The 288358-nt window shown below is 38.5% G+C and overlaps 2 protein-coding genes and 1 non-coding gene across 11 annotated transcripts; 1 reads left to right on the forward strand and 2 right to left on the reverse strand.

Annotated features, from left to right (window-relative positions):
* Positions 1–29616: 29616 nt before the first annotated feature.
* On the reverse strand, positions 29617–163787 carry USP9X (ubiquitin specific peptidase 9 X-linked). Of its 9 annotated transcripts, XM_049873354.1 has the most exons (47): positions 163699–163787; positions 158955–159033; positions 141678–141729; positions 124893–125146; positions 114611–114756; positions 112199–112278; positions 110112–110224; positions 108592–108810; positions 103557–103672; positions 103102–103353; positions 102886–103024; positions 100489–100641; positions 99440–99544; positions 94268–94474; positions 92126–92262; positions 90020–90168; positions 84787–84874; positions 81863–82205; positions 80526–80621; positions 79850–80061; positions 78708–78948; positions 78262–78411; positions 77372–77492; positions 70430–70560; positions 69959–70237; positions 67709–67834; positions 66595–66720; positions 65468–65634; positions 59962–60070; positions 59575–59721; positions 58839–58985; positions 57872–58094; positions 55495–55715; positions 53750–53940; positions 49738–49911; positions 47302–47443; positions 44916–45669; positions 44432–44555; positions 43014–43239; positions 42398–42527; positions 36313–36498; positions 35628–35848; positions 35452–35540; positions 32558–32714; positions 32129–32389; positions 31711–31806; positions 29617–30209 (listed from the first exon to the last, which is right to left on the reverse strand). In XM_049873354.1, exons 4-47 carry the CDS (start codon positions 124986–124988, stop codon positions 30072–30074), a joined length of 7728 nt encoding a protein of 2575 aa, XP_049729311.1. In that variant the 5' UTR covers positions 124989–125146; positions 141678–141729; positions 158955–159033; positions 163699–163787; the 3' UTR covers positions 29617–30071. The 9 variants fall into 9 exon arrangements, with proteins under 9 accessions (XP_049729311.1, XP_049729313.1, XP_049729312.1 ...); XM_049873356.1 differs by lacking the exon at positions 141678–141729; XM_049873355.1 differs by lacking the exon at positions 158955–159033 and having other exon boundaries at positions 163699–163783.
* Positions 163788–189807: 26020 nt separating this feature from the next.
* On the forward strand, positions 189808–262594 carry LOC126068795 (small ubiquitin-related modifier 2-A-like). The gene is made up of 3 exons (XM_049871493.1): positions 189808–189885; positions 262256–262460; positions 262518–262594. The coding sequence occupies exons 1-3, from the start codon at positions 189808–189810 to the stop codon at positions 262592–262594; spliced, it is 360 nt and encodes a 119-aa protein (XP_049727450.1).
* Positions 229181–229287, reverse strand: LOC126069801 (U6 spliceosomal RNA). The gene has a single exon (XR_007516069.1). It is a non-coding gene; the product is annotated as a U6 spliceosomal RNA (small nuclear RNA).
* Positions 262595–288358: the final 25764 nt, after the last annotated feature.

Consider the following 288358-nt stretch of genomic DNA (forward strand, 5'->3'; position numbering starts at 1 on the left):
GAAACCTCAGGTACCAAAAGAAAGCAAATAATAAAAATTAGAGCACAATTAAATGAAATAGAGAACAGAAAAACAATTGAAAGAGCAAGCAAGATCAAAAATTGGTTCTTTAAAAAAATTAATAAAATCGATAAACCATTGGCCAAACTGACCAAAGAAAAACAGGAGAGGAAGCCAAATAACCCGAATAAGAAATGAGATGGGCAATATCACAACAGACCGAACTGAAATTAAAAGAAAGATAACAGAATACTATGAAAAATTGTACTCTAACAAATTTGAAAACCTAGAGGAAATGGACAAATTTCTAGAAACACACTACCTACCTGAACTAACACAGAGGTAGAACAACTAAATAAACCTATAACAAAAGAAGAGGTTGAAAAAGTAATTAAAAAACTCCCAACAAAGAAAAGCCCTGGCCCTGATGGCTTCACTGGAGAATTCTACCAAACTTTTTTTTTTTTTCAGAGAAGAGTTAACACCACTACTACTGAAAATATTTCAGAGCATAGAAAAGGATGGAACACTCCCAAACTCATTCTATGAAGCCAGCATAACCTTGATACCAAAACTAGGTAAAGACACCACAAAAAAAGAAAATTACAGACCAATATCCCTCAAGAACTTAGATGCAAAAATCCTCGACAAAATTCTGGCCAATAGAATTCAACAACATATCAAAAAAAAAATAATTCACCATGACCAAGTGGGATTCATACCAGGTATGCAGGGATGGTTCAACATTAGAAAAACAATCAGTGTAATCCTTCATATAAATAAAACAAAAGACAAGAACCAGATGATCTTACCAACTGATGCAGAAAAGGCATTTGATAAAGTCCAAAACCCATTCATGATAAAAACTCTAAGCAAAATAGGAATAGAAAGAAAATTCCTAAATATTATAAAGGGCATTTATACAAAGCCAACAGCCAACATCATCCTAAATGGAGAGAGACTGAAAGCATTCCCCTTGAGATCAGGAACCAGACAAGATGCCCTTTATCATCACTTTTATTCAACATTGTGCTGGAGTTCCTAGCCAGAGCTATTAGGCTAGATACAGAAATAAAGGGCATCCAAATTGGCAAAGAAGAAGTAAAGTATCTCTGTTTGCAGATGACATGATTTTATACACAGAAAAAACCTAAAGAATCCTCAAGAAAACTACTGAAACTAATAAAAGAGTTCAGCAGAGTATCAGGATACAAATAAACATACATAAATCAGTTGAATTCCTCTACACCAACAAGGAGAACTCAAAGAGGAAACCACCAAATCAATTCCATTTACAATAACCCCTAAGAAAATAAAATACTTAGGAATAAATCTAACCAGAGATGTAAAAGACCTATACAAAGAAAACTAGAAGATACTACTGCAAGAAACCAGAAGAGAGCTACAGAAGTGGAAAAACATACCTTGCTCGTGGATAGGAAGACTCAACACTGTAAAAATGTCTATTCTGCCCAAAGTGATCTATAGATAGAATGCAATCCCGATCCAAAAAGCAGTGACATTTTTTAATGAGATGGAGAAACAAATCACCAACTACATATGGAAGGAAAAGAGGCCCTCGATAAGTAAAGCATTACTGAAAAAGAAGAACAAAGTGGAAGGCCTCACACTACCTGATTTTAGAACCTATTTTTTTTTTTTTTTTATACCGCCACAGTAGTCAAAACAGCCTGGTACTGGTATAACAACAAATACGTAGACCAGTGGAACAGAGTTGAGAATCCAGACATAAATCCATCCACATATGAGCAGCTGATATTTGACAAAGGCTCAAAGTCCATTAATTGGGGGAAAAGACAGTCTGTTTAACAAATGGTGCTGGCATAACTGGATATCCATCTGCAAAAAAATGAAACAAGACCCATACCTCACACCATGCACAAAAACCAACTCAAAATGGATCAAACACCTAAATAAAAAAACTAAAATGATAAAGATCATGGAATTAAAAATAGGGACAACACTAGGAGCCCTAATACAAGGCATAAACAGTATATTGTTGTTAGGTGCTGTCGACCGACTCATAGCGACCCTAGGCACGACAGAACGAAACACTGCCTGGTCCTGAGCCATCCTTACAATTGTTATGCTTGAGCTCATGGTTGCAGCCACTGTGTCAATCCACCTTGTTGAGGGTCTTCCTCTTTTCCGCTGACCCTGTACTCTGCCAAGCATGTTGTCCTTCTCCAGGGATTGATCCCTCCTGAAGACATATCCAAAGTATGTAAGACTCAGTCTCACCATCCTTGCCTTTAAGGAGCATTCTGGCCGCACTTCCTCCAAGACAGATTTGTTCGTTCTTTTGGCAGTCCATGGTATATTCAATATTCTTCACCAACACCACAATACAAAGGTGTCAACTCTTCTTCGGTCTTCCTTATTCACTGTCCAGCTTGCACACGCATACGATGCGATTGAAAAGACCATGGCTTGGGTCAGGCGCTCCTTAGTCTTCAGGGTGACATCTTTGCTCTTCAACACTTTGAAGAGGTCCTTTGCAGCAGATTTACCCAATGCAATGCGTCTTTTGATTTCTTGACTGCTGATTCTATGGGTGTTGATTGTGGATCCAAGTAAAATGAAATCCTTGAAAACTTCAATCTTTTCTCCATTTATCATGATGTTGCTCATTGGTCCAGTTGTGAGGATTTTTGTTTTCTTTATGTTGAGGTGTAACCCATCCTGAAGGCTGTGGTCTTTGATCTTCATTAGTAAGTGCTTCAAGTCCTCTTCACTTTCAGCAAGCAAGGTTGTGTCATCTGCATAACGCAGGTTGTTAATGAGTCTTCCTCCAATCCCGATACCCCATTCTTCTTCATATAGTCCACCTTCTCGGATTATTTGTTCAGGATACAGATTAAATAGGTATGGTGAAAGAATACAACCTTGACGCACACCTTTCCTGACTTTAAACCAATCAGTATCCCCTTGTTTTGTCCGAACACCTGCCTCTTGATCTATGTAAAGGTTCCTCATGAGCACAATTAAGTGTTCTGGAATTCCCATTCTTCCCAGTGTTATCCATAGTTTGTTATGATCCACACAGTCGAATGCCTTTGCATAGTCAAGAAAACACAGGTAAACATCCTTCTGGTATTCTCTGCTTTCAGCCAGGATCCATCTGACATCAGCAATAATATCCCTGGTTCCACGTCCTCTTCTGAAACCAGCCTGAATTTCTGGCAGTTCCCTTTTGATATACTGCTGCAGCCGCTTTTGAATGATCTTCAGCAAAATTTTGCTTCTGTGATATTAATGATATTGTTCTATAATTTCCACATTCGGTTGGATCACCTTTCTTGGGAATAGGCATAAATATGGATTTCTTCCAGTCAGTTGGCCAGGAAGCTGTCTTCCATATTTCTTGGCATAGACGAGTGAGTACCTCCAGTGCTGCATCTGTTTGTGGAAACGTCTCAATTGATATTCCATCAATCCTGGGGCCTTGTTTTTCGCCAATGCCTTCAGAGCAGCTTGTACTTCTTCCTTCAGTACCATCGGTTCCTGATCATATACCACCTCTTGAAATGGTTGAATATCCACTAATTCTTTTTGGTATAATGACTCTGTGTATTCCTTCCATCTTCTTTTGATGCTTCCTGCATCGTTTAATATTTTCCCCATGGAATCCTTCACTATTGCAACTCAAGGCTTGAATTTTTTCTTCAATTCTTTCAGCTTGAGAAACGCCGAGCGTGTTCTTCCCTTTTGGTTTTCCATCTCCAGCTCTTTGCACATGTCATTATAATACTTTACTTTGTCTTCTCGAGAGGCCCTTTGAAATCTTCTGTTCAGTTCTTTTACTTCATCAATTCTTCCTTTTGCTTTAGCTGCTGGACGCTCAAGAGCAAGTTTCAGAGTCTCCTCTGACATCCATCTTGGTCTTTTCTTTCTTTCCTGTCTTTTCAGTGTCCTCTTGCTTTCTTCATGGATGATGTCCTTGATGTCATTCCACAACTCGTCTGGTCTGCAGTCACTAGTGTACAATGCATCAAATCTATTCTTGAGATGGTCTCTAAACTCAGGTGGGATATATTGAAGGTCATGTTTTGGCTCTCGTGGACTTGCTCTGATTTTCTTCAGTTTCGGCTTGAACTTGCATATGAGCAATTGATGGTCTGTTCCACAGTCGGCCCCTGACCTTGTTCTGACTGATGATATTGAGCTTTTCCATGGTCTCTTTCCACAGATGTAGTCAATTCGATTTCTGTGTATTCCATCTGGCGAGGTCCATGTAAAAAATGTGTATAGTCGCTGTTTATTTTGGTGAAAGAAGGTATTTGCAATGAAGAAGTCGTTGGTCTTGCAAAATTCTATCATTCGATGTCCGGCATTGTTTCTATCACCAAGGCCATATTTTCCAACTACTGATCCTTCTTCTTTGTTTCCAACTTTTGCATTCCAATTGCCAGTAATTATCAGTGCATCTTGATTGCATGTTCAATCAATTTCAGACTGTAGCAGCTGATAAAAATCTTCTATTTCTTCGTCTTTGGCCCTAGTGGTTGGTGGGTAAATTTGAATAATAGTCGTATTAACAGGTCTTCCTTGTAGGCATATGGATATTATCCTATCACTGACAGCGCTGTACTTCAGGGCAGATCTTGAAATGTTCCTTTTGACGATGAACGCAACACCATTCCTCTTTGAGTCGTCATTCCCAGCATAGTAGACTATATGAGTGTCCGATTCAAAATGGCCAATACCAGTCCCTTTCAGCTCACTAATGCCTAGGATATCGATGTTTATGCATTCCATTTCATTTTTGATGATTTCCAATTTTCCTAGATTCATACTTCGTACATTCCAGGTTCCGATTATTAATGGATGTTTGCAGCTGTTTCTTCTCATTTTGAGTCGTGCCACATCAGCAAATGAAGGTCCCGAAAGCTTTACTCCATCCACGTCATTAAGGTCAACTCTACTTTGAGGAGGCATCTCTTGAGTGCCTTCCAACCTGGGGGGGCTCATCTTCCAGCACTATGTCAGACAATGTTCCACTGCTATTCATAAGGTTTTCACTGGCTAATGCTCTTCAGAGGTAGACTGCCAGGTCCTTCTTCCTAGTCTGTCTTAGTCTGAAGCTCAGCTGAAACCTGTCCTCCATGGATGACCCTACTGGTATCTGAATACTGGTGGCATAGCTTCCAGCATCACAGCAACACAAAAGCCCCCACAATACAACAAACTGACAGACACATGGGGGGTAAACAGTATACAAAACATTATTAACAATGTACAAACACCAGAAGAGAAATCAGATAACTGGGAACTCCTAAAAGTTAAACACCTATGCTCATCCAAAGACTTCACCAAAAGAGTAATAAGATTACCTACAGACTGGGAAAGTTTTTAGCCATGATGTTTCTGATCAGTGTCTAATCTCTAAAATCTACATGATACTGCAAAAACTTAACAACAAAAAGGCAAATAACCAAATTAAAAAATGGGCAAAGGATATGAACAGGCACTTCACTAATGAAGAGATTCAGGTAGCTAACAGATACATGAGAAAATGCTCATGATCATTAGGCATTAGAGAAATGCAAATCAAAACTACAATAAGATTCCATCTTACCCCAACAAGGCTGGCATTAATCCAAAAAACACAAAATAATAGATGTTGGAGAGGTCGTGGAGAGGCTGGAACGCTTATACGCTGCTGGTGGGTATGTCAAATGGTTCAACCACTTTGGAAATCGGTTTGGCACATCCTTAAAAAGCTATACATGGAACTACTGCAATCCCACAGTCCCACTCCTTGGACTATATCCTAGAGAAATAAGAGCCTTCACACAAACAGATATATGCACACTCATATTCATTGCAGCAGTGTTTACAGTAGCAAAAAAGATGGAAACAACCAAGGTGCCCATCAACAGATGAATGGGTAAATAAATTATGGTATATTCACACAATGGAATGCTACCCATTGATAAAGAACAATGATGAATCTGTGAAACATGTCATAACATGGAGGAATCTGGAAGGAAGGCATTATGCTGAGTGGAATTAGTCAGTTGCAAAAGGACAAATATTGTATGAGACCACTATGATAAGATCTCAAAAAATAGTTTAAACAGAGAAGAAATATTCTTTGATGGTTACGAGAGCAGGGAGGGAGGGAGAGGGGTATTCACTAAGTAGAACATAGATAAGAACTATATTAGGTGAAGGGAAAGGCAACACACAATACAGGAGATGCCAGCACAACTGGACTAAACCAAAAGCAAAGAAGTTTCCTGAATAAAGTGAACACTGTGAAGGGCAGCATAGCAGGGGTTTGGGGACCATGGTTTCAGGGAACATCTAGGTCAACTGGCGTAATAAAATCTATTAAGAAAACATTCTTCATCCCACTTTGGAAAGCGGAGTCTGGGGCCTTAAACGCTAGCAAGCGGCCATCTAAGGTGCAACAATTGGTCTCAACCCACCTGGAGCAAAGGAGAATGAAGAACACGAAAACACAAGGCATATATGAGCCCAAGAACTAGATGGTGCCCGGATACCACCGATCGCTGCTCTGACAGGGAACACAACAGAGAATCCCTGATAGAGCAGAAGACCAGTGGGATGCAGATCTCAAATTCTCGTAAAAAGACCAAGCTTAGTGGTCTGACTAAGACCGGAGGGACCCTCATGGTCGTGGTCCCCAGACGCTTTGAAAGCACAACATTGGTACCATTCCCGAAACCAACTCTATAGACAGGGATTGGCCAGGAGTATCAGATAGACAGGACTGCCAAAAGAACGAATAAATCTGTCTTGGAAGAAGCACAACCAGAATGCTGCTTAGAAGCAAGGATGGTGAGACTGCATCTTACGTACTATGGACATGTTGTCAGGAGGGATCAGTCCCTGGAGACATCATGCTTGGCAGAGTACAGGGTCAAAAGAGGAAGACCCTCAACAGGGTGGATTGACACAGTGGCTGCGAAAATGAGCTTAAGCATAACAACTATTGTAAGGATGGCTCAGGACAGGGCAGTGTTTTGTTCTGTTGTGCATAGGGTCGCTATAAGTCGGAACTGACTTGAACAAGATAAGATAGACAATGATGATGGTGACTATAAGATAGACAATGATGCTGGTGAGGAGTGACCTTTCTTCTACTATCTCTTCTGCTAGCTTGAGTTTCATTTTTTTATATCTCAAAAAGCTTAACTCAAGATACACTCTACACTAATCCTGCCTCATTAACATAACAAAGACAACCCATTCCTAAATGGAATTGTAACTACAGGTATAGGAGTTAGGATTTACAACACATATTTTGGCGGGGCACAATTCAATCCATAATATTCCACCCTTTGGCCCCCCAAAATTCATGTTCTTGCCACATGAAAAACATATTCACGCCACCACATCATCCCGAAAGCCTTATATCACCTTCAAGTCCAAAATCCCATCTTCTGAATCATCTAAATATGGGTGAGACTGTAGGTTTACTCCACCCTAGAGCAAAATTCCTCTTCATTTGTGACCCTGTAAAATTTACATTACAAGCTATCTGTTTCTGAAGTACAGCGGTGGAACAGGCACAAGCTAGACATTTCTATAACAAATGGGAGGATTTGGAGGGAAAGAAGGGATAACAGGCACCAAGCAAGTCCAAAACTCAACAGAACAATTTACATTAGCTCTCAAGATTTGAAAATAATCCTCTGTTCTCTGAGATCATCTGGGCAATGGCTCCGCCCTCCAGACTCTGGATGTTGCCAAGCCCTCTGGATTCTGGGTGGAGGCCCCTCTGCCCTGGGCTTCAGCTTTGCCTTCCAGGCCCTCTGGGATGGCAATTCTGCTTCTTCAGCTTTAGGTGGCCCCATTCTCCTAGTCCATCTGAGTGGTGACCCCACTCCCTCGGCCCTTGCAGGTGCTTTTCTTCTGCCCCTTGGGTATGGCAGCCTCTTTCCCACAGCTTTGGGTGGTGGCCCCATCCCCCTGGCACACCTTAATGGTAGCCCCATACTCCAGAACGGAGTTGGTGAAGATCCGACCCTTTGAAAGCTAGGAGGCTGTGGCCTCGCCCCTTGAGATCCAGAAGGCTGTGGCCTCACCCTTTGAAATCAAGAAGGCCCTGCTTCCCGTGCTCCTTCCCACAGTTTTGCTGATCTCCGTGCTGCTCCAGGAATGGTCCTTTTCTTATTTGGAGGACAACAGATGTAGTTCCTTTGGCCTGTTACCTGCCTGCTGAATTCCAAGAGGCAGACAGCCTCCTTTCCTTTCATTCTTTCTCTGTCCCCTTAGCTAAGGCTGCTAATCAAAAGGTCAGCAGTTCGAATCCACCAGGTGCTCCTTGGAAACCCTATGGGGCAGTTGTACTCTGTCTTATAGGGCCTCTATGAGTCGGAATCAACTCGAAGGCAAAGAGTTGACAAGTCTGTCCCCTTCAGTCTAAGCTAATGGGTTTTCTGCTGTGGTAATTGGTTAGGTCCATCAGTCACAGGCTTAATCTCTTTAACAAAAGATTGTGTAGCCACGTACTTGGTGAACATTCTAGGACACGCATCCTTAGTTTGTCCAACAGAATTTTCTGAATCTTCAAGTGCTGTTTTCATTTTGCACAGTTCATTTTTAAGTCCATCTCTTTCCTCTTGCATTTTACTATAAACAGCAAGGAGCAACCATGCAACTCTTTAAGATCTTGCTTAAAAATCTCATCAGCCAGGTATCTAAGTTCACCACTTACAAGTTCTACCTTCCACCAAACATTTGAACATAATTCAGACAAGTTCTTTGCCGCTGCATAAAAAGCATCGCCCTTCCTCTGTTGTCCAATCACATGTAGATCGTTTCCTTTTAAAGCCTCACCAGAGGCACATTTAACGTCCACATTTCTTGCAACATTCTGTTGCTGGTGTCATATGTATTCTCTAAGATGATAGAGAATTTCTCTATAGCTCTCCTCACTTCCTTCTGAGCCCTCACCAGAATTGTCTTTGACATCCATAATTCTACCAACGATCTCTTAAAGGCAATCTAGGCTTTTATTATCAGGCACCTTAAAACTCTTCCAGCCTCTACTCTTTACCCAATTCCAAATCTGCTTCCGTGTTTTAGGTATCTGTAAAAAAAAAAAAAAAAAAGGGTTTTTTTTTTTTAAGAGCAGCATCCCACTCGTTTGTTATCTAGAGCTGCTATAATAGAAATACCACATGTGGATGGCAACATTGTAAATATTAACAGTTCAGATGATAACAAAATCTAAATGGCATTTCAATATAAATTGGATTTCCTTCTCTGACCTTCTGAATCTTTAATTCTACTAGCCTTAAAACAGCTGTCACTGTGTTGACTCTGACTCAAGTAGACCACGTGCGTCAGAGTAGAACTGTGCTCCACAGGGTTTTCAATGGCTGATTTTCTGGAAGTGGATCATCTACCTTTCTTCTGAGGTGCCTCTGGGTGGACTCCAACCTCCAACCTTTCGGTTAGCAGCCGAGGGCATTAGCCATTTGCACCAGCCAGCCTTAGGGCAGCTCAATTTGGCAGTAGTATCTTTTTCAAGGTAGGATTGGCTATTACAGAATTGTACCAAACCAAAAACCCAAACCAGTGCCGTCGAGTCGATTCCGACTCATAGCAACCCTGTAGGACAGAGTAGACCTGCCCCATAGAGTATCCAAGGATTCGAACTGCTGACCCTTTGGTTAGCAGCCGTAGCACCTAACCACTACGCCACCAGGGTTTCCCAGAATTGTACAGATTTTTTTCTGATTGTCCTATCTTTTGGCTTTAACTTTAAATATTTAGGAAACCCTGGTGGCGTAGTGGTTAAGTGCTATGGCTGCTAACCAAAGGGTCGGCAGTTCAAATCCAGCAGGCGCTCCTTGGAAACTCTATGGGGGCAGTTCTACTCTGTCCTTTTGGGTCGCTATGAGTCAGAATCAACTTGACAGCAATGGGTTTGGTTTGGTTTTAAATATTTAAGTTTCTTCTGTCATATCCAGTAAAGATTATTTTTAAGTCTGGAAGGTAGTGCGTTTTTTGGTGGAGCTGATGGGAATAGCTTTAAAAGTCTACCATATGCACCCTTATATTTACGGCACAACACTGCACACAAACGCTCACTCCTGGGACTGATAACCCAGTCACACTTTTGAAGTTCCTCCCCAAGCTCTTGTGTCTTAATCTTTTTTTTTTTTTTTTTTTGCCATTACCCCATCCTCCTTTAGATGATGATGAGGGCAACAGGAAGTGAAATTAAATAGTTCTCTTTGCTACTTGATAGCAACTTGGTACCTGTTATAGATTGAATTGTGTCCTTCTAAAATGTATATCAATTTAGCTAGGCCATGATTCCCAGTATTGTGTGATTGTCCACCATTTTGCCATCTGATATGATTTTTCTATGTGTTGTAAATCCTACCTCTATGATATTAATGAAGTGGGATCAGCAGCAGTTATGTTGATGAGGCAGGACTCAATCTACAAGATTAGATTGTGTCTTAAGTCAATCTCTTTTGAGATATAAAAGAGAGAAGTGAACAGAGAGACATGGGGACCTCATACCACCAAGAAACAAGAGCCAGGAGAGCAGCGCATCCTCTGGACCCGGGGTCCCTGCACTGAGAAGCTACTTGACTGGGAAAGACTGATGACAAGGACCTCCTTTCAGAGCTGACACAGAGAGAGAAATTCTTCCCCTGGAGCTGGCACCCTGAATTTGGACTTCTAGCCTCCTAGACTGTGAAAGAATACATTTCTCTTTGTTAAAGCCATGCACTTGTGGTATTACTGTTGTAGCAGCACTAGTTATCTAAGACAGTACCAAACCCCAAAAACCCATGGTTGTTGAGTTGATTCTGACTCACAGTGACTCTATAAGACAGAACTGCCCCATAGGGTTTCCAAGGCTGTAAATCTTTATGGAAGCAGACTGCCACATCTTTCTCCTGGTGGGTTCCATCCATTGACCTTTTGGTTAGCAGCCAAGTGCTTTAACCATTGCACCACCAGGGTTCCTAAACCCATTGCCGTCAAGTCAGTTCTGACTCACAGCGACCACATAGGGTTTCCAAAGCTGTAAATCTCTATGGAAACAGTCTGCCACATCTTTCTCCCACAGAGCTGCTGGTGGTTTTGAACCAATGACCTTTCAGTTAGCAGCTGAGCACTTAACCACTGCACTACCAGGGCTCCTTAGTTTGGTGCCAGGTAGCTAAAATTAATAAATAAAAAACAGGAAAATTTTATGTCCACCTACGGCTTTCTATCAAGCATATTTTACTGCTGGCTTCCATTGTGGCAGCTAAGAGCGAGCTTTCTTCTTATTTTGCTTCCTTTTACAATTTAAGATAAATCCTATGTAGAGGTCAGAAGTACTTCCAATGTTGGAAGGGGTCATCTTATAATGTGCCCATCAGCTCAAGCTTAGAGGACTATATTGTGAATGAGTGTGCCCATGAGGTTCGCCCCCTTGGGCAGGTCCTTCACCTAAGTCAACAGTAATCATCAGGTATTCCTGCAATACCTGTCATGTCCCAGTGTCATACATACATTTCAGTGAACAAACAGCCAAAATTGATACCATTCCCTTCTAGATTTTAAAATCTCTTGTCTATGGCTTGTTCAGAACGTCTTTGGTATTGAAAGGCTTACTGAGCAAAGCCTGAACCTAGTGACCCCCTGACACTCCTGTAAAGTGTCTCTGCTCTTCATCTGGCTCCAGTCCTTTCTTAAGGTTTGATAAAACTTCCTACCACTGCCTTGCTTGCTGGTTCCTTGACTTTGTGACATTGGAAAAAGGAAAGCGAGTTGAAGTCTACAGGAGCATTGCATTGTTAGCAACAGCAAATGGTTCAATTATTTTCAATAAAAATTAATTCAAACAAATACAAAGGAAAGTGACCAAAGCTGGACAAGTACATATTTCTGAAATATGTATGTATGTTCTACATCTGAATGAATAAAATATTGACAAAAAAAGTAAATCCGATCAAGTAACCGAAAAGCCAATAATACAAACAAATCGTTCTGGGTTGTGTCGACCTAGCCAGGGAATCATGTTCAATGAAGATTTTATTTTCAGGCATTCCTAAACTTCCCATTTTTTCCATTTCAATTCCAGGCTAAGAGATGTTTTTGTTGACTTTCTTTAAGCACGAACATTGCATCAACTGTCTGTTCAGAAAGCTGCACTTGTTTACAGAAGGACACCGAGGACATCTGAAGAATCCCAGCAAGTACACACCTGATGCTAGTAGTTCTCTGGACCAAATACAAATTACTTTATACACAATTAATTGTAGTGCACCTGGTGATGAGCTTTCCAGAAGACTAAGTTGAGAGTAAATCTTCGTTTCAAATCAAGAGAGCAAGTAAGTGGGACAGACATGATTTAAGGCATCATTTTTTTAAGAAGAATCCAAGTTTGAGGAATGTGTTGTTGTTGCTAGGTGTCGTCAAGTCACTTCCGATTCATAGCGGCCCTATGTACAACAGAACAAAACACTGCCCAGTCCTGTGCCATCCTTGCAATCATTGCTATGTTTGAGCCCATCGTTGCAGCTACTGTATCAATCCATCTCGTCAAGAGTCTTCGGCTTTTTCCCTGACCCTTTACTTTACAAAGCATGATGCCCTTCTTCAGGGACTGTTCCCTCCTGATAACATGTCCAAAGTATGTGAGACAAAGTCTCACCATCCTCACTTCCAAGGAGCACTCTGGCTGTATTTCTTCCAAGATAGACTTGTGGCAGTCCGTGGGACATTCAATATTATTCACGAACACCATAATCCAAAGACATCAATTCCTCTTCAGTCTTCCTTATTTATTATCCAGCTTTTGCATGCATATGAGGTGATTGAAAATATTGTGGCTTGTGTCAGGCACATCTTAGTCTTCAAAAGGACATCTTGGCTGTTTAACAATTTAAAGAGGTCTTTTTTTTTTTTTTTTTTGCAGCAGATGTGCCCAATGCATAGGTCATTTGATTTCCTGACTGCATTTCCTGATTTCCATGGGCATTGACTATGGACCCAAGTAAGATGAAATCCTTGACGTCAATCTTTTCTCCGTTTATCATGATGTTGCTTATTGGTCCAGTTGTAAGGATTTTTGTTTTCTTATGTTGAGGTGTAATCCATACCCAAGGCTGTGGTCTTTGATCTTCATCAGTAAGTGCTTCAAGTCCTCTTCACTTTCAGCAAGTAAGGTTATGTCATCTGCATAACGCAGGTTGTTAATGAGTCTTCCACCAGTCCTGATGCCACATTTTTCTTCATATAGTCCAGCTTCTTGGATTATTCGCTCAGCATACAGATTAAATAAGTATGGTGAAAGAATACACTGTAGACCCACAACTTTCCTGATTTTAAACCATGCAGCATCCCCTGCCTCTGTTCAAATGACTGCCTCTTGGTCTATTAACAGGTTCCACATGAGCACAATTAAGTGTGGAATTCCCATTCTTCACAATGTTGTCCATAATTTGTTATGATCCACACAGTCGAATGCCTTTGCATAGTCAATAAAACACAGGTAAACATCCTTCTGGTATTCTCTGCTTTCAGCCAGGATCCATCTGACATCAGCAATGATATCCCTGGTTCCACGTCCTCTTCTGAATCTGGCTTGAATTTCTGGCAACCACTTTCGAATGATCTTCAGCAAAATTTTACTTGCATGTGATATTAGTGATATTGTTAGATAATTTCCACATTTTGTTGCATCACCTGTCTTTGGAATGGGTACAAATATGGATGTCTACCAGTCGGTTGGCCAGGTAGCTGTCTCCCAAATTTCTTGGCATAGACCAGTGAGTGCTTCCAATGCTGCCTGTGTTTTTTAAAACATCTCAGTTGGTGTTCTGCCAATTCCTGGAGCCTTCAGGGCAGCTTGGACCTCTTCCTTCAGTACCATTGGTTCCTGATCATATGCTACCTCCTGAAATGGATGAATGTCAACCAATTCTTTTTAGTCCAGTGGTTGTGTGTATTCCTTCCATCTGCTTTTGACCATAGAGTCCTTCCGTATTGCAACTCGAGGCTTGAATTTTTATTTCAGTTCTTTCAGCTTGAGAAATGCCAAGGGTGTTCTTCCCTTTTGGTTTTCTAACTCCAGGTTTTTGTACATTTTGTTATAATATTTTACTTTGTCTTCTCAAGCTGCCCTTTGAAATCTTCTGTCCAGCTGTTTAAATTCATCTTTTCTTCCATTAGCTTTAGCTACTCTGTGTTCAAGAGCAAGTTTCAGAGTCTCTTCTGACATCCATTTTGGTCTTGTCTTTTCTTTCTTTCCTGCCTTTTTAATGATCTTTTGCTTTCTTCATGTATGATATCTTTGATGTCATCCCACAACTCGTCTGGTCTTCAGTCATTAGTGTTCAGTGCGTCAAATCTATCCTTGAGGTGGTCTCCAGATTCAAGTGTGATATATTCAAGGTCTTATTTTGGCTCTCTTGGACTTGTTTTAATTTTCTTCAGCTTCAACTTGAGTTTGCATAACAGCAATTGATGGTCTGTTCCACAGTCAGTCCCTGGCCTTATCCTGACTGATGATATTGAGCTCCTCCAAGGTCTCTTTCCACAGCTGTAGTCGATTTGATTCCTGTGTTTTCCATCCGGTGATGTCCATGTGTATAGTCGCTGTTTATGTTGATGAAAAAAGGTGTCTGGAATGAAGAAGTCATTGGTCTTGCAAAATTCTATCATGTGATCTCCTGCATCGTTTCTATCATCAATGCCATATTTTTCAACTACCTTTGTTTGCAATGTTTGCATTCCAATCACCAGTAATTATCAATGCATCTTGATTGCATGTTTGATCAATTTTAGACTGCAGAAGTTGGTAAAAATTTTCAATTTCCTCATTTGACTTTAGTGGTTGGTGCATAAATTTGAATAATAGTCATATTAACTGGTCTTCCTTGTAGGCATATGGATGTTATCCTATCACTGACAGCGTTGTACTTCAGCATAGATCTTGAAATGTTCTTTTTGATGATGAGTGTGATGACGTTCGTCTTCGGTTTGTCATTCCTGGCATGGTAAACCATGTGATTGTCTGATTCAAAATGGCCAATACCAATCCATTTCAGCTCACTAATGCCTAGGATGGAGGCCTGGTGGCAGAAAAGGTCAGCAGTTCTAATCCACCAGCTGCTTCTTGGAAACCCTATGGTGCAGTTCTACTCTGTCCTGTAGGATCCCTATGACTTGGAATCGACTCAACCGCAAGGGTGGGCTGGGTAATGCCTAGGATATCAATCTTTATGTGTTCCATTTCATTTTTTTTAATAATTTTTATTGTGCTTTAAGTGAAAGTTTACAAATCGAGTCAGTCTCTCTCACAAAAACCCATATACACCTTGCTACACACTCCCAATTACTCTCCCCCTGTTGCGACAGCCTGCTCTCTTCCTCCACTCTCTCTTTTCATGTCCATTTCGTCAGCTTCTAACCCCCTCCACCCTCTCATCTCCCCTCCAGGCAGGAGATGCCATTTCATTTTTAATGACTTCCAATTTTCGTAGATTCATACTTTTTCATTCCATGTTCCAATTATTAATGGATGTTTGCAACTCTTTCTTCTCATTTGGAGTTGTGCCACATCAGCAAGTGAAGGTCCAGAAAGTTTTACTCCACCCACATCATTAAGGTGGACTCTGCTTTGAGGAGACAGCTCTTCCCTAGTCATATCTGGAGTGCCTTCCAACCTGAGGGGCTCATCTTCTGGCACTATATCAGACAATGTCCTGCTGCTATTCATGAGGTTTTCACTGTTCAGTTTTTTCAGAAGTAGATTCCTAGGTCCTTCTTCCTAGTCTGTCTTAGTCTGGAAGCTCTGCTGAAACCTGTCCACCAAGGGTGTCTTTGCTGGTATTTGAAATACTGGTGGCAAAGCTTCCGATATCACAGCAACATGAAAGCTACCACAGTAAGATAAAATGACAGACATGTGGTGGTTGAGGGATGTGCCGGCTACATATGTAGAACCTGTTAACAACTCTCACCCTTCTTTCTTTCTTTTTCATTTACTTATTTTGTAAATATTGTGTTTTTGGAGAAATTTTAGATAGCAAATTAAGTTCTCCTTTAACAATTTCTATACATATTATTCATAAGGAGCCCTGGTGGTGCAGTGGTTAAAGCCCTGGGCTGCTAATTGGAAGGTTGGCGGTTCGAACCCACCAGCTGCTCTGTGGGAGAAAGATGTGGCACTCTGCTTCTGTAAAGATTTATAGCCTTGGAAACCCCATGGGGCAGTTCTACTCTGTCCTATAGGGTCACTGAGTTGGGACCCACTCAACGGCAGTGGGTTTGATTTGTGTTTATACATATTCTTCAGGAAACCCTGGTGGCGTAGTGATTAAGAGCTACGTCTGCTAACCAAAAGGTCAGCTGTTCAAATCCACCAGGTGCTCCTTGGAAACCCTATGCGGCAGTTCTACTCTGTCCTATAGGGTCTCTATGAGTCAGAATCGATTCAACGGCAACAGGGTTTTTGGTTTTATTCGGTGACATTGGTTACATTTTTCACAATGTGTCATCATTCTCATGATTTCCATTCTGGTTCTTTGGTTTCCATTAATCTAGCTTCCTTGCCCCCCCCCCCCCCGCCCCTTACCTTCTAATCTTTGGTCTAGAGTAAATGTTGACCATTAGGTCTCATTTAGATGATTGCTAAAAGGAGCACAGCACTCACGAGTGATTTTATCCTATGAACCATTCTGTCTTTTTGGTGATAGGTGACTGCAGGGAGTGGTTTGAGTTCCAATTTAAAGGGTATCCCTGGGTTATAGTTTCCAGGGTTCCTCTAGTCTCTACTGGTCCAATAAGTCTGGGCTTTTTTAGGAATTTGAGTTTTGTTTTACATTTTTCTTCTATTTTTTTCAGAACCATCAATTTGTCCCTGGTTGGAATAGTCAGTAGGGGTAGCTGGGCACCATCTAGTTCTTCTTGTCTCAAGGTAGGTGAGGCCGTGGTTCTTGTAGACTATTAGTCCTATAGACTAGTCTCTTCGAGTCTTTGGTTTCCTTCCTTCTCTTTTGCTCCAGACACGTAGAGATCAACAGTTGTATCTTAGATGTCTGATAGCAAACTTTTTTTTAAATTTTGCTTTAGGTGAAAAGTTTACAGCTCAAGTTAATTTCTCATACAAAAATTTATACATATATTATTATATGACCCTAGTTGTAATCTCTATAATGTGACAGCACAATCCCCCTTTCTACCCCAGGTTTCCTGTGTCCATTCAGCAGCTCCTATCTCTTTCTGCCTTCTCATTCGACCTCCGGACAGGAGCTGCCCATTTAGTCTTGTGTATCTACTTGAACTAAGAAGCACACTCTTCAAGAGTATTATTTTATGTTTTATAGTCCAGTCTAATCTTTGTCTGAAGAGTTGGCTTCGGGAATGTTTTTAGTCCTGGGTTAATACAGAGTCCGGGGGCCATGTCTTCTGGGGTTCCTCTAGTCTTGGTCAGACCATTAAGTCTGGTCTTTTTATGTGAATTTGAGTTCTGCACCACACTTTTCTCCTGCTCTGTCAGGGACTGTCTGTTGTGTTCCCTGTCAGGGTGGTCATTGGTGGTAGCCAGGCACCATCTAGTTCTTCTGGCCTCAGGCTGATGGAATCTCTGGTTTATGTGGCTCTTTCATCTTTGGGGCTAATATTTTCCTAGTGTCTTTGGTGTTCTTCAATCTCCTTTGCTCCAGGTGGGTTGGTACCAATTGATGCATCTTAGATGGCTGCTCACAAGCTTTTTTTTTTTTAATAATTTTTATTGAGCTTTAAGTGAACGTTTACAAATCAAGTCAGTCTGTCACATATAAGCTTGTATACACCTTACTCCATACTCCCACTTACTCTGCCCCTAATGAGTCAGCCCTTCCAGTCTCTCCTTTCGTGACAATTTTGCCAGTTTCTAACCCTCTCTACCCTCCTATCTCCCCTCCAGACAGGAGATGCCAACACAGTCTCAAGTGTCCACCTGATACAAGTAGCTCACTCTTCATCAGCATCTCTCTCTAACCCATTGTCCAGTCCCTTCCATGCCTGATGAGTTGTCTTCGGGAATAGTTCCTGTCCTGGGCCAACAGAAGGTTTGGGGACCATGACCACTGGGATTCCTCTAGTCTCAGTCAGACCATTAAGTTTGGTCTTTTTATGAGAATTTGGGGTCTGCATCCCACTGATCTCCTGCTCCCTCAGGGGTTCTCTGTTGTGCTCCCTGTCAGGGTAGTCATCGGTTGTGGCCGGGCACCATCTAGTTCTCCTGGTCTCAGGATGATGTAAGACTCTGGTTCATGTGGCCCTTTCTGTCTCTTGGGCTCATAGTTGTCGTGTGACCTTGGTGTTCTTGTTCTTCATTCTCCTTTGATCCAGGTGGGTTGAGACCAATTGATGCATCTTAGATGGCCACTTGTTAGCCTTTAAGACCCCAGACGCCACACTTCAAAGTGGGATGCAGAATGTTTTCATAATAGAATTATTTTGCCAATTGACTTAGAAGTTCCCTTAAGCCATAGTCCCCAACCCCCCACCCTTGCTCTGCTGACCTTTGAAGCATTCAGTTTATCCAAGAAACTTCTTTGCTTTTGGTCCAGTCCATTTGAGCTGACCTTCCGTGTATTGAGTATTGTCCTTCCCTTCACCTAAAATAGTTCTTATCTACTAACTAATCAGTAAATAACCCTCTCCTGCCCTCCCTCCCTCCCCCCCCATAACCACAAAAGTATGTGTTCTTCTCAGTTTATACTATTTCTCAAGATCTTATAATAGTGGTCTTATACAATATTTGTCCTTTTGCCTCTAATTTCACTCAGCATAATGCCTTCCAGGTTCCTCCATGTTATGAAATGTTTCACAGATTCCTCACTGTTCTTTATCGATGCGTAGTATTCCATTGTGTGAATATACCACAATTTACTTAACCATTCATCTGTTGATGGACACCTTGGTTGCTTCCAGCTTTTTGCTATTTTAAACAGGGCTGCAATAAACATGGGTGTGCTCACAAGCTTTTAAGACCCCAGATGTCACTCACCAAAGTGGGATGCAAAACATTTTCTTAATTAACTATGCTATGCTAATTGAGCTAGATGTTCTCTGAGACCATGGTTCCCAGCCCTCAACCTAGTAACTTCATCCCTCAGGGAATTCGAGTGTCTCTATGAAGCTTCCATGACCTTGCCTTGGTCAAGTTGTACTGGATTCCCCAGGATTTTGTACTGTCTTACCCTTCACCAATTTTTATATTTTTTTACCCTTCACCAAAGTTACCACCTACCTGTTGTCTATTAAGTGTTTTCCATCCCCCAGCTCGTAACCGTCAAAGATTGTTGCTTTTTGTATGTAAACCTTTTCGTGAATTTTTATAATAGTGGTACCAGACAATATTTGCCCTTTCGTGATTGACTTATTTCATTCAGCATAATGCTTTACAGGTTAATCCATGCTGTGAGATGTTTCTCGGATTCATCATTGTTCTTTATCATTGTGTTGTGTTCCTCCATTGTGTGTAAAAAACTCCATTTTTTCCTCCATTTCCTCCATTGTGTGTATATACCATAATTTATCCATTCATCTGTTGATGGGACCTAGGTTGTTTCCATCTTTTTGCTATTGTGAACAGTGCTGCAATGAACATGGGTGACAGATCTTATTTCTGTAGGATATATTCCAAATGATTGCAAACTTTTAAAATCTCAGATGCTACTCCCAAACTAGGATGTAGAACACTATCTTTATGAGCTGTGTTATGCCAATTGACCAGTTGCCCCCTGAGACTATGGTCCTAAGCCCTCAAACCCAGTAAGTAACCCAATTCCTCAAGGTATTTAGTCTCGGAAGTATCCATAACTGTGCCCCCTATGTGCCTTACTTATATAATAATATATATGCAGCAAGCACGAACATGTACATACATTTGCCTATAGAAACACCTATACACATGCACCTATATATGCATTTGTGTTTATGTAAGCATATATATCTACTGTTATGGATTGAATTGTGTCCCCCAAAAATTCATGTGTCAACTTGGCTAGGCCATGATTCCCAGTATTGTGTGATTGCCCACCATTTTGTCATCTGATGTAATTTTCTTATATGTTGTAAATCCTATCTCCATGATGTTAATGAAGTGGGATTAGTGGCAGTTATGTTAATGAGGCATGACTCAATCTACAAGATTAGGTTGCTGTCAGAACAGAACAGCGTTTTCCCTGTAGACCCCAGGACCTGGCCCCGGGGTGTGGAACCATCTATTGGCACCTGTCGTGGGTCACCCCAACTGGGTGGATTGGTTACTTCATCCCTTTGGAGGCAGAGAAATTGATCGGTGTAATGCAGGAGCCCACCATCCTACTGCACGGAGGGGCTCACGCTTCACATGGAAAGGAACAACGGCTAGACCATGAGGGGACCTCATAACACTAAGAAAGCAGCATCAGGAGCACAGCACATCCTTCAGACCCGGGATTCCCGCACCTGAGAAGCGCCTAGACTGGGGAAGATTGATGACAAGGACCTTTCCCCAGAGCTGACAGGGAGAGAAAGCCTTCTCCAGGAGCTGGCACCCTGAATTCGGACTTCTAGCCTCCTAGACCGTGACTTCTTTTTGTTAAAGCCATCCACTTGTGGTATTTCTGTTATAGCAGCACTAGATGACGGAGACATCTACCTATGGAACGTATTTTTTGGTTGTTATTACTGTTGTTGCAAAATTGTATATGTTGTGGCTTTTACCAAAATTATGCCTTATGTATTTTTGTGTCATCTTTTACCTTGGTCAAGTTGTGCTGACTTCACCCTTATTTGGTGTTGCTTTACCCATTGCCAAAACTAACAAGTGTCTACTATCTAGAAAACGATTCCCCTTCCCTCTCCCTCCCATCCCTGGTAACCACCAAAGTATGTTGCTGTCTTTTTGTAATAGTGAAATCATACAGTATTTGTCCTTTCTGATTGACTTATTTCACTCAGTATAATGTCCTCCAGATTCATCCACTTTACATTTTGAGAACTCATCATTTTTCTTTATGGCGCTTAGTATTCCATTATGTGTACGTACCACAGTTTATCCATTCATCTATTGATGGATCACCCTCCTTTCTTTAGATTATTTCTTCAGTCCTGTAATGTTTGCAGTATTATTATTCCCAAGTGATTGTTACATCGAAATTGACTTGTGATGAAGAGAAAATTCATTGTCACAAAGTCCAGTGTTAAATTTGTGTGAAACATTCCTGCCCTGAAGATCTGACAAATGGCTACCAATATGCAAATGGTCTACATTCAGCCCATCTCAGAAAGCTGTAGAGGTGCACCTTTAACCAAAATGACCATGGTAGGGTGTAAACAAACCTTTTATTTTTTAACGGGGAGAACATTCATAGTTGAGATCAGACTTGAGAATAATCACACACAAAGATTGCTTCATTAGTTATATGCATTCCTAGTGTGGCTGGACAAAAACACAGATTCCATAGGCCTGCCTCTTCTATTTGGTGTTGTAATGAAATCATCACTTGGGTCCTGTGACAGCCACACTTTAAAGCTGCTGAGGAAATTGGATGGATTGATGGTGGGTCAGGGTACATCATGCCATCACTTTAAAAAATGAGCTGCCATTTTCTTTTTCTCATGGACCTGTGTGTGTTTCAAAAAGCACATCTGTACTTTTTCTCCTCATTCCAATTAGAGGCTACAAAGAATCTGTCATATGAACTACCGGAAATGTGTCAATGTCACTTTTCAACACACTGATTTTCAAATAAGGTTCGAAACCAGAGCTAAGAAAAAGTAAAAGGCACATTTCAGTTTTCAAAGTGTTTGTAACAGAAGTTGCTCTTCTTGGGGAGCTCACACTAAATGCATTGGAAAGAATGACGAAATTGATGTAGAGCATAACTGAAAATATTGGGTAATATTTTAGGCAGCTGTAATTCCTCTTTTCATCTCAACACGAGTGTAATACTACATTTCAGATTTCATGTATCATCCGTAAACAACGTCAGAACATAAAAACAAACCTTACTTCATTTTTCTTATTCACTAGCCAAATTTAGACGAACCAAGTTTTAACAATTGCTTTTAAACCAACCTAATGACAAACTTCATGATATAAGAGATTCAGGTATGAAATAATACAGAAGTTTTCCTTTGGCTCTAGCCTTACATTTTCAATTTATTCTTGTATTAAGGGGGAGAAAAGGGCATTTAAATGTTAAAGATTCCACAGATAAACCAGTTTTCTTATGCCAGAAACTGTTATTCATTTTTTTTCAGCCTCAAACTGATTTGTAATACATGACTATTGGCCATCACACTTTGGTGTAGCAGAAGCCACACCAAACCAAACCAGTTGTCACATGTATTACAGAGTAGAACTGCTCCATAGAGTTTTCTTGGCTGTAATCTTTACAGGAACAGTTCACCAGGCCTTCCTCCATGGTGCCATCAAGTGGGTTCAAATCATCAACCTTTAGGTTAGCAGTCACATACAAATAGTTTGAGCCACCCAGGGTGTAGCAGAACAGCAATTAAAAGCTTAACTGTGAATTGTATGTTGATAAATTATTAACTGGTCAACAGCACCTGAAAATATTAGTGTTGCTCTTGGTTCACTGGCACTGTGATTTTCTAAGGACAAAAAAAAAAAAAAAAAAAAAAAGAGGGGCATCCTGTTGCCCTTTCTATTTTGTCACATGTACACCTAACTGAATGACCATGACCACCTTCTCCGGCCCACACTTCTTCCCGAAATGTTGAACTATTGTCCCTAGAAGAATGGAGTATCTCCTAATCTCAGTGTGAGAAACATATTTCAAGTGTCTTAACGCTGTTAAGGAGTTCTGGTGGCACAATGGTTGTAAACGCTGGCTGCTAACCAAAAGGTTCAAACCCACCAGCGGCTCTGAGAGAGAAAAGACCTGGTGATCTGCTCTGGTAAAAACTACAGCCTAGGAAACCCTATGGGGCAGTTCGACTCTGTCACGTGGGGTCACTATGAATTGGAATGGGATTGATGGCACCTAACAACAACTACAATGCTATGTTGGTAAGTGCTAAACAATAACCCAAGTTTACAGCAGTTACGTTACTAGCGATAGTTACTAAACCAAACTTCGGTGTCTATTTGAAAAGCAAACCTGCTATGTTACTGCAAGTCTGAATTTTTGGTTTTTGCTATTTTATTAAAAATCCCAACCTTCAACTATCTATATGGGATCAAATGGACAACAGCAACTTGAAAGATTGGATAGGAAGCTCATGGGGCAGTGAGTTTGTGTTACTGAAGGAGGAACAAGTCAGAAAAGGAGGGTGAGGATGGTTGCACAACTTGAAGAATGAAATCAATGTCGCTAAAGTGTACATGTAGAAACTGTTGGGTCGGTGTATGTTTGGCTGTGTATATTCTCAACACCAAAAAAATTAGTAAAATTTAGGGGAAAAAAATCCCAACCTTGGAGCAATAGAGAAGTTAACTAAAGCCTAAGAGCTTGGTATTTAAACTGATGTCAAAACTTTACTTTTTAAAAAAGACTAATGGACCATGTCTACCACGGCCTTCACCAGGCTTAGTCAAGTAAAACTAGATGGTGCTCGGCTACCAACACTGTCTGCTCTGACAGGGATCACAATAGAGGGCCCTGGACAGACCTGGAGAAAAGTGTAGAACAAAATTCTAACTCACAAAAAAAGACCAGGGTTACTGGCCTGACAGAGACTGGAGAAGCCCCAAGAGTCTGGGCCCTGGACACCCTTTTATCTAAGTAATGAAGTCACCTCCGACGTTCACCCTTCAAAGGTTAGACAGGCCTGTAAAACAAAATGAGGCTAAAGGGGCACATCAGCCCACAGGCAAGGACTAGAAGGCAGGAGGGGACAGGGAAGCTGGTAATAGGGGAACCCAAGGTCGAGAAGGAAGTGTTGACATGTCATGGGGTTGTTAACCAATGTCATAAAACAGTATGTGTACTTTTTAATGAGAAACTAGTTTGTTCTGTAAACCTTCGTCTAAAGTACAAAAAAAAAAAAAAAGTCAGGGACACATCTTAAGCATAAAGAAATGTTAGGGGAAGGGATTATGAAAGACTCCCTCAACACTTAAGTGGTCTAATGTTGACCTAGCTCCTTAGCACACTGCTGATGGGTCCTGTTTGTTCACAGCTGTGATGCAGGCAGCAAGGAGGTGGATCAGAAGGAAAGGCAGATTTGGAACCTTCATGAAGAAAATGCTCCCTTCTCTCTGGTCCCACCTCAGCACCGAACTTAAGAACCAGAAAAAATCATATTTACTTCTGAATTTCCAAAGGTGTACCCAATGTTCTGACGGATGGGGAAGAATCCAAGAACCCAACCCAAGTAATGGCAGGCGATTGAAGATTTAGGAGACACAGGAACACCCCAAGAATACGTTTATATTCCTGCTGCAAGAGAACTGCTCCAAAGGACTCCATGGAAAACCACTTTCCATGACAAAAACACCCATTTTGAATTGTCTTCACACCTATACAGTTGAAAATATAAAATGAGTATCGTTATGTTGTAGGGCGGCCCCCACCAGGCTGCCTTTGGAAGGGGGTGGATAGTGGTGGAAAAGGCAAGGAAGCCAGTTGCTATGCTTTTATTGTCTTAACAGAGAGTGCTTTGACTGGTGAAGATGAATCCCAGGGCAGCTGAACCAGACTGGTAGAGCCAGAAAGGCAGCTTGGTGTCTTAACTATCATGTATGTGAAAAGGAAACGAGGCCATTACACAGAATTTTCTCACGAGCATTGCTTATATAGGGCACTTCATTAATAGTTTGATGATTTCTCAAAGGTTCAGTTCCCCCAAGCTTTTTCTTGAACTTGTAAATTGGCCAGCTTTGCCAACAATCACACCTAAAAACAAAGCGGTTTCTGCTAAGCTAATGGAAAAACAAGCAACGTGAGAAATGCAAAAAAAAAAAAGAAAACCTAGTATTTCCATATGCAAAATGGCACCGTTTGCTGTGACATGGATTTCCACCCAACGGGTAATGTAATTGTGAAGTCGCCTGGTTTTGAAAGCCCTGGCTTTTGACCCAACAGTAAGCCCTAGTTCTACACTGATCCTACAACTCCCATTTCCCACATTTGAATATCCCTGAAAGTCGGGACACGTACCCTCAAGGTCAGTTCTGCTGGCAGTGGTTTCGCTTGGTGCTGCACCTTTTAATCATGGCATCTTTGGTATGATGAAACGCGGATAGTCTAGTTAAAGGAGCACAATCAGACGGCCACTGTTGGTCTATTTCAGAAGACAACTGAAACTTCTACTCTCCTCGAATTTTGTACATTTAAACAGAATGCCTTTAAAAAACTGATTTTTATATGGATCTGAGATGTTTCATAGAAGTTTCTGAAGTGTGGTTTATGAACACATCTCCCTTGATATTTTACATTCCTAAAGAAAATGAGGTGTTAAAACCCTTTGTAACCCTCAACTTTCCTTAATTCGTCAGATTGCAACAAAGCAGTCCAAAACACCGATACGTGGATTTTCATTGTCAGGTGTACTCATGTAATGAATATACTTTAAAATTCAAGTTCAAATGGAAGAGCCAATTGGGAGGAGTTATTAAAAAAACTTTTTTCTGATTTTGAAAAAATCCACCCATGAGCTAAAACCTCATGAAGATTTGGAATGCATCTCTTTACCAGTAGTCCTGGGAGTAACTTTAGGGAAGCACCAATAGGTTTCCACGGAAGTTATACCCTTCTGGAACCTAGTTAATACTTTTCAAATACTCCAACACAAAGCAAACTGGATCTGCTAGAGAATTAAGTGAATCTTCACTTCTCTAACTCCCCTCAAAACATGTGACCAGCTTTGTTTCTGATGATTCGAACAAACTTTTAAACACCAAATTGCCAGATCTTGGTTTTAGGAAAAACTGTTAATCAGCAGTTAGACCATAACTCACATTTTTTTTTTTTTAACTCTTTAGATGTGAGCACTATGGATATGCAAAATGAGACTTGACTTCCTCTACTCGTTAACACTTCCCTTCAAATCCATCACACTTCCACTCATTTACCTTTTGTTTAGAAATCTTAATAAATAAAAGGGGAAACCAAAATTTAATTTATAAAGTTTTATTTTTGGATATATGCTAAATCTTAGCAACTGTGGACAATCTGCACGTCAGTCCGTTGGCTTGTAAAAGGCTGAAAAGTGTGTAATGATTCGGGTGGTGAAGTTTCCTTTTGGGAATATAGATTAAAAAAAAAACTTTCATTTGTGAGTTTAAAATATGTTCCCCCCTTTTTTTCTTACACCTACAAATTTGGAGGAGGAGCGCTACACTTAGACAAATGTAAAGTAATTGTCAATAAATACAACCGGCAGCAAGTTTTTAATACATTTAGCACTTTCTGTAGTGATTTATCACACCCAAATACCAAACACTCATACAGGTGCAGACCAATTTTGGCCAAGCCCTACTATGAAACCAGTATGAATGCTTTTTTTTCTTGTTAACACAAAAACTGTGGGCAGAGGGATGCTGTCTGAGGCTCTGTGCAATATGTGGTTATCACCAAACTAGAGACCAAAATTGGGCACTTAAAACAAAAAGACAATTTTCTCAACCAGTTACAATTCTGAATAAGGCAGGATATATCCACCAAATTAACCATAAAACTCGGCAAAGTAAGAGAGTCTATGGGAGAATGTAAACTGAAAAAAGATTACAAAAAAAAAAACCGGAAACTTTTCTGTAGTAATCTTAATATTCACTGACTGTTCCTTTCATTTACAAATGTTTTTAAATAAAAAATGCTCTAGATCTCTTTAAGCATTAAGTAGTTGCCCTTGAGTCTGACTCCACTTTGACTTGTGGCAAGCTCATGTGCTTCAGAGTAGAACTGTGCTCCACAGGGCTTTCATTGGCTGATTTGTCCGAAGTAGCTCGCCAGGCCTTTCTTCCAAGGTGCCTCTGGGTAGACTAGACTGTCAACCTTTCAGTTGGCACCACCCAGGGACTCCCTTTATCCATTACTAAACTAAAACACTTAAGTTGTCAGCACTTATTAATAAAAGTTAATCATAAAAAAATTTTTTAGTAATTCTAAATGTGTATACCTGACTGCTAAATGACCTGGTTGGGAAATCATTGAAAAATCAACAAAAGAGAAAAACTCCAAGTATGACTAAACTCTTATTTCTGCCTCTACAATGCTGAACATGAAAATTTGGTTGGCGGACGGCTTAGAAACAGCAGCAATGTGGTTTTTACCAAGTTGTGCACCGAAATACTTAGATCCAACAGGGCAAAACCCTTGTTTCACATAGTTCTACAACTCAAATACCTTCAGTCTTTACATTAACAGATTCTACTGTCTTCTATAAAGTAATCATGCCATGTAGAATTCTGGGGATATTTCTTTCAAAGCACTAGCAATTCCTCAACCAACATTTAAAGTAGGAAATATATGGCTCAAGAAATCAATCGAGGGAGTATTAACCGATCTTTAGGCACTCTGAAGACGTGAAATTTAAATGTGCCATTTACCTTCAGAAAAAGACCTCAAAATCACCACTGTGTTGCTCTTAACAATAACACGCATCTTAAAAATTTCCGCTTATACATTCATGCTTGCTTAGGAGTTAAATATAGAAAATAATTGGTACGAACAAAAAAATAACCACCTCGCCATCCACCTTCCCTTGCTCCTGGTCACAACACCAACAATCCTTCCTCAAACAAGAGGAACGAGGGATTCACAAGCCCTCACCTGGCACAAGCAGGCTTGTAAATTCAAAGCAAGGTTGGGGTCCCCTCCAAGGAGAAAAATTCACAGTGTTTTCAAACATCAAGTGTTCTCATGTCTGGAAATCATTAAACTTTTAAAATTAAGTACATACTTTACTTAAGGAGCAAGAAATACAAAATCACCTCTCAGATGGTGACAGGGTGTATTTAACAACAGTAACTTATCCAAAGAAAGTTCATTTTGTTCATTGTTGAGGAAGCCTGTAATTGAGGAAGTTTTAAATTAAGACGACCAATTGGAATTGCAAACACTATACAACTTTCGCTCCAACTTAAAATTAAAAATTCAGATGTGATATGCTTAAAGTAAAAACCGAAATCTGGTGTCAAAATTTCCTAGTATTACAAAAAGCCCAGAAGCATAGATGGATTTTATATAGAACACTGCAAATAAGATAGCCAAACCTTTTTCTTAAATACCTGCCCCTTTTAATCACAAAATAATGCAATTCTCAATTTTGTTTCTGCTTTGTTCACTTCCAACTGTAGCCTTTGACAAAACATTTCCCTGTTAACTGAATTGTAAAAAATACAACCAAGCTTGTGCTCATTAAATATACATGTATATAAAAAACATACAAAAAGTACAAGATTGATTATGTCAGGAAACTTTTACAGTGTCAACATCCTAAGTTTTTCTGAATCTTTAGTAAAGGGCTGAAGGTCAAATCTTTCTGTGCACAAAAACTCAAGGTGACTGAAATTGTGAATCTACCATCACGCCTTGACATGCTATGCACAGAATGGATTTTAATATGCAGTCCCTTAAAAAAAAGGGGGGGGGAGACAAAAAAAAGAAGAGGAAAAAAAAACCCGAAACACACCACAGGACAAAAAGTTCTTCTTAAATCAACTTCTATTTGTGAATTCAGCAAAATAATTTCTATAAAACAAAACAGCGAAATATTTAAATAGAATAGGGTGGGCTGTATCTGTTTGCAGGAGTATTTGGTTTTTAAGACAGGTTTCAAAAAATTACACACATTCAAGTTACCAATTCTCTTTGAAATACAGTATTAACTGAGTCCCTTAGATCTTTAATCAAATGTTTATTCTGAAATTGGGATACCTCAATTATATTGACTAACCAGTAGTTTCTTTAATTAAACCCTGCTTCGAATGTTAAAACTTTTGGAATAATGGGAAAGGAGCTAGGACAATTCTTGCTTTCAAGTAAAACTGTGACTGAGCAGAACATCAGCCGGACATCTTGGTGTAGTGGTACTCCAAGTACTGTGGGATTCTGAGGACTTCCGCTTCACTGGGATCCAGCAGAAGGAAAGTTTTAGAAGATTCACCTAATAAGTTCTACCAAAGAAACAAAACAAGCACACCAAATACAGTCTTCTATTATGCTCCAAGCATCTGGCATAGCAAATTTTTGCATATTTGTTTTAAATCTTTTAAAATCCCCCTTATTGAAACCTAAGTGTTCTTTACCCACCCAGAGACCAAACTGTCAAATATTAGAGATAAGGAACATATGTGCAACTGAAAACCGCCCATTTGTCAGTTTCTTCCCTTGTTTTATATTTTATAGTCTAGGTGTAAGAAGGAAAAGCTCTGAGCAATACAGCTGCCACTCTGGGGCAACTGCTGTCATTATAGTAATTTTTTCCTCATTGGCTACACTAACATGGTGTGAAGCCATGCTAAATGTTACAGCATAACTATAGCTTCAAAGTGATTAACCTAACATCAGAATAAAAAGGCAATGAAAAAGATCTAGAAACAATGTTACGTCACCAATTTTCCACATCAACCAAATAATTCAAAGATTACCAGTCTCACATTGCTCATAGCAACATTGACTCCAGTGGCAAGAATTAACAGGAAACTATTGGTGTGGTTGACATGGATGGGCTCTGTTTTGTTGCTGTTGGTTTATTTTTGTTTCTGTAAAGGAGCTGATCCAACTGCCATGAGGCACGCAACACTGGTTGCAGAACGCAGTGGGAATAACAAGAAAATCAACTTCGGTAGTTTCTGTAGATCTGTGAGTCTCATCAAGAAAAGTTTCTTGTGTAAGAATTCACAGTCAAACATTAATATACTATATACACCTTTGCCATTTACACATTAGCATTAGGCCATTTATTACAAAACACTATACACTTTCCACTGCAGGCGGGTTATATATTGACAGCAAATTTCTGCAGATACGACAGTGAATAAACTCTCCACTCCATGTTGATTAGGAATAGTTTTTCTAGTTTTAAATATTAGCCAGACACAGAAAAAGGTTGGACTGTAAGGCCTGGGTGCACAGTCTTGATGGAACCAGTTAATTATGTGCATTTCACTGATCCTTCGTCTGAGGTGGGGATACTTCTTCACTGCCTTCATAATTTTCTTGTGCTCGTTGGCCGGTTCTCTGAGGGTTGTTCATGTGATGTGCTGCTGGGCCTGTATATGGCTGTCCATGCACATGGTTATTCTGAGAGGGGAGAAGAAGACACCTGGATGTTAAAACTTTTCATATATTTAACTTCAACTTTAAAATCATGGGCTGAAGTTGCTGTAAACGTTTCTTTTATTCCTGGGACTTATGCTTTCAATACGCTTGTGAAGGTTAAAAAATCAGTAATTTGAACAGTTAGTGTAAACACAAACCCCAAAGTCCAAAGTAAGAGCAGCAATTTTGTAGGTGTGGATGCATACTTGGTGCCCAAAATTATGTAGACTCAAGTCTGATAAATGAGAGCAATCTGTTACTGGTCAAAAATCTTCACAAAAAATGATTCGTGTGCTAGAACACATTTTTCCGACTTTCCAAGCACTCTGAAACTTATATATGACAAACCTGATGGATCATGATATGAGACCTGCATAAGCAATAAACCTAAACACAAAGTAATGTTAACGAAAACAAAACAATGTTGAAAAAGATAATGGATTCATCAGGCAAGGCATAGTTAACATACGAGCTTTCTCAGGGTTGGGGCATTAACTTTTCTCCTTGTGGATTTGGTCTTTTAAGCCCCTGAGCCCTACACAGTACTCTTATTTTTCTGTACATCCCCCCATCAGCCAAGAAGATTTCAGGCTTTACTTTCTGTCATTTGTCTGATGGAAAAAAAAAAAAAGTTGAATATGTGTAACTATTCAGCATGTTTCTATTCCTGCCCTGAAATAAAAGAATGTCTTAATAAGATGGTTCCTAAAATGTAGTCCTCAGTCTAGCATCATCGTCGTCACCACCATCGTCACCAAGGGACCTTGTCAGAAATACAGATCATCGGGGACCACTCAAACCTACCTAGTCAGGTACACGGGGGATGGGGCCCAGGGGTCTATTTTAACAAGCCCTCCAGGGGATTTTGATGCCTATTCAAGGTTGAGTATAACCGTCTTAAAAGATGTGTATGAACTAGCCACATCTGTGTTTCAGAACGACAAGTTCTCATTTAGAATGTTTCCTCATCTAAGTATTGCCTCAGTTCTTTAGTTTTTACAGTTAAAAGCACCTACTGAAATCTCCCAAATCCCTGATTTCTTTTCATCAATTTTTAAGATCACTGAAACTCCAGGGAAAGTTACTGGGAACTTCTTACTCCTTTCCCGTATCTTAATGTCTTCAGAATCCACTTACAGACATATCCAACAGGAAACGCCATCTTGGTCCTTGGCATTAAATAATGATCGTCATTTTACTTTGATAGAACTTATCACAAATTCACCAACTCTAACTACTAGCACAAGAAGGGACCCTATGTGACAAGGAACACACTGCAGGGCCAGTTCCGACATGTCGCAACGTGACCCCAAGCCAACAATTCCTCTTTTGATCACCCCCCTCAAAGCTAGTTGGGATCATCCCTCCATTTCTTTATACTCGCACATACAAAAAAAAAAAAACAACAAACTGCCCATCCTTTAAATAAAGCATAAAAGGGTGGCTCTGGGGATAAAAAAACAGAAAGCAGATTCCTATTTACCTGTTGGTACTGAGACCCCGGTGAGTGGGGGTACAACGGGGCGTCTTCTGGTGGGGGTGACTCATGCTCATCTGGGGCATCTTGGTCATCTGGCTCCTAGTGTTAATTATTTAAAGAGATATAAAGAATTCTGTAAGGCAAATTCAAGGTTATTTTTTCTTTCTATTTGAAATAAATTTTTAGAACTCCACAAAACTAACCCATTACCCAACTTTTCTATTAGTGCAAATAAACAAAGTAATAGGAAAAAACCCTGATTTGGAGTCTCTCAGAAGTACTACATTTCAGACAATTTCACAGAATTTCTCCCTAATTTAAGACCAAATACAGCAAACACTAAAGCAAACAAAACTGGAACATAACTATTTTTCACACAATCATTACTACATAAACACTGGCCTATAAAGTGAAGAATTACTTTGCTTTCTTCCATTTCTATCTGCTGCACACTGGTGGCTTTTTTTACCTCCTCTGGACAGAGTTCACAAGCTTTTGCAAGTGTCATCCTAGCACTATGTGATCTCTCCAAGAAATAACCATTTGATGTCTCATTGCTTTGTACTGGAGGAGACCAGTTATTATAGGTATACTGAGGATTGCCAGTGTACGGTCGCCTTTCAAGTTCATCTCCAAGCCATTCCACTGCCCAGGTCCACTTTCTTTTAAGATCTCCATTGCCCTTCAAAAGAAAATGAAACTAAATATGTAAGAGGATTCAGAACGTTTTTCAAAGTTAAAATGACAACCTTCAATTCTCATGACACTCTTAAAACAGAATTCTTAATTCTGATTTCTACAAAATTATAAGGAAAAAATAACCAACCAAACAAAAAAAAAAACCTCTCACCTGTAGGATCTGGTAAGCAACAGGACAATTGCTAAAGAGAGCTACCATACATTTTATACATTGGTATGCTCTTTTTTGATAGTGATTCTTAGAGCGCTGGATTGTGTCAAACAGTCCATCTCGGTCATCTGGGATCCCTTTAAGTGCATTATGAATTCTGAAAAAGAGCCAGATATAAAACAAAAACTTCTAAAATTGAATGGTAACTAACATTCACTGAATGCCCACTACTATGTGCCATTCAAGAAATGTTTTGATGTAGTCACTGAATCTAACCCTAAACAGTAGGTACTATTATTAAACCCTTTAACAGATAAGAAAACAGGTAGAGAGAGGTTTCATCACTTGCCCAAGGTCACATACCTAGCAAGTGGGGGGCTGCCTAGCAGTCTGACTCCAGAGTCTTACCAACTTATTACCAACCCCAAATGATTTTGCTATGTATGTAATTTGAATATATTACTAGAAGCAAACTCAGGACACTAAAAGTAACGTGAACTTCCAAAATTAAAGTTAACTAAGTCTATGACTGTTGTAAGTCACTTCCTTTTATCACTGTATTTCAGAAGGTAGGTGCCAATGACTATGGAACAGTGATTTGCCAATACAGAACTAAGGTGACTTCTAATAAGAGTAACACAGGACAGGTAAAGCAATTGTTATCGGCAATAGTACAATTTGGTTGATTTGTCAATGATTTCATTTCAGCTCCGGTTGAACTGCAATGGAACAACACATACAGTCACTATTTCCTGTTCTTCCCCTCAATAACCAATATTAAAAATGATTTTAGAACAAAAATACGCCTTGTTTCTTTTGTGGTAAAAACATTACCTGCCAGCAATTTCGCTCTTAAGTATGTACGCGAGAGAAGTAAAAACATGTTCAAACACTTGCACATGCATTATTCACAGGAGCCAAAGGTGGAAACAATGCAAATGTTAAATGACACATGGATAAACAAAACGTGGCATTTCCATACAATGGGGTATTATTCAGCCTAAAAAGGAATGAAGTACTGATACATGCCATAACATAGATGAACCTTGAAAATATTATGCTAAGTGAAAGAATCCAGTCACAAAAGACCACATATTATACAATTCCATAGATAGAGAAAGCAGATTAGTGATTGCAGAAAGGGGAGATGGGACAGGGAGTGACTGCTTAATGGGTACAGGGTTTTCTTTTATGGTGAGGAAAAATTCTGGAAACTAGATGGTGGTGATGATCGCACAACACTGTGAATGTACTAAATGCCACTGAAGTGTATACTTTAAAATGGTGAATTTCATGTTACGTGAATTCTACTTTTATTTAAAAAAAAAAAAAAACCTGGATCGTCAACATTCTTATATACACCATATATTTTACTTAACAGAATATTTCAATTTAAAAAGCAAGGATTTAATGCATTACATGCACTTATACAATGTTTTGTTTGAGAGTCACTGCTACAGCAACTTTGCAACGTTTAGTCATTTCAGACAAAAGAACAAAACCATGTACAGGCTTTCTGCTGTTTAACTGAAACACTGAAGTACATATTCTGTTTTTTACCTTCATTTTTGTCAAGTGACAATGAAACGCCAGTCGATAGTTCTGCCACATCGTATTTTCTTCCTACTAGTATAAGCTGCTTTCAAATGCCATTTCTACCAATATTATCTTTGCCTGCGTTGTTCCCAGGTGCCTAGCAGTGTTGGGCACATAGAGATGCTCTACAAATACTTGAACACTGTTTATCGAGTGAACTAAAGAAAAATACTTTCAATCTTGGGCCACTGATTGATAGTAACAATACCATAGTAATCTCTTTAGACAAAAGCTGATTTCTCACAGTATACATGTTGTTAACATCATCACTTACTCTAATGAAACAAGATAGCTAAGACGTGACGGACTTAAAGCTGTAAACGCTCAAAATTTTCTTCAAAATACTGATGTTAGGGTACCATGAAAACCAACTCTTAAGAAAAATCTCAAATTCTTTGATCATATTAAAAAGGGCACTGAATACTTCCTGAAGTAAAGGGGTATAAGCTGAAACAACTAAATTTTGTCTCATGAAAACTGATTGTTTGTATAAAATTCTGGCATTTGCAAGCTCGACTAAGATTCAAGATTGTAATTTCTCTGAGTACTTTGCTGTTACAGAATTTCTAAGTTTCTGTTTTGATTATTGACAGATGAGAGATAATCTATTCCGCAGATTTTAATTAAGTTGTTTACCAAAATAAACTATTATACTATCATCCATGTAGGAAGGGAATTTACAAAACCTGGCAGAGGTGGCAACTCATTCTATAATTCATCATCAACTGTGTAACTCTTGGGATTAAAGGTAATTTATTAATCCTTTGTTGCGAAAAACCAATCAGGAATTCTTGCAGAAGTTTAAGGGCCAGTTTAGCTGGTTAACATCTTAGTTCTAAAAAAAAAAAAAAAAAAAAAGCACTCTAACTTCTCATATACTAAAAAACTAACTACTTACCTAGGACCTATTTTTAGGTATCTAAAGGTTTTTTTTAAATGTTACCTCAAGTGACTAATTCTACAACTAATATAATCTAATCCTAAAATAATTCTAGGACATCATGAATGAAACTCAAATATTTATCAAAAGCCTAGGCTAATTTTCCTTAAGCGGGGGGGCGGGAAGGGGATCAACCAAAAGAAAAAAGTACAGTAAGTATGAAATTTGGGTACTGAGAGAAAACAAAAGTAAATTTGTGAGGGAAAGGGGAATTTTTATTAATGTTTATCCTTCTTTTAATTGTTTTTGTTTAAGATAAAACATTTAATAGAACTCCTAAAGTAAAATGTATTATGCACTGACTGGTAATTTCAGTTATGTCTAGAACCAGGGTGAATTTAAGTAAAAGGGTATTTACCTGTGAGTCTGCCAGGAATCTTCAATCAGTAAGATTTGCAAAAGCAGATCCAAATAGGGCCGGAGTTCATAGGTGTATGAATATGCAACCTAAAAACAGGCAACATGGTGAAGGACTTACTTAAAGGAACAATAAACTAAATTAGAGAGATATATGAATGATTATTTTCCTTTAACCTGCCAGAGAAGTTCACTGAGGACAGTAGATGAGAACTGAGGATTCTCCCAGCAGCAAAAACGAAGTAACTTGACAGTTTCCTCCGAGTTACTGCAGTCTTCAATGATTTTCTTCACATAACTTGTTCTCACAAATAAAATGTCTGCCACATTCTGCTGAATTGGCATTATAGGTTGTGATAAATTCGGATCACCAAAAGGATTGGGAAGAGGGGGATTACCTAGAATATATATCAGTCACCAATGAAAAACTGAGAGGCTTCTGCACAGTAACGATACATACTTTCATCACAGAAAATTGCTTAAAAATTTTTTATTTTAGAAAAGTAACTTTCGTTTTGTAAGTACAATGCAGAAAGTAGTATTATGCATTACAATGACCGGATATGCCAAGATGATAAAATATGGAAGTTAAACGCTGACATTGACATTAAACTAAACAAAGGTTAAATATTCTTAAACTACTTCGTGAACAAGGTGTGAACCTCAATATCAAATAGATAAAGATCCCTTTAAACAGGTGAAAAAGCTAAAGGACCCAAAATATTATAAAATATTCCAAAGCATGGACCTTTAGACTCTTATTTTGTATTTAAACATCTTCAGAATAACTTTTAATCAAGTACTACATATGCCTTAGCAGTATCTTAAAACTACTGTAAAGAAATGAAACATTTTATTTTACCATTGATTGAGGACTGCATTCTTGATGAAACGTTGCAACAGCGGATCAGCTGTGACACTACTGAGTATAACTTGCCTAATTCAGCATACTGATATTTGATTGGAGGACCTGGTCCTTCATCTAAAGACACTAGCATAAAGGTAGCAGGTACACTCAATTTCAGAAGCTGTGTCTTTTCTGCCACACCTACAGTAAAGAGTGGGAAACAGAGGGAAAAAAAGAAAAGAATGTGTGAGAAGAAAAAATTAGGTTGGCAAGAGGCTTCATTACTAAAATAAAATATTTGTCTATTGTTTTTATAATCAAAAGCATAATACTTCTGCTTAGCATTCACAGAATTACTTAACCAGAAGAGAAAATTTACTGATTTAGTGTAATTAGATTTAAGTACTATATAATTGTGAAATAATGATCATGACTATGACGCTCCAATGTTGGGCCATGAGGAAGATGCTGCAGTGCTCATCGTAAGGTAGGAGGATAAAAACAACTAAATCAAGTGAGAAATAAGAATTCTTTTATAAATTGCCTGTCTTTCTTCTTTGTTCTACAGCCAAAAAAAAAAAAAACAGCCAAACTTCTTGAAAAAGACATCTAAAGTTTGCGTGTCCGCGTTTTCATTTTCCTACTACTCAACCCATGCCAATGTTTTCTGCCCTAACTTTCTTGGTGTAAAGCTAAGGAATCTCAAACCCTGACCACTCCCTCCTCCTTATTTTTATTTTCTTTCTACCTCTTCTCCTTGGTCTTATTTGTAAGTTTGTCTCCTCTTCTTCAAACTGATGCTCCTCAAAGTTCCCATGCCAGGCTATCTTCCCACACTCTATGCTTTCCCTGGATGATGAAACCTGCTCGAATGGTTTCTAAGTCTGGCTATTTTCATTCAGATGATCCCAAAATATTTTTAGGCATGTATCTTACTGTTCTACTGGACATCTCTACTTGGGTGTCAGGCAAGCTCAAACTCAAAGTGACCCAGAGTAAATGCATCATCTTTCTCCACATATGTGTTTTATATCTTACGCCCCTTTTCTCAGTAAAAGGCACTACTCAATTGGTCAAGTCAGAACCCTGGGCATCATTTTTTTTTTTTATTGTGCTTTAGGTGAAAGTTTACAGTTCAAGTTAGTTTCTCATACAAAAACTTATACACACATTGTTATGTGACCCTAGTTGTTATCCCTCTAATGTGACCACACACTCCTTTCCACCCTGGATTTCTTGTGTCTATTCAACCAGCTCCTATCCCTTTCTGCCTTCTCATCTCACCTCCGGACAGGAGCTGCCCATTTGGTCTCGCGTATCTACTTGAACTAAGAAAAGCACACTCTTCATGAGTATCATTTTACTGGGTATCATTCTTAACATCTCTTCCCTGTCCTGGTCCCCTGAATATCCAGTCACCAAACCCTGCTGATTCTACCTCTTAGAAAAATCACTACCATCACTACTCGTATCCCCCCGTCAACTTCCTAATAAGGCCACAATGATGCTCTATCTACAGGTCATCTGAACAACCTCTATCCTTGCTCCAATGTGATCCATTCTACAGTGAAGTCACAGTGATCTGTTTAGAAGGTAAATGTGTTTCCAACCATACAATGGCTCATCAATACCCTAGGGCTTAATTAAGTCTAGACTCCCTTGCCAGAACAGCATGATCAGGGAATCCTAATCACCATTCCCACATCAATTCTAGTCAGGCTGAGTAACTTTCGTTTCCTCCAATGAGCAAAGCGGAGGTAATTTCAAGTCTTTATATTTGTCTACTCATCCCCCATCAACTTCTGCAATAAGCCCTTTCTTACTACATAAATCTAGTCAGGTATCCCTACCAATGTGTTTCCACAACATACTGTATTTTCCTCTGTTACAGCTATTAACATACTTTATGGCAACTACCTCTTTATTTGCATCTACATCTCACTATACAGTAGTCTGCCTTAATTTAACTGCTAGATTCACAATGTCTTACCTGAAATCCTAGAGCTATCATAAACAAAGTTTTCTCATAAAATTGGCATCAAAACTTGTGTTTGATGGGAAAATCTGACCTGAACTGACAATAGGCTATTTACAGCATTCATTTATTCCACCCCCGCCCCTTGTGTGGCTATTCATGCTTTATTACGGAAATACTAACGTGTTTGATTATAACACGCTGTCTCTGACTTTGCTGAGGATGATACATAATGTGTAGTCAGAACCGACTCGACGGCACTGGGTTTGGGTTTTTTTTGGTTATGCACTGCCTTATCTTCCTAAAGCCAAAGAATTCTGAATCCCAAAATATATCTGGCCTTAAGGATTTCATACTGAGGTTTATAAACCTGTACTTGATTTTTGCAGGGAAACCTTACAACTAAAACTACATTACTGAGCAATGAGGTGTGTTTTATGAACCATTAAAAACAAAAAACCCGCTGCCCTCGAGTCAATTCCGACTCATAGCGACCCTACAGGATGGAGGCAGAACTGCCCCACGGGGATTCCAAGGAGCGCCTGGTGGATTCAAACTGCTGACCTTTTGGTTAGCAGTTGAGCTCTTAACCGCTGCACCACCAGGGCTCCAAAATGAAGGTGCTGGGGATCAAACACAGGGCCTTGTGCATGCTAAGCACACGCAGGAGTTGAACAGAATGTTTTTGAATGCTTAAATATGGTATTTCTTAAGTTTGACATACAGATGCCACTTATGCTCGTTTATATAATATTCCTTTCTCAACTACAAATACCCAAACATCTCAGGTCTGGACAGGTAAGTGGAGAGAAAAACAAGCTGCAGAGTATCAGAAAAAGGAAAATGTCAAGCAGAATGTTCCTTATGCTATAAGGTTTGGCTCAATTGGTAATTAATCAGAAAAAAACCTGAAATGTCAGGGATGCTTAGGTACAGAACTTAACTCCATTTTGGATATATTTTCTACTTTTGGAGAAGTTATTACAAACTATCTGCTATGTCTCCAAGTAAGTTCCAAAATCTGGCTAAATACGCATTATCACCACCAAGATTTTAACTGGAGTATGTCTCGATAAATTAGTTTTTTGGGGCCCCAGTGCACAAACACTTGATTCACTGATTTCTCATTTTTATAATTTCAATCATGGGAAACTTACCATCTCAAGATAATAAACACCAAATGATGATGAAAACGAGGGATTTCTGATGATATTCCTAACTATCAATCTATTCATTCAACAAACATTTACTAAGTTTAAGTGCTATAATGCAATGCTCCGATCTTTGAAATCTAGTTGGGGAGCAACGTAAAAATCTGAAAGTTATCGAAACACGACAAAAATAAGTATAGGACAGTATAGCATAATTTTTATGGAAACATTATGGAATCACTGAAAAGAAATAATCAGGCGATGTTAGAGAAGGCCACTCAGAGGACAGTATTATTGTAATACAGAAGTAATACATGTCAATAAAGGCAAGTAAATTCCTTAAGTGAACATATTTATATATCACTAGTCTTAATTTATTTTACTTTAACAAAATGTTATATACAGTCCTTTACTCAAACTTGACTATCACAAACCATCTGGCACAAAAACCAACTCAAAATGAATCAAAGACCTAAATGTAAATCCTAAAACTATAAAGATCATGAAAGAAAACAGAGAGACAATGCTAGGAGCCCTAATCTATGGCATAAATAGAATATCAGGCATAACTAAAAATGCACAAACTCCAGAAGATAAACTAGATATAATTGGGACCTCCTAAAAATTAAATACTTATGCTCATCAAAAGACTTTACCAAGAGGGTAAAAAGAGAATTTCAAGACTGGGAAAAAAATCTCTGGCAATGACATATCTGATAAAGGTTTGATCTCTAAAATACACAGAAAACTTCAACAACTCAACAAAAAGACAAATAACCCAATTAAAAAATGGAGAAAGGACATGAACAAACACTTCACTAAAGAAGGCATTCAGGTGGCCAACAAATACATGAAAAGATGCTCTTGATCATTAGCCATTAGAGAAATGCAAATCGAAACCACGGTGAGATACCATCTCATCCCTAGCTAGAATGGCAATGATCAAAAAACAATAAATGCCAGCAAGACTGTGGTGAGACTGGAACTCTAACACACTGCTGGTGGGAATGTACAATGGTACAACCACTGTGGAAAATGATATGGCACTTCCTTAAAAAGCTAGAAATAGAAACACCATATTATCCAGCAATCTCACTCCTAGGTATATATCCTAGAGAAGTAAGAGCCATCACACAAACTGACATATGCACACCCACGTTCACTGCAGCATTATTCACAATAGCAAAAAGAAGGAAACAACCCTGGATAAATAGATAGGTAACCTATGGTATGTACACACAATGGAGTTCACACACAATGATAAAGAACAATGGTGAATCCCAGAAATACATCACAACATGGATGAATCTGAAGAGCAATATGCTGAGCAAAATTATCACCAAAGGACAAATATTATATGAGACCACTGATAAAAACTCAAGAAAAGGTTTACACTCAGAAAGAAACCATCTTTGACAGTTACCAGAAAGGGGAGGGGAGTGGAGGGAAAATGACTAATTAGATAGTAGACATGTATTAACTCTGGTGAAGGAAAAGGCAAAACACACCATAGGGGAAGTCTGCACAACTTGACCAAGGCAAAAGACAGGGAGAGTAATGCCAAAAAAAAAAAAAGGGGGGGGGGCGGCCACCACGGTAAATACTCCAACATATACAACCTTACAACAACAGTAAAAACAGTAATTTACAAGCAGATACGTAGGTAGATATGTATGTTGTAGATATGCAGGAAGGACTATAGGAGTATATCCATGTACAGATATAGGCTTGGCTGGTGATACCTTTATATACGTATGTGTATATACGTAATAGAGCACACACTGGGCACAGTCACAGAAGCTTCCTAGACATATCCAAACACCTTGAGGGACCGAGTTACTGGGAACCATATTCTCGGGGGACATTCAGGTCAACTGGCGTAACACAGTTCATGAATAAAACGTTCTAAGTCCTACTTTGGGTGAGTAGTGTCTGGGGTCTTAAAAGCTTGCAATCAACCATCTAAAATACAACTACTGATCTAATCCTGCCTGAAGCAAAGGAGAACAAACAAAACTGAAGACACAAGGAAAATATTAGTCCAAAGGATTAATGGGCCACATGGACCACTGCCTCTACCAGCCTGAGCCCAGAACTAGATGGTACCCAGCTACCACCACTGACTGCTCTGACAGATCACAATAGAGGGTCCCAGATAGAACAGGAGAAAAAAGTAGAACGAAACTCAAATTCACAAAAAAGACCAGACTTACTAGTCTGACAGACTGGAGGAACCCCCAGGACTATGGCCCCTAGAGACCCTTCTAACTCAGAACCGAAGCCACTCCCAAAGTTTGCCTTTCAGCCAAAGATTAGACAGGCCTATAAAACAAACATTAACACTTGAGAGGAACGTGCTCCATAGAACAATCAAATATATGAGACCAAACAAGCAACACCTGCCCAAAAGCAAAGATGTGTGAAGGCAGGCAGGGGCAGGAAAACGAGATGAATGGAAACAGGGAATCCAGGGTAGAAAGGGAAAGTGCTGACACATTGCAATCAGTGTCACAGAACAATCTGTGTATAAATTATTGAATGGTAAAGTAATACGCTCTATAAACTTTCACCTAAAGCACAATAAAATGTTGAAAGCAAAAACAAACAAAATCAAAACCACAACCTGGGGACCTTTTCAAAATATGGATTCCTTGTGGTAGCCTTAGGAATTCTGATTCAGTTGGTATGGGATGATGCTTAGGAATCAGTATTTTCAAAAAGCTGCCAGAAAAAAACATGATTAAGACACAGATCCTGACCTGCATCTATCACAGACATATACATAAGTAACTTTTGAAGTACAAGGTAAAAAGTGCCATAAAAAAGGTTCAGATAAAACTCACAACAGGTTTTATGGAATACTGTTTCTAATTTAGATCAGGTTATATGTCATCACTTGGCCTAAATGACTATGCCGTTGAATATGAAATACAGAATCAATGCATTAAGATAAAATTATGAAACAAATGCTTACCTAAATTCGCATACATCACAAACAGGTTGAAATACTGCTGTAAGTGACGCCCATGCTCTGAAACTTCCCTTCTCAGAAGATTTAGTACTGCTCTTAATAAGTGATCGCTCAAGCTTAAATTATCATAAGCCTATAAATGATTAAAAAAAAATAAGCCTTTTATTTTCCTCCAGCAAAAAAGTACAGGTATAATATACTTTTACTTGCATAAAAAAGGACATGAACATATATAAGTTGAATATAGGCAGAAATTTCTGGAAGGACTGATCACACAAGAACTACTAAAAAGGTTTGCTTCTCAGAAGAGGGATAATGAAGTTCCAAGGTAGATTATAAAACCTTCATACTGTTGTAAGTTGTGAAGTTCATTTAAAATTTTTCAAAATAAAAAAATCCACTTCCTATGTTTGTAACTAAATCATTGCATGTAATTAATTAAACAGGAAATTCCCTTGTTTTTTACAGAGAGCCCATCACTATTGATTGCTATGAATTAATTTTAATGGAACTCAGAAATGGGACTGTATGTAAACATATCAAACCTGTAAATTCAGTTCCAGAATAAAGAATTTATTTATTAACACTTAAATCATTAGAAAGTAAGCTGTGTAATTACCTGACTAGAAGGTCCAGGAGATGCAAAAGGTGAAGGACATGGCCCATCTTGCAGGGAAAAATGTGCAATAAAAACTATAAGTTTTGCAAATGCACCCCTCACTTCTGCACTGGGGCACTCCAGAAGGTATTCAGAGAAGCGATTGGAAACATTAAAAAGAACGTTATGAGCAAACCAAAAACGTACATTCTTGCTGTGACGAAGGAGGATACACAGTGCATCATACCTAAAACAGAAAAAAGCCTATGAATATGAACTCAGTAACCTGCTTTCTATAGTAAACGAATGGGTCTCTATGAACCCAATAAAAATCAAACACCTTTATCTATATTTTTGTAAGACTTAAAAACAACAACAACAAAAAACACCTTTTACTACTGTTGGAGAAAAGCAGCAATGGTTGTTGCTTCTAGCACTAAATATCAAAATGCCAGATGAACACTATGTTGTGATCTATTCCCATGGAGTTACAAAATAGATGAAAGCTTATATAGTCTTCAACAAATCATTACCTATCTCTTCTTGGTTCAGTGACAAAATAGTGTCCCTCTTCTATTATCTTACTTCTGGATGGATGAATAAAGTCATTAAATCAAGGAATTATAATGGCCTCTATACTTTGTTACAATTACTAGGGATTTAAAAAAAAGCATTTTAATTTTTCACATTTTAAATCTTAGGGTAAAATTTAATCTATGAAAGCTACAACCTAGTAACTTCGAAATTAAAAAGCTTAAGACTTTTACGCCTCATGTTGTAATCTTTTGTATAAGGGTATCAAAGATATGATCTAGGTAATAGAAGTACAAGCCAGCTTCTAAACAATAAAAAGGCCATGTTTAGAGTAAGTAATCATTTTAATATGATTCCTCCCACTATTGCTAACCAAGAGTTATTTTACGTTCCAAATTCTCACGGTTTGTGTATGATCCCAGCTATGTGACATTCTGGAAAGGCAAAACCGTACAGAATAAAAGATCAGCGGTTGCCAGGGGCTAAGAGGGAGAAGAGAGGGATGAATACATGGAACAAAGGACATTTTTAGGGCAGTGAAACTATTCTATATGATAAATGGTGGACCCACGACATTAAGTATTTGTCAAAACTCAAATAACTATGTAATACAGAATCCTAACGTAAACTACAGACTTCAGTTAATAGTGATGTATCAGCGTTGGTCTACCAATTGTAACAGATGTACCACAGGGATGCAAGGTGTTCACAGGAGAAACGGTATGCAGCAGGGAGGGGACAAATGACAATTCTGTACTTTCTACAATTTTTCTGCAAACCTAAAACAGTTCTAAAAAATAGTCTATTAAGAAAAAAATTCACATGGTTTGTAAAAAAGAAAGCGACACATTAAAAGACCAAACCAGCTGTTGGTGTATCACAAATGAAAATTCAAAGCCATGTACCAATCACTGGCAGAGCCACGGACTATTTTCTTTGTGTGAAATCCTGTGGTAAAGAGGAATCTAGCAGCAAGCTGGATACTAATCATAGTGATTTCTTCTGCTTCAGGCAACAGGTGATCTTGCCCTAAAAATACGATAGATATAAAAATCAAACACATTTCTGCGTTTAAGTCCCATTTTCAAACAAGTCTGCATTTCCACTAATGGTGGCGAGTCTTAGAAAACTAATGCTTGAGTCAAATACAAACTGTTAAAATGCAAACTGTTTCCAGTAAGTCAACATATGGTGGTGTTCAAAGGTAGTCATTTTAAAGGTGATTTAAAAATAACCAAAAGCAAAAGTTTAGACCCATTTTAAATGAAGATAAAACATTAATTTTATGAACTTAAAAAAAATTAAACACACGCTGATGCCTGCTAAGAAATCCTACAAGTAAAACAAGAATTATTCTTTATTACTAAGAAGCTAATTCTAGATACTTACCTGGAGGAGGGTTTAAGTAAACACCATTACATGTAAGTAGTTTTTTCATAAACTGAAAATACTCTAAGCTGTACTGCATTCGGTTGTGCATGAACTGTACGTTTTGTTTCCGTACACTTCTCTCGATGGCTGATGGCATAATAATCTGATGGGGTCTTGTAGTGACAGCAAGCTCTGATATGTATCTTATCAACTCATCATCTTGGTCTATTGTGTCCATTCGTTCATAAAAAAGTATATAAGCATTCCACCACCTTTTCTGGCGCCTGTATGACATGCGCTTCATCATGTGATCAAACACCTCTCCCATGTACTCTCCACCGAAACACTGGTTCTTCATTTCTTCATCATCATCCATTTTACATTCTGTTACATCTCCATCATCAAATTTATACCAGCGATTTCTCTCACCATCTCCACCATTCCTCTGAATGATGTAAGAATAATAATGTCCTCCACTCGCTTGACCACTGTGCACGAGTACACCCACAAGTCTGTATTTTGTGCTTCCCGCCGTCTCACTTTCGGACTGCTCATTTTGTTGAATCAACTGACTCTCTGGGTTTACATTATCTCCTTCCAGCTTTGCAACTCCTGCAACAGTGTAGGGTTCCATGTCCAGCTCTCGAGGAAATTCAAAATAGTCATTGAATTTGATTGCACATTCTCTTTCCCAGTCATAGTCAAATCGTTTTAGTTGGATAGCAAGAACAGGAGGCAATTTTTTAATCAGCAAGCGCTTTACTGTATCAACCTAAAATAAAGAAAGTTACTAGACAGTCTCTTATAATCAATGTAAAAAACCCCAAACTTAAATTAATTAATAAAATTTCTTAAGACTCATCCAAAATTATGTATAGGTGTAAACCAATACATGTTAATGAACATAACCAAGGTAATTCTGTCACAGTTGTTTTTTTTAAATGTTAACTAAATCTAAAAACATAAGGAGCCCTGGTGGCAAAATGGCTAAGCACTTGGCTGCTAACAGAAAGGTTCCAACCCACCCAGAGGCTTCACTGGACAAAGACCTGGCGATCTGCTTCCATACAGATTACAGCCAAGACAACCCTATGGGGCAGTTCTCTTCTGTCACATGGAGTGGCTATGAGCTCAAATAGACTTGATGGCACCCAACAACAACAAATCTAAAAATAAGTCATATGATATTACCTGTTATCTGATTTCCATATTGTCAATGCTATCTAACCATGTTAGTTTTTTACTGCTACTCTACTAATGAAGGTGGTTTGCTATAAGCAAAGTGAAGAAATACAATGGTATTGTTAATAGCAGCTAATATTTACTGCACAATTAGGTGCCAGGTAATATACTAAGTGCTGTAAAAGTAGTAACATACTTATTTCTCACAACCCTATGAGTCAAGTACTACTGAACCTTACTTTAATGATGAGGATTAGGGGCCACAGAGAGGTTAATAAGTAGCCTGCCTCAAGTCTCAGAGCTGTGGAATGGCAGACAGTATGGCTTTAAGCCCTTGATCTCAATCTCTAGACTTCGATACCTCTCCAAATGGTGTGTGAAGTCAAAATAACACAAGTGAGCTGGAGGTAAGAGGATGTGGGAGCCCAGAAAGATACACAGTATTTTATATTTATTTATTTGTGTGTGTGTTGTAAGAGGGAGAGAGACAATTGTCTCTCCAAAGTGCTGTTAAGCTCTCACAGAAAAAAACTAATTAGGTGGGTCTAAAAATCTGATCCAAATGGTTCAAAACACAGGTGGTAGAAGAAATCTGATTTGGCTAAATGAAGAATTAACAGTTTCAGGGAACTTCATGGCTTTGAAGAGTAACCCTGGACTGAGAGGAGAAATGTTTCCCTTGTCAGCTCTGTAGCTCTAAGGAGTGCCACAGCAGTTTGTTTCAGGGTTGTGATGAAAAGTGTCTGCGTAACTCAGAGACAAGTGAATGTGATATTAGCCTATTATGACTTCTAAAACTATTCACTCTTATTTACTTGTTTTCCCTAGTCCCTCTGCCATTACCTCCTTTCTACGAAAAAACCTTTAAAACTGTTATCATCTTGACTACCTCTCTGCTACCACCAAAACAAAATAGGGTAGGGAATACAAGCCAAAACCAAACCCACTGCCACTGAGTCGATTTCAACTCACAGTGACCCCATATGGTTTCCGAGGCTATAAATCTCTACGGAAGCAGACTGCCACATCTTTCTCCCAAGGAGCCGCTGGTGGTTTCGAATCGCCAACCTTTCGGTTAGCAGTCGATTACTTTAACCACTGTGCCACCAAGACATCTTAGGGAATACAAAGGAACTATTCTTCTGGGAATGAATAAAAACAACTTCTTCCTAATCCATTAAATGCAATCATAATATTTTAAACAAAACTGGACAATCCATACCTTTTTATTGCATTTTTCACAATGATATGCATTTGCACCTTCTAATAGATCTCCTTTGACATATTGTTCCAAAGAATCAAGAAGGTTTTGGTGATTTCTAATGTCTACATTCAGAGTTGTAAAAGATTCTTCACACTCGTACCTAAAGACATCATTTAAGAAATGATCAGTGACTTAGGATTAATATTTTAGTTTTCTAAACATTTTAGTTATGGACTTTATGACAAATGCATCTGTAGTATGTATTATATATTACAAAACCCATAATCATAGAATGTTATTATTTACTGGTCACTTACTGAACATTTATCAGCCACTTACTATGTGCTGGGCACATGAGGTTGTTTACACACGATATTGGGTTCATCTTTGCGGAAAACCTGCTAGAAAAATACTACCACCCCACTTCAGAGAAGAGTGAACTGGGAAGGTCAGTAGGCAAAATGGGTGTTCTTAAGCTAGGTCTGTCTGGCTTCACGCATAAGTTCATTATATTTTCCCATGCTGCTTCCATTATCTGTTTAGATAGTAATTTAGCATGAATTTATCCATTTCCTTAAAAGGATGTTTTAAAGTATTACTGAGCTGAATTTTTTAATGTTCCTAATTTTAACAGAAGCCTAACTAAAGCATAAGTTTGAACACACAAATGAGTAGGGGATAAGCAATCTGAGCAGGAGCCACCAATCCAGATTGCAATTTTCTACCAAAGGGACTTTTAGAGATTTCTGATGAGACATATTTGTAAATTCAGAACACATGTGATGTAGGGAATACAATGCCAACGATCAAATTCATTCATTCAATAAATATACTGAGTGTGTTTTCCATGTGTAAAGAACTGTGGGATAGTCAATATTTAAGTCTCTCATATACAGGGATTCTCAATTTCGTTAAGGAAAAAAGATAGGTACACAAAGGCATTTATAAATGACACCAACGGACTGTGAAGTAGGTACTAAGCAAAATGCTACTATAATCAAGAAAAGCCTGTAAAGAGGGGGGGAAAGAACTGAATCTTATGACTCTAGTTAAAAAGCAGGATATGCTAAGACCAGGGGTCAGCAAACATTTTCTGTCAAGGGCCAGACAGTAAATATTTTAGCCTCTGCAGGCCTTATGATCTCTGTGGCTACCCAACTCTGCCACTGTAGGGAAAGCATCCAGACAGTATGTAAACGAGCAAGCATGGGTGCATTTCAACCAGTAAAACTTTACAAAAACAGGTGATGGGATGGATTTCGCCCACAGGCAACAGTTTGTTGACCCTTATTTGTTGACAAATAATGCCCTAGAACAGATAGACTTGGAATTCTTTATGTAACCCAATGGCGTATAACAAGACTAGTTGTCAAGCAGGTATCTGAACATTAGTACGCTGACAAAAAATCATGCTTTATACATTTTCACTTAGCAAAGAAAAACAGTAATTCCCAAATAAATCTGAAAACTGACTAAAACAAAAGGATGAACAGATGACCAAAAAGCTGGCTATATTATAAAAAACTAAAAACAAGAGGTTAAAATAACAATTTTATTGTCCATTGAATGTAAAAGGTCTTTCAAAAGGATCAAAAGTTACCCAAGTGAGTAAGTATAGCCCTTTACTCGCAATAAATGCTAAGAGTACACCTCATGGAAATTTCTCATTTCTCTATGTTCAAAGAGAATCACCTCCACTAATCATACACAGACACAACACCCATGAGTGTAATACAGTTTAGCTTGTAGAAAATACTACCTTATTGTGGTATTTCATGAAAAGGTATTTAAAACCAAAATTAATTAGTAATATACCACAACAAATTCCAAAGTAAAGCTTCCACGCAATAGGCATAAATGCATGTTTATCAGTGATGAGCTATTAATAAAGTTATTTAACTATTTTCAACAGTAGCCCTTAATCAAACAATTTTCCTTTTAAGTTAAAAAAAAATTTCTATTTTTTGTCAACTCTTATTAAATGTTTTGTGCACAAACATATCTTAAGGATGACAACAATGATCAGTAGTATTTTGAAAGTCAGTATTTCTTTTGTCTAGAAAATACTGTTGCAGACTTGTCATCTTCTAAGCTTAATATATTTAAAGTATTATTAATTCTACGATAAAGGTCAAATTTTTAAGTAGCTTCTGTAGATATACGCAAAATGCCATTTTAGTTACCAGGAATGACCATACATGAAAGAACGTTAGAGGAAATAAATAGCGAGAGATAAATAAGGTAGAGTAAAAGGAACCAGAAGTTATTTGACAACCCCCCCCCAAACAATCCCTCAACCCTCCACAATAGCAGGGTATGCACAGCACATAATTCACTCACAGTCTCAGGTATTTAGAAATCAGTGGCACAATTCTGTTTTTGTGACAATTTTATTTTTGTTAGGAAAAAAAAAAACAGTACAACACACACTTTAAACATGTCATTAGCACTTACCTATGTGGGCAGCCTTGGCAAATCTTCTGATCAGCAAAGGAACCTCCTAAGACTTTACTTAGCATAGCTGGATGTCCTAAGGCTTTTAAAGCTTCATCTAAACTATCCACCAATGAATTAAAAAATTCTAATGCGTCATGTTGTTCACGTAGATTAACAGGCTCACCCCAAAGCCTAAAAGATGAATAAAGTTAAACACAGAACGTATGACATTCACGAAGAACATACATTTTGCGGGGGGGGTGTTAATGCAACCACAAATGAGAGTATATAAACTGAGATTTTTATTATTCAACTACATGAGGAAGTAGAAAAAAGTGAATGTACTTTATGTACAATGGGGGGAGAGAGTTAGGCTCATAGTAAAGTGGTATTCCAGTGGCAAAGAATTACCATGAAACTCCTGGAGTGGTTGATGAATGGTATGGCTCCAAAAAAGGATGGCTGCCTACAGTGTATGCATACATTTTGAATCCAACTAAAGATGCTATTAAAATGGGAGGAGAGGAGGAATTTCACTTTTACTCCTATGTAGATATTATAATTACTTTCAATCCTTTTATTTTGCTTTAATTTGGGGGTACAGATATAGCACAAAGATCGTATCTGTTTACTCTTAACTAAATTGATTTTTCCAAGTAACAAGACAAAGGTTTGACTTGTTTTAGAGTTATATATATAGAATACAAGTGTATTCAAAGCAAGACATATCACAAATGTGTTTTAAATATGTCAGAGTAGCTGTCTTTTGACAAATTCTTTTGTAAAAGTTCTATGTAGCAAATAATCTCATCCCAATTATACTTTAGACAAAAATTTGCATGGAGTTTAAAGGCAGACATTTTATTTGTTAAAAGCAATTTGTTTCATTATTGGAAATGGCATTGGTCCATTCTATTTATATAGTCAACTCTCCATGTATGACCTATTAATTTTAAAGGAGAAAAGATAACTTCACGATGGAGAGATCCGTTAGATACCAAGGGATCAAAGTTATTATCGCCAATAATTAGGCTAACTGATAACCAGGTGCTCTTAATACATGCAATGAGAAGTATATAATAATATCACCTTCTTTTCAAAGAAATGTTCAACATGAATCTAATCATGAGGAAATAATCACACAAATTCAGAAAGTAGAACACTCTACAATATAACTGGCCAGAACTCTTAAAAAAAATTTCAGTGCCACAAGTCATGACAAGTTTAGATTAAATAAGACTAAGGAGGTAACAATCAAATTCCTGCAATTCCTTTCTAGATACTAGACTGGGATGGGGAAAAAAAAAAAGGTATAAGGAACATTTTGGGGAAATCAATACATACTGATGAATATTAAAAAAAAAAAAAAATTTTTTTTTTTTTTAATATTAGAGATTATTAAATCAATAAATTTCTTGGGTTGTATTATACTTAAGTAGGAAAATGGCCTTACGCTGAGTAGATATATATTTAAGTATTTAGGGGTGAAGTCTCATGATGTTTGCAACTTACTATCGACTGGTTTAGAAAAAAACAAAAACACCAAAAATCAAGTATACAAATGAAAAGATAAGCAAATGTGACAAAATGTCAACAACTAGTAAATCTGGGTAAAGAGTATAATAGATAATACAAAGGTGATTATCGTACTACTTTTTTCACCTTTCCTGTAGGTCTCAAATTTTTCAAAATAAAAAATTGGGGAGGGGCGAGAGAATGGGGTTAACGAATCTGTATTTATTAAGAGCATATTACATACCTAAAGTGTGGCTAGTCCAAAAGTACTAGTCTACATAAACTGTGAGCTCCACTAGCAGAGGGAATAGCTAATTGAGACATCAAAAATGTAAATGCATTATAACAAGAGAGAAAACAGTATTTATAGTTGAGTTAAATTTTTAAAGATAAAAACTCAACATGTGAGAGTAATTTGGAAGAGTAAGAACAGAAATGCTAAGAGCCTTATTGCAGAGATGGAACAAGGTATGGCAAGAAAACGAAAGAACTAGAATAGTCAGAGAAGGAGGAAAGGGGTATGCCAGGTGATGGAGCAAAAAAGCACAGAGCTGAGAAGAATGGTTGATATATGCAAGCCACTAGTATGAATTAATAGGGGGGCCTAGTTAGGGAATAGAAAGAATTTATATGGTGACTCATAAGGGGGATCATTATATTATAAAGCAGTGGTTTTAAAAGAAATCTAAGTAGTATCCCTAGAGATAAAAGGGGGAGCTAAAGGGACACTGCTCTGATTAAAGCAGGGATGATGGACTGGGGTGTCAGTGTCAAGTGGCTGGTTGCTTCCCCTCCTCTCAGCTGTCTTCAAATTACCTTGTTGAAGGAATTCTACGGAGTATTTAAAAACTTACTGCTATGAAGGATTATAGTCCTTTTCATACACAGTACAGAATTATCTGGTTCTGCTGTTGTATTTTAGCACAGTGCACAACACATAAAAGGCAATGATTGAAAAAAAAAAAAAGGTCAGTAGAATAAAAAGTCAAAGAAACAAGATCAAGATATAAAGGCTCATAATCACTTTTGAAATCAACTATTTTATAAACTGATAAAGGAAGAGAAAAAGCATTTATCCTTCCTTTCCTATAAAATTTGTACATTAGGTAGCCCAATCATTGCTGAGGGAAAGCTTTCCTTCACATACAGGTCTATTCTGGCTAATAAATCAATGAATGATACAATTAGAATACTGCCATGATGTAACCCTGATGTAATACTGATTTGGGCAAAAATGATCAATGGCTGTTAACATCATTAAGAGAAAAAAACAGACATTATGTACCTCTACTCATGGAGTAAACATTACCACCTATGAAGTAGTCTTGCCTGTCCATTCCAAAGAAAAAGAAAAATAACACCCAAATCTACTCAAGCCTCTAGATCTCAATACTCATTTACATGAAATACAGGGAGGGCTGAGGAAAGGAGAAAATACTAAAATACTACAGTGATGCAATCACCAAAATGCAGACTGTGGGAAAATTTACAGGGCCAAAAAAAAAAAAAAAAGAACCAAACTCATTACCATCAAGTCGGTTCTGACTCATAGCGACCCTACAGGACAGAGGAGAACTGCCCCATAGGGATTCCAAAGCTGTAATCTTTATGGAAGCAGACTGCCACATCTTTCTCCCGTGGAGTGGCTGACAGATTTGAACTGCTGACCTTTCAGTTAGCATTCTAGCGCTTTAACCACTAGGCCACCAGAGCCTGGTTTCATCAACAAATAATTCCAAGGGGGAAAAAAGATTACAAGAGTCACATCAACCATTTGTGAATATGGACCTCATTTGGATCCTGGTTTAAAAAAAAAAAAAAAAAAAGAGTAAAAAACACTTATGAGACAACTGGGTAAAACTGGACACTGGCAGGAATATTGGATATTAAGGTTTCTTAGATGTGACAAACAATATCAGGTTACATTTTAAAACATACATGAGAGATATGTATTGAAATATTTACAGATGAAATTATGTCTGGGATCTGCTTCTAAACAATCTGGAAAGAAGTAGGTGAGAATTCAGATTAAGCAAGATTGGCCACAAACTGACAACTGTTGAAGCTTGGTGACGAGCAGACTCCACTTTTGTATACGTCAGAAGTGTTCCATAATAAAAACTTAATACTAAAAGACTAAAAAATGCTGCTTCTCCTTACTGTAACAATTTGTACCTCCTCCTATGGGGATAACAAGAAGGCAAAAACCTAACTAAGAAGGGCAGTCTGACCGTTTCCGTTGATCAATTCCAATTCACAGCAACTCTACAGGATAGAACCGCCCCACAGGGTTTCCAACGAGTGGCTGGTGGATTCAAACTGCCGACCTTTTGGCTTGCAGCCATAGTTCTTATCCACTGTGCCACCAGAGCTCTGTTCAACTATTACTATTGCTTAGATATTAAATAATTATAAAGATACCTCCCAACATGTATTTTAGAAGTTTAACATTAGTGTACCTAAATGCTCACAAAATTTGTAGAAGTATCCCTATTACTGTTCAGCAATAGTTTACCTGAACTGTTTCCAAAATCCTCTGGGCACGTAGTATTGTAGTCGAGAAGCAGCTAAATGACCAAAGATGACCTGAAGATGTCTGAGGACACCAATGTTGTACTCTTTTCTATCTTCTGTTTTACTTAATGCTGGTTTGTCTTCAAACTGTTGAGGATAGCCAAACACGTCATCTCTGGGATCAACATTACTCTAGAAACAAACAAAAAGAACCATAATCATTAATGGAAAAAACCCAGTGCTGTCGAGTCGATTCCGACTCATAGCGACCCTACAGGACCAAGCAGAACTGCCCCATAGAGTTTCCAAGGAGCTAATCATTAATGAGCTAATCTAATTTTAGAAGTATAGAAAATATGCTGAGATGAATACCAAATATTGAACAAACCAAACGATTTGTATTTCTATTATGTTTCCTCATATAGCTGTTTTGAGGATTATATGAAATAATATATATAAAGTGCTCAGAACTGTAAACATTCAAAATATAGGTATCAAGAATAGTGGTAGAAGACATAGCATAAAGACAATCTCTCACAATCATGACAGCTAAGAGAAGAATTTTGTATCATATTTTGTCTGCTTCATTTATTTTTTGTTGGTACGATCAGCTACCTCTACTTGTGTTTAACTCAATATCCCAACGATGTGATGGGTTACAGAACTAGAATTTGAATGTCAATTTCCCCTCAGAACAGTGGTTCTTAACCAGATATGGGTGTAAGCATCCTCTATGAAGATTGCGAAAAAAAAAAAAGAGTAAAAATACTCAACCCCAGCCCCTGGATGGTCTAATACAGTAGATCTGAGGAAAAACTGATTCAAGTATATGTTTCAGAAGCTCGAAATGATGAACTGCTTCCTAAGAGCAAAATTAGTTGTGGTGACATAAGGGAAGGCATTAAGCAAAGAACCACTGAAGACATTTGCTACAATTAGAGATTATACTCTGGCTTATCTCTTCAGTGCCCATCAACAACTGTAAGCAGAAATGGTAAAATAAAATCAAAGAGAAAAACAGGGTGGGTATTAACATGACCACAACTCAAGTCTTGCAATATTCACTTATTTAAAAAGCCATGTCATAGTTATATCTACCCTGCTCTGCCACTAAAACCTGCCTTTTCCATAGTTTTATTCTGCACTGGACACTCTTGGTAAAACCAAAAAACCAAACCCAGTGCCGTCGAGTCGATTCCGACTCATAGTGACCCCCTATAGGACAGAGTAGTTGGTAGGCAGTGTAAATTTTGCCAGAAGACCACATTACATCATTTAAAGTAGAACAAAAGTTTGTTTCTTAAGCAAGAATACCTAAGGTCTGGGTTACTTTAGTAACCTAAAAGTAAGCACAGATAATGAAACTGACAACATACAACTTGGCATACTTAAAGATATATAATTAAAAATGTGAAATAGGAAAGTCAAAACATAAGCTATTATTAAAAATCAACCTTACCATCACACAAACCCCAAATTATGCTGAACACTTTCCACATAAAATATGAATACATTACCTATGCTTTAAAGACGTGTAGATTGCCATAAAAATTAACTGCAGTTTAAAGCCTGGTAGATAGTGAACACTACACTATGTTATGTCAAGAGGAAGCAGCCCACACTAGGAGATTCCAGCCCTATGTTCGAATATACTTCAACAGGTCTGATAAAAGTACAATACTCTAAGTAAGAAGAATATTTGGTATCAGAATTTTCAAACACAAAATAGAAATGATTACAATTTACCTCATTGTCCTGCTTCTCATCCCCAGACATATCATCATCTACATCACTGCCTGTGCCTTCAATTGCAAGAATACCATTCCTGATGGAAGGAATCATGTACAGCTGCTGAATCACAGAATTCATGTAACAAGTAGCACCAGCATTTTTCAGTCCCACAAATCCTTTTGGCGGGCGGGGCCCAACAGGTGGCAGGTATTCCCACTCAGTAAGTGCTTCACAAGCTGAGAGAAGAAAAGATTCTTGTAGCATAAACACAATCATTCTGTCCACCTGCAGCTCTAACTAAGCTGACAAATTTTAACATTAGCAACAATTCTACCATCATTACAGCTACCTTGAAGTAGGGCTCTAAGTTGTCATTTCACCCAACAAATCTTAAGATATACAGCAACATGCACCACTGAACAGATTCTTACCCCATCACCCATGAACCCGTGTTTTTTCTGACGTGCTTCTACGCTCCTTTTACTTAGTAGTCATAAAAGATGTCACAATGCTAATTTCCATGTGCTAATTTTAGTTTCAGCTTTATTGTTTAGTCATTAGTGACTTTAATTCTTTGTATCTTTTTAAAGTGCCTTCAAATTAAGTGTGGCATGAAATGTCATATCAACACATTACAGTTTGCTCAGTTTTAGATAATCCTTAGACCATGGGTTCACGTTCTAACACTTAACTCTTGCTTTCAGGTAAGCCTTTTTCCTTCCTAGTAAATGCAATAATACAAGTAACACTTGCTTTGCCTATATCCAGTGTTATTTTGAAGAGCAAATGAGATAGTGGATTCCAAAGTTCTGTGAAAATTCCAAGTTACTGTACATCTCCTTCCATCTGGTATAAAAACGGAAACAACACTGTCTAGGCACACAGGTAGTCCCCAACTTACAAAGGGGTTCAGTTCCAACAACTCTGTTGTTCAGTCTGTTTCAACTTAAGTGAAATCTCTTTTTTTCCCGTTTTCATTATTATTGCCTTTAATTATCAATATAGGTGGCCCTAGTGGTGCGGTGGTTAAAGTGCTCGGTTACTAACTGAAAGGTCAGTGGTTCAAACCCACCAGCTGCTCTGCAGGGGCAAGATGTGGCAGTTTGCTTCTGTAAAGATTTACAGCCTTGGAAACCCTAAGGGGCAGTTCTACTCTGTCCTATAGGGTTGCTATGAGTCAAAATCGACTCAACAGCAGTGGGTTTGGTTTTTAATTATAAGTATCTTTATAAATCCAATCTTTATTTGTCCTTGGGGGTTAGAACATTACATATAAACTTATATTTTAACATTGTACGTAGTACATAGTACTAACAATAAGATGTACCAACAAAAAAAAGATGGAAGTATGGTCCATTTTAACTCGAATACATCTTAAATTGGGGACTACTTGTATGTATATCCGTGCAGACGTGGCATACAGAGGATAAACATGAACTGATAATGGTTGCTGCTGTGAAAGGGGGCTAGGACTCTGGAATGGGCAGGAAGCCTACTTCTTAGTATGTACCTTCTTCAGCACGTGGAAATTTTACCAAGCAAATGCACTACTTAAAAACAAACCAAACAAAAAAACCCCACGAAGTTAAAAAAACAAAAAACCCCACCAAACCACCTCATTATATGTAGACTTAACAGGATAAATAACTAAAGACCAACCTTTTAAGCAGTTGACTTAACTGAAAACTCCTAAAATGGTATTAGAAACTTCCTTATATTCTGATAATACAACATACCTAAACAGAATGCCACGTTTTTCAAAAAATTTACTAACCAATTATATCCTTAAGCTTTGTAGATAGTCTTCTCTTAAAACAGCCTCAGTTGTGCTTATTTCTGCTTTTTCTGATATTTTATATCCCCCCACCCCTTGTGTGCTTCAGAGTTCCTTATGTGTAAGATCTGGAGACTACAACCTATTTCCTGGGCTTGATGGGGGCTGAGAACATAAATAAAGTGCACTAAAATGTTAAGTTTTCTTATATTCTCATCTTCAAAGCTTGATTCCTTTTAGAACCTAGATGAAAATAATATTACAGAGCTTCTAAGTGAAGGTCTGGAAAGTTTTGCAGTACATATATTTGAATTTTAAGTTTGAATTTTGTAGCATCTATTTTGGCTACTTATTACTCTGGGATGTGGGCTTTTATTTCAGATACAATGAAATTTATTTTGCCAAATACTTGCACTAACAAAAAATGAAATTGAAAAATATTGTATATTCAGACTCACTGCTTATAAACTCATTTGCTAAAAATGTTAAATTAGTTGCTGAAAGAAATAAAAATGCAAGTTGAAGCTGTTTACTAAAAGGAAAACAGAAAAACAAAATTTTGAAACATAAGAATTACTTCCAATCACCAAAAACAACTTCATAATTTAAAATACTTACTGGTTATTGCCGTGCCAATGTAATACATTTCAGTTAAAGAGTCTACTATCTGTTTGAGATTCCTCACACAGCCAACGGCTAATGCTACCAGTAACTCAAAACCAGCATTAATGGTAGCTGGTGAACTACAGACTGGAATAGCCTGTTCAGCTGGCAGTTCTCCATTTCTCATATACTGTAGGTAAACATTGGATGCAGGAAAGATGAAATCATCAATTAATTCCTAAAGAGTTGAAAGAAAGGATCACACATTAGCAATGACATATATATTAAGAAATAAAAAAATATCTCTTCAGAGGAAATAATTTTAAAATTATTTGTCAGAATTCAAGATCTCATTACATTCCAGAAAATGATTTTCTATCAAGAAGATTCCACTCCAAAACGCTATTTACAATAACTACTAGGCATGCTCAAGTTGCCAAGTTAAAATATTTTTTTAAGTATTGAAGAGGTAACTGTAGTATGTAAGGAAAATTATATTCTACGTAAACTTACTCCTTTAATCAAATGTGTAACAAAATAAACTCATTGAGTAAAAATAAAATGTACTAAAATGATACTTTTTGTTTCCTTGAGTTGTCACACACGTGAAGAAACTCATTAAAGAAACATGACATACAGATGAACATTTTTGGAAAACAGAGGTTTGCATCATTTTAAATAGTCTCGATGAAGTGAAAATCTTATTTTTTAAATAGAAAAATTAATGTTTACTTTATTAAATGCCTTATGCTTAAATTTTATTTATATACAAAATTTAGACATCTCTTAAATAAAGACATAGTTATACTTTTAAAATTACTGTAACCTCTATAAAGATTTTTAAAAACAAAGTATAAAAAAGAAAAGGTCACGATAACACATTAAAGACATGATACTACAGATTAATCAGATTTGCTAATGAACACTTAGAAGGTTATGGTATCTACTTTAGAGCCAAGAAGACTTAGAACCAAGAACTTACTTTTATGAGGTTAGCACCTCCTTTTTCACAACCAATATGGTATTTTTTCTCAGGAGTTTGAAAAGCCAGTAACTCTTTTGTCACCCCAAGGTGACCTTCCAAAATCGTCTCTTCAACACCTGTTTCACCTGTTCTTTTAACATCATCCTGCCAAAAGAAAAAATATCAAATGCCTAACTTATGAAAGGGAGTTAGCGAGGGAGAGAAAAGCAAGAAAGAGAGCTGAAGTGAAATCTCAAGAATTCCCCCAAACCTTTCCACCCAACCAAGTTTATTTTTTCTTCAGAACTCCCCAGAAGTAGGTTCTACAAACTACTAGAAGAAATGCTAATATGAAGGCTAAAAGCTACAGAAATAGATTCTCATACAACTCTGCCTAATAAGAAGTATCAGGAATTCAGATAAAAAATTAAATATAAGTGAGAGTCTATCAGACTCGTTTTTTATGGAAACAATTCAATAATACTCTTTTCGAAATAGATGAGAATTTGCAAAAAGGCCCAAAATACTCAAATGGAAGAGGCTGAACGTCGGCATTCCAAGTGTCAAGTAAAGCCATTTTAACAAAACTGCTTATGCATTCATTCTATGAATCCTGAGTTACCGATGTCTACCAATGTGGACTATGTTCTTTGGTATTTTCTATTTAATTATAAAATGCTCAAAACTATAAGCCATTTATTAATAAAATACTATTAAAAGTGATGTGATACATACAGTATTAACTTCAACTTACCCTAATTCTCTTAAGCCAATCGATTTCATTATTAAGAAGAACTTCAGCATTGGGCACATTAATATTACTATTGTAAGCATAATTAAGAAGGTGCCTTAAAAGAGTGAAGTAGTCGCCTGAATGTTTAGCTCTCTCTCTGGCTGTGCTCTAAAACAATAAAAGTGAAAATACTATTAATTTGCATGTCCATGTTCAGGATCCATTTCATAAAAACCCAGAGTGAACTAGAGCAGGTCAATAAAATAGCATGGAAAATTACCAGTATTTTATTAAATATGGACCTACCTAATTTTAATGCAAGCTAAAACTATGAATTCCTGAATGTTGCTTGTTTAAAGAATGAATTACATTGATTAGCATTTGATAAGATATTAAAAAATATCTCACCCCCAAAACCGTAAAGAGCAGCGTAATGAAGAAAAGCAGAGGCCTGTGTCCCATGCAACATCTTGTGCACATTAAAAAGAACTGCTCCTGCGCCACTTGACGAACAGTTCTGAAATAGAAATGTTTAACATTTATCATTTTCACAGAAAAAGACTCCAACACTGGTATGGGGCGGGGCGGGGGGGCACGGCGGGGAAACGAGGAGGTAAATAGTACAATACAAGGTAACCTCCCTTAAGCACTCCAGCCATCAACACATAATAGATAAATTTACCCTGTGTGTCACGGAATATAACTTCAAATTGTCACTGAAGAGTTTTGAGACTTTCTGTATTAAGATTTCTCTTACCATTTAACTACTTTAATAGGTCCTGTGGATTTGGGGTGGGGCTGGATGGTGCCAAGGGCAGGGAGGGGTGTGGGTGTGTGTGGGGGGGGGGGTGTATGGATGTGGGTGTGGGTGGGTGTGTGTGTGTGATACCTCTTTCTCAGAACAGGCTGAAAATGCTCTTCCAAATACTCTACAAGATGCTCATGCAGTAAGCTGCATTTTTTTTTTTTTTTTGACCTTCTACAGAATTGTTTTTATTCATTGTGCTTTGGAACAAATAAAAAAAACATGGCAATTACAATAAGGAAATTGCTGCCATTGTCCCTTATGTTAAAGCCACTGGTTCCGAAGTGTGGGCCACACATCAGTGGCATCAGCAGCACCTGGAGAGTCATTAGAAATGCCAATTTTCAGGCATCCCAGAGTTACTGAATCAAATACGGGGAGTAGGGGCTTTATCTTTTTTAATTTTACTGTGATGATACATAACAAAAAGTTTGCCGTTTTAAAGTGTCCAATTCAGTGACATTAATTACATTCACCATTTTATGCAACCATCACCATGATCCATTTCCAAAAGCTTTCCATTACCCTAGACGGAAACTCAGTACCCCTTAAGCACTAACTTCGTTACTCCTCTCCTCCCCCAGAGCCTCTGGTAACCACTAATAAACTTTGGTCTCTACCAGCAATCTGTGTTTTAACCAACCCTCCAGGTGATTCTGATGCACACTGAAGATTGAGAACCACTGTATTACACAATTCTATGAAGACTCATGGGGAAAAACTTTAGTCTCAGCACTAGAAATTTTATCTGATCGCTATGGATCTATCTTTAAGATAATTATTACTATGTAATACACAGACCTCACTAGAATAAATACTCTAAGAGGGCAGAGACATCAACCATTTTGTTTACTGCTATGCCTCCAGAACCTAGGAGAGTACCTGGCACATAGTAGGTGCTCCAGAAACAGTTACCAAATGTATATATACTATTTATTTACAAGATGGTGGTCTGTTTCCATTAAAAAGTAAGTTCTCTCAGAGCAAGGGCTTTGCTGTTTTGATGAGAGACTTCTTAGCACCTAGAATAGCACCTGAAGATGCTCAGCAAGTATCTCCTGACTAAGCATTTGTCCATTTTATAGACACGACCAAAACTACACTTTGTGGGTGGCCGCCATGTCTCTGCCATTGTGCTAGCTGCTAGGGAGCTCAGAACCAGATTTACAGTTCTTGTGTAAAGGACTTTTTAACAAATTTCTGTGTACTAACCTCCTTCCTGCCTTTACCTTCACTTTTCTGCTTTTAATTTTCCCACTGTTCCAATTTCCTCATTAATGTCATTTTCTTATAGTGTCTTATATGCAGTTTTGACCCTTCTTGGAACAAGGCAGGGCATAAATAACACCCCTTACAAATTCCCTCTCAAGTATTCTTCTAAAATGATAGAAGTTACTTGTTGAATAGCATTAGTAGTCAAGTAACTTCTATCACACCTAGGGGAGGAGCACCATGTGAAGAGGGAACAGGGACCGGAGTGATGTGTCCACAAGCCAAGAACGCCAGAGATTGCCCGCAACCATCAGAAGCTAGAAAAAGGCAAGGAAGGATTCTTTCCTAGAGCCATCAGAGAGAGCACAGCCCCGACATAACTTGATTTTGGACTTCTAGCCTCTGCAACTGTGAGAGAAGAAATGTCTGTTGTTTTAAGCCACCATGTTTGTGGTACTTTGTTAAAGCAGTCCTAGGAAACCAATGCTAATCATCAACTTAAGTAATAGCAAAATTTCCACAAACCATCGTCTTAAATAAACTTGGTTTTCCTTCACAGATGGCTGGAAAATCATCAGCAACTTTCAGGTACTAACTTATGAAAAGACAAATTTAATCTAAAGAAAAACCACACTAAAGTTAAGAGCATGAATGGAAGTTGTGTATGTGTGTAGATGCATGATTATGTATCAAGTGTGTCTTTCCAGACACAACATCTTTGTAGCCGTAAAATGGACAGGTAATCTAGTTCCCAAAGATCAAAGATCCAGTTCTCCTCCTCCTCTGACAGTTCCAAACCCACTGCCCTGTAGTCGATTCTGACTCACAGCGACCCTATAGCATAGAGTAGAATTTTTACACTGTAAGTTTTTATGGAAGCAGACTGCCACATCTTCCTCCCATGGAGCAGCTGTTGGGTTCAAGCCACTGACCTTTCGTTTAGCAGTCAAGTGCTTTAACCACTGCACTACCAGGGCTCATAGTAGGGACTCATATTTGCTGATGAATTTACATTATACAGAGTCAAGCTGTATGGCAGAGATAAATCAGAACTCAAGAGGTAGAAAACCTTAAGCCTTGGCTTTGGCATTGGTATGACTTTGTCAGTCATTTTATTTTAGTCTTAGTTTCCCCATCAGCAGAGCGTGACTCTCATACACCTCTCCTCACCCACTATCTCATCATCTGGCATTTTGCATTTACGACAACAGTAAAAAATCTACTATCTGTCCTGCACATTAACAATACACATTTGGCAGTAATGAATGCCCAAGTGCAAGGTGAGAGTAACCCTGGCTGTGATGGTTAAGGTTATGCGTCAACTTGGCTGGGCCATGATTCTCGGTTGTTTGGCACTTATGTGATGATGTAACCTGGCAGTTATGTAATAATGTAGTCATCTTCCATCTTGTGATCTGATGCTGTCATCCTCCATTTTCACATAACGACCTGGTCTTTGGGACCTAACCATGCCTGTAAGTGAGGAGTTGGTGTAGTCTACTTCAGAGTTACTATGAGAGTTAAGTGAGAAAACATATATGGGAAATGCTTTGTAAATAGCTATGCTGGTTATTAATATGATCATTTAAGTATAAACTCCACCTGAAGGGCAACCTCACGTATGCAGGTGCACAATTCCTCATCTGGAACCCTTGCGACCAGATGTTTGGAGATTCAGATTTTAGAAAGTTAATGCCTCATCCAGAGCAGATTTTGCCAAGAAATGAGTTCAGGCCAGGTTTAGTGTCGAATTATCACAAACCGGAGATAAGGAATTTTGAACCTGCAGTAAGTACTCAAGACATTTATAGAATAAACAAACTGCAGGGGACAAAGAGAGGGGAGCCTAGAACTGAAGAATGATGCTGAAGCCATAAAAACCAAATACTAAATTCAAAAAGACCTTAACCTTAGAATATCCCCTTTATTGTTGTAGAAAAGATAAAAGAAGCATAATGAGATGAAGTGTTCTTTACAGTACTTTCATTGTGTGGGACATTTATAAAGGGTAGGGGCAGAAAACATGTTTAAAACCAAGTTCTTTAATTCTTACTAGCCAAAAATATGAAACAAGCTCCTAATTTAGTTTAAGATTGAAAAGATTCAACATAGAATAAAGAGATTTGCTACCTCCAAGGGTGACTTCATTCTAACTCTTGCCTAATTGTCTTTCCTCTTATCCCCCACACACAGTGCATTATTAAATGGAAAAGAACATACTCAACCAATTTATCTTTTTTAATAGTGCTGAGCTGTCCAATGATGATAAAGTCCTCTTATGTAGGTAGCAAAAGCAATGTGATTTATGGGGGTCCTTTTTTTTTGGTGTTTTGTTAAAAGGAGTTTCTGACACAGAGTAGACTAGATGGCTTCAAAAAAAATTACCTAATGAACTTCTAAAAAGAGTAACCATTCCTATTTGAGGCCTACTAAATCACTTTAGACCATCCTTTGTGGTGGGCAAGTTGAACCTACACTTCATTACATCACGTACATTACATTTTCAGCTTTATTTATCAGTAAGCTTCATTTCAGCAAATTGCTGATTTCAACTTTATATTAACCTTTCACTCATCAAAGTTCTGTCACTGTTGAATGGCATGTGATGGAATGGTAAGCAAATAGAACATTTTCTGTGCTTTTTCACAAAACGTATGTAAGACAGATTAATTGCACGTAACAGTGACACTAATTAGAGCTCAAGTTAAAATAGTTACCTTGTTTTTTTTTTTTTATAGGGAGGTCAGGATTATACTGACATAAAAGGATGGACTGCAACATTTTCTACAAATCCATACTAGACTTGCATAAAAAGTGAAGCCTGAAACAAAATTACTATCACTGACTAAATACTCTTGAAGTAAAAAAGTTTTATAATTAGTCTTTACTCTCACGGTAAGCTGCAAAAGTTCTTACAATAACCTCGCCTCATAAATTTCATAGAATTAACAGCTTCACTTAAAAAAAAAAAAAAAAAAAAAACCTGATACCTAAGAAGCCAAGATAGGAGGCTTTTTTTTTTTTTTTTAATAAAAATCTAAAAGAATTTAAAACACATCAAAAACTGGACTAAACCCAAGATTGGAACCATTCCCGAAACCAACTCTACAGACAGGGATTGGCCTGGACTGTAAGACAGACAATGATGCTCGTCAGGAGTGAGCTTCGTGGCTCAAGTAGACACATGAGACTATGTGGGTGACTCCTGTCTGGTGGCAAGATGAGAAGGAAGAAGGGGACAGGAGCTGGTTGAATGGACATGGGAATACAGGGTGGAGGGGAGAAGTGTGCTGTCTCATTAGGGGAAGAGCAGCTAGGAGTACACAGCAAGGTGTGTATAACTTTTTGTATGGAAGACTGACTTGATTTGTAAACTTTCACTTAAAAAAAAATTAAGGAAAAAAAAGGACTAAAATTTATGTCTCTCAAGTGACTCAATTCTGAAATTAGAAAAAATTAATTAGTGCGCTGAGCGTTAATGTTGGCATTTTGCAGAGACTAATACAAATACACTGGGTTTTAATACGAAAGAAACTTACATCTAAGCAAAACATGATTAAATAAAAATTTCCTGAACACCAAGGTGCTATACCAAAAAACCCATTGCCACCAAGCGATTCCAACTCGTAGTAACCCTACAGGACAGAACATAACTTTCCCACAGGGCTTCCAAGGCTGTAATCTTTACGAGGGCAGACTGCCACATCTTTCTCCTGTGGAGCAGATGGTGGGTTCGAACCACCGACCTTTTGGTTAGCAGCCAAGCGCTTTAACTGCCACACCACCAGGGCTCCTTAAGGTGCTACAGACTATAAATATTTGATTTCTGTAATAAATTTGGTCAGCATGAATTCAAGTTACTTAGAATTAAAAAAAAAAAAAAAAAAAGACACTTACCTGCTGTGACAGTGCAACAGTAAGTCAATAATGAATGTTTGCCAAGCTTTTTCTTTACCGAGTGCATCTAAGGCTGTCGGAATCAAGGCAAAACATAACGTCATCACTTCCAATGCTTCACAGCAAACCTGTTCATCTTCCAAGTCCGGCTCATTGCCTGCATTGGTCTGTAAAATTGTAATCAGGAGCAAATTACCTAGAGATGCATTTAAGAAAAATCTCACAGGACTTCTAATTAGCACTTAAAACTTACCTAATTCACTTAAACCATTTGGCCTTAGTCTATTCACCTGTAACTCTTGAGCAGCTTTTAAAATAGCCTGAAAACTATTACAGAAAATGAAATTTAATTCCAGTCTTTTGCTATGTCCCAAGGAGGACTGAAGGAGCATGATGAGCAAACCACCAGCTTGTCTGTCCCTGAGGCTCCTAGAGACCTTCTGGTTTCTTTCCTCTGCATCAACAATCACTCCTTTCTCATGAACCACTCTGGCAATGCAGTTAGGTATTTCTGACTAGCTCTATTATGCAACTTATCTACAGTGCCATTTTATTCAAAACCAACAGTCTTGAATAACTGTTCAGGAAGGTCTAGACTTTTACAACCTAAATATGATTTGGATAGGCAGCTAATAAATTCTAATCTGACTATGTTCATCAAAAGTAATAATTACAACTCATGCCTGAAAAAGGATAGCCATTCAAATATTTGCTGAATAAATACCAGCACCATACCCACAGATACTGTTGGGCATCAACATATATTGGGGGCAACTCAGGGGTATGTTGGCCATACAAGGAAGCTCTACTAAGCCAGAGAAGACCCTATAACTCAAAGTAATGGCAGAAAGCAAATCACGTATGAGACTGTTACATCTGGCCCCAATGAGAAGCAGAAGGCAGTTTCATTAAAAAGGCAGGCTCACTGAAGGGTTCTTTCAAGTACTTCAGTTTCAGAGTAAAGTGTTACCGTATTCTCATCTTAACTATAGTTACCAGTTCATTTTCATCCATTAAAATACAAGTGATTGGATATTTAAAGATAGCAGACATAATAAAAATTTAGTCACATGCACAAGTAAGCAACATTTATTCAAAAGGAATATATTTTTTGTAATAATTCTTACCTTCTCATAAATTTTAGTGATTTCTTCATTTGGGCTAAATACTAGCTGTAATGCCCCACATCCTGATGCCCAGATAATTTTCTGTATAGCTCTAATTACACAAATATCAGGCATATACCGTGAAGCCTGCAAAATAATAAGTAATTAATACTGCTGATAGGATATTCAAATGAAATATTCACTAGAAAAACAAAAATGTTTCTCCTTGTAAAGGAAATAGGAATGGTCATAAATAAGCACTATTACATACTTATATATTTAGGTTCCCAAGTTGCATTTGTCCCATATTTTTTGTTTGAACAGCAATACCAAAAAGTATATTCTCCATGTTATTATCTGGCCCTGTGCTATTTCCATAAGAACCTTAAAAAGACCACAAAAATCATCTAAACATTTCACTTCTAGTTTTTTACTCAAGAGAAATGAAAACCTATATCCACACAAACACTTGTACAGAATGTACACAGCAAGCTGTATTCACAGCCCAACAATTGGGAACAATCCAAGTGTCCTTCACCAAGTATATGGATTAATAAAATTTGGAATATTCATAATGGAATACTACTACTCTGCAATAAAAAGGAACAAACTACTGATAAACACAAGCATAGATAAATCTCAAAATAATTGTTCTGAGTTAACGAAGCCAGAGACAACAGAAAATAGACTGTATTTAAATGAAATTCTAAAAAACAAAAACTATAGTGACAAAGATCAGTGACCCCTGCCTGCAGCGAGAGGTAGAGAGAAGGATGGAGTTCAAAGGAGCTTAAGAAAGGAGCAATGGGACCGTTGTACATATTGATTGTGGCAGTGGTTTCACTACTAAACACATCTGCCAAAGCTCACTGAATTGTATGCTTTATAAGGCTGCTACTTATTGTACACAAATTATACTTCAATAACATGGATTAAAAATAGAAAGTACTAATATTAATAGGTAAAATCCCATGTTAAGAAAATTTTAACTGAACTCAGATAGTGATTACAGCAAGCGGGGCTAGGAAAATTAGCCTCAAATTGTGATAAAGGCTATTTCTAAATTCATAGAGGGTCGAAAGGAGAAAGAAATGAACCAGCCAGGATCTCCGAGCTTTAAAAGTTTAATACTCACCTCATCAGATATCTGCTGAGCTAGACGAATGGACACATTTCTAAGCATGCACTCAGATGATGGATTAGGAATACTTTGAAGGGCACTCTGTAGCACCACTGCTTGATCATGAGTAACTTGGTTGACCTGAAAACAGTTAACCATTTTACTTGGAGTAATTTGTACATAACCAGAACCCAACCATTTGCTCCTTATCCATCACCACTCCCTCAGGATGACCTCCTTATATATATATCCACTGTAGAACCCGTGGTGATTCATATTGTCAACAATGTGGGCTTCCTCTCTTTCTTGTGCTTTGGAGTGCCACATATCCCTCTGCAAACCCCCACCCTAGATGAAGCCAACATGTGTTTCTAAATCTGGGCTCAGATTAACTTGCAGGGGATAAATCATACAACAGACTGGTTCCACACTCATCTAGATACTTGGTAATGTTCTGCACATCTCTTACATGCATGCTCCTGAACAGGCCCTGCTCACATTCCCCCTTGTCATCAAATTCTTTGAAAAGGAGAAAAATCAAGGAACATTAAAAAAGGAGTAATAAAAATACTAACAATACTTAATAGTATAAGATTTCAAATCCATGACAAAAAACAGATTAATTTTTATTAAGTAGTCACTAAGCCAAGCAACCCTGTGTTGTTGTAACTTCTTTCTAGAGGCTGTATTTCTACAGGAATAGTTAAGACATGTCTGTTTTATTGATTTTGCATTTAGCGCCCTACTGTAAACTCTGAGATTACAGGTTATTATGTATCTTTGCATCTATAGTGACATATTTTCTAAATAAATATTGGAGAAAAGGTAAGAAAAAAAAAAAGGAAACCATAATTGTTTTCTGTTTACTTCATTAAGCACCTGTACTAGGGATCAGAGGTCCCTGGTGGCACAACTGTTTATGCTCAGCTACTAACCAAAAGGTTGGCAGTTCAAATCTACCCAGCAGCACCACAGAAGAAAGGCCTGGTGATCTATGTAAGGTTACAGCATTGAAAAAATCTTACAGAGTGCAGTTCTACTCTGGAAAACGTGGGGTCACCATAAGTCAAAATCAACTTGATGACAACAGGTTTGGTTTTTGGTACTTTATCAGGCATCATCACAAGAACATGTTTTTGTCCCAATAAGAAACACTATATCCTCACAAACACAGAACAAACAACACAACACAACAAAGCTTGTTTGAGGAACGGGGGTAGAGTTTTATAAATTTATATTCCTTATTTGCATGAAAAAACCACAAGGTATATAATACATGATTATGCTGTTTTTATTTATACCTTTTTAAATGTAAAATTTCTAACATACATGAAAGTAGAGATAATCGTAAAACAAACTCCCACGTACCCATTACCTAGATTCAACAATTATCAACAAAAGATCAAAACTGTTTTATCTAACACCTTTCTCCCATTTTCCATCTATCTCCCCACACCAGCATTATTTTGAAGCAAAACCTGGCTATCATCTAATTTTACCTTTAAATATTTCAGCAATTATTTCTAAAAGACAGGGACTTTCTTTTAAATATAACCACAGTATCATTATCACACCTAAAACAACAAACAATTATTCCGTAACATCACACAGAGTCAACATTTCAATCTCCCTGATTAATACCTAAGCCATTTCTAACGAAGAATATCTGTATCCAAGTAACTTCATCTTCTACAGGTAAATTGGTAAAATCATCACTTAAGATGTATAGAAAAGAACTCAAACTTTAGTTAGAATTAAATGCATAGTTTGGCCTCTCCTAAAAAGGCACTGAATTCTGGTATGTCTTCAAAACTTTCAGTAATGGGGATCAAGGTAAAGGACAGAGTCAGAATAAGCTCAGAACTAGAGGTTAAGCCAGTGGTGGGAAGGGAGGCTGGCAACAGGCTAAATCAACCAAATCTCTTTTATTACCATCTCTGTCTTTATAGGTTTGCCCAGTTAAGCGTTAACATGAGATTCATATGGGGTTTTTATTAGGCTTAAAATAATTGAAAGTCAAACAGGACTAAGGGAGGCAGGGAGGAACTGCCCTCTCGAATTACTGCAGTCAGTAAAACGCATTTGAACTTTTAAGATCACTAATAATTTAACAGAAGAAAACCTTTAAAATGAGGTGCCACTGGAAAGGAACTTTAAACATTTTGAATGAACCTTGAACACTATGCTTTAAGAGTTGCCAAGAAGTTTAACTTTAAAAATATCCATCTACTAATATAAAAAGATTTTTTTAAAAATTGGTATTACCGATGTCATGGAACTCACGCCTTCCACACCTGGCTGACAAGCTTCTGCCACGGCTCGAACGTGGCCATAGCCAATGGCAGTTAGCAACAGTTTGGCTATTTTAAGAGCATTGAGGTAAGCACCCCTTCGAGTTTCCATATCTGCGTTTGGTAGGAAGTTGTTTCTTGTTAGCATACTCAGGACAAGGGGTAGGCCACCGCTTTTCAAGAAGTGAAATTGAAAGTCAGAGGAATCATCAGCCAGAGGTGCACCAGCAGGCATTAACAAGGCATAAACTACCTAGGGGAAAAAAAGGGGAGCAAAGACTGCATTTAAAGGTTTTTGAAATAACTTAATAACTTCTATTCCCCCTATCATCATTGCTAAGAAATGCTTAACCATTTAAAAAATTCCTACCCACGTTCTTCACATTTCCATATAAAGAAGTCAAATTTAAAAACATCAAATAAACTCAAAAGGAAAAAAACCAACCTCTGTTAAGTATAGCACTTGTGAGGCTGAAGGACCAAAGAAAAGTGAGTCAAGAGATGGACTAAGGCTGCTCTCTCCAAGTTTTGCGTGGTCTAAACAAATGGCTCTTAGTTTTTCTATCGTTGTGCTATCTGTAAGAAAGAAGAGACACAGTCGAAAACAAAACATAATTCATGCGTTCATAATGTTTCGCTTTTGATATTTTGAAGACTAATAGGGAATACCAATTTAGTTAAGCCACAGGCTGTAACTTCACAAGACATAATCAGACCTAGACTGGTAAAAATCAATCAGGACTCTCGGTCACCCCAAACATGAAGGAACAGTCTCCTACTCAAAGACCTTAAAACAATATGCCTCCCTCATGAACTAGATAACAAAAAAAAACATAAAACATAGCAAAAGGAAGCAGCTCTTACTGGAAATAAAACAGAAAGAAATGACTAGCTCTTCCCAACACATTCACTACTCTTCATCTCTATGATCCTATGCATTGACTCTTTTGTTTTATTGAAAAGACTTAGAGGAACCCTAGAAGTTGAACCTTAAAAAGCAAGCATTTAAAAAAAAAAAGTATTAATGCCTGATTTTCACCTCAAAATAAGCAGAGCTTTGTATTCCCCCTTGTCACATTAAAACAAGAATTTCCTTTAAATCTCAGTGAAAAAAGAAATAGTTAAAAATAATAATAATAATCTCGATACAATTAAGCATTAGCTACCAGACACTTGAATTTAGGAATAGTCAATCAACTTTAGAAAGTACTCTGATAATCGAGTTATTTCCAAGGTTAATTATCCTAGGATTAAAACCACTTGATAAATAATATTGTCCTTTTTATTGTTTTCAAGGTAAAAGCTTCTTTTGAATAAAATAAAGGTAATTGAAAATAACCGTAACTTTGTTAGGGTAAACTAATTTTAACAGGCCTGTAAGTAGTCAGCTGCCATATCTTATTAACCAATCTTTAATTTGTGTTGAAGCTGTTGGTTTTCCCTACTCTGAAGGAATATAGTGCTGTGTAATGTAACTAATTCAAATATTACATTTTTATAGAACAATTTTAATATATTCTGTCATTAAATCTTCATCTCCTACATCATTTTTATTCATGATTAAAATAACAGTATGCCATTTTACTAGTATACCAGTTTAATCCCTATTTTCGGGAATTTAGGTTATTTCCAGCATTTTATTTTATTTTTTAAGAATAAAGATACTTTTAGCTAAATCTAATTATTTCCCCAGGAAAAAAATCCTGCAAGCAGAAAGAACAGTAAAGTCCAAGACTTTTAACATGTATTACCAAATTACCTCCTAAAAAGAAGTCAATTCGTACTCTTACCAGCAATACCTGAGAATGTGTTGCTTGGTTTAAAAATATTCTGAGTGAAGGATGGAGGCAAAAAAAAAAAAAAAAAAGTCAGAGAAAAGAAACGAGCTCTGAAAGACAAAGCTTTAAGCAAAAAATATTTTAAAGTTAATATTTCTGGGCTACAGTTTATTCATCTGAGGAGTTTGGACCACTTTAGCTCTAGGGGGAAAGTGCTGGGCTTCTAACCGGAATGCAGGTTGTTCTACAGCCTAGAAAACCCTATGGGGGCAGTTCTATTGTCGCGATGGGTTGCTATGAGTTGAAAATCAACTCGATGGCACCTAACACCACCACCAAGTCTGTGAACCTAAATGATTTTAGGTTCTTGATTATCTATACACGCTCATTTCATAAAATAAGGAAAATAACATTTAAGCCACTCATAATCCTATCATCCAGAGTTAAAAAAAGATACTAGTTTACTCCTTTCTAGTCTTTTATAAAGATATCCAAGTCTAAGCTTGTGAAGAATGGGAACTTCAAAACACTTAATTGTGGTCGTGCAGAACCTGTACGTCGATCAAGAGTCAGTTATTATGGGCGAAGGGAAAGACAACACTCAATACAAGGAAGGTCAGCCTAATTGGACTGGACTAAAAGCAAAGAGGTTTCCGGGATAAAATGAAAGCTTCAAAGGTCAGCGGAGCAGGGGCTGGGGTCTGGGGAACATAGTTTGAGGGGACTTCTAGGTCAACGGGCAAAATAATTCTATTATGAAAACATTCTGCATCCCACTTTGAAATGTGGCGTCTGGGGTCCTAAATGCCAACAAGCGGCCATCTAAGATAAGATACATCAATTGGTCTCAACCCACCTGGAGCAAAGGCAAAGGAAGAACATCAAGGTCACACGACAACTAAAGAACCCAAGAGACAGAAAGGGCCACATGAACCAGAGACCTACATTATCCTGAGACCAGAAGAACTAGTTGGTGCCCGGCCACAATCAATGTCTGTCCTGTCAGGGAGCACAACAGACAACTCCTGAGGGAGCAGGAGACCAATGGGATACAGACCCCAAATTCTCATAAAAAGACCATACTTAATCGTATGACTGCGACTAGAGGAATCCCGGAGGCAATGCTCCCCAGACCTTCTGATGGCACAGGACAGGAACCATCCCCGAAGACAACTCATCAGGCATGAAAAGGACTGGTCAGCGGGGGGGAGAGAGATGCTGATGAAGAGTGAGCTAATTAAATCAGGTGGACACTGGAGAGTGTGTTGGCAACTCTTGACTGGAGGGGGGATGGGAAGATAGAGAGAGAGGGAAGACGGCAAAATTGGCACGAAACGAGAGACTGAAAGGGCTGACTCAATAGGGGGAGAGCAAGTGGGAGAAGGGAGTAAGATGTATGTAAACTTACATGTGACAGACTGATTGGAACGGTAAATGTTCACTTGAAGCTTAATAAAAATTAATTAAAAAAAAAAAAGAGTCAGTTATTAGAACAGAACAAGAGGATAATGCATGGTTCCAAGCTGGAAAAGGCATGCAGCAGGGTTATAGCCTTTCACCATATTTATTCAATCCGTATGCTGAACGAATCATCTGAGAAGTCCGACTATATGAAGAACTTGGCACCAGGATTGGAGGAAGACTCATTAACAACCTGCAATATGCTGAAAAGACAACTTGAAGCACTTACTGATGGAAGTCAAAAATTATACAGCCTTCAGTATGGATTATATCTGAATGTGAAGGGAACAAAAATCCTTATCACTGGACTAAAAGAAACATCATGATAAACAGAGAAGAAATCGAAGCTGCCAATGATTTCATTCAACTTGGATCAACAATCAACGTTCGTGGAAACAGCAATCAAGAAATCAAACAACATATTTGTATTGGGCAAATCTGCCGCAAAAGACCCCTTACAAGTTTTAAAAAGCAGAGATGTTACTCTGATGACTGAGGTGTGCCTAACCCAAGCCATGGTCTTTTTAATCATGTCACATGCATGCAAAAGCTGGATAATAAAAAAAGGAAGACAAAAGAAGAATTGATAAATTCGACCTACGGTGTTGAAAATCACTGAACATACTGGACTGTCAAAAGAATTAACAAATCAGTCTTAGAATAAACACAACCAGAATGTTCCTCAGAAGTGAGGATGGCTAGACTTCAACTCACTTTCTTTGGATATTTTGTCAGGAAAAAACCGATCGCTATAAAAGGACATCATTCTTGGTAAAGTAGAGGGACTGCAAAAATGAGGGAAACCCTCAATGAGATGAACTGACACAATATTCACAACAATGGACTCAAAACATCATGAAGATGGTGCAGGACAGGGCAATGTTTCATTCTGTTATACAGAGTCTAAAGCAATTACTAAAAAGAATAGAAAATAGTAACAGACGTTAACAGTACAAACCTTGAAGCCCAACTGCCTGCATCTGAATTCTACAACTGCCATTTAAACTATGTGACCCCAGTCAAGTAACTTCATATGGCTGGGGCTGCTTTCCCACCTTTAAAATATAAAATAAATACGGTAATGCCCTTTACAGAGATACTGTCAGGTTTAAACGCGTTAATATGGGCTTACAACAGAGTTTGGAACATTTTAATATATTAGTTATACCAAACTCCTGGAAAAATGGAAGTTCTTAAGTGGAAAAGTAACTCATTCTGTTTGTTCAAGTAATATTATTTTAACCATTCAGTATTGCGCAATAGTCTGTTTTTCTGATTCATGTAGGGAAAGGTCACAGGAGCTCTTAGAAACAGTCTAGGTTACAAGAGATTGAATTACCCACAAAGAAGACTGCAGAAGTTCTAGTTTAACAGCAAATCACAATGGAGCACTTGACTTCAAGCAGCAATTCAGAATAAACTAAAATAGGCAAAGTTAATGACTAGAAAAAACTATATTATTTTTTCCCGTTCAAGTACATGCACGTGTGCACACGTGCACATCTGACTACTCAAACGTTAACACATCTACTTACCACAGCCAGAAACAAAATTTATAACCATTTCCTTTTCTTAGAGCCTCTGCTTCCTTCTTGTAGAATTGAGAGTGTGTGCACATGTTTGTGTATAAACAACCATAATGACAGAATGGGTTAGCATTTGTTGAATACTGACTTAAGTACCAAGTATTAAACTAGGGATTTTTCCACAAAGCACCTCATTTAATCCCTGCAATTCTATGAAACAGTTATTATTAGCCCAGTTTTACAGACAAGGGAGGTCTGAAAGATTAAGATAACTTATGTCTAAGGCCAGAGTAGAAACCAGAAAAAGCAGGATTTGAACACTCAAGTCCATTTGGTACCAAAACCTACGATTTTGCTACTGTAAAACAATCACTGTTGTTTTTTTTCAGAAGTTGGCTGTTTCAAATTTAGATAATATACTCTGATTATGTAAAATATTAAAAAGCACCTTCTCATGTTTCCTACTCGAGCTGCCTGGCAGTAGCATACTCTCGCCATCTGGTGGCATTATGCCCAAATCACAAAATCAGAGATTTTGATGAGGGTTTGTGCCTTGAGTTAATTTTTTTTTTAAGGTTGAATCTATCTATATACATAAATCAACAGTGACTGTTACGCTGATTCTAGTTAATGGAACAATATAAATTCTAAACGATACCAACAGATAAGGGATAAGAATTAAAATCTGTGAGAATTCTTAGCTGGCTAAGAGCCTAATTAATATATGAACTGATTCTATCCCACAGGATTCAGAAAGCAAGGCGGGGAAAGGTTAACAAGGTGTTTTACTTTAGAAAAATGATTGTAATGGAAGCACACTTTTGCAAGTTACCTAGGGCAATTAAATATGTGACACTGAACTGTATTAAACAGAAACTCAAAAGGACATGAGAACAGACAGGAAGCCACACTAGAGAGACACCAACAAATTACGAAGGTGTAGAGAGTATGGAAGATAGCTGGCTTAGCAAAACCAAGATATGTTTGTGGGGGACAAGAAGAGAAGGCACCTGTAAATTAGCCCATTCCCCCACTGAATCCTAGAAAAGCTAAGGATTTAGGGACAACTACAGATCCTAAAGCCAGAGGAACTGACTGACGTCTGCGTAAGAAGCAAGTTTCCACTCCCCCCATGAAGGAGGCAGGCCACTAACCTTCCTAACCCTCAAAGGAGGCTGGAGAACTCTCTTTAGAAACTGAAACTGAGAGGCTCTGGATCAAGACTCCCGGGTACAGAGAAGGGTGGTGATGACACTCTAGACCATGATGGCAGAAGCAAGAGTCTGAAGGCTGACAAATGAGGACGCATGCCCCAGTCCAGGTTTCTGAAAACTGGCAATGCAACTTACAGCACACAAAGAGTAGTCTGAAGCATGATTCTACGGAGAAGACACATGGACTTTTCCAGAGAAAAGACCTCACATATTATCATTAGAATCCCTAAATAGAATTAAGACCCTATCATTGTACAATGAAGTCCAGTAGTTGCTAAGCCATTTCCAATCACCTTGGAGCTCTATTCTTAAATACAAAAATATAAATAGACAGCCAAGCTCAGATATCTGATGAAAGCAATAAAAATTAAATAGACCCCCTTCCAAAAAAATAATTTCCTAAAAATTATCTGTAATTGCATACTAGAAAAAAATCTAAATGCCCCTACACAAGAGATTGGTGGAAAAAACTATGGTATATACAATGGGAATAATATGCAGACATAAAAATGAATGAGCAAGCTCTCTATAAACTGATAAGGAGTGATTTCTCAGTGAGAGAAGCAAAGTACATTTTGTGTAAGAAAGGAGGAATAAGTATACACCTATCTCCTCATTTCTGCAAAAACACACAGGAATGACAAACCAGACACTACTAAATTTGTTACTGAGAGAGGGTAACAAATACACTTAGAAATGTCTATGTATATCTTTTTGTACTGACATTTAGAACCATGTAGATTTTTACATATTAAAAAATATTAAATAAGTAAGACTAGGGAAGGAAAGGAGTCCCTACTAGGCGGCAGAAATGGTTAAGCTGGACTACTAACTGAAAGGTGAATGTAATAGGAAACCATGAGTCCATACAGATAAAACTGAAATTCACACCACCTGACAGGTTTTCCAGCAAAAGATGCATAACCTGAATCTAACGACGAAACAGATCATTCTAAACTGAGGGGCTAGTTAACAAAATAACTGGCTTGTAGTCTTCAGAAGTGTAAAGATAATGAAAGTTAAAGACAGACTGAGGAAGCATTTCAGAAGGAAACTAAAAAGATATGTCAACTAAATGCAATATTTGATTCTGAACTAGATTTTTTTGCTGTAAAGGACATTACTGGAGAACCCTGGAAGGCGTCTGATGGTTAGATGGTACTAACATAATTTCCTGGCTTACATGAATACTTTGGTTATACAGGAAAAATATCCTTGGCTTCTTGGGCTGTACAAAAACAGGTGGTGGGCTGGGTTTGGCATGTGGCTGTAGCTTACTAATTCCTGTTGTAGTCTATAGCACAAAGCATGTTCCATCTAGAAAAAGAATTTGCTAATACCCCCCTTTATTGTCTAGCATGTACTTTATCAAATTATCCGCAACCCCCCCCACCAAAAAAAATCTTACCTGGTGGCATAAGTTTCATAAGAACTCTTGCTCCATCTCTAAGAGGTGGCATATTTAGGCTGCTACCTAAGTCTGCAACTTGCCAAAGGAAAGAGATATATCTGGGATGCAGTGACATTATCTAGAATACAAAATATGCAAAACACTTACCTATAAATTACTCCCAAAATAAATGTTCTTTAATCTCTACACTTTTGCTTATGTCACTTCTACTCTCAAATGGCCTGCCTTCCCCATCTTCTCACCTATACAAATCTTTTCGTCATGCAGACCGAATACATCATCCAAACAAGCTCCAATAATTTGTGACAGCTCTTCTACAGTTTCGCTAAACTGTTTATCCCCTACAGTACTTAACGTAGACATAAAAACGGCTGCCATGCCTACTAGTTAAATTCCTAATCCAGTTGTCAAAGGGAGCCAACTTCTTCTGACATTGGAGTGGTTGGTTATTATTGTAGGCATTAAAATTCTTGAGAGGGGAAGGAAGGGAGGAGTTGCTTTTTCTTTAGGTACAAGATGTTCCTGACAATTTGAGAAAGAGTGCAGATGTTTTCATACAGAAACACTTCTAACGGAAGAATTGATTTTACAGTGGTCTTTTCTTAAATTTGTACATTCAAGAGTGCTGTAATTAAGCTGTACAATATATTAATTCTATGCAAACATAATATTATATAGAGAACTTTTATTTTAAATTTCAACTAAGTTACAATCACCTTTCAGAGGGATCCACTCTCAAGTTGACAGTTAAAGCGTATAGTAATTTGGTATTTTACCTCATTAGACTGTAAGCTCAAGAAAAAAACAACTGTTCTATGTACTTTTTTATTCCCAAAGAACCTAAGCATAATGCCTTGCACACAATAGCTTAAGATGTATCTACTCACCACCCCAGGCAAACAGCTTTCCACTTCTGGATTGGGACCATCACTGTAATGATTACCATGGTTTCCAGGAGAGCCAGTTGAGGAATCTGAAGAGCTATCAGGACTTGAAGGCATATTGGAACTTATTTGTGTAAGTTTGGCTGTAATTAGCTGAAAATGACAGGTTATATTTGTATCAAAGACAAGGAAACACAGAACTTAGTGACCAACCCCCTCCCCCCAAAAAAAGACTATGTGCTGTCATTTTAAAAATATACTTTACAAGTGTTGCCTAACATAACCGCTGAAGTTTGTTTTTAAAAACCTTTTCTTTATCTACTGTGTCAAGATCCCTGTCTTAATGTTATAATCAAAATACCTAACAGAACATTGCATGTAACACTTACTGAATAAAAAAATCCTCAGGTTTGACTTTCTTGAAAAGTGTGATGATTACATATACTTACCGACTTATCTTTTAAGTTTAATTGTCCAATTAGCTTTCTGTCATCTGCAGAATCTATCAGCTCACCACCCACAAAGAGTTCGATTTTTGTATGGGCTACATTGGCCTTAATACGATTGAGAATACAACGTCGTACTGAACCAATTGTATCATTTGTATGAGACCATACGTCCAAGTCATCAACCTGTCTGCCTTGATTTGGAAATCGAACTATAAAAGAGAGGTGTTTACCACGAAAAGCTCTGGGGGGAGAAAAAAAATATCATCATCGTATTCAGCAGGCTTTCAAACACTGGTACCAAGAAAATAAAGCTGGGAATAATAGTAAATATTTTCTTATTAAACAAGAGGAAGTTAAAGATGTTATTTGTAGTATCTCAAAAATAAAACTTTATTGCTCCTTTTAACTACAAATGTAAGTAATCCTGAAAACACAACTTTGTCGTATTCCATTTGCATCACTCTTGTACTGATGGCTGCAAAAAATTATAATAAATTCAGACAGAGACATAACACTTCACTTATTTTTTGCTGCAAAAGCCCAATTCACTAAGACTATTTTTAAATGTGGAAGATAAACTTTAGCTTGAGAGCATCAATAAAAATGTCAAACTGGACTTTCTGTGTGAAATTTTCTTAGTATCAAAACCCACCCCAAAATGATAATTATATTTGGCATGATATCTTCTTGGGGTAAGATACAAAATACAAATCATATTCAAAGAACAGCTTTATATAATTTCATGGTTAACAAAGAGGCCTCTAAAAAAAATTACTGATGGTATTCATGCTATCAACATCTCTAAACTATAAATACCATTGGAATTGCTAAATGGTGAGCCATCTAAGAGAAATTTTAGCAGACCATTTAAAAATATGTCTTGCAGTATTGGCTATTTGTCAAAGCAGCTTTTAAGAGTTCTTTCCAATTACTCTCCAACCTGACTGCTATTATTTTAATAGTATAAATGAATGACATAAAATCACTTGGAATTGCAAAATATCAATGTGACCCCAGTATTTCCAAAAATGACAATTCCTTCACCCTCCTTTTACCCGTACATCATCGCTTTTTTTTTTTTATCAAATGGCTAGGAAAATACCAAATAACTAAGAATCAGCGCTAGCAGGTCCATCACAAACCTTGACATTGGGAGAATTGTTCTTTCCTCATGATAATCGCTGTCACATTCATTTATATATTCCCTTAAAACAGTTAATACTCGAACCATTCGAACGGCTTCCTGTCTTGCACAATTAATACTGTCTTTGTCACCATCCAAAACACACAACGTGTCATAGGAGGCTTTCAAGCGATCAAAGCAAGACTGAATGAAATCTTCATGGATCACTACCTACAAAGAACAGGCCAGATAAAAACAGTTCAAGTTGTTTTGAAATATAAAAATTAAAGGCAGCTTAACCACAGTCTATATTGATAATAAAGCACATGTTTATTAAAAGGAGGCTAACGTTAGTAAATTAACAAGCATAAACGAGATAGTCAAGAAATAAACTTAAGGATTCAATGTCAGTATCAAACCAAATTGAGTTGAATCTCGTCATTCCAACACACAATGAATTATTATACTTGAAATCCTCCCCCGACACCAAATAACCCCAATTCCTTCAAGATATCTGTCAAAGCAAGATTCATTTAGTCAGCAATTTCTATGAGAGAAATATGGACTAAATAGATATAGCTGAGACAAAACATTTCCAGTTAATTCTGAATTAAAGAAAAAAATCTTAAAAGCAAAAAACGTCTTTCAATCACAATTCTAATTTGCGGAAGATTTTAAAACATCTCAATCCTCACCTGATTGACCTGTAACCTCGGACCAAGGTTTGTGTATATCTCTTTAAGGAGATCTATAGCTCTGCTGGCAATATCATCATTACTCTGAATCACAACCTAGGTTCAAAAAGATTAGTGTTAACACCGTTCAAGAAATGTTTTAATTCGGCATTTCAATTCAAACCATACCCTCAGTTATTTTTAATGGATTAGTCAATCATTTAACAGTATATTGACTCTGATAATCAAACATATTAAGAAAAACAGACCAAGAGAATAATACATGTAAAACTCAAGTCTTTGAATAAAGTAATTTAAGAACGAGCCACATATTTTACACACATGAAACCTGCTTTTGACCAGTATTATTTAACCCTGCAATTGAACATCTTGATAATCAAGTTGTGAAGCATTCAAGAACGAATTCACATTAGTTAAAAGGAAGTAAGAAACTAGATGAAATAAAGCTTAGCACAAAGGGTTATCCCTCCCCATTTCTACAGATCTTTCTCACTCATCTAATTAAATCAATGGTTTTCAATAACAACGAGGATTAATAAATAGAAACCTTCCCACCACCACCAAATAACCTCAATTACCTTTGAGGTGTTTCAGAGCTGAGCCCTGTAACAGGTTTGGGGAGGGAAAAAGGAAGGAAGCATGGAGAGACTCATCAAAAAAAAAAAAAAAAGGCAGGCCTTTCCCATTTTAACTAGTTCTCCATTTTGGAGTATCATGTAAATTGATTTTCAAAAAATGTTTCTGCAGTTTAAGAAGGTCTGAAAACCACTGACTTACAGTAAACTCTTAGTCTATGGCTCGCAGAAAAATATTTTATATCCAAAAACCAATATGAACTATGTAACAGATGAGACTTCAAAAGCTAGGAGTAATATATCAATAATATCAAGACAGAAAGACTAGCCTTAGTAGAACATGATATTTTACTCTTCCAGGTATTTTAAAACATCACAAGTTAAACCAGTGCCAGTAGAAGTACACATGCATAATCCCTTCTAAACAAAGTCTTCTCTCTTCTGTCCTCTATTGCAATAGCCTTAAATGTGTAATAACCTACAATTCACATTGACATAGAGGAACAAGAGACTAACACTGAATAAAAATGGAGGGAACAGTAACTTCCAAGACAACAGGAACATCAGTGGCAGAGGGACGGAAGGACTGAGGGTGGGTGTGTGTCCACTGCAAAATGACACAAAAAGACGAGCGATTACTAAGCCAGACTCCTGGGACCAGCATCAGAGCAAAATAAATACATATTAATTCATATGCAAAATCAGGATTCTTTACCTATTTGAAAAAATACATGAGATAGAGTGTTTTTACTTTTCACTTACCCTCCAAAGGTAGTCTAAACCTATTAACTCCAAATCATCCATCATATAGGCTCTTCTTTTTGCTACTAGTTTCCCTTCTCGACAATTCACAGCTTTGAAGAATCGCTCAAAACATTTCATTCCATTTTCAGTTAATAGGGATGGATCAAGCTGAAGCACATTACTTTCAAAGAAGTCCTTGTTAATATCAGGATCTAAGTCTGGTTCATCTCCCATCAATTTGGAATACCACTTAAAACAAGCTTCACGATCACAAAGGTAAACTGCATTCTCTGCTAAACACTTCCATATTTGTTTTGCTTGTGGAGCACAGAGCCACAGCTGGCCATCCTTCAACAAAAATCTTAGAAAAACAAAAATTAGCCATTAGGATCTGCATAATTTTATCCTCAGAGACTATTTGGATATGTATAAAATAAAACATTTCTTACAATATATTTTAAGTACAAAAGTTGTTTCAAAAGACCTTATTTCTCAATTTTTATCTGGTACTAAAGAACACTAGATGTTAATGAAGCATATACTGGGCACCTACTATGCGCAAGGGAACTCTGCTAGGTGTTTGGACCTAAACATGAATGAAATACTTGTTCCCTGAACGTGAACAGTTCAGTCTTTGAAACTAGCCATCTTAAAGGAATTTTAATAGGTTATTTGGGTTTAAAATAAAAGATTTCCCATGCTGCTTATATGGCATCACTGAAAAAGTGAAAGTCTACTAAGTGACTTTCACAGATAACCCACTGATATTTAAGAGTTAAAATAGCTTAACTTCTAATACGTTCTGACGATCTAATATCCATCACTCAGTACCAGACCACATTAAACAGAATAACCTACATATGGTTTAGTAAGTTTTTATCTCAATTATCAGTAAGATGCTTGTCAATTACTCAGTGATGTCCCCTAGGGTCTTTTTAGTTGTATGATTCCTGGTTTAGTCATTAAAATAAGACAATAATAAAGTGAATTCTGCTACAACTATAGTCTCTTCCTCAGGTTAGCGAATTTCTTTTAGCATTCATCCACCCACCCAGTCTGCCATGTGAATGACACACAAAGAAAACAGCTCGATTTATTCTGAATTGTAACTTTACACAAAATTCTTAGTTAACATCATAATGGTGGCTCCAGGCCCAGTTACAGAGTAAGGAGTATGCACCAAATGTCAGTATAGGTTTCCTTTCCATCTCAAAGCATTTTTGGATCTTAATTCTAGGGTCCCTTTGATTTTCATAAAATTGCTGAGCTTAAGTGAGGGTTTCTAGCGTCTAGTCCTATCTAATGATGCCCGTCCTGAATTTACAGATAAGGAAACTGGTACAGTAGGAGAGAATCAGTCATTTTCAAAGTTTTAAAAACTTTTTTTTTTTAAATAGCAGCAAAACCCTTCTTCAAACCAAAATCCCATATAGAAGTCCATGGAACTGCCCCAGTTATTAGAACCAAGAAATAAGGAGAAAGTGGAGATCAAACTCCCCACTGTTCAGAAACCTTCAAGGCACCTCCTATGAAGCGCTAATGCTCCAAGGAACGTTTGAAAAATCCCTGGTCTAATGAAGACAGCACAGATTTTAAAGTCAGATAGACTTAGTTGAGTAATCCAGCTCCATCACATACCGGCTGTGCAATTTCAAACCAGGTACTTTAACCAATCTGCATCTTGATTTTCTTATTAATCAAATGGGAATAACGCCCACCTCAATTGAGTGCTATGATTAAATGTAACGTGTTTATTTAACACAAGGCCAAATATACAGCAAGCATTAAACAGTAGGTTTCTTTCCCTTCAGTGAGTTCCTAGAAATCATAAAGATAGGCACTAATACAGCAGGGTCTAGAATAAGTCCTCTTGACTCCTAACTTTAATACAGCAAAAAGGTTTGTAACCATTCTTCTGTTCTAGTAAACCTAAGGGACACAACACATGGCCATCAATAACAATGGCTCTTTATGGCACTGAGTCTCAATCTGGGCAGGCAGGTCCTTTCACCCACATACAAAACACTTCACTTTAAACAAATGCCAAATATCTTAAAATCTGGTGGCTAGAATGCTTCTCAAGTTAAAATCATTATGTAAACACTTATGTAAGTTTTCTTCCATAAATAAGCACACAGTTTAATAAAAGTACATAATTAAAATAGATCAAGGAGAAAAATTCTCTAGAATGTATATTAAAATAATAAATACAATAGATTTCCTGCACCACTGACAAACTGGACATTTTCCTTTAGCACATTTATGGTCCCAATATGCTCTTCTGCTATCTGATGTGTTTTTTTTTTCCATTCATAAAAATTCTTATCAGATGTTCTTTTCAAATCTCTAAGTGTAGAGTCATTAAAAGTTAAATACTACTGAGCAAATCTAGCTAGCCTTGGACTACATTTAACTTTGGCTTAGTGGAATAACCTCTTTTCCTCCTTTCCACCAGAAGTAATGTCACTAACACATGACTTCAGATCACCTTTGTCAGTCATTGCTAGGATACAGAAGGCACTAGAGGACTCAAACCACTTTGTTGGGGTGCTGGTCCAGCAGCCTTTTGTCTCTTTCCCTAGTGCCTGTGACAAAAATAATGTTAACATGGTTGTCCAGTTAACTGTGTCCAATATATAAAAATTTGTTCTTTAAAAACATTTATACTGTAAACAAATATGAAGAACAGCACTGAATCCTAAAGTTCAAAATATGCTGTCCTCAAATACTGCAAAGAAGAAAAGCTGAAACTCAGCCAATAATATTAAAGTATTTAATAATGACCACATAAGGAAATGTCATGTGACTTTTAGGCAATGATGGGAAAACATTCAACTTCAGGGAGGAAAGTCCACCTAAAATAGACTTACATAGAACATTAACTCTGCATGCCTTACCTTAATGTGTCTTAACAAGAGTAACACTAATCGTTTAAAACATACCTAAGGAAGTTGAGCCGTTCTTGGACTTCTTGAACATGACTGTATCTACTTCCAAGCCTCACAGTTTGTGGGTCATAGTCTTCATGGTCTGCAAATTAAAAAGAAAAATCATGACTTACACGGATGGGTACCCACATCACTGCTGCCTTTAATCAAAGGAAATTCAGTTAAACAGTCATTAATGATCAAAAGGCAACCTGACATCTGCTGATAAATCTTGGACTTTACAGTATGGGCCCACAAGTGCCAAAGAGTTCTAGTTGTGTGAGGTAATAATTGAAGTCTTCTAAACCATGAGGTTCTTCTCTGAGCAAAATCTCGACACACTGTAAAGATGAAACTTTTACAATGTCTGGAAGCACAGATGTTTTTGAATCTTTGGTGAAGAAAGGAGTCCCATGTATTATGACTCACTGCTTTTTACTTTTACATGCGTTAGCATATGCCAACAATCCTAAACACAAATTGTCTACTTCCATGAAAGTCAATTTCATCAAAACCTAGGCCTGGAAGCCCTATTTCTCAAGAAATTGGAGAAGATATCAAGTTACATTCCATTATGGATAAATTTTCTTATTCACAGCACCAGTCTTGGAGCATCTGACTAAACACTAGAATTCAGCTGCCTTTTTTTAAAACATGTTCATGCACAACTTTGCATACTTTTTTAGCTGCGACTTAGTAATTTCAACCTTTAGCAATTTTCTAAAGTAATACAAGAATTCCCTTATAACCTTTACCCAGATTCACCAATTGTTTGCACTTTGCCCCATTTCCTTCATCACTCACCATACATGCATGTATCATTTTCTAAACCATTTGTAAACTGGAGACAAGTCCCTTTACTCTGAATACATCAACGTTTATCTCCTAACAAGGACATTCTCTTATATAACCACAGTACAGTTATCAAACACCGTTACTATAGTATTATGTAACCCAGGTTTTCTCAACACTATACTACTGACATTTTAAGGTCAGACAATCTTTGCTGTAGAGGTCTGTCTTGTGCATTGTACGATGTCCAGCACCATCCCAGGCCTCTACGAACTAGATGTCAGTAAAATCTCTCCCTCCACCCTCCAAAGACAATCAATACGGTCTTCAGACATTGCCAAATATCCACGTGGAGCACTGCCAATTTAAACCACAGTCCATGTTCAAGTTTAATCAATTTTCTGATTATGAACCTTTATACTTTTTTTCCAAGCCCAAGACTAAATAAGCATTGCATTTGGTTATCATGTGTTTTTAGTCTTCACAAACCTGGAAAATTCATCATTTGTGTTTCTTGACCTTTTTGAAACTATACACCAATTTTGTTGACCGTCCCTCAAATTGGACATCTCTGATGCTTCCTCATGATTAGACTCAGTTTATGCATTTTTGCAGGAACACTGCAAAGGTGATGTCCCCGTGAGTGCATCGTTATCAGGAGGCACACCTTGTCAGTTCGCACCAATACTCATGACGTTAATTTTGATCACTTGGTTAAGGCAGTTTCCACCAGGTTTCTCCACTGTAAAGTTACTGTTTTTTCCTTCATAATTTGTAAGTTATTCGTGGGGAAATACTTTGAGGCTATTTAAACATCTTTTTTCTTACCCAACTTTTAACCACTAGTTTCAGCATTCCCCTTTTTTCCTTAGGTGTTGACTTTATTTATCAAGAACTAAGACAGTGTAGAACTTTGGGAACATTCAATGGAAGTCGAAGAATAATCAAGAAAAGTTGAAGAAATAAGACCACGAGGAATAGAGTTTTTCTAATACAGGATTGGGTAAGATGAGAAACACTGGTAAACTGTCCCTCACGAAACGAAACCATAACCCTAGACTCGCAGCTATGGTTGAGAGGGAGCTTCCTCTTGTTGGTTGCACCTGCCCAGGGTAGTTTCCATATAATGGAGCTCAGAAAGGAGCAGGTTGTGGCTCAAACACTACACTCTCACTGTAGATTTAGATTTTCTTGAGTAAATGTTCCTCCAACGTTACTAGATTTTCTTAAAGAAATGAATCTCATTAGGATAGTTCCAGAGACATTATGTAATTCTTAAATTTTCTCCAGTAAATGGGTGTTTTGTTGTTAAAAATGGTTGTTTTGTTGGGGAGAATATCTGCCAAGCATCTTATTCTGCCATTCTAGGAGTTAACCACCCTCATCTCTTGGTTTTTTATTTCCATCATATGTTCTACATTTACTGATTGGTATTCTTTATCAGTATGACAGAAAGATTCGTATTTTATTTAATGGGTTGAATTACAATCATTATTTATTTTGCTACTCTAAACAACCCACATTTGGCCATTGAGAGCTAACTTCTGTATCCTTGTGACTCATCAGCATGATTTTCTGAGCACTTCCATACTTTCTGGAATAGGATGTTCAAGGCTCATCTTATACTTTTGTGTCCCAGGGCTGGAAACAGCCATTTCCCCAAAGAGATATAACCTTAATAAACAGATAATAACTAGCTTAATTTTTTTTAATCACAAAGAACCCACACAGATTTAACTTCATAGATGTTGTGTGGGAATGAGTCAGAGCTACTAATCAAGTCTAGCCCAGAATCTTCATTCTAATAGAACTGAGAGATACTCATTAAAGAACGCTTTTTGTGGAAAATGTTCCTAAAAACTGCCAGTGTTAGATGTAAGAGAATGGGAAGAGATGATGGAAATTCGCAATCCTAAAGAAAAAACAGACTCGTATCATAGGGTCACCATTGACTCCACAGCAACAGTTTTTTTTTTTTTTTTTTTTTAAAGGAAACACAACGCAATAATGTGATCTACAATGAAGATAAGTCCCCCAACAGATCTAGAAACCAGGAAAAAATAAACGAAACTTTCAGTAAGTGTTCTATACAGCACAGCAATTATCATCTTTCTAATGGGCTAAAAACCTGAGTGAAAACTGAAAATTGGTTTATGCTTTGTTGTATGTGTATTTAAAAAAATGTTTTAAGAACCACTGGGGAAGCACTAGTGCATGAAGGCAGGAGTACTGAGACAATGAGTAAAAGTTGGAGAGAATAAATTATTTTCCGCCACCAGAGCTAATTTTAAAGTAGGAAGTGAAATCAGCTGACCATGTTACTGAGGAAATATTTTCTCCAAAGTAAAGATGAAAAATACTAGTGGAGATGAAATACAGACAAGTGAGACAAATTCTTAATACTGGTGAAATGGTTACCAGAAATTGAGAACATCAGTGAACTGTGGAAGCTGGATGTTATTTACTGCTTAGTAAGTTTCATGCTTAACGCAATCCATGCATCATTTTTATTATACAGAGGCAAAAACCATAATTTGCTTCAGGATTACAAATTCAGAAATGCTGGTGGTTAATATTACCAAAGAAGTGATTTAATGTCATGAGAAGTTTAACTTAGGGGAATTTTACTAGTTAAAAAAATTTTCAAAAATGAAAAAAGACAGAAGGCAAATTACTTTCCCCTTTTTAAGTATGAGTAGACAGATCAATATTAATCAAAAGATTATTGTACTATATCAGAGGAGGAAAACAAATCAAGATTTGTTAGGAGAAACAGAACGTCTTAAGTCAACGAATTCAGAGGAACATACTAATAGCAAAAATTCTCATGTCTACTATTTGCCAGGTATTGTTCTAGCATACAGAACTTGCCTACGGTCATACAGCTGTTTGAGTCAGGTTTTAAACCTAGGCTATCCACCGATACAAATTCACATCTTTTACTTTGTGGAGATACTGACAATGTAAAGAGGAGAAGCTGAACAGTGCAGATATGACTAAAATGGACAGGACCCTAAATGAGGCTGAACTGCACATGCACCATTCTCTTAACCTCCCTTGCAATAGGGTTTCCAACCTCTAACAATGAAATTCAATGAAACACCACACACAAATTAAATAAATAGAAATTAACATTGAAGCACATATAATTTAGATGGCTCCGCTTTGGGGGAAGGTCTACATGGGCAACTGGGAGAGCTTTGTACCACCAAGGTGAGACACAATCATAAAAAATCTGAGTTATGTTAAACTGAGCCCAAATACTTCAGGGCTAAAGTGTACTGCATGCACATATTTTGTTTCTTGCACTAATTTTGGTCACATTTGATCAAAACATAAACCGTATGGCTGCATGACTATAATGCTTGCCTGTTCTGTCATACTGCTTAGAAGGAACCTAGAACTGAAATAATACAAGATCATAGCTTGGTGCCCATTAGCACCCTGATGCTTATACTGCTATACTGGCCCTTCGATCTATTCCAAGAGTATACTCTATTCTTCATAATAATGAGTACTGCAAATATACTCATTTTTTAAACACACACACACATTCTCTCTCTCGGCTTCTGCAGAGCCAAACAAAATGAGTGCTTAAATCCTACTCATTTAATGTAACATTCAATTAACTCATGCTCTAATTCTATTAACACTGGAAATATAAAGTATTTTTAATCAATATTCTGGGAAAAATTTTGAGCCTACAAGGCAGATTTTTTTTTTTTTGGGGCCTATAAACTTGGCATAAAACAGAGGAGTATGTACTAAGGAACACATTTGTCCCCTAGCATACACACACACTCTGATGTAACTGTCAGACAGCAAAACAGTTTTGAAACAGGGCTCCACATATGGCAGGCACTCAAACACTGTCTGCTGAAATCACATGAAGCTTTACCACAACTTCAAACTCTGAGAACCAATTAAAACATGATGACTCCTACAATCTCCTGTCTCTATTCTTGTGAATCTTTAATTCATAAAATCCAAAACACTTATGAAACATGGACTTAAGATAAAAGAACTGTAATACATGCAAAAACAGACTTAGACAAACTTATTAACAGAAGATTTCTTACAGGTATGTTTTGAGTCAAGTTTTCTTAAAAACTAAAGGTGGTGGTAGTAAGAAAAAAAGGTTGAAAATGAGTCAAGTACATACCTAGGAAGAAAACAACCAATTGTAGTACAGGCAGGCAGAGCTCCCAGGCAGGGAAAAAAAAGAAATCAGTTTAACAAGGAGAGCAGGGAAGCACAAGCACTTAGCAAAGAGCCTTGAAATGCTGGCCTGGAGTTTAGGTTGTGCAAGATTCCGGAGTATGTAAATTGTTAAGCTCATAAAGAAACACAATAACCAATTATGTTGTCATTTCTAAGGTAATTAACACAAACCAAAAAAAAATGGCTGGGAAGTTGCTGTTATTTCCCATAGTTAATCTTGGCTTACAGTACATACCTCTAGCATACAGTCTCATGCTTTCCATGTAAGTTGCGAGGTTTTCTGCTACCAAAGTAACTAGGGCATGATTGTGCTGAAGTTGATTGATTAAGTCATGGCGATAAAATACATGGGGACTTCGCTGAGTTTGACTGAAACGAGAAGAACTTAATAATATAATTAGGCAATTAAACTCTGTTGTAATCAAAAGTTTATACAATATACATTCTTAGTTACTAGTTTAAAAACTTAAAATGGTTTCATTCGTAACAGAATTACACTTTTGTCCATTTACTTCCTTTGATGACAACAGCAAGCCATTTAAAATAATGCCTTGAAAAAATTTTTTTTAATTTTACATGAAAACCACGCGTCAATAATTCCAACCTCATCCCATAGGCGTCTCCTTCAGTGGACTGATTTCTATGGTCTACCCCTATATTACACTAGTACCAAAGCACTCGCTAAGTTTACATGATTATTACAAAACAATTACAAAATAGAAGCATTCCTTGTACGAACAGAATCACAAATATTATGCTATGACTGTAGCAGAGAAATATAAGCAAAAGAAAATGCTTCAAGTAAAATTTTATTTAACAGCCCTTCAGGGTATATTCTGCAAAACTTGGCTATAGCCAAGTCTGCCCATAGGTGTCACCAGAAAGACATCTAGTTCCTTTCCAACCTCTTTTGCCGCCTTTATGAAAGCCAATCAACTATCACAACCATTACTATTTTAATGGAGACGAAGCCACTGTTTTTTTTTTTTTTTTTTTGGCAAGCGTATGTAAACTACTATCTAAAACAAACAAATTCGTCTGAAAAAGGACAAGAGGCGTACAGACAGTGGGCCAAATATACGTAAAATATGTCCCCTTAAATAAATGTCACTGTTATTTCCTTTTTTTTTTAATAAGGTGTATGTCCAAATTTTTGCCAGTATTTATCCATATAACTTTCCAATTTCGTATTTTTTCCAGGCTTGGGAAAAAAATAAAGCAGAAGTTTGAGTTTAATATGAAACACTTATGTAGCCTTTCTTACTTTTTAGGCATAACCCATAGCAATCTGAGAGTTGTAAAGGATCTGAGCAATCACCTAACCTTACACATAAGAAAAATAAGTTCCAAAAGATTAGACAGCCTTTCTAAGATCATATTAGAAACAAGGTTCACAGCCAGGAATCCTGGCTCCATTGTGAATATTCTTTCACTACAACTAGCTCCTTCTGCATTGTTTTTCCTTTTCATGCTATTACCGGAAACCCTGGTTGCATAGTGGTTAAGAGCTACAGCTGCTAACCGAAAGGTTGACAATTCGAATCCACCAGGAGCTCCTCCAAAATTCTACAGGGCAGTTCTACTCTGTCCCATAGGGTCGATGTGAGTCAGAATTGACTCGATGGCAATGGGTTTGGTTTTTTTGTTTGGTATTACCAGAAAGGAGTCCTGGTGACACAGTGCTTAAGAGCCTGGCTGCTTACCAAAAAGTTGGCAGCTCAAACTCACCAGCCACTTCTTGGGAACCCCATGGGGCAGGGGCAGTTCTACTCTGTCTTATAGGGTCGCTAAGACTCAGAATTGACTCGATGACAGCAGGTTTTTATTACCAGAAAACACAAGGACAAATTTTTCCAGTAACCAGAAATTGGCATCTAAGATAGTATATTTAAGCACAGTTATTTAAGAGAAATTTAGCTAAAATAAGCCAGGAAAAAAATTTATATAAGAACTACCATTACAATATGGAATTTAGGGTGGACACTGGGCAAAGAAAAGGAAGGAAGGATAAAAGGAAATGAGTAGTGAGATTAATAGGCACAAGACATGCCATGAAAACTGTCTGGCGTACTTGTTAGAAATAAGAAAGAATTCTGAAGAACCTGAAGGTAATTATCACCATCTTGATTCTCATACTTATTCACTTTATCAGTGACTTGCTCTCTCATCAATAAAATAAAGAACCTGGGTATGATGAAGGATTCTTCTTTTGTTTCAAACTAACTCTTCTTTTAGGCTCCTGTTACCTCACTCTAATTGTCTTTCTTTGAAATTTGCTTTTACCAACTAATATGCTATAATACTAAATAAAAATATTGAAATTCTATGTTAAAAGCCTTACCTCAAGTTTTGAGGTGCTTCACCAAACAAACTACAAATTTCTCTAATTTGTTTCAGTGCGGGAATTACCCATTTGTCATTTGTGCGAAGTTCTTCTATAAAGCGATCTATCCACTGGATCTTTTGTGTGTCACGGTCCTTGAACAAACAATTTCAGTGTTTTATATACATCAATATTCAGGAGTATTCTACCTTCAAATTATTTTGAGAATAATAAAACAGAAGCTCTACTTGTAAGATTAGCATCAAACGATTGTTGTTCTTGTAGTAAAGAGTTTAATGTAAAAAAAAAAAACTCTTATTTTTATTTCACATTTACTACCAATATTCCAAAAAGTAAAGTACTACTATAAAAGCTCAGTATTACATGGGCTCAGATATAGCTATGCAAAGATATAGATCCTAAGTGTTAGATACATTGACAGAAAGCCTGATTTTAAAAATTTGCCATAAAGGTATTATCCAATGTTTTAAGCGATTCTACCATCAAAAAATTTAGCAATAGCATAGAACTGATTATTACTCTATGGATTTGTTTTCAGAACTTTTTTCTAACCACAGTAACACTGAAATTTATATTTTACCAGGAAAATGATGGTATGACAACTATGCAAGTTAAAACAAATCGTCAAAATAAAAAACATATCCACATACACAAAAGTAGAGAAGGGGACAAAGACAGGCACTAGCAGTTACAAATTAAAAATGCTGTAAAACTCAAAACTGTTTCAAATAATATTTCACTTCTCATACTTTATTCACTCGTTAACAGTAATCAGAAGTGCAGGTTTGGTTACCTAATAAATTTATGTAAGTTTGGATTATTTTTATGTGTATATACTGGAAAACGAAAACAATTACGTGTGTGTGTCCCAACTCCTAATATTTGGGATTATCTCTGCAATACGTTCACATTTGTTTTGTTGATAACAAAACTAGATTCATACTCTAAGTGTTTTGCATCAAACACTTTCTATATCAGTAAGTCTTTCTACATCAAATAACCAGTTTTCAATGGCTGTCGAATATACTGTATAAACTATTGGTAATTATTCAGGACGTTTCCAAGTGTCCATGTCTATAAAACACTAATAAATGTCCTTCTGTGTATCTCTTTGTGCCCTTTTCCAATCAATTCTAAGAAATTTCTGTAAATTGAATTGCTGGCTTCAATACTGTTCATATATTTCTGACTCTTTTAAAACATTTATACATGATCAAATATATCCTGCTCTTGAAAGCACAGAGGGGAGGGGGAGGTTGTATAATGATGTTTAAAAATTTGTTTCCCATACAAAAAATGAAGGATGAAGCTGAAAAAGGCAACATTCTACTAAGTTCAATGAAATCCAATAGCTATTTATGAATTAACGAGGAAAACTGCCAGGCACTAATACTAATGGATAGGAGGAGCTACTCGTTGAACTGTTGATAGCAAATGTACTCCTCCTTTGATTCATGATTCCCCAAATGGTTTCTCAGTTTAGCGCAATAATTTAAACTTAAGATTGTTTTTACTTAACAAACTGTCACAATCAAATATAATTAAAAACAAAACAAAACAAAACACTGAGTATCCCCTGAATCAGGCACACCTACTTAAGTTTATTTTCCTAGCTCTTACCTAAATTTCAGTTTATCAGTGCAGCCAAAACTTTTACTAACAATTGGGAAATTAATTGTTCAGGAATGTTCATTTAACCGTGTGTTAAAAGATACACAATGCTACAAGTTAGAATACACGGAAGCTGTTATGTGATTTGCTCACAGGAAAGGCACTGTTTTATTGTTTAGAAAATTCTACTCATTTTTCTTAACTTCCTATGTGCAAGGAAAACCTAATTTCTCTTACCTCTAAAAGGCCCTACATCAGTTTTAGTATTTTACAATCTATTTGAAACTGGTATTTCAGCACCATACACTTGAAATCCTACCATTAAGTAATCTGTTTTGTAAATACTTTCCCAAGGAAAATAAATTGCTTTATTTTCTACACAAACCTTGCTATGGAGACATAAAAAGAGGAAGGCAGACTAATTTGAAGAAAAATAAGCCAATTCCTGAAAATCACTTCAAGAACAACCGTGTCAGAATATCCTGTAACTAAGCCATCCTAAATGTGGAAAAAGGAACATGCCCTTACCTGGGAGCAACTATAATCTAGTATTTTTATGTGGGCACTGAGAGCCAGATCCATAATGTCTACAGGCACATCATCACTGTGGGCCAGATTCCACAAAAGGTTCAACACTTTGTGTGCCATTACACCATCTTTATCATCTTCTGCCAGACGCCGTATCAGCTCAAGTAGCTTTTCACGTTGTTTTTTACTTGCATTTGTCCAACTTGCCTAGAAAAAAATTTAAAGGGCATGAAAATAACACATATTTGGTTGTCACTGCTTAAATTGTCAGTGGGTTAACTATATTCATCAGAAAAACAGCATAGCTGAGTACAGAATTACTCAAGTAATATCTGAGAGATAACTTCATAGTAGTCAGAGGGCAGACTTCAATCCCTGGCCTCTACCCACTAGTTGGCAGGGGCACACCCCTCCCCCTAGTTGTGATAACCGAAAACGTCTCCAGACATGGCCAAATACAATGGCCCTTGGATGAGAACCACTGCCTTAAATATAGTCTGTTACTTGAGACTTTAAAATTTTATTAGGAGAAGCAAACACCTCATGAGATTGGCTTTGGGTTTGAAGGCTTAGGACCACAGTCGTCTCATGGGACAGCTCAATTAATTGGCACAATATAGGTTCGTAAAGCGTATGTTCTATATCCCAAGGTGGTGAGCAGTGTCTGGGGTCTTAAAAGCTTGCGAGTGGCCATCTAAGATACAACTACTGGTCTCTCTACTCACCCAGAACAAAAGAAAAAGAAGGAAACCAAAAAACTCAGAAAAGAAAGTAGTCTACAATACTAATAATGTACACAAACGACAGCCTCATATACTCTGAGACCAGAAGAATTAGATGGTGCGCAGCTACCGCTACTGACCGTTCATTCTGATCAGGGCCACAACAGATGGATCCCAAGAGAATGAGAGAAAAATGTGGAACAAAACTGAAATTCTTATAAAGTCCAGACTTACTGGTCCGGCTGAGACAAGAGGACTCCCTGGACTATTGTCCAGTGACACTCTTTAAACCTTAAACACAAATTATCCCTTGAGAGCACCTTTTAGCTCCTTAACAGACTGGCTCATAAAACAAGGAATATCACCCCTGAGTAATGAATTAGCTCCTTTTATGAGACCAAATGGTCAAAAATTACTCTGAACCAAAGACGAGAAGGTAAGAAAGAATTCAAGGAAATTACAGTACTAGAAATAGTACAAGTAAAACAGAATGAAAGAGAATAATGACATCGTGGAAAATATAATCAATATCACTGAGTAATTTGTAAAAAAATTTATATAGACACTATTAAATGGGAACCTGATTTGCTATGTAAATATTCACCTTAAACATATTTTTAAAAATTTTATTAAAGGATGGCAAAAACAACTTGATATTACTTTTCAAAGTAAAAGATTACAGAGCAATGTGCATTATACATTGAAAGCAAAACCATAAAGACACAGAAGTAGTCTATGACAAAGTCTGTCATCAGCCAATAAAAATAATCTCGAATTTACACAAAAATAATGCAACAATGCTGTTTTGATGTAAAAGGCAACAGAATACTCATTTAAAACTCTAAAATGGTTAATTTAAATACCCATTTAATATAACATGGTTGTCAGAACTGGGAAGGGGAAGAGTGTGGGGAAGGAGTTCTCATGGCATCTAGTGGGTAGAGGCCAAGGATGCTGCTAAACAGTATGGAAAAAGCTGTATAAGTATAAATATGCTCACCAGTGTTTATTAGAAAATTAACTGAACTCAACGTAATGTCAAACAGTAGAAGAATGATGAAGTAAATTACAGGAAATCCTTTCAATGGAGTTATTACACAGGCATTTACACTGATAAATATGGAACGTCTTGGAAGACAAACTTGAGTGCTTCTAATTCTTCCATGCGACAGAGGAGAACTGCTCCATACGGTTTTCTAGGCTGTAATCTTTACAGAAGAAGATCGCCAGGTCTTTCTCCCACGGAGCTGCTAGGTGCCTTTGAACCACCAACCTTTCTGTTAGCAGCCCAGCGCTTAACCACTGCACCTCCAGGGCTCTTCCTAATTCCTCTTAAAAAACCAAAACCCACTGCCGTAGAGTCAATTCCGACTCATGGCAACCCTATTAGCTCCCTCGAAATAATGTAAGAAATATGAAAACTGCTGAAGTTATAAGAAAAGACTAGTATTAACACTATGTTACAATTATGAATATCTGGATAACATTATAAAAGAGACAACCAGGCATAATGTGCCTCCTGAAGGAGGAGCACATAACCAACTATGAAGCATTCTAGCAAAAGGGAGGAGAAAATCAAGCCTCTATATCGAACTACTAATACACATCAAAGCAACAAACATTTCCTTCAACAAATAAATTGTAAGGAAAGAATCAGATAAAAAGGGAGAACTACAGACCCAAAAAGACTTAAAACATGTATCAACCAATTACAAAGTACAGACCATATTTGGATTCTAGGTCAAACAAGCTTCTAAAATAAAACCTGAGACAACTGGAAGTTTTAAACACTGCCCGTTTTTTGTTTGTTTGGTTTTTTTCCATAAACAAATCTTTATTCACATATCCATTTACTTCTATAAGACAGAATACTGGATGTGGGACTAATGATTTAAAATATGTGGACATTTTTCAGGCTCACATACATATTGCTTCATTGCTCTCTATAAAGTTTGCACCTAAAAAACAGTTGCAATTCTAATTTAATAGGTCTAAGGTAGAACACAATAACTGGTATAAAATTTTTTCTTCTATTATAAAATAAACATCTAGAAACACTGTAAATGTATACTATTACTATAGTATAACGCAAACACCTATTTAACTATCAAAAAAAAAAAAAGCCAATTGTCATCAAGTTGATTCTGACTCATAGTGCCCTAATATATTACAAACAGAACTGTTCCATAGGGTTTTCTCAGTTGTCATCTTTATAGTTGATTGCCAGGCCTTTCTTCTGAAGCACTGCTGGGTGGATCTGAGCTGCCATGCTTTAGATAGCAGCTGATCGCAAACCACTTGCACCACCCAGGGACCTTATGTAACTATTACCCACGTCAAAAAGAACACTTAGTAAGCAACATTCTAAGACGCAAGCTGGAACCTTTTAAGTTTCTGTTCATGGCAACAAGCTGCGTAAGTTCTTGTGTGGCTATTCTTTTCTCCAACCTTCTGTTTAATAAGACTCATCCATATGGCTGAGTTGCTCTCATCTGTTCATTCTCATTGCCATGAAGTATTCTATTTCACGAACATACCACGGTTTATTTACTCATATTACTGCTTATCCAACCTCCACAGCACCCTGGTGGCGTAGTGGTTAAGTGCTGCAGCTGCTAACCAAGAGGTCGGCAGTTCGAATCTGCCAGGCACTCCTTGGAACTCTACGGGGCAGTTCTACTCTGTCCGATAGGGTCACTATGAGTCGGGATCGACTCGACGGCAGTGGGTTTTTTTTAATAGCAGTTTTTGCTATTAAAAATTGTGCTACAAATGTTGTTGACCTGTATATCCTTGTGCATATGAGTTTCTCTAGAGTATATACTCAGAAGTCAAACTAATATGTCAAAAGACATAAGAATTTCATACTTTACCCAAAAGGCCAAACTATCTTCCAAAGTGGCTGTAGTAACATATATTCCCATCTGCAGTCAGTATAATCGTTATTTTTAACAAGAAACCTCTGTGATATAATGCCAGCTATTAATAGAACATACTTTTTTAACACTGATCCACAAATTCACCAGCTACTTGGGCTTTCACAAAGCCAACCCTAACAACTGGACAGAGAAAACTACTATACAACATGGCCTTAAAAAGTGTCCAATGACACCAATGGAGATATGACTGTAAGGGTTCTTGGGCTACATTATGAATTACATTTCCATTAAGACTCCAGAATACCTGAATACCTCTCAGTTTTCACTGCAACCCATCACCCTTCCCATCAGTCCCATACTTTACTTGAACATATTAACAAAAATAAAAACTGCCAGAGTAAATAAATCCAAAATGGTAACTGGAAAAAGACATTCATTATTTATAAGGACTATTATTATTTTTATAAAAACAAACACCATAGTAGGGAGGGGGCGGGGCAATCACTAACTAGATAGTAGATAGATAGGAATTATCTTAGGCGAAGGGAAGGACAACACACGATACAGAGGAAGTCAGCACAACTGGACTAAACGAAAAGCTAAGAAGTTTCCTGAACACAACCAAATACTTCAGGAACAGAGTAGCAGGGGTGGGAGTCTGGGGACCATGGTTTCAGCGGACAACCAGGTCAACTGGCATAACAAAGTTTATTAAGAAAATGTTCTGCATCCCACTTTGGTGAATGGCGTCTGAGGTCTTAAAAGCTAGCGAGCAGCCATCTAAGATGCATCAATTGGCACCAAACCAACAGGAGCAAAGAAGAATGATGAACACCAAAGACATAAGGAAAATAAGAGGCCAAGAGACAAAAAGAGCCACATAAATCAGAGACTCCATCAGCCTGAGACCGGAAGAACTAGATGATGCCCAGCTACATAACAGAGAGTCCCTAGCAGACCAGGAGTGAAGTGGGGTGCAGAACTCAAATTCCAGTAAAAAAAAAAAAAAAAAAACACACCAGACTTAATGGTCTGAGACTGGAGGGACACGAAAAGACATGGCCTGTGTTAATCCAGAACTAAAATCATTCCCAAAGCCAACTCTTTAGACAAAGATTAGACTGGACTATAAGACACAAAATGATACTCGTGAAGCGTGTGGTTCTTAGCTCAAGTAGACACAGGAGACTAAATGGGCATGCTCCTGTCCGGAGGTGAGATGAGAAGGCAAAAAGGGACAGGAGCTGATAGAATGGACACAGGAAATCCGGGGTGGAAAGAGGAAGTGTACTATCACATTATAGGGATAGCATAGTAATTAGGGTCACGTAACAATGTGTGTATAAATTTTTGGATGAGAAACTAACTTTCGCTTAAAGCGCAACTGAAAAAAACAAACAAACACCAAGTCCCCACTAGAAAAGAAAACAATAGCAATTCCTTCACACCAGAGATTGTTTAAAAAGATTTCTATTGAAGTATTTATTGGTTAAGATCAACTCCTGAATCAATTAATTAATTCTATTTAAAATGAAATGGTAATATTTTTATACTATGTTAACTATTACTACCTTAAAGCAATCAAAAAGATGATCAAGTTGTTCAGGAGAAAAATCCCACGCCAATTTTGCCAGTAGATCATGTACATTCTTCACAATGGCTTCATGTTTTCCCGCCTGTTGAGATGAGAAAACAAAAACAAAGAAAACCATGGCATACTAGAATTTGAGCAACAGATAAGTAGTACAGACTGCCTGCTAATAACTATTAATTAATAAAATAGTCCCATCTCTTTCATCTAACCTTGTAACATAAGAAAATAACAGTTTAAATGCTTTAGAACTAACATCTAAAACTTGATTAACTCGATTTCCTGACATAAATTGTTAATGCGTACTTTGGGAATTTACATGAACCTTTAGTACAGTTTTATTCAATTTAACATGTCAATTTCAATACTGCCAGTAGGAGAAAAATAAGGCACACTAATGGTATTGTGGAGCCCTAGTGGTACAGTGATTAAGAGCTCAGCTGCTAACCAAAAGATCGGCAGTTCAAATCCACTTGCTGCTCCTTGGAAACCCTATGGGGCAGTTCTACTCTGTCCCATAGGGTCGCTGAGTCGGAATCGACTTGACGGCAATGGGCTTGGTTTTTTAACGGTATTGTTTCAAAGCTGGAACCTTTAAGCCCTCAAAGATGAATGTTTTCTTGGTTTCTATAGACCTAAAAAAAAGAAAGCTTTTAAATCTAAAACTCAACAATCTCATGTTATCCATAGGTAGGAACCTATCATTAAGATAATCAAAGGAATTTACATAGTTTCCAGCTCTGAAAAACTTATCATTCTGAAAAATTACAAATTCTTCAGAATAATTATTACAGGTCCTTATAAATAATTTGGTGATTCGACTCTTCTGACATTGCAGGGTTTTTCTTTTCCATTCTATTAAATCTATGAGGAAACAAATTATAGGATGGCTTATACTCTTTCAGTAGACAACAAGCATTTAAACAAATATAAGCCTGCATGCCATTTCACAACTGCCATTATTTCTTTAGTTAAGAATTATCTTTCTTTTAAAAATTAAAACAGCCATTATTTTATTAAATTTCTTACCTGTGCTGCCCAGATGTTATCAAGATCTTGTAAAGTCAGAGCTTTTTCTTTGATGACAAAACGAAGAATCTTCTCTAGCTTTTCTACATACTGTGGTTGATGAAGACTATCTCGCAAGACTATGGATAAGATATTATTCTGCTGTATCCATTCCTAAATATAATTCAAAAAATTGTTTCAAAACAGAAACTAAAAAAGCAGCTTTAAAATATATATATAAAGTATTGTCCACACTTTTAAACATTAATCAGAATCTAGAAACACATTCTTAAGCTGTAATACACTAATGTAACATGCTTATCTGTTACTGTTAAATTATAAACACATTACAATAATTTCATAGAGCTGAATTCTGCACATACACAAATGCTTCCATGAATTAGAAAACCTGAAATCATTAAAAAAAAGATTCTACCCCAGCATTTAGTAAGAAAAAAATTATTTAAGTGCAGCAACCAGCACTGTTTAGGTAGTGTGGGTACAGGTTCAATTTTAGGATCTTTGTATTAGTTATGCCAGTTTTGCCACAAAAGGATGTTTTCATCTTGGGTTAAAAGGCATCTATTATATTTTTTACTTTTATTCATTAACTGACTACCATGTGTCCGACACTCTGACTGCTTATTCATTAGCTCCTTAAGCTTTAAAACAATCCTAGTGACGGATGTATTATCCTATTATAGGAAAGTAAACAGGCTTAAAAGCGTTGTAACTGGTATCTGAATCAAGTCTGCATGCTTTCAAAGTCGGTATTTTTATAACACTATGCTATGCTGCTTGGTTGGTATTTAATATCTATAACCAATAGAAGAAAGCACTAACTCATGATACAAAAGAATAATCCACACTGTACGATTTTACAGTATTTCACTCATTGAGAATAAAAAGTAGTTGATCCCAAAATGAACTAGACAAGCCTACTTCTCAACTGGTAAAAAACTAATTATATTTCTAATCCATTACAGACAGGTTTTTTTTTTTAAATACAATAAAAATGTTGTGGAAATGCCACGTTGCTGCAAAAGTTTCTAAACATTTAATGTCATCTTTTCTGTGTTTATCTAGGACTGGTAACAGTTCAAACACCACGCCAATCATCAGGCAACACTCCTGAGGAGCTCTGTGCTAGACTTTTCAAAACGTGGACAAACCACACATACAAAACCAGATATCTACCACCTGATCCCATAACACTGGACCAATGTCCAAGCACAACTCCAGATACTTTTTCTTCTTGGATTAATTTTATCATGGTAAACTCTCTCTCTCTATATATGTATATATATATATGTGTGTATATATATATCTCACAAGAAATCTGCCATTCTAACCACTTTAAAGAGTACAGTTGATATTAATTACACTCACCATGTTGTATGTCACCACTATGTCCAAAAGCTTTTTTGTCACCTCAAACAAAAACCCAGTATCCCTTAAACAATAACTCCCCATTTCCCCTTTCCCTAATCTGTGGTAACCATTAGTAATTTTCGGTCTTTATGCATTTGCCTATTCTAAATATTTCATATAAGTGGGGTCATACAATATTTGTCCTTTGGGGTCTGACTTATTTCCCTTAACATAATTTTTTCAGAGTTTGTCCGTACTGCAGCATGTATCACAATTTCATTTTTCTATGGCTGAATAATAGTCCATTGTATGTATATATCACATTTTGTTTATCTATTGATGGATATTTGGTCCTTTCCACCTTTTCGCTACTGCCCCACATACCTTTTACACATTCTAATAATTATTTTCCCTATTAAACTAAGGCTCCTTTAGGACAGAGTTCTTCTACAGATGTTTCTCCAGTACTGTCACAGGGTATGCAGTCACAAAATACTAGCTAAGTAACTGAACTGGCATACTTATTCATTTTAAGACTACAATATATACAAATATCTATGGTAAATAGTTCCCTAAACTTTTTATAAGTGCTTAAAAAATAAAGTTATGAATCATGATAAAATATTAGTTCATACAGATCTTATCCCATTAATCATATTGTCTGAAAATCTTTTAACTGGGACTGGTTAAATTAACAATAGATCATTCATTTAACACCAGATACTATCCCATCCATCCCCAAGATTCACTCTATCTGTTCCATTTCAACCAAATCCACGTCCCTACAAGCTAGTAATTACTTCAGAACACCTACACTCAACAGTAAGTTTACCAAAGACGTACTAAGTTATCCATATCACTACTGAATAGTTACTACATTATGTAATTACTACAAAAAGCTCTCAGGATTAAACAGTCATAAATCAATCAAAATACTTCCCAATTTAAAGGTTTACTTAATCTTAGTATTACTAATTTTAACTAGGCCTATCCTAATTTTTGACGTAAGTAGATTCTTATTCATAAAAGAAGAATCAAAGCACTTACTGCCATTCGCTCAGCTGTGAGCCACTCTTCCTCCTCGGGATTACCATGCCGATGGGTATAATATGATACACTAGATATAACTTTATTGACTTCATTCAGTGCATTCATCTTTCCATTGAAAGAAGAAATCTGCAATAATCTATTAAGAGAAATCTGGTGTTAGGTATGACTCCAAAAATTTACACAAGCAATTGTTTCAAGAGGTAAGTAGCTTACCGAAGTATCATTTTTAACCTAAATATTTCTAAATTTTTTACAGTTTCTTCCTGTCCTGGAACCCTTGAAGCTAAATTCTTCAAAGATTTAATTATCATTGAAAGGGCGTCGTTTTTGGCTTCATTCTTAGCTTCTTTTTTCAGTTCTTCATCAGTTAAGTTTTCTAAAAACTGTGGAACCATTTCTATGACTGGAAGGAAGTACTTTTTCACTGTATGAAGAGTGAGAAACTCATAACATTGTCCAAATGGTCTGAAATAAGGAAGACAGGAAACGTCTGTAATTCTAACCTTCTTAAAATCAACTAGGACTTAAACTTTCAGAGTATTTTATATCACTTAAAATACTAACTTAAGAGGAAACCACACTTGAAAATAGAAACTCAATTTTTATCAAGCAGTAAAACAGCAATTTCTATAGTATGCTGAACATTGATTTAAAAAAATTTAACTTACTTAATAAGGGCTGCAATTATTTGAACGTTTAATGCTGTTCCATTAATAAAACGATCATGTAAAATCTGGAACCCATTTAAAGTGCCAAATTTGTTGAGAAGATCCACTAGCCAACCCTGCAATACAGTTAATGATAAAAGTTAATTTCCTGCTTTTAAGGGGGGGGAAGGTACTATATCTGAAGCAATTTCTTGATTGAAATATACTAGAAGGAAGAAATTTCACTATGTCAAATCTTCTTTGAAAAGACCATAACATACTGTATTTTGTTCACAGTAACCCCACCTGTAAGAGAGCAGCAGCATAAGTAGCATGTACTTAAGTAGATCAATGGGGCCACAACTCTTTTTGCCTGTACCAATAATATAGCTGGGGAATAGGAATTAAAAGCTATGCTTCTATTTTAGGAACACTACCATATGAGAATATCTTCTAATTATCTGAAAATGTCTTGTATTAAACAAAATTTTAAGGGAGTAAAGACTTCAAAAAAAAATTTACTTGGTAACCTAAGATAATGAATTTTGAATCCATTCTTGTTTGTAGCTGTAAATAACTTCAATTTCCCTAAAACCATAATCTCAAAGCCTAAGAGTAAAATGTCAATTAAAAACTAATTCCTGGTGTAAATAGCTGTTATTCCCTAACTAGAACATACTGGTTAATGCCTTTGCTCCAGGTACCACCATACAATACAACGGAGTGTCTTTCAACCTTTTCCCTAAGGGACAGCAGCAACTCAAAGTACAATGCAACTGGGATAGGCATCGGTTGTATAAACCAAAAACCTATTACCATGGAGTGAATTCCAACTCATAGTGACCCTATATGACAAAGTCTAAGGCTGTAATCCTTACAGAAGCAGACTGCCACATCTCTCCCGCAGAGTCAGTGATGGGTTTGAACTGCTGACCTTTTCGTTAGCAGCTGAGTGCTTACCACTGAACCACCAGGGTTCTATTAACTACCGTATTCTTTCTATAAAGCAGTTACTTTTTATTTAGCATTTTCTATTTCTCTTGGGGGAGGTGTCTGTCTATATTTATTTTAAATAGCTGTAGAGGTTATTTTTAAGGCTTAGTAGACAGCTTGACTTGTAGGGGGCAGTTTTTCTCATTTTACCCTCAGTGTTTTGTTAACTGGCTTTTTAGACGAAGGCAAGATATAAAAGGTTGTCTTAGGTACGTTAATTCTAGGTATATTTGATTCTTACACATACAAACCAAACCAAACCCACTGCTGTCGAGTCGATTCTGACTCATAGTGACCCTACAGGATAGAGTAGAACTGCCCCATAGAGTTTCCAAGGAGCGCCTGCAGATTTGAACTGCCAACCTTTTGGTTAGCAGCCATAGTACTTAACCACTATGCAACCAGGGTTTCCTTCTTACACATACATAGCCTTTCAATTCATTTTAAGTTTTCACATATAGAAATGCATTTAGCTATACAACCAGGGGCCCTGATACTGCAGCTGTTAAGCGCCTGATTGATAACCAAAAGATCAGTTCGAAACCATTAGCCGCTCCATGGGAGAAAAATGTGGCAGTCTGCTTCCATAAAGTTTACAGCCTTGGAAGCCCTATGAGGCAGTTCTAAACCCTATAGGGCAGTGCTACTCTGTCCCACAGAATGGCTAATGAATCGGAATCGACTCCAAAGGCAACAGGTTTGGTTTTGTTTAATGGTTGCTTTCACACAATTTTATGAGAATCTAAACTAAATTATCTAATCAACCAACTATCACACTTCTATATGAGTTCACAAGAGTGCTTTCCTAGCCTTTTTCTTTGATTTTAAAAAGGCTAATTAAAAAAAAAAACCACACAATAAAAATCTGAACACTTAATTCACTAGTCCCTTTTGGCATTCAGCAATTTTAAGAAAGTGCATGCTAATTATAAATTTCTTTTATTACGAAACTGTCATGAGACTATTAGACTTACATACTACTCAACAGTTCTGTGTAATATACAAAAAATATACACACACAGTAAAGAATTAGTCTAAAGCTAATCTTTTCATTTTTTATTTGGTTGCAATGTATGCTTAAGCAATCAGGAATACTCAGTAAAAATCTGTATTAATGGTAAGAATCAAATACCAAAACCACCAAACCTATTGCAATTGAGTTAATTTCTACTCATAGTGACCCTCCAGGGCAGAGGAGAATTACCCCATAGGGTTTCCAAGGCAATGAATCTTTTACAGAAGCAGACTGCCACATCTTTCTCCTGTGGAGCGGCCAGTGGGTTCAAACCGCCAACCGATCGGTGAGTACTTAACCACTGTGCCACCAGGGCTCCCTAAAAATCAAATAGGGTGCTTCAAATTGAGGTGTAGTTATAGTCTAAGGTTAGCAGCATAAGCGCTTCCTTTATCTGGCTCTTCGTTAAGATGGGAAGAGGCAGAGCAGTTCCCCAACAGAAAAATTCAAAATGATCTTAAATCCTGGAATTTGCCATGTTCTTTAAGTGTAGTTTCACCTGTACTATTGCTGTAAGTTGCTTTCTTCAAAGATAGCTAATGTGAACTTCGCCTGAGACTTGATATCTCAAACAATCAAGTTTTAACTACATTTTTAATGTTTGAGTAAATAATATTTATTTAAACATCTTAAAACATTTTGGGGTGAGGTGGAGTCAAGGGGGGAAATGCCATTTACCAAAGTCAGATAAAGTAATACTCTCACATTGAGAGTCCCGACAGCTTATTTTAGTCACGGGCTAAAAAAAGTTCAGCCCACAGAGGTTCAATGTTTCTTATTGGGGGGACGGCAGGCGAGGACTGAAGAAGGAAATAAAAGCGGAAGGGGATACCTACCAAGAATTCTACAGAGGGCGATTAGGTATTTAGGCTGAAAACGTTCCTACTAAAACAGACTTTTAAACTCTATGAACTCAATTTTTCAAAGGTATAAACAGAAATGGACTACAAACTTAGTACCTATAAGGTAAATAGAGTTTAGAAAGTTTACCTCCACTATCTAACTTTGGAAAACACTGGTGGTATAGTGGTTAAGAACTGGGGCTGCTAACCAGAAAGTCAGCAGTTTGAATCCACCAGGCTCTCCTTAAAAACCATATGGGGCAGTTCTACTCTGTCCTATAGGGTCGCTATGAGTCGAAATTGACTCGACGGAAATGGGTTTTATCTAACTTTGTGATGATCTGAATTTTGCCACCACTACCTTTGGCGAATAGGAGGGAAAATATATTGGCATTTCCATTTCTTAGGTTCTTCATTATATCATACATAATGCCTGCATCCAACTAGCGGCATAGTTGAAAATCCTGCCAAATATATCATCTTTTAATCAATTTTTATAAAATCTTTAAAAGACCTATTAGCAATATAATAAAGGATAAATTTTCTGACTGCAGAAGGAAGAAAATGAGCCATTTAACAGGCTTCTCCTTGATTCACAACTGTAATTTAGGCTATATAAAAAACTGTACTCTTGATAAAGGCTCTGAAAGGCTAAGTACTCTCATAGCTGCCGTATTTTATAAGTTCAATTGCAAGAAGAACTAGACTTCGAGGAAAAATATATAAAAATATCCTCAACCAGAAGTCATCCCAAAACTTCGTATTTACTCATCTTAAGTCAACTTGTTTCATGAGTCTCTGGAAGATGGAAATTATTATTGATCCATACAGTAAAAAATGAAGTAAAATTTAAAAAAAGAAATATGGTACGGATACCCTGAAAATTCCATTTAGATATTAATTTGGTTTACTAAAGGAAAAATAGGCCATCTAGTGGCAAACAACGTGAACTTGGAAATTTCAGCTCCAAGTACAACACATTTCAATGATTTCAGCTTTTAACAGGATAAATCGAGCATTGTATGACTTCAAATTTTCTTGGCCGGCTTTGTTCTTTTCAAAATAAGACTCAGAAGAGTAAAAACACCTCCCTAAATTCTAAAATTTTAAAACTATATTGTTAATTATTTAACATTTATTTACAATAGTACAGTTCAGGGATACACTTTTTAGAAGTGTATACTTTGTTTACATTAATACAGAAAATTTACACTGGAGAACTTTCCTATTTATGTATTGCTATCATTGTTAGCTGCTGTCGAGTTGGCTGGCCCCCAACTGAATGGCAACACCAGGCACACCAAAATAAAACCCTGTCCAGTCCCCACCATGGGTTGCAGATTGGACCTTTTTGATCCAAAGGATTTTTGTTGGCTGATTTTCTGAAATAGATCACCAGGCCTTTCTTTCACGTCTGTCTTAGTCTGGAAGCTCTGCTGAAACCTATTCAACACCATGGCAACACGCAATCCAGTGGGTAAGCATGAGTTGCACTGGCTGGGAATTGAACCCGAAATCTCTTGCATGGTAGACGAGAGTTCTACCACTGAATCACTACTGTCCCCACATTAATATATAAGGCATATACATTCAGTGAGATTTGAAAGTTTTACTATTTTGCTTTTATTTGTAATTTCTATAATTTTACTTTTATGACATACTGGGCGCTTATATCACATACTTGATTTTGGAGTCAAAAATCTTGGCACGTCTGAAATGATCAAGGCCTTAAATAACAACACCCAAGTTCTTGGTCAAAGAAGTTATCTTTTACTCTGATTTCAAAAGAAAAATATGGTCTATTTCATACTAACCTAAATTATGACTATTTCCAAAGAGGCTGGCCAGAAGACCATGGGGACTAGCTATACATGAGAAAGCTAAGAAAGATAGTCACTACCACTGAACTAACGTGCCACAGCCATGGAAAAAGCTCCCAGTTTTGTGTATTTCCATTTAAAATCTCAAAGTTGATTGTCAAACTTTAATTTTTAAACACAGAAAAACTTAGCAGCAAAAACAGAAGACAGGACATAGCTTCGGCACAAAATAAAAGAATCCAAAAAGTAAAATAATGCAGAATTCCTTTAAGAGTAACATGAAATGAGCCTTCACACCACGTTAAATGGAATGTTTAGATAATTTAAAGTTCTGTAGCAGAACAAAACAATTGTTAATACTGAATTCTGAAAATAAACCAACATACTTTTGGTGATCGAGGATCTGGAGAACGAGCGAAGAGTTCATCTTCAGGCAACTGAACGTTTGAGGAAACGGATTCACACGGGCGTGTACCATTGTAGATGTGGAATTTGCAATGAGGATTTAAGGCCATGGCGAGAAGTTCTAGAAGTGGAAACCAGTCTTGGGACAACTTGGCCACACATAGCTCCACCAGGCGATGAGTATTGTTAACAATACATCTCTGTATTAAAAGGAGGGAAAAGTGATTTATAAAATGAAAACATTGCAATTTCAAACAGAAGTATCTTCCAACCTTATTAATAATGATATATCTCCATTTTTCTATACTAGTCATTTGAATCATGTTTAACTGCACTAATACTGGGGTCAAGCCGATTTCAAGAAAGATAAATTAACATTTATTTACTTGGTAATTTATATACCACCTTCTTTCAAAAGCCATTTGCAATGTCTGACAAAATGAAGTAGGCATCATAGGTTGTCTCTTGCTGCTCTATGTCTATAGGCAAGATATAAACTACCATTTTCTCACTTTGGAATTTGTACACTAGAGGCAGTAATTGTAAAAATCTAAACACTGCCGATTATCCAAGACAGAGTAGATTTGCTATCTAAACCTCAATGGAAAAGTCTGACACCACTTTCAAAGTCTCCATAACCTAGAAAGTTATGTGTTGAATATGAAGATATTGGGATTTTTATGCCATGGTCATTTTTGGGAAATAGCTCAGAGCACAAAAATGTATCTGCTTTACATCCTATGATCATTTTCATATCATAAATGAGGAACAGAGACTTGGAATAATTATTGTATTTGATCAATCTAAAGTGCACTTTTTAAGATCTCTGGAATCATAAGCAGTGGCATTGTGCACTATTTTTCTAAACTGGTATTTCCAGAGATATCTGTATCTGCTTCTGCCTATCACTTGGGGGGCATTACCGATCTGCAACCACTTTCAGTTCTCTACTTCAGGGTTTTTAATATCACAACTGCAATTTGAATTCAGACTGAAAAACTCTTTAAATTCTGGCTTATAGTCAAAATTTTCAAGAGATTTTTTTTCTCCTTCCATTGGATGCCAAGGTTGAGACATACATGTTTCCTTGCTGTCGCTTTTTGCATGATGAGTTTAGTTCTCATTCACCTTTACATTGACCCTTTAGTATCCCAAACATGTATCGTGTATTAGTAGCGAATCTTACAATTGATAGCATGATATAGTTGATGAAATATGGTGACTTGGCTAAGATCATAAGGTACCAGAGAACCCAGAAGACAGATTAAACCAGTATTTTCTAACTCTAAATCTCATGCTCACTCTAAATGACCATGCTGCTGCCTTCAATTATTATTTTTTTAATTAGTTTATTTTTAGAGCCTTAGATGCAATTATCAGGCCAAATATATAAAACAAATACACACTGTGTATGCATGTGTGTGCGTGCGTGCACGCGCATGTATTACCCACAGGCATCAGCACGTAAATCTGATTTTCTAGAGTCAAATGCAAGACTCACATGTATTTCAAACTTCCAGCCACTCACTGCCTCATCTGTAAGGATTTTAGTGAATGATATTGTTAGCCCATCTCGAAAAAATCGCTGACAGGCTTCACTTTTAACATCAAGGCCTAAGAAAAAGGAAGAAAACTTAATGTAAACAAAACATTTCTCTGGCTGTTTCACAACGTCCAATTACATGACAGAAGTTGGCAACTGTTCACTGACAGTTAACAAATGCAGAGTAGCTCTGGAAAAAAGACTCACAGCATTATCCTAAGAGGCCAATAATACTGCAAGGATTAACATTTCAAAATTTCTACATCTCAAGAAGGTAGCTTGATTCAGAAACAGAAAATAATCTTCAATAAAATTTTTAAATACTTAATTGTTAAAACTACATTAAACCAAATAATATCAAGACTAATTGAAAATGTTTTAAATTATGACGTTGGTTCTTAAACTCAGAATGGGTACCAGTACCATGTGCTAGGTAATCTAAATACTTCATAGCATGGTACTTCTTACATTTTAAAAATTAAAAAGCGGTATTTCTCAACTATTTAATTTCATCTGATTTCAGAAAGGCAATAGAGCACATGTTTCCGAACAGAAAGAAAACTTGTAACTCTTAATGACAAAATAATTTGTAGACTAAAGTATTACTTGGTTTTTAAAAAAACAGATGATATTTAAACCCAGTACTGTACTTTAAAAAACCTGAACCTTGCCTAAAATAAATTATGATCCCAGGAAGAAATTATAGGAGGAAACCCCCTGCAAATGATTCACGTCTACTGAATGTCAATGCTATTAAATACAGTATCTTCAGCTGTTTTTATCTATCACTGTACTGTCAGGATATAGAACATGCCTAGCACATAAGTCTTCAAATAGTTGTTGAAATGATGCATAAACGTGTAAATAGACAAAAGAAATTTGAGCAATGGAAAACAACTATAATCTGATAAGGTATTTTCATAGTTTACTAGATCTTTTTACAAGATTAATAAGATGTCGTGGATATTCTTTAAACGAAGGTGGCGTAATTATTTTAAGATAAACGAAATTGTTACTCTTGCCATGAAGTGAAACAGACTTAAGCAAAGTACTAAAGATGTTAATTTTGACAATCTATTTCTATTGTGATAGTTCCTATTTGATAGTTAAAACACATCCATGGCTACCCTATTTCAGAAAATGAATTGTTACTGCCACTTATTTTAACCTTCAATGCCTTAAAAATGAAGAGAGAAAAAAATAACCAGACAGAAAATTTACTGCACCTAAAGTTAGGCCCAAGTCACTGAAAAAAATGATTAATTCCAACATTAAGCTTTTACTTCTGGGTAACTAAGCAAAAAATACCAGATTCCTTTTATTGGTGCTTCCCCTCCCCGCAACATAGGGCCTCATCTTTCAAGTCTGATTTTTCTTTTACAGAGAAATCAAACCTTTTCTGTGTACTCAAAATAAAAATCAAATATGCAATTAAGATAGCTTGTTTTAAAAAACAGTATTAATCACACAGCAATTTTCACCCAAAGGATCATACCTGAGGATTCTATTATGTACAAAGATCCACATGCCCTGGGATTCACCATCATTTCAGTAAAGCAGTCAAAGGGCAAGTATAAAGAATTTGTACGCTAACATAATACGCATCTTGAAATTAGAAATGGCTTCCGTTAAAAAAAAAAAAAAGTCAGATATATCTGCAGTTGAATCCATCTTAGAGTACTTTCCAATTAAAAAGTGATCTTTAATTGTCTATTATTTCACATACCAGGTAAGACTCTAGGTTAAAAATGTTTAACCTTTGTGTGACAACCCTTTTGATAATCTGATTAAATAATGCATTAGTGATATGAATATTCACAAATTTTATTTTTACGTTCACAAAGACCCTTGAAGGTTGTTCAAAGGTTATGAACCCTTGGCCCTAGGTATATATCATAAGGCTTACCAAGAAAGGTTGGTTAGATGTTCTAGTCTAGGAATATTTAATAGGTGTTTATAAGAGAGAAAAAGAGTTTTCAGGGATAAAGTTAAAGCATGTCTAATAGCATATACATTATAGAAAGCATAATAATATTCAAACTTACCTTTTTTACTAAGATCAATAGCAGCTTCTAAAAGCACTTCTAATTCCCCTTTCGGCAAAACTGGAACCACCCATCGAGGCCTAAGAGTTTTTATAAAATAAAAAGATGCTTATTGGTTTCACACTAAAAAAGGCACTGTAAGTTACTAATTACAATTACTTACCTCACCATAAAAATATTAAAACAACAAGGTTGACAAAATATTTGTTTTGTAGGCCTAAGCACCATCTGCTGTCTCTACGAAGAGAATTTTTTAAATGTACTATCGAACAAAAGATATAATCAGAGGGTAAAAATCCTAAATTATTTAATAAGTTTCATAGAATATAAAGCTACTATAATAATCAAATGTCAATTAAATGGATACTTATTGTTTAAGCTCTTAGGAAAGTGGTCTTGGGGGATTCAGGTTAGAGGAAATACTATAATGACCCTCAGTTGTCTAGAACTTCCTCACAAAGGAAATATTTTGGAGGCAAATAACTTATTTCTGCCTTAACTCATCTCAGCAAAATATTTATCGTCTTTTCCTGAAGGTTAAGTGAGCCACGTGCCTCCAAAGTCTCTAAGCCTCCAGGGACACCATCCTCCCTCAAACAAATATGCTGCTTTACCCAGTGGCGCTTTCTCTGATCCCAATTCTTTTCCTACCCCTTCCTCCTCACCACCGCTCACTCACCCACTGCTCCCCAGAAGAAAAAGCCTTCTTCCATTCATCCCTTGGAGCCCTGGTGGCACAGTAGTCAAGAGCTCAACTGCTAACCAAAAGATCAATCCAATCCACCAGCTGCTCCTTGAAAACCCTATGGGGCAGTTCTACTCTGTCCTATAGGGTCGGTATGAGTCAAAATCGACTCGACTGCAATGGGTTGGTTGGTTTGTTGGGTTTTTTAATTCATCCCTTAAACCCTGTACCAAGAGTTGGCAAAATTCCCAAATATCTGTATTTTGTTAAAAGGCACTCCATTACCAGACAATCCATTACAGACAAATGTGTACCAACTTTGTCATTCTTTTCAACGACACAAAAACCATCATTTTTCTCTTCCCCCGAGGATTGACTGATATGCAACTTAGTCAGCATAAGAAGTACTAACAATTGCCAACCACCACACGAAACAGAAAAGCAGAACTACAACCTTTTGCAATGATGTTTCTACTACAGGGAATGGTGACAGACCATGGAACAACTTTATAGAAGTCTTATCTCTTTGAACTATACTTTGTTGTACACTATTACAGGCATCTTGAATCACACAATGTATTCTTTTAAAAAATGTCTTTTTTATTCTTTTTAAAAGTGTCTATATACCATTAAAAACAATGAATATAATCTGAAAGCATGTGCTCCTAATTGTTAAGAGTAATTTGGTTGGGATGTGTGTATGTTAAGGGATATTTTATAGATGACTGTATCTACATAATGTATTTCTATGTTTAACAATGTGCCTTAATTACTAACATAATTGAAATTTTTTTTTAAACAATGCAAAAGGTTTCCATTTCCTCTGCCATTACATATTTAATAGTCTTAGCCTATTTTTAGAAAGTGAAATACAACAAAAAAATGAGTAAGGCAAGTGCCTATAGGAGTGTGTTTCTGTTCCTTTCCTTTTTGGGGTGAGGAAGAATGTGTCATACTTCCTTACACTTACTTGAGCCCACAACCCCATTAGGCACAGTGAGGATCACAGTCACGTGGGGTTCCCTAACGTGCTCTTCCCTTCACCTCTTCAAATCTTTTTCGTCCCCTGTACACAAGCGTGGACTCTCACTCTCTTGGAGTCTTCCTCCAAATAATCAAACTGAATATTTAAATATATGTTTAAAAGGAAGAATACAAAGAAAGATGATTGTATTTGTGTGTGTGTGTTGAACTCTAAGTATGAAAAATTATACTTTGACCTGTGCCCTGAGATAAAGACCAAGAGAATAGTTGATGTGGTTAAATGCCTCAGGGCTTGCCAAGGGTTCACAAGGGGCAGCCTCCAAGGAACTCAATCTTCTTATGACCTGGTTTACCTCAGGGCCATCCCAGAATTATTAAAAAGCCATCCAGCAATCCTAGCAACCAAGATTACTAATGAGAGAAAAGCTTCATAAACTCACAAAAGGGAAGTAAGTCACAGGTAAAGTTCTAGTTCAGAAACACACCAGCTAGGGTCAACATCATTAATCTGAAAAAAATTATTCATATTATCATTCCTTATCATTTTTTAAATCCACAGAAATGACTGAATTAAGAACCAAGGATTACAAAGTATTTGGCTACTAATGAGGTGGGGGAATTGTTGTGACATTTCCACCTATTCCTTCCTTTTTCTCATTCACAACCATTTATAATGCTCAGAGACTTGGTGAGTTTTCCTGCATATTACACACATTAAAAAAACAACAACAAAAACAACTCACCTGTTGATCATGTCATCCAACTTTGCCAGATCAGTATGTGGAAATGCAGGCTCCTCATCTTCAAGCTGTGGCGGGCCATCACCTTGACCTTGTTCATCTGGGGGGGTTGCTGGGGAATTCTCATTAGAAGAATCAGGCGATGAAGTCTTAATAAAAAAATTAAATATTCCAAATTAAGTTTCTGTAACACATGTATAAAATCTAGCTAATCAGATACCAATGCAGATGAGGCGAAATTGTTGTATATCATTTTAAAAGATGTAATAATTAAAAGCTCATGATGTTTCAGGCAGAAAGCTCCTGATATTCAGGTAGTCTCTGTGTTACCGTGCTTTAAAAATAATATCACTTAATCCACAACAGCCTAATGAAATATTCTACTGCCATTTAATAGATGACAAAACAATCTCAGACAATAACAAGCCCAAGGGCACACAGCACAAAAAACTCCACAGCTAGGATTTGAATGTAGGTCTAACTTCTAAGGTACATGTTCTTAATTACAATGTATACTGTTTATACTTCCCATTATGAGTCCTGTAATGATATAAAAATTAGACTGTAAATATGAAATACCACATTTCACAGATTTAAATGTACCTGATTTATACCTTTCTACTTTCATTTTATAATTTGAAGGGAAAAAAATTAACTATATTCTACAATTTCCTACTCTCAAACTACTATCCGAACAATTATTTAAAAACTTCAAGATTGTGGTTTCTAAATAAGTCGTGTCCCTTTCAATATGACTACGGCTAGATTTTTGTTTCTTTCATTCCTCGTATTTACTATACTTTTCTCTTGCCCCCCCCCCCCGTTAATAACAATATTTTCACAACTAAGTGAATGAACTTTTACAACCCCTTATCCTTAATATGAGTTCGGGGGGGGGGGCACAAATGGTTAAGTGCTCAGCTACTAACCAAAACGCTGCCAGTTCAAATCTACCCAGAGGCACCTCAGAAAAAAGACCTGGCAACGTGCTTCAGACCTTGAAAATCCTATGGAATGCACCTCTACCTTGCACACATGGGGTTGCCATGAGTCGCAACTGACTCGAAGGCAACTGGTTTTTACTCTTAATTTAAAAAGTAGTATATTCTTTCAGAATGCAACCAACATAATTTTTAAACTGATGTGTTCCTGAATTTTCTACCCACTGTAGATTAATGGCCCTTTTAGAGAAGGGAGCCCCCCCTCATCATTCTAGCATCTACTGAACACTTGTGTGATAAACACAGTTGCATAAATAAATGCTTACATAAAGACAACCACATTTACCACCATTAAGGTGTTACAGAGGCTATTAAGTAAATGGCGAACATTTACTTATAATGGAAACCAACATTGTGCAGATACAGAGAACTGGTCTCAAGGAAAAAGAGTCTATAGCATGGAATACAAGTGTTAGAAGCCTACCAGAAATATTTGCATTTGAAGTATATAGCTTTAAAAGCCTACTTTAAAAAAAAAAACCTTTTCCTCCGGATTTTGTATTATATACATTCCCCTAGAAAACGTAAAGACAAAAATAACATTTATAACACCTGTAATATACCAACAGAAAATACCAGTGTCATCTGTTCATATATACGTAAAAACTTACAAATGAGAATACATAGTTTAAGATAGTGTCCTCTTCCCACTCAACGTTTGAGTGCTTTCCCATACTGTTAAATCTTTTTGTAAAAGTTTGAAATTAGAGGACACCTCTTATTTTGTTACATAAACAGAGCTATTATGAATCTTCTAACAAATAAATCTTATGCAAATCATTGTACTGTACTTTTTTTCCTTAGGGTAGGATCCTGGAAATGTAATAACTACAACAAAAGTATAGTTTTTCTTCTAAGGCCAATGACGTATACTACCAAATTCCACTGTAGAGTTTTACACTAATACATTCTTCGGCAACAGCAGCCAGGAGTGTTCATCTCACAATGCCTTTGCCAAGTGTTTCAATTATTCACTGAGTTGTACTACAGTAAAAACTGTGAGAGCCAGAACAAAAGAACTATCTTGTTTTTGCAGGTCTCGCAAGTTTTACGCCTTTGACAGGGTCTTATCTATCACTCCTTTTAGGGGAAAACACTTGAGTTTTCCTTCTCTGACCGGTTTCCGACTTACACCAGTCCCAGCTTTCACAAGTTTTACTGTACTCATTTCTTGTTGTTAGGTGGCAACAAGTCAGTTCCAGCTCATAGCAACCTTACGTACAACAGAACAAAATGCTGCCCGATCCTCCACCATCCTCAAAATCGCTGCTATGTTTGAGCCCATCGTTGCAGCCACCGTGTCAATACATCTCATTGAGGGGTCTTCCTCTTTTTAGCTGACCCTCTACCAGGCATTAAGTCCTTCTCCAGGGACTGATCCCTCCTGAGAACATGTCCAAAGTACCTAAGATGAAGTCTCGCCATCCTTGCTTCTAAGGAGCATTGTGACAGCTCTGTTCATTTTTCTGGTAGTTCATAGGATATTCAATATTCTTCACCAACACCAAAACTCAAAGGCATCAATTCTTCAGTCTTCCTTATTCACTTTCTACCTTCCACATGCATATGAGACAACTGAAAACACCATGGCCTGAGTCAGGCACACCTTAGCCCTCAAAGGAACATTTTTACTTTTCAACACTTTAAAGAGGTTTTTGCAGCAGATTTGCTAATACAATCTGTCATTTGATTACCTCACTGTTGCTTCCATGGGCGTTGATTGTGGATCGAAGTAAAATGAAACCTTTGCCAACTTCCATCTTTTCTCCTTTTACCATGATGTTGCTTATTGGTCCAGCTGTGAGGATGTTTGGTTTCTTTATCTTAAGGTGCAATCCACTCTGAGGGCTGTAGTCTTTGATCTTCATCAGTAAGTGCTCCAAGTCCCCTTCACTTTCAGCAAGCAAGGTTGTGTCATCTGCATACCACAGGTTGTTAAGGAGTCTTCCTCCAAGCTTGATGCCCTGTTCTTCATAGAGTAGAGCTTCTGGGATTTGCTCAACATAGAGATTGAGTAAGTATGGTGAAAGGGTACAACCTTTCCTGATTTTAAACCATACAGTATCCCCTTGTTCTGTTCAAATGACTGCCTCTTGGTCTACATACAAGTTTCACATGAGCACGCTTAAGTGTTCTGGAAGTCCCATTCTTCACAGTATTGTCCATAATTTGTTATGACCTACACAGTGAATAAAACACATCTAATCATTTTTCTGGTATTCTCTGCTTTTAGCCAAGATCCATGTGACACCAGCAATGATATATGTCACTCCACGCTGTGACGGTTAAAGTTGTGTGTCAGCTTGACTGGGCCACGTCACGATTCTCAGTGTTTTGGCAGTTATGATGTAGTTTGGTAGCTAGGTAATTATGTAATCACCCCCATAATGAGATCTGATCACTGCCACAAAGAGATCTGCTATGAGTAGCCAGTCAGTTGAAAGGTAGTTTCCTTGATGGTGTGGCCTGCATCTAATATATGTAAATTTTCTGGCAAAGCTCACTGGCTTTTGCTCTCTCTGGATCCTGCAGCTGGCTCCTGATCTGATATCCAGTTCTCAGGGCTTGAGATAGCAGCCTACCTGCCGATTTTGGGATGTGAGCCAGAGGGGTCTGTCATCTTATCTGACAATCTTGGGTTCACCAGACCCTGTGGCTACAAGTCAGGAGAAGCCTCCAGCTTGACCCACGAATTGGAACTTTCTAGCCTCTACAACCACATGAGTCATTCCTTGATATGAATCTCTTAAGTGTATGCCTATATATATATATATATATACACACACACACGCTTCATTGATTTTGCTTCTCTAGAGAACCCAGCTTAAGGTACACTTCCTCTTTTCAAATTGGCTTGAATTTCTGGCAGTTCCCTGTCAATGTACTGCTGCAACCATTTTTTGAATTATCTTCAGCAAAATTTTAACTTGTGTATGATATTAATGATATTGTTCAATAATTTCCTCATTCCGTTGGATCACTTTTCTTTGGAATGAGCGCAAGCATGGATCTCTTCCAGTCAGTTAACCAGGTAGCTGTTCTCCAAATTTCTTGGCATAGACAAGCGAGTACATCCAGTGCTGCATCCATTGCTGAAACATCTCAATTGGTACTCCATCAATTTCTGTAGCCTGTTTGCCAATGCCTTCAATGGAGCTTGGAAGTCTTCCTTCAGTATCATCAGTTCTTGATCATATGCTTATACGTCCTGCAACGGTTGAATGTCAATCAATTCTTTTTGGTACAGTAGTTCTGTGTATTCCTTCCATCGTCTTTAGATGCTTCCTGCGTCATTCAGTACTTTACCCATAGGTCCTTCAATATTGCAACTCGAGGCTTGAAATTTTCCTTCAGTTCTTTTAGCTTGAGAAATGCCAAGTGCATTCTTCCCTTTTTCTTTTCTAACTCCAAGTCTTTGCATATTTCATTATTACTATTTTACTTTGTCTTCTCAAGTAGCCCTTCGAAATCTTCTGTTGAAGTCTTTTACTTCATCATTTCTTCCTTTTGCTTTGGTTACCTGCCGTTCAAGAGCAAGTTTCAGTGTCTCTTCTCGCATCCATTTTGGTCTTTTTTTTTCTTTCCTGTCTTTTTAATGACCTTTTACTTTCTCCAAGTGATATCCCTGATGTCATTCCACAACTCGTCTACTCTTCGGTCATTAGTGTTCAATGTGTCAAATCTATTCTTGAGATGATCTCCAAAATTCAGGTGGGAAATACTCCAGGTTGTACTTTGGCTATCATGGAGTTGTTTTAATTTTCTTCAGCTTCAACGTGAACTTGCATATGAGCCAACTGATGGTCTGTTCCTCAGTCGGCCCCTGGCCTTGCTCTGACTGATGACACTGAGCTTTGCAATCGGCCATTTCCACAAATGTAGTCAAATCAATTCCTGTGTATTGCATCTGGTAAGGTCCACATAGTCACCATTTATATTGCTGAAAACAGGTATTTGCAGTGACTAAGTCATCGGTCCTGCAAGATTCTATCACAAGATCTCCGCTGTTGCTTCTATAACCAAAGCCATAATTTCTAACTATCCATTCTTCTTCTTTGTTTCTAACTTTCTCATTCTAATCACCAATAATTATCAATGCATCTTGAATGCACATTTGATCAACTGCAGACTACATAAGTTGGTAAAAATCTTCAATTTCTTCATCTTTGGAATTAGTGGTTGATGCATAAATTGGAATAACAGTCATATTAACTGACCTTCCTCATAGGCTTATGGAAATTATCCTATCACTGACAGTCTCGTACTTCAGGATAGATCCTAAAATGTTCCTTTTGACCACGTACGCGATGCCATTCCCCTTCACTTTGTTATTCTTGGCATAGTAGGCCACATTATGCTGAGCGAAATTAGTCAGAGGCAAAAGGACAAATATTGTATAAGACCACTATTATAAGATCTTAACAAATAGTATAAACTGAGAAGAACACATACTTTTGTGGTTACGAGCGGGGGAGGGAGGGAGGGTGGGACAGGGTTTTTTACTGATTAGTTAGTAGATAAGAACTGCTTTAGGTGAAGGGAAGGACAATATTCAATACACAGAAGGTCAGCTCAACTGGACTGGACCAAAAGCAAAGAAGTTTCCAGGATAAACTGAATGCTTCAAAGGTCAGCGGAGCAAGGGCGGGGGTTTGGGGACTATGGCTTAAGGGGACTGCTAAGTCAATTGGCAAAATAATTCTATTATGAAAACATTCTGCATCCCACTTTGAAAAGTGGCGTCTGGGGTCTTAAATGCTAACAAGCGCCCATCTAAGATGCATCAATTGGTCTCAACCCACCTGGATCAAAGGAGAATGAAGAACACCAAGGTCACGGAACGGGCCACATGAACCAGAGACTTACATCAACCTGAGACCAGAAGAACTAGATGGTGCCCGGCCACAACCAATGAGTGCCCTGACAGGGAGCACAACAGGGAACCCCTGAGGGAGCAGGAGATCAGTGGGATGCAGACCCCCAAATTCTCACAAAAAGACCAGACTTAATGGTCTGACTGAGACTAGAGGAATCCCAGCGGTCATGGTCCCCAAACCTTCTGTTGGCCCAGGACAGGAACCATTCCTGAAGACAACTCATCAGACATGGAAAGGACTGGACAATGGGTAGGAGAGAGATGCTGATGAAGAGTGAGCTACTTGTATCAGGTGGACACTTGAGACTATGCTGGCATCTCCTGTCTGGAGGGGAGATAGGAGGGTAGAGAGGGTTAGAAACTGGCAAAATTGTCACGAAAGGAGAGACTGCAAGGGCTGACTCATTAGGGGGAGAGTAAGTAGGAGTATGGAGTAAGGTGTATATAAGCTTATATGTGACAGACTGACTTGATTTGTAAAAGTTCACTTAAAGCTCAATAAAAATTATTAAAAAAGAAAAAATGCAATCATATTAAAAAAAAAAAAACAGGCCAAAACCAATCCATTTCAGCTCATTAATGCATAGAATATCAACCTTTATTCCATTTTTTTTTACAACCTCCATTTTTCCTGGATTCATACTTCGTACATTCCATGTTTCGATTATTAATGTATGTCTGCAGCTGTTTCTTCTCATTTTGAATCGTGCCACATCAGCAAATGAAGGTTCCGAAAGGTTTACTCCATCCACGTCATTAAGTTCGATTCTACTTTGAGGAGGCAGCTCTTCCCGAGTCGTATCTTGAGTGCCTTCCAACCTGCAGGACTTATCTTCCAGCACTGTATCAGATGATGTTCTGCTGCTATCCATAAAGTTTTCACTGGTTAGTTTTTTCTGAAGTGAACCACCAGGTCCTTCTTCCCAGTCTGTCTTAGTCTGGAAGCTCTGCTAAAACCTGTCCACCATGGGTGACTCTGCTGGTATTCGAAGTACCGATGGCATAACTTCCAGCATTACAGCAACATGCAAGCCCCACAGTACAAAAAATTGACAGACGAGTACTTACTAGAGCCTAAAATTCTCTCCTGTGGGACCAATCTTTTTAAAAATATTATATGTTAAATGAAAAAAACAAAATCTGTTCTTAGAAAAATTCCTTTTATGACAGTATGTCAAAATCATACCCAAAAAGTGAGCCTTAAATTGAGCAGTGATTAATGCTGTGGTTGCTTCTTCTTGTTTCGACAATATGAGATCTTATGAAATAACTAAAATCTTAACATTAAACATGTAGAGAATAGGGTGATGAAAGAGTGAATACAATTTGTTTTGTTCCTTTAATGCTTTAAATTACCAGTTATCTTAAAAAATTAAAGCTACTAGAAAAAGAGCATCATGTATAATATCAAATTGAGTATCAGAAACCTAAGAGCTCCAAAAATTATTATCAAACTCATCTTAAAATAAAAGTAAGCTCAAAGTAGGGACTTAACTCGTTTTTTTTCCTTTCTGTGTGTAAACGTTTTCATGAGTTTTGTTGTTTTGTTTTTTAATTGAACTTTAGATGAAGGTTTACAGAACAAACTAGTTTCTCATTGAACAGTACACACATTGTTCTATGACACTGGTTAACAACCCCACAACATGTCAACGCTCTCCCTTCTTGATCCTGGGTTCCCCATAACCAGCTTTCCTGTTCCCTCCTACCTTCCCAGTCCCTTTCCCAGGGCTGGTGTGCCCCTTTAGTCTTGTTTTTTCCATGGGCCTGTTCTATCTTCAGCTGAAGGGTGAACCTCAGGAGTGGCCTCATTACTGAGCTGAATGGGTATCCGGGGGCCATACGCTCAGGGTTAACTTTCATCTAAAGCCATGCAAGCCACGAATACTACAGAAGAGGTTAGGATTCCATGCACAATACGAATATAAAATGCAAAGGACCATACTACCCAGAAATCCCACTACTCTGAATGTACCCTAGAGAAATAAGAGCCTTCACACAAACAGATATATGCACACCCATGTTTATTGCAGCTCTGTTTACAATAGCAAAAAGCTGGAAGCAACCAAGGTGTCCATCAACGGATGAATGGGTAAATAAATTGTGGTATATTCACACAATGAAATACTACGCATCGATATAGAACAGTGACGAATCTGTGAAACATTTCATAACGTGGAGGAACCTGGAAGGCATTATGCTGAGTGAAATTAGTCAGAGGCAAAAGGACAAATATTGCATAAGACCACTATTATAAGATCTCAAGAAATAGTATAAACTGAGAAGAACACATACTTTAGTGGTTATGAAGGGAGGAGGGAGGGAGGAAGGGAGAGGGTTTTTTACTGATTAGTTAGTAGATGAGAACTACTTTAGGTGAAGGGAACGACAATACTCAATGCATGGAAGGTCAGCTCAACTGGACTGGACCAAAAGCAAAGAAGTTTCCGGGATAAAATGAATGCTTCAAAGGTCAGCAGAGCAAGGGTGGGGGTTTGGGGACTATGGTTTAAGGGGACTTCTAAGTCAATTGGCAAAATAATTCTATTATGAAAACATTCTGCATCCCACTTTGAAATGTGGTGTCTGGGGTCTTAAATGCTAACAAGCGCCCATCTAAGATGCATCAATTGGTCTCAACCCACCTGGATCAAAGGAGAAAGAAGAACACCAAGGTCACACGATAACTATGAGCCCAAGAGACAGAAAGGGCCACATGAACCAGTGACTTACATCATCCTGAGACCAGAAGAACTAGTTGGTGCCCAGCCACAACTGATGACAGGGAGCACAACAGAGAACCCCTGAGGGAGCAGGAGATCAGTGGGATGCAGACCCCAAATTCTCACAAAAAGACCAGACTTAATGATCTGACTGAGACTAGAGGAATCCTGGTGGTCATGGTCCCCAAACCTTCTGTTGGCACAGGACAGGAACCATTCCCGAAGACAACTCATCAGACATGGAAGGGACTGGACAGTGGGTAGGAGAGAGATGCTGATGAAGAGTGAACTATTTGTATCAGGTGGACAGTTGAGACTTGTGTTGGCATCTCCTGTCTGGAGGGGGGATGGGAAGATAGAGAGGGTTGCAACCTGGCAAAATTGTCCCGAAAGGAGAAACTGGAAGGGCTGACTCATTAGGGGGAGAGCAAGTGGGAATACGGAGTAAGGTGTATATAAACTTATATGTGACAGTCTGACTTGATTTGTAAACGTTCACTTGAAGCTCAATAAAAGTAAAAAAAAAAAAAAAAAAGCGAAGGAGAAAGGGAAAAATACTAGAACTCTGCTAGTTCCTGGTTTGAAAATAGAAATCTTTGGTATCCAACACAAACATTTGACTATCATACTTCTCTAAAATTGCAGAGGGAGAGGAAAAAACATAACGTAGCTCTTTTCTATACTTATGATACAATATTTAATTGGCAATAGTTGGGCAATAAGAACTTAGTCCAAAATGACAAATACTCTACAATCATAACACTTTTGCCTAAGAACTTATCTACACAAAATCCTACACAAACTTGCACCAGCTGTAGGAAGCATGTTTGTGACTCATGTACATGCACCTCAGCTATAAATTTACCTCTAGGCATTTAGCTGCAAATCACAAGTTTGAATGTTTTTCTGCATTATCATTCAGTTTCATACAAACAGGAAAAAGAAACTGTTTAATGAATCACAGTAACAACCTAAGAAATACTATTATTAATATTATCAATCATAGATATCATACCCTGAGAGACATTAAAAGGTAATAAAGAGTAAAAGGATATTAAAAACAACTTTACTGCAATAAATGTGACAATCTTGATGAAATGGGCAAATAACCTGAAAAGCACAACTTACAAAAAAAATTTTAATTCTTCTATTTAAAAAAAAAGTTACATCTGCAATTAAAATCTTTCCACAAATAAAACCTAAGGCCAGATGATTCCACCAGTAAAATTTTCCAAATGATTAATGAGGAAATAACAGAAGCCTTACACAGATTCACCCAGAGAACAGAAAAAAGAACAGCTATTACCCTATTAGTTTTAGGCCAACATAAAGCTGTGATGTCAAAATCTATGTTAATTCCTTTACGAACATTATTTCACTTGATTCTCACAATAATCGTATGAAGTACCACAGTTACTCTAGTATTTAACCAAAGTCATAAAACTAGTATGACGCGAAGATGAAATCTGGAACACAAGCATAAGACATCAGAAACAGAAGGGCTACATATTCAAGCATCACCATACACAGCACTTGAGCTTTCTCGTTACTGTACAAGACTTTTTAAATGAAACTTAAAATATGTTTTATGGCTACTTCACAAATTATTCAAGTCATGTTCCATTATTTAGTACCTCACAGTACACACACCAACATAACTTTAACCAGTATCTCCAACATCCTACCTGATTCTGTTGGAGGGGAGGCTGAGACTGTCCATCAGGAGCCTGGCCCTGGTTGTCATTCCCTCCTACTGGAGAGCCACGAGTCGTGGCTGTCATACTCGACACAGGGCAGATCTTTGCAATTTTGTCTGCTTATGTAGTTGTCTTCAGAAAAGAAATTATAGTCCACTTATAGAAGATGAAGTACCAGCATATGTCAGTCTTAAACAGCTCCAATTCAAGAATAAACCATCTTGCAGAGACCATTGCATAACCTACAAGTAGAAGGAAAAAAGTATATGTTTCAGATATAAAAAAACATGAATTAAGGAACTGTTTAAATTTTAATACGCTTAATAGCATCAACAATGCATCTAGTCGGGAGAAAGTGGCTGTGTAAGTGAGAGGGAAAGCGAAAAGCTCAAGTTCCATTAATACTATACTCAACGAACTGACAATGTTAAACCAGCTGGCATAAAAAAAAAAAAATACAATGCATAGTCTTATTTATGTAATATTCCAGTTTTCTCCTGAAACTAACTCCAAGGACAGTACCAAGGTACTTACTTTGCCATTCTGATTAAATTATGGAAAGGCAAAACTACGAGTCTTCACTGTAAAATGTGTATGCTTAAGATATAAAAGCAGCTAATAAAACCTGATTTTTTTTTTTTTTTTTAATTTCAGGAAAAAGCGTACAACTCACATTTTATCACTGGCACTGGGTTGGGGGTTGGATAAGGGCATTATAAATGGTTTTTAAACATGCTTACACAAGTGGTTTTAACATAAACCTGAAAACTTTGAGAATTTTTCTTTGGAGAGAGTTCAAACTATGTTACAACCCCAATACAATAAAATTTGTCATGTGACCTCAGCTCTCCACTTTTAGCAAAGTTTTGGCCACAGGCATTCCGGGAGCCACACCTGGGCTACAGGCCACAGCTACTTAACAATGGGAATCCTTCTTTGCACCGTGAAAAGCAAAGGCATCTAGGGGAAGGAATGCCACCAAACTCAATTCTACATTCATTAGACCAGTGATTCTCATCATTAACTGCATATCAGAATCACCGGAGGTGATTTAAAACCACTGACGCCCAACCCCCTCTCTCCAGATGGAATTAATTAGAAAATTTGGGCGTGAGGTCTAGGCACCAATACTTTTCAAAATCTCCCCATGATTGAGTCTAATGTGCCACCAGAGCAAGAACCTCAGCTTACTGGTTATAAGCATTTGATTATAAATTAGGTGCCCACAACTCCCATTTTGCCCAGAACAGTTAACTCACTTAAACCCAGAGATGGGTTTCTAACTCACCGGCAGGGAAAGAGAGAGGATTTCCCACAAGCATTGTTAAAGTTTCACTTCTATGTTTTCTAATCATTTCCTGGCTTGACACACTAAAAACCAAATATACCCCCCATGATACATAAGACATTGTCATTGGGTGTCATCAAGTCAATTTTTGACTGATAGTGACCCCATGTGACGCAGCAAAACTGCCCCACAGGGTTTTCTAGGCTGACCTTTACAGGAGCAGATTGCCAGGTCCTTCTCAGACATACTAGGGTTTATCTGCTTCAATAATAGTAATATTCAATTATTTCTCACCAAATACTTAGGTGAGCAAAGCATCAAACATCTGTAAAGCACAACCGGTTTTCAAGTGCTTTCCTGTAACTTGTTTAATTTGATCCTCATACCCGCACCCAGTCTATACAGTACAGAAACCAAAACAAAAAAACCAAACCCATTGCCATCGAGTCGATTCCGACTCATAGCGACACTACAGGACGGAGTAGAACTGCTCCAGAGTTTCCAAGGAGAACTGCTGACCCTTTGGTTAGCAGGCATAGCACTTAACCACTATGCCACCAGGGTTTCCTGCAGTACAGAACTAAGGTATTATTATCCCCATTTTACCAAAGCAGAAATAAGAGCAGAAGGGCTTGCCCAAGTTATGCAGACTCTTCAAGTTTTCTATTCTTTCACAAAAAGTAAAGAGTACCTACAACTATTGGTCTCTACTCGTATGGAGCAAAAGAGAATGAAGGAAATCAAAGGCTCAAAGAAGAAACTAGTCCATGGAACTAACAATCCACATGAACCACATATCCTCTTCTAACCTGAGACCGGAAGACCTAGATAGTGCCCGGCTACCACTGCTGACCATTCTGACCAGGGACACAACAGAAGGTAGCGGATAGAATGGGAGAAATATGTAGAACAAAATTCAAATTCCTAAAAAAAGGCCGGACCTACTGGACCAACAGAGACAAGAAGAATCCCAAAATTATTGCCCTAAGATAACCTTTGAACTCAGAACTGAAGCTATTTCTGCAGGTCACCTTTCAGCCAAATAATAGTTTGGCTTATAAAAAACTAAATTACCCATGAATAATACTCCCTTAAACAATTATATGAGGCCAAACAGTCAACATTTACTGAAAAGCAAAAATGAGAAGGCAAGGGGGGGGGAAGGGAAACTAGATCAATGGTAACAGTACAAACAGAATGGAAATAAAGAATTCTGACACACTGTGAACATTGCAATCAATGGCATGGAACAATTTGTATAAAAATTGTTAATCTGCTGCCTTTGATTCTGAATTCGACTCATACCGAACCTATAGGGCAGAGCAGAAACTGCCCCATAGGATTTTCAAGGCTGTTTTCGGAAGCAGACTACCACATCTTTCTCCTGCGGAGCAACTGGTGGATTCAAACAGTAGAACTTTTAGCTAGCAGCCAAGCACTTTAACCACTGTGCCACCAAGGCTCCTAAAAATTGTTAAAAACCGAACCCATTTCGTCAGGTTCGTTCCAACCCTACAGGACCGAGTAGAACTGCCCCACAGAGTTTCCAAGGAGTGCCTGGTGGATTTGAACTGCCGACCTTTTGGTTAGAAGCCGTAGCTGTTAACAGGATTTCCAAAAATTGTTGAAGAGGAACCTAATTTGCTGTGTAAACTTTCACATAAAACATTATTTAAAAAAAAAGAAAAGGTAAAGGGTACCTTATGCCATGTAAAACAAATACATCCAACAGGAATAATGAGGTAAATGTAAACAACAATAGTATGAAAGTGTTAGAGGAATATGTTTAAAACAATGTCTACCCTCTAGGCAAACTGCAGAAGCATCAAGAGAGCTTATACATTTGCTTCTTTAAAAACGTAAAAAAACAGGACAGAATATCCATAACACGTGTCTAAAAAATTACCAAAAAATAAGAAAAAGGAAAAAGAAAAACAAGCAATAGATATGAAAAGTCTCAGAAAAAGAAATACAAGTGACAAATGAAAATGAAATAATACCTAACTTGAAAATAAAGAACCCTGGTGGCACAGTGGTTAAAGCACTCTGCTAAGTACTCTGTTCTATAGGGTCGCTATGAGTCAAATCAACTTGACAGCAGTGGGTAATTTGAAAATAGAGTTTTTCACGTGCTAAGCACTATCTGAAGCACAACAAACCTACGCAACAGAACTGCTATTATTCCCCTTTACAGGTAAGGAGAGCACAGAGCACCAAAGTAAACTGCCTATCAGTACCAAGTGACAAAACAGGATTCTAACATACGGAGCCCACAGCTCAACTGCTACCTTATACTGCGCCTCTTAACTTCATTAGTAATCATAAAAGTACAAATTATAAAAACGAGATTTTTTTTCCCTGCTCAAATTGGCAAAAAAGAAAAAAGCATGCTTAAGGCTGTCAACATCAAGTACTGGCGAGGCTAAAGGAGCCCCTGTGGTGCCACAGTTAAAGCACTCGGCTGCTAACCTAAAGGCTGGTGGTTCAAACCCATCAGCCACTCCATGGGGCAAAGACTTGGCAGTCTGCTTCCATAAAGATTTACAGTCTTGGAAACTCTATGGGGCAGTTCTACTCTGTCCTATACAGTCGCTGTGAGTCAAAATCAACTTGATAAGAAGGGTTTGGCTTGGTGAGGCTAAGAACAGACACAGAAAGCTCTTTAACACATAATGCAAAAACACAAGTTAAATAATGCTGTGATTAAGCAGTCTCTTTCATTTTTCTTTTCCATTTTATATACACTTACATTATAAAATTTTAGTGAGAGGGAGGCAAATTTAAAAAAAAACCTGAAGAAACTTGCTTATCACCTTTCTTAGCTGTTTGGGGTCTATTAAAATCTATTTGAGTAATTTTTTCTTACTGCTCAAAATATTCGCTACAAATTCAACTTCACTTTTCTCTACTTCAAATTAGCTCCAATTTCTTCCTTTTGTTTCCCAGTCTGGACTTGTGATCCTGTTGTCTACCTTCCCCAATGGATGATGCTTCAATCGTCATCATACCCCCTCAATCTCTTTCTGGATGACCTTTTCTTAACCTGCAAATATACCTGAATCTCCCCTACTAAAAATCACGAATCTCTGTCCTTCTCTTTCCCCAAAAGTCCAAAAAGAATGTCTCTGCTTCCTCTTTTACTTCTTCATTCTCTCTTATTATCCGGCTTGTGTTAAACTACCAAATTTGCATTAAGCCAGAAGGTTTTATTGAGATCCATGAATGAGTTTGAAGATTAACTCCCATACAAAGCTTTGTGTGGATTCGCATCTGAGGGGAGGGGAGAAGGTCTGCTTCACAGATCACTGGCTTCTCAGTTTTCATTCTGTTTGCCCCATTCTCAGCATTAGACTCAATTGGTTGTCACTTCCCTGTCCTCCCTTCTTGACATGCTGAGCTTCCTTGGCTTATGCAATCCTAGACTCCCGATTTGCTTTCCTTTCTACTTCTTTTCAAAGGGATGGGAGAGAGTAGCAAGGAGTGGCGATGTAGGTGATGAGTGCAGTTTTAAACACAAACTAAAGTGAAAACATTCACTAGACAGTTGGCTCTACCGGTCTGGAATGTAGGCAAACCTTGAGGATCTTGAACATGTAGCAAATTATTTACAAAAAGTAGGAGACTGATTCAATGGCATCATCCCGGAGTCTTTTGCAAATAACACAACCTCCATCCCTACCACCACCTGCTTAGCATGAGGTCAACACTCTAAGGGGCAGCTTAGTATATCCCCAAGTGTGATACAAGTCAAGGGGAGGACCCTGAGGTACATTAAAGTAGTACTCTTTAGATAAATCTTTATACTTTACACAGAATCTGCAGTATTTGTTCTACAAATTAGAAAACTGAGGCTCTACAAAGTTACATGTAACTTAACCAAAGCACAGGTAGAAAGTAAACAAGCCCCAGAATTCTATTACCTTATCCACTAAACCAACACTATATCATTTCCTTAAAAAAAAAAAAAGCAGTCTGTCTTTCTATACTTAAAAATGGCAAACTTTTGTTATATACATTTTACCATAATTTAAAAAGAAAAAAGGCTTTCTAACCTACACTACATTGTACTGAATGCTCCCTAACCTACATTACATTGTACTGAATGCTCCATTGCTTTGCAATCCTTTTGCATTTGGAGATCATTTGAGCTAAATTATTTTACTATTATACCCTTGTGTTGTTTTGTTTATGCCCAATCTCTCTCTCTCTACACACACACACACACACACACACACACACACACACACACATCCCTCCCAGTAAACCCTCCATCTATAGACAAATCAAAAATATCTAACAAAAGGAGACTGTGGTGATAAGCAATTAAGAGGCTGGTAGCTCCATGAGAGCAACAAGCTAAACCTTAAACTAGCTAGAAGGTTAGCAGAAAACCAGAGAAAGAGCTAAGAAAAGTCCTCCTGGAGTTGTTTAAAAAAAAAAAAAAAACTTCAAATAATGGCCTCAAAGATTACTTCAGAAAGCAGCCAGAATTTAACTGGATCAGACCACAGGACAATTTATGTCCCAGGATATCAACTAAAACAATAGAGCACTGTGGCAGCAATTAGTGGAGGAAAACATTTGCATGTGATACCAACAGAGGCAGATAACAGAAAGAGCACAGAAGGACACAAAGAAAGCCTTTCTACAACTACTGTCATCCCACAGTGACTGTGTGCATGTCTAAGGCTGTGTCCTCTGAAGTGTGACCCCACAGGCTGCACATTATGGGGGGATAATAGATTTCACTTAAATAGTCTCTGGGTGGCACAAACAGTTAAATACTTGATTACTAACCAAGAGGTTGGTGCTTCGAACCCAACCAGAGGCGCCTGACAATCTGCTTCCGAAAGGTCACAGCCTTGAAAACCCTATGGAACACAGTTTTACTCTGAAACACATGGGGAGGCATGAGATGGGATCAACTTGATGGCAACCGGTTTTTTGTTTTTTTTTTTTAATATCCAACCAGTCACCAAACAAATAAGGAACACCACCACCACCACCCGAGGGACTGGTGGGAGGAAATCAGTATCCAGAGTTGCTACATTATATCTAAAAGGTCTAGTTTTCACCAAAAAAAAAAAAGGGGGGGCAAGATATGACAAGAAAGAACAAAGTGTGGAAAATACACAGGGAAAAAAAATTCCTACCTTTGTGAGAGTCCAGGTGTCAGACTTAGCAAAAGATTTCAAAGCAGCCATTATGACTATGTTCAAAGAACTAAATGAAACCATTCTTAAAGCAGAAAAGGAAGGTATGATGACAATGTCTAAACAAACTATCAATAAAGACAAATTTAAAAAAAGAATCAAATGGAAATTCTGGAGTTAAAAGTACAATTACTGAAATGAAAAAAAAAATCACTACAACAGTTTAACGGTAGATTTCAACTGTCAGAACAAAGAATTGATGAACTTGAAAATGGACTGATAAGAGACTATACGATCTGAAGAAGAGAAAAACGAACAGCGCTTCAGAGAAACATGGGACACCATTAAACATACCAACATACGTGTAATGGAAGTCCCAGAAGAGGAAAGAAAGGAGCAAAAAAGGTATTTAAAGAATGGCTGAAAACTCCTCAATAACAATGAAAAATAACCTGTGCACCCAAGAGGCTCAAATACCTCCAAGTAGGATAAATTCAAAGGGACCCAGAAGTAGAATAAATGCAGAGTCCCAGGCTGAGACACACCATCAAATTGTCAAAGGCCAAGGAGCGAATCAAAGAGAGACTCCTGAAAGCAGCAAGAAGTAATTCATCACATACAAAGTATCTTCAATAAGATCAACAGCCAATTTCTCATCAGAAAACATGGAGGCCAGAAGGCAGTAGGATGACATATTCAAAGTGCTGAAAGAAAACCTATCAAGAATTCTTCAAAAAATGAAGTCAGAGATCCCCTTCTGGCATGAGAGTATGAAGAACTCCATGGACCCAGTTCCCGGCAAAACTGGTGAAAATTATTTTTTAAAAAACAACCATTTAAAGTCTCTGGAGACAGAAAGGCCCACATAAAAGACTACATCAGCCTGAAACCAGAAGAACTAGATGGTGCCCGGCTACAATCAATGAGTGCCCTGACAAGGAACACAACAGAGAACCCCTCAGGGAGCAGGAGACCAGTGGGATGCAGACCTCAAATTCTCCTAAAAAGACCAGACTTAATGGTCTGACTGAGACTAGAAGGATCCCAGAGGTCATGGTCCCCAGATCTTCAGTTAGCCCAAGACAGGAACCATTCCTGAAGCCAACTCTTCAGCCAGGGATTGGACTGGACTATAAGATAGAAAATAACACTGGTGAGGAGTGAGCTTCTTGGATCAAGTAGACACATGAGACTATGCGGGCAGCTCTTGTCTGGAGGGGAGATGAGAAGGCAGAGGGGGCCAGAAGCTGGCTGAATGGACACAGAAATACAGGGTGGAGAGAAGGAGTGTGCTGTCTCATTAGAGGGAGAGCAACTAGGAGTATATAGCAAGGTGTATATAAATTTTTGTATGAGAGACTGACTGGATTTGTAAACTCTCACTTAAAGCACAATAAATAAATAAAGTCTCTGGAAATGGTCAAGGAAATGAAGAAACATCTATTCAAGAAAATCTACTCAATTCGAATCCATGTGAATGAACAGCACCATATATGATGTACTGTTGGGCCTATAACATAACAATGTAATATGTTTGCCAATAACAACACAAAGGACATAGGTTGGAACAAAGCTATTCTGGTCTAAGGAAATGACTCCAGATGGTAACTTGAAACTACAGAACAAATGACATGAACCGAAACTGATAAAATAAGGTTAATATAACAAAAGCTTCTTTAACAGTCCTAAAAATATATGCAGTAGTAATTGTAACATATTGCTGGGTTTTGTAACATTATGTGTTTAACATATATAATGGCAATACCACAAAAGGGGGAAAAACAACATTCCTGTACCTCGCTGTTTGAGGAATAACATTTCTGTATCTCACTGAAGTTAGCATAAATCTGAAGCTGATTCTGATTAAGATGTATATGATAAGCTGGAGAGCAATCACTAATCAAATCAGCACAGACAAAAAAGTGAACAATTCATTAAGTATGAATGGATTAAACATCCCACTCAATAGGCAAAGACTGTCACACTACATCTGAAACAAAAAAAAACAAGATTGAGTGCTATGCTGTCTACAGGTGACATTCTTTAGGTTAAAATATATATATATCATACAAACAACAACCTTGAGAAAGCTAGAGTGGTTATACTAGTATAAAAAACAGACTTTAAAGACCAAATAAGGTTACTACAGATAAAGACATTTTATGATGAAAGGGACAATCTAGGAATAAGATAAAACAATTATAAAGATACGGGCAAAAGACATGAAACAAAAAAAAACTGACACGAAGGATAGGCAATTCAACAATAGTTGGAAACTTCAATATCTCGCTTGCAATAACGAGATAACTAAGCAGACGTTCACCAAAATGGAGATTTGGAAAACACTATATAAACGAACAAGACAAAAAAATCCTTACAACGTTCCACCTAACTACAGCGGAATATATATTCTTCTAAAGTACACATGAAACATTCTCAAGGGCAGACCATATGCTAAGCCGTAAAAAAAACCTCAATATGATTGAAATAATACAAACTATGTTCTCCAACCACAATGGAATGAAATTAGGAATAACAGAAAGAAACGTAGGAAATTCCTAAGTTAAACAACACACTCCTAAAATCAATTGATTCAAGGAAAATTAGAAAATACTATGAGATGAATGAACGTGAAGACACAACACACTAAAACATGTTATATGAAACATCCACAGTAAGTAAATACACAGACAAAAATCAGGGGCTGGGGAGGGGGGAATGGGAAGTGACTGCTTAATAGGAATGGTGTTTCCATTTGGGGTGACGAAAATGTCTTGACACAAGATAGAAATTACAGTTGAACAACACTGTGAATATACTAAATGCCACTGAATTTCACACTTAATGATTAATGGTCAAATTTTATGTTATATGTATTTTATCTCAGTTTTTTAAAAAGCTTTAAAAAAATCAATTATATTGAGGGAAAATTCTTACCAATTTTAGTTGGTCACCCCACTTTGCTCATGCCCCTGATCATTCTCCTGAAGGCCCAGCTGAGCTCCTGTTTCCCAGTGACCTTGGGCAGGTAAATGTGTATCTCTATCTCCAGCTTCCACGTAAGAGTAATACCTACCTAGCTAGGGATGGCAGGAGTCCCTGGGTGGTGCAAATGGCTAACATGTCTGGCTGCTAACTGAAAAGTTAGGGGTTCGAGTCTTCCCAGAGGCACCTCGGAAAAAGGCTACACGACAAACAGAATTAAGGAAACAATTCCATTTATAATAGCATCAAAAAGAATACTTAAAATTAAATTTAACAAAGTGCAAAACTTGTACACTGAAAACTATAACACTGCTTCAAGAAATTAAGACACATAAAAATATTCCATGTCCAAATATCAAGACTTAATATTCAGTTTAAGAAACTCAGAATAGGCAAAGCAATCTTGAAAAAGAAAAACAAAGAGGATCCTCTACTTCCTAATTTTAAAACTTACTACACAAAGCTGTAGTAATCAAGTTCTGGGTACTGGCATAGGATAGATCAATGGAATGGAATCAAAGAGTCCAGAAAGAAACACTCACATGTATGGTTAAGTGATTAACATAAAGGGTGCCAAAACATTTCAATGGGTCAACAATAGTCTTTTCAACAAATAGTGCTGAGACAAATGGACATCCACATTTAAAAGAATGAACTTGGGCCAATTCCTCACATCATACACCAAAAATTAACTCAAAATGGATCAGAAACCTAAATGTAAAAATTAAAACTACAAACTCTTGGAAGAAAACATAGCAGTATGGTAAATGTCAGTGGCCTTGGGTTAGGCAGTGATTTTTACATATAACAACCAAAAGCACAAGCAACGAAAAAATAAATCCATTTGACCTCATCAAAATTAAAAACCTTTGTGCTTCAAATGACACAAAAAGAAAATGAAAACACAACCCACAGGATGGAAGAAAATCGCTGCAAATTACGTATCTGATAAGAGTCTAGTATTCAGAATATATAAAGTACAACTCAAAAAAAAAAAAAGCCCCCACATTAAAAATTGGGCAGAAGATGTGAATAAATTTGTCTGAAAAAGATATGCAAATAGCCAATAAGCACATGAAAAGATGTTCATCATTAGTAATTAGAGAAATATAAATCATAATCACAATGGGAAATCACTTCACATCTACTAGGATCACTATGGAACCCTGGTAGTGCACTGGTAAAGAGCTACGGTGAGCTACGGCTGCTAACCAAAATGTTGGCAGTTCGATTCCACCGGCCACTCCTTGGAAACCCCTAATGGGGCAGTTCTACTCTGTCCTATAGGGTCTCTGAGTTGGAATCGACTTGACGGCAACAGGTTGCTTGATAAAGTGAAGGGTCACCAAAAAAGAGGAAGGCCCTCAATGAGACGAGTTGCCACACTGGCTGCAACAATGGGCTCAAACACAGTAACAATTGTGAAGATGGCACAGGACCAGGTTGCGTCTCATTCTGTTGTACACAGGTTCACTACTAGTCGGAACCGACTCGACAGTACCTCACAACAGGATCACTATGATAAAAAAAGTATTGGTGAGGATATAGAAATTGAAACACTCATATACTGCTTGTGGCATTATAAAACAGTACAGTCACTTTAGAAAACAATCTGGTAATTTCCCCAAAAGTTAAACACACAGTTACCATATATATGACCCTGCAATTCCACTCCTAGGTATATAATCAAGAAAACTGAAAATGTATGTCCTCGCAAAAACTTGTTCACAAATGTTCATGGCAGCATCATTCATAATAGCCAAAAAGTGAAAACAACCCAGATGTCTGCCAACCGATTAAAGAGATGAACAAAACATGGTATACCCATACAATAGATTATTATTTGGCAATTAAAGGGAATGAAATAGTAATACCTGCTACAACGTGGATGGACAAAAGGTCACATATTACATGATTGTATTTAAAGGAAATACCCAGAACAGGCAAATCTAGAGAAAGAAAGACAAGTGGTTACCAGAACCCATAGGGAGAGGCAAAATGGGAAGTGACTGCGAATGGGTACAGGTTCCTTTTTGAGGTGAAAAAAAGGTTTTAGAATTAGTCTTGATGGTGGCATATCTTTGTGAACATACTAAAAATTACTAAACTGTACACTTTAAAAGGGTAAGTTGTATGGTATGTGATTTGTATCTCAATAAGATTGCTATTTAAAAACACACCCAACACATACTTTCATATATGTAACCGAAATTCCAAGCAAAGTACAAAACAGGTAAGAAAAAGGGAAACTTAATTATCTCTGATTGTAGTAGACATGATTGTCTATGGAACATCTCAAGAAACTCCTAGAACGGGATTTTTAGCAAGGTTGCAAGATACACAGTCAACTCACAAAAATCAACAGTATTTGTATACATTAGTAATTTTACACTTGGAAACAATTTAAAGCACGATACCATATGCAATCATTCAGAAGAATATAAAATACTTAGGTATAAATCTAACAAAGCATATATAGGACCTGCACTCTGATGAAAGAAGAATTTAAAAAATGCAGAGATAACATGTTCATGATCAGAAGACTCTTTATAGTACAGATGTCAATTCTCCTCAAATTGTTAAGTTTAACACAATTCCTATCAAAATCACAGCAGGATTTTTTGTAGACATAGATACCTGGTTAAAAAATCTAAATGGAAAGCAAAGGAACTAGAATATAGCTAAAAGATTTTTGTGAAAGTACTAAGTGTGAACACTTACACTGCCCAATTTTAAGGCTTACCATATACAATCAATTCTCATTATTCATGGCAATTATGTACTATGAAGTCCCTGTGAACACTGAATTAGCAAATACTGATCCAGCTTTGTGCATGGGGTGAATCAAATTTTTCTCTGCTCTATACATACACTATCTGCAAAAGACCATGGAAGTGCCACTAGTATTGATTTTGCAATTACAACTAAATTTTTGTGAGTAGGCAAGTTCTCAAATACAGAATCCACAAATAATGAAGATCAACTGTAGCTACAGTAATGAAGACACTGTGGTACCTGCAGACAGGCAGACATACAGATCAATGGAACAGAAAAATAACATATCCCAGGAAACGATCCACACAAGTATAGCCAAATGATTTTTTTTTTTTAATTTTTATTGAGCTTCAAGTGAACGTTTACAAATCAAGTCAGTCTGTCACATATAAGCTTATATACACCTTACTCCATACTCCCACTTACTCTCCCCCTAATGAGTCAGCCCTTCCAGTCTCTCCTTTCATGACAATTTTGCCAGCTTCCAACCCTCTCTACCCTCCCATCCCCCCTCCAGACAGGAGATGCCAACACAGTCTCAAGTGCCCACCTGATACAAATAGCTCACTCTTCATCAGCATCTCTCTCCTACCCACTGTCCAGTCCCTTTCATGTCTGATGAGTTGTCTTCGGGAATGGTTCCTGTCCTGGGCCAACAGAAGGTTTGGGGACCATGACCGCCGGGATTCCTCTAGTCTCAGTCAGACCATTAAGTCTGGTCTTTTTATGAGAATTTGGGGTCTGCATCCCACTGATCTCCTGCTCCCTCAGGGGTTCTCTGTTGTGCTCCCTCTCAGGGCACTCATTGGTTGTAGCCGGGCACCAACTAGTTCTTCTGGTCTCAGGATGATGTAAGTCTCTGGTTCATGTGGCCCTCTCTGTCTCTTGGGCTCATAGTTGTCGTGTGACCTTGGTGTTCTTGTTCTTCATTCTCCTTTGATCCAGGTGGGTTGAGACCAATTGATGCATCTTAGATGGGCCCTTGTTAGCACTTAAGACCCCAGACACCACATTTCAAAGTGGGATGCAGAATGTTTTCATAATAGAATTATTTTGCCAATTGACTTAGAAGTCCCCTTAAACCATGGTCCCCAACCCCCGCCCTTGCTCCGCTGACCTTTGAAGCATTCATTTTATCCCGGAAACTTCTTTGCTTTTGCTCCAGTCCAGTTGAGCTAACCTTCCATGCATTGAGTATTGTCGTTCCCTTCACCTAAAGTAGTTCTCATCTACTAACTAATCAGTAAAAAACCCTCTCCCACCTTCCCTCCCCCCCCATAACCACAAAAGTATGTGTTCTTCTCAGTTTATACTATTTCTCAAGATCTCATAATAGTGGTCTTATACAATATTTGTCCTTTTGCCTCTGACTAATTTCACTCAGCATAATGCCTTCCAGGTTCCTCCATGTTATAAAATGTTTCACAGACTCCTCACTGTTCTTTATCGATGCGTAGTATTCCATTGTGTGAATATACCACAATTTATTTAACCATTCATCTGTTGATGGACACCTTGGTTGCTTCCATGTTTTTGCTATTGTAAACAGAGCTGCAATAAACATGGGTGTGCATATATCTGTTTGTGTGAAGGCTCTTATTTCTCTAGGGTATATTCCGAGGAGTGGGATTTCTGGGTTGTATGGTAGTTCTATTTCTAACTGTTTAAGATAACACCAGATAGATTTCCAAAGTGGTTGTACTATTTTACATTCCCACCAGCAGTGTGTAAGAGTTCCAATCTCTCCGCAGCCTCTCCAACATTTATTATTTTGTGTTTTTTGGATTAATGCCAGCCTTGTTGGAGTGAGATGGAATCTCATCGTAGTTTTAATTTGCATTTCTCTAATTAGCCAGATGATTTTTAACAAAGGTTTTAACAAAAGCATTTCACTGGAGGAAGGATAGACTTTTCAAGAAATGATGCATCAACAGGTCAAAAATGAATACTGATCTAAATTTCTCATCTTATAAAAAACTTATCTCTGAATGGAACGTATCTGCATGTAAAACTATAAAACTTAGAAAAAAATATAGAAAGTGTTCAAAATCTATTATCTGGCAAAGCATCCTAACACATGACACCAATAGCACAATCCACAAATGAAGGGAGAAAAAAAAATCATTAATCAAAATTAAAAACTTTTTTGTTCTGCAAAACACCCTACTAAGAGGATGAAAAGAAAAGCCAGCCTGGTAGAAAGTATTTCTAAGTTATATAAGGGCAATGGGTTCTGGGTTTTATACCTAACAAAGAAAATGTGTAAACTCAAGATTAAGAAAATAACACAGTATTGGGGAAGCCTGCACAACTTGTACAAGGCAAGGTCACGGATGCTCCCTAGACACATCCAAACTCCCTGGGCTGAGGGCTGTGGGAATCGTGGTCCCCGGGAATACGTAGCTCAATTGGCATAACATAGTTTATAAAGAAAACGTTCTACATTCTACTTTGGTGAGTAGCATCTGGAGTCTAAAAGCCTGTGAGCACCCATCTAAAATACTCCACTGGTCTCACCCCTCCTGGGGCAGGAAGAATGAAGAAAACTAAACATACAAGGAAAAGATTGGTCTAAAGGACTAACGGATCCATATACCACAGCCTCCACCAGACTGAGTCCAGAACAGCTAGATGGTGCCCAGCTACCACCAGTGACTTCTGACAGGTTATCACAACAGAGGGTACCGGACAGAGCTGGAGAAAAATGTATAACAAAATTCTAACTCAAAAACAAAGACCAGACTTAGTGGCCTGACAGAGTGAAAAAACCCTCGGAGTATACCCCCCGGACATCCTTTTAGCTCAATAATGAAGTCACTCCCGAGGTTCACCCATCAGGCAAAGATTACAAAATAGATTAGACAGGCCCATAAAACAAAACAAGACTAAAGGGGCACAACAGCCCAGGAGCAAGGACTATAAGGCATGAGGAGACAGGAAAGCTGGTAATAGAGAACCGAAGGTCGAGAAGGGAGAGTGTTGACATGTCGTGGGGTTGTCAACCAATGTCATAAAACAATATATATGTGCTGTTTAATGAGAAACTAGTTTGTTCTGTAAACCTTCACCTAAAGTACAATTCAAAAAAAAGAAAATGAGAAAAAAGAAAAACCTAAGTGCCCATCAACAGATGACTGGATAAATTATAGTGCATACACACAACGGAATACTACACAACAATAAAAAACAATGATGAATCCATAAAACATCTCACAACATGGATGAATCTGCCGAGTGAAATAAGTAAATCACAAAAGGACAAATATTGTATGACATTAGTTGGGAGTATTATAAAAACTCATTAAAAGGTTTACACCCAAAAAAATATTCTTTGATGGTTGCAAGGGTCGGAAGGGATGGAGAAAAAAAATCACTAACTAGATAACAGACAAGTGTTAACTCTGATGAAGGGAAAGACAATACACAATATTGGGAATGTCAGGACAGCTTGACCAAGGCAAAGTCATAGAAGTTTCCTAGGCAGATCCAAACATCTTGAGGGACCGAGCTGCTGGGGCTGAGGGCTGAGGACCACAGTCTTGGGGGACATCTAGGTCACTTGGCATAACGCAGCTCAAAAAGAAAACGTTCTACATCCTACTTTGATGAGTAGCATCTGAGGTCAGCGGTCAGATGTGAGCAGCCATCTAAGATACATCCGTTGGTCCCATCATGTCCAGATCAAAGGAGAAAGAAGAAAACCAAAGATACAAGGAAAATATCAGTCCAAAGGACCAATGGACCACATGAACCACAGCCTCTACCAGCCTGAGCCTGGAAGAACTTGATGGTACCTGGCTACCACCACTGACCACTCTGACAGTTATCACAATAGAGAATCCCAGACTCAGTGGGAGAAAAACATAGGACAAAATTCAATACAAGTCCCCAAAAACCACTTCTCTTTAAAAAATACCAGCCCTCCAAACAATAGGCATTCAAACATATACATCGAAAACATCAATGAAAATTTAAGAAGTGTTAAAAGCATCAATATTCAATAAATACTATCTACATTTAATCTATTTCTAATCAATGATATAAGCAGATAAGATAGAGAAGGGAGAAACTAGGAGAACGGAAATGAGGGCAGAAAGAGAACCAAGAAGTGGGAGAAGCAGTGGGCAGAGGTGACAGGACACTCAACATTTCCTGAGCGTTTACAATGTACCACCTGTCATTTAAAGCTTTCTGATCTATTAATTTAATCTTCATGACAATCCTAAGAGATAAAAAAAAAAAGTAATCATTATTTGCATTTACAGATTTAAAAAACCAGGAGGAAAATAAAAAAAAAGTACAGAGAGGTAACCAAAGATGAAATAGTTCAATAGGAAACAAATCTAGACTTCACATTCAGACACACTAGTACCAAACCCTCTGTTCCTCATCACCTTGTTATGCTACTTCACTATTTTTGAGACCGCAGAGGGAAGTGCATGACTTCATCAATCCTATCAAGTGTTAATCAAGCCATTTTTAAAAGCCTCATAAAATGATATGCCAGAAGTATAAGAAAGGCAAGTTTTTAATCAGATATACATGAATTTAAACTTCCACTCTGGCACTTACTGAGTGATCTCAAGCAAAGTTTCCAAACCTCTTTGGGACTCAGTTTCCTCACCTGTAAAACAAGGGTACAAAGCTGTTACCATGATGATTAAATGAGACAATGATGATCTTAAACGCCAGGTGTCCAGAAGTATTAGGTCCCTTTCCTCTCAAATAACATTCCATTGGAGAAGAGCTCTAAAGACAACTATTTGTTATTTAGTATTGACGATGAGTTTTGTAGTCAAAAACGGTCAACATGAAGTTTGTTCTGCTTCACGTACTTCTGTAATGGGTTTAGCTCACTGGCAAATGCCAGTAACACACCTGCAAGTCACATTAGTTCATAAGCAATCCCCCTCCCACAACTCATTAATAATTTGCACTCCCAAGTAACAGCAGTTGAACAAGGCAGGACAGGGGTGGGGGATGGGGGGTGGGGGGATACATGTCTGGACAGGATGCTCATTCACCCAAACATTCTTCTGGGCTCATTTTGGCCACAAGCTGTCCTGGAAGTACTTCCGCAGTTTTCCCTGATCTTTATACATTTTAGTCTTGTCTCCCTCTCTGTAACCTAAACACTTTCTTATACCTCTCCCCTTCCATCGGGTTGTCTTTTATCTTTTTAAGTCCTATATTTACTATAGTTTGTCAGAAATTTTGTATCTTTTTAATTGTGCCATTTATTTTATTAGCATTTCTATTGTTCTTGTTAGTGCCCTGACTTCATAGCTGCATAGCTTCTGAGTCATCAGTTTGCCTATTTTTCCCCATGAGCCCTGTTACTTTTTGGTATATAATTTTGCAGAGATGAGGCTTTTCAACAATGCGTATATTGCAATATAACAATGTTTAATCTACAAATATCAATTTTTTCTCTCAAGGCGGCTAATACTTGTCTACTCCTGAGTTGTTGTAAAGCTTTAACGAAGAATGTATGCGAAGTGGGAGACAAACAGAAGGCCCCCCAAAATGGTAGGTGTTATTCTAACAAGCACAGGTTATTTCTCCCTTGAAATGCTAATTAAATTATTACCCTCTTGACATTTCTTATCTTTGAACCGTCAGAAGCTCCCCTATCAATATGATCTCCAGAGCAGCCCGAGGAAATTTTTTCTCCCAGCCATAAATTCCCAGGATTCTTTGCTTCTCATGTACATACACAGCACAACCGCTTAGGCTGATCTTTAAAAATAAACAGCCTCAACAGTTTTACTGAAAGTAGCTGTTTTCATTATTCTATCGCATTAACACAGAATCCTACCATACTTGAAATAGTTTTTCCTACTTAAATACCTTACCATCTGTAAGACAATTCATAGCACCATTCCTGTCAGCAATTTGTGCTGGCTCTGAAGAAAATGTGACAATAGGGAGCTAGGAAACCCAGTAACAAGGTATGAAAGCATGTGGTGCTGTACAATTTACTAATGATCTGCTGAATGAAAAGAACAAATGAAGCACCCTAAAAGGTAGAAATATGAATGTATTTTCCATTTATTAAATAAGGAAATAACCTAGTAAAAATGGAGTTGGAGTCCCAGCTCCAGTTATCTTACTTAAGTGCCAGATTTCTATCAATACGAAGCTAGCTCGAGTTTGCAAATTCTGGTCCTAGCTTAACAGAATTTTTAAAACTAATCTACTTATTTTAATGCTACTTCATGTACACAAAAATGAATTTAGGATTAAACTCCTTATGATTATTGCCCTTATACAACAGCAACACCAAAGCAAATTTACAAACTAAATACCAACAAAACTATTAATATTATGTGACAGATGGCAGCATATATATACTACTGACTACTAAGGCATGGGGCCCTGGTGGCGCAGTGGTTAAGTGTTTGGCTGCTAACCAAAAATTTGGCAGTTCAAATCCACCAGCCACTCCCTGGAAACTCTATGGGGCAGTTCTATCCTGTCCTTTAGGGTCGCTAAGAATCTGAATCAACTCAACAGGAACAGGTTTTGGGTTTTTTTGTTTTTTGGCTAAGGAATAGGTTGCTTTGCATTTTGCATGGCTATACTACTACCATCATAGTCCACATGGAAGACTGAACTCTACTTCTAATTGAATCACCACACCACTCTGTACACATGGTACGTTATGACATCATTTGCCCTTGGCACCAAAACAATCATGTGTTAATTCGACCTCTGTTGTTCTCATTATCCCACAAATCAAGTGGTACAACTAAGCACCGATGCATTAAAAAAACCAAGTACTGAAATAGTACAGCAGTTCTTGATTATGAGGCAATTATCCAGGTAGTCCAAAGGTACACATACTAAAGTTTAAGAATATCACAAAAACGAAAACAGACCCAAGTTTGGGAAATACTAGTTTTAACTTAAGCACAAAATGGGTACCAAAGAGATTTTTAGAAGGCAAGAACCTTACAAGAAATGGGGGAGAGGCACACAAAGAATATTATAATTTAGAAATTAACTACTCTAAATGTTGGAAATACTGCATCTAATCTCCCCTTGAACATTTTCTGGTAGAACGCTGTGAAGCTCGCTGCTGTCAGCAAAAACGTCTTTCTTCTACTGAGTCAAAAAAATCTCTTGCCCTTGTCACTAGTTCTGCCCACTGGAAGAAGTTCATATTCACCATCTTCTACATTATAGTCCTTCAAAATTCTGAGCTTGAAGGTGTACGTATACCCCTGGGTCTCTTTTCAGAGAAAAATACATTTTTACGTAAATATTCCTTCATTTATTAAATCCACCAAAGGATGTATGATCCCAATAAATTCCTTTCCCTAAATAAATCAACCTAGTAATAATAAGCAAATTACAGCAATGTTGACTTAAACTATTAGATGCAAGCCACATACCAAATGTCACAAAAGGTATGCCTACTTATCAGTCTACACTTTGTGGAAATGATAGGTTAAGACAAACTACTCGAGTTATCTGTTAATAGCTTTCACCAAGCTTATCAAAATTAACACTTTTAAAAGTTACTAATCTAATTATGAAATGTTGACCTAACATACGAAAAACATTTTAGGTTAGACAGACTATTAATAATTAACATTTTGGATGGGCATCCACCCAGTGGGTGCTCTTTTTGCCTGAATTTTCCATAACCAGATGGGGTAAGTCACAAACGTAGACAGTAAAGAATATGAAAAGAAAACTTAAGAATCTGAGATTTCTTCTAGTCAATGATATTATCTTCAAGGAGATTACCTTCACCTATTTTTTTACCGTATGTGATAGTTTTTATAACAGCTGTAATTCACACACCAAACAAATCACCCATTGAAAGTATACAATTCAATAGTCTTTAGTATATTCAGAGTTGTACAACTATCACCATAAACAATTTCAGAACATTTTTTGTCACCATTCATCTCTGTTCCCTCCACTTGTCCCCCAGCCCAGCTAATCTACTTTCTGTTATGTATAGATTCACCTATTCTGGACATTTCATATAAATTAAATCGTACAATATGAGGTCTTTACGACTGGCTTTTTTCACTTAGCATGTTTTCCAGGTTCATCCATGTTGTAGCATGTTATCAGGACTTCATTTATTCTTATTGCCAAATAATATACCATTGTATGGATGTACCACATTTTATTCATTTATCCGCTGATGGACATTTGGGTTGCTCCTGTAATACTGCTTTATACAAGTAGGCTGCATTAAGAGATCAAAGAGAAAAAGAATCCTTTAAGTCTATGTCTTTGGACAGTTAACCTTAAGGGTTCAAAATAACACTGTGCAATACACCATGAAGGCTAGTGATCGAATCCAAACAGAAAAAAATCTCAAGTGGAAGCTATTATCAAGTTACTGAAAATAAATTTTTGTTAAATACAAAGTTGAAGCAAAAATGAAAACACTCAACATTAAAATTTTAAAATGTAATGTACAAAACACTAAAAATAAAACATTTACATTCAATTATGGCACTTTCTTTTCCTTATTATATAATGGAGACACTATCATCAAATAAAACAAAGAGGCCAGAGATCAGCAATTTTTTGGACAGAAGATCACAAAGGAAGTTAGAAGCAAAAGAGCTAAAGGCAAGAGATCCTCATCTTTAAAATGGGAAAGTTGCATGCTAACATCCTTTCCACTAACTGTATTTTACTAAAGAGAAAATCCAAGTGCAAGCCTAAAAGTGGCAACATTGGTAACAAGGAAAAAATGCTAACAAAGACAACGAAAAAGAAGATGGAAAGAGCTTACATGCAGTACAGAGCTCACTCGCTCAGAGATTAGTATATAGTATACAGTATATAGTAAATTTTTTTATATAGTATAGCGGTTACGAGTAGACATTAATATACGGTATGTGGTTAATACTCTTGACTGAAGCTAAACTGCCTTAGTTTCAATTCCTGTTCTGCCACTTAACTAGGTTACGTTGTTGTGGTTAGTAGCCCTGGAATCAATTCCAACTTATGGCTAACCCATGTGTATAGACAGAGAACTTGCTCCAGAGGGTTTTCAAGTCTATGACCTTTCGGAAGCATATCACCAGGCCTGCCTTCTGAGGTGCCTCTGGGTGGGTTCGAACTGACAATCTTATTGGCTAGTAATCGAATGCTTAACTGTTTGAGCTACCCAGGGGCTGCCTTAACTAAGCATACAAGTGGACAAGTTCTTAACATCTGTGTCTTGGTTTCTTTATATATAGAATGGGATAGTAGTATCTACGTTTTAGAATTGTTGTTAAGAATAAAAAGAATTATATATGTAAAGTGCACAGTTCTTCACACATAGGTACTAACAAGCATCATCTATTGTTATCTATGAGAAGTTTCCAAAGTAGAACAAGAGAATATCTAAGAATTAAATTAAAAACCTGTAATTTACAGTAGAGAAGGACAATGTGAGTACCAAGGAAAGACATCTAAGTTAGACTTGGGATATGCTCAAATATTAAAGATAAAACGCTATCTGAGATTTGCTTCAAAATGGAGGGAGTAGGTAAAAAAAAGAGAACAGCCATGAGTTGAAGGGGAAATGGGGGCTTATCAATGTGTTTGATTTTTTTCCTTAATAAAAAGCTTGGAAAAGGGGGGAAAAAATTAGATGAGGGTACAGAAAATCATAAAAGCTTCTCAGAAGAGGCAACATTTGAGTTCAATTTTGAGGAATAAGGCCACGTAACTGAAGGAGGGGGAGGCATAGAACAGTACAGAATGGCATCTTGCAGCCAATGAAACAGTAGTTCAAAAGAGTTTACCAAAAACCCAGCACCAATCAACTCATGCATAGCTCAGCCTGGTTTCTCCTACCTCTGTCCTTAGAAGTTAAATTTTAAGATGACTTGGCCTAATTCAAAAAGTTCACTGTAACCTGATGATTAAAACATGCAATCATATTAAAGTAAATCAGGCATTCTTAAGGGTACTCAAGGTATCTTTATCCCTGCCCATTCCTTAAAACACATTTATGTAAGTGAAGTCTAGTTAAATAACAAAAGGTGGTGGTGATTAAAAAAAAAAAATTCTATAAAAGGGGTAACTTGTTTTTTTTTTTTGGTAACATTATAGGGAAGTGGATACTCTAAGGTTCACTAACTCATCTTCCTTTACCCCAAAGTGATGTTTTGAGACAATCTTAACTTGCACCACCTAGGACCAGCCCTTTTGCACTTACTGACGTGTAAAATGAGAATATTAGCCTTACCTAACACAAAAGTTGGTCTGGGGACCAAATAAAATTTTGGGTAAACATTTTTAACTACTAAAGCAAGAAAACCCATAAAATCCTTCAATATACTATTTCCTGACTTAAATTTTTATTTTGATCTTTTAGCAAATATTGAATGCCTATTCTGTGCCAGGCCCTAAAAAGACAGAGTAGTAAGCAAGACTTAGTTTCTACCCTTAAGGAATTTACAAGCCTAGGACCCCTGAATGGGGCAGGATAACAAGTTCTTTAAAATGAGTTTGACGAATGTTAATTTTACACATAAAAAGAATGATAGCTAAGCTTTGACGTTTGGATGTTGAAAAAAAAAAAAACCTGGACCTAAGAAATGGATGGTGTCCAGCTACCATTACTGAACATTTGATCAAGGACCCAACAGATGAACCCTGATCAAAAAAAGGAAAAACGTGAAACATAACTACAAGCACCTGTGGAAACCAGACTTACTGCATCCACTGAGACTGGGGAACTCCTTAATCTAATGCCTGGAAATTATCTTTAAACCTTGAACTGAAACTATTCTATGAAGCCATCGTTAACCAGTTTAGCTCAATTAACAAAGAATGCTTGTTATAAAGAATTATCTACATCAGTTGAAACTGACAACGACAACAGTTAATCTAAGGCACGGATGAGAACTTTAAAGTGCAGAGTCCAAGTTAGTGGTGATGAACCAGTATGGGTAGAGATAATGAGAATGCTGACAAAATATGTATGTAACCAGTGTTTTTGAACTGTTCATGTAGAAATTGGGAATAGATGTATGTTTGGTTGTATATATTGCCACCAAAAAGAAAAAAGTTCTGGATAGTGGAACAGACGCAAAATTGAATAAGCTTCCAGGTTCATTTCTACAGGCCACATTTTATTCTGAAGCACTGAATCTCTAAAGAGCAAAGATCTTTCTACACAGACATTCCAAGCCCAGTATGCTTTAAGTATACTTACTTTTAATTATCTGGAATATTTACCCCCTAACGATTATCGTTATTATAATCAATTAAGTACATGCAAAAAAAATCTCTTATTTCAAAGAATTCACTCAACCAGTGGTTTTGAGCTACAGAGACTTTAAACCATCTAATGGTCAAGTTTCAAATTTTATAGGTAAGCAAGAAGTAAACAGCCAAATGAACAATAAGCATATGAAAAGGTTCTAAACATCATTGCTGCTGTTGTTGTTAGGTGCCATGGAGTTGGTTCCGACTCATGGTGACCCTATGTACAACAGAATGAAATACTGCCTGGTCCTGCGCCGTCCTCACAACTGTTGCTATGTTTCAGCCTGTTGCTGCAGCCACTGTGTCTGTCAATTCCTCTTGTTGAGGGTCTTCCTCTTTTTTGCTGACCCTCTACCATCATTAGACATGGGCAAATGCAAATTTAAGCTACCATGGGGGGAAAAAAAAAAACCCAGTGCCGTTGAGTCGATTCCGACTCATAGCGACCCTACAGGACACAGTAGAGCTGCCCATAGTTTCCAAAGAGCGCCTGGCAGATTCGAACTGCCGACCCTTTAGTTAGCAGCCATAGCACTTAACCACTACGCCATGAGATGCCCTGAAGCCTCCCACTAAAATGGCTAAAATTAAAAGGACTGACAGTACTACATAAGTGTTGATAAGGATGTGGAGCCATAAAACTACATTATTGTACCATCAATTGGTATAACCAACTACTTGAGAAATCTGTTTGCCAGAGCCCTGGTCCCACAGCAGTTAAGAGATTGGCTGCCAACAGTAGGAATCCACCAACTGCTCCTTGGAAACCCTGCGGAGCAGTTCTACTCTGTCCTACAGGGTTGCTATGAGTTGGAATAAACCAGACGGCAACAGGTTTGGTTTTTTTTGGTAGTACCTACTTACAGCTAAACACTCATATATACCTTTACAACTCAGCAATTCCACTCCAGATTGTATACCAAAGAACCACCAAAAGACATAAACAAAAATGTTCATGACAACACTTTTATATTAGTGAAAACACTGAACAACCCAAATGTTCATCAACAGAATAGATAAATAAATCATGATATATTCGTACAGTGGACTACCACGTAACGATGAAAAACAAATTAATGAATCGTGTTAAATAAAAGAAGCCAGACACAACAATACATATTATATTGTTCCATTTACACTATGTTCAGAACAGGCACTGAGAGAGACGTCAGAATAGTTTGGAGGGGACATGAGGGAGCCTTCTATGGTGCTGGAAATGTTCTATATCTTGATCTCAATGCTGGTTATACAGATGTATACGTTTCTAAAACTTTAGCAAGTTCTACAATAAGATATGTGCACTTTAATGGATATGAGTTATACCTCAATTAAAAAGTAAAAATTTTTAATAGATAAACCACTCAAAGGATGTGTCAAACTTTTCTTGGCAGCTTAAGGCACTGGTTCTCGAAATGTGATCCAGAGACCTCTGTGGTCTGTGAAATCCTTTCAGAAGGCCTGGGAGGTCAAAATTATCTTCATAGTAACGATAATACTAAGACACTTGTCATTTTCACTGTCATTCTCTCACAGGTGTACACTGTTTTCCAGAGGCCATGATGTATGACATCACAAATGACTGAAGGCAGAAGCAGGTAAGTGAATCCAGCTGTCTTCTATTAAGCCAGATATGAGAGATTTGCAGAACCGTAAAACAAGGCCACTATTTTCTCACTAATTTTTGTTTGGAGAAGTCATTTTTCATACAAATATTATTTATTGTAACATGTACTGGGTTTTGTTATTTTTAAATGTATAAATTTTTTAAGTTTCTCCATTTTAATACAGTAAATATCAACAGACATAACCCTACTTAAGGAAAAGCTCTTTGGGGTTCCTAAGAGTATAAAGGGATCCTGATACCAAAAAGTTGGAGAATGGATGGTCTAAGAAATACAACAAAAATGATGAACTTCTTCTGCTAGTGGTCTTAGTGATGAAAAACGAGGCATCAACATTTTCTCTGAAACCATCTGTGCCAGACGTTGAAATCACTGCTACTATATTTATCTGTGTACTTTCATCTTCAATTCAGAAAAAACAATTTCCCCTATTACGTACTTTCCCTAGCAGGCTAGATCACTTTTCAGTAGCAGTAATGTTCTTAAAGCTTGACCTAGACTTTAAAATTTGACAAAACTTCAAACTGCTCTACCAGTGCAAAACTTACATCCCTGGCCATGAGTCTGTGGTCCCTAAATTCACTCCATAAGCTGTTGGTCAAGTACATTTTACCCAAAGAATTCTCCTAGACTGACTGATTAGGGGAGGGCGATTATTATATATTACCCCTCCCGTTACTTTTTGATGCAACAACTCCTAAGCCCATTAACCTTTTACCTACATTTGAAAATTTCTCTTCTTTAGACTCCTTCCAGCTTTTCCACATCTCTTGGGATAACAGAAAAATTTAAGAACTCTTTAAAAAAAAAGCTTTTAAAAGTCATTTCTTTTCCAACACCCTTGGAGAGCAACTCTACAGAACTGCCCCATACGGTTTCCAAGGAGTGGCTGGTAGATTCAAACTGCTGACCTTCTGATTTAACCACTGTACCACCAGGCCTCCTAAAAGAGATTACAACAAAATTTAAAAACTCAAAAAGAAAAAAGTAACTTTAAAAGTCCTTTCTTTTGCAACACCCTTGTTTTACAGGTAAGAATTGTGAGGACCCAAGAGGTTAGTTAAGTGAGTATTCACACAGATCAGTGGGAGAACTGAGCTAAAACACAGCCCTTCAAGTTCCTAGTCCAGCAGCTGTCCACTAACTACCCTACCCTAGTCACACTTAAAATACTAACATTGTTCATTTTAAAACAAAAAAACTTCCAAAATAGGAAGCAGTGAAACCACTGCAATTCTCTAACAATAAGATTATGCACTTATTTCTGTATATCAAACTACTTTAAAAGTTATAAAACAATACCTTCATGCAAACTATGGAGCTCCTACAGTTAACACTCTGGATTTCAGACCCTAGTCCTCTCGCTGGGGGAGAGGAGGAACGCGTTCGCCTTGATAATCTATCCTTTAGGTATAGAAGCCATATTGGGAGAATACAGTCATTCCATAACTCAGACCCCATCTCTCTTTATGACTTTCAAGAGACTGAAGCTCTCAGTGGGGAGAGAAAATTAGAAATGGAGATTTGAAAGAGTAGGGGAAGACAATACCGATGGTTTACCTCTTAGCTGAGTATTTCACTCAGTTACAGAGAAGCTGAAGTCACATTAGCAGCATTTCTCTCAGACAATGGGAGCTCCATGGATCTCATCCCTTTACCCTGTTTCCTACATCATTTTCTCTTATCACCTGTTAAAAATACTGTCTCCAAAAAAAAAGGAAAATTAGTGTTTCAACTCGCCTGCTACCCAACTCTCCCCCAACACATCCTCTACGACGCCATTAGAATTATCTTTCTAAAGCAGGCACAAATCTCAAAAAGTTAAACACAGAATTACTATTAAAAAAAAACTCGTTGCCATCGAGTCGATTTCAGCTCATAGCGACCCTACAGAACAGAACAGAACTGCCCCATAGCCTTTCCGAGGAGCGCCTGATGGATCTGAACTGCCAACCTTTTAGTTAGCAGCTGTAGCTCTTAACCACTACACCACCAAGGTGACCCCAGCAATTCCACTCCTAGATACTCAAGAGACTTGAAAACTGGGACACAGAGATACTTATACACCAATGTTCACCGCAGCATTTATTCACAAAAGACAAAAGGTGGGAACAACTCAACAGGTCCACCAACATATGAATGGCTAAACAAAATGTGGTATATACATACAATGGAATGTTATTCAGTCATAGAGAAATGAAGTTCTGATACACACTACAACATGGATGAACCCTGAAAACCTCATACTGAGTCAAATAAGTCAGACACAATAGCACAAATTTGTATGATTCTACTTATATGAAATATCTAGTACAGGCAAATACATTGTTGTTGTTGCTAGCTACCATCAAGTCAATTCTGACTCACGGTGATCTCGTGTGCAGAGCAGGACTGCTCCATCGGGTTTTCAAGGCTATAATCTTTTGGATGCAGATCACCAGGCCTACCTCCCAAGGCTCTTCTTTCTGGGTGGGTACAAATCACCAATCTTTTCGCTAGTAGTTCAGTGCTTAACCATTTGCACCACCCAGGAACTCCAAAGCTGATGAAGAATATTTGGAAATGGGTAACAGTAACGGTTGTACAACATGGTGAATTTAAGTCACTGAACTGTACACATAAAAATGGTTGAAATGGCAAATGTTTTGTGATTGCCACAATAAAATAATCTTTTTTTTTTAAAGATACAAATCTAATCACGTCTCCTTTCACTTAAAGCTACATCTTATTACCCTAAAAACAAAAGTGCCCCAACATGGCACTCAAGGACCCTTGCTATCTATCTTCATTCAAACTACCCTTCTAGTCTCACCTCCCATTGTCCCATTCCTTCCCAATATCTCCAATGTCCCTTCCATAGTCTCCCAGATTTTCTCTGGAAACATTATACTTTCATACTTCCTTTCCTCCATCTCAAGTACACAGTTCTTAATTTTGAGGGAGTGGGATGCTACTGGCATCTTGTGAGTAGAAGCCAGGGATGTACAGGACAGCACCCCAAAACAAAGAATTATCTGGCCAACAAAAAAGTTAATCGTGTCAAGGCTGAGAAACCCTATCTCAACTTGCTCTCTCTGCCCAACGTCCCTGCTCTAATTCACAAGGCCACCAAAATAGAACACATCTGAAGACCAGCAAACCTTACCCAACACAAACTAGAACAATTTTTTCATCTCTTCTACCACTCCATTTTCACACCTCTATTTAATATAGCACTTATCACACCAAGTAATTGTCTGGCCCACTACAGCTTAGAAAGTAGAGGTCATCTTGATATCCTCCTGTGCCTACATTAGCATTAAACATATGAATTCAATTAGATCGCTATAATAAGACAGCAATCACCCATTCCACATCTTCTTCATTTTATAATTTTATGGACGTTAAATAATTTACTCACTAGTTGGTGGAATATTTACAACTGTAACACCAGTCTTCTGAGAGTTCTTTACCATCCACCACACTCCCTCAGCCAGGCTGAGAGGTGCTGACCATCCACAAAGAACAGCTCAGATTTAGAGACCAACAACCTAGCCTCAGGAAACTTCATAGCCAACTTCCCCAGGGTTGTTTCCAAAAAACTCAAAAGACAAACAAAAATATAATAGGAGGGGTTAAGGCCAAAGGAAAAGCACAGAGGGAAAAAAAAAAAAAAAAGGAAACGTTACCTGCATTTAGAGAAAGTAAAAACTACTTCCAACTAGAAAGAATAAAAAAATGCTCCATGAAGATGGCATGTGAGCTAGGCGTCACAGGCTAGACGTAAAGGGGAAGTGGAGCGCCAAGAATAAAGCCGTGGAAAAGGAAAGGTTGGCCCGTCTACACCAACTACGGATAAGTTTGATTACGTGGGAGAATAAAAATTAACCTTGGAACCATATCAAAATGACCTTGTTCTGGTGGAACTGGCAAGGTAGAGAGTTTTGAACAGTATTTGGGGGAGGAAGCAGGAAGAGAAAAGGAGGTCCATCCACTTGAGGAACATGATTCTTATGGCTATGTAGCTGAAAAGAAGCTAAAGAATCTTCCCACAATTCTCCTTTCACTAATATGACTCCCCTTCCCATGATGCACTGAGGATAACTACAGCAAATTCTCAAATAAGAGCCAATTCAATTTGAGACAGGTGACATTTACACATTGCTCAGATAATGACATCCAATTATCTCAGGCAAGGAATAGACCTGTAGGCTATACTATGTTTCTTCTCCTCAGTCTGGTCTCCCAATCCCTCTTCCCACCCCCCCCACCCCCCCCACCTCAGCAAGTTCCAAGTCTATAACTCTTTAAGAGTTCTGGAAAACTGATTCATATATATGCTACAGAAAATACAGCAAATAGATACGGACATATATATAACCAGTAGATTAAGTGAGATAAATGAGATTTCCTGCAGCCATTTCCATGAGAGTCTGAACAAACACCATATATAGCCAATATCTTTCATTTCATATATAACATTTTCCTTGAAAATGTGACAGGAGTCAGGTATTTCAAAGCCAAACACTAGATTCACGTGTTTTTAGGGTTTTTCCCTACTCCGGAGTACAGGAAAATATTATAAAAATTCCTATTTACACCTCACCTTTCACATAAAGGCTTTATTACAGATTTGCCATATTTAATTTCCTGTTTCATTATGATTATTTCATTCATTATTGAACAAAGTTACCTAACATCATCAGTGAGTAGACCCTAACCCAGTAAGGCTAAAGAGTCATATGCCTAGTCAGGATATTAAGTTTGAGACCTACCACTGATGATGCCCTGGTGGTGCAATGGTTAAAAGCTAGGCAGAATAACTAAAAAGGTCAGTGGTTCAAATCCACGATCCGCTCCTTGGAAACCCTATTGGGCAGTTCCATAGAGTCACTATGAGTCAGAATCAACTTGACAGCACATGACAACCACTGATGATACACTTTTCTGTTTTCCACTCATTTTTATAAAAGAACAAAATACAACTGAAACTGCAAATAAATACACAAGATACTGCTGTACAAATACAGCAAAGCTGCCGACAGGCAAATAATACCACCTTGCAATAAAAAGGAAATCTTTTTCATCAGCTAGTACACAGAAGTTTGACTTAAGGAAGAGAGGTTTAAGGTTATCAACATACCATGTATAAAAATGGAGGCTACATACAAACCACAAAAATCGAATGTATCGACTGAAGACTAACATTCTTCTATGAGAAAATGTAAACAAACATGAAGCAAATGACTATAGCAACCAGAGCTCATCACAAAGTCCTTCTAAAGAGACCCTCACTCTTAGTTTACATAGAACTGTAATATGCACTGTCTTCTAATTTCCCAGTCCACAGCAGATTAAAAAGATACTAAGACTAAACCACAAGTGACAACAGTGAGAACAATTATTGAAAAAAATCAGAACGCTAGCTTAAAAGAAAAAAAAAAAAGATAAACCTAATTTAAAAAACCTGTATAACTACACGCACTGCAGCATTTTTCACAATAGCCAAAAGGTGGAAAAAACTGAAATGCCCATTAACAGATGACTGGATAAACAAAATGTGTTATTACCCGTACAATGGATTATGCAGCCCTACAGAGAAATGGAGTTCTAACGCATGCCAAAACATGGATGAACTCGAAAACGTGATGCTGACCTAAATTAAGACAGTCGCAAAAGGACAATACTGTATGATCTCAGTCAAAAGACGTAAGCAAATACATACAAACCAAAGATTTTTAATCGTTTCCAGAGTTGGGAGGGAGAGGGAAACGGGGAGTCTTTGTTTGGGGGGCACTGAGCTTGTTAACAGTGACAGGATTTTTGGATGAAAACAGTGATAATGGTGGCACAACATGAAAAATGTAGTCAATGCCACTGAGTCCTAAACGTGGAAGTTGTGTTGGCAGATGTTTTGGCGTGCCTATTTTCACCATAAGAAAAATATATAACTCAAAAGAGCCTGAAACCTTTATAATGTATATGCAAACCACCCTGTAACCCCCAATAGCAAATGAAGATGAAAAATAACAGATGCATAAAATAGAACAGGCCAAAGATCAATTAAATTATGTTTATGATATGACTGGCACTAGCAAAGAAAGGGAATATCCTAGAAAGGGTATTGAAAGAACGAAGTTACAGAAGTGGGAAAGCATAGGACGTGCAAAGAGAACTGGAGATTCAAAGTAAATGGCGAATAAGAGGCAAAAAAAAGGAAGTGGTGGAAAATTATGTTGAAAAGTTGTATTAAAATCAACCTCGTAACAGGAGTTTTAAGCAATATAGTATCTTAAAAAAGGCTTGGGAAGGAGGGGACATGAAAACAATGTCTCCTAAGTAGGATAAACAAACGCTCGTATTCAAGTCCTGAGGCAGGAGAGTAAGTAGAGGCAGGGGACAGAGGACATGAAAAAACACTGCCCATGTAACTGACTGGAACCTTAGATGCAGCATAATCAGGAACTCAGAAGAACATTCACCCAAAAACGTTCATCACAGCATAATTAATAACAGTGAAAAATTAGAGATAATCTAAAAGACCATCAACGGGAAAATTACATGATAAATTCATGTAAGAGATTATAGAGCCAGAAAAATACTTATGGAAAAATTTTATATGTTAAAATGAAAAAAAAAAAAAAAAAAGTGTACCTAACTATAAAAAAAAAAAAGATAGGATGGAAATACACCTATTTAATTAACATGGCTGCTTCTACACGATGAAATTATCAAAAGTGCGTTTTGCTTTTTGCTTTTATTCTCTTACATTCCCCGAATTTTTTGCGTTAATTTCATGAGATAAAAAATTATATACAGCATACAAAATCTTCACTATAGTTACATATAAGATCCTTACATATTTAAAACGTTTGGTTTTTGGAAAAATTCATTTATATATATATTCCCCAAGACATCAAATTATTATTGTATTTGACGATGCCTTTTTCCAGTTTAGGCTTCCTTTAGCATGAGTATCAAACACCACTGTCCTGCTTTCAAAATGGTACTTTATCTCATAGACTCTAAGCTCTAAAAGGTTTTCAGAAACCAATTTTAAACCGGTATATTTCACAAGGACAATTCTGTTTTGCTTACCTTGTATCCCCATTACCTGGTGTAAATAACCCAAAACACCAAAACCATTGCCATCGAGTCCATTCTGACTCATACTGACCCTTTGGGACAGAGTAGAACTACCCCGCAGGGTTTCCAAGGCTGTAATGTTTACAGAAGCAGACTGTCACAGCTTTCTCCCTCGTAGAGGCTGGTGGGTTCAAACTGCTGACATTCTGGTTAGCAGCCAAGCACTTTAACCACTGTGCCACCAAAGCTCCTACCTGGTATAATACCTAACATAATAGGCATTTAATATGTAATTGCTGAATTTAAAATATAAATAAAAAGATTCAAGACAGAATCAGATAAACTCAAGCGATAATCCTAATCTCTAAACCAGTAATTCTCTGAGAGTGGTTTCAAGATTTCGGAATTTGTTAGAAACTCAAATTCTAAGGCTCCGTTCCAGGTCTGCGAAGACTAATACCGGGGGCAAGGCCCGGCAATCTGCGTTTTAGAAACCCTCTGGGTTCGAGAATCATTGCTCTAAACCAGGAGCTGGCAAACTATGCTTGGCCAACCAAATCTGGCCTCCTGTTTTTGCTGAGTCCACAAACTAAGAACGGTTTTCACACAGGCATATTGGCAATCAATTTGATGATTTAAAAAAAAAAACTACTGTCACCAAGTCAATTCTGACTCATAGCAAGGAGCCCCTGGTAGATTCTGACTGCCGACCTCTTGGTTACCAGCTGAGTTCTTAACCACTACGCCACCAGTACTCAATCATTATACTTTGAGTTTTCGCCAATAAAATATTTATCTGGTATCATCAATTTTGCCTCTTGTTCCACAAAGCCTAAAATATTTACTATCTGGCCCTTTACAGAAAAGTTTGCCGATCCTTGCTCTGAACTTTGGAGGTATTATCAGAGCAAACAAGCAAATCGTTCAATACTACCTTGATCAAAGACAAAATACTGTTAAGCAGAATGGAGATCTAACACAATTTCCATGCTCTCTGGTGTCCAACTTAATAAGGAGTAGACTTATTTCATTAGTTCACAGAAATAACTGATTGAGAGAAAACAGTGATGTAACCAACGACCTTATAACTCTCAATAACCACAAAAGTAAGCAGAAAGGAAAACGGGCCTTAAAGACAGAAAAGGGAGGCTTCCCCTACTTCTTTTTTCTTCTTAAATTTTCTTTTCTTCCTACTTCACAGGCTCTGACAGAGGATGGGATCTAATATCTGAGACTATCAGCTCAAAATCATCCAAAGGAAAATAATTCCTTTGATAATGGTTAACCAACAGGTTCAAAACACACATGATTTATCGGTTGCAGAAAAGATAAAACTGTAAGGTGCCATAAAATGATACACCAATTCTGTGTAAGCAGTTCTAGGTATTGAAAGAAATACTCCCCCCAGATTTTGCCATTCAAACGATCAATAAGTATTTCCTGTAACAGTATTATTCTAGGCACTCTATAATATACAAAAACAAAGGACAGAATGCCTGATCTTGCCAAGAAGCTTATTACCTATTACTAGGGAGAGAATTAAGTGTGAATTTTATGAGAATGACTACAAGGTAAAGTAGTTCAGAAAATTAAATAATTAATGTAACATGTTAATGTATGGAAGCAGCTTCATGCTCAAGGTAGTCTACGAACTGCATGCTGTCTTGGCCAAGTTACTTCACCTCTTTTAGCCATTTTTCTCATGTGAAAAATAAGAAGTTTGACTAGATCTGGATCCCTTCCATGACTACTCATAAAAAGATTAGGTCACGTTAAGTCACTCCAATTGGCAGAGAAAATTAACAAAAAAGCATTTCCTTTATATATTTCTTTCATACTGTTTTATTAAACAAGCAAACAGAAATCATACAGAGAATATTAATATGCTGAAGTGACTATTCATTCAAGAGTTACTGAGTACCTATGTGCCAGGCAGTTTCTAGGTGCTAGGGATGTATCAGTGACAGGATCTTGAGTCTGATCAGATGGATGCTACCAACCTAAAAGATAGAATTTGGAGGACAAAATTAATCAAAGCAGCTGAACAAAATAAGTAAAACAAACAAGAGAGACAGAAAAACACACTATGTGGAGTTAACTGATAGAGCATCAGTACAGAAAAGGAACAGCAGAGGGAGTTACACCAGACTATGTTATTTCTGGCCAAAAATTAAGTATCATTAAGAACAACTATTCCTAAAGCCAATACGCAAAAACTTACAAAAGATTCGGTTTCTTTTTTTTAGACATCCGGGACTTACTGGAGAAGACTGGAGTTCAGAATGAATCTCTACCTTAAAGAACCTGAAAAGTTAACAGGAAAGTTTCACTAGCTGATACTATGCTGTTGTTAGCTGCCATCAAGTCGATTAGGTCTATTTCTTCTAATTTCATTCAGTCTCCTTCAAGGAGGCACAGTAAAAGAATGACAGAACATTACAGCTAGCAAGAACTGCAGAAATCAGCAGTCCGACCCACCTCACTTCATGCAACATAAGCTTCTAGAGAACAGTAATCTCTAAACAAAACTCAGAAGATTTCAGATCTTTTCTTCCCTAAAATGTATTTGGGGGAGGGGGAAGGTAAGACTAGCTTAAAAAAAAAACTATCAAAATCACCTGTTAAGGTTTTTCTTTAAAACCCAGTTCCCACCGGAAATCATTTCTATTAGTATCTATAGAGAGATAAGACCTAGACAAACATTTTAAAAGCGCCACAGGTGTTTGTGATACATACCTGAGATAGAAAATCATTGTTAGAGACTGCGAATACAATCAAAAACCAATTTGCTGCCAAATATATGTATGTTGTTGGCAGGCGCACATTTGAAGAATAAATCTGAGCTAAGATACCTCTTCACAATCAAGTATTTTTTTCACATCGTATTCCTTGAAAGTATATTACAACAGTCATCACGTTATAATCCCCAGTAATAAATGAATGGTAAAGTCAAACCCCAATATACATAAGACTCAGATGTCTCATGAAGTCTTTTTTCCTTACAATACTTTCATGATCTTGGTAGTCCTATTTTCTATAACAGAAAGATCTTGAGAAATCTTGTGCCACATTAAGAATGCTCATGAATTCTAGTTTTTTTCTCCCTCTCTCTCAATATAGAATTTAGCACAATAGACAAAAGGGATTTTTAAACAAAGAAACAAACACCAAATGTTACTGCTATTTCACTCGTTCCACAAAAAAGTATCAGCCAATACTGTAAATGCTACAAAAACATGAAATTCAACCCTGACTTAGTTTTGAAAAATCTTTTTTTAATTACACTGATTTTAAACAGCTAAAGCTCAGAAACTTCAAACTGAAATAATGAAGCTTACAAGATACCACGTTAATTTATGAGATGATTTAAATAAATGACTGAAAGACAAACGCCTGAATGTTACATCTTTTAGGAATGTTGACTGACATTATTTTAGTCATAAACAAACCCACCAACTAAAATATCACCCTGAACATGTTGGGAGACATATGGAAGGGGAAGAACCTTTTCTGCTGCAAAGCTTCAACATCTCCCCTGGCCAACCAATATATTTTTCAAATTGCTATTTTGATAGTTAAAAACCTAAAGCTACTCTGGCACAGAAAACAAACTAAAGGTTTTAAAGGTTTAACAAAAACAGTAATCGGTGTCATTTCACTAATGTGGCCCAGTAGTTGAACCACCAACAGGAGTTGAGCCTGACAAAACTCAGTCCCTCATCCGTAAAATGGAAATGATACTATCTAATGCTCAATAACTGATAATTACGCTGACAGAACAGCCTAGGAAAAAATCTATTTTCTTATATATCCACTTGAAAGCTCTATAAAACATGCTGAAAGTAGTAACCCAGCGGTTCTCAACTCTGGCAGCTTCTGAAACACACATTTGCGCAGGCCTCATAACAGATCAATTCATCAGTCTCTGGGAGTGGAACCAAAGCTTTTTTTTTTTTTTTTAAAGAAACTCCCTAAGTGCTTCTAAAGTGCAGTCAGGGTTGAGATCCACTGCATTAACTCTTTCCCAAATATTAGTTAAGACTCTATGTTAAAATAAAACAAGAGCTTAGTAATTATGATAGCTTTCAAAGATACAGCTCCTAAAAAAATCCAAATGGTAGCTAAAATCCTGTTTCTCAGTATCTGAAGATAAAATACATTAATTCAGAGAACATACCAGCAAAAGATAAAATAAAATGCGGGCTATCATAAAATTATTATGTTCTTTGAGAACAAAAATTAACTTGCCCAGCAACCACAGGATACAATTTTTTTTCCCAGTTTATTGCCCAAAAGACTTAAAAAAAGACTAATCCTTTAACACACACACTCCTATGTATTCCGAATAACTGTCTTTAACCTGGTTTAAACAAATATTGGCTTTAATATTAAAATGCTGAAATAAAAGCATAAAAACGTCAATAGTTTCTAAGTTATCTTATGAAAGAAAAATCTTGCATTTGCCCAACTCCAACTAATCAAGATTTGGGTGAACTGACAAATCCATGACATTCATTTTCAAAACCTACAAGCAGCATTATTAATACCATGTCAAATAAAAATTATTTTTAAGGAGAAATCCATGAAAAAAAACCTCTCATCTTCTTGAAATATCAGAAAATGCATTTCAAGACCCTGGAAGAAAAAAGATTCAAAGTAAATCCTACGTCAGCATTCTACTTGATGTAACAAGCAAACTATACAGAACACCAACAAGAGATTCCACTGTGGCGAAAAATAAAATCTACCTTTCAAAGTTACTTCCTGAAGAACTTAGATTCTCACGTGTTCTTACTGTTATTTAGTCTCCCAGAGATTTTCTCAGAAACCACCAAGGTCAGCAAACAAAAGGAAAAAACAGCCTGACAATATTAAGGTAGGTTAAGTACTAGAATAGTTAAACGTTCATACCAAAATGCTTAAGAAAAAACCGTAGAGAGAAAAAACATGCATATAGTCCAAAAATCTTATTTTTAAATTAAAGAAAGGAAAACATACTTAAGGTATCAAAAATCTTTTGAGTTCACCCTTGAAACACCAATCCCAAATACTTCAGGCTTTCATTCAGCCCAAACACTGGAACGATAAAGCTCAAAGGATGAAAATACACGTATGACAAAGCACGTGAATTTAAGTTTTAAAACTGAGAAAAGAAATGTCGATACCTTTGCATACTTAATACATAAATCTTTAAAAACTTAGGATATTTGCTGAAACCAAAATGGCAGCCCACTGAATCTGTAGACCAATTGATACCTAGAGTTTATAGTCCCTATTTTTAAGTTCAAATGTACTGGTTAAGATAGGCATGCTAGTCAAGATTTAGCTCCTACCACATCATCACTTAGAGTAGATAATGAGCTCTAGCAGAGGATTAAGTACCTGCTGAAAAGTTGCCTAATCAATGCACCCAAATTTTCCTCCTGGAAAATCAAAGTATATAAAACGTAGTGTAGATTTAGGGGGCTCTTATGTTTCCAGATAAAAGAATGCTACAAATACCTCCCTCCCTAAAAAATAAAGCATGAATATTTAATCTACGTACACCTACAACTCGCTCAGTTAAATTCAAAGACATTCTGAAGAAATTACACACACCTGGAAAGTAAATCGGTCTGTAGAAAATTCAACTAACGTTATAAATACGTCAGTTTTAAAAAAAAATAGCATGTTAAGATACACATACTTAACAAGTAGGTTCTACTATAAATCCTAAAAATTCCCGTGTAAGTCCCAGTTGCCAAAGATATCCACACAAATAACATAAAATATCTCTACACCTGCCCCGTAACTCTTAGTGTTTTACAATGAATGGAAGAAAAATATCAAAACTAAAGCCTCCCATGAAAAGAATCACAAGGCTTTATCACAAACTCACACATGCTATTTTTTTTTTCTTTTTGCAGAAACAGTTAAAAATAGAAAGGTGGTACGTCCAAGCTAGTTTGGAAGCGATTTCTGCATCAAAACATCGTTGACGGCCTTGGCCCTCAGCAAATTAAGGGGGGCGAAGGCGGTGTAGGAGGACGATAACCCGGCTCAGGCTCCCCGACCCGAGGGCCGAGAAGCTGCGGGTTATCGCAGGAGGGTGGGGGGAGACGGACAAGTCGTCGGGCCTGATAGCCAGGCGTAGCCGGGGCCTAGCTCTATGCTCCAAATCACTCCACCTCAGTAATGGCGTTTGGTGTCAAGTGGAACAAGACTGGGGAGAGCGGCCGCGGGTCCGCGGACCGCCGTGCCCCAAGGCCTGGAGCCCGGGGCGGCTAAGCCCCTAAGCGGCCCCGGTCCCGGCCGCGGATGGGGGGTGGGGGGCTCTACGCCGCGCCCGGAGACTCCATCCTCCTCCTCTGCCCCAGACAGGACAGGAAGGGGGAGGAGAGGGAGGGACGGAGCCGTCAGCCATTTTCCCTTACAGTCCAAAACACACAGCCACGCTCCCGGGACGCCGGCTGGACATCGAGCCGAGACCCATGCCCCCACCCCGCGCCGCGCGCGTCCACCCTGCCGGGGGCGGAGGGAGGGGAGCGGGGAAGCCCCCGGCCCGGTCAGCAGCCGAGAGGGAGGAACCGCGCGTACACGCACACCCCCCTCGCCCTCCTCCCCTCACCCACAGCCAGCTGTTGGCCCCGGAAAGGCGCGTCGCCCCGACGCGGGTAGCTACTCACCGCACGACACGGCGTCTTCACAGAACCAGGGAACGCAGAGACGGCGGCAAGACTCAGTCCCGGGACGAGGTCGACCCTAGGTGCATCCCAGGCCGGGCAGTGACGGGCGACAAACTGTCTAGAGGCTGCGGCGACAGAACTAGAAGCTGCAGACTTGAAGACGAGGAGGCTGCAAATGAGCCCCGGAATTTCTTCCTTGCGGCGCCCGCACCGCCGCAGCGGTGGCCGCGGCCGCCTCCTCCTCTTCAGCCGGCGGCAGCCCTCTTCCCCCTTCTTCTCTCGGGCTGGGGCGCTCGCAAAGCTCAGACGGGCTCCGGGCGGTGCGTTTCTCCTGCGTCACCTCCTCCTGCTCCTCCTCCCGCAACGGCGGCTTCACCTTCCCTTAGTTGCCGCCGCTGTCCCCGCTCTGGGCCTGGTCGCTTCGCTGCGGCTCCTCCTTGCCCCCAGAGCGGACACAAACACCGGGCGCTGAGGCGGCCGCCTCCCGTGACGGAGAGGCGGCAGCAGCGGGCTCCCAAGGCCTCTGACCTGAGCAAGACCGGGAGGGGCTCGGCGCGGCAGAGGCCCGAATGGGCTGGGTGCGGGGAGGCTGCAGCTCCGGCGGCAGCGGAGACTAGCTAGCTTCCGCAGCCGCGGACTCCAGTCCTCGTCAATATGGCGGATCCGGCAAACCAAAAAAAAAAAAAAAAAAAACCGCTCGGCCAGTGGCGGCGGCGGAGGCGGTGGCAGCAGCAGCACTAGCAGCGGCAGCGACCGCGGCGGCAGCAGCACGGCAGCGCAGACTCCCACTAGCCCCAGCGCCACCCAAAGCCCTGAGGTTCCCCGCCCCCGCCAGGCCCCGCCCCTTACAGGCCCCGCCCCTCGGCCCTCCCCAGGCTGCTGCCCAGCCCCCTCTGGCTCAGCTGCTCCCTCTTCTCCCCCTCCACCTGGGTCGGTCGGGCCAGGGAGAGTGGCGCGCGCCACTCGGGGAGCAGAGCCGAGCAGGAGACGCCCTGAACCCGCAGGGGTGGGGGAGGGGAAAACGATGCGGTAAAGATTGTTCACCAAGTATCAGCTATCCCGGCCAAGTCCTCCAGGATCAGGCTACTGCCAGGGGCTGTATTTCTCCCCCTCTGCTCGGGAGCGGTGCGAGGGCAGAGGTGGCACGAGGACGGACCGAAATGGGGGAGGGAAGGCCCGAAAAGATTTGGCAGGACTCGCCGGAGAGTGGACCAGGAAGTAGGGACTGGCAGAGTGTGGCCAGGACGGGGTTAAGCGCACCAGTCGCAGCCGCGTCGTTCAGAGTTTGACTTGGACCACTTGTTTTTGTTCCATTGTGAACCGGGGCCCCGCCGGCTAGTGCCCGGATGATGACGTCAGCCAGCCTCCCCTTTTTCCGGGATTGTGGGGGGAGGGAGACGGAAAGAAGTGATCCCGAGACCACGCGCTGGGCGGTTGCAGCTGCGGGGGTCCCAGCGGATCGGCCGGCCTGCGTCACGTGACGCGCTAGCCAACCTGGCCGCGAGGCGGGTACCTGGGGGCGGCAGCGGTTCGAGGTCCCAAGGGCCCGGCCACCTGCTTTTCGCCGATAGGGGGAAGGTGTGGCTATCTCCTGCGGCCGAGGGGGCGCCTTTCCCCCCCCAAGAGGGAGGTGTTTGAGAAACTCATTCACTGGATCCTGCTGCATCAGCACCTGAAAGCATTTGGGGTTCTTCACCCTATCTAACTGATTGACCACCCTTTGGCCATAGAAGCCCTCAAAATTTCATCAGACCAGCAAAGAAAAAAATTATGAAATGACTGAGGCAGCATAAAAAAAATGTAGCAAGATTACCCTCTGTTGTCAACTCATCCATACAATTTGATGTTAGAACCCACAGGGGTCTTAAGGATTCTCTGTTTAAGATGTTAATGAACAGCCACTATGTCATGGAATGTTTTCTACGTGTTCATATTCCAAAGTGAAGGCCGAACAGGAAAACTATCAGAATAATCTCAAATAAATGGGATGCATGGAACAATTCTATACAGTCTACCCAAGATGCTCAAATAAAGAGAATTGTGTCCAAATAAAAGGTATTTCCTAACTTACCACAGATTTCTTTTTACTTAATGCCTATGGACACCAAATTGGATACAAAATCATAGCAAAAACCTGTAATACAAGATCTATGGTATTTTGTATAGAACATGGTTGAATTTAGCTATGTTAAAATTACAGTTGTATGTCATACAGGGTTTTTAAAATGGAATCCAACCTAATTTAGGGTGACACAATGAGAGCACAAGGTTAGTTAGCAGTGTCTTTTTTTTTTTCTAATACAGTACTAGACTTCAAAGTTTTCACCACCAAAATTATCTATTAGAGCTCCAAGACGTATCATTCGTAGCTGTAATAACTCTTAGCGCTTTTTATCTTGTTTATGTAATTATTACCTTGAATGGCTTGCTTCCCCCTAATTGTTCCTAAAGAGTAGACACCAACAGCCGTGTGCAATGTAGGTTTGCTAAAGGCATGGATGTTACTTAATCCTTGGAATCCTGTGAGGTAGCCAGAACATACATTGCTTTCCTTTATTTCAATTAAGGAAACAGAAAGGGTAGGTGATTTACCCAAGAACACTAGACAAGATTGGTAAGTGGTCTTTTAAACCTACTAAAGCCAACTAAAAATGCACCTTTAACAAGGATGTCCACTCTCACCAATTCTATTCAACTTTGTACTTGACGTTCTTAGCCAGGGCAAGAAAAAGAATAAGGCATCCAAATAGGAAAGGAACAAATAAAACTACCAACATCTGCAGATGACATGATCTTGTATACTGTATAGAAAATCCTGAGGATCTCATTAAAAAAAAAAAAAACTTAGAATAAATGAGTTAATTAATCATAGAAGCAGGATATAAGATCAATATACAAAACTCAATTGTATTTCTATACAGGAAACCCACTGACCCATTGCTGTTGAGTTCTATACAGTAGTAATTAATAATTTCAAATTGGAATAAAGAAAATTCCATTTACAATAGCATCAAGAAGAATAAAATACTCAGGAATAAATTTAACAAAAGAAAAGGTTTGCACACTGAAAACTATAAAACATTAAAATAAATTTAAAAATACCAAAATAGATGGGAAAATATCCTATGTTCGAGGTTCAGAAGACTTGTTAAGATAGTAATACTCCCCAAATTTTTCTACAGTCAACACAATTCCTATCAAAATCCCAGCTGACTTTTTTGTAGAAATTGACAACCTGATCCTAAATTTTATATAGAAATTCAAGGGACCCAGCGCAGCCTAAACAATTTTGAAAAAAAACAAAGTTAAGGGCTCCCGATTCCCCATTTCAAAACGTACTACAAAGCTATAGTAATCAAAGGAGTGTGGTACTGGCATAAAGCTGGGCATATAGATCAATGGAATAGAATTCAGAGTCCAGAAATAAATCTACCTTTATTATTAGTTGACCTTTTAATAAGGTAAAATTCACATAACATAGGCATTGTGAAGTGTACAATTCAGTGGCATTTAGTAAGCTTAGTACACTCACAACATCAAGCAAACATCACCTCTATTTAGTTTCAAAACATTTTCATCACCCCAAAAGAAAATCCTGTACTCATGAAACACTCTCTAGTTCCCCTTCTCTCCAGTCCCTGAGAGCCACTAATCTTCTGTCTCTATGGATTTCCCTATTCTATTCTGGATATTTCACATAAATAAAAGCATACAGTATATGTATGACATTTTGTGTCTGCTTCTTTAACTTTGCATATTGTTTTTGAGGTTCATATTGTAGTATGTACCAGTACTTTTATCAAACAGTACTTTTATCAAAACATGTTTTGTATGTTATAAAACATATGGCTGAATAATATTCCATTGTATGGGTATACTACATTTGGTACATTCATCAGCTGATGGACACTTGTGTTGTTTCCACTTTTTGGCTATTATGCAAAACGCAACAATGAACATTCCTGTAAAAGCTCTTGTTGGAATACCTGTTTTCAAGTCTTTTGGGTAGATATCGAGGGGTGAAATTGCTGAGTCATAAGGCAATTCTAGATGTAACTTTTTGAGAAACAAACTGTTTTCCACAGTGGTCCAATCACTTTACATTCCCCACAGCATGGTTCAAAGTTTCCAATTTCTCCATATCCTGACCAACACTTGTTATTTTCCCTTTTTTTTTTAAATGATAAGCATCCTAGTGGGTGTAAAGTGCTCTCTCATTGTGGTCTTCGTTTGCATCTCCCTAAAGACTCAGGGTGTTTAGCATCTTTTCAAGCGATCATTGTCCCCTCCTCTTCTAATTTTTGGAAGAGTTTGATGAGGATTGGTATTAATTCTTCTTTAAATATTTGGTATAATTCACCAGTGAAGCTATTTGCTGGCCTCTTATTTGATGAGAATTTTGGATTACTTATTTAGTAAGTCTTTACTTGTTACAGGTCTCTTGAGATTTTCTATTCATGTTGAATGAGTTTTGGCAGTTTGTGTTTCTAAGAATTTTCCCATTTCATCTAGGGTATGTAATTTGTTGGCTTGCACTTGTTCATAGTATTTTCTTACAATCCTTTTTATTTCTGTAAGGCTTGTAGTAAAGTCCCCAATTTCATTTCTAATTTTAGTAATTTCGAGTTCTCTTTCTCTCTCTTTTTTGTATTCTTAGTCCTTCCCCCCCCCCCACCAGCTTACTTATTTACAAGGAACCAACGTTTGATACTATTGATTTTCCTTATTTTTTTAATTCTATATTTCATTTCTCTCTACTCTAAACTTTATTATTTCCTTCCTTCTGTTAGCTTTAGGCTTGTCCTACTTTCTTTTTTCTCGTTCCTTAAGGCATAAAGTTAGACTATTGGTTTGGGATGTTTCTTCTTTAATAATGTAGGCATTTACAGCTATAAATTTCCCTCTGAGCATTGCTTTTGCTGAATCTCATAAGTTTAGGTACTTCATGTTTTTGTTTTCATTTGTTTCAAAATATTTTCTAATTTCCTTTGTTATTTCTTCTTTGACTCCTTCGTTGTAAAGAGTGTGTTGTTTGAACTGAACAACAGACAACCCAATCAAAACATGGGCAAAGAACTTAGACGTTTCAACAAAGAAGAAGTATGATATGACCCAGCAATTCCACTCCTAGGTATATACCCAAAAGATTTGAAAGCAGAGAATCAAAAAGAGACTTGTACACCAGTGTTCACTGCAGCACTATTCACAATAGCCAAAAGGTGGAAACAACCTAAATGCCCATCAACAGATGAATGAACAAAATGTGGTACATATATACAATGGAATACTACTCAAGCCAGCAGAAGAAATGAAATCTTGATACATGCTATGATATGGATGGAGCTTAAAGACATGCTGAGTGAAATAAGTCAATCACAAAAAGGACAAATATTGTATGACCTCACTTATACAAAAAGAACAGAAAAGGCAAATGTATAGAGACCAGAGTTTATTAGTGGGGTTACCAGGGTCAGGATGGAATAGGAAAGGGAGGGGTTAATGGTGATGGAAAAATTGGAGTCAATAAATAAATTGTACACCTGTAAAAAGTTGAACTGGCTAAAGTTGTGTGCTAGATACATATACCAAAAAAAAAAAAAAAGTAGCTGCTGAGGCTGCTTAGGTACAACCAAAAACCTCAAGGGATTTGGTTTCTTAGTTTGGAGGTTTAGGGTCATGGTTTCATGGGACATCCCAATTAGTTGGCCTAATAACGTGTTTTGGCAAGCATCCATCCAAGGCACAGCAATTGGTCTCTATTCACTTGGAGCAACAGAAGAAGAAGGAGAGTCAGGAATAGGAGGGGGGTATGGAATGTGTGGCTAACTGCCTCCAGGAGCAATTGCTTCCTTTCCCATGAGACCAGAAGAACTGGATGGTAACCAACAACCGTTACTGAACATTTTCATCAAAGATTCTATAGAAGAATCCCAATGCAGAACAGAATTTCAGATTCTCATGGGCTCTAGGCTTTCTGGAGCCATGGAGGCTAGATGAACCCCTGAAACTATTGCCCTGAGATAATCTTTAAAACTTAAACCAAAAATATCTCCTGAAGTCTTCTTAAAAGCAAGTAATAGTTTAACTAGTAAAAAATGTCTCCCTTGAGCATTATGCTTTTTTAAGAACTATCTATATGGAATCAAAGTGACAACAGCAATTCAAAAGATTAGATAGGAACCTTAGGAGACAGTCAGCTTATGTTAATGGTGAAGGAACAACTCAGAAAAGGAGGGTGAGAATGGTTGCACAACTCAGAGAACGTTATCAATGTCACTGAATTGTACATGTAGAAACAGTCGAATTGATGTATGTTTTGCTGTATATATTCTCAACAACAAAATAAAATTCAAAAAAAGAAGTACAAATGTCCAACAAGCACAGGAAAAGATGCTCAACATCATCAGTCATTAGGGAAATGCAAATCAAAACCACAATGAGCTATCACTTCTGTCATGGATTGAATTATGTCCCCCAAAAATGTATGTATCAGTTTGGCTGGGCCATGATTCTCAGTATTGTGTGATTTTTCCGATATGTTGTAAATCCTGCCTCCGTGATATTAATGAGGGAGGATGGGCGGCAGTTGTGTTAGTGAGGCAGGACTCAAACTACAAGATTGGATTGTGTCTTGAGGCAATCTCTTGAGATATAAAAGAAAGAAGTGAGCAGAGAGACAGAAGACCTCATACCACCAAGAAAGCAGCACCGGGAGCAGGGCACATCCTTTGGACCCTGGGTCCCTGTGCCTGAGAAGCTCCTCGACCACGGGAAGATTGAGGACGAGGACCTTCCTCCAGAGTCTACACAGAGGGAAAGCCTTCCCCTGGAGCCGACGCCCTGAATTTGGACTTTTAGCCTACTTTACTGTGAGGAAATAAATTTCTCTTTGTTAAAGCCATCCACTTGTGGTATTTCTGTTATAGCAGCACTAGATGACTAAGAAACCTTCACGTGCACTAAGATGATTATGATTACAAAACAGAAAATAACAGGTGTTTCAAGAATGTAGAGAAACTGGAACCCTCATCAATTATTGGTAGGATTGTAAAATGGTACAGCTATTGTGGAACACATTTGGCAGTTTCTCAAAAAGTTGAACACAGAACTACCATATGACCTAGCAATTGTAGGATGTATACCCAAGAGACCTGAAAGCAGCAACGTGAACAGACACATGTATACCAACTTTCATTACAGCACCATTCACGATAGTCAAAAGGTGGCAACAACCTACATACCCATCAATGGATGAATGTGTGACGGTTAATTTTATGTGTCAACTTGGGCAGGTTATGATTCTAAGTAGTTTGGCAGACCTTGAACTGGTTGCTGCTCCATACTGTAATGTAATATAGTATAATCACTTTCCATGATGTGATCTGAGGTGATCAATTAATCAGTGGAAAGGGGAGTTTCCTTGGCGGTAAGGTCTGCCTCCAGAATGTAAATGGGTTTTCTGTCAGAGCTCACCCACTCTTTCTAGAACCTGCACTCTTCTCGTTGCCTAATCTCCAGACCTTGAGACGCAAGCCTGCAGTCTCTAGCCCTTTGCCTGATCTTTGGCCTGCAGATTTTGGATTTGCCAGCCCCCACCACCCCGTGAACCAGCAGAGGTCTCCAGCCTGCCGCCTGACTTACAGATTTTGTACTTGCCAACACCCACAATTGCAGGGGCCATTTCCTTGAAGTAAATCAATCTAATCTAATCTAATCTATCTATCTATCATCTATCTTCCACTGGTTTTACTCCTCTAGAAAACACAACTAAGACAAATATTTAAACAAAATGTGGTACGTACACCCAATGGAATACTACTCAGCTATGAAAAGAAATGAAGTCCTGATCCATGCTGTAACATGGATGAACCTTGAAAACCTTAAGCTCAGTGAAATAAGTTGATCACAAAAGGACAAGTGTTGTATGATCTCACTCATTTGAAATAACAAGAATAGGCAAATGTACAAAAACCAAAATTTATTAGTGGTTACCAGGGTGGGAGGGTGGCGGAAAGGGGAAACCATCATTTAGGGAGCAGTGAGTTTTTATTTATTGTGGTGGAAAATTTGACAATGATTATAGGTGGTGTTTCCAAAACAAGATTAATGTAACTAATATCACTAAATTGTATACCCAAAAAATGTGGAATTGGCAAACGTTGCACTGTATATATATTACTATTATTTATATAATGGGTTATATAATTTATTATCTGATTCAAAATGGCCAATACCAGTCCATTTCATCTCACTACTGCCTAGGTAGAGTCGACCTTAATGACAAAGATGGAGTAAAGCTTTTGAGACCTTCATTTGCTGATGTGGCACAACTCAAAATGAGAAGAAACAGCTGCAAACATCCATTAATAATCGGAAACTGGAATGTACGAAGTATGAATCTAGGAAAACTGAAAATCATCAAAAATGAAATTAAATGCATAAACATCAATTTCCTAGGCATTAGTGAACTGAAATGGACTGGTATTGGCCATTTTGAATCTGCAATCATATAGTCTACTATGCTGGGAATGACAGCTGGAAGAGGAATGGTGTTACATTCATCGTCAAAGAGAACGTTTCAAGATCTATCCTGAAGTACAACGCTGTCAGTGATAGGATAATATCCATATGCCTACAAGGAAGACCAGTTAAGACAACTATTATTCAAGCTTACGCACCAAATACTAGGGCCAAAGATGAAGAAATAGAAGATATTTCTCGGCTGCTGCAGTCTGAAATTGATCGAATGTACAATCAAGATCCATTGATAATTACTGGCGATTGGAATGCGAAAGTTGGAAACAAAGAAGAAGTATCAGTAGTTGGAAAATATAGCCTTGGTGATAGAAACAATGCCTGACATAGAATGACAGAATTTTGCAAGACCAACGACTTCTTCATTGCAAGTACCTTCTTTCACCAAAATAAACCGCAACTGTACACATGGACCTCGCCAAATGGAACACACAGAAATCAAATTGACTACATCTGTGGAAAGAGACGATGGAAAAGCTCAATATCATCAGTCAGAACAAGGCCAGGGGCCAACTGTGGAACAGACCATCAATTGCTCATATTCAAGTTCAAGCTGAAACTGAAGTAAATCAGAGCAAGTCCACAAGAGCCAAAACATGACCTTGAGTACATCCCACCTGAATTTAGAGACCATCTCAAGAATAGATTTGGCGCATTGAACACTAGTGACCGAAGACCAGACGAGTTGTGGAATGACATCAAGGACATCATCCATGAAGAAAGCAAGAGGACATTGAAAAGACAGGAAAGAAAGAAAAGACCAAAATGGATGTCAGAGGAGACCCTGAAACTTGCTCTAGAAAGTTGAGCAGCTAAAGTAAAAGGAAGAACTGGTGAAGTAAAAGAACTCAACAGAAGATTTTAAAGGGCGTCTCAAGAAGACAAAGTATCATAATGACATATGCAAAGAGCTGGAGATGGAAAACCAAAAGAGAAGAACACGCTCGGTGTTTCTCAAGCTGAAAGAACTGAAGAAAAAATTCAAGCCTCGGAGTTGCAATAGTGAAGGATTCTATGGGAAAAATATTAAACGACACAGGAAGCATCAAAAGAAGATGCAAGAAATACACAGTCATTATACCAAAAAGAATTAGTTGGTTCAACCATTTCAAGACGTGGCATATGACCGGGAACCAATGGTACTAAAGGAAGAAGTCCAAGCTGCTCTGACGGCATTGGCGAAAAACAAGGCTCCAGGAATTGATGGAATATCAATTGAGATGTTTCACAAACAGATGCAGCGCTAGAGGTGCTCATTCGTCTATGCCAAGAAATATGGAAGACAGCTTCCAGGCCAACTGACTGGAAGAGATCCATTTTTATGCCTATTCCCAAGAAATGTGATCCAACCAAATGTGAAAATTATAGAACAATATCATTAATATCACATGCAAGCAAAATTTTGCTGAAGATCATTCAAAAGCGGCTGCAGCAGTACATCGACAGGGAACTTCCAGAAATTCAGGCCAGTTTCAGAAGAGGACGTGGAACCAAGGATATCATTACTGATGTCAGATGGATCCTGGTTGAAAGCAGAGAATACCAGAAGGATGTTTACCTGTGTTTTACTGACTATGCAAAGGCATTCCACTGTGTGGATCATAATAAACTATGGATAACACTGCGAAGAATGGGAATTCCAGAACACTTAATTGTGCTAATGAAGAACCTTTACATAGATCAAGAGGCAGTTGTTCAGACAGAACAAGGGGATACTGATTGGTTTAAAGTCAGGAAAGGTGTGCATCAGGGTTGTATTCTTTCACCATACCCATTCAATCTATATGCTGAGCAGATAATATGAGAAGCTGGAGTATATGAAGAACAGGGCATCAGGATTGGAGGAAGACTCATTAACAACCTGCGTTATGCAGATGACACTTTCTTGGTGGTTTTCTTTCAAACACAAAAGTTTAAATTTTTAAAAATTCCTTTTTTTTAAAAAAGTGTTTTGGTGAAAATATACACATCAAAATATACACCCATTCAACAATTTTTACAATCATCGCCTACTTCATATTGTGTTAGCGTTCTCCGTATCTCTGCCCATATTGTTTCACCACTGTTCACTTAGACCCTCCACCCCTAAAATTCTCATCTGTGCTTTGGAGTTACTGTTGTCTACTTAATCTCATTCGATAATTCTTTTAAAGAGCGCAATGCTCAAGGTGAACAGTCTTTATTTAATGAGATAAATTTTTATTTAGTTTAAAGATAACTTCATAGAATAGTTTCAGCTCAAGGCTTCAGAGTCGTTTCTAGGCAATAGATTCAGCGGTTCCTGCAGTCTTAATGTATCCTATAAGCCTGGTTTCAAATAAGAATTTAAAATTCTGTTCCACATTTTTTCCTCCTTTTGAATAAGATCCAACTATTGGGTCCTTGATCAAAACATTCTGTAATGGTAGCCAAGCACCATCCATTTCTTCCAGTCTTATGGCAAGTAAGTAGTTCATGGGGTTAATTAGACCTGCAAACCATTCCCTTTGTCTGATTCCGGGGGCTCCTTCTCCCTCTGGGAATAGAGACTAATTGTTGTATCTTGGGTGGCTGCTTGCAAGTTTTAAGACCCCAGGCACTACTCATCGAACTGGGAGATACAGCAGAAACTCTAAAAACAATAGGCCAATTGACTAAAGAGGCCCACGAAACCATAACCCTAAACCTTTGACCCAAGAAAACTATTCCCATGAGTTGTTTATTTATACTCAGTAGAATCAACAGCTGCAGCCTTTTTTTTTTTTTTTGGCTGCTATTTTTCTTGTAAAATTACATGTAATATTTTATTTGCCATTTTGCCCCCACCCCCCATTTTTTTTTCCTGGTGTACAGCTTAGTGATATTAGCTATAAAAGTCAAGTTGTGTCAATGCCATTTTACCCACCACAATAGACAGAAATTCAGTACTTCCCAAAGAATGATTCCTCATCTCCCTCCTTCCTTCATCTCTGGTAGTCACTAGTAACCATTGGTTTTTATATATTTATTTATTCTTGTCATTTCATATAAGTGAGATCATATTTGTCCTTTTGTGATTGACTTATTTCACTCAGCATATTTTTTTTTTAATATTTTCAGGGTTCATCCATGTTGTAGTATGTACCAGGATTTCATTTTTCTTTAAGGCTGAGTGGCATTCCATAGGCGTACATTTACAGTTGTGCAAGTTGTTGAGATCAATTACATTAATAGGCTATGCAACCCCAGTTTTTGTTTATCCATCACTGGACGATTTGATTAAGATTCTATAGGAGAATTAAGATTCTATAGGAGAATCCTGATCAAAAAGGGGAAAATGTAGAACAGAACATCAAATTCTCATGGAATCTAGACTTTCTGGAGCCTCGGAGGCTTGATGAACCCCTGAAACTATTGTTTCGAGATGATCTTTAAAACTTAAACTTTAAATCAAAAATATCTTCTGAAGCCTTCTTAAAACCAAACAGTAGTTTAGCTTAACTAGTAAAGAATTTCTGCCTTAAGCACTGTGCTATTTTAAGATCGATCTATATGGGATCAAGCTGATAGCAACTTGAAAGATTAGATAGGAACCTTAGGGGGCAGTGAGGTTATGTTAATGGAGGAGGAACAACTCAGAAAAGGTGGGTGAAAATGGTTGCACAACTTTAAGAATGTAATCTTTCTCACTGAATTGTACATGTAGAAATTGGTGTACGTTCTGCTGTGTGTATTCTCAGCAGCAATTAAAAAATAAAATATATGTTGTTATTGTTGTTGTTAGGTGTTGTCGAGTCAGTTCCAACTCATAGCAACCCTATGTACTACAGAACGAAACACTGCCCGGTCCTGCACCATCCTCACAATTGTTGTTATGCTTGAGCGCATTGTTGCAGCCTCTATGTCAATCCTTCTCGTTGAGGGTCTTCCTCTTTTCTGCTGACCCTCTACTTTACCAAGCATAATGTCCTTCTCCAGGGACTGACCTCTGCTGACAACATGTCCAAAGTATGTAAGACACAGTCTCGCCATCCTTGCTTCTAAGGAGCATTCTGGTTGTGCTTCTTCCAAGACAGATTTATTCGTTCTTTTGGCAGTCCATGGTATATTCAATATTCTTCACCCACACCGCAATTCAAAGGTGTCAGCTCTTCGGTCTTCCTTATTCATTGTCCAGCTTTCACGTGCATATGGGATGACTGAGAACACCATGGCTTGGGTCAGGCACACCTTAGTCCTCAAAGTGACATCTTTACATTTTAACACTTTAAAGAGGTTTTTTGCAGCAGACCAGTGCAAAGTATCTTTTGATTTCTTGACTGCTGTTTCCTTGGGTGTTGATTGTGGATCCAAGGAAAATGAAATCCTTGACAACTTCAATCTTTTCTCCATTAATCATGATGTTTGTTGCTTACTGGTCCAGTTGTGAGGATTTTTGTTTTCTCTATGTTGAGGCGTAATCCATACCAAAGGCTGTAGTCTTTGATCTTCATCAGTAAGTGCTTCAAGTCCTCTTCATTTTCAGCAAGCAAGGTTGTGTCATCTGCATAATGCAGGTTGTTAATCAGTCTTCCTCCAATCCTGAGGCCCCGTTCTTCTTCTTATAGTCCATTTTCTCGGATTATTTTCTTCGCATACAGACTGAATAGGTATGGTGAAAGGATACTACACTGACACCCACCTTTCCTGACTTTAAACCACTCAGTATCCCCTTGTTCTGTCCGAACAACTGCCTCTTGATCTATGTAAAGGTTCCTCCGGAGAACAGTTCTGGAATTCCCATTCTTTGCAATGTTATCCATAATTTGTTATGACCCACACAGCCGAATGCCTTTGCATAGTCAATAAGGCACAGGTAAATATCCTTCTGGTATTCTCTGCTTTCAGCCAGGATCCATCTGACATCAGGATTGACATCCCTGGTTCCACGTCCTCTTCTGAAACCTGCCTGAATTTCTGGCAGTTTCCTGTTGATATACTGCTGCAGCCACTTTTGAACGATCTTCAGCAAAATTTTGCTGGCATGTGATATTAATGGAAACCCTGGTGGCATAGTGGTTAAGTGCTACAGCTGCTAACCAAAAGGTCAGCAGTTCGAATTCACCAGGAGCTCCTTGGAAACTCTATGGGGCAGTTCTACCCTGCCCTGTAGGGTCACTATGAGTCAGAATTGACTCCATGGCAGAGGGTTTGGTTTTTGGGGTTTTTTTTGAGATATTAATGATATTGTTTGATAATTTCCTCATTCAGTTGGATCACCTTTCTTGCGAATAGGCATAAATATGGATCTCTTCCAGTCAGTTGGCCAGGTAGCTGTCTTTCAAATTTCTTGGCACAGACGAGTGAGCACTTCCACCACTGCATCGATTTGTTGAAACATCTCAATTGATATTCTGTCAATTCCTGGAGACTTGTTCGCCAATGCCTTCAGTGCAGCTTGGACTTCTTCCTTCAGTACCATCGGTTCCTGATCATATGGTACCTTTTGAAATGGTTGAATGTCGACTAATTCTTTTTGGCATAATGACTCTGTATTCCTTCCATCTTCTTTTGATGCTTCCTGCATCGTTTAATATTTTCCCCACAGAATGCTTCACTATTGTAACTCAAGGGTTGAATTTTTTCTTCAGTTCTTTCAGCTTGAGAAACGCTGAGTGCGTTTTTCCGTTTTCGTTTTCTATCTCCAGCCCTTTGCACATGTCATCATAATACTTTACTTCATCTTCTCAAGCCATCTTTTGAAATCTTCTGTTAAGTTCTTTTACTTCATCAACTCTTCCTTTTGCTTTAGCTGCTCGACGTTCGAAAGGAAGTTTCAGAGTCTTCTCTGACATAATCTCGGTCTTTTCTTTCTTTCCTGTCTTTTCAATGACCTCTTGCTTTCTTCGTGTATGATGTCCTTGATGTCATTCCACAACTGGTCTGGTCTTCAGTTGCTAGTATTCAAGGCGTCAAATCTATTCTTGAGATGGTCTCTAAATTCAGGTGGGATGTACTCAAGGTCATACTTTGGCTCTCGTGGACTTGCACTGATTTTCTTCAGTTTCAACTTGAATTTGCATATGAGCAATTGATGGTCTGTTCCACAGTCGGCCCCTGGCCTTGTTCTGACTGATGATATTGGGCTTTCACATAGTCTTTTTACACAGATGTAGTCGATTTGATTCCTGTGTATTCCACTGGTGAGGTCCATGTGTATAGTCTGTGTATGTTGCTGAAAAAAGGTATTTGCAATGAAGAAGTCGTTGGTCTTGCAAAATTCTATCATTCAGTCTCTGGCATTGTTACTATCACCAATGCCATATTTTCCAACTACTGATTCTTCTTCTTTGTTTCCAACTTTCACATTCCAATCACCAGTAATTATCAATGCAGTCTGATTGCATGTTCGATCAATTTCAGACTGCAGAAGCTGATAAGAGTCTTCAATTTCTTCATCTTTGGCCTTCGTGTTTGGTGTGTAAATTTGTTGCTGTGATTCTGGAAGCTATGCCACTGGTATTCAGATACCAGTAGGGTCACCCATGGAGGACAGGTTTCAACTGAGCTTTCAGACTAAGACAGGCTAGGAAGAAGGAACTGGCAGTCTACTTCTGAAAAGCATTAGCCAGTGAAAACTTTATGAATAGCAGCAGACCATTGTCTGATATAGTGCCAGAAGATGACCCCCCAGGTTGGAAGGCACTCAAAAGATGACTGGGGAAGAGCTGCCTCCTCAAAGTAGAGTCGACTTTAATGACGTGCATGGAGTAAAGCTTTTGGGACTTTCATTTGCTGATGTGGCACGACTCAAAATGAAAAGGAACATCTCCAAACATCCATTAATAATCGGAACCTGAAATGTATGAAGTAAGAATTTAGGAAAATTGGAAATCGTCAGAAATGAAATGGAATGCATAAACATCAATATGCTAGGCAGTGTTGTTGTTGTTGTTAGGTGCCGTGGAGTCGGTTCCGACTCATAGCGACCCTATGCCACAACGGAACGAAACACTACCCGGTCCTGAGGCATCCTTGCAATCGTTGGTATGCTTGAGCTCATTGTTGCAGCCACTGTGTCAATCCACCTTGTTGAGGGTCTTCCTCTTTTCCGCTGACCCTGTACTCTGCCAAGCATGATGTCCTTCTCCAGGAATTGATCCCTCCTGATAACATGTCCGAAGTATGTAAGACGCAGTCTCACCATTCTTGCCTCTAAGGAGCATTCTGGCTGTACTTCTTCTAAGACAGATTTGTTCGTTCTTTTGGCAGTCCATGGTGTATTCAATATTCTTTGCCAAGACCACAATTGAAAGGCATCAATTCTTCTTTGGTCTTCCTTATTCATTGTCCAGCTTTCACATGCATACGATGCGATTGAAAATACCATGGCTTGGGTCAGGCGCTCCTTAGTCTTCAGGGTGACATCTTTGCTCTTCAACACTTTGAAGAGGTCCTTTGCAGCAGATTTACCCAATGCAATGAGTCTTTTGATTTCCTGACTGCTGTTTCCATGGGTGTTGGTTGTGGATCCAAGTAAAACGAAATCCTTGACAACTTCAATCTTTTCTCCCTTTATCCTGATGTTGCTCATTGGTCCAGTTGTGAGGATTTTTGTTTTCTTTATGTTGAGGTGTAATCCATACTGAAGGCTGTGCTCTTTGATCTACATCAATAAGTGCTTCAAGTCCTCTTCACTTTCAGCAAGCAAGGTTGTGTCATCTGCCTATCGCAAATTGTTAACGAGTTTCTTAGATTATCTTCTCAGCATACAGATTAAATAAGTACGGTGAAAGGATACAACCCTGACTCATGCCTTTCCTGACTTTATTCCTTGATATTAATTTCTTAATATAGATATTTATATGCTTTACTGATTTTGCTTCTCTAGAGAACTCAGCCTAAGATAGTGGCAATTTCTTAAAGTGTTTGTGTTTGGTTGAACCATATGAAATTATTTTTGTATTAAAAACAGCCAAATACTGGCAATTTCATATGGTGTAGCCTGTGAATTACGCTTGCACCAGCAGTTCTAAGTAGACTTAGTCTATCAAGTCAAACTCACCAGCAACTCACTCCTTCCTATGTTCTGAGGAGCTACCCAGTGTGCACCTTGGCTCCCAGGGTGGGTCTGGCCTATAGGACAGTATGGTTTTGACACATGCCATTCAGAGATAGAAAATGAAGTTCTGAGTTAAAAAAAAGATTCAATGCTACAATGGAACTCCTTAAAGTTCAGAATCCAGGCCTTTTTTCCTACTTCATTTGTTTTGGTTTCTTTTTTCTAACACCTGTCTATACCTTTAATTGTTATCTTTTATTTCCTGGTTCTGCCTCATTAGAGCAAAACCTTTATTAGGTAAATTTCTTCAAAAAATTTCCCATTGCACTCTTTACTTTTTCTGCAGAAATTCTTGATAAGTATATTCATTGTTTATTAGAATTCTTATTTTAAAGAATAGACAGAATTTCCTGGATAAATTGATATTATTTAATACTTTCAGGGCTACAAATTTCAAACAGGTTCTATTTTCTATAGAGAAGGGGTTCAGTGCTTCCTACCTGTGGATATGCCTTCTAGGTTAATGGTCAAGCTAATACAGAAGCTTGGGTCGGAAGCTTTGATAATATGCTCCCCGGAGAAGGCTTTGTGATTTGAACAGAATGAGAAACGTCCACAATGATTTTTTTTTCAATTATGAATTCCAACTTTCCAGTCTTTTTCTTCTTTTTTTTTTTATTGTGATTTAGGTGACAGTTTACAGCTCAAATTAACTTCTCATGCAAAAATTTATACACATATTGTTTTGTGACATTAGTTGCAATCCTCATAATGCGACAGCACACTCCCCGTTTCCACCTGGGTTCACTGTGTCCATTGACCAGTTCCTGTCCTTCCTGCCTTCTCATCCTGCTTTTGGACGGCAGCTGCCCATTTGGTCTCGTATATCTGATTGAACTAAGAAGCACATTCCTCACTTGTGTTATTTTTTGTTTTATAGTCCTATCTAATCTTTGAAGAGTGGGCTTCGGAAATGGTTTCAGTTCTGGGTTAATAGTACATCTGGGGGCACAGTTTCAGGGGTTTCTCCAGTCTCTGTCAGACCATTAAGTCTGGTCTTTTTACATGAATTTGAGTTCTGTTCTACATTTTCTCCCACTCTCTCTGGGACTCTCTGTTGTGTTCCCTGTCAGGGTAGTCATTGGTGGTAGCCGGGCACCATCTAGTTCTGGTCTCAGGCTGGTGGAGTCTCTGGTTCATGTGGTTTTCTAGTCTTTATTAAACTGATTAGCTCAAGAATTCCCTGACCTACAAAGATGCAGATCAAACTGATTTCCTGGAACCCAATTAACCAATTTTTCCCAATGATAGTAGATATAGTAACAGCATTTTTAGAATTACATTTTATAACTTGGTACTTTTGAATATAAAAATATGATAAGTGAAAATCTAAGGGGATAGTCCCATTTCATCTTCCTTCATGACAATGGGCAAAGGACAGCTGATAATATGCTGTTGCTCATGGATATTCAATTGAATTTTATGCACTAGTGCCTAACAACATTCTTACGAATAGCCTGTCCATCCCCCTCTGCGGCAATCTCTCTGAAACTGACCTATTTCCAGCCAAGGACTTGGGCACAAAGTCTTGCAAGGACATCAAGAGTAGCCCCACCTTTGATTGTCCCTGTGCTCTCTGTACACAAAAGGTTCTGAAGCAAAACCACCATACACCTCTCCTCTCAAAGGGCACCAACCATTTGCTCTTGATTACGTTAGATTGAGCTTCAGCCGTCAAGCAATACCATGGCATGTTGTGCATTACTGAAATTGCAACTTAACACTTAAGACTCAATTAAACCTAAATTCTCTTGCAGTGAAGGAATGTGTATGAAGTTGCTGGCAGTTAGGAGGCAAGCCATACAGGTTCTTTGTCCCTACTCACACTTCCATCCCAAAGACCATATTCTAAACAACTCCTTTGAGCAGTATCAGACCTCTCACCCAAATGTGAACAGTTTCCCTTCACCTCTACATCTGGTTCAAAGTTCTATCCACTAACTTTTGGTTACCCAACCTTAACTTCTTCAAAACTACCTCTCCTTCTGGGTAACAGTCCATCCTTCACAGAGTAGCCAGAGTCATCTTTTAAAAATGTAAACCATATCATGTCACCCCCATCCCCTGCTTAAACCCTCCAAGGACTTCTCATTGTCATAATAAAATCCAAACTTCTAATGGAGGCCTACAAGGTCTGAGATGGTTTTACCCTTAAAAAGCCCCGTTGCTGTCAAGTCGATTCTGACTCATAGTGACCCTACAGGATAGAGTAGAACTGCCCCACAGAGTTTCCAAGCAGCACCTGGTGGATTCGAACTGCCAATCTTTTGGTTAGCAGCTGTAGCACTTAACCACCACACCACCAGGGTTTTCATTTTACCCTTATCTAAGATCAATGCACTCCTGTCAAGTTTTAGCCACCTTCACCTCCTCTATTTCTTTTCTTTTTTTCAATTTTATTGTGGTAAAATATATACAACATACAATTTGCACTTTAACCATTTTACAATTCAGTGACATTAATTATATTCCCAATGTTGTGCAACCATCACCACTATTTCCAGAACTTTTCATCACCCCAAACAGAAACTCTGTACCCATTAAGCAATAACTCCACATTCTCCCCTCCCTCCAGCCCCTGATAACCACTTACAAACTTTGGTCTGTAGCTTTTGCTTATTCTAGATGTTTCATATTAGTGGAATCATACAATATTTGTCTTTTTGTATCTCATATTTCACTCACCATGATATTCTCAAGGTTCACCCATGTCTTAGCATGTATCAGCCCTTCATTTCTCTTTATGGATGAATACAATTCCATTCCAAACATTTTGTTTATCCATTCATCTGACACTTGGGTTGTTTCCACTTTTTGACTATTATGAATAATGTTGCAATAAACATTGGTGCACAAGTATGTGTTTGTGTCCCTGCCTTGCAGTTTTTCGGGTATTTACCTAGGAGTGATTTGCTGGGTCATATGGTAATTCTGGAAACCCTGGTGGCGTAGTGGTTAAGTGCTACAGCTGTTAACCAAAAGGTCAGCAGTTCAAATCCGCCAGGTGCTCCTTGGAAACTCTATGGGGCAGTTCTACTCTGTCCTATAGGGTCACTATTAGTCGGAAGCGACTGGACCGGCACTGGGTTTGGTTTTTGGCTTGGTATGGTAATTCTATGTTTAACTTTTCCAGGACCTGCTAAACTGTTTTCAACAGCAGCTGCATCACTTTGCCTTCTTATCAGCAGTGTGGGAGGGTTCCAATTTCTCCATATGCGCATTAACACGTTATTTTCTGTTTTTTTTTAAAACAATAGCCATCCTACTGGGTGTGAAGTGGTATCTCATTGTGTTTCTGATTTGCATTTCCCTAAGGGCACTGGGCTGGGCAAGGACTAAGGATGTTGAGTATCTTTTCATGTGCTTATTGTCTATTTGCATATCTTCTTTGGAGAAATGCCTATTCAAGTCCTTTACCTTTTTTTTCGATTGGGCTGTTTATCTTTTCATTGTTGAGTTGTAACGGTTCTTGTATATTCTGGATATTAAACCCTTATCAGATACATGATTTGCAAATATTTTCTCCCCTTCTGTGGGTTGTCTTTCACTTTCATAATAATATTCTCTGATGCACAAAAGTTTTTAATTTTGATCCTCTCTTTCTTGAATGTGCCAAGTTTCCCCTTAGTTTCAGGGTCCTTGAACTTGCTGTTCCCTTCACCTGAGACATTTTCCACCAGTGGTGTGCAGAAACATTTAACAACAGGAAAAAAATGTGTGTACACACATACATATATATACACACACACATAATACAAGTTTATTATAAATTTGCTGATAAAAGATGTGTAGCACACAATTTACAAACAACAAAATATATAATATTCTTCATTATAAATTTACATATCCAATTGATTTTTACAGTAAAGTTTTCATTATGCTTTGCCACATTCTTATGGAACACTAATGACTGAAGACTAGATGAGTCATGAGATGACATCAAGGACATTATACATGAATAAAGCAAAAAGTCATTAAAAAGACAGGAAAGAAAGAAAAGACCAAAATGGGTGTCAGAAGAGACTCTAAAACTTGCTCTTAAACATAGAGTAGCTAAGGTGAATGGAAGAAATGATGAAGAGCTGAACAGAAGATTTCAAAGAGCAGTTTGAGAAGACAAAGTATTATACTGAAATGGGCAAAAAGCTGGAGTTGGAATACCAAAAGGGCATTTCTGAAGCTGCAAGAACTGAAGAAAAAATTCAAGCCTTGACTTACAATATTGAAGGATTGTATGGGCAAAATATTGAACGATGCATGGAAAAAAAAAGATGGAAGGGAACCAACAGCATCAGACAACAATCCAAGGCTAGGGCACAGGGCAGATCAACCAGATACCAACCCAGACAGGTAATTCTCAAAAATGAAACAAAGCTAAAAGACTGAAAATAGGGAACCAGAGATGTCAATATGTAAACGACCACAATGTAAAAGCAAAAAAGAGGGAATAAACCCTGTAGCCATAGAACTTCTACATGGAGAGGAAGTCAAAGTGATATCAAGAAATAAAAGACTGGGTTAAACTTAGAAAAATAAAGGTAAATTTCCAGTTAACTGCAAAGGAAGCTAACAAACCTATCATCAAAAGAAAAAAGAAAAAAACAAAGACTCAGCAAACACAAAATCACCAATAATAAAAGTAATGAAAAGAAAATCCATAAACAAAAAGAACTTAGCTCAGAAAATTAAGTAGAACAAAGAAACTGTCAACACCACAAACAACAACAACAACAAAATGACAGCAGTAAACTCATGCCTATCAATAATTGCAATGAATATAAATAACCTAAATGCACCAGTAAAAAGACAGAGAGTGGCAGAACGGATTAAAAAAAAAAAAACGACCCGTCTATATGCTGTCTACAAGAGACACACCTTAGACACAAAGACATAAACAAACTAAAACTCAGAGGATGGAAAAAATATATCAAGCAAGCAATAACCAAAAACGAGCAGAAGTGGCAATATTAATCTCTGATAAAATAGACTTTAAAGCAAAATCCACCATAAAGGATAAGGAAGGACACTATACAATGATTGAAGGGTCAATACACCGGGAGGACATAACCAGAGTAAATATATGCACACTCAATGACAGGGCTCCAAAATACATAAAACAAACTCTATGAGCGTTGAAAAGAGAAATAGACAGTTCCACAGTAATAGCAGGAGACTTCAACACACCACTCTCAGTGAAAGACAAAACATCTAAAAAGAAACGCAGTAAAGATACAGAAGATCTGAATGCCACAATCGACCAACTCGACCTCATATATAGCGAACACTTCACCCAACAACAGCAAAGCATACATTCTTTTCCAACGCACATAGAACATTCTCTAGAATAGGCCCCATTTTAGGCCTCAAAGCAAGCCTCAACAAAATCTTAAAACATGGAAATAATACAAAGCATCTTCTGTGATCATAATCCCATAAGAGTAGAAATCAGTAACAGAAATAGCAAGGGAAAAAAATAAATAAATAAAAAGATGTAAAGAATACAGTGTCACCGTATGGAAAAGAATTGGTTGATGTTCAATCATTTCAGGAGGTAGCATATGATCAAGTACCGATGGCACTGGGGGAAGAAGTCCAAGCTTTACTGAAGGCATTGGCGAAAAACAAGGCTCCAGGAGTTGATGGAATACCAAATGAGATGTTTCAGCAAATGGATGCAGCACTGGAAGTGCTCACTCATCTATGCCAAGAAATTTGGAAGACAGCCACCTGGGCAACTGACTGGAAGAGATCCACATACGTACCTATTCCAAAGAAAGGTGATACAGCGGAATTCGGAAATTATTGAACAATATCATCAATATCACACACAAGTAAAATTTTGCTGAAGATAATTCAAAAACAATTGCGGTAGTACATTGACAAGGAACTGCCAGAAATTCAAGCCGCATTTAGAAGAGGACATTAAACAAGGGATATCATTGCTGATGCCAGATGGATCTTGGCTGAAAGCAGAGAATACCAGAAAGATGTTTACCTGTGTTTTATGGGCTATGCAAAGGCATTCGACTGTGTGGATCATAACAAATTACGGATAACGTTGCAAAGAAAGGGAATTCCAGGATACTTAATTGTGCTCATGCGGAACCTGTACATAGACCAAGAAGTAGTCATTTGAACAGAACAACCGGATACTGCGTGGTTTAAAATCAAGAAAGGTGTGGAGCAGTGTTTTTTCGTTTCACCCTACTTACTCAATCAGTATTGTTGTAGTTGTTAGGTGCCGTTAAGTCAGTTCCAACTCATAGCGACCCTATGTACAACAGAACAAAACACTGCCCAGTCCTGCACCATCCTCATGATCGTTGTTATGCTTGAGTCCATTGGTGCAGCCACAGTGTCAATGCATTCCCTTGAGGGTCTTCCTCTTTTTCGATGACTCTCCAATTTACCAAGCATGATGTCCTTCTCCAGGGACTGGTCCCTCCCGATAACATGTCCAAAGTGTATGAGACAAAGTCTTGTCACCCTCGCTTCTAAGGAGCATTCTGGCTGTACTTCTTCCAAGACAGATTTGTTTGTTCTTCTGGCAATAACATTTGCCAACACCACCATCCAAAGGCATCAATTCTTCTTCGGTCTTCCTTATTCGGTCTGTATAAACTTTAAAAAAAAACCCATTGCCGCCGAGCCAATTTCAATTTATAGTGACCCAATAGAACAGAGAAGAACTTCCCCATGTGGTTTCCAAGGAGTGGCTAGTAGATTTGAACTGCCAACCTTTTGGTTAGGAGCCAATCTCTCAACTACTGAGCCACCAGGGCTCCTCCAATCTGTATGCTGAGCAAATAACATGAGAAACTGGACTATATGAAGAAGAACGCGGCATCAGGATTAGAGGAAGACTCATTAACAACCTGTGTTATGCAGATGAAACAGCCTTGCTTGCTGAAAGTGAAGATGACTTGAAGCACTTACTGATGAAGATCAAAGACCACAACCTTCAATATGGATTGTACCTCAACATAAAGAAAAAATAAAAATCCTCACAGCTGGACGGATAAGCGACATCATGATAAATGGAGAAAAGATTCCTGTGGTCAGGGACTTCATTTTACTGGGATCCATAATCAACACTCACAGAACCAGCAGTCAAGAAATCAAACGATGTATTGCATTGAGCAAATCGGATACAAAAGACCTCTTTAAAGTGTTAAAAAGCAAAGATGTCACTTTGAAGGCTAGAACAAACAAATTTGTCATAGGAAAAGTATAGCCAGAATGCTCCTTTGAAGCAAGGATGGTGAGACTTTGTCTCACTTACTTTGGACATGTTATCAGGAGGGATCAATCCCTGGAGAAGGACATCATGCTTGGTAGGGTGTCAGCGAAAGAGAGGAAGACCCTCAGTGAGATAGTCTGACTCAGTGGCTGCAACAATGGGCTCAAACAGCAATGATTGTGAGGATGGCACAAGACAGGGCAGTGTTTTGTTCTGTTGTACTTAGGGTTACTCTATGGCACCTAACAACAAAAATATGTACAATAATACTGATTTTCATTTAATCTTGAAGGTACATTTTTTTTCACATTTTAACATCTTTGAAATTGGAACACAAGCATCTTACAACACTCAATACAGTCTTTAATTGTTATGATTGGCAGTGTTTTCTTTCTTTGTTAAACTCATTGCCGTCAAATTGATTCTAACTCATAGAGACCCTTTCTTTGTTAGTGGCATTTAAAATAACCATGCTTCATACAACTGATGGCACCTAAGGTTCAGTATAGTAATAATAATAGTAAAAATGATGATGATGATATTGAACACTTAATATTGTGCATCAAACACTGTGCTAAGGCCTTTACATGATTATCTTGTTATGTATTTACACTATAGAGAGGTTAAGAGCACAGATGCTGAGGCCTGACTGCTTGGGTCTGAATTCTGGCTGTTGACTTAATAACTATATGACTCTGGCCAAAAGCTTTGTCTATGTACCAGTTTCCTCATCTCCAAAATCAGATGATAATAGTACACAACTTACAGGTTTAGTATCAGGATTAAATGAATGAATACATGTAAAACGCTTAGATCAGTCCTCAGCACATGAAAAGCACTAAAATGATTTGATATCATAATTGCTAAAACTATGTGAAAAATGTACTTGCGTGTGAAAAATTCATTGAGCTGTACTCTGGTGGCACAGTGGTTAAGGGCTACTGCTGCTAACCAAAAGGTTGGGACTTTGAATCCACCAGCCACTCCTTGGAAACCCTATGGGGGCAGCTCTACTCTGTCCTATAGGGTCACTGTGAGTCGGAATCAACTCCATGGCAATGAGTTTGGGTTTTTACATGTACTCTTTAGTGCACTTAACCCACATTACCGCATGTATTTTATACCTCGCTAGAAGAAAACAAAAAAATACAAAAAGGTTAGAGAAAAGGAGACCTATCTAATAAATAAGGAAAAAAAGTGTGCACGCAATGATATTCATTGAAGCATTTTAAAAATAATAACAAAAGATTGAAAACATGCCAATTGTGCATCAATAAAGGACTGGCTATCCAAATTATTCTGCATCCACCCCAGTGGAATACTACACAATCAAAAGAGAAAAGTAAGCCCTAAATGTTCTGATACGGGATGACCTTGAGCAAGGTACATTAAGTGAAAAAATGCAAGGTGCGGAAAATAAATAGCGTGCTAAGATTTATTGAATGTTATATGAAGTGAATGAATTTATATGTTTTTTAAAATATATAATAGGTGTATAATCAAAAAACCAAACCCAGTGCCGTCGAGTCGATGTCGACTCACAGCGACCCTATAGAACAGAATAGAACTGCCGGATAGAGTTTCCAAGGAGCGCCTGGCAGAGTCGAGCTGCCAACCGCTTGGTTAGCAGCCGTAGCACTTAACGACTATGCCATCAGGATTTCCAATAGATGTATACACACCTACTATTATTCAAAATAAAGAAAAAAATGCAATTTTAGAAGATTCGTGGAAAATACATCAAAATTATAGCCATCACGTGTTAATATCATTGGGGATATTTTTATTTGTGTGTCTCAATTTTCCAAACGTCCTTAATTTGGTTAATTATTTCTGCAATTTCTTGAATCATCAAAAGTACTATTCATACAAAAAACGATCTGGAAGAAAATACACAGAAATGACTGTGGTCATTGTTTTTGGTGATGAAATTAAGGAAAACACCCCTTCTCCCCTGTTTTCCAGACATTTTGTAACGTCATCATACTATATTTACAATAATGCTTTTTGTGTGTGGCATACATGCAGATTTTGTTTGGTTAAAGGCTCCAGTGTCTGGATTAGGCAAACTAAGTGAAAAGCCCTTTTGTAGAATCATGCTTGGACCAGGCTTTCTGCTGCTGGTTATACCACTTGTTACACGATCATTTCTAGCACGTTTAAAAGCTACCACGCCATGATTTTGAGATGCAATCCCACACTTTTTGTCTGACTAAGCAGAATGACTGGCTGACTTGGAAACTAGTTTTTCCGCAGTCTGTTGAACAAACTGTGAATGGGCGATGTAGCCACAAACAGTGTCACCTGCTGCAAACCCGAGACCAGAGAGCCGGATGCCCTTTGTGATACCCGGGTCAGCCTCAAAAAGAAACAAGAAGTCCTGAAATGAACTCGAAAATATAACGGAGGAGGGAGAAAACCGATGCTAGATAGTTGACAAATCACCAAAGGATTACATTTTTTCTAAAAAGAATAAATTTCATCTAAAATTGGGGCAGTTCCATAAGGTCACTGAAGAATGAGGGGACAAAAAATATACCACAGAGTCAAGAAAGAATCGCTCTTTCTAGCCATTGAAAATCTATTAGCATTATTTAAAATATGATAATTAAACAGAACTCATCCATTTCAATTTAGAAAAGCCTCTTTGAATTAATGAAGTTTAAAAATTGCAGAATATCTTTAGAGAAACAATACTTTATAACATATATATATTCTTAGCAGATGACTTCTGTTTTAGAAGTCCTGAAGGAAGTTGATCTCAAACTTCAGTAGTCTGTATTGAAATCACCTGGATGCACTTCTTTAACATAGTCCTGCATTTTTTGATTCTGGAAAGCTCTGTGTGAAATAGCCCCCAGGTCATTACTATGGTGATTGCAGACGCCTTAGAGAAAAAAAAAAAAAAGCTACTTTAATTACTCAGAATGATTTACAAATTCAGTATTTTTACAGATTTTTCTAAAATGTCTGCAACAATTGTGTTTAGGGATTAGATTGTAAATAATGCTCTTATAATTTTATTTATACTGTCAGTTTGAATAAGACCTTTAAATGTCTTTTTTTTTTTTTTTTAAATGATAGGGAGATCGTAGGATTTAAGCCAGTTTCTGCCTGGAGTACCATGTTCTAATTTAGTGAGATCCAAATTAATGATCGGTAGTGTACGAATTAGTTGCAAATGAGCATATTTGTTGATGACCATATGAGCTTGAAAGTATTTTACTTTTTTCTGGGATAAACAATAGTATCTCCAGATTAGACTGTGAAGAAACATCTAGCAAAAGGAAGACTTGGCTGAAAGTCTGCCTACAAAGGCAAAACTTCTGGGCTGGCCGAGAATAAACAGGAGGGTGTACAGAGAAAGAAAGTAAGATGGGGACGAATCATCACCAGACTGCAATCAGAGATAATAGAGAATTTGACTTGATGGCTGACTTGAATCACTGAAAGGTCAATCTGGATGACTGCAATATAGTTTTGAGTGTGAAAATGGTTGAGAAAATCAGATTGGCTTTGCTGTGGGCCTTTAAATCATAAGGCTCATACTGTAGTTAGGTAAAACCTGGAAAAGGATCGCCGGTGGCGCAATGGTTAAGCATTCGCCTGCTAACCCTGCTATTCTGGGGAGAAAAGACCTGGCGATCTGCTCCCAGAAAGATTACAGCCTTGGAAACCCAATGGGACAGTTCTACTCTGTCCTATAGGGTCGCTATGAGTTGGAGAGTACGGAAAGTCACTTTTTAGTAAAATAGCATACCACCCCCTGGGCTTCTCTCTGGCTTCTCACCTTGGGAGGCTCAACCTCCAGCCTCCTCACCTTTCTCCTTCCCTCTTACCTCCTGCTCCTTCCCCAAAATTCTTTGATTTCCTGCAGAGCCCTTTAGCCAACCGCTTTGATGCCCAGACCCGGGGCGGGGCGGGGGGGGGGGGGCGAGGGCGGAGGGGGGCGTGCATCTTCCACCTCCTGGGGCCTCTCAAGGCTCTTTCCGGCATTAGGATAAAACATCGCCTAGCATGTATCTTTTTGTGTGTGTTTTTCTTAGCTTTCTAAAGTTGCTGGAGTTTCTTGTTGTTGTTTGTGTAAGTACAGAAACTAACGAAATATACACAGACTTTCTTGAATAACACTTGGACACCTTTATGATTTTGCCTTTTATTACTTATTATTGCCTTACACCTCGTAACGGGAAAATTTGGGTTTTGTGAACCCTGACAGTTATACCAGGTGGTGCAGTGGTTAAACGTTGGCTATTAACCAAAATGTCGGCCGTTCAAATCCATCAGCTGCCCCTTGGAAATCTTATGGGGCAGTTCTACCCTGTCTCTATGAGTCCAAATGGACTGGAGGACAATGGGGCTTTTTTTTTTTTTTGCTTTAAAAAAAAGATTTCAAAATTACCAATGCAAAATTAGGTATAAAAGGGAATATTTACAATAAGAAAAGAAATCATCACAAAGCTCAAGGTTTAAAAAACTCGACAACATAAAGATCACAAAGTCCAGAAAAAAACATCGTGGTTGATTTTTTAAAATTTTTTATTATTAATATTTTAGGAAAAAAAATTTTTTTTCAGCTTTACAACTTATTGGTAACTATCAAGTACCTTTTTAGGATTATTGTCAAATGTGGGAAAACCGACATTTCAAGATTTTTGTGCAGTTGTTGTTGCAGTTGGTAGTTACCATGGAGTTGATTCCAACCATGGCAACCACATGTGTGCAGAGTAGAACTGCACTCCCTAGGGTTTTCAAGGTTGTGACCTTTCAGAAGCAGATCACCAGGCCTTTCTTCCAAGTTGCCTCTGTGTGGGTTTGAACCGCCAACCTTTCAGCTAGTAGCCTATTGTTTAGCCATTTGCACCACACAGGGACTCCTTTTTGTGCAGTTACTAATCTTAACTATTTTGTGATGTTCTCCTTGTAATAGCATATTAATAGTTTTGTTATCTTTGTTGATGTCAGTATTTTGTGTCTAATGAGCAAGAAATTTAAATTTTTTCCAATACCTTCATATGATTCATTATTCTTCATTAATTGGATCACCAAAATATCTATTTGAATTTTTTCCCTCTTTTTCTCAATGAATTGCTGCTTTTAGTATGATCTGATTTTTTTTTTTTTTTTGGTTACAAGTTTCTTCTTGATTTCAGAATGATTTCTACTGATATCATAATTCGTTTTATTGCTTTTATCTCGTGTTCCATTACTTTTTTCTAAAATTTTCCAATAGTTTAATAAATACATTTAAACATGAGAAAAAAGGTACCTTTCATATACATCCAAATCAGAAGTCGGTAATTTTTTGTTTGTTTTATTAAAATGTTCCAAACAGCTCTCCAAGTTGCACTCAATGGGGCATAGTCGAGCTTTGTCAACTTTTTGAATCAACTTTTTGTTCTTGTTTGTATTTGGGATTCTCTTCCAACTCTTCCAAAAAAAAAATCTTTTAGAGTCTTAAAAATGTTATCGCAGCCAACAAGCGGCCATCTAAAATACATTAATTGGTCTCAACCCACCGGGAGCAAAGGCAAAGGAAGAACACCAAGGTCACACGACAACTAAGAACCCAAGAGACAGAAAGGGCCACTTGAACCAGAGACCTACATTATCCTGAGACCAGAAGAACTAGTTGGTGCCCGGCCACAATCGATGTCTGCCCTGTCAGGGAACACAACAGACAACTCCTGAGGGAGCAGGAGACCAATGGGATACAGACCCCAAATTCTCATTAAAAGACCACACCTAATGGTATGATTGCGACTAGAGGAATCCCAGAGACAATGCTCCCCAGAACTTCTGATGGCACAGGACAGGAACCATCCCCGAAGACAAATCATCAGGCATGAAAAGGACTGGTCAGCGGGGGGGAGAGAGATGCTGATGAAGAGTGAGCTAATTAAATCAGATGGACACGGGAGAGTGTGTTGGCAACTCTTGACTGGAGGGGGGATGGGAAGATAGAGAGAGAGGGAAGATGGTAAAATTGGCACGATACGAGAGACTGTAAGGGCTGACTCAATAGGGGGAGAGCAAGTGGGAGAAGGGAGTAAGATGTATGTAAACCTACATGTGACAGACTGGAATGGTAAATGTTCACTTGAAGCTTAATAAAAATTAAAAAAAAAAAAATGTTATCGCAATCATATTGCAAGGCACAAATGACTTTATTGTGAGAAGATCACCTCATTACTTAGATTCTTTAAAGAAAACTCCAAGTGGACATATGCATTTGAAATACTTCATTTACCAGATGAATAATCATTAAAAAAATAGAATCATTGCAAAAATATGGAGTAGTTGACATCTTCAGGTACTGTTGAGGCAGCTTTTTTCCACAGAGATTAAATGCCCTTGTCCATTCCAGTGGAGAGGATATCAGAGTGAAAAGACAGGAGTCTTAACTGATCAAAAGGTTGTATTTTTGCAAAATTTATGAAAGCATATAACCATGTGAACGTATCATTTAGGGTCCCCTCAGGGCCGTGGAAGGAGCCCAGGCAGTGAGGGGCCCTGAAATTTAAGATTCATTAGCTTTATAGTAGGTGTGCCTCTGCCTCTAGAGAATACTTTATTGTTGTTGTTAGGTACCCTTGCATCAGCCCACGACTCATGGAAACCTCATGCACAACGGAAGAAAATGCTGTCTGGTCATGCCCCATCACCACGATCAGTTGTGAATCGGACTGTTGTGATCATAGGGTTTTCATTAGCTGATTTTTGGAAGTAGAGAGCAAGGCCTTTCTTCCTAGTCTTAGACTGGAAGCTCAACTGAAACCTGTTCAATGTCAAAGCAACATGAAAGCCCGCACAGACAGATGGGTAGCGGCTGTACCTGAGGAGTATTGGCCAGGAATCTACTGTACGGAAGGGGAAAATTCTACCACTGAACCACCAATGCCTCATATAGTTTACCTGAGGGGAAATGAAAATGAGAGTGTTAAAAATTCAAACTTAAGGATTTATACATGCACATAAGAACGCTGTTGTCCTTAAAGCCTAGGTTTACTTTAAAGAATAAGGGCGTAGTTTTTATTTGAAGGGTAAGTTTATTTTGATCTTGAAAATAACCATATTTAAATGTATTATTTCACAAAATGCCAGACAAATTATGGTTGGTTTAGGAATGTGGTTTTTGCTGGAGTTGTTAACCAACACATATAAAATATTTGCTTGATTATTGTCAGGACACAACCATCACATTTTCCTAATTGTATCTTTAGCTAAAGCAAGATAAGTAAGCAGCAGTAATATTTTAAGATTGCTTGTATTATTTTTTTGGAACTTTCTCCTTTGACTGTTTTTTTCTCCTTTTGGCTTTGACTACAGCTGGGAAGGGAAGGCTCAGAAGGAGCTCAGATAGTTCCTCCTCCTAGAAGCCAGGTGGACAAGGGTAGGGGACAAGGGGAGTGCACAGGGGAAGAACTGGACAGCAGGGATAGCATGGGCTATAATCCAGAGGGAAACCCTCAATGAAATGCATTTACACAATAGCCACAACACTATACTCAAACATACCTATGATCATGAAGATGGTACTGGACTGGGCAATATTTTGTTCTGTTATACATAAAGTCATCAGGGAGTCAGAGCCCACTTGACAGCAACTAACAACAACAACAATTCAGAGGCATTAAGTAGCTGGAATATTAGAGAGAACAAGCTGGAGCCAAGTCATCAAAAAAATCAGTACCCTTTTATTCAGTTTACAGCAGCAGTTCTCAAACTGTGGTCTGAGGAACCCTGGGAGTTCCCAAGGCCCTTTCAGGGGGACTGCAGGGTCAAAACTATTTTCATAATAATTCCAAAATGTTACCTGTGTTTTACACTTTCATTCTTTCACGAGTATATGGTGGAGTTTTCATGAGACTACATAATGTCTGATGATATCGTCACACTGATGCCCAATGGAAGGTATACTTGGGTACTTTTGAGTTTTAAAATGTTCTCAGTTAAAGCAAATCAAACTACAATGAGATACCATTTCACCCTGACATTACTGGCACTAATCAAAGAAACAGAAAATAACAAATGTTGGAGAGGTTGCAGGGAGACTGGAACTCTTATGCACAGCTGGTGGGAATGTAAAATGGTACAACCACTATGGGAATGACATGGCACCTCCTTAAAAAGCTAGAAATAGAAATACCGTACATCCATTAATCCCACTCCTAGGAATATATCCTAGAGAAATAAGAGCCGTCACACAAATAGACATATGCACACCCATGTTCTTTGCAGCATTATCCACAATAGCAAAAAGATGGAAGCAACCTAAGTGCCCATCAACGAATGAATGGATAAACAAATTATGATACTGTTGAGTAACAACCCAGCGGCACCTGGACGCGAGGTTGGCTGTGTCTCCAAGAGACCAAAGAAAGACTGGAGCTAGCAATTGTGACATATGGTTTATTAGGGGAGCTTACTTACAGACCAGTTGGTCCAAGGTGGCAGCTGGAGCAGTTTAGTGCTCGGCAACTGCCTAGGAAGGGACACAAGCTTATATACTGTTCTAGCTGGGCCTAAGGCTTATTGTTTTTCCTCCCAAGTTCTTGGGCAGGTAGTGTTCCCAGGGACTTCACATCCAGGCCCAGATGTTTTTCTTGTTGCTAAGGCATTCCTTGGCCTTGGCCACTGGTCCAGTCATGCCACTCCCTGCTTTGTACCTTAGCCTGAGTCAGTCCCAAGTTCATCCCCAGCATGCTTCGGGGAAAAGAAAAGCTGACACCATTAGGAGGGGATGCATATAGCTGCATAGCATTGCCCTGCAGTTACATACACACAATGGAGTACTACGCAATGATAAAGAACAATGATGAATCTGCGAAACATCTCACAACATGGATGAATCTGGAGGGCATTATGCTGAATGAAATAAGTTTCAATCATAAAAGGACAAATATTGTATGAGACCAGAATTATAAGGACTCAAGAAAAGGTTTACACACAGAAAAATACATTCTTTGGTGGTTACAAGCTTAGGGAGAGATGGGGAGGGGAAATCACTAACTAGATAGTAGACATGTGTTAACTTTGGTAAAGGGAAAGACAACACACAATATCGGGGAAGTCAGCACAATTTGATCAAGGCAAAGTCATAGAAGCTTCCTAGACACATCCAATCACCTTGAGGGACTGAGTTACTGGGGCTGAGGGCTAATACCACTGTACTCTCTGACAGTGGAATAGAGGGTTCCGGATAGATCAGGAGAAAAATATAGAACTAAATTCAAATTCACAAAAAAGACCAGACTGACGGGTCTGACAGAGACTGGAGGAACCCCAAGACTATGGCCCCCAGATACCCTTCTAACACAGAACAGAAGCCACTCCCAAAGTCCACCTTTCAGCCAAAGATTAGGCAGCCTAAAAAATAAACAATAACGCACTTGAAGAACGTGCTTTTTAATTCAATCAAGTATAGGAGACCAAATGGGCAACACCTCCCCCAAAGCAAAGACGAGAAGGCAGGAAGGTACAGGAAACAGACGAATGGACATGGAGAACCTGGGATGGAAAGGAAAAAGGGGAGAAAGCTGACACATTGCGGGGATTGCAACCAATGTCACAAAACAATTTGTGCATTAATTTTTGAATGAGAAGCTAATTTGTGCTGTAAACTTTTACCTAAAACACAATAAAGTGTAAAAAAAAAAAGTTCTCAGTTTTAATTCTAATACAGTAACTATCAATATATATATAACTCGGATATTCAGAAGGCCTTGGAGTCCCCAATAATTTTTAAGAGTATAAAAAGGTCCTGAGACTAAGACATTTGAGAACTACTGATTTAGAATTAACTAACGGCAAGCTACTGTAGGATTCTAGTAGGGGAGATCCAATGCCTGACTTGCATTTTAGAAAGGTCACTTTGGCAGCATGTGGAAGACAGGTCAGAAGAGATGAGGGTGAGCACTGTGTGAAACTTGAGAGGAAGAGTCTAGTAAAGAGGTTAAACCTATGCCATACCAATATAATTGATGAACTGCTATTCATCCAGCAGGTGCAAGACATTATTCTGCATGCTATAGAGTAGAAGGGACATACGAGATGAAAAATCCACTTGAAAGCTGTATGAATCTTAAACCCAAAAAACCTCAAACCTGTTGCTGTCAAGTCAATTTCAACTCATAGCAACCCCATAAAAGGGGTTGATTATATGGAAGAAAATTGTTAGGGTCAAGTAGGACTAAGTTTGGGTTTAATACTTGCTCATAAAGTAGAGAAAGCGTTGTAGAGGTAAGTTTTGAGCTATATTTTTAAGGATGGAAAAGTCTAGTTGGGTAAGCAGGAAGAAGAAAACTATTCTTACTAAAAGAGACAGATTTTGTGGGGTAAATGGTCAGTGCGGCCTAAATAGGTGAGGGACCAGTAGTAGAAAGAAAACAAATAATTTATTCATTAATTGAACAAATACTTATTGAGTGCCTACTATGTGCTGCTATGAGTTGGAATCAACTCCACAGCAGTGGGTTACTATGTGCCAAAGGAGCCCTGGTGGTGCTGTGGTTAAGCTCTGGGCCGCTAACAGAAAGGTCGGCGGTTCGAACTCACCAGCCACTCCATGAGACAAAGATGTGGCACCTGCTTCCGTAAAGATTTACAGCCTTGGAAACCTTACGAGGCAGTTCTACTCTGCCCCATAGGGTCGCTATGAGTCAGGAATTGACTCAATAGCAGTGGGTAGGTAGGTGGCATAAATGGTTTGCACTACTAACCTAAAGATTGGTGGTTCGAACCCACCGAGCAGCGCTGCAGAAGAAAGGCCTAGCACTCTGCTTCTGCAAACATTGCAGCCAAGAAAACCCTAGGGAGCCCTTCTCCGCGGCAAAGGGTATTTTTTTTTTTTTCCTTTTTTTAAACTGTGTGCCTAGCTCTATTCCAGGTGTCTAATATTGCAGAGGAGAAAGCCTGGTGGCGTAGTGGTTAAGTGCTACGGCTGCTAACCAAAAGGTCGGCAGTTCGAAGCCACCTTGGAAACTCTATGGGGCAGTGGTCGCTTCGAGTTGGAATCGACTTGATGGCAATGGATTTGGTTTTTAATATTGCAAATCAAGGTTTCTGCCCTCATGGAGCTTAGGTTCTTGTGGCAGGGGGTGGAAGTACAGACAATAAGCAGTAAACTAATCATTAAGGTAACTTCAGATAATGAAAGGCCTAAGAAGAAAATAAAATTAGATAAAGAGAGAGAGTGATTAAGATAATGGTGGTCTGAGGAAGGTATCTTTGAGAAAGCAACACTTGAGCGAAGATCTAGATGGCGATGAGGAGCCAACCAGGGAAAGAGTGGTAGGAAGCAGTGGTGTGCTGGATGGTTGTAAGAGCCAATTGTTAAATCTTCAGGAACTTTGGAAGCTGGTTGTTAAACACAGCCATTATTAAAAATTAAATTATATATACCTACAATTAATTAAATTATATTAGAAAGTAACATAATTATTCAAAACTCATCTTTTTCTAATTATTTTCGTACGTTTTACTATTTTCTATGCTCTTGAGGTTATTTACACCTATTGTATCTGTATGGTAGACATACTATATGATGTTGTGCTACTTGGTAGTTTGAAATCAGCTACGGTAGGAGTATTTACACTACGCAAATCAGCTAACTCTACAAATCAGGGCTTATTTTATTGTTTTGTTGATGGTCTAAATGAGGGAACTGGAAATTCCAGCCCTCAGGCCAAATATGGCTACCTGCCTATTTTCATAAATAAATCTTTATTGGAACACAGCCACACTTAATTGTTTACGTGCTATCTATGGCTGCTTCTATGCTACAATGATAGAGTAGAATAGTTAGGAGAGAGACTATATGGAGTACAAAACCTAAAATACTTACTACCTTGACCTTTACAGAAAAAGTTTGCCTACCCCTGGTCTAGATTTATAGGAGCCCTGGTGGCACATCGGTTAAAGAGCTTGGTTGCTAACCAAAAGGTCGGCTGTTTGAACCCACCAGCCATCCTGCAGGAGAAAGATGTGGCAGTCTGCTTCCGTAAAGATTTACAACCTTGGAAATCCGACGGGGTAGTCCTGCTCTTGTCCTATAGGGTCGTTATGAGTTGGAATTGACTTGACAGCAGTGGGTTTGGTTTTTCGGTTTTTGGTTAGTCTAGATTTAAGAAAGCGATAAGGAAAATGTTAATAATGCAGATTAAATGTAAAAGTATTTCTGTAGCCATTACACTGTGAATAGCACAAAAAATTGAGGAAATATTCTTCCAGTATTTAAAAACTAGTATCTGATTCAGCAAAGCAGTTGCTCACACCGTTAAATGAACGAAATTCCATCATAGTCTTTGTTATTTCTTTCTTCTCTTACTCTTTAACGTAAAGGAAAACGTCAACCAACATTCATGTCAGATCTACACTTGTTTGCCCATTACAAACATATGTCACCTACAGATATAAGAACGTGTTGTTGTTAGGTGCTGTGGAGTCAGTTCCGACCCATAATGACCCTACATGCAATGCAACGAAACACTGCCATGTCCTGTGCCACTCTCACAGTTGTTGCTGTGTTTGAACCCATTGTTGCAGCCATTGCGTCAGTCCATCTCATTGAGGGTCTTCCTCTTTTTCATTGACCCTCTCCCAAGCATAATGTCCTTCTCCAGGGACTGATTCCTGCTGATAACATGTCCAAAGTATGTGAGATGAAGTCTCTCCATTCTCGCTTCCAAAAAGCACTCTGGCTATATTTCTTCCAAGATAGGCTTGTTCATTCTTCTGGCAGTCCATGGTATATTCAATATTCTCTGCCCACACCATAATTTCAATGCATCAAGTCTTCTTCAGTCTTCCTTATTCATTGTCCAGCTTTCGCATGCACATGAGGCAATTGAAAATACCATGGCTTGAGTCAGGAGTACCTTAGTCCTCAAAGTGACATCTTTGTCTTTTAACATTTTAAAGAGGTCTTTTTAACACTTTTAAGAGGCCTTTTGCAGCAGATTTGCCAAATGAATGCATCATTTGATTTCTTGACTGCTGCTTCCATGAGCGTTGATTGTGGATCCAAGTAAAAAGAAATCCTTAACAACTTCAGTCTTTTCTCCATTTATCATGATGTTGCTTATTGGCTCAGTTATGAGGATTTTTGTTTTCTTTATGTTGAGGTATAATCCTTACTGATGACTGTGTAGTCTTTGATCTTCCTCAGTAAGTGCTTCAAGCTGTCTTCACTTTCAGAAAGCGAGGTTGTGTCATCTGCATATCGCAGATTTTTAACAAGTCTTCCTCCAATCCTGCTGCCCCGTTCTTCTTCATATAGTCTATCTTCTCGGATTATTTGCTCAGCATACAGATTGAATAAGTATGGCGGAAGGATACAATGCTGAAGCACACCTTTCCTGATTTTAAACCACGCTGTATTTCCTTGTTCTGTTCAAATGACTGCCTCTTGGTCTGTGTACAGGTTCTGCATGAGCACAATTATATATTGTATATACAGTTTTGCATTTAGTGTTGTCCAATGGCTTTAAACACCATCTATATCTAGAGGGTCTCCAAATTTACATTGTCAGTCCTCACCACTCCCCTAAACTGTAGACCTGAACATCCAACTGCTTACTTGACATCTCCATGTGGATGCTCACAGGCATCTCAAATATAACATGCCTAAAATTGAGCTCCCCCCAATCTTTACCATCTCAGTAAATAGCGACTCTATTCTTCTGATCGTTCAGGCCAAAAACCTTGGAGTCCAAAAATTCTGATGACTCTACTTTCATTTTAAATCTAGAATTCTGCTACTTCTCGCCACCTGCACTGCCAAAACACTATTCCAAAACACCTGTGGCAGAGATTGCTAGGTGCCCAGCAAATCCATGCTTTCTTCTTCTTCCTGAGCACATGTTTCCCAGCCTCCCTTGTAGTTAAGTGTGGCCATATGATGAAATTATAAGCAATAGAGTGTGAGAACAAATTTCATGTGCCACTTCCAGCCTGGCTCATGTAAACCTCTCAAGTATACTCCTATAGTGCCTTTCTCCCCTTCCAGCTGTTGCAGTGGAGATGGCTCTGCACTCTTACTCACAAGGAAGACCTTGGCAGCCATGTGTTGAAGAGAGCAAAGCCTCTGTCAGCCTAGGTTTCTGAATGACCGCACCTGGCAGGGCTGCCCCATTCACTTGTTCACCCACCCAGTACCGTACGGTGTTGTTGCTGTGGTTAGTTGCTGTTAAGCAGACTCCAACTCTTGGCAACCTTATGTGCAACAGAATGAAAGGTTGTCCAGTCATCTCCATGATCTTTGCTATGTTTGAGCCCATTGTTGAGGCTATTGTGTCAATCTATCTCATTGAGAATATCCCTCATTTCGGTGACCCTCTACTTTCCCAAACATGATATCCTTTTCTAGCAATTGGTCTTTCCAGATGCGTTCAAAGTAAGCAAGCCAAAACAATAAATAAATTTCTGTTGTGTTTGGGCCAGTGGTAGTGTGGAAACTGTATTGGAGGATAGAAAGATGCAGAGTCATGTTAAATTGCAGCAAACACTTGGTTAAAATGTCATCCGTCATAAATTGGAAGTCAGACCAAATGCCTACTGAGCCTATACTCTAAAGAAAGAGAATTCAAAACAATGTTAATAGTGTGTATTGATGGTTACTTGCTGTGTTTAGTAAGGTATTACAAGAAAGAGAAGAGCTCAGGCAAGAATTGGCTAGTTCAAGGGCAGAAATGAAAGCAAACAGAGTTGAGAAATGTGGTGATTCAGGGTTAGAAAAGCTGTTTCTGCATCCCAAAGAATAAGAGAGAAGACTGAGAAAGGCTTTGCGTAACCAAGTGTAGAGAAACAGATCTGCCATGATACAGTGGCGACCTTGCACATCTCTATGTAGGCCACATGAGCAAGGCTTGATTGCAGTCTGACCCAAGTCTTGGCAGAATGCCCTGTGATTTCTCCTGGAACAAAGGGAGATAAAGATAGGGAGCTGCTGCAAGGCAGTTTCACATCCCTATCTTGTGGGAGACTGCACAAGGCTGTTTCTTATCCGTGTCCCTGCTAGACACGGGGACTGCTTGGCCGTAGTTTAGAATTGGCTTTCCCACAGCAGAGCTACCCACCACTTGGGTGGTCTGTCACTTGGCTCCTCCAGTTTGGTATCCTCCTGTGGGATTAGGGGTATGGGGAGCTGACATCGTGCTGATCTTGCTTATGTTTTCTCTGTAAGTAATATACCATCTAAACCCATTTGGGCTCATTATCTCTTACCAGCCAAATATATAAAAGTGTGACAAGCCAATCTAGCAACTGCAATGGTGTTAGCCACCATGTTGCTGCTTAGAGAATGCTTGAGCAGTTGGCACAAAGATCCATTAAGTCTTCTCAGTTAAATAGAGGGAATCCCTGGGTGCTGCTAACCAAACTGTTAGAAGTTCAAATCCACCGAGAGGTGCCTTGGAAGAAAGGCCTGGTGATCTACTTCTGAAAGATCAGCCATTGAAAACCCTATGGAGCACAGTTCTACTCTGACACACATATGGTTGCGATGAGTTGGAATCGACTCCATGGGCAGCTGGTTTTGGCTCTGAAGCAAAAATAAGATTAAGGGTGGTGGTACCCTTCCCATCTAAACCTGTTGTTTCAGATGACATCAAAGTAGCCATTGTTACTTAGAAAGACAGAGGCACAGGAGCAAGGAAGCAAAAGACATAAAGCCGAGTTTACAACTCTGTCTAGAAAAGAGCATTGGGTGTGATTACTTCGCAGGGAACTGCCTAGAAGCAAATAGATCAGAGACCTACTAAGGTTCTGACGGAATTCAATTGCCAAAGAAACCAAGAACCTTATCTGAAACAGCTGTAAGGTTTCAAACAATCCTTAAGCAGGATGTGCTCTGGGATGGATGACATCATCTCTGATCCCATCACTTTCTCTCTGACCTCATCTTCTTTTTCTCCCCCTCACTCTCTGTTCCAATCGTGCTAGCCTCTTTACCATTCCTTGAACGTGAAAGGCACACTCCCACTGCAGAGCCTTTGCCTTTGCTGTTTCCCATGTCTGAAATACCCCTCCACTCCAGATATTCACATGGCAAAGTAGATTGGTAGATTGCAGCCCCCGAACCCATGGCCATTGAGTTAATTCCCACCTGTTCCCACCCATCCCTATAGGACAGAGTAGAGCTGCCTCATAGGTTTCCAAGGAGCAGCCGGTGGATTCAAACTGCCTACCTTTTGGGTAGCAGCCGAGCTCTTAACCACTGTGCCACCAGGGCTCCAATTGCAGCCCCAGACAGATTTAAAATCAAAATAAAACAAACAGTTGCCATGGAGTCAATTCCTTCTTACGGCAACCCCCTGTGTTTCAGAATACACGAGACCCCGCCCAGGTAACTCCTGGAAATACTTAGGTGCATTTTGTGGGGATCTGAGATTTCTGCATGACCAGGGGGCAGGGTAATTAGGTTACACCAAACTTATCTTTTTTTAAATGCCACCAGTAGTGGACCTGGATGTCTGTGTGGTGGTGTTTGGGGTGATCAGGATGAATAGCTCTCTCCCCCTTGTGTTACATCTTCTGCTAAAGAAACCCAGAGCAGTGCCAAGTGAGAAATGTGAGCTAACGCTGCTACAGTAAGTCCTGGAATAAGAAGGGCACTGGTGCACTCTTAGTGCACTTGTAAATTGGAGCTACATTGTGGAGAGCACATTTTAAACATCTAATGCAGTTTTTAAAAATATGCATTCTCTGTGACCCAGCATTTCTACCACTTTGCCTCTACCCTAGAGAAACACTCCTAAACAGGTACAAAGACACAGGGACGCAGATATTAATCACAGGATTTTTGTAACAGTGCACATAGGGCAATAGTGAAATAAGCAATGGCATATGCATACTAGGGAAGATTATGCAGCAGTTCAAAAGATTGCAATGGATCTACGTGTCATAACATGGAATGACTTCCAAGACAACTGTTCAGTGAATAAAGATATATACACGAGGCAATAAAAAACCAAACAAAAATCTACAAAATAATGCCATACATATTTTAATGTACATATATATATACATATACATACCAAAATAGCATTGCTGTCGAGTCAACTCAGACTCCTAGCGACCCTGTGGGACAGAGTAGAACTGCCCTATAGGGTTTCCAAGGAGTGCCTGGTGGGTTCAAACTGCTGACCTTTTGGTTAGCAGCCTGAGCTCTTAACCACTACACCAGCAGGGCTTGCGCATATATATATAAAAAATGTACATGTAAATGATAACTGTTAACAGTGGTTACCTATAGGGAGGAATGAAGAGAAGGGGATCAAGATAAGGGACAACTTTAGCCTTATGTGTAATAATTAAATGTCTTTCAAGGATAATGAATACTTGTATAATTTTTTTATAATTAAAAATTAATTTTTAAGGAAGGGCGCTGGGCTGTGTAGTAAACATTGTCATACCTGCCGCCCTTGTCCCCTCTTATCACTTTAGTGCACACTGGCCAGCTCCTGGCTTCCAACTCCTAGCTCCTGCATCACTTTGCCTGAGGTCTTTCTCTTGCCAATGGAGCCTGATTGGCTGCTGGAGTCAGCTTTGCCACCTATATCACAGACCAGAAATGCTGGGTAATTAATGTCCTCTGGGAGCAGCCCTCAGTCAATGACTGATGGGAGTTGGTGTCTCTATCAGACGGGGCCTAGTCAGGAGACAAAACCTCATTTGTTGTCTGAACAGAGGGAATATAATACAAAGAATTGTTAACTACGCATAAAGTTGTTAACTAGATAATTGAAAGGGTAAAAAGAGAGCTCTAAGGCATCATGGAGGCAGTAACTGCAGGAAGCAGCTATCATCCCAGGGCTGGCAGAACAAAGGAAAGAAAATGGAATTATGGCAATTTAGACACATGGAGGAGGAACTCTACAGGGCTGGAACCCAGACCCTTGAGGAGAGGGTGTCGCCAGCTGGCCCTGTGTCTCTGAGCTCAAAGAAGGGGGGGGCCCCACAGAGCTGTGACCCACACCAATGAGGAAAAGGGTGTTGTTTGGCTAGTGCTGGTGCTATCGACTCAATGGCAATGGGTTTGGTTTTTGGTTCCTTTGCGATGAGTTTTGTTCTTTGAATGTTGGAAAATGGCAAGCTGAATTTAGCTGTAGAGATAGATGGGAAGATGCTGTAGCTGTGGGGGTAAAGAAGTGTTCCTGGGGTGATGCTGACAGGAGCAGGAAGCTGGTGGGAAAGAACAAGGAAAAAACAGGAAGGAGCTGAAGACCCTTCTTCTTCCTCCAACCTTGCAGTCTCCCTCTAGTGCCCCCTATAGACAGAGCCTAACAGGGAGTGGCTGGCATAAAAGAAATACGATTTGCAGAATCCCATCCCCAGAATAAAAAAGTTGGGTTTAAAAGGCTGGGCTTGAAGCTTAATAATTTAATAGCTTAATAGTATGCACAAAAATAAAGAGACTAGTTTAATGAGCCTCAGTTTATCCAACACTCGGCTTCAACAATTATCACCGCTTTTCCCGTTTCATTTATTCCCTTCCACATTTTCCCCCCTTGAGTATTTTAAAGCAAATTACATAATTTCGCCTACAAATCACTTAAGTATCTAACAGATACAGACTTAAAAATGCAATATCATTATTACACCTAATAAAATTAATAACTCCTTAATGTTATCTAGTATCCAATCCATGTTCAGATTTTCCTGATTGTCTCAAAAACGGTTTTTTACAGCTGGTTTGTTTGAATTAAGACTGGAACGACGTCCATGTATTGGTTAGTATGTCTTTTAAAATCCAGTTGGCATCGAGTTGATTCCGACTCATAGCGACACTATAGGACAGAGTAGAACTGCCCCATAGAGTTTCCAAGGAGCGCCTAGTAGATTCGAACTGCTGACCTCTTGGTTAGCAGCCATAGCACTTAACCACTATGCCACATGTGTCTCTTAAGTCTCTTTTAATTTGTAAGCCTTCCCTCTTCCTTTTCTCTTTTGTTATTTTTTTTTTATGCACTGAAGAAACTATGTCGTTTGTCCTGTACTCACTGCTGTCAAGTCGGTTCTGACTCATAGTCGACCCTATAGGACAGAGTAGGAGTTCTCCTTAGGGTTTCCAAGGAGTGCCTGGTGGATTTGAACTGCCGACCTTTTGGTTAGCAGCTGTAACTCTTAACCACTATGCCACCAGGGTTTCCATTTGTCCTGTAGAATGCCCCATATTCTACATTTGTCTGGTTGTATCCTTTGGTATCATTTAACATGTTCTTTTGTCCTCTTTCTTTCATTTAAGCCCACAGCCAGATCTGGAGGCTTGATTAAATTCAGGTTCCATTTTTTTTGACGATATTTCATAGGGGTGCTATGTACTATCTAATGTACCTCATTGGAAGACACAAAGGTGATTTTTGTAAATTCAGGACTAAAGTAAAAATTGAAGTAAACTAATTAAATTGAGGTATACTTTACCTACAATAAAATGCATAATCTTAAGTGAACAGCCTGATGAATTTTAGCATATTATGCAACCATGAAACTACCACTTTAGGTCAAGAAATAAAACATTTCCATTACAGTAAACCATTCTTTCATGAAATAGTGATTTTCGAATTTGGGCATTCTGTATTTTTGAGCTTAAACTCTCTGGATGCTCTGAAATACAGTTTTCACAGAAAAGGCAAGATAAATGCTTAATTCTTTTCCTTTATTTGATGAGTTGGTGTCTTAGTAGCCTCCAAAAGTGACCAATGAGGTTTTATTCATTTATTTTTTAGTATCAGTATAAACTCATGGAGTTTCAAAATATTTGATGTACAAAAATATACATACTCTTTCGCAATCGTTATTCCTTGTGACGCCCCAATTGTCCTCTCTTAGCCCTGGTGGTACAGTGGTTAAAAGCTCAGCTGTTAACGTAAAGGTCGGCAGCTCAAATCCACCAGTCACTTCCTGGAAACCCTATGGGGCATTTCTACTTAGTCCTATAGGATTGCTATGAGTTGGAATTAACTCCACGGCAGCGGGTTTCCGGGCCAGTGGGAGCCCCTTTAAGAGTTAACCATTAAGCAGTTCTGCATGTTTGTTTTAAAATGAGTGTATTTAATCATCACAAGCTAAATGTTAGCCATTTATTGCTATTGTATTGTCTTTTCTTTGAGGTCTTTCCAGTGCACGGAGCTAGGAAAGACAAATTTTTTTTAGGCAAAGAAAATAAATCATGAATCCATACTGATATTTCCAATCCCAATTAAAGACTGGAGGGTTTTTACTTAATTTTCTCTCATTCTGTGTTTGCATCTCTTCTGTCTCCGGCATAAAATCTTGGTGATGACTTATTTACTTTATTCCAGTAGGAATCGACAGGATGGCAACTAACAACACTATGTAGATTGAAGAGTTTCAAAATAACAATACCTCTGTTACTAACAATCAGTCCACTGAATGCCATTTAAAACTTATTTGCAAGAGAAATGAAGTCTCCATGCATGCCGCAACAGAGATGAACCTTGAAAACATTATGGTGAGAGAAATAAATCAGTCGAAAGAAGACAAATACTATATGAAATCAGCAAATATATAGAAAACAAAGTGGTTACCAGAGGTGGGGAGGGAGGGGGAAAAGGGCAATTTTTGCTTAGGGGGCACTGAGTTTATGTTAACGGTGGTGGAATAATTTGGAAAAGGACAGTGATTATGGTTGTACAACACGGAGATTGTAAACAATGTCACTGAATTATACATGTAGAAAAATGTTTGTTCACCACAATAAAAAAAAAAAAAAAAGAATTTTTTGTCCTTGGGATCTATTCCGCTGGGGATGTAGAGTAAAAAATGCTGTTTAAAACTCACTTGAAATAATTCTTCTCTGTGAAGTTTTGCCACCAACTTTATATAGCACCGTTAGATTCATGTTTCAATTCGTCTTGAATTTTTAAGAACTGCTTTTTTTTTCTTTTTGATTAAATTCCATTTTTTTTAATTATTTAAAACAATTTTATGGTTCCGAAGTGTATTAACGATCTACTACTGTTTTAAAAAAAAAAAAAAAAACTGCCTAACAAATTATACCAAAACTTAGTGACTTAAACTGTTCTAAAAAAAACATTTGTTGTCTCAGTTTCTGTGGCTCAGGAATTTGAGAATGGCTTAGCGGGCGGGGGGTGGGGGTGGGGGTGGGGGTGGGGGTGGGGAGACTGGCTCAGGAGGCTGCAGTCAAAGATGTCTGCCGGGGCTACAGTCATTTCAAGGCTTGACTGGGGCTGGAGGATCACTTCCAAGATGGCTCACTCAGGAGGCTGTTGTGAAGTTTCAGATCCTCACCATACGGGAATGCTCGACATGGCAACTGGTTTCTCCCAGAAGTGATCAGAGACAGCACAACGAAAGCTACAATGTCTTTTAGAACCTAATTCTGGGAGTTAACATAGCGTCACTTCTGCAGGATTCTACTGGTCATACAGGCGACCCTGGTAAATGCTGGATAGATTTATTTTTTTATTTAGAAGTGGGGCATACTTGGGGGCCATCTTGGAGGCTGGCTCGCGACCAAAACCAAACCCGTTGAGTTGATTCTGACTCATAGCAACCCTATAGGATAGAGCAGATCTGCCCCGTGGAGTTTGCAAGGAGTGCGTGGTGGATATGAACTGCTGACCTTTTGGTTAGCAGCTCTAGCTCTTAACCACTGTGCCACCAGGTTTCCAGGCTGGCTAACCCATAAAATAACAACTATAAAACAGGGTACATTCAGAGAAGTTTAGCTTTCATCTTTGGGCTTTCCCCATTCTCAACTTAACCTCTTTAGGAAAGCTCTTTAGGAAACCGTTTTTATTAGTTCTTGGTTTATTGTTCCATTGCTTCTTTTCGAAAAATATCAGTAACTATGCATGTATATATTCCCAAAAGGTAATGTATCATGCAACTTTTCTGCACCTTACTTTTCTCACACCGTATTCTAGGGAGAGCCTAATGCAGCATACAGAGATCTTCCTCATTCCATTCTGCAGCTGCATTAAACTCCATTGTATAGTCTGCTAACGAAAAGGTTGGCAGTTCGAATCTGGCAGGCGCTCCTTGGAAACTCTATGGGGCAGTTCTACTCTGTTCTATAGGGTCGCTATGAATCGGAATCGGCTCGACGGCACTGGGTCACTGGCTATAGCTTAAATAATATTTAAAAGGCTTCATTATTGATTATCCAATATCTGGATGTTTAAGTTGCTTATGGGACAGTGGTGGTTCAGTTGTAGAATTCTCAGTTTCCATGCTGGATACCCGGGTTCAGTTCCTGGCCTGTGTACCTTCTGTGCAGCCACCACCCATCTATCAGTGGAGACTTGCATGTTGCTATGATGCCGAACAGATTTCAGCAGAGCTTCTAGAGTAAGACTAGGAAGAAAGGCCTGGCAATCTACTTGGGAAAATCAGCCAATGAAAACACTGTGGATTGCAATGGTCCAATCCTATTGTCCATAGGGTCTCCATGAGTTGGGGGCCAACTGGCTAGAAGCTAACAACAAGTTGCTTGTAATTTTTCATCATTATAAATATGCTATGATGCATATCTTTGATTATAAAGATTTTTCTGGATGTGAGATTAATATTTAGACTACTGAACTCAGATTTAGACTGATTAAGAAAGAAAAAAGTATGAATATTTTTGATGCTTTATATAATGCTAAATTGGTTAACAAAGAATTATATACTGCGTTGACAGCAGTGGGTTTTTTAGTGGATTTACCTTTCCACCTACTGTGTATGGAGCGTTTATTTTTTCCTTATTCTGATCTGCATTGGGTAGTCAAATTCTCTCTCTTTTTTTTTTTAATTAACTTTTATTAAGCTTCAAGTGAACATTTACAAATCCAATCAGTCTGTCACATGTAAGTTTACATACATCCTACTCCCTTCTCCCACTTGCTCTCCCCCTATTGAGTCAGCCCTTTCAGTCTCTCGTTTCGTGACAATTTTGCCAGCTTCCCTCTCTCTCTATCTTCCCATCCCCCCTCCAGTCAAGAGTTGCCAACACACTCTCCAGTGTCCACCTGATTTAATTAGCTCACTCTTCATCAGCATCTTTCTCCCTCTCGCTGACCAGTCCCTTTCATGTCTGATGAGTTGTCTTCGGGGATGGTTCCTGTCCTGTGCCAACAGAAGGTCTGGGGAGCATCGCCGCCAGGATTCCTCTAGTCGCAGTCAGACCATTAAGTATGGTCTTTTTATGAGAATTTGGGGTCTGCATCCCACTGATCTCCTGCTCCCTCAGGAGTTCTCTGTTGTGCTCCCGGACAGGGCAGTCATTGATTGTGGCCGGGCACCAACTAGTTCTTCTGGTCTCAGGATGATGTAGGTCTCTGGTTCATGTGGCCCTAATTCTCTCTTTTTTATGGTTTTTTTAAAAAATTTATTTTGTTGAGAATATATACAGCAAAACATACATCAATTCAACAGTTTCTACATGTACCATTTAGTGACAATGATTACATTCTTAAAGTTGTGCAACCATTCTCACCCTGCTTTGAGTTCTTCCTCCACCATTAGCATAAACCCACTGCTCCCTAAGGTTCCTATCCAATCTTTTGAGTTGCTGTTGTCAATTTGATCACATGTCGATAATTCCTAAAAGAGTATAATGTTCAAGGCAGACTTTTTTTTACCAGTTAAGCTAAACTATTGTTCAGTTTTAAGATTACTTCAGGGGCTATTTTTGGTTTAAGGTTTAAAGGATATCTCAGGGCAATAGTTTCAGGGGTTCATCCAGTCTTCATGGCTCCAGGAAGTCTGGATTCCATGAGAATTTGAAATTCTGTTCTGCATTTTCCCACCTTTGATTAGGATTCTTCTACAGAATCTTTGATCAAAATGTTCAGTAATGGTAGCCAGGCACCATCCAGTTCTTCTGGTCCTGGGAAAGGAGGGAGTTGTTCATGGAGGCAATTAGCTACACAGTCCATATCCTCCTCCTATTCCTGACTCTCCTTCCTCTGTTGCTCCAGGTGAGTAGACACCGATTATTGGGCTTTGGTTGGCTGCTTGCAAGCTTTTAAGATCCCAGGCACTATGTGACAAACTAGGAGGTAGAGCAGAAGCACTGAACATGTTTTTAGATCAATTAACTGGTATGTGCCATGAAATCATGACCCTAAACCTCCAAACCAAGGAACCAAATCCCATGAGGTGTTTGGTTGTGTATAAGCAGCCTCAACAGCTACTCTTTTTTTTTTTCCCCTGTCCTCATTGTAAATGTATCTATCACACAAATTTTGCCAATTCAGCTTTTTACAGGTGTACAACTTATTGATAGAAATTACAATAATAGGCTGTGCAACCCTACCCTTAATCAATGCAATTTTTCCATCACCATTACCCCCTCCCTTCCCCTTCTCTCCTGCCCCTGGTAACCACTAATAAACTTTGTTCTCTATGTATTTGCATTTGTTTGTCTTTTTATGTGAGTGAGGTTATACGACATTTGTCCTTTTGTGTTTGACGTATTTCACTCAGTATAATGTCTTCCAGCTCCATCCATATTGTAGCATGTATCAAGACTTCAGTTCTTTTACTGGCTGAGTAGTATTCCATTGTATGTATGTGCCACATTTCGTTTATCCATTCATCTGTTGATGGGCATTTAGGTTGTTTCTACCATTTGGCTACTGTGAATAGTGCTGCAGTGAACATAGGTGTACAAGTCTCTGCTTTCAAGTCTTTCGGGTATATACTTAGGAGTGGAATTGCTGGGTCATATAGTAGTTCTATTTTTAGTTTTTTGAGGAATCACCATGCTGTTTTCCACAATGGCTGGGTTCCAATTTTCTCACATCCTCACCAACATTTGTTATTTTCTTTTTTTTTCATTTTGGCCATCCTAATGGGAGTGAAGTTGTATCTCATTGTGGCTTTGATTTGCATACTCTCTGGTGGCTAATAAGCATCTTTTCATGTGTTTGGTGGCCATTTCAATGTCCTCTTTGGTGAAATGTCTATTCAAGTCCTTTGCCAATTTTATGATTTGGTTATTTGTCTTTTTGTTGTTAAGCTGTTGAATTTTTATATATATTTTGGTCATTAGATTCTTGTCAGATATATGTTTTCCGAAGATATTCTCTTAGTCGGTAGCTCGTGTTTTCACTTTTTTGGTAAAGTCTTTTGATGAACAAAATAGTTTTTATGAATTCCCATTTATTTATCTTTTGCTTTTTCTGCTTTTGTTATTGTATTAGATAATCCATTGTTAAAAGCTAGGCCTGACAGTGTTGCCCTTGCTTTTTTTCCTTAGAATTTTATGGTTTTAGTTTGCACATTTTGGTCCTTAATCCATTTTGAATTTGTGTATGGTGTGAGGCATGGATCCTGTTTCATTTTTCTGCATGTGGAAATCCAATTTTCCCAGCACCATTTATTGAAGGGAAACCCTGGTGGCATGGTGGTTAAGTGCTACAGCTGCTAAGCAAAAGGTTGGCACCAGATCCACCAGATGCTCTTTGGAAGCCCTATGGGGCAGTTCTACTGTGTCCTATAGCGTCGCTATGAGTCGGAATCGACTCAACGGCAGTGGGTTTGGTTTTTTGGTTTGGTATTTACTGAAGAGACTCTTCTTTCCCTATCGAATGGATTTAGCACCCGTGTCAAAAATCAGTTGACCATAGATGTGTGGGTTTATTTCTGTACTCTCAAGTCTGTTCATTGGTCTATGTGTCTATTGTTACATAATTACCAGCCTATTGATTACTGTAGCTATATAATATGTTTTAAAATCAGGAAGTGTGAGTCTTCCTACTTTGTTCTTCTCTTTCAACATTGCTTTAGCTATTTCGGGCCTCTTGCCATTCCATATAAAGTTGAGGATTGGTTTTTCTATTTCTGTAAAAAAGGCTGTTGGAATTTTGATCCGATTGTGTTGAATCTATAGATCACTTTGGGTAATAGTGACATCTTAACAATATTAAGTTTTCCAGTCCAGGAACATGGAACATCTTTCAATTTATTTAAGTCTTCTTTAATCACTTTCAGTACTACTGGTTTATAATTTTCATTGTATAAGTTTTTCACATCCCTGGTTATATTTATTCCTAAGTATTTTATTCTCTTAGATGCTATTGTAAATGGAATTGTTTCTCTTTCAGATTTCTCATTGCAGGTGTATAGAGACTCAACTGATTTTTGTTTGTTGACCTTGTACCCTGCAACTTTGTTAAATTCCTCTATTAGCTCTAGAAGATTTCTTGTGGCCTCTTTGGGGTTTTCTATACATAGGATCATATCACCTGCAAATAGAGATAATTTTACTTCTTCTTTTCCGATCTGGATGCCTTTTATTTCTTTTTCTTGTCTTATTGCTCTGCTAGGGCTTCTAATAAAATACTGAATAGAGGTGGTGAGAGCAGGCACCCTTGTCTCGGCCCCAGTTTTAAGGGGAAAGCTCTCAGTCTTTCTCCATTAAGTGTAATGGTGGCTGTTGGCTTTTCATATATGAACTGAATCATCCTGAGGAATTTCCTTTCTATTTCAGTCTCCTTTAGGGTTTTCATCAAGAAAGTATGTTGGATTTTATCAAATTCCTTTTCTGCATCCATAGAAATGATCATGTGGTTCTTTTCCTTTGTTCTACCGATGTGGTGTATTACGTTGATTTGTTTTCTAATGTTGAACCATCTCTGCATTCCTGGAATACATACCACTTCATCATGGTGTATGACTCTTTAAATATGCCAACAGGTAGTTTGCTAAATTCTGTTCATTAGTATTTTGTTGAGGATTTTTGCATCTATATTCATAAGGGATATTGGCCTGTAGTTTTCTTCTCTTCTGGTGTCTTTGTTTTAGGTATCAGGGCTATGTTTGCTGGATAGAATGAATTAGGGAGTATTTCTTCCCTCTCTATGTTTTTAAGAGTTTAAACAGCATTGGTGTTAATTCTTCTCTAAATGTTTGGTAGAATTTCTCCATGAAACCACCTGGCCCAGGGCTTTTTTTTATTGGGAGGTTTTTGATCACTGATTTGATCTCTTCACTTGCTATGGGTCTCTTGAGAGTTTCTATTTCCTTTTGAGTCAGTTTGGGTAGGTTGCATGCATCTAAGAATTTGTCCATTTCACCTAGATTATCCAGTTTTTTGCTGTGTCTGAACGCATTGCTGTCGAGTCAATTCCGACTCATAGCAACCCTATATGACAGAGTAGAATTGCCTCATAGGGTTTCCAAGGAGCAGCTGGTGGATTTGAACTGCCAACCTTTTGGTTAGCAGGTGAGCTCTTAACCACTACTCCACCAGGGCTCCTTTTGCCATACAGTTGTTCATAATATTGGATTTATTTGTTATTATGGTGAAAATATATGCAACAAAACACATACCAATTGAGTAATTTCTACATGCATAATTCAGTGACATTGATTCCGTTCATCAAGTTGTGCAACTATTCTCACTATACTTTTCCAAATTATTCCAGCAATATTAACATAAAGGCACATAACATAAAATCCCCCTCTCCCCTCCCATCCCACCACTAAACCACTAAAAAAAAAAAAAAAAAAAGAAACCACTAATAGTTTTTGGTTTTTATGTTTGCTTTGTTGAACGTTGGGCTGGTAACTGAAAGCTCAGTGGTTCAAATCCACCAGCCGCTCCATGGGAGAAAGATGTGGCATTATGCTTCCGTAAAGATTAAAACCAAAACCAAATCCATTGCTGTCAAGACCATTCTGACTTATAGCGGCCGTAAAGATTACAGCCTTAGAAACACTATGGGGCAGTTCTACTCTGTCCTATAGGGTTGCTATAAGTCTTAATCAACTCTGTGGCAACGGGTTTGGGTTTTTGTTTGTTTAATGGCTAATGATGTTGATTATCTTTTCACGTGCTTATTGTCCATTTGAATATCCTCTTTGGTGTTAATCTTGTAAAATCTTTACTTTTTGATAGAGATATTTAACTATATTCTTGTAGTGGCCATATATTTTCAGATCATCCTTTAGTACTGAGTTAGTTTATGTTAGTAGTGTATATTTCATTGGTAACTCTTATTAATTTAGTAACTATGTTATACATATAAAGTATAACTTTTTACTATTTTAAATCATTTTTCTATATATTTAACCTGACCTGAAGTATACATGAATTTACAGAGTATTTTTCAGAGGTAATGTTTAGTACTTACATGTGACATTGTATTGTATGCAAACATTATAAAGTGCAACAATGATTATATAAGAGCTACATAAAATTCAATTTAAAAATCCTCCCAGCAATTCACAGTAATATATATTCATATTTTTAGAGATAATAAAATATTCAAATAAGTTTGTTGGCTTTGTAGCACTGTGGCTCTATTTTGGCTGTAATAATAGCTATTAACCCTTTTTTCGCTAAGAAAATATAAGCTGGAAATAGGGATCTATTATTCATGAAGTACATATTCAGTAAATGTTTTCAAAATAGCACTGCCATGTTTCCCAGTAAGATTGCTATGGCATATGTTTCTAAATTCATATGTCATTGTTCCTCATTGGACTAGCAAAATGATTTCTACTTTTACCTTTCTGAGTGATATTTTAAAAATATTTTGGAAATTATAGAGATACACAGAATGCAATTCATAGGTCATAAAAATAATTATTCATGTCATAAACCACTTTTACATAGCGGCTCTGCTGCTACTGTGAATACTAATTGTGAATATGTATTTTTTAACATCTAGCCTGAATCTTGAAAGGCAACCAAACTCAACAGCTTAGCCCTCCTGGTGTGGAGATGGGGGTGGAGGTGTGGGGGGGGAGTGTAACACCAAGACCGCCTGCAAATCATCAATCTCATTGTTACCAATGAACAGTTTTAACAAACTGGGGCAAACTGTCCTGAAACTCCTTGAATCCAAGCGAAAAGGCAACACTGTTAATCAGTATGTTTCATTCCTGGAACAGCGAAACAACTCAGGCCTTCAGGCTTGTAGGAATTAACTCTCACTGCACCATAGGGAAACACTAAATATATTTCAGTACTTTCCAAAAAACAAAAACAGTCTCAAGCACATTTTTGGGCCACAGTGCAAACATAAGCAAATAAGGCCAGTAGAGATCAAAACAACATCCAAATTAAAACAAGGTAATTTTTAAAGACTAGAAAACAGGTGAAAATTAACAAGAATGTTAATATGCAGTGTCAGCAGGGATCAAGGGGAAATAGGCCTCTTCAGTCACTACTCAGGGAAAACATAAATTTGTAGAACTTTTCTAAGGTACATCTTGGTAATCTGCATCAAAATCATTCCCTCTGCCCAGCAATTACATATTTAGCATTTCATCCTGAGGAAACAATTTGAGGATATGAAAAAAAATAATTACAAGAATGTTTATTCTGGCATAGTGGATAATGGCAAAAAGTTTCAAACAACCAAAATGTCCTGCAATATGGGGACTGTTTCATTAAGTTATAGCCATATGCAATTATTCAAAATAATTTTGTAGAGACAGACCCTGTTAGTTGCATGTCTAATATCCTTTCGCCTCTTCCTCCAAGCTAACAGAATCCAGGTATTTTCCAGGGCATCAGTGTTCTGGGCACAAACCCATGATAATTCTGTTCCCACTTCCCCAGCTTCCCTTGCAGCTAGGGGTGGTCATGTGATCCAGTTCTGACTAAGGAGATGCAAGGGGAATTCTAGAGGAAGTTTTTGCTTTCCTGATAAAACGGACAGATGGTATTGATGCCAGCAATCACCTACTTCAAACCTTTTTTTAAGTGAGAATAATTAACTCTTATACACTTGACTACTAACGTAAAGGTTGATGGTTCAAACCCATCCGGCAGTGCTGTAGAAGAAAGGCCTGGCAATCTGTTTCCGTAAAGTTTATAGCCAAGAAAACCTTATGGAGTAGTTCTGCCAGGAGTTGGAATTGACTCAATTGCAACAGGGCTTTTTTTTTTTTCTATTAAGGAAGGGTTGGTTGGGTTTTCTCCTATTTAGTCAAAAGTGTACCTATCTGTGGTAGACTCTGTGATGTGCTTCCCAGATGCCCCTTCAGGACCCCCAGCTATTGGGAGTGCTACAGGCTGACAGCCTCTATCTGTCAGCTATCTCTGGGAATTGCACTCAGTTTAAATCAGTGCCTTGTCTAAGGTCACACCCCCCATCTGGGGCAGCCCACAACAAACAACAGGGGAGTATAAGGGCCCAGCCTTCTTTCTTCAATTTGTAATAACTTTGCAGGCTCTCCCAGTTCCAAAGCTAGAGACTTTGTTGCCACTACACCATTGCCTAACTTCTCCTCCTGCCTTAATCCTACTTCATTCCCTTCCCCCGTAGATGTTGATCCTGGGAGCACTCCTTAATAAACTTTCTACGCATAAATCTCTGTCTCAGAGTCTATTTCTTGGGAAACTCTACCCACAACACTACTGATACGTTAATTCACATGAAAAGATGTTCAAAATGGATTGATACATTATAAAACAACAGGTTATAAAATGGTATGCATTATGGCATCCTGTTTTATTATACAGATTATCTGCATAGAAAAAATTTCTAGGAAAGCTTACACTAATATCTCGACAGTAGGACTTGTGTATCTAACGATATGCTGGACTAGATGTTAAGAGAAACCCCTTTTAGTTCAGAACATATTAAATGTTGAAAAACATTTAAATATTTTTAATACATAAGGGAGCAGTGGGAAAATAAGGGAATTTCTGGGAGGCCAGAAATGATAGGAAAGTATGAATTCACAGGATTAAACAGGAACTGTAGACCTACTCTGGAGGTATCTGTTGATTGCTGATGGCCTAGAGGCAGAGTTTTAATGAGCCATTCCTGTAGAAGACAGGAGACAAAGCCTGGAGAGCCCAAGCAGAGTGAGGAGTCAAATTGGAGACCCCTTCATAAATGCAGGAGAGTCAAAAGGCAACACTCTCAAGAAGGTTTTAGTGGGTTGAATGGCGCCCCCCCCCCCAAATATGTCCACCTGGAACCTGTGAATGTGATCTTATTTGGAAAAAGGGTTTTTGTAGATATAACTAAGGATCTCTGGATGAGCTCATCCTGGATTACCTGTCATTGGCCCAAAATCCAATGACAAGTGTTCTTACAAGATAAAACACAGACACAGACACAGAAAAGAAGGCCATGTGAAGACAGAGGCAGAGACTGGAGTGATGCAGCTATAAAACGAGGGATTCCTGGAGCCACCAGCGCTGGAAGAAGCAAGGTAGGACTCTTCCCTAGAGCTTTCAGAGGGAGTGTAGCCCTGTGGATACCTTGATTTTGGGCTTCTGGTCTCAGGACTGTGAGATAATACATGTCTGTTGTTTTAAGCCACCAAGTTTGTGGTAATTTGTTACGGCAGCCACAGGTGAACTGGATACAAAGGTGAACTGGAAAAAGCCCACACTGCAGATGGATCTAGTGAAAGTAAACCCCCTGAGAATAGCCAAGCACAAACAAGCTCTTATGTGGGTTTGAGCCAGATGTAAATCCGATCCTCTGTGGCCACAAATAGAGGTCAAAGTGATCCTTGGTAGTGGCCACAGGAAACTGCCGGAAGAAAACAAAAATATTCTCTGGAGGAATACACTTTACAAACTTTAAAGAATTGCCATAAAGTTATAAATTCAGAATAAAGAAAATCTCTAAACCCATGAAGAAAGAAGTCATCATTAGTGAAAGTCAGGAGAAACATCAAACTGCAGAATTAGACACAAAAAAGACTAAAGGTAGTGGAATTATCAAATACAGTCTATAAAATAATGATGTTTACTATGTACAAATAAATAAATACTAAAGTTGATTGAATAAGGGAACAAAGACTATCAAAACTGACCATGAAAGACTTGAAAATGAATCAAATAGAACTTTAAACAATGAAAAAATACAATAATTTAAATTAGAAAGTCAATGGATGTGTTAAGCAGCAGGTAGAGCTAAAGAGAGAATTAGGAAATTGGAAGGTAAATCTAAGTAAATTGCCAAGAATATAGGACAAACAGAATGATAGAAAATATGAATGAGAAGTTAAGAGAGATGGAACACTGAGTGGTAGGTCCAATATATATTCCAACTGGAGTTTCAGAAGGAGAGAATAAACAGAATAGGGGAAAAGACAAAGTTAAAAAAAAGCTTTTGGAAATCATGAAAGATACTAATCCTCTGATGCAGAAACCCAGGAAATTTCAAGTAGGATAATTGAAAATAAATCCATACCTAGACACATCATAGTAAAACTGCAGAATCTCAAAAACAAGTAGAAATTTTCCAATAATGGTGTCTAGAAGACAATTTGTCCAGAAGACAATGAGGTAATATTGTTGAAGCGACAAGAGAAATAACTGTCAACCTAGAATTTTATACCTAGCAAATAATCTTTTAGGAACGAGGATGAAATAAAGATATTTTCAGACATTAACAGACCCTCATTAAAAGAACTTTTAAAAAAACATATTCCAGAAGGAGAAAAATGACTCTAGAAGGAATATTTTGGATATAAGAAGGAATAGTGAGCAATACTGAAAATCATACTGGAATTTCTAGCCAGTGCAATAGAGCAAAAAAAAAAAGCATGCATATTGGAAAGGAATAAAACTGTCTCTATTCACTGACAGCATGATGTCTATGTAGAAAATTCCAAAAGATCTACAAAAAAGCTACTAGAATCATTAAGTGGGTTCAGCAATGTTTTAGGACACAAGCTCAATATACAAAAATCAGTTGCATATCTATATACTAAAAAACAAACAAACAAAAAGAAATCCACTGCCATGGAGTTGATCCCGACTCATAGTGACCCTATAGAACAGAGTAGAACTGCCTCATAGGGTTTTCAAGGCTGTAATCTTTGTGTGTGTATCTGTGTGTGCTTTAGATGAAGATTTACAGAACAAAGTAGTTTCTCATTAAACAATACACATATTGTTTTGTGACATTGGTTGCCAATCCCACAACGTGTCAACGCTCTTCCCTTCTCGACCTTGGGTTCCCCCTTTCCATTAGTTCAGCTTTCCTGTCCCCTCTTGCCTTCTTGTCCTTGCCCCTGGGCTGGTGTGCACATTTAATTTCAGATATGTGGTTGAGCTACGTTTACTACTGTTTGTTTTATGGGTTTGTTTAATCTTTGGCTGAAGGGTGAACCTCAGGAGTGACTTCAGTACTGAGTTAAAAGGGTGTCCGGAGGCCATATTCTCAAGGTTTCTCCAGTCTCTGTCAGACCAGTAAGTCTGGTCTTTTTTTGTGAGTTAGAATTTTGGTCTACATTTTTCTCCAGCTCTGTCCGGGACCCTCTATTGTGATCTCTATCACAGAAGTTGGTGGTAGCAGCCAGGCACCATTTAGCTGTGCTGGACTCAGTCTCTTGGAGGCTGTGATAGTTGTGGTCCATTAGTCCTTTGGACTAATCTTTCCCTTGTGTCTTTGATTTTCTTCATTCTCCCTTGCTCCAGAAAGGGCAGGAACAGTGGCGTATTCTAGATGGCCACTCATAAGCTTTGAAAACCCCAGATGCTACTCACCAAAGTAGGATGTAGAACATTTTCTTTATAAACTATGTTATGCCAATTGAGCTAGATGTTCCCTCAGACCAGAGTCCCCAGCCTTCAGCCCAAAAATTTGGTCCCTCAGGAAGTTTGGATATATCTATAAAGTTTCCATGACCTTGCCTCCAAGGCTGTAATCTTTACAGAAGCAGACTGCCACATATTTCTCCCATGGAGCAACTGGTGGGTTCAAACCTTTTGGTTAGCAGCCAAATGCTTTAATCACTGCTCCACCAGGGCTCCTTATCTATATACTAGCAATAAACAATTGAAAATTGAAATTTGAAGCCAATCCCATTTACAATAGGACAAGAAACATGAAATCTTTAGGTATAATTCTTACAAAATATGTGAAAACTACAAAACACCAATGGAAAAAAAATCAAAGAAGCCTTAAATAAAATAGAATTATACTATGTTCATGGATTAGAAGACTCATTTTTAAGATGTCTGTGGTAGGCGACCTCTATGATGTCCCCAATGATTCCTGCTTTCTGGTATTCATACCCTTGTATGTATAATCCCCTCCCCTTAGGTGTGGGCTAGACCTAGTGACATACTTCTAACACAATAGAACATGGCAAAAGTGATGAGATGCCATATCCTAGATTAGGGTGTAAAGAAAAAGAATGTGGCTTCCATTTTGAGTGCTGCCTCACTCTCTGGCTTGCTTGCTCTGAGGGATGCTAGATACCATGTTATGTGCTGACTTATGGAGAGGCCTACAAGCAAGGAACTGAATGAGGCCTCTAGCCGATAGCCAGCAAAGATTTCTTAGATTTCACACCAAAAAGGCAACTCATAAAGAAAAAAATTGATAAATTATGTTGTATCACAATTAAGAACTTCTGCTCTTGGACAGACACTGTTAAGGAAAAAATGCAAGCCACAAACTGGTAAAAATATTTGCAAAATGCATATCTGAGACATGGAAATGTATGTTCACACAAAACCTGTATGTCAATGTTTATAGTGGTTTTCTTCAAAATTGCCCAAATCTTGAAATACCCCAAATGTTCTCCAATGGGTGGATGAATAAACAGTGATACATCCATAATAATGAAATTTTTCTCAGCAATAAAAAGGAGCAAGCTATTGGTACACACAGCAATGAGGATGAATCTTAGAGGCATTATGGTTAAGTGAAAGAAGCAAAACTCAAATTACATATTGTATGACATCATTTTAGACAACAGTCTGAAAAAGGCGAGACTATAAAGACAGACTATAAATCAGTGGTTGCCTGGGCTAAAGAATAAGGGCCGTCTACAAAGGGGCACAAGAAAATTTTTTGGTGTTAATCAGCTATTCTATATCTTGATTGGGGAGGTAGTTACACAGCTATGTGTTCGTCAAAACTGATAGAATTATACACTAAAAAGTGTGAATTTTACTGTAGCTAAATTGTACTTCAGTAAATCTGACTTCAAAAAAAAAATAAAGAATAGTGAGCAATATGTACAAATACAATAATATCTGGTTTGTGGAGTAAAAAAATCAAAATAGGGAAAGTATCTTGGACAACAATGAGAAGAATTTGGAAGGGGCTTGAGGAGTCTAAATATGTTCAAGGTTCTCATACTTTTCGGCAGGTACTAAATAATTTATTTTAGACTTTGTTAAATAGGCATGGTAAAATTTCTAGAGTAAACACTCAAAGGGCTGAAACATAATGCATGATTGTCAAAGACGAAGTGGGGAAAAATTCAATCAATCTGAAATAAGGTATGAAAGGAAAACCAAAAAAGGAACACCAAAAAAAGCAGGAAAAATAGAAAACACAAAATAAGATGGCACAAATGAATCCAAATATATTATTCACCATAATTGATATAACTAGACTAAACTCTGCAGACAAAAGACAAAGATTGTAAGACTAAGAACACAAACAAAAAAATTCAGTCTTAGTTTGTTTTAGAGAGACACACCTGCCATAAGTATTTAGAAGGTTAAAAGCAAAATAATAGAAAAATATATGTTTACCCTAAGAAAGTTGGTGCAGTTACAATAATATTAGACAGAATTGATTTTAAGGGAGAAAGCCATATTAGAAAAAGAGTCACTTTATATTGTTAGAATGTTTAAATTTAAGATTTAATGATTTAAAATTCTGAGGCTCTTCATATTTTCTAAATACATAAAGCAAAAGACTGATAGAAGGAAACATTGACAATCCATGATCATGTGTCACTCAATAGTTAACAGATTAAGTAGACAAAAATGTCAGTAAATTGTAGATTATTTAAATAATGTTAATTGACCAACTCGTTATGATGAAAATATATAGAACATTGTCTTAGTCATTTAGTGCTGCTGCAACAGAAATACGAATGGGTGGCTTTAACAAACAAATTTATTTTCTCACAGTTCAGGAGGCTAGAAGTCTGAATTCAGGGTGCTGGCTCTAGGGCAAGGCTTTCTTTCTCTGTCAGCTCAGAGGAAGGTCCTTGTCTCTTTGAGCTTCTGCTCTGGAGCGATCTTCATGTGGCTTGACATCTCTCTTCCCCCATCCCTGCTTCTTTGGTTTGCTTATTTAATCTCTTTTATATCTCAAAAGAGATTGACTCAAGATATACCCTAATCCTGCCTTATTAACATAATAAGTTTTTAATCCTCATTGATATGACCTAATCCTGCTTCATTAACATAACAAACACAACCCCTTCATTAATGAGATTATAAACACAGGCAAAGGTTAGGATTTTGGGGAGACAAAATTCAATCCATAACATTCCACCCTTTGACCCCCTGAAAATTCATGTCCTTGCCTCATGTAAAACACGTTCACCCCATCACATCATCCCAAAAGCCTTAAATCAACTCTAAGTCCAAAATCTCATCTTCTGAATCATCTAAGTCAAATATGGGTGAGACTTCAGGCATATTCCATCCTGGGGCAAAATTCCTCTTTATCTATGAACCTGTGAAACCTAGACTACAAATTATCTGTTTCCATCCAAAGTACAGTGGTGGAACATTTCCATTACAAATGGGAGAAATGGAGGGAAAGAAGGGATAATAGGCACCAAGCAAGTCCAAAACCCAGCAGGATAAATTACATTAGCTCTCAAGGCTTGAAAAATAATCCTCTCTTCTCTGAGACCATCTAGGCAATGGCCTTGCTCTCCAAACTCTGTGTGTTGCCAAGCCCTCTGGATTCTAGGTGGAGGCCTCTTGGTCATGGGATTCTTTGGGTGGCTCCATTCTCCTAGTCTATCTGAGTAGAACCTCACTCCCTCGTCCCTGGCAGGCCCCTTTCTTATGCCCCTTGAGCACGTCAGCCGTGTCCCCTCAGCTTTGGGAGACAGCTCTATCCTCCTGGCACACCTTAATGGCAGCCTCATACTCTGGATCCAAGTTGGCAAAGATCCGATTCTGAAACCTAGGAGGCTGTGGCCCCACCCTTTGATATCCAGGAGACCATGCCCCCACCTTTTGAAATGAAGAAGGCCCTACTTCCTGTGCTCCTTCCAACAGTTCTGCTGATGCCTATGCTGCTCCAAGGATGGTCCTTTTCTTTTCTTGGAGGACAACAGATGTAGATCCTTTGGCCTGTTTCCTATCTGTAGAATTCCAAGAGGCAGACAACATTCTTGCCTTTTCTTCTTTCTCTGTTCCCTTCAGTCTAAGCTGATGGGTTTTCTGCTATGGTAGTTGGTTAGATCCGTCAGTCACAGGCTTAATCTCTTTAACAAAAGGTTGTGTAGCCACATCCTTTGTTAACATTCTAGGACATGTGTCCTTAGTTTGTACAACAGAATTTTCCAAATCTTTAAGTTTTGTTTTCATTTTGCACAGTTCATTTTTAAGTCCATCTGTTTCCTCTCGCATTTTACTATAAGTGGCAAGGAGAAACCACACAGCCCCTATAAGGTCTTGCTTAGAAATCTCATCAGCCATATATCCAAGTTCATCACTTACAAGTTCTACCTTCCAGGAAACATCTTAATATAATTTAGACAAGTTCTTTGCCACTGCATAAAAAGTATCACCTTCTCCCATTGTCCAGTCTCATGTTCATCATTTTCTTTTAAAGCCTCATCAGAAGCACATTTAATGCCCATAATTCTACCAACAGTCTCTTCAAGGCAATCTAGGCTTTTAGTATCAGACACTTTAAAACTCTTGCAGCCTCTACCCATTACCAAAACTGCTTCCACATTTTAGGTATCTGTTAGAGGAGCACGCCACTCCCAGTACCAAATTCTGTCTTACTTATTTAGTGCTGCTATAACAGAAATACTACAAACACTGTACCTTTTAACAAAAGAACCCACATTCTTTTCAAGAACACATAGAATATTTACAAACACAGACCTTGGACTAAGTAATGAAGCAAGTCTCAACAAATTTCAAAGGAAAGATAGAACACAGACTACAATCTCTGACCATAACAAAACCAAGTTAGAAATAGATAACATACACATAAATTAAAAATCCACATATTTGAAAAATTTAAAACAAACTTCTAAACCTATGGGGAGCTTCAAACATGAACAATAGACACCAAACATTAAAACAAAACAAAACTGGGAGGAAACAGATAATATGAAGGGAAAGGAAAACGTAAAAAACAAAATAAAACAAAAAACCCCAAACCCATCACTTATATTCTAGGACATAAGACATTGCATCCATGAAATAAGAACAGCATGCTACCAAAAAGCAGCAATCAGCAATAAAAACAAAAGAAAACAACACTTGGAGATTAGAAATATCAAAGCAGAAATTAATCAAAAACTCAATAGAAAAGGTGGAGGATAAAGTTGAGGAAGAAATTAATTACACAGCATGCTAAAATACAATTGATAGGGCTAAATAAAAATGGCTCTATGTAAAAAAAAAAAAAAAAAGGACTAATCAAATTACAACTCTCTTGGGGCAGGGAGAGAGAGAGAGAGAAGAGAGATATTAGGCACATGTTAAGGACTGCAGACCCACACACACTATCCTTGGTCCTGGTTGATTTCATGTAGCAGAACTTGCCTATTTGCCCTGACCTGTTATGTGAGAGAGAGAAATTTTTTTTTCTTTAATCATGTTTGACCCATTTTTTGGGGGGGGTGATCTCTTTGTTATAGCAACTTACCTGTACCCAACCAATAAGATTTAAATCTGTAGTTCAATCTTCCCATGAAATAAACATTATGCCCAGGCTGTTTTAAAGTCTACTGTACCTTTAAGGAACAGATAATTTCAACCTTATACAAATTATTTCAGGGAATAGAAAAAAAGGGGATAGTGCCCAACTCGTTTTATAAGGTTGGCATATAGTAGGAGCCCTATATCCTGGCACAGTGATTAAGAGTTCAGCTGCTAACCAAAAGGTTGGCAGTTCGAATCCACCAGCTACTCCTTGGAAACCCTATAGGGCTGTTCTACTCTGTTCTACAGGGTCGCTATGAGTTGGAATCGACTCGACGTCAATGGGTTTGGTTTGGGTTTTTAAGTGCTATATAAGTGTTAGAGATTATTATTTCTATTATTATTATCAATGAATATGGCATAGTCCTTCATTTTTAGACATTCTTGAATGTCTTTTAATAAATGTTCATAATTTTCTCCATAAAGGTCCTGCATATTTTTATTAATTTCATGTCAATGTATTTGATATTTTTGTTGCACACTGTACACAAGAATCAATTCCAGAAGGTTCAAGAACTAAAATCTGAACAGTGAAATTTAAATGTTTTTGGAGATAATTAAGACAATATCTTCATGATCTTGGGATATGGAAAGAGTTGTTAAATAAGATCAAAAGTACAAACTATAGGAAAGGGTGATATTATTTGAATACATTAAAATTTAAAACTTATGTTAATCAAAGGACACTCCAAAGAAAGAGAAATCATAAGCCACAAACTAGGAAATAATATTTTCATATTTTCAATATGGTAACTGACAAAGGATTGCATTCAGAATATATGAAGAATCAATTAAAAAAAAAACAAATCCAAGAGAGAAGAGAGCAAAGAATATGAGAATATATGGCCAATAAAATATTAAGAGACTCTCAATCTCACCAACTCTCAGGGAAATGTAAATGTTTTTCACCATCAGATGGACAAAAATGAAAAAAGGTTGATACTGTCCAGTTTTAACACGAGTGTGAGGTATCAGGCATTTACCCATCAGAACTGATAAACTATGGCACACTCTATGGGACAGTATGTAGCAGTTGAAAAGAAAGAAACTGATGTACATGTGTTGACATGGAACAATCTTCAAGACAAATTGTCAAGTGAATAAAGCAAGTTACTCAGTATATGAACAGTACAACCACATTTATGTTTTAAAAAGATCACTATGTATTTCAACAAGTGCGTATATGAAAATTTAAAGAAAAGGATTCGGAATAATACCTACGAAACTGTTAACAGCGCTTACTTTTGGAAAGGGAAAACGCTGGGGTGGGTGGAAAAGGAGGACTTACTTTTTGCTGCGTGTTCTTCTGTGTTGTTTTAATGTTTTTCCTCAACATTTTATTATGAAAACTTTCAAACATACAGCAAAGTTGAAAGAATTTTATGGTGAACATTCATCTACCTCGTCTAGATTTTACAATGAACATTTTACTATACTTGCTTTATTGTATATCTATTTATCTATACATTAATCCGTCTTATTTTTAATGCATTTTAAAAGTAAATTGTAGACATCAATACACATCACCCTAAATACTTCAGCAGGCAAACCATTAACTATAGTTGAATATTTGCTTACAGTTTTTTCTTTGATATAAAATTTACCCGTAACGAGATGCATAAATTTTAAGAGTATATTCACGGAGTTTGGACAAATGCTGTGTGATCCAAACCTTCATCAAGATACAGAACGTTTCCATCACCCACGAAAGCCTCCTCGTGTTTTTTCCCAGTTATTACTCATCCCTATCTGCCAGAGGCAACCACTGTTCTGGTTTTTTCCACTGTAGTTTTGCCCGTTCTAGAATTTCATATGAATGAAATCGTACAGTATGTACTATTTTGTGTAGGGTTTTTTTCACCCAGGATTATGTTTTTGAGATCCAATAACGTGACCCTAATACCTTGCAACATGTTTTCTTCTTTTCAAAATGGGTAATTGAGAGCTTGACATAACTAACACCATAATGATACACTAAGTAATCTATAAGCCTTTTTAAAATTGAGCCAGCTGCCTTGGTCTCTTTCCAAAGAGATGCGAAGTCCGCTCGGCTCCTGTGGCCTTGGTCTGTCTCCTCTTTGTTCTTTTGAGAAACGGCCTTCAGCCTGCAAGATGGCAGCTAGGAAGGCTGCCTAGCGCTTTTGATCTGCAACTTTCCTTCTTGTTCCTTACCTCAGTCAGAGTGGACTTGGCAGGCCAGTTCCACTAGCCAGGACATTCTTATGTAAGTTTTTTCAGCATGTTATAAACAGAGAAATTGGAGTCCAGATGTCCGACATGCATATCTTTAGTTTAAGAGTTTCTTGGTTTTTTTTTTTTTGTGGTTGTTTTGTGATGTATATGACCATCTGTGGGGTACGTGCTTAAAAACATGAGGTAATCCTTGCCTAAATGATATATAAGCTCTGACATAAAAATTGCTTTTGAGGGACTCCAACAAGGACAGCCTGCGTTGCTGTCGGGGCCCCCCAGTTGTTGTCACCTCCTAATGAACTTTCTCAGTCTTTCTGACTTGCAGTACGTTTCATTGGCTTGACTACTCCAGGGCACGGACCCCAATCGGGTAACAATTAATGTTGCATGTATAAGTATTTCATTCTTTCTAAGTAGTATTCTACTGTCTGAATATACCAGATCTTGAACACCTTGGCTGTCATGAATAAAGCTGCTATGAAGATTCAAGTGCAAGTCTTTGTGTAGACATTTCTCTGGGAAGAAACCTAGGAATGGAATTGCTGGGTTATAGGGTAAATGTTTAGTTTCATAAGCAACAGCCAGATCTTTTTCCAAAGTGGTTGTAGGATTTTACGTTCTCACTAGCAGAGTTTGAGTGTCCGGTTGTTTACATCCTTACCAGTATTTAGGGTTTGTAAGTCATTTTAATTAATCCATTCTAATAGGTGATATCTCATTGTGGTTTTCATTTGTATTTCTCTGATGACTAATGATCTTGATCACTTTTTCATGTGCTTATTGGCCAGTTGCTTGTTTTCTTTTTCATTTTTTCCCACGACATCCAGAAGAGTTTATTTTAAAAAATATGGAACACTTCACAAATTTTTGCATCAGCCTTGCGCAGAGGCCACGCTAATCTTCTCTGTATCATTCCAATTTTACTGTATGTACTGCTGAAGCGAGCACTGCATATTTTCTTTTGAAAAGTATCTGTTCAAGTCTTTTCCTCATTTTTAATTGGATTGTCTTTTTATTACTGAGTTACAGACGCTCTTTATATTTCCTGGACACCAGTCCTTTGTCATATATATGTTTTGTGAATATTTCCTCCCAGTTTATGACCTGCTTTTTAAGGTTCTTAATGGTGTTTTTTAATGAGCAGGCATTTTTAATTTCGATAAAGTCTAATTTGCCAATTTTGTCTTTTATGGTTATTACTTTCTGTGACCTGCTAAGTAAACTTTGTCTATGCCCAAGTCATGAAGATATTCTAAGTTTTTGTCTAAAAGTTTTATGGTTTTACCTTTTTTATTTAGTTAAATGGTCCATCTCAGATTAAGTTTTGTGTGTGTATGATGTGAGATAGAGGTAGAGATTCCTATTTTCCCATTTTGGGTATCCAGTTATCACAGCAGTATTTGTTGCATAAGCTTCCCTTTTCCCATTGGATTGGTTTGGTGCCTCTGTCAAAAAACAAATGACTATGTAGGTCTATTTCTGCCTGTCTAGTCTATTTGTCAATTCATATGCCATACTCTCCTGATTATTGTAGCTTTACAATAAGCCTTGAAGTGTCAGGTAGTATAAGTTCTCAAACTTTGTTCTTTTTTTAAATTCTTTGGATATTCTAAGTCCTTCACATTTCTATATAAACTTTAGAACTAGCTTTTCGATATCTATCAAAATGACTGCTGGGATTTGGATAGGGATTACATTGAATCTACAGATAAGTTCAGGAAGAATTGACATATTAACAATATTGAGTCTTCCAATTCATGAACCTGGTCTATCTTTCTATTTATTTAGTTTCTCTTTAATTTCTCTCAACAATGTTTTTTAGTGTAGAGGTCTGGTACATGTTAAATCTATTCCTAAGTATTTTATATGTTTTTAATGCTATTGCAAATGGAATTGTTTTTTAAGTTTTATTTTCCAATTATTTGCTAACATAAAAAATACAATTGAGTTTTTTAATTGTAAAAATATAGATAACACACCATTTGCCAATGAGTTTTATTTTATTTTGAAATGAGTTATTTTTATTAATTTTTATTGAGCTTTAAGTGATCGTTTAGAAATCAAGTCAGTCTGGCACATATAAGCTTATATACACCTTACTCCATACTCCCACCTAATCTCCTCCTAATGAGTCAGCCCTTCCAGTCTCTCCTTTTGTGACAATTTTGCCAGTTTCTAACCCTCTCTACCCTATTTCCCCTCCAGACAGGAGATGCCAACACAGTCTCAAGTGTCCACCTGATACAAGTAGCTCACTCTTTATCAGCATCTCTCTCCAACCCATTGTCCAGTCCCTTCCATGTCTGATGAGTTGTCTTTGGGAATGGTTCCTGTCCTGGGCCAACAGAAGGTTTGGGGACCATAACCGCCGGGATTCCTCTAGTCTCAGTCAGACCATTGAGTCTGGTCTTTTTATGAGAATTTGGGGTCTGCATCAAAAAAAAAATTTTTTTTTTTTATCCCACTGATCTCCTGCTCCCTCAGGGGTTCTCGGTTGTGCTCCCTGTCAGGGCAGTCATCGGTTGTGGCCGGGCACCATCTAGTTCTTCTGGTCTCAGGATGATGTAAGTCTCTGGTTCATGTGGCCCTTTCCGTCTCTTGGGCTCATAGTTATTGTGTGACCTTGGTGTTCTTCATTCTTCTTTGATCCAGGTGGGTTGAGACCCATTGATGCATCTTAGATGGCCGCTTGTTAGCATTTAAGACCCCAGACACCACACTTCAAAGTGGGAAGCAGAATGTTTTCATAATAGAATTATTTTGCCAATTGACTTAGAAGTCCCCTTTAGCCATAGTCCCCAAACCCCCGCCCTTGCTCCGCTGACCTTTGAAGCATTCATTTTATCCCAGAAGCTTCTTTGCTTTTGCTCCAGTCCAGTTGAGCTGACCTTGCATGTATTGAGTATTGTCCTTCCCTTCACCTAAAGCAGTTCTTATCTACTAACTAATCGGTAAATAACCCTCTCCCACCCTCCCTCCCTCCCCTCCTCGTAACCACAAAAGTATGTGTTCTTCTCAGTTTATACTATTTCTCAAGATCTTATAATAGTGGTCTTAAACAATATTTGTCATTTTGCCTCTGACTAATTTCACTCACCATAATGCCTTCCAGGTTCCTCCATGTTATGAAATGTTTCACAGACTCCTCACTGTTCTTTATCGATGTGTAGTATTCCATTGTGTGAATATACCACAATTTATTTAACCATTCATCCATTGATGGACACCTTGGTTGCTTCCAGCTTTTTGCTATTGTAAACAGAGCTGCAATAAAAATGGGTGTGCATATATCTGTTCGTGTGAAGGCTCTTATTTCTCTAGGATATATTCCGAGGAGTGGGCCCTGATGTATTTTTAATCCACTATACAATTTGGCTCCCTGGTAGGGCTCTGAGTAATTACTTAATACTCTCCCCTTCTCTCACTCTGTCCCATCATATTGGCCTCCTTGGTGTTCCTCAGACAGCAGGTACACTCTTGTCTGATGTGGTCATCCTCTATTTTCACATAACACCTATTTTCGTATAACAACCTGGTCTTTATAACCTAACCATGTCAAATATTCACACACACACACACACACACACACACACACAGTATATGCATGTATATATACATATATGTGTCAAAACATATCAAATTGTACTCTTTAATATGTATAGTTATTGTATGTCAATTATACCTCAATAAATACATGCAAAGAAACCCTCAGACTTGGATTCCTCACCCCCACAAAATAGTAGATCTGTGTTGTATTGCATAATTTTGGCAGCGGGGAGACAAAAATTTTGGAAGAGGCTTACCTTTTAAACATGTTTTCTTTTTTTGTTAATCCAATAATTTACTCTCTAAGACTGTTCCCCATTCAAACTTTGACTCTCTTACAATAGAAAAAGCCCACCAATCCCAAATATAGAGCAGTGGAGCAATGATTTCTTGGCTGTGACTAAATATCAAAAGGCAGCCTTTGGGACTTTCACTTCTGGGAAGATGGAGTAAATGTATTTTTCCCTATTCCTTTCTCTAAATACAGCTAAAAACCCTGGACTTTATATATAAAATAAATATAAGAAGACTCTGAAGGGTGGAGAGAAGAAGACAACCAACTAGGTATCATGGGACCCAAGGAACAACATGAGTTCCCTGGGGTTTCTTTTTGTCTCATATATCCCAGACTGGGTACTGGAGAAACCAGCTACTTAGAAACATCAAGAGGCACAGACAAAAAAAAGCTCTCCCTCCCAAGCCTGTTCACTGTAGCCAAAGCACAGGAAAGGCACAGCCTAACAAGACAGAAAACTTTTGGACAATAACTACTCTACTCCAGCCACACACCCCAGAATAAACTGTGGCCCCACCCTGCCAGCAAAGGCCGAGTGGGGAGCCTAGACTTCCACAGTTGCTAGACTATAATGAGGTGCCCCCAATGCTTCTTCCACATGGGTGGCATCAGATAAGGCTAAGCAGAGAGGCAGGACTTTCATCCCTGCTTGGTAGTAAAAAGCCCTTCACCCCTTGGTGTTAGTGGAAAGGACATGGGATGCCTGGATTTCCATCTCCACCTGGTGTAACAATGCATTCCTCTCCCTCCTCTTTGGGGTGGGGCCAGAGGAGACCTAATGGAGAGTTTGGATGTTTACCACTGCTGAACGGTAATGAGGCCACCCCCGACCCATGGCATCAGTGGCTACCACGTAGGGAGCAGTAACAGGGCACCTCTAACCCTCCCAGCCAGGGTGGTATCAGTACAGGCCTAGCATGGAGCCTAAACTCCCACTCCACCTAGCAGTAACAATGATCTCTGTTATGGATTGAATTGTGTCCCCCTAAAATGTGTGTCAATTTGGCTAGTCCATGATTTCCAGTATTGTGTGATTGTCCACCATTTTGTCATCTGATGTGATTTTCCTATGTGTTGTAAATCCTACCTCTATGATGTTAATGAGGCAGGATTAGGGGCAGTTATGTTAATGAAGCAGGACTCAATCTACAAGATTAGGTTATATTTTGAGTCAATCTCTTTTGAGATATAAAAGAGAGAATTGAGCAGAGAGACGGAGGAACCTCCTGCCACCAAAAAAGTAGCACCAGGAGCAGAGTGCATCCTTTGGACCCGTGGTTCCTGTGCTGAGAAGCTCCTAGACCAGTGGAAGATTGACGACGGGGACCTTCCCCCAGAGTCAACAGAGACAGAAAGCCTTCCCCTGGCGATGGCACCCTGAATTGGGACTTCTAGCCTCCTAGACTGTGCGAAAATAAATTTCTCTTTGTTAAAGCCATTCACTTGTGGTATTTCTGTTATAGCAGCCCTGGATAACTAAGACAGAATTTGGTACTGGAAGAGTGGGGTGCTGATTTAACAGATACCTAAAATGTGGAAGCAGTGACATCTATTTTGGTCCTTTCTTTCTTGTTATGATCATTAAGGTTGTGTGTCAACTTGGCTGGGCCATGATTCTCAGTGGTTTGGCAGTTATGACGTGGTTTGGCAGTTATGACGTAGTTTGGCAGTTGTATGATGATGTGATTACTTCCATGATGAGATTTGATATAATGTGATCGCCTCTATGATGGGATCTGCTGTGAGTAGCCAATCAGTTGAAAGGAATTTTCCTTGGAAGTGTGGCCTGCATCAGATATAAGTGGAATTTCTGGCAAGTCTCAATAGGCTTTTGTTCACACTCCATGCTGCAGCTGGCTCCTGTTTGTATGACCTTCAGATCTCGGGACTTGTGCTAGCAGCTTACCTGCCGTCTTGCCTGCTGATCTTGGGATTTGCCAATCTTCACAGCCTGTGAGCAAGAGTCCTTCCGTCTGACCTGCCAATCTTGAGTTTGGCAGCCTCTGTGGCTACGTGAACTGGGAAAAGCCTCTATCCTGACCCATTGACTTGGGACATTCCAGTCTCTACAACTGCGTGAGCAATTTCCTTGATATAAATCTTTCTATATTTATACACTTTACTGGTTTTGCTTCTCTAGAGAACCTAGCCTAAGACAAACACCTCCCACCAATTTCAAGGGAGGTTGAGTGGAGAACCTGGATGTTCCCCCTCAAACCAATTGCCTTTGAGTTGATTCCAACTCATGGTGACCCCATGTGTGTCAGAGTAGAACTGTGCTCCACAGGGTTTTAAATGACTGAGTTTTTGCAAGTAGATCACCAGACCTTTTTTCAGAGGTGCCTCTCGGTAGATTCAAACTGCCTACCTTTCAGTTAGTAGCCAAGCGAATTAACCATTTGCGTCACACAGGGACTTCAACTTGCCCCCTACCTGGCAGTAACGAGGCAGTGCCCCCACTTCCTCTGCCAATTGGTATCAGAAGAGGCCTGCTAAAACACAAAATTTAAATAATACCTGGAATCTTATAACATAATATCCAAAATTTCCTGGTTTCAATAAAAAAACACTCATTACACCAAAAACCAGGAAGATCTAAACTTGAGTGAGAAAAGATAATCCACAGATGGCAACACCAAGAAGACAAAGTTGTCAGAATTATCTGACAAGGATTTTACCACCGCCGTCATAAAAAACACTTCAATGAACAAGTACAAACATGTTTGAAACAAAAATATAAAAAGTCTCAGCACAGAAATAGAAGATATAAAAAAGGATCAAATGGAAATTTTAGAACTAATAACTGTAATAAAAAACTCAATGCATAGACTCAACAGCAGAATACAGAGGACAGAGGAAAGAATCAAAGAACTTGAGGATAGAACAATACCAATTACTCAGTCTGAACAACAGAGAGAAAACAGACTTAAAAACAAATTTTTTTCAGAGACATGTGGGACTATAACAAAATATTTGTATCTGAATCCTGGGAGCCCCAGAAGGAAAGGAGAAAGAAGGTGGGGCTAAAATAATACTAGAACAAATAATGGCTGAAGAGCTCCCAAATTTGACAAGATATAAACCTACAGATTTAAGAAGCTGAACAAACCCCCAAACAGGATAAACCTAAAGAAATCTATGCCAACACACATCATAGTCGAACTTCTACAAATTAAGACAAAGCAAAAAATCTTGAAGGCAGGCAGAGAGAAACGATGCATTACCTATAGGGGAAGAACCATTCGAATGACAGTAATTTCTTCTTATCAGAAACCACAGAAGCCAGAAGGAAATGGCACATTCTTCAAGTGCTGAAAGGAGGGATCTGTCAACGCAGAACTATATAAAAAAAATAATAATTTTTTTTTTTTATATATAGCCAGTGAAAATATCCTTCAGGAATTAAGGGGAAATCAAGACAATCTCAGATGAAGAAAAAACTTAAGAGATTTGCTACCAGTAGACCTACCCTATAAGAATGACTAAAGGAACTTCCCTAAACAAAGAAAATGATAAAAGCAGAAATCTTGGACCATCAGGAAGGACAAAGAAAGACAGAGTAAAATTATGGGTAAAGACAGTAGGCTTTCCTCCTCTTAACTTTTCTAAATTATGTTTGATGATTGAAGCAAAATTTATCATACTGTCTAATGTGGTTCTTAAGATATGTAGAGAAAATATTTACAATTATAAATGGAGGAGGGCAAAGGGAGGTAAAGTGCTTATACTTTGCTCAAACTGGTAAAATGTCTATACCAGTAGACTGTTAAGTTTTTATATATATATATATATATATATATATATATATATATATATATATATATATATATATATGGAAACCCTGGTGGTGTAGTGGTTAAGAGTTACTTTTGCCAACCAAAAGGTTAGCAGTTGAAATCTACCAGGTGCTCCTTGGAAACTCTATGGGGCAGTTCTACTCTGTCCTACAGGGTCGCTATGAGTTGGAATTGACTCTACGGCAATGGGTTTTGTTTCTGTTTTTGTTTTATATATATATACGTAGTAATGCCTACAGCAACCACTCAAAAAACTGTTCAAAGATATACATCCCAAAACACTGTAGATAAATCAAGATGGAATTCTAAAAAAACATAGGAATTCTGGGAAAGGTCATTCACCAAAGGGGAGGCTGATAGGGGTGTGGTAGTGGGGACAGACTGGAAGAGTCTCCACCTCATATCCCATAGTTACTCCAGAGCTAACCTAGACCCTTTTCCTCAAGGAAGCATAGTCCATCCAGCTGCTGTGGGGTGCATTTGGGGTGGGGACAAGGAGAGGAAGCTGATAGGATTTTTCAGGTGTTGTATTTTGGGAATTATAGTGAGTTGGTGGACTGTTCATACTGGTGCTCAAGGAAGGTTCTTCTCAAGGCCAGCAGGCTGAGCTGCATTCCACTGTAATGGGCTCCTTGCCAAGGCTTGGGCTCAGGGAAACTTCAGAACTGGGGGGGTTTCCTCCTGGGCCAGGATGGTACATTTGCATTCATATTACAACAGCCAAAAGCTCCGTTTTGTGTGTGACCTACACTACTGGGAAAATGGAATTAAATTGGTTTTGGAAAGGGCCTGATGAAACTTTGGCAAGGAGGAGAAGCAAACTTCAATGGATTGGGAGCTATGCCATAAATACTTAAAGAAATATTTGCGTTAAAAACCAGTCAACCTTGGTAAACTCTCCCTACCAGATATAAAGATCTATTTAACAGGCATTCGAGGAATCCCTGGGTGGTGCGAACAGTTAACACCCTCAGCTGCTAATCAGAAGGTTAGAGGTTCAAGTCCACCCAGGGGCACCTCGAAAGAAAGGCCTGGTGATCTACTTCTGAAAAATCAACCACTGAAAACCCTATGGAGCACAGTTTTACTTTGACACACATGGAGTCGCCAGGAGTTGGAATTAATGGCAACTGGTGACAAATTTTTTTTAGGTGACAACAACTGGTAACTGGTTTGGCCTTCGAAGGATCAGGAAGGAAATGAATAAAGCAAAAATAAAACCACCTGTTGCTGTTGAGTCGATTCCAACTCATAATGACCCTGCTGGACAGAGGAGAACTGCCCTATAGGGTTATCAAGGCTGTAATCTTTATGGAAACAGACTGCCACATCTTTATGCCGCAGAGCAGTGGTGGGTTTGAACTGCCCACCTTTCAGTTAGCAGCCCAGCGCTTAACCACCGCGCCACCAGGGCTCCAGAGAAAATGAATACAGTACTGAGTTCCAAAGTAGTTCAACTTCCCTTTAACTTTTTTTAGGGGCAGAAATCCTGTATCCTTCCAGGCAGGGGGTGAGCCCCCAAGTCTTGCAGTAGACCACCTCCTAGGACCTGCTGGCCCTGTGTTTCTGGCCTCCAACCCTTAGTCTCCCAGAAGAATGCTTTTGAAAATTTCCCCTTATAGTTCATACTTTTTAAAAAGAGAAAAGGTATCTGGGGTCTCTTTGTACATTACATGTCATTCATTATTCCAAATCCCCCCTTATAGACACAATATATAGATGATCAGGTTTAGCCGATTTGTGGAGAATATGATATTTTTGCAATACTGAGTCTTCCAATCTAGGTTTCCTTTAATTTCTATCAGGATTTTGAACCGGTTCTGCTGGTTTGAACCCCTGCTGAGAATTTGCATTTCCACCCCAGATATATGGAATCAGCATCTACAAGATCACCAGGTGATTTGTATGTATAACTTCCTGGGAACTTCTTAGAGATGCAAATTTTCAGCAGGGATTTGAACAGTGATTTGGGGTTTGGAAGCTCTGATTTCTACTAATTTTTTGTATTAGTTTCTTAGGGCTGCTGTAACAAATTACCACGAACTGATGGTTTTAAACAACAGAAATGTACTCTCTCACAGTTCTGGAGGCCGGAAGTCCAAAATCAAGGTGTCAGCAGGGCCATCCTCCCTCTGAAGGCTCTAGAGGAGGATCCTTCCTCTCTTCTTCCAGCTCTGGTGGTTGCCGGCAAACCTTGGTGTTCCTTGGTTTGTAGCTGCATCGTTTCCATCTCTGCCTACATCTTCACATGGCCTTCTTCCGTGTGTGTGTGTGTGTGTGTGTGTATCCCTGTGTGTACTCTTCTTTTCTTATGAGGGCATCAGTCATTGGATTTTGGGCTCATCCTAATGCAGTGTGACCTCATCTTAACTAATTACATCTGCAAAACCTCTATATTTCCAAATGAGGTCACCTTCTGAGGTTCTGAGCGGATATGAATTTTGGGAGGACACTATTCAATCCGCCACAATACTATTAATACTATTAATAATGATTTCTCTGTAGAGTTCTTACACAACTATGGTAGATTTAGGTATTTGGTGCTTTTGATACTATTGTAAATTATTTCTCTTAAAAATTCATTTCCTAATTGAATTTCGATAGTATAAAAAATGTAACTGATTTTGCATATTGACATTTTATCCAGCACCTTCCACATACAAAATCATGCTGCTTACAAATAGTGACCTTTTTTTTTTCTTCCTTCCTAGACGTGATGGATTCTCATTTATTCTTTCTTGCCCTATTACACTGGCTAGAAGCCATATTACAATGTGTTGAGTGGACATCCTTGAGTTGTTTCAATGTCAAAGCTTTCAATATTTTGCTATTGCGTGTGATGTTTGTTGTTGGGTTTTAGGAGGTGTCAGCTTAAGGAAGCCCATTTCTATTTGCAGCTTTCTAATAATTTGTATCATGAATGAATATTATATCAAATGCTTTTAATCAATTGTGAAATGCACATGTAATTTTGCTCATTTATTCTGTTAATATAGTGAATAACATTTGTTTTCAAATTGTTCAACAATCCTTCATTTCTGTGAGAAACATATTCTTTTTCATCAAAAAAGAAAAAAGGCAGCCTTTGCCAGGTCTACCCAGACTGCGTCATGATGACTCACAGTGGCAGCTCTCTCGAGCTTTGGTTATTTTTGATGTTATGTGCTGGAATTTTGTGGAATCTGCCTTCTCTAAGAGGTAATAACTGGAATTGGGAAAATATCAAAAAAAGATTTACTGGTTGGTTTCTTGTGTGGGTGTGTTGTTTGCTTTAAAACCAGATTCATCATTATCCAGCCTTTTCTTGTTAACGTAGACATTATCTATTTTGGTTACGCATTGCTATGTAACCAACCACCCCAAACTTAGTGGCAGAAAACCACCACCATTTTATTATGCTTACAGATTCTGAGGATAAGGAATTCACATAGGACACAGTGGGACTGACTTGTCTCTGCTCTGTGATGTCTGGGGATGACTTGAACAATTGGGGGCTGGAATCATCTGGAGACTTCTTCCTTTGCCTGTATGGTGCCTGGAAGGAGATAACGTGAAGCCTGGGCTCAGCTAGGACTGTGGGGTTCTCCTCGTGACTTGGGTTTCCTCATAGCATGGTAGCCTCAGGGCTCAAGAAGACAGTAATCTGGTAAACAAGGTGGAAAGTGCATATCCTTTTAAAGCATAGCCCAAGGGTCAGCAAATTTTTTTCTTTAAAGGGCTGGTAAGTATTTTAAGCTTAGACTCTATGGTCTCTCTTGCAACTACTCAACTCTGCTCTTATAGCATGAAGACAATCATAGACAGTACATAAACATATGAGTGTGGCTGTGTTCCAATAAAACTTTATTTATGAACCCTGAAATATGAATTTCACATAATATTCACATGGAATAAAATATTATTCTTTTGACTTTTTTAACCACTTAAACTGTAAAGACCATTCTTAGCTCATGGGCTGTACTAAAACAGACTGTGGACCATATTTGGCCCGTGGGTTGTAGTTTGCCAATCCCTGATATAGAACATTCCTATTCCTTCAAAAAGTTCCCTCATTCGTCTTTTCACTCAGTGCCTCCCTTCGCCCCTGGCTCCAGGCAGCCATTGACTTGCTTTCTGTCACTATAGTTTTGCTCATTCTAAAATTTTATATGAATGGAATCATATACTACATGTCATTTTTTGTCTGGCTTTTATTACTCATCATAATGTTGTCTTTGAGATTTATCTATGTGTGTGTATAGTGTGTTCTTTTTTTATTGAATAGTATTCCATCATATTGCTATACCATGATTTGTTTATCCATTTTTCTATTGATAGACTTTTGTGTTGTTTCCAATATTTGGCTACCAAGAACAAAGTTGCTATGCATATTTGTGTGCAAGTCTTTGCATGTTTTCATTTCTTTTGGGTAAATACTTAAGAGTGGAATTGCTGGATTGTATGGTAAGTATACTTTTAACTCTGAATCTGCCAAACTGATAGTGGTAATTTGTGCCTTCTCACTTTCCTTCTTGATCAGTTTACCTAGTGATTTATCAATTTTATTGATATTTTCAAAAACTAGCTTTTGATTTTATTGATTTTCTTTATTGTTTATTTTCTATTTTATTGATTATTTCTATTCATATCATTTTTTTTTTCCCTTAAGAGCTCGGCTGCTAACCAAAAAAATGTTGGCAGTTCAAATCCATCAACAGCTCCTTGGAAACCCTATGGGGCCGTTCTACTCTGCCCTATAGGGTCGCTATGAGTCGGAATCGACTCTACAGCAACTCGACGGTTTTCTAATTTCGTTGAGTTTAATATGCTCTTCTTTTCCTAGCTTCTTAGGGTAGGTGCTTATATCAACTGATTTTAGACATTTCTTCTTTTCTAACATATGTATTTAAATTTGTAAAATTTCCTCTAAGGTCTAAGCACTGTTTTAGTTGCATCTTACAAATTTTGATTTATGTCGTATTTTCATTTGCATTCCATTCAAAATATTTTATCAATTCCTTTGTGATTTTTCTTTGACCCATGAGTTATTTAGATGTGTGTTATTTACTTTCCAAATATTTGGGGATTTTCCAAATACCTTTGTCTTATTGATTTGTAATTTAATTCTGTTGTAGTCAAGGAGCATGCTCTTCATGAATATAATCCTCTTAAATTTCTTAATGGTCCAGCATATGCTCTGTTTTGGTGAATGTTCCATGTATAATTGAAAAGAATGTATATTCTGTAGTTGTGTTGAGTGTTGTAAAAATGTCAATTAGGTTGTGGTTCGACTGATTGCTTTTATATGGACTTTCTTGCCATGGTCTTGTAGCTCCCACCAAATGATCACGTTGTCAGGAGAGATCAGTCCCTGGAGAAGGACATCATGCTTGGTAAAGTACAGGGTCAACGAAAAAGAGGAAGCCCCTCAACAAAGATGGATTGACATGGTGGCTGCAACAATGGGCTCAAGTATAACAACGATTGTGGGCATGGTTCAGGACAGGGCAGTGTTTCGTTCTGTTGTACACAGGATTGCTATGAGTCGGAACTGATTCAACGGCACCTAACAACACGCAAATAAGGTGCCTGTGGCCTATCAAGGGGATTTGACAGCTTGCTAATAATGCAAATAAGGTACATGGCACCCTTGTGAGGGTGGGACCGTGCAAATAAGGTGTATGGAACCCTAATGAGGAGATTGGTCAGTTTTGCTATCCTGCTATGCTTAAAATGAGCCGTCCCAGAGGTAGAAAGGGGGGACCTCACTACCACCAAGAAAGCAGAGTTGGGAGTGGAGTGTGTTCTTTGGACCCGGGGTCCCCACGCTGAGAGCCTCCTAGACCCGTGAGACAGAGAGAATTGTAATGCTGGAGATGGTGCAAAAAGTGAGAAGTGGTGGCAGAGAAATGGTGGCAGCAGAACCAGGAGACTGGCACGAGACAGTGCAGTGGGTTTCCTAGCTGATGGAACAAGGCTGTTACAGTGGATGTGCTGACCCATGGAGCAAGGCAGCTTAGTGCCTTCAGGCAGGAGACTTCCTGGCAGAGTGGGGTGCCTCCGGGCACTTGTAGGTGAAGCTAGGCTTACTGACCCACAGAATGAGAGAACTGAGTGCCTCTCAGCTGAGGATTACTGGTGGAGTGGGTTGCCTCTGGGTACTTACCTGCAGGGCTAAAGAGCTTTATAACTTGCCCAAGCAGGGCAGAGGCCAGGCCAAGGGGCCGAGGGCCAGAAAGGTCTGCCTGCGGGCATGGCTGAGAAGAGGCTGTTCTGATCGAAGAACTGTATCCTGAATTGTAACCTGTTACTTCTCTAATAAACCCCATAACTATAAGTATGGTTTGTGAGTTCTGTGTGACCATTGCAATGAATTATTGAACCCAGCAGAGAAGTAGAGTGCTGTGGCAGGGACGACTGGTGGCAGAATTGGTAAAAAGGTTGGAGAGGATCACCATCAGCAGCCCAAGGCATATCTAATCTTCACCTCATAGGAATCAACTGCTGCTGCTGATGGTGCTTCTCTCTTCTCCTCATGAAGTTAGAGGAGGTTAGATGCTGCCCCCACACGCCATGTATACATAGGTCAAGTCGAATGACTGTATTGCTGAAGTGTTCTTGTATTGATTTTCTGTCTACTTGTTATATCAAATACTAATAGAACTATGTTGAAATCTCCAGCTGTAATTTTGGTTTTATCTATTTCTTCTTTCAATTCTATCAGTTTTTGCTTCTTTCACAGTAATTTTCAGCCTAACCTACTGAGGAGTTACCTGCCCATGGTGTTGCTATTTTAATGCTACAAATCATTCTGTCCTCATCGAGTCAGCAGCAGCTTTGGTGTAATGTTGTTGTTGTTAACTGCCATTGAGTCAATTCTGACTCATGGCCACCCCATGTGTGTAGGGTAGAACCGCTCCACAGGGTTTTCAAGGCTGTGATTTTTCAGAAATGGATCACCAGGCCTGTCTTCTGAGGTGCCACTGGGTGGGTTTGAACCATCAACCTTTCAGCTAGTAGTCAAGCGCTTAACTGTTTGTACCACCCAGGAACTCCTAGTTTTTGCTTCTTGTAGACAGCATATAGTTGGATTTGCTTTTTTATAAACCCAGTCAGATAATTTCTGCCTTTTAATTGGAGCATTTAGATCATTTACATTTAATATAAGTATTAGTATGATCGGCTTTAAATCTAATATTTGCTCTTTGCTTTATTATGTGTCTATCTGTTCCTTGCTCCCTTTTTCCTTTTCATCTTTTCGTGGATTAATTGACTATTTTTATATTCCACTTTATCTCCACTGTTGGCTTATTCTCTATACCTCTTTGTTTTGAGGTGGTTACTCTAAGGTTTACAAAATGCATCTTTAACTTATCACAGTTTATTTTCAAATCATATTACACGATTTATATATAGCATGAGAAACCTAAAACAGTGTGCTTACCTTTTTCCCCTCCTGACCTTTTTATTAATTTGCCATACATTTTACTTCTACATATGTTATAAATTTCACAGTACATTATTATTTTTGCTTTAAATAATTATCTTGTAAAAGATGAGAAAATTAGAAAAATGCTTATTATATTTAACCACATTTTTACCATTTTAGCACTCTTCATCCCTGTGATGATAGTCTTGTGGATAAGAACCAGCATTAACCTAGTTCCCAAAATGTGGAGACTAATCCAATCCCCACTTTCCCACTTCTCAGTCATTTCTGAAACCAGGTGCCCATGCAGCACCCTCTCTCTCTCTGCTAGGGCAGATCTCACAGGTTAAAAGGACACTGTCCTTTAGACTGCCAAATAGCCAGACACCAGCCACAAGTTTGGGGGTCCACTTGACACCCTCGCCTTCACCTGCTGGATCTCCCTTCTCCTCTGGGTTTGATAATTCATTGAAACAACTCACAGAACTCACGGAGAAGACTATATTTACGACTATAGATTTATTATAGCAAAAAGATACAAATCAGGATCGTTACAGGAAGAGATGCACAGGTGAAGTCGGGGAAGTTTCCCAGCATAAAGCTGCCATGTCTCAGAGAGGGCACGTCACCCTCCCTTTGCCAACCAGTTTGCTCTCTGAGCCTTGGTGTTCTGGGCTTTTATTGGCCAGGCCTGCATGACAGGTTAATCGTGCCTCCTGAGGCTAGTTGGTATCAGCCTCCAAGGTGAGTCTTTTCTGGTCTGGTCAGCCCCTACTCACCAGCACAAATATCCTCAGATGTGGCCTGGAAGTCCCAGACCAAGTCACCCCAATTACCCCAAGGGTTATTTCTTCAGAGCCAAGGACAAAGGCCACCTTACTTTGGGTAAAACTAGGTCCTTCACCCTACAATCCCTTTGTGTAGATCCAAATTTCTTTCTGGTGTCATATTCTTCTGCAGTAAGAACTTCTTTTAACTTTTCATGCAGGGCTTCAGTTTCAACCCCTGCTGAGAATTTGCATTTTCACCCCAGTTTTATACTGAATCAGAATCTACATTTTAACAAGATCCCCAGGGGTGTGGGAATCTGGGGTGGGAACCCAAATTCTCAGCAGGGGTTCAACCCGGAATGAGCCAGTTGAAAGCCCTGATTTCATGGAGTGCAAGTCTGTTGGTGCCAAATCTCAGTTTTTGTTTGTCTGAAAACTCCTTTTTTCCACCTTCATTTTTGAAGGATATATTTTCTGGGTAGCGACACTTTTTTTCTCCCTTTCCTCTCTATAAAGGGCACCCTTTATGCCCTTTATAGTTTCTGAAGAGAAGCCTATAGTGATCTCACTTTGTACACCTGTATGTAACATGTCTTTCTTCTCTGGTTGCTTTCAAGATTTTCTCTTTGTTATGGATTGAATTTTTTTTTTTATTATTATGGATTGAATTATATCCCCCAAAAACATGTGTTGTAAAGCCTAACCTCTATGCCTGTTTTTATAATCCCATTTAGGAATGGGTTGTCTTTGTTATGTTAACGAAGCAAGATTAGTGTAGGGTGTATGTTGAGTCAATCTCTTTTGAGATATAAAAAGAGATTAAATAATCGAGCAGAGAGAGAGATGGGGTAAGACTGATGCCAAGACACATGGAGATCTCCAAGGAACCAGGAAGCAGAAGCTGAAGAGAAAAGGACCTTCCTCCAGAGCCAACAGAGAACGAAAACCTTCCCCTAGAGTTAGCGCTCTGAATTCGGACTTCTAAGTATTACAGGTGCTAACCAAGGTGTCGGCAGTTCAAATCCACCAGGCGCTCCTTGGAAACTCAATGGGGTGGTTCTACTCTGTCCTATAAGGTCACTATGAGTAAGAATTGACTTGATGGCAGTAGGTGGGTTTAGCCTCTTAAACTGTGAGAAAATAAATTTGTTTGTTAAAGCTATCCACTTGTAGTATTTCTGTTAAAACAGCACTAGACAACTAAGGCACTTGATATCACTCCTTTTTAGCAATTTGATTTTCACGTGTCTTGATGTGGTTTACTTTATCATTTTGGTGGGTTGTTATACTATTTGGATCTGTGGGTTTATAAAAATCAAATTTAGAAAAATTTTGGCCATTATTTCTTCAAATATTTTTCTGTCCCTCTTCTTTCTCCTCTCCTGGGATCCCACTTACACATGTTAAACTTCATGATATTGTCCCATACATCACTGAGGCCCTGTGTACTGGTTTTTAGCCATTTTTCTCTTTGTTCTTTGTTTTGGATAGTTTTGTTGCTGTGACTTCAAGTTCTCTGATCTTTTCTTCTGTGGTGTCTAATCTGCTGTTAAACCCATACAGTGAAACTTTAAATTCAGGTATTGTTTTTCATATCTGGAATTTCCATTTGGTTCTTTTTCTCCCATATTATCTATTTCTATTCTCATTCTGTTCATATTTTCTCTTACTATAGTGAGACAGAACTCCCATGGTGGTATATTCTTTACCTGGCTTCCTCCACTACAGTGTTGTATTGCAAAATCATTACCTTTGGTGGGGTCCCCCCCTCAGCTTTGCATTTGAATCCTGCTTTTGCTTGGAGGTTATATGTAAACCCTGTCATACCTGCGCAATATGATTAAGAATGTTACTGATGTAACTTGTATGAACTCTCTACTTATAAACCCCTTTAAAAGTAACCTGTCTGCCTACCCTTGGCAAGCAGTCTTGGCAGCAGTAAGCATTGACTGATTCTATTTCCTTGTACAATGAAAAAAAGGTGCCTTTCTTATTCCCCTACCTCGGACTCTCGTTTATTGGCCAACGTGAGTCATGCCATGTAAGAACCTGGGGTTTCCACCCAGTAACAATATTTCCTACTTATACTTTACTATGGCTCTCTGGGTGGTGCAAACTGTTAAATGCTAGACTACCAACTGAAAGGTTGGTGGTTCAAAACCACCTAGAAGTACCTTGGAAGAAAGGCCTGGCAATCTGCTTCTGAAAGGTCATAGCCATGAAAACCTATGGATTGTAGTTCTACTGTGCAACATTTGGGGTCACCACGAGTTGGAATCAACTCAACAGCAACTGGTGGTGGTGGTACATTGAGAATATGTGTAATAGCTGTTTTCTCATCCTTGTCTGTTAATATTATCATCCCATAATTTCTGGGTCTGTTACTATTAGTGAATTTTTCTCCTGGTTTTGTGTTATATTTTCTGCTTCTTTGCATGCTAGGTAATTTCTGAATGGATGGCAGGCATTATGAATTTTACATTGTTGAGTCCTGGAATTTGTCATATTACTTTAAATACTGTTGGATTTTGTTCTGGCAGGAAGTTATATTACTTGCATATCAGTTTGATCCCTTTAAGACTTGCTTTTAAGAATATTTAGGGTGGGTACCCTTTCCTTTAGGACTAGGTTAGCCACACTCTTAAGGTGGGACATTTCTAGGATCTCCACTGAGTGCCACATTTATTCAACAAGGTCTCTCTACTCTGGCTGGTGGGAACCCAAAGATTCCTGATCCTGCATGAACTCTGGGAATTGTTTGAATACAACTTCCTGGTAGTTGTTCTTTCTCCAGAAGTTGTTCTTTCCCCAGCCATGTGGAGTTTCATCCTATGTATGTGGGACCTCAATACAGATTTCTGCAACTCTGAGAATTCTGCCTATTGTATTATGGTACTGGTCCACAAATTGTATTTTGTAGCTTGGTGCCCGGAACAACAGTGAGGGTAAAATTCCATAATGTTCTAAATAATCTAATCTCTATTTCAATGACCTATCCAGTAATAAATTGTTCTGTTTATTTTATAGTTTCATTTAGGTCTAATGTTCTAAGCATTACTAGACCAAATTATATAGGACTGATGAAAATATGAACATAAACATGTGATCAGTATCATGACAAATCACTTTATTGGTAAAATTACCTTGAATAATTCAGAGTTTCCTATTTCACCAAAGAGCACACTGGTTACTCCCCGGTTGTTGGAATGGAATTGAGCATGTAGGTACACAAAGAGCCTATGGATGACTCCCTGGTATGTCAAGAGCATTTCCCAAAGCTTTCTGGCTTTTCAGCCTAAAGGATTCTGAAGGCTTTGTTGGTATGGCAAAGTCAAAGCATTGTGGCAGAAGCAGATTAATAATTGGCCATTTCTTAGCTCCAAGTATGAGGAAGTCAGTTAGAATTAAACATATTATAAAATCTATGACATATTAATATATAAGCCATTGTCTTAAAACTTAAGTGAAAATTCCTTTTTCATATTTCCTGCATGGAGGACTCCTTTGGCCAACATGTTAGCCAAATTTAATGATACTTTGAAGATTTGTGCTCTGCCAGTATGATAGCACAACTTTGACATTTTTTTTTTAGGGGAAGGAATTATAGTCTATTATTTTCAGTCATGGAATCCATAGAGTAAATACCCTACTCCAAAGAGACCAGAACCAAACCAGTTGCCTTCAAGTTGATTCCTATTCTTGGTAACGCCATATGTGTCAGAGTAGAACTGTGCTCCCTAGGGTTTTCAACAGCTGTTGCCTTTCAGAAGTAGATTGCTGGGCTTTTCTCCAGAGCCACCTTTGGGTGGACTTGACCACCAACCTTTCAGTTAATAGCTGAGCACTTAACTGTTTGCACCACCCAGGGAATCCTAAGTACAATGCCTGTTGTTATTGTCCGTTGTGTGCCATTGAGTCAATTCTTATTCATAGTGACTTTATACGACAGAGTACAACTGCCCCATAGGGTTTCCTAGGCTGTAAATCTTTATGGGAGCAGATCACCAGGTCTTTTTTTCTCCCTATAGAGCAGCTGATGGGTTTGAACCACTGACCTTTTGATTAGCAGCTTGAGCGCTTAACCACTGTGCCACCACATTTTAACAGTAAGGTTAATTGCTGACTTGCTTGCATTTCTTACTTGAAATTTTTTAAACACTCCACTATGAAAAATGCAGAAAAGGCATCAAGGAACATTTTAAGTTTAACAGCATCATTGTCAAGGAAATTATAGCTTTGTATTAAACTATTAAAAATTCTGAAAGAAAAATTTGTGATTTTGCTGAGTGGAATAGTGACTTTTCTGAAGTGCATTATTTACTAATTTTATTTTCGACAATTACCGTCCCTGACTACTATATTAGATGCTCAATAATTATTTGTTTTTCTCTAAATTGAAGATAATTAAAACTATTGAGGAAACATGTTTTTAATGGTTAATAGCATTAGCACTTAGCAGAGACTCTCAGGCTGATAAAAAAAATAGATACTGCAAAAAAAATCAATAAATTTAATAATGCTAAATCACAATGATCACTCACTCGAAAATGATCATGTTTTGCTTTAGATTTTAACTTTTTTTATATTGTGTGTTTTTTTACTTAAAAGAACACCGTTAATCCCGTATGTTGCCAATGAGTAACTGAGAGATTATAGATATTTAAACAAAACTTCAAGCAGACTAAATTTCAGCATAGGTACAGAAGACCTTCCAGTAAGGACTGCATGTTTTTAACAGTGAACTTGCTCACTGAGTCCAGTATGTTTGCTTTCAGGCAATGGGATGGGCCAGACTGGGAGGGGATGGACTGCACCTTGGACCTTGTGCCCTAGCTTCAGGTACAAAGACAAAATTCTTTCCAGCAGGTATAACACAGTATGAAAGTAATAATAGTAACAATACAGGGAACAATAAATAAAAATCCTCCGCACGGGTTGTAGGGGGTGGGGAAGCGACAGACATGGGAACAGAGCAATAGGTCTCTCAAAAAGAGGACAGACCAAGAGACAAAAGGGCCACATAAACCAGGGACTCCACCAGCCTGAGACCAGAAGTAGATGGTGCCTGGCTACCACCAATGACCAGCCCTGACAAAGAACACAACAGAGTGTCCCTGATGGAGCAGGAGGAAAGTACGGAGCAGAACTCAAATTCACCTAAAAAGACCAGACTTAATGTCTGATAGAGACTGGAGGAGCCCCTGAAACCATGGCCCTGGACGCTCAACCCAGAACTAAAACCATTCCTGAAGCCCACTCTTCAGTCAAAGATTGGACGGACTATAAAACATAAACTAATACTAGTGAAGAGTGTACTTCTTAGTTCAGACAGCTGCACAAAACCAGATGGGCAGCTCCTATCCAGAGACAGGATGAGAAGGCGGGAAGGGAGGGAGCTGGTTCGATGGACACGGGAAACCAGAGTGGAAGGGAGGAAACTGTTATATTGTAGGGGTTGCAACTAGTGTCATATAACAATATGTGTATAAATTTTTGTATGAGAAATTAACTTGAGCTGTAGACTTTCACCTAAAGTACGATAAAAATATATATATAAATAAATAAAGAGGGCAGAGCTTGGCAACCGAGATTCCAGGAGAAACTACCATTCAGAGACTGAGGCAGGCAGAGAGGTAAGCAGGGAGTCCATACTGGGGACATCTCCTGGCAGATGCAAGGGCTGTAGTCCCTGGGAGGAATATTGATAAAGGCTAGGCAGGAGCCAGTCCCACGGGGGGCAAATTACCAACACTAAGACTTGGACACCAGGAACAACGCAGGGTGACAAGATGCCAGGAACAATGCGGGCATTCCCTTACCAGTATGCAGACAAAAGCTTATTAGCAGTTGGGTTGACCTGATGCTGAGTCCCAGCATGGCTCTAGAGGTCACCCATAGCCTTCTCATCCAAGGGGGGTGTTCGGACCTAGGGCTGGGGTCATTTTGGACCTGTATGTGGGACAAAGTGGCCTTAGCTCTAGGGAGAGGTTGGCTACAGGCAGGGTCATACATAACCTAGAGAAGTGACTCTGAAGAAGAAATTTTCAGGCCAGCAAGGAGCAAAAGGACAGCAAGATGGCCACCTGGTCAGACTCCTCCAAGCACAATCTATAGGCAACTGTGCTTTAAAAAGAAATGGATGATAAGTTTAAAAGTATATAACCAAACCAAAACCAAACCCACTGCCATGGAGTCGATTCCAACTCATAGCGACCCTATAGGACTGAGCGGAACTGCCCCATAGGTTTTCCAAGGAGTGGCTGGTGGGTTCGAACTGCCAATCTTTTGGTTAACAGCCGAACTCTTAACCACGATGCCACCAGGGTTTCCAAATGTATATACTGACTTCGAAACCATTTTAAACTCTTGAAAAAGTAATGAATGTAAATCAAAATCAGTTGCCATGGAGTTGGCTCTGACTCATGGCGACCTCACGTGTGTCAGAGTGGAACTTTGCTCCATAGCGTTTTCAGTGGCTGATTTTTTTGGAAGTAGATCTCCAGGCCTTTCTTCTGAGGCACTTCTGGGTGGACTTGAACTTCCAACCTTTCAGTTAGTAGCCGAGCTGGCACTACCCAGGGCCTCCGGTAACAAATTTACATAATCCTAAATTCAAAGATGTATAAAAGAGTGTATAGTGGAAAGTTTCTTTCCCAACCCCATACACTCAGACATCCAGTTATCCTCCCCACAGCAATATTATTTGCTTTTTGTGTGTATATATGTTTCTTTATGTATATATATTTTCTCTCTTGTGTTTGTGTGTAGATATATATAAAAGTTCCCCTTTAACCTAAATGGTAGCATACTATATTGCTCTGCCCCATGCATTTTTTCATTAACATTATATCATGGATATATTTCCATTCACTGGACAATGAATAAGGAAGACTGAAGAATTGATGCCTTTGAATTATGGTGTTGGCAAAGAATATTGAATATATCATGGACTGGCAGAACGAACAAGTCTGTCTTGGAAGAAATACAGCCAGAATGGTCCTTAGAAGCAAGGATGGCAAGACTTCATCTCCCATATTTTGGACATGTCATCAGAAGGGACCAGTCCCTGGAGAAAGACATCATGCTTGGTAAGGTAGAGGGTCAGCGAAAAAGAGGAAGACCCTCAGTGAGATGGATTGACACAGTGGCTGCAACAATGGCATCAAAATAACAATGATTGTGAGGATGATGCAGGACTGGGCAGTCTTTTGTTGTGTTGTACATAGGGTCACTATGAATCGGAACCAACTCGATGCCACCTAACAACAACACAATTTTCATAAATTTTGAAAAATTAACCTCCAGGGTTATACTAGTTTACATTCTCACAAATAATTTTTGAGAACATCTGACTAATTGCCATCGAGGCGATTCCTACTCATGGAGACCTAGTGTGTTACAGAATAGAACTGTGCTCCATAGGGTTTTCTTGGCCGTGATCTTTATGGAAGCAGATCACCAGGTCTTTCTTCCATGGTACCACTGGATGGGTTTGAACTACCAAACTTTTGATTAGTAGTTGAGTGCAAACCGTTTGGACCAACCTAGCAACTTAATATTTTAACTGTGTAAAAAGGCTGACTGTATGACTACAGAAAAACATTTCATGGAACTAGTTCCTTCAAGGGTAGGACTCCAGGTAAGGCAAAACCGGGTGGATCATGTCTTTCATGAAGTGTGGGAAACTTACTGTATATATGGAAGCTCATTAGCTAAGTAATTTTTAAAATTTGGAACATTACATTTCCTGCATTTTATAAAGCTGAAATGTGAACCATAATCCCATAGCAATAATCAAAACAAATATGCTGTTTATAGCTTATGAAATGTTTTCCTATGCATTTTTTAAAACCTATCTTTCTCAAAATCTAAAATCTAGGTTTAAAATACTACCCTCATCCACTGGTGGTAGGAGTGTAAAATGGTATAGCTTCTGTGGAAAACACTTTGGTGGTTCCTCAAAAAGTTACAAATAGAATTACCACGTCGTTGTTCTTGGTAGTTGCCAGTAAGTCAACTCCAACTCATGGTGACCCATGTAAAAATGACAGAGTAGAACTGCTCCATAGGGTTTTCAAGGCTGTGACCTTTCGGAAGCAGATCACCATGACTGTCTTCCGAGGGGCCTCTGGGTGGGTTCGAGCTGCTAACCTTTCAGCTAGTAGTTGAGCACTTATCTGTTTGTGCCACCCAGGGATCCTAGGATTACCATATGACCCAGAAATTTCACTCCTAAGTATAGACCCAAAAAACTTGAAAGCAGGGACTTGAACAGACATTTGTACACCAATGTTCATTGCAGCACTTTTCAGAATAACCAAAAGGTAAGAACAACCAAAATGTCCACCAACAGATGAATGGATAAACGAAATGAACTTTATACATACAATGGAATACTACTCAGCAATAAAGAGAAATGAAGTCCTGATGCATGCTGCAACATGCAGTGGCATCACTAGGGGGTTGTGGGAGGTATGGACCACACAGAACAACACTGTCAGAGAGGGTGACACCAAAATGACTGTCAACAAAATTTTTGTGCTGTATTTCAGCAGAAATTTATTATTTTTTAATAAAAATATCCTTGTAGTTATAATAACAAAATTTTTTTCATAAGCCCAGATTAAACCAAAAAATAAAAGAAAAAAACCTGTTGCTGTCACATGGATTCTGACTCACAGTGACTCTATAGGACACAGTAGAACTGCCCCATAGAGTTTCCAAGGAGAGCCTGGTGGATTTGAACTGCCAACCTTTTGGTTAGCAGCCAAATTCTTAACCACTACTCCGCCAGGGTTTCCAAAGCCCAGCTTACATGTACCAATATATCTATAAGGCTAAACTCTATGCTAATTTATATTTTCAGCCTTCTAATGGATTCTGGAAACCCTTGTTGGGTGGTGGTTAAGTGCTACGGCTGCTAACCAAAAGGTCGGCAGTTCAAATCCACCAGGAGCTCCGTGGAAACTCTGAGTCAGTTCTACTCTGTCCTATAGGGTTGCTATGAGTCAGAATCAACTTAATGGTTTTAATGAGTTCTGGTCAGAGTTGGTTTCGTTCGCATACACTACAAGAACACACTATTGTTTTCGTTGCTGCCGATGTTTTTATAATAGCTGATTTTGCCAAATTTTCTGCTGTTTTAGCTACAATATTGTGACAATTAGCATGGGGAGGCGACACTACAAGTTACTGCAATGGGTGACACCAACCCTAATAATGCCACTGGCAACATGAATGAATTTTGAGAACATTAAGCTGATGAAATAAGTCAGTTGCAGTAAGACAAATACTGCACGATCTCACTTATATGAAATAAGCAAATACATAGAAACCAAAGATCATTAATTGTTACTAGGGGTGCGGGGGAGGGGGGATGGGGAAGTTTTCGCTTGGGGGGCATTAAGTTTATGTTAATCTGGTGGAATACTTTGGAAAAGGATGGTAATAATGGCTGTACAATATGAAGAATGAAATCAATGTTATTGCATTGTAAATCTAGAAACTGGATTGGTGAATGTTTTGGTGTGTATGTTTTCACCACAATAAAAAAAATGACATACTGGGGCCCAAGATAGCAGAATAGTCAGACGCTTCCTGCAATCCCTCTTACAACAAAGACTTGAAAAAACAAGTGAAATGATTATATTTATGACAAGCTAGGAGCCCTGAACATCAAAAGAAAAGTTAGAAAATGGACTGAGTGGCAGGGGGAGGGAGAGACGGTTGAGAAGCAGAGAGGAGTTGCCAGACCTGAATCGCCGGGATCCCTCAGGCACCATTCCCAGGAGCGGCTGCGACGGGCGGGTAGTAGTGTTCGGCTGCAGTTTCCTCTGGGAGAAGCAGCTGGCTGCGCAACCTACTCACACCTCAAGAACCAAAGAAGAATGGCGCTCTAAGCAAAAGCTAAGTACTTGCATATATTTTAACACACCCCAGCCCCCAAGCTGGCTTCAGTGGCTGTTGATTTCCCTGGGCCTGAGATAGGCCCTATTAAGTGCTCTGAGCCATCCTCCCAGCCTTGGAGGAGGAATAAATTCACAGTTGGGGTAAAAGATAATTTGGCAGCTCCACTAACTGGGTGAGCTCAGGATAGAAGCGGCTCCTGTTGAGCCATAAATGGTCCATGGACTTTGAATACTTTTCCCCCCGCATGGTCCTGTGTAGGCCTATTTCAGCAGAATAGGCCCTTGTTGGCAGACAGCAACCATTCAGCTGTGTGGTGGAGAGGTGGTTGTTTGATGTTTGACACCACTTTGCCTATTAAACAGGGTCGTGACCTACCCACATCAGGGGCCGAAAGACTGCTGGCTCCACTCAGGTCACACAGCCACCCGCAACAGGGGCCCAAGTATAACTGGTACTCCCAGTCCTTACAACCAAAAACTTTGAGTGCCCATGGTCTATCTGCAGAACCCAGGCATCTGTATGCTCTAGGGATGAGGGACTTGCTTTCCTCAGAGACACTTGGAGGATGATTCTCAGCCCCCTGCCTTGTTCAGAGAGTGACACCCTTCTGTAACCAGATACCGGTACCTACACCAATCACCCCTGCCCCTCTAAGACTGTAGGACAGAGCCTGTACCACATCTTGATGATCAGCTACCTGGGCTCCTGAGCTGTATCCATACAAGAAAACTGAATGGACTCCTAGACTGATATACCTGATAACAGCTCTAGCCATCCAGTGACAGCATGTCAGAGCTTCAAAGGTGAAAATAATCAGGCTAGCTCACTCAAGCAACCCATTTGGGAAAATCAAAACAAAACAAAGAAATAAGCCAGGATACACTAAACAAGCAAAATAAACTAATACAATAACTTATAGATGGCTTGGAGACAACAGTCAATATCAAGTCACATAAAGAAACAGACCATGATTGCCTCAAAAAGCTCCTAAAACAAAGAATCAACAGATCTTCTGGATGAAGGTGCCTTCCTGGAATTACCAGATGCAGAATTCAAAAGATTAATATACAGAACTCTTCAAGACATCAGGAACAATATCAGGAAGGAGATCAGGCAATACACAGAACAAGCCAAGAAACACAAAGATAAAGTAGTTGAAAAAATTGAAAAGCTTTTTCAAGAACATAATGAAAAATTTAATAAGCTTCAAGAATCCATAGAAAGAGAGCAATCAGAAATTCAGAAGATTAACAATAAAATTACAGAATCAGACAACTCAATAGAAAATCAGAGGAGCAGAACTGAGCAAGTGGAAGGCAGAATTGGTGAGCTTGAAGGTAAAGCACTTGGCACCAATATAGTTGAAGAAAAATCAGATAAAAGAATTTTATAAAATGAAGAAACCTTAAGAATCACGTGGGAGTCTATCAAGAGAAATAACCTACGAGTGACTGGAGTACCAGAACAAGGAGGGACAACAGAAAATACAGAGAGAATTGTCGAAGATTTGTTGCCAGAAAACTTCCCTGATATTGTGAAAGATGAGAAGATATCTATCCAAGACACTCATTGAACTCCACATAAGGTGGATTCTAAAAGAAGGTCACCAAGACATATTATAATCAATCTTGCCAAAACCAAAGACAAAGACAAAGAATTTTAAGAGCAGCTAGGGATAAATGAAAAGTCACCTACACAGGAGAGTCAAAGAGAATAAGCTTGGACTACTCGGCAGAAACCATGCAGGCTAGAAAGCAATGGGATGACTTACATAAAGCATTGAAGGAAAAAAATTGACAGCCAAATATTAAGGTGAAATTAGGACATTTCCAGATAAACAGAAGTTTAGGGAATTTGTAAAAACCAAACTAAAACTACAAGAAATACTAAAAGGAGTTCTTTGGATAGAAGATCAATAATATCAGGTATCGACCCAAGACTAGAACACTGGACAGAGCAATCAGAGGTCAACCTAGATAGGGAAATCACAAAAATAAATCAAGATTAAAAAAATGCTCACAACAGGGAAACAGAGACGTTATTATGTAAAAGAAGACATTAAAACAATAAAGAGGGATTAAGAAATGTAGTCATAGATCTTTCATATGGAGACTAAGACAAGGCGATATAAAGAAGTAAAAGTTAGGTGTAAACTTAGAAAAATAGGGGTAAATATTAAGGTAACCACCAAGGAGATTAACTATCCTACTTATCAAAATAAAATACAAGAAAACAAAAAGAGACTCAGCAGAAACAAAATCAACAACAAAGAATAAGAGGAAAAGGCAATATAGAAAGATAAACTACTCAGCACAAGAAATTAAGTGGGAAAAAGAAACTGTCAACAACACAAAAAAAGACATCAAAATGACAGCACTAAACTTATACCTATCTGTAATTATGCTGAATGTAAATGGATTAAATGCACCAATAAAGAGACAGAGAGTGGCAGAGTGGATAAAAAAAACACGAGCCGTCTATATGTTGCCTACAAGAGACACACCTTAGACTCAGAAACACAACAAACTAAAACTCAAAGGATGGAAAAAAATATATCAAGCAAACAACAATAAAAAAAAGAGCAGGAGTGGCAGTATTAATTTCTGACAAAAAAGACTCTAGAGTTAAATCCACCACAAAGGACAAGGAAGGACACTATATAATGATTAAAGGGACAACATACCAGAAGCATATAACCATATTAAATATTTATGCATCCAATGACAGGGCTGCAATATACATAAGCTCTAAAAGCATTGAAAAGTGAGATAGACAGCTCCACAATTATAGCAGGAGACTTGAACACACCACTTTCGGTGAAGGACAGGACATCCAGAAAGAAACTCAGTAAAGACATGGAAGATCTAAATGCCACAATCAACCGACTTGACCTCATAGACATACCAAACACTCCATCCCACAGTAGCCAAGTATATTTTCTTTTCTAGTGCACATGGAACATTTTCTAGAATAGACCACATATTAGGTCACAAAGCAACCCTTAGCAGAATCCAAAACATCGAAATATTACAAAGCATCTTCTATGACCATAAGGCCATAAAAGTAGAAATCAATAGCAGAAAAAGCAGGGAAAACAAATCAAACATTTGGAAACTGAACAATACCCTGCTCAAAAATGACTGGGTTATAGAAGACATTAGGGATGAAATAAAGAAATTCATAGAATTCAGTGAGAATGAAAACACTTCCTATCAGAACATTTGGGACACAGCGAAAGCAGTGCTCAGAGGTCAGTTTATACCAATAAACGCACACATACAAAAAGAAGAAAGTGCCAAAATCAAAGAAGTATCCCTACAATTTGAACAAATAGAAAGAGAGCAACAAAAGGAACCCTCAGGCACCACAAGAAAGCAAATAATAAAAATTAGAGCAGAATTAAATGAAATAGAAAACAGAAAAACAACTGAAAGAGTTAACAAGACCAAAAGCTGATTCTTTGAAAAACTTAACAAAATTGATAAACCATTGGCCAAACTGACAAAAGAAAAACAGGAGAGGAAGCAAATAACCCGAATAAGAAATGAGATGGGTGATATTACAACAGAACCCAGAACTCTAACAGACCCAACTAAAATTAAAAGAATCATATCAGATTACTATGAAAAATTGTACTGTAACAAATTTGAAAACCTAGAAGAAATGGATGAATTTCTAGAAACACACTACCTACCTAACCTAACACAAACAGAGGTAGAACAAGTAAATAAACCCATAACAAAAGAAGAAATTGAAAAGGTAATTAGAAAACTCCCCCCCAAAAAAGCCCTGGCCCCGACGGCTTCACTACAGAGTTCTACCAAACTTTCAGTGAAGAGTTAACACCACTACTACTAAAGGTATTTCAGAGTACTGAAAAGGACGGAATACTCCCAAACTCACTCTATGAGGCCAGCATATCCCTGATACCAAAACCAGGTAAAGACAGCACAAAAAAGGAAAATTACAGACCTATATCCCTCATGAATGTAGATGCAAAAATCCTCAACAAAATTCTAGGCAATAGAATTCAACAACATATCAAAAAAATAATTCACCATTACCGAATGGGATTCATACCAGGTATGCAGGGATGGTTTAACATTAGAAAAACAATTAATGTAATCCATCATATAAATAACACAAAAGACAAGAGCCACATGATTTTATCAATTGATGCCCAAGTTCAACACCCATTCATGATAAAAACTCTCAGCAAAATAGGAATAGAAGGAAAATTCCTCAACACAATAAAGGGCAATTATACAAAGCCAACAGCCAACATTATCCTAAATGGAGAGAGTCTGAAAGCATTCCCCTTGAGGTCGGGAACCAGACAAGGATGCCCTTTATCGGCACTTTTATTCAGCATTGGATGGAGGTCCTAGCCAGAGCAATTAGGCTAGATAAAGAAACAAAGGGCAACTAGATTGGTAAGGAAGAAGTAAAAGTATCTCTATTTCCAGATGACATGATCTTATACACAGAAACCCTAAAGAATCCTGAAGAAACTACTGAAACTAATAGAAGAGTTCAGCAGAGTACCAGGATACAAGATAAACATACAAAAATCAGTTGGATTCCTCTACACCAACAAAAAGAACATCGAGGAGGAAATGGCCAAATCAGTACCATTTACAGTAACTTCCAAGAAGATAAAATACTTAGGAATAAATCTTACCAGAAATGTAAAAGACGTATACACAGAAAACTACAATACACTTCTGCAAGAAACCAAAAGAGACGTACATAAGTGGAAAAACATACCTTGCTCATGGATAGGAAGACTTAACATTCTAAAAATATCTATTCTACAGAAAGCGATGTATAGATACAATGCAATTCCAATTCGAATTCCAACGACATTCTTAATGAGATGGAGAAACAAATCACCAACTTCTTATGGAAGGGACAGAGGTCCCAGATAAGTGAAGCAAAGCATTACTGAAAAAGAGGAACAAAGTGGGAGGCTTCACTTTACCTGATTTTAGAACCTGTTATACTGCCACAGTAGTCAAAACAGCCTGGTGCTGGTACAACAACAGATACATAGACCAACGGAACAGAATTGAGAATCGAGACATAAATCCATCCACATATGAGCAGCTGATATTTGACAAGGGCCCAAAGTCAGTTAAATGGGGAAAACACAATCTCTTTAACAAATGGTGCTGGCATAACTGGATATCCATCTGCAAAGAAATGAAACTAGATCCATACCTCACACCATGCACAAAAACCAACTCAAAATGGATCAAAGACCTATATATAAAATCTAAAACAATAAAGATCATGGAAGAAAAAATAGGGACAACGTTAGGAGCCCTAATACATGGCATAAGCAGTATACAAAACATTACTAACAATACAGAAGAGAAACTAGGTAACTGCGAGCTCCTAAAACTCAAACAGCTATGCTCATCCAAAGACTTCACCAAAAGAGTAAAAAGACTACCTACAGACTGGGAAAAAGTTTCGCATTTCCGATCAGCGTCTGATCTCTAAAATCTACATGGTACTGCAAAAACTCAACTACAAAAAGACAAATAACCCAATTAATAAATAGGCAAGGGATGTGAACAGGCACTTCACTAAAGAACACATTCAGGTAGCTAACAGACACATGAGGAAATGCTCATGATCATTAGCCATTAGAGAAATGCAGATCAAAACTACAATTTGATTCCATCTCACTCCAACAAGGCTGTCATTAATCCAAAAAACACAAAATAATAAATGTTGGAGAGGTTGTGGAGAGACTGCAACACTTATACACTGCTGGTGGGAATGTAAAATGGTATAACCACTTTGGAAATCAATTTGGCGCTTCCTTCAAAAACTAGAAATAGAATTACCATACATTCCAGCAGTCCCACCCCTTGGAATATATCCTAGAGAATTAAGAGCCTTTACACGAACAGACCTATGCACACCCATGTTCACTGGAGCACTGTTTACAATAGCAAAAAAACATGGAAGTAACCAAGGTGCCCATCAACAGATGAATGGATAAATAAATTATGGTACATTCACACAATGGAATACTATGCATGGATAAAGAACAATGATGAATCCATGAAACATTTCATAACATGGAGGAATCTGGAAGGCATTCTGCTGAGTGAAATAAATCAGTTGCAAAAGGACAAATATTATATAAGACCACTATTATAATAACTAGAGAAATAGCTGAAACAGAGAAGAAAATATTCTTTGATGGTTATGAGAGGAGGGAGGGAATGAGGGAGGGAGAGGGGTTTTTACTAATTAGATAGTAGATAAGAATTATTTTAAAAAATAAGACAACACATGATGCAGGCGAGGTCAACACAACTGGACTTAACTGAAAGCAAAGAAGTCTCCTGAATAAACTGAATACTTCGAAGGCCAGCATAGCAGGGGCAGGGTTTTGGGGACCATGGTTTCAGGGGACATCTAAGTCAATTTTCATAATAAAATCTACTAGGAAAACACTCTGCATCCCACTTTGGAGAGTGGCTTCTGGGGTTTTAAACACTAGCAAGCGGCCATCTAAGATGCATCAATGGGTCTCAACCCACCTGGAGCAAAGGAGAATGAACAACACCAAAGACACAAGGTAATTACAAGCCCAAGAGAAAGAAAGGGCCATATAAACCAGAGACTACATCAGCCGGAGACCACAAGAACTAGATGGTGCCCAGCTACAACCAATGACTGCCCTGACAGGGAATACAACAGAGAACCCCTGAGGGAGCAGTAGTGGGATGCAGACCCCAAATCCTCGTAAAAAGACCAGAGTTAATGGTCAGACTGAGACTAGAAGGATCCTGGAGTTCATGGTCCCCAGACCTTCTGTTAGCCCAAGACTGGAACCATTCCCAAAGCCAACTCTTCAGACAGGGATTGGACTGGACTATGGGATAGAAAATGATACTTACTGGTGAGGAGTGAGCTTCTTGGATCAAGCAGACACATCAGACTATGTGGGCATCTCCTGTCTGGAGGGGAGATAAGAGAGCAGAGGGGGTCAGTAGCTGGCCAAATGGACATGAAAATAGAGAGTGGAGGGAAGTGGTGTGCTGTCATATTAGGGGGAGAGCAATTAGGAGTATATAGCAAGGTGTATATATAAATTTTTGTATGACAGATTGACTTGATTTGAAAACTTTCACTTAAAGCACAGTAAAAAAACAATTACATGCTAAATTTCAAGAACTTTGCTTCAGGAAAACTAGAAAAGTCAAAAGAGAACTAGAGCAAAGTATCATTTGTCAAATTTATACCAGCATGTTCCTCACGTCCACAGGCCCATTTCTGCAGTTCACAGCGGTTATTTCTCTCTAATAGTGTTTGGGACTTCCAGTGGCTCTTAAATCCAAGCCCATGTATTAAAAATGAATGACAGCACCATATTATCATGGCTGATTCCTGCTTTAATCATTCCTGCACAACTTTTTTGCATTCCAAGACAATGAAAATGCAAAAATCTGTTACAAACAGCTGAGCCAAGATCTAATTCTCCAGTATGTTAATTCTTCTTGAGTAAGTTCTACCTAGCCTATTGGCAAAGGAAATTGAATAGCACATCCTGGTAGAAATGAAAATTACTGACAAACAGCTACATGATGCAAAGGCATGACAAGAATCCTTCTGTGGAATCTTTTACCCACCCGTTTATTGAGTGCAGGTCATGTGACCATCTCTGCAGCTTGTGGGAGAGGAATAGAATTTGCTTGTGCAGTGCAACAAGCCTTAAAGAGGTTTATTTTTCCTCTGCAAAAGTCCATGGTCAGGAGAACTGTGGAAAGCTCACAGCAGGAGATAGTGCTATTCATTTGGTAAAAAACCAAAGTCCATTTTTCACTAGTAATTTAGCCACAGATGTTTCAGAAAATTGATGGATCAATATGTCAATCATATATTTGTAGCACTGCAAAAGATCTATTTTTAAAGGCCTTTTTAATAGAAGATTCCCATATCTGTACTTAATAATATCATATTTGTATTTAATAATATTTGTTTTCTAGACAGCCCTGCATTTATACCCTTTGCTGGGGTTGGCCTCATTTCTTCCTTGTTTTTCCTCAACAGCTATGGATAAGAGCTCAGTGATGACTTCCAATTATGGACAATTCAGGTGCCCTCTACCTCCTCCACCACTGTTGCCTCCTCTTTCTGCTGCTCCTGGTACTGCTTGTATGCTCCTTAGGTCTGGACCTGGTACCTCTTTTGTGAAGTTGAGGAGACTCAGGCGCTCACCAGGGCAGACAAAAAACTCAAGGAAGGAGTCAAGACTGAGAACAAGGATCATATTAACTTGAAGGTGGCGGGGCAGGATGGTTCAGTGGTGCAGTTGAAGAGTAAGAGGCAAACACCACTTAGTAAACTAATGAAAACCTATTGTGAAAGGCAGGGTTTGTCAAAGAGGCAGATCACATTCCAATTTGACAGGCAGCCAATCAATGAAACAGACCCATCTGCACAGCTGGAAATGGAGGATGAAGATACAATTGATGTGTTCCAGCGGCAGACAAGAGGTGTCTTCTAAAAAGGGAGCCTGCTACTTTATTCGAACTCTGTTCCTACAGACCAAGAATATGTTCTCAATTAGAAAACCATAATTTGGTTCCACCACACCCTGACTACAACAGTATAGTTTTCTCTATTGTTTCACTTTCCCCTTCCTCATTCCTTTATCGTGCATAAAGAAACTGGTGTATATGCACAAACGTATGGCTTATTATTACTATTTTTTTGTACTAAATGGCCAATGGTATGTTTTGATTGACATCAAGTGGAGATGGAATGGGGAAAAATATCGGTTCTATGAAAATACCCCCTTTTCTCCATTAGTGGCATGTTCATCCAGCTCTTTATATTCAAGTAAGTTATTTTGCTCTCACTGTTTAACAAAAAAAACGACGACATAAAAATTCTTTGCATACCTTGTTCGATTGGAGAATTTTAATGTTTTTCATTTATCGTTGTAAAACCAAGGACAATTTTATGATTTTTTGTGTGTGTGTAGCCGTTACATGTAGGGCAATCTGTTTTTAAGTAGGGTTAAATTACTCTAAAAGAAATGAATTCTAGATAGTTTTCCCTTCAAGTCAAGCATCTTGTTTAAATAAACTTCTTGTTTAAAATGAAAAAAAGAAAGAACTATTCATACACCTCCCAAGTTCTAGAAGACAATGTGGGTGAAATTTGCTATGTTAAAAATATAATTTCTACAATATTAAATTTGTATACAAATTCATAAGCTTTCAATTCATGAATTGGAGAATGTCTGGTCTGGAAGTCAGACAAGAGTTCCGAGGTGTGGTGCAAAGCAGAAGGGTTTTTGTAAGCACAGACACATAAGAACAAGGAAGCTATCTATACTGGGCAAATTTTGGATTGGCTGGAGAATATTTTCTTTCCTTATTTGTAATTAAGGGGAAATTTTGAACCAGGTTAAACTGAGCAGGCAAGTCTTAATTGGTTAGTTTAGGTTTCCGTTTCTGGGAGAGTCAATTGATTGACTTTAGTTCTCAGCTCCTGGGCATTTACAGAAAATAGTAACTAGCTAGGTTTTGGTTTGCTGATGTGGGAGTTGGCATAAGTGACTCCATCTTGAGCCTAGTATAATCGGGTTAACAGCTAGAACAGTGCTGTTCAAATTTTAATATGCAAAGTAATCACCTAGGGGAGCTTGTTAAAATGCAGAGTATGATTCAGTAGATCTGGGGTGGAGCCTGATATTCTGCGTTCTCACAGAATACAAAGGTGATGCAAAGTCTATGACTCACCAGAGAAGCAAGGCTGTCCTATAACCTGAGCGCAGGTAAAACTTTCACAACTCTAACTCAAAATGCAAAAAGTAGTAAGGAAAGAATAGATAAATTTGGTTACATTAAAAAAAAAAGTTGCATGAAAAAACAAAAAATACCATAAATGGAATAAAAAGACAAATGACAAAATGGGAAAAACATTTGTAACTTGTATTACAGACAAAGGGTTACTATCCCTAATATATGAAAAGCTTTAAAAAAGAGAGAAGAAAAAGACCAACAATTCTAGAAAATGGGCTAAAGATATAAACAATTAGTTTAAAAGAAATAAATGCAAATGGATCTGTATTATATGAAAAGAGCTCAGTCTTACCCACAATAAGAGAAATGCAAATTAAACTACATTTCCATTCCTTTTTTCTCCTCAGAAGTAAGCAAATAATCCAAAAGTTTGACAACATCCTTTGTTGGTATTTCTACTTTTAGGAATCTATCTCAAGGGTACATTATAAAAAGATGAAAGCACAAAGCTATTTTTTGCAGCATTAATTATAGTAGCAAAAGACTGGAAAACATCCACATAACTATTGGGGGCCTAGTTGAATAAATTCAGATACATCTACACAATGGAGCACTATTTAAATGTAAAGGGGAATAAGGAATATTTCTACTCACTGCTATGAGGTATTCTCCAGGATCTAATGTTAAGTAAAAAAAGCAAGGTGGAAAAAAAAAAAGCAAAGTTTACTACAGTTTGTCTAAGAAAGGGTGAAGGACATGAACATATATATGTGTATGTACTTACAGTCGGAGAAGTCAATGTAAGGATAGCCCATAAAAATAAATAAAATGGTTATCTATGGGAAAAAAAGGAGGAAGGAAATAAGAATAGAGCGAATAGGGACAGAGCCCAGAGTTTTCTGAAGATACTTTGAGTTAAAGATTTAATTTTAGAACCATGTCACTATTTTACATAATTATAAAGCAAAATTAAATCAAAATGGAAAAAAAGTAATATCTAAAAATGAAAAGCAAAATGAAATAAATGAACTTGAATATTGAGTTGATGGCTTAAGCACGTGAAGGCAAGTTATTTCAAGTGAACTTTCAAAGAGAGTAATTTGATTCTAAATTTCTGATGGGATATACCCTAAGGATAAAAAGGAAACACAAAACAACAAAATACACACACATGCACACGCACAAAATCCTTAAATTGATAGTAATAATGTTTTTGTAATTCTGATATTATATATATTTAGTAGGATAAAACTTATAATTGTGTTAATGTCATTAGAAACCAAGATTTTCAGCACAGAAGAGAAAATATATGAAATCAAGTCCTTTAATTCCATGAGTAGGAACTACCAGTATGAATTTATGATGTATTTTCTCTTTTAAATGTGTATTTCCTAGTTGTATCCAATTAAAAAAAAAAAACAAACTAGTAAATATGACCAACTGAGTAGCACTGAGCACTTGTATCAGTTCGGGTCCAATGAAGAAAGAGAAACCACCCAATAATTTGAACAGGGAAAGTTTAATATACAGTATTGACTATAGAAGGGGATTAGAGTAATAAGGGATTGGCTACTAGGAAATAACGATTCATAGCCACCCTATAGTAGAGTAGAACGGCCCCATACGGTTTCTAAGGAGCAGCTGGTGGATTCGAACTGCTGACCTTTTGGTTAGCAGACTTAGCACACCACAGCTCTTAACCACTCCACCACTAGGGCTCCAGTAAGAAACAAAGATAACTCTAACTATAGAAATAGCAGATATTAGGAGTAACCACTACTCAAAGGACTGAGATAGACCACCCAAGGAAGAGTCCTCCAAACCTCCTCCCAGGGCTGAGATACAGACTGTGTTGGAGAGGTCTTGGCCATGACTCACTGAATGGCAGAGACATTACTGTACTACGCTGGCAGAACTTGCCAGAAATTTACCTTTTGGAAATTTCTAGAAAACAGCCTATTATGGATTGAATTGTGTCCCCCCAAAATGTATTTAAATCCTAACGCCTATACCTGTGGATGCAGTCCCACTTTGGAACAGAGTTTTCTTTGTTATGTTAATGAGGCCATATCAGTGTAGGTGGGTCTTAAACCAATCACTTTTTTTCTCTTTTTTTTATTGTGCTTTAAGTAAAAGTTTACAATTCAAGTCAGTTTTGCATACAAAAACTTATACACACATTATTATGTGACCCTAGTTGCTCTCCCTGTAATCTGACAGCACACTTCTCCTCTCCACCCTGTATTTTCCACGTCCATTCAACCAGTTCCTGTTCCTGTCTTCTCATCTTGCCTCGGAAAGGAACCACCCACATAGTCTCATGTGTCTACTTGAGCTAAGAAGCACACTCCTCATCAGTATCATTTTATGTCTTATAGACCAGTCTAATCTTTGTCTGAAGAGTTGGCTTCGGAAATGGTTCAGTTTGGGGCTGACAGAGAGTCCAGGGGCCATGTCCTCTGGGGTCCCTCCAGTCTCAGTCAGACCATTAAGTCTGGTCTTTTTACTACAATTTGAGGTGTGCATCCCACTTTTCTCCTGCTCCATAAGGGATTCTCTGTCGTGTTCCCTGTCAGGGCAGTCATTGGTGGTAGCCAGGTACCATCTAGTTCTTCCAGTCTCAGGCTGATGTAGTCTCTGGTTTATGTGGCCCTTTCTGTCTCTTGGGCTCATAATTACCTTGTGTCTTTGGTGTTCTTCATTCTCCTTTGCTCCAGGTGGGTTGATACCAATTGCTGCATCTTAGATGGCCGCTGGCTAGTGTTTAAGACTTCAGATGCCACTTTCCAAAGTGGGATGCAGAATGTTCTCTTAGTAGATTCTATTATGCCAATTGACCTAGATGTCCCCTGAGACCATGGTCCCCAAACCCCTGCCCCTGCTACGCTGGCCTTCGAGGTGTTCGGTTGTATTCAGGAAACTTATTTTGCTTTTAGTTTAGTCCAGTTGTGCTGACTTCCCCTGTATTGTATGCTGTCCTTCCCTTCATTCAAGGTGATTCTTGTCTACTACCTATTTAGTGAATTCCCCTCTCCCTCCCTCCCCACCCTCGTAACCATCAAAGAATGTTTTCTTCTGTGTTTAAACCTTTTCTTGAGTTCTGATAATAGTGGTCTCATACAATATTTGTCCTTTCGCAACTGACTAATTGCACTCAGCATTATCCCCCCAGATTCATCCTCATTATGAGATGTTTCACGGATCCATTGTAGTTCTTTATCGTTGCGTAGTATTCCATTGTGTGAATATATCTTAATTTGAATATCCATTCATCTGTTGATGGGCGCCTTGGTTGTTTCCATCTTTTTGCTATTGTAAGTAGTGCTGCAATGAACATGGGTGTGCATATATCTATTCGTGTAAGGGCTCTTATTTCTGTAGGATATATTCAAGGAGTGGGATTGCTGGATAGTATGGTAGTTCTATTTCTAGATTTTTAGGGAAGCGCCAAATTGATTTCCAAAGTGGTTGTACCATTTTACATTCCCACCAGCAGTGTACAGGTGTTCCAGTCTCTCCACAACCTCTCCAACATTTATTATTTTGTGTGTTTTGTATTAATAAAAGCCTTGTTGGGGTGAGATGGTATCTTGTTGTAGTTTTGATTTGCATTTCTCTAATGGCTGATGATCGAGAGCATTTCCTCATGTATCTGTTAGCTGCCTGAATGTCTTTTTTTGTGAAGTGCCTATTCATATCCTTTGCCCATTTTTTAACTGGGTTATTTGTCTTGTTGAGGTTTTGCAGTATCTTGTAGATTTTAGAGATTAGACGCTGATCAGATTTGTGGTGGCCAAAAATTTTTTTCCAGTCTATACATTGTCTTTTTACTCCTTTGGTGAAGTCTTTGGATGAGCATAGGTGTTTGATTTTTAGGAACTCCCAGTTATCTAGTTTTTCTTCTGGTGTTTGTGCATTGTTTTGTATACTGTTTATACCACATATTAGGGCTCCTAGCATTGTCTCTATTTTTTCTTCCACGATCTTTATTGTTTTAGATTTTATATTTAGGTCTTTGATCCATTTTGAGTTAGTTTTTTTGCATGGTGTGAGGTATGGGTCTTATTTCATTTTTTTGCAGATGGATACCCAGGGGAAAAGACTGTCTTTTCCCCAATTAATGGCCTTTGGGCCTTTGTCGAATATTGGCTGCTCATATGTGGATGGATTTATGAATTTATGCTTGGATTCTCAATTCTGTTCCATTGGTCTGTGTATCTGTTGTTGTACCAGTACCAGGCTGTATTGACTACCGTGGTGGTATAATACGTTGTAAAATCAGATACGTGAGGCTTCCCACCTTGCTCTTCTTTTTCAGTAATGCTTTACTTATCGGGGGCCTCTTCCCTTTCCATACGAAGTTGGTGATTAAACCAATCACTTTTGGGATATAAAAGAGCAGATTAGGCACAGAAGAAAGCAGACAAAGGGGGAAGACTGATACTTCCTGAACATGATGGAGGCAGACTAGTCTATAAGCCCAAGAACTACAAGGATGGCTGACTAGAGATGCTGAGACAAGGATTTTCCCCTAGAGCCAACAGAAGGAGAGTCTTCACCTAGAGCCAGTGCCCTAAATTCGAACTTCTAGCCTCCTAAACTGTGAGAAAAAAAATTTCTGTTTGGTAAAGCCACCCACTTGTGGTATTCCCGTTATAGCAGCACTAAGAAACTAAGACACAGCCCTCTGGAACTTGATAGAAATCTGCCCTCTGGAACATGGCAGAAATCTACCCTCTAGGGTGTTGGGGAAAGCTGTTCACTGCTGGGTCCTTCTGGCCACTGCACACTGCAGATCTGGGCATTGGAGAAGTTATCTATGCTGTAGAAGCCTGGTGCTAGAGAATGCCACCATGCTGTAGGAGCCTGCTGAAAGAGCACATGGGGCCCAGGAAGCAAAACCTTTCTTCCCTCAGTGTCTCCAGCACCCTCTACTGATAAAGATTCAGTGCCAGCTGGCAAAGGAAAAAAATTTTTTTAAAGGGCTCAGATCCATTTACAGAGAGCAGTCTAAAAGGGTGAATTTGGAGCTAAATTGATAACTGACACAGCATTCCCAGCACCCAGATTATGGTCTCTGAATATCCTTTTCTACTGAGTGGAACCAGGGTTCCTTAGAGAAATGGTTGGTCTCAGGTCTGAGACAGGAAATGAACAGCATGAACTTGGAACATTTTGGCATACCAGAAGGTAAGGAAGCTGCTGAAGATTTCTGGGGTCATGTCAAAAGGACTCAGTAGCCAATGTGAAGAGGCTCCCATCAGCAAATGATGGGACAAGTTAAGTATCAATTAAAATAATAACTGCAATGGATTGAAACACATCAAGTATGTTAAAACTCGTAAGTTCCTAATGAAACAAAAAATTTTCATTGATCACCTTTGGAGAATGCTATGGAATCAATCTTTTAAAGCCTAGTAAATAAAGGGAAAGAATAAAGAAGTTAATTTAAAAAGGAAGGAGGAATGATAAAACTAGAAGAATGGTTCTCAAGATGTGGACCTCTGGACTCTTTCAGGGGTCTGTGAGGTCAAAACTATTTTCATAATACTACTAAGACATTATTTACCTTTTTCACTAGGTTGAGACTGCATTGATGGTGCAAAAGCAATAGTGTCTAAAATTATCAGTGCCTTAGCAGGTATCAAGGCAGTGGTACCTACTATACTAGTAGTTACTGTATTCTTCACTGCCACACACTCACAGTAAAAAAAAAAAATGCCCACTTCACTTAAGAATGTCCTTGCTGAAGCAGTAAAAATTGTTAATTTTATTAACCCCCAACACTTGAGTACATGCCTTTTTTAATATTTTGTGGGATGAAATGGGAACTATGCATAGAGCACTTAACCACACACTCAAGTATGATGGTTGTCTTGAAGAAAAGCAATGTTTGAGTCGAGAGACGAATTAGCCCCTTTTTTCATGGGACACTACTTTCACCTGAAAGAACCACTGACAGGCAAGCTCTGGTTATTCACACAGGTATTTGGCAGACATTTTCTCAAAAATTAATAAGTGACCTTTGTCACTTCAAGGGAAAAAAACTGACAGTATTTGTTGGCAATAATAAAATTCAAGCTTTCAAGTGAGAATTAGAATTTTGAAAAACTTGTATCCGCCACTGTAAGTTTAGTATCTTGTCAATATTTAAAGATTTTTTTGATGAGATCAATGGTTATATTAACAAATGTGATTTTTTTTGGGGGGGGAGGGGATATTGTATAATGAAATGTGTCAATATTTGGAATATCTGCATAACTCCATGAACCAATATTTTCCTAATGAATAATGCATGGTGTTAGAAAATTGTTTATGGATAAAAGATCCATTCAAAGTGCAAGATAGATTTTAATGAAGCAGAGATTAAAAATTACATTGATGTGGTTTCGGATTCCACATTCAGATTCCAATTATTGCAACCAACTTTTAAGAAACTATCACTTCTTTTTAAAAAGAATATCCACAATTATCTGAAGAAGCTATTAAAATCCTTTTTCTAACTATGTAACTGTGTGAGGCTGGATCATCTTCCTATATTTCAGCCTAAACAACATATTGCAACAGAGTGAGTATAGAAGAAAATATGAGAATCCAGCTGCCTTCTATTAAAACCACACATGGAAGAGATTTACATCAATGTATAGAACCATTTTTCTCACTAGTTTTTTTTGGGGGGTATACAGTGGTTATTTTCATAAAGTATGTTGTGTATGTTACCATAATAGATTTACTATTGTTACTTTTAAATGAACTAATACCTACATATTTTTTTAAATTTCTCAGTTTCAATATTCAATATGGTAAACATCAATAGATATAACCTATATAAACAAAAGCTCCTTGGGGTCCACAGTAATCATTAAGAATATAAAGGGATTCTGAATCCAAAAAGTTTGAGAACCATTGAATTAGAATATCATTGTTTTCCAAACAGTTAATGAAGTAAAGGATCTAAGCATTGCTCATCAGTGGTCAGTACATCACAAAATGGGAGATATTATGTATCTCCTAATGGAGATTTACAATATCGTCTATGAAATGTTCTTTCAAAAAACTGAACCTGACTCTGATAAAGTTTCTAGGTTCAATTGCCTGTCTATATGAAATACAGAGGCAAGAGGAACCTGCTAAGAGGCACTCTGTGGATGCAATAAGCATAAACCAGCATAATAGGCCACTCTACAGGACAAAAAGAGAGCAGCAGTGGTTCAGTGGTAGAATTCTTGTCTTCCATGGAGGAGACTCGGGTTCGATTCCTGGCCAAAGTACCTCAAAAGCAGCCACCAACTGCCTGTCATTGGAGGCTTATGAGTTGCTATGATGCTGAACAGGTTTCAGTGGAGCTTCCAGACTAAGATGAACTAGGAAGAAAGGTCTGGTGATCTACTTCTGAAAATCAGCCAATGAAAATCCTATGGATCACAATGGTATGATCTCCAACCAATCATGGGGGTGGCATGGGACTGGGCAATGGTTTTCCATTGTGCATGGGGTTGCCAGGAGCCAGGGACTGACTCAATGGCAGCTAACAATAACATAGGACAAATACCACCACCTGTCAGTTTGTCATACTCTAGTAATTTGAGTGTTGCTATGGTGCTAGAAGCTATGTGTACTTCAAATACCAGTAGGGTCACTCACAGTGGATAGGTTTGAGTGGAGTTTCCAAACTAAGACAGACTAGGAAGGAAGGTCTGGCAATCTATTTCTGAAAATTAGTCAGTGAAAACCTTATGGATTACAACAGAATATTGTCCCATATATTGCTTGAGGATGAGCCCCCCTATGTTTGAAGGCACTCAAAATACACCGTGGCCCCAACAATGGACTCGAGCATATCAAGGATCATGAAGATGGCATGGGACTGGGCAATGTTTTGTTCTGTGGTACATTGGGTTGCCATGAATCAGAGCTAAGAAGACAACAACTAACAACAACATAAGACAAATAACCCCATTTCCTTAATGAATAAATGGCAAGGAAAAAAAAAGAGAGAGGGGGCAACTCATGGATTTCTATTTCCATTGTTTGGAATGCTTTGCCCTATGTTTTGATTTGGAGAACTCTTACTGATTTTTCAAGTCAACGCTCAAAAATTGCCTCTTCAGTGAAGCTTTTTCTCTCTTCCCAGTCAGAATCCATTACTTTCTCTTTTTTTACTCCAGTGGCTTTTTGAACAAATCCCTAGTGTAGCGCTCATCATACTGTATTATAGAGTCTATTTACATGTTTATGTCCTCCTTGAATACCATGAGGAATCTCCTCCAAGTATGAATCTTTCCCGAGTCCTAATACCATAATTTTGGTTCATAGTAGGGACTCAACAAGTGTTTGTTAAATGAGTGAATGGGATGGTGGTTGTGTCCAAGCTCAAAGTCCATGAATGTACTTTTCATTCCCTTTCCAGTGAATTTCACTACCTTTGTTCTTCCTACATCTTTAGGTTCTTCACTATTTTCCTTTGTCCAGGAAACCGGGACTTGACATAATGTCCTAAGGGTCTGATCAGGAGGAATTATGGCAGGAGGCAAGTTTGACTCAAAGTACAAATGGTTAAGTGTCCACCCTAGGCCAGGTACCACTTCTAGGTGCAGGATGGTCTGAGGGTCAAGAAATCAGATAAGGTGCCTGCTGCCCTGAGCTTACCCTTACAAGGTACACAGCCAATAATCAAATGAATCCACAAAAATAATTTTAGTTTGTGGTTAGTGCTCTGAAAAAAAAAAATAAACAGAATGTTTTGATAGAGAACCAGAATGTGTGTGTGTATGAGTGGGGGGCACTGGCTAAGGTGGTAAGGGAACAGGAGACATTTAAGCTGAGAGCTGAAGGATTCAAGGGAGCCAGCCTTGCCTGAAAATGAGGGAAGAATTTTACTTACAGGCTTGGGGGAACAGTAAGTGCAAAGGCACCGGGGCAGGGAAGAACTTGGTGTGCTCTAATGGTTAGACGGCTGAGGTGACTGGAGAGTAGTGAGCGCAGATGAGAGAATGTGAGATGAGAGCAGACAGGTACAGAGCACCCAGGGCCCTGCGAACCAGGATAAAGGCTGTAGATTTCATTCATTCAAATGGAAATCCTTTGAAGGGTTTCAAACAGGTAAATGACATGGCCTGATTCATGTTTTTTGGCTGCTATGTGGAGGATGGATTGTAGGATGGGCAAGAGTAGAGCTGGGAGACCAGTTAGGAGGCTGTCACAGGCAATCAGGTAGGAGAGGATGGTGGCAGTGGAGAATGAGAGAAGTGGACCTACTGGACATCGATTCGGAGGTCGACAGAACTGGCCAATGGGTTGGATGGCAGTGGGATCCCCATATACTACTCTGTTCCTGCATCCTTTAGCTCAGGGCTCCTAATCTGGGGTCCATGCATCCCAGGAGATCCACGAATGCACCTCAGGGAGTCTACATCCCCCCTGAAAACAAACGCATAACTGTGCATCTGAGCATTGTTTTTGCATGATGGCAGTGGGCTGGGATTCAAGGTTTTCATCAGATTCTCAAAGGTGATCAAAACACTGACCAATGTTAAAGGCTATTGAAGCTGGGTGAAGGGTACACGGGAGTTTGCTGTACTCTACTTTTGTGTCTGTTTGGGAATTTTCATAATAAACACAAATAATGAAGTGCAAACTATGCAATAAAACAAAGAATCACTGTTGTGGCAGACCTTCTTTCCAAAGCTACATCGTTACATTTCGTGGGTCATGGTCAGCCTGTTCTCAGTTAAGATCTCTATGTGTTCCTGCCAGGTTTGCATAGTCCCTGCCCTCCCCTCTAGCACTTTGGTGCGCACTCTGTTCCTTCTCCAAGTGCACTCCCTTTTTTTGCATTTCATTTTCTAAATTTCAGAAACGCAGAATATATCAAAAAATCAAACCAGTTGCTGTCAAGTCGATTCCAACTCATGGTGACCTTATGTGTTTCAGAGTAGAACTGTGCACCACAGGGTTTTCAAGGCTGTGACCTTTCAGAAGCAGATCACCAGGCCTTTCTTCCATGTTGCCTCTGGGTGGATTCAAACCACCAATCTTTTGGTTAGTAGTTGAGCGCTTAACTATTTGCACCACCAGGGACTCCGAAAAGTATATTATTGTTGTTGCTAGGTGCCGTTGAGGACTGACCCCTACGGAAACCCATGTGTTACACTGAGTGTCTCTTTTGCCTCCAAATGGCTATAGCCACCCCCACGGCTGAACACTCTTTTTAATTGGGCTGACTCACTGATTTCCCTTGACTTTACTGAAATACCTGCAGAGCATCGCTGAGGCATACTTATGTCTCTAATTAGTTCAGTTCTGCTCTTGAGAAGTATGCATGTCACCAGCTTGCAGGGTGGATTACAGCAGAGATGTTTGCCTGCTGACCTGTGGGCAGCTTTCCCAGAGTCCCCACCTTTGCCGGCCTCCTCTCCCCACCTCAGTTCTCTTCCTTCTGGTAATGTCACAGGGTGCTTTGGGGGAATTTTCCTGCCTCTTGTCTGCTTCTCCAGCCCAGGCCAGCCTCTGGTACCTGCCTTTTCCTTTGTTCTCAGTTCAGCTTCCTCTTCCTCTCTCACAGTTGCTCTCTACCAAAGCAACTGGCCAGTTTCCTCAATTCCCCCTTTGCTTGAGGTCCCTGAAGACAAATCCACTGTATTTTCATTTTAAGGGTTTCAAAGAATAACAAAAGCAACACCTCCTGTAATGCAGGAGCATCCCCTTCGCTGTCTTATTTCACTCGTTGCTGATGTTAGTTGCTGTTAAGTCAGCTCCAACTTCTGGAGACTTCATGCATAACAGAATGAAATGTCGCCCTGTCCTGTGCCATCTTCGTGATCATTGGTGTGTTTGAGTCTATTGTCACAGGTATTGTGTCAATCCATCTCGTTGAGAGTCTCCCTGGTTTTCACTGACCTTCTATTTTACCAACTATGATGTCCTTTCCTGGCAATTGGTCTTTACTGACGATCTGTCCAAAGTTAGCAGGCCTGGCATCTAAGAAGCCATTCTGGTTGTATTTTTTCTAAGACTGATTTGTTCATTCTTCTGGCAGTTCACGGTATGTTCAATATTCTTCACCAACGCTGCAGCTTGAATGTGTCAATTCTGCCTTAATCATACGAAGGCTTTGAGGTATTGTAAAGGCAGCACAGGGTGGTGGTGAAGAGGGCAAGTTCTAGTGCCAGCAAACTTGATTTCACATCATGGCCCTCCCACCTGCTGACTGAGCAACCTTGGACAAGTCACTGAACCTCTCTTTGTCTCCCTTTTTTCATCTCTAAAACAAAGAAAATGCCACCTAACTCCAAGGGTTTTTGTGAGAGTTAAAGGATATGATAAAGACAAAGTCCAGCAGGGTATATAGGGAGGGTTCAGTTAATGAAAATCCTAGTCTCTTAGCTAGTGCCACATATCTTCTGTTGCCCTTCAGATCTACTCTCCATCCTTCTCCACCCTGATCTCTGTCTCTCTAGCTGCCGGTTGGGTTTGGCCAATGGGAAGCCCCAGCAAGAGATCAAGAGAAAGGGGTAGAGTGAGGCCAGGGATTGATTTCCCTGGCTTTCTCCTGCATGGTCGCCTCAGTCTGGCTGCGTCCCTTGGTAGAAGATCACAGATCCTGTCAACACAGCCCTCTGTATGAGACTTTCCCCTGGGAACCCAGAGTCCTAATTACCGCTCCATCCCTTCCACCGACCTTTGGATCTAGGAACAATAATAGCCTTGGAGTACTGCACTGACCCTGATTGGTAAAGCTGGGAGCTCACGGAGTGACCCCCTTCTCTGTGGGCTCCTTACTTCTCACAGCCTTGGGCCTTCATGGCATCTTCCATCACAAGGACTTTAGGAAATAATTGAATGAAATACTATCTAGAGTACATGGTTCACAATAAAGCATTGCATGGATACAAGGGTTTTATTACTACCGTGAATTGACTGAGCTCTAAAAACCAGTTGCTTGTCATGGAGTCATTCCGATTCACATGCATCAGAGTAGAACTGAACTCCATAGGGTTTTCAATGGCTGACTTTTTGGAAGTAGGTTACAAGGCCTTTCTTTCAAGGTGCCTCTGGGTAGACTCAAGCCTCCAACTTTTTGGTTAGCAGCTGAGTGTGTTAACTGTTTCCACCACCCAGGGATGCCAAGTGAGCCCTAGTGGGTGAAAAAATGACAACGAGAATCTTGCACAACATGACTGATTAATTGGTGTTGCTGAATTGTACACACGAAAAATGTTGAAATGGTAAATGTTGTGTTATCTATGTTTTTATAACAATTTTTTAAAAAGTAAAAAAAAAATCATCCAGTAAAATCATCTGGTGACCTGAGATATTTACCTTAGACCTCTTCTCCAATTTAGGTATTTGCATTATAATTTTAAAACATAGTATATCAAAATAAGAATCTGATAAAGGAATATTCTTAGGCATCCATGCTTTAGGCAAAGGGCCTCTCATCTTTTCTCCCACATGACCTGAGGAACTGAAGGACAGTCCCCTCTTTAGGACTCTACTGCTCTGTTTTGGTCACAGACATATCTGTCTTAACAAAAGGTAAGGAGGTCTGATCTATAAACTATGTCTTCTCCACCTGTAAGTCACAGGAGTTTAGCTTAGTCCCTGAATACGGCTTGACACAACTTAATATGCACATCAGACCTTTTCATTTCTGACTTCTTTTTTTCCTCGGGCTGCCTGGTCAGCTCTTAGAGCTGGTGAGGCGAGACATCTTACCCTTTTTTGCACTGGCTCCTGGCCAGGATTAAGCATTTGGCAGCTCTGTCCCTGGAGTTAGCAGTTTCTCTAAATTGGACACTCAGAAATCCCTCAACCAACATCTCTCTACCTTTCAAGTAAGATCAGTGTCTCTGCAATCTCTCCCCTTAACTAAGCCCCACCCACCTCTTCTTGACTGTCTTGGCCAAACTTCCTTCTTATTTGTATTAATAAATGTCCCCTTGGGGTTCTGACTTTTCTAAGATGCAATGTCCTCCTCATCTCTTCTTCTATCAAATATTATTCCTGAGGACATGCAGCCCTGTCCAGCAGCCCCTCAGTCACTATACGTCATTGTTACCTTTATATCCCAAACTCATTTATGATGTAGGCATAATAACAATTCACATAATTGAGGAAGAGTCCTTCATCACAATGTGGGCAAATCAAATTCCTTTGTGTCTGTGCCTACAGAATTTGGGCTGAATTAACTCTGAAATGCTATACATGTATGGGAGGTATGGGTCCCACATAAGAAGAATTTTTATCGTTTATCCATCTTTTCCCCCAAATCAGTTCAATTAACACTACCTACTAAGAGAGCATCGACTGGATGGCAATGGGTTTTTTTTTTTTTTTAACTAGGAGACTGCGGGTGCAAATGGTTAAGCACTCGACTACTAACCAAAAGTTTGGTGGTTCAGATCCACCCAGAGGTGTCTTGGAAGAAATGCCTGGCAATCTGCTTCCAAAAGGTCACAGCCTTGAAAACCCTATGGAGCATAGTTCTACTCTGCAACACATGGGGTTGCCATGAGTTGGAATTGGCTTATCGGCGACTGGTTTGGTTTTTTTTTTTTTTTTTTTTTGGTTTGGACTGCCGACTAGGGATTGCTTAACTTTCACTGAGTTGTATTCATCAGAAGAGAGACGCTCTCAACCATTTTCTTTAATTGATACTCAGCGGTGGCCCTTTCTCCTCTAAATATAATTACCTTTAATTACAGCCTGTTGCTGTTAACCTCCAGTCCTGTGACTCCATAGCCATTCACTCCCTATAAATAAAATGTTTGTTCTTGTTAAGGTCAGTATTAAAAAAAGGAACCAAACTGGGCTCAAGATAATGACCGAAATGTGCTTTAAAGGAAACAAGGAAACAAACTAAAATTGTCGACATGGGCATTGTAAACCCTGACTGTCCACTGATGGTTATGGTCAGGCAGATGGAGCTGGATTGATCCAGAAACCTGGAGGATGAAAGTGAAGGGCAGAGATGCTGAAACCAGCACAAGTGCTCTGGTGACATCCTAAAACCCCTCTAGAACGGGGTTAAGAATTCAGCTGGACCTTCAAGGTAGCAACAACATCTGGTTTGACAAAATTAGTTTTGTTAGAATCAGAACTAGAGATAGGTGCAATAAACCGCCTTTTTAAGGAAATGGAAACATAATGGCTTAAAAAAGTCCTTTTTTTAAAAATACATAACACTAAATTTATTAAATACAGTTTAAATCAAAATTTAATTTAGAAGAAAATTCTGAGACATTATGTAGTTGAGATACATTAAAAACAAATTAAGATTATTAGGTGTTTATACATTAGAATAGTAATAAAACATCCGCGGATAAATGATGTTAATTCCCTAGTCAATCCATTGGACCAACTTAGCAACTAAAAATTATGTAATACATTTTATGTAACATGTTAATTAAATCTTTTATTCCGTATCTTATTATAAAATAGAAATTAATCTTTTTGCCTTTTTATGAAATTTTAAAGTTGTTAGAAGTTTATAATAAATTACTGAGAGATAGTATTTGCTTACCAGTTAGAAATTCAATTTTTTTGCTAGTTGACCAAAAAAAAAAATGTCCTTTTTATTGAAGTGTAACTTACATACAGGGAAGTGCATAAATCTTATGTGTACAGCTCACTACATTTTCACACACCGAACATGCCCATGTAGGCAGCACCTAGATCAAGAAACAGGAAATGACCAGTGACTCCCAGAAAGTCCTTCTTGTGACCCTTCCAGTCACTAACCAATCCCTCTTCCCTGCTTTATTTTTTTCTCCTTCGTACCTCTATCTAGCATATGATATACAATCAATCCTCATTCCATATTTGCGATTCGCCTACTCAGTAAAATTTATTTGTCACCCCAAAATTAATACTCATGGTGCTTTCGTGGTCATTCAGGGACATGTGCAGAACAGCAAAAAAATTTGAGTCACCTGACACTCATGTTCCCAGCTGAGGTTGAACGAGGTGACACTCTGCTTTGTTTCAGCTCTCATACTGTAAACAAGTGTCCCTTTTGTGCTCTATTTAGTGCCCTGTTTTTTGTATTTTTGTGCTTTTTGTTGGTGATTTTGCTGTTTAAAATGGCCCCCAAGCATAGTGCTGAAGTGCTGTCTAGTGTTTCTCAGTGCGAGCAGGCTGATGTGTCTTATGGAGAAAATATGTGTGTTAGGTAAGCTTTGCTCAGGCATGAGTTATAGTGCTGTTGACTATGAGTTCAACGTTAATGAATCAACAATGTATATTAAATAAGGTATCTTTAAAGAGAAACACACATAAAACAAAGCTATATATATATATACACACATATATGTATATAAAAACCCTGGCGGTGTAGTGGTTAAGAGCTACGGCTGCTAACCAAAAGGTTGGCAGTTCGAATCTACCAGGCGCTCCTTGGAAACCATATGGGGGAGCTCTACTCTGTCCTATAGGGTTGCTATGAGTCAGAACCGACTTGACAGCAAAGGGATATATATATATATATCTTTACAACTTAACAACAAAAAGACAAACAACCCAATAAAAAAATGGGCAAAGGACTTGAGCAGAAACTTCACCAAAGAGGATATTCAAATGACCAACGAGCACATGAAAAGATGCACGTCATTAGCCATTAGAGAGATGCAAATAAAAACTATAATGAGATACCACCTCACCCCCATTAGAATGGCAGTGATCAAAAAAACAGGAAACAACAGGTGCTGGCAAGGATGTGGAGAAACTGAAAGCCTCATCCATTGCTGGTGGGAATGTGCAGTGATACAGCTGCTATAGCAAATAGTATGACGGTTCCTCAAAAAGTTGAACACAGAACTATCATATGACCCAGCAGTCCCAATCCTAGGTACATGCCCAGAAGAAGTGAAAGCAGGAACACACAGAAACCTGTACACCAGTGTTCACTGTGGCACTTTTCACAATAGCCAAAAGGTGGCAACAGCCTAAATGTCCATCAATAGATGAATTGATAAACAAAATGTGGTATATACACATGACGGAATACTGCTCAGCCATAAAGAGAAATGAAGTCCTAATGCATGCCACGACATGAATGAACCTTGAAGACATCATACTGAGTGAAGTCAGCTGCAAAAGGACAAATGTTGTATGATCTCGTTTATATGAAATAAGCAAATATATAGAAACCAAAGATTATTAGTGGTTACCAGGGGTGGAAGGGAGGGGGACAGACTTTTATTTTTGCTTAGGGGCACTGAGTTTATGTTAATGGTGGTGGGATGATTTGAAAAAGGTTAGCCAGAATGGTTGCACAACTTGAAGAATGTAATCTGTGTCATGCAGAATTTGTTGAGATGCTGTTTTGTTATATATATTTTCACCAAATCAAACCAAAAACCAAACCCATTGCTTTCGAATCAATTCTGACTCATAGTGACCTTATAGGATAGAGCAGAACTGCCCCATAGAGTTTCCAAGGAGCGCCTGGTGGATTTGAACTGCTGACCTTTTAGTTAGCAGCTGAGCTCGTAACCACTATGTCACCAGGGGTCCTATATTTCCACCACAGTTAAAAAAGAAAAAAAAGGGGAAGGCAGAGGGAAATTTGAGACAGACAGAAAACATGTAGTGATGTGGCAATAAGTCAAGGAATGCCAAGAATTGCCAGCAACTTCCAGAAGGTAGAAGAGGCAAGGGATAGACCCTGCTGACACCTTGATTTCAGACTTCTGGACTCCCAAACTGTGAGAGAATAAATTTCTGTTGTTTTAAGCCACCAAGTTGATGGTAATTTGTTACAGTGGGCACAGGAAACTAACATAGGCCTCCAGCAGTAAAGCCAACAAGTTGGAGATGGAGCCATATGCAAGGCCAAGGCTTTAGTTCTCTGTGCATCCAAGTGACGGAAAAGATCCCTTCTTTGTGTCTGTGAGGATGAACTGGTGATTGGCTTTGCACAGTAGCCCACGTGACTGCCGACAGAGGAGGCCCAGGTGGGCTGCAAGCGTTTCCTGTCCTTGGGCCACTGTCAGCATTAATGCCGTAGGAGTGGGTGTGTGCTCTGGACCCAGTGAGAGTGCCAAGACTTAAAAAGCGGCCAAGGAGAAAGCAATCTATATTTGCTTGGTGGGAATAAAATTTTACTGCTCTGTGGGCTGATCTTATTAATTCAGAGGAGGGAAAGGAAACTGGCAAAGTCAGACACCTTTTATTTGATCAAGTGACTGGTGACCTGAGGCGGGCACACTTTAAAGACACTGAGTGACAATGTTCACTGTGAGACGATGGACGGGGAGAGACATGTTTGATTTTGAAAAACAATGCCACAGAATGTTTATTCTGCACAGATAGATTCCTATGAAAAGAATGCTGAATTTCAAATTTTTCGTCTATTGGAACTTCACAGGCATTAGAGAGGAAAGATATGGGGCCTCGGAGTAGAAGTTTAGAAAAATTTCCTTTCTTTGATTGTTGCAAAGAAAAAGAGCATGGATAGGGAGGAGGGAGGAAAAGATCTTCAACATATTTATTTTTATTTAACATTTAAGCCTTGACGATACACCTCAGAAATAAAAACCACAGCAGCAGCAGTAACAACAAAAAGCCCCCAAACAAACAAAAAAAAAACCCCAAACCCAATGCCCTTTAGTTGATTCCAACTCATGATGACCCCATGTGGATTTACAGGTTACCACAGAAATAGTTCTTGGACATTATCCTGTCGGGTTTCATAATGTTTAAGAATCCTTGAACATTGTCTTTGCTCCTGTTCACATGTAATTTCATACTATATGTTTAAAGAACTAGAGAAATCTAGGTAAGAATCACTCCCTTCTCTTTCAATTCATAGAGGATAGTTACTTAGAGGACAGGGACTGCAGTGACTATTTTCTCTGGCCATGTCCTAAGGAATTACGATAAAACTTGTTTGAAAATTTCCAAAGCCTACAAAAATGGCTTCACTACGAATTCCTTCCCCCATTTTTCAGTTATTTCTTTGTCCTCTCCTTTCCCACTTCACTATATACGTAAGGCAAACATTTATTTCTGTTCCACTTGTTCATTTAATTATCTCCCTTCCTATTTTTTTTTTTTTTAAACACACACCCACAATCTATATATTAAGCGTATGTGATATATAGGTTCTAAATAGCAGGCGGAATTCTGCTTTACAATCCTGAAACAATTATTTTCTTATGTTCTTTTTCATGCAAAGTAAAGCAAAATCAATAGGTATTGAAGCAGTCACGATCTAAACAGGGAAGCAGAGCCACTCTGAGTATTCTAGGAATAAACGCTTTCACAAGTGTAGGAAGAGCTGGGGAAGCGAAGGTCTGCAGGGGGGAGGCAGAAGATCTAGAGAGTCACTAGCCAGCCTCCCGGAAGCACTGGTGCTGCTGGACAAATCAGAGCTTACCGGAAAATTCAAGAAGCCAAGCGCGTCAGACCGCCCAAGTGGGGCCGCCAAGAGGGAGTTGGTGGAGCGGTTGATGGAAAGCTTTGGCCTCTGTGTGCACCCCGCCTCTATGGGGCCACAGCCAAGCCCCTGGTGGTGAGCCTGAGGCAGCTGTTGGGTAGCAGAGCCAATGGTAGGAAACATGAGCTGGAGGCGGAGCAGCGGAGAGCCGGATGAGCTGGGAACTGCAGGGCCTCTCCACTTCTGTCTGTCACTCTATCTGACGGGAAGCCGGCCAAGGGTAGTGGCTGCTGCTCCCCTTCCGCCCTGCAATTCTCGCACAAGATCCTCTTTTGGCGAACTCTAGCCCGGGATTATACAAGGGAGGGGCTTCTAGGAAACGTAGGTCTCAGCTGGAATCAAGTCGCCATAGCACAATTCTGCACAGCATCCACAACCCCGATAACGGAAATGGCCTCACAAACTAGGCAAAAGCCGTTTAAAAAAATCTCTGCCATTCTACCGCCCCTTACAGTAGAAATCAGAATGCACAAGTATGTCAGCCTTCTTAGGATGGCCAAGGAAACCCGCTTTTGGTGGTGTTGGACTTGGCAGGATATTGTTGTGCGGAGGGGATGGTGCGTGCTGAGCAGCTCACAGGACTCCTAGTCCTGGCTCTGACTCATGTGTGAAAAAAAAAAAAAAAAAACCCTGGGCAAATCCTTCCCCTGTGTGCTGCTTCTTTCTTTACCTGTACATTGGGCAGAATTGTACCCAGTTGGCTTTTGTCTGGTTCAAACGCGGTAACAGAAGTGAAAGCTTGTAAACTGCTAAATACCATGGTGATTGTGAATGCCTTTATGTCTGGGAATGTTCTTCAGCTTGGCGAATGTTTATAGGTTACGTGCAAACTAGATACTCAAAAATAATTCTGAAGTGAATGAATTAATGAACGTGACTTGACATTATGAAAAAAATTTTAAGGTCTTGGGGTTGACATAATTTCAGGTATGGAAGCTGCCAGAAGAGCATCTTTTTTCTCAAGAGTCAGCACACTTCATTAACACTCGTTATTGCTATGATAGCCCAGAAGTTTCAGCCGCCACTACAGAGATCTGTTTATTTTCTAGTTAACAGTGAGTAACATTATCACCATGATCATTGTCACCCTTATTTGCTTGGAGGCCCAGAATACACTGGGATGGAGCACTGCTGATAGAAAATTACCTTCTCTGGAGGGTGCATACAGGCATACCTCATTTTATTGTGCTTTGCTTTACTGCACTTTGCAGATACTGTATTTTTTACAAATTGAAGGTTTGTGGCAACCTTGTGTCAAGCAAGTCTATTGGCACCATTTTTCCAACAGCATGTGCTTACTATATGCCTAAACTCTTAACCACTGCACCACCAGGGCACCTAATAAACTACAGTATAGTGTAAACGTAACTTTTTTATGCACTGGGAAACCTAAAAATTCGTGTGACTCACTTTATTGCGGTGGTCTGGAACCGAACCCGCAATATCTCTGAGATATGCCTGTGTATGTGTATATATATATATATGTGTGTGTGTATATTTTATAAATATATACATATATTTTTTATATGTACTTGGATGTCTGGCAGTGAGGGACTGATTAACTAGGATGTAATACTTCTTTTTAATGCCGTCATTAGAAATGATGACAAGGGCACATATTCTGTTCAATGAGAGAAGCAGGTTTCAAAACAGCAGGATCCCAGTTTTCTAGTTTCCTAGAGGTAATATGTAGATATTTACACCTGTGCAAAGAGAAACAATTCAAATCTTATTATCCGATATATTTGAAGTGGTGGTCCCTGAGTAGGTGACTTTTTTTTTTCCCCTTTGTACTTTCCATATTTTCTAAGTTTTTTTTTATCAGTCAGTATTTATTACTTTTATGATTAGAGAAAGCTATAAAAGTTTAAAAAAGAATTGCTAAACGACTTGGATTTCACTTCTCATCTTTTTTTTAATTTTTATTGTCCTTTAAGTGAAAATTTACAAATCAAGGCAGTCTCTTACACAAAAATTTATATACACCTTGCTATATACTAATATGCTCTCCCCCTAATGAGACAGCACACACCTTCCCTCCACTCTCTACTTTTGTGTCCATTCGGCCGCCTTCTACTCCCTCTGTTCTCTCATCTCCCCTCCAGACAGGAGATGCCAACATAGTCTCATGTGTCTACTTGATCCAAGAAGCTCACTCTTTACCAGTATCATTTTCTGTCCCATAGTCCAGTCCAATCCCTGTCTGAAGAGTTGGCTTTGGGAATGGTTCCTGTCTTGGGCTAACAGAAGGTATGGGAACTTGACCTCCGGGATCCTTCTAGTCTCAGTCTGAACATTTAAAAAAAAAAAAAAAGGTCGTTTTACGAGAATTTGAGGTCTGCATCCCACTGCTCTCCTGCTCCCTCAGAGGTTCTCTGCTGTGTTCCCCGTCAGGGCAGACTTCAGTGGTAGCCGGGCAGCATCTAGTTCTTCCAGTCTCAGGCTGATGTAGTCTCCGGTTTACATGGTCCTTTCTGTCTCTTGGGCTCATAATTACCTTGTGTCTTTCGCGTTCTTCATTCTCCTTTGCTCCAGGTGGGTTGAGACCCATTGATGCATCTTAGATGGCTGCTTGCTAGCGTTTAATACCCCAGATGCCACTCTCCAAAGTGGGATGCAGAATGTTTTCTTAATAGATTTTATTATGCCAAGTGACTTAGATGTCCCCTGAAACCATGGTCCCCAAACCCCCACCCCTGCTACGCTGGCCTTCGAAGCGTTCAGTTTACTTAGGAAACTTCTTTGCTTTTGGTTTAGTCCAGTTGTGCTGACCTCACCTGTATTGTGTTGTCTTTCCCTTCATCTAAAATAGTTCTCATCTACTATCTAATTAGTGAAAACCCCTCTCCCTCCCGCCCCCCTCTTGTAACCATCAAGGAATGTTTTCTTCCTTGTTTAAACTATTTCTCCAGTTCTTGTAATAGTGGTCTTATACAATATTTGTCCTTTTGCAACTGACTAATTTCACTCAGCGTAATGTCTTCCGGATTCCTCCATGTTATGAAATGTTTCACAGATTCCTCACTGTTCTTTATCAATGTGTGGTATTCCATTGTGTGAATATACCATAATTTACCCATTCATCTGTTGATGGGCACCTTGGTTGCTTCCATCTTTTTGCTATTGTAAACAGTGCTGCAGTGAACATGTGTGTGCATATATCTGTTCGTGTAAAGGCTCTTAATTCTCTAGGGTATATCCCAAGGAGTGGGATTGCTGGATAGTACGGTAATTCTATTTCTAGTTTTTGAAGGAAGCGCCAATCGATTTGCAACGTGGTTGTACCATTTTACATTCCCACCAGCAGTGTATAAGTGTTCCATTCTCTCCACAACCTCTCCAACGTTTATTCTTTTGTGTTTTTTGGATTAATGAGATGGAATCTCATTGTAGTTTTGATTTGCATTTCTCTAATGACTAATGATCGTGAGCATTTCCTCATGTATCTGTTAGCTATCTGAATGTCCTCTTTAGTGAAGTTCCTGTTCATATCCTTTGCCTGTTCTTTAATTGTGTTATTTGTCTTTTTGTAGTTGAGTTTTTACAGTATCATGTAGATTTTAGAGATCAGATGCTGATCGGAAATGTCATAGCTAAAAACTTTTTCTCACTCTGTAGATAATCTTTTTACTCTTTTGGTGAAGTCTTTGGCTGAGCATAGGTGTTTGATTTTTAGGAGCTCCCAGTTATCTAGTTTTTCTTCTACATTGTTAGTAATGTTCTGTAGAGTGTTTATGCTATGTATTAGGCCTCTTAGTATTGTTCCTATTTTTTCTTCCATGATCTTCATCATTTTTTATTTTTTATTTAGGTTCTTTGATCCATTTTGAGTTGGTTTTTGTGCATGGTGTGAGGTATGGATCTTGTTTCATTTTTTTGCAGATGGATATCCAGTTATGCCAGCACCGTTTGTTAAAGAGTCTGTCTTTTCCCCAATTAATGGACTTTGGGCCTTTGTCAAATACCAGCTGCTCATGTGGATGGATTTATGTCTGGATTCTCAGTTCTGTTCCATTGGTCTATGTATCTGTTGTTGTACCAGTACCAGGCTGTTTTGACTACTGTGGCAGTATAATAGGTTCTAAAATCAGGTAGAGGGAGGCCTCCCACTTTGTTCTTCTTTTCCAGTAATGCTTTACTTAACTGGGGCCTCTCCCCGTTCCATATGAAGTTGCTGATTTGTTTCTCCATCTCATTAAAAAAGTCATTGGAATTTGAATCGGAATTGTATTGTATCTATAGATCGCTTTTGGTAGAATAGATATTTTTAGAATGTTGTCTTCCTATCCATGAGTAAGGTATGTTTTTCCACTTATGTACGTCTCTTTTGTTTTCTTACAGTAGTGTCTTGTAGTTTTCTTTGTATAGGTCTTTTACATCTCTGGTTAGATTTATTCCTAAGTATTTTGTCTTCTTGGGGCTACTGTAAATGGTACTGATTTGGTGATTTCCTCCTTGATGTTCTTTTTGTTGGTGTAGAGCAATCCAACTGATTTTTGTATGTTTATCTTGTATCCTGGTACTCTGCTGAACTCTTCTATTAGTTTCAGTAGTTTTCTTGAGGATTCTATAGGGTTTTCTGTGTATAAGATCATGTCGTCTGGAAATAGACATACTTTTACTTCTTCCTTGCCAATCCGGATGCCCTTTATTTATCTAGCCTGATTGCTCGGGGTAGGACCTCCAGCACAAGATTGAATAAGAGTGGTGATAAAGAGCATCTTTGTCTGGTTCCTGATCTCAAGCGGAATGCTTTCAGAGTCTCTGCATTTAGGATGATGTCGGCTGTTGGCTTTCTATAAATGCCCTTTATTATGTTGAGGAATTTTCCTTCTATTCCTATTTTGCTTAGAGTTTTTGTCATGAATGGGTGTTGAACTTTGTCAAATGCCTTTTGTGCATCAACTGATAAAATCATGTGGTTCTTGTCTTTTATTTATATTATCCAAACCAAACCAAACCCAGTTCCGTCGAGTTGGTTCCGACTCATAGCGACCTTGTAGGACAGAGTAGGACTGCCCCATAGAGCCTCCAAGGAGCGCCTGGCAGATTTGAACTGCCAACCTTTTGGTTAGCAGCTGTAGCACTTAACCACTATGCCACCAGGGTTTCCTATTTATATGATGGATTACATTAATTGTTTTTCTAATGTTGAACCATCCCTGCATACCTTATATGAATCCCACTTGGTCATGGTGAATTATTTTTTTGATAGGTTGTTGAATTCTATTGGCTAGAATTTTTTTTTAATAATTTTTATTGAGCTTTAAGTGAATGTTTACAAATCAAGTCAGTCTGTCACATATAAGCTTATATACACCTTACTCCATACTCCCACTTACTCTCCCCCTAATGAGTCAGCCCTTCCGGTCTCTCCTTTCGTGACAATTTTGCCAGTTTCTAACCCTCTCTACCCTCCTATCTCCCCTCCAGACAGGAGATGCCAACAAGTCTCAAGTGTCCACCTGATTACAAGTAGCTTAATCTTCATCAGCATCTCTCTCCAACCCATTGTCCAGTCCCTTCCATGTCTGATGAGTTGTCTTCGGGAATGGTTCCTGTCCTGGGCCAACAGAAGGTTTGGGAACCATGACCGCCGGGATTCCTCTAGTCTCAGTCAGACCATTAAGTCTGGTCTTTTTATGAGAATTTGGGGGTCTGCATCCCACTGATCTCCTGCTCCCTCAGGGGTTCTCTGTCTATTGGCTAGAATTTTGTTGAGGATTTTTGCATCTAAGTTCATGAGGGATATAGGTCTTTATTTTCTTTTTTTGTGCTGTCTTTACCTGGTTCTGGTATCAGGGATATGCTGGCTTCATAGAATGAGTTTGGTGTATTCTGTCCTTTTCTATGCTCTGAAATACCTTTAGTAGTAGTGGTGTTAACTCTTCTCTGAGTTTGGTAGAACTCTGCAGTGAAGCCCTCCGGGTCAGGGCTTTTTTTGGGGGGGAGTTTTTTGATTACCTTTTCAATCTCTTCTTTTGTTATGGGTCTATTTAGTTGTTCTACCTCTGTTTGTGTTTGTTTAGGTAGGTAGTGTGTTTCTAGAAATTCATTCATTTCTTCTAGGTTTTCAAAT

The sequence above is a fragment of the Elephas maximus genome, chromosome X, assembly GCF_024166365.1.
Source record: "Elephas maximus indicus isolate mEleMax1 chromosome X, mEleMax1 primary haplotype, whole genome shotgun sequence".
In the NCBI taxonomy this organism is placed as follows: domain Eukaryota; kingdom Metazoa; phylum Chordata; class Mammalia; order Proboscidea; family Elephantidae; genus Elephas; species Elephas maximus.

What these genes read in the sequence shown, in the direction of transcription:
- USP9X (XM_049873353.1), bottom strand. Translation starts at nt 124,988, where the DNA reads ATGACAGCCACGACTCGTGGCTCTCCAGTAGGAGGGAATGACAACCAG. An exon ending in GAAGCACCTCAAAACTTGAG is followed by an intron (nt 90,169 to 92,125) that starts GTAAGGCTTTTA and finishes TATATTATTAAG; the next exon opens with TTCTTCTCGTTTCAGTCAAA. An exon ending in TGTGATGTATGCGAATTTAG is followed by an intron (nt 36,499 to 42,397) that starts GTAAGCATTTGT and finishes TCTTTACTGTAG; the next exon opens with GTGTGGCAGAAAAGACACAG.
- LOC126068795 (XM_049871493.1), top strand. Translation starts at nt 189,808, where the DNA reads ATGGGCGATGTAGCCACAAACAGTGTCACCTGCTGCAAACCCGAGACC. An exon ending in ATGCCCTTTGTGATACCCGG is followed by an intron (nt 189,886 to 262,255) that starts GTCAGCCTCAAA and finishes TATGCTCCTTAG; the next exon opens with GTCTGGACCTGGTACCTCTT. An exon ending in AACCTATTGTGAAAGGCAGG is followed by an intron (nt 262,461 to 262,517) that starts GTTTGTCAAAGA and finishes TCAATGAAACAG; the next exon opens with ACCCATCTGCACAGCTGGAA.